Here is a 253,917-nt window from a genome sequence, read left to right as displayed (position 1 = left end):
TTAACACATGCCTGGCTCTTTCCCATCCTCAAGATTCTGTTGAAACGGAGCTCCTTGGAGACTCCTCCACTCACAAACCAGAAGCATTCACCTTGCAGACCCCTGTCTCATCGTCTTGTTTCCCTCAGGGCATGTAACATACTTTGAAATCCTCGTATTTGTTTATTTGGGGATCTTGCGCATGGTCTGTCTCTCTAGATGTGAGCTCTGTAAAGGCGGGTCCTGATCGCCCTTGTCCGCTGCCGCTGCCCCCCTGCTTTGTACAGTGCTTGCAGGGTGAACATTCAGTACATAGTAGTAGATGGATAAATGAGGAATGATCGCCTGTGTTTTCAGCCATGTGTCAAGTCTGCATGTCCAAGTTTGCTCACCTCAAGCAGACCAGTATTGACTCTGGATCCCTCCACCCCTACTGAGACCCATTCAGCAGGATCCGTGCTTCCAGCCAGCCCCGTAGTGAAGGTCCAGCGTTTTTCATCTCCAATCCATGCAACACTGGCACCTTTATAAAATGCAATAAAGATGTGACAAGGTCAGTTTGCCAGCAAATTTTCTGGATACTTGTTCTCAACTTCTATACTTATATTGTCACAAGCAGGTGATAAACAGTTTACAAAAGACCCCTGCCACAGACCACTGCCTTAGAGCTCAGCACCACACGTAGCAGGTGTCAGTGTGTACAGCACCAGCTTGGAATGCTTAGGAATCCAGGACAGTCACATCACACAGGACTTGGTAGCACAAAAGAAAGACCAGGTTGGACGCAAACTTCACGGATTGGCTCAGCTCTTTTATCCAGGAAGGAAGTTTCATGCAGGAATGGGGTGACACACCTCTGAGGGACTCACTTCCCTGGTGGAAAATGAGTCACTGGCCAAAAGAGGAGTCTGGGCTCCTATAGGTTATACTGAGAGGTGGTTGAGCGGGCATGTCAATTTGGGCATTCAGGAACTTGTGGTTTTGGTTCGGAGTCGGTGGCCAGCACCTGGAGAGGGTTTATCTTGGAGGAGATTAACGTTTCCCAGAGACTCTCATTCTAGGTTTAATGGAACACTTTCTCCCCACCTGTGGCCAGCAGCTGAAAAAGTTTTATCTTGAAAGAGATGAAAGCTATCAATGCATGACTTTCTTTTTCACTCCCTTTCCCAGGCCACACTATCTTGGGGTTTTTCATTTTCCATATCTAAGAGGACTAAAGGCAAGGACAGAGTCAGGCCCACTGACCGTGCCTATAATCCCAGTAGCTCAGGAGGCCGAGGCAGGAGGTTCGCGAGTACAAGGCCAGACTCGGCAACTTAGCAAGACCCTGTCTCAAAATAAAAAATAAAAAGGGCTGGGGATGTGGCTCAGTAGTCAAATGCTCCTGGGTTCAATCCCAATACTAGAAAAACAATAAAGGCGAGGAGGCGGATGAACAGACTCCATGAGTGAAGGATGAAGAGCAATACCAGCCAGTGACAAGGACATTCTACCTCTGTGTGTCCTGCTTGGTAGCCACTGGCCACATGTACCTATTGACCCCTTGTAACATAGTTATAGGAGAAACTGAGGTTTTCATTTTGATTTTTTCTTTCATACTGTGGATTGAACCCAGGGCCTTGTGTGTACTAGACAGGTGCTCCACCACTGACCTACACCCCAGCCCTAATTTTATTCTTAATTAATTTAAACAACCACATATGGACAGAGAGAACTGCTCTTTTTAAAAAAATTGATAACTTTATTTTACTTTTTTATGTGGTCCTACAGGACCTCACACATGCTAGGTGAGCGCTCTACCACTGAGCCACAACCTCCACCCAGAAATCCACTTTTCAGAGTGCAGTTATATCAAGTTATACCATTGAAAACAGTGCCTCTGTCTCCTCTAGTACCTGATAGCTAATTGATTTCCAGGAACTATCCATCCTACTTCCTAAATCCTGGTCCAGTACAACTGCTTTCTTGCTTCTGCAACTCAAGGGATGATTACACCCTTCGAGGGGGCATGCATCCTTGATTTCTCTTCTGCCTTGATGCTCCCTCCCCTGTGTCCTGAGTCATCACCATATCCTGCCAACGGCGTCTCCTGACATCTGGCAACTCTATTTCTCTCCCCTACCACCGCTACCTCTCGTGGTAATGAACTCCATACATGGCATGGCTCCCTGCATCCAATCCGGTTCACGTTTCTTCCCCTGACCCCATGTGCTGCTGAAAAAATCCTCATGTGGCTTCCCAAGTTTTATTAGGATAAGTCAGATCCCTTCCTACTGGGCCTAGAAGGCTTTCCTTGGTTTGACTCCAATCTCGCCTTCACCCTGAGTTAAACCCTCTCCTTCTCCCGTCTTCTTTTTTTTTTTTTAATTCTTTCTTCTAGCTTTTTTTAAAAATTTTTTTTAGTTGTTGATGGACCTTTGTTTTATTTATTTGGATGCATGAGCTGAGGATCGAACCCAGCACCTCACACAAGCCAGTCAAGGGCTCTACCACTGAGCCACAGCCCCAGTCGTCCCTTCTTTTCCTTTCTCTCTCTCTCCCTCTTTCTCCCTTAATAAAAGGCTTTCGTGGCCATGATTGCTGCCATTCTCCTTTGGAGCACCAGATACAGCTGCAGATCTACTTCCATGTGTAGTGAGCTGACAGACGGGCTCCCCGCCAGAGTCTTGGGAAAACAAGAACCACTCAAAATATTGTTTAGTAATTATTTAATATCGAGGCAGTTTAGCAGGGTGATTGAGCTCACAGATTCTAGAACCAGCTCCCTAGGTTCAAATCCTGGCTCCACCTCTCATTAGCTGTGACCTTGGGCAAATTAAACCTCTCTGGTCCTCAGTTTCCTCACCTGTAAAATGGCAATAGAATAAGCTGGGCCTGGTGGCCCACACTTGTAATCTCAGTGATTGGAAAGGCTGAGGCAGGAGGATCCCAAGTTCAAGGCCAGCTTGGACAATTTAGCATGCCCCTACACCAAGATAAAAAATAGGGTGGGGAATGTAATTCAGTGATAGAGCACCCTGGGTTCAGTTCTCTGGAAGCACGCACACACACACACACACACACACACACACACCACACACACACACAGGGCAATGGAATGAAACTCAGGTCTTGAAATAATGAAAAATAACAAAACAGAACAATTTCTAGGACATTGTAAGAACTATAAAAAAAACTTTGTGAAGTAGATAAACCTAAATGTCCACATTAGGAGAATAGATAAATAAAATGTGTTAAGTCCTAATCAGAATTTTTTTCTTTGTTTTTTTGCAATACTGGGGTTGAACCCAGGGGCACTCTACCACGGAGTTACATTCCCAGGTAGCACGCGTGTGCGTGCGCACTTGCTCTCTCTCTCTCTCTCTCTCTCTCTCTCTCTCTCTCTCTCTCTCTCTCTCTCTCTCTCACACACACACACACACACACACACACACACACACACACACACACACGGAGCCGCATCCCCAGACATCCCCCTCCCCCACTCCGTTTTGTTTTGTTTTGTTAATTTTTCTTTTGTGACAATGTCTTACTAAATTGTTCAGGGCCTTGCTAAATTGTTGAGATTGGCTTGAACTTTCTATCCTCCTGCCTCAGCCTCTGAGTGGCTGGGATTAAGGCATGCCCCACTATACCAGGCTTTGTTATTTTGAGACAGAAACTAAGTGATGGGAAACTTTCCATCCTCCTGCCTCAGCCTCTCAGGTAGTCACCATGCCTGGCCCTAATCAGAATGTTAATAGCAGTTTAAATAATAGAGGTAAAACCATGGGTATCAATATGGAAATATGTGAAAAGCATGATTGTAAATAAGAAGCTACAGAAAGATATGTACATACAATACCAACTATAATTCATGTATGTAAGTATGATACGTGATGGTTTAAAGTATGGGCTTTGGAGCTGGGGCAGCCTGGGATTAAACCCTGTTTTTTTGTCCCTCACTGTGTGGCTGTCAATAATTCCCTAGCTTCTCTAAGCCAATTTTCTCATTTATAAAATAAGAACAGTGTCAGGAGAGATGGTCAACAGCTTATTAAGAGTCATAGTGGGGCTGGGGATATGGCTCAGTTGGTAGAGTGCTTGCCTCACAAGCACAAGGCCCTGGGTTCTAATCCACAGCACCACAAAACAAAAAAAAAGGAGTCATAGCTTCCGGTTGGGTGTGGTGGCGCAAACTTCTAATCCCAGAGACTCAGGAGGCTGAGGCAGGAAGACTGCTGAGTTCGAGACCAGCCTCAGAACTTTGTAAAACTGTATCTCAAAAGAAAAAAGGTGGGATGTAGCTCAGTGGTAGAGCACCCCTGGGTTCAATTCCCAGTACCAGAAAAAAAAAAGCGATAGCACATGGGTAGGGTGGATGCGGAATGGTATTGGGGAAAACATACTTTTGTTCTTTGTGTAGTTTCATCTACTTTTTTCAAATCAATAAAGTATGTTAGAGGTAGAGCGTTTGTCTAGCATGCACAAAACCCTGCTTTTGATTCCCAGGAATGCAAAACTAAAGTTAAAAAATAAAGTGTGCCAGTTATTAAGCTCCTCTCAGCTTCAAACCAGTCCTCTATGTTGCTTCCTTGGGTGGAGCCCGGGGCAGGGGCAGCGGCAGGGGCTGGGGCTGGAGCTGGGGCTGGGGCTGGGGCCGGGGCCTTGCAGGCCTCTGCAAACCACCTTTGTACTCTGACTGCTGCCTCCTTGCTCGGACCTGCCTGCAGGGGGCGCCAGCAAGAGGCCGGCCACTTGGCGGAAGAAGGAACTTGGTTCTTCCTTTTCGCTGTCGTGCTGAGTGTACTGCTGTTTATTCCAATTTGCAGGGACTTCTGTTTCTTTGTAGCATTCACAGAAGAGGTTTCTCTGAACCCGCTGGAGGACGAGCAGGCGTGAAGCAGAGCACCCTCCTCGGATATTTGGGTGCCGCTCCTGGGAGCCTCCTCTGCACTGGACACAGCCACCAGCTGGCTGGTATCTCTTTGTAGATCTGAGCTTCTGCTGCAAGGGACCCGTCCTACGAACTTTTTTTCTTTTTTCGTTCTGGTGTCAGGGATTGAACCAGGGTCTCCTGTTTGCTAAACACGTCTCAGCACGTGCTCTACCACCCAGCCTATTATACCCCCAACCCCCTCCTCTGTAAACTTCTGAGTTTTAATGATTACAGCCTCTGCCCTCCATAATACTAATTGCAATTGTGATGCAATTGCCACCTCTGTAATACTTAATGTTCTTTTTTGTCTTTTCCATTTTCACCATCTAGTATAGTGGTTTTAAGATATGTCTACAGAGCCAGGCATGGTGGCCCACGCCAGTGGCTTGGGAGGCTGAGACAGGAGGATCTCAAGTTCAAAGCCAGCCTCAGCAAAGGTGAGGCCTTAAGCAACTCAGTGAGACCCTGTCTCTACATAAAATACAAAATAGGGCCGGGGTAATTGTGGCTCAGTGACTGAGTTCAATCCCCAGTACCCCCCACCCCCCCAAAAAAAAAAAAGATATATCTACAAATTCTTTGATTTTCTCCCTCCAAGATAGAGTACTGTAGACTGTACTTAGTGAGTTGTTTCTAGAGAACATCACGGGATTTGAGCCAGGCCTGGTGGCATACAACTGTAATCCCGGTGACTAGGGAGGCCGAGGCAGGAGGGTCGCAAGTTCAAGGCTGGGCTGGGCAATTTAAGAGACCCTGTCTCAAAATGAAAAATAAAAAGGGTCAGGAGTGTAGCTCACCCCTGGGTTCAATCCTCAATACAAAAACAAAAATTATGTGTGTGTGTGTGTGTGTGTGTGTGTGTGTGTGTGTGTGTGTGAGAGAGAGAGAGAGAGAGAGAGAGAGAGAGAGAGAGAGAGAGAGAGTGAGGGGGTTTGAATTCTGAAGTTATATCCTAAAAGATTGGCTTTCACCTTGCTTGCTTTCTTGAATTACACTCTGGGAGAAGTTAGCTCCACGTTGTGAGGACAATCAAGCAACCCATGGGGAATCAAGGGGCCCCAGTGAGGAACTGAGGCCCTCTGACAACAACCAGTAAGACACGGAGGCCTCCGCCAACAGCCCCGGAGGGCGCAGTCTTGAAAGCGCCCCCAGCCCTAGTGGGCCTGCGTGGACAGCACTAGGCTTGGGGTGGTTTGTTGTATAGGAATAAATGACTGATGCGCCTGGTTAACAGTTCTTCACGCTGCAAAAACACAGCCACTCCAGGTGGCCAGGGAAGCACAACATGAATAAAAGACACTGGTAGCTCCGGCTGGGTTCAAGGCTCAGTGGCAGAGCGCTTGCCTGACATGTGCGAGGCACTGGGTTCAATCCTCAGCACCACATATAAGTAAGTAAATTAAATAAATGTCCATTGACAACTAAAAATTTTTTTTAAAAAAGACATTGGTATAAAGATGAGCTCAGGTAGTTTTTTTATTTTATTTTTTTAAAGAAACACGTTGACTCTCAGAAGTTTTGTGTAATGTTCCTGAGAAAATAAAACTCCCAGAAATGCCACTTCTTTAGCAATCCTGTGGCCACTCACCCCACCTACAGATAAGATCTCCTCCTCCCCAGAACGGCCCCATGACCTGTTCATACTTGTCGTGGTACACAGCGTGTTTTCCAATGACCTGGGTGTGCTTGGCTCAATCCTGGGACCTCCAGATCGTCCCAAGAGCACAGGGCATTTCCCTTCCCTGCATCATGCAGGGGCCTTGTGAACGAACCCAGGGGCACTTTATAACTGAGTTAAATCCCTAACATTTAAAAAAAATTTTTTACATGTTGATGGACCTTTATTTTATTCATTTATTTATATGTGGTGCTGAGAATCGAACCCAGTGCCTCACATATGCTAGGCAAGCGCTCTGCCACTGAGCCACAACCCCCAACCCCCCCAACCCTTTTTAATTTTTATTTTGAAATAGGGTCTAAGTTGCTCAGGTCCTCGCTAAGTTGCTGAGACTGACCTCAAACTTGTGATCCTCCTGCCTCAGCCTCCTGAGCTACTGGGATTATAGGTATGTGCCACTACACCCAGCTTAGATGTATGTTTTCAATTATCTTGAGTCCTAGGAGCACAATTTTGGGTCATCTGTTAATGCTAAATTTTTTTTAATAACTTCCAAACTAATCAAAACATCATTTCTAAAGAGACACCAAATCTCATTGTCCTTTACGGTGAATTTTATTCTTAGCTCAAGCTCCATGTCCATTGTGGACTGTGGTCACTCACGGACCCAGGCACATGGGAGTATCATCTTTTCCAGGGATTTGATTGTTACCGAAGCAGTGGAAGGGGAATCTGGCAGCAGGTAAACTGCCTTCTAGAGCTTCTGCCCAGAAACACCACAGGTCAATTCTCTTCACATTTTGTTGGTCAAAGCAAGTCACATGACCATACCCAACATCAACAGGACAGACAGGTACAGTCTTACCTGAAATGCTAAAAGGGGGAAGAACCAGAAACCCTTGAAGAATGTCATAATGACTACTGCAGGGATATTACATAAAAAACTTAGGGAGGGCTGGGGAGATAGCTCAGTTGGTAGAGTGCTTGCCTTCCAAGCACAAGGCCCTGGGTTCGATCCCCAGTACTGCCAAAAAAAGAAAACTTAGGGAGGGCCTCTGAGCTGGCATTTACTGTGACTCTTGGGCTATCAGAGTCTGTTTTGAGATGAGCAGGAGAGTGTTCTAGGCAAAGAGAACAGCAAGTGCAAAGGCCCTGGGGTGGAACAAACTTGTTTTGTTTGAGGAATAATGTGTACAGAGAAGAGTGAGTAAAGGAGACAGGAACAGGAGGGAAGATTCATTGCTGCACACATAGAAGGAAGAAAATACCATCGTATCTTCGGGAGCTGTCAAGATTTTGTTAACTTATAAAAGACAAAGTCCAAAGTCTAGAAGGTTAAAACATTTAGAGATGCCTTATAAATGTGTTAAAAATCAAAATGGAGTCAACTATGAAGTAACACTGGGAAAACAAGCTGGTTTTTATCACTTGAGCGAAGTTCATTGGTGTGACTGCCTAGAAAGATGTGTTAAAAAGGAAGAAAGAAGGACAAAGAGAGAGAAGGTGAGCATGGTGGCATACCTGTCGTACCAGCTACTTGAGAGGCTGAAGCAGGAAGAGCTCTTGAGCCCAGGAGTTTGAGACCAGTCTGTGCAACGCAGTAAAAAAGAAGTATCTGAGGCCAACTGAGAGAGAGAGTTCCAGAGTACAGTGGGAAAGAATGCAGTGTGAGAAAAAGGGGGCAGGGGTGGGTGGAGAGAGGGTGAACTGGCACAGGTGCAGCACGGGAGAGTGACAACGGTGGACAGCAACGAATCGTATGTTTCTTCTTCTTCTTTTTACCTGTGGTCCTGGAGATTGAACCCAGGGGTGCTCAACCACTGAGTTACTTCCCCAGCCCTTTTTATTTTCTATTGTGAAACAGGTTAGTCTTGAACTTGAGATCCTCCTGCCTTAGACTCCGGAGTTGCTGGGATTACAGGTGTGAGTCACCACTCCTGGATTAGCATGTATTTCAGAAGCTAGTCGGGATGCCAGGGCGGGCTGGTTGTGGCACCTGTCACCCCTGGGACTCGCAGGCTTCGCTGATCTGGCTGTTGGGTGTGTGCCCCTTCCTTCCTCACGGCTCCACGTGTGTCCCTCCTGAACCTGCGCTCAGTGAAGAGGACCAGCGTCCCCCATCCAGGAAGACCAGGAGGACCTTCTTCAGCCAAGGGTATGTGAGTAGCCGAGCTCCTGGCTAGAACCTCCACACGCCCTCAAGGTGCAATAGCTCCTGGAGAGGATTTTGCATGTTCCCGACACAAAGCAATGGTAAATGTTCCAGGCACCGGACGTGGCAATCACCCTGATCTGGTCATTACCCATTGAGTGCATGTGCTGAAATGTCTCGCCACGTCATCCTTGGAGAAAAGGAGGACGGTAAAATGCCATGTGCCTGGGATGCTCCTCTCCGTCCCCAGGAACCTAGCCAAAGCAAGGGAACGTGAGTGAATCTGAGCCAGAGTGTTAGACAAGCTTCGTCCCAAAGGACACTGGTTTTTTCTCATGTATGCTGGGAATTGGGGCAAGTTCGTGTCGTCAGTGGAAAGCTGCTTTCCTGCCTGCGTGCCAGGTTCCTTGGATTGCTGGTCATGCTGTGGGACAAAGCAACCTAAGCCAGTGATGCTTCTGTAGCCTGGCTTACAAAACCTCTGTCCCCAGGGTGACCGGGGCAGAACCGAGGGCACTGTGAGGACAAGTGCCACCCTTCCAGCCAGCGACCACCGGGCACAGTGTTGTGAGGAGTGGAGCTGCTCTCTGTCCAGCCTGCTGCCCCTGGACCTTCCCTGTAGGTGCTCTCCAACAGACCTCACGTCACACATGCCATCACGGGTGCTCCCTTTGGTCTCTCAGCAACTTATACCACTGCACTAGCTGTGGACAGTGCACGTGCTATGCCCGCCAAATGTCTACGGTTATTATGCCACTTTCAAAAAAGAACCAGGCACAGTGGCACATGCCTGTAATACCAGTTACTCAGGAGGCTAAGGTAGGAAGAAGATAGTTCAAGGCCAACCTAGGAGTCTTGGTGAGACTGTCTCAAACTTTGTTATAAAAGGGGGACTTGAAATGTAGCTCAGAATGTTCCTGGATTCAATACCTAGTAGAAGAGGAGGAAGAGGAGCAGGAAGAAGGCTGAGGCAGGAGGATTATAAATTTGAGGCCAACCTGGCCAGTTTGGTGAAACTCTCAGCAACTTAGAGAGATCTTGTCTTAAACTAAAAAATAAAAAAAGGGTCTAAGGATGTAGCTCAGTGGTAGCGCATCCCTGGGTTCAATCTGTAATACCAGGAAACAAAACAAAACAAACAACCCACAAATAAATGAAAAAAAAATTCCATACTTATAAATTGGAACACTTAATATTGTTAAAATGTCCATTCCATGCCACTCAAAGGGATCTCAGATTTAATACAGTTCCTGTCAAAATCCCAGTGACATTCTTCTTTGTTTTTGTTTGTTTGTTTTATTTTATTGCAGGGAGTCAGGGATTGAACTCAGGGGCACTTGACCACTGAGCCACATCCCCAGTCCTATTTTATATTTTATTAGAGACAAGGTCTCACTGAGTTGCTTAGTACCTCGCATTTTGCTGAGTTTGGCTTTGAACTTTCCATCCTTCTACCTCAGCCTCCCAAGTTGCTGGGATTACAGGCATGTGCCACTGCACCTGGCTCCAGTGACATTCTAAATTCCACTCTAAAATTCTGGGAAGCCAGGTGCCAGGGCTCATGCCTGTAATTCCGGCATCTCAGGAGGTTGAATTAATCTTGAAAATTCATCTTAAAAAAGATGAACAAAATTGGAATTCTCACATTTTCTAGTTTCAAAGCTTACTACAAAGCTATAATGATCAAAAAAGTGTAGTACTGACATGTAGACATGTAGACCCAATGGAATGGAATAGAGAATTCAGAAATAAATCCTTGTATATATGGTCAAATTTTTAATTTCATTGTTTTTATTTTTATGGTGTTGGGGATCAAACCCATGGCCTCGTGCATACTAGGTAAGCTTCTTCCCTTGAGCTACATCAACTGGTTTTGTTTTGTTTATTTTTTATTTTTATTTTTTTAGTTGTAAATGGACACAATGCCTTTATTTATTTATTTTTATGTGGTGCTGAGGATCCAACCCAGTGCCTCACATGCGCTAGGCAGGCACGTTACCACTGAGCCACAACCCCAGACCCTCAACTGGTTTTTAACAAGCGTGATAAGAGCATTCAAGAGGGACAGGACAGTTTTTTTTTCAACAATTGGTGTTGGGAAAACTGGGTGTCTACCTGCAAAGAAAAAAGAAAAAGGCAGAAAAGAAGTCACATTCTTACCTTATACTACATCTAAAAATCAACATAAAACGAATCGAAGACCTAAACATAAGAGCTGAAACTAAAAAATTCTTAGAAGAAAACATAGGGGCATGTCATGGAATCATGACATTGGATTTGGAAATGATTTCTTGGACCTTACCAAAAAGAAAGGGGCTTAGTGCTTGGAAGAAGGAGGAACAGAGAGTGACTGCAAAGGAGCCCCGCATTTATTTTTGGGGTGATGAAAATGTTCTGAAATTAGATAGTGGTGACTGTCCCACCACATTCTGAATATGCTAAAAACTACTGAATTGTACACTTCAAAGGGGTGACTTTTATGGTATGTTAAATTACATTTCAATTAAAATAGATAAGTAATTCTATTAATTAATAATAACAGGTTATAACACATTGAATAAAAAAGAAAAATAAATCAAGTTGAAAGCCTAATAAGGAAGAGAATATTTACATAGTTTCAAAATATCTCTGCACAAAGCCAGACACAGGGCTGCATGCCGGTGATCTCAGCGACTAAGGAGGCTGAGACAGGAGGATGGCAAGTTCAAAACCAGCCTCAACAATTTAGCAAGGGCCTAAGCAGTGAGACCTGTCCTCTGCACAAAAGGAGAAAGAGCAATTGAGCAATCATACAGACACTTATACAGATGTGAATCCCTGCAGATATCATCTTTTTCAAGTGATCAAAGTGAGCACCATCACCAGTGGGACAAATCTCGAATCTTGTGACACAGCAGCATCTCTGTGATTTTGCAGCCAAAGATGCATAACCTGAATTGAATCATGATGGCACCTCAGTTAAACCCAGATGGAAGCTCATGCTCCAAAGTAATCACCCTGCAATCTTTATATAGTGTCAAGGCATGGGGCGCAGTGGTGCAGGCTGTAATCCCAGCAACTCAGGGAGCCGAGGCAGGAGAATCACAGGTCCAAAGCCAGCCTCAGAAGTTAGTGAGGCCCTAAGCAACTTAGTGAGACCCTGTCTCTACATAAAAAATAGAAAGGGCTGGGAATGTAGTTCAGGCCCCAGTGCCACACACAAAAAAAGAAACTAAGACAAAACAACTGAATGTGGTGTGTGCTTCTGAATACAGTTCACAAGAAGAACACACCTTGAAGAAGTTTGCTGCCAAGGGCATTATTGAACCAACTGGTGATACCTGAAAGAAGTCTGAGGACTAAATGATACTACTGCACAGTATGAACATTTTATTCTATTAATTAATTAATCAAGTAATACTGGGAATTGAGCCCAGGGTTGCTCAACCATTGAGCCACATCCCCATCTCTTTTAAAAATATTTTATTTAGAGACAGGGTCTTGCTGAGTTGCTTAGGACTTCTCTAAGTTGCTGGGGCTGGCTTTGAACTTGGGATCCTCCTGCCTCAGCCTCCCAAGCTGCTGGGATTACAGGTGTGTGCCACCACACCTGGCTCAGCTTAACGTTTTTACTTTGATGGTTACATCATACAGAAGAATGTCCTTACGTAGCAAACATCTGCTGAAGTATTTGCAGGGATGAGGTGCAAGGCCAAGATTTCTTATCTAATAGTTCAGAGAACAACAACAACAAATTGTTTGAACCATATTCACTTTCCTGTAAGTTTGAGATTATTTAAAAATAAAACCAGGACTGAAGTATAGCTCCATGGTAGCACACATGCTTAGCCTGTGCCAAGTCCTGGATTCAATTCCCAGCACCAAAACAAAACAAAATAAGAAATTCTTACACTAATTTCCTGTAAGGTTTCATACTTTTTCAACATAGTTTAACATTAACCTTTTTCTTAATTCATAATCTTCTTTATATCTGATTGAAGATGAATGATACTTACCATTTGGCACTAAATTTTTTATACATGGTGACAGCATGTACATAAAGTCCTGTAACCTATTGCATTCTTTCTGGCTCTTTAATTGGAAGGACAGAAACCAGTTGGGCTAACTCAAGCAGGAAAAGGGATTCACAGGAAGGTCATGAGATAGGTGGCAGGTTCTGTGGGAGAGAGCTCTGCCCCTAAGGAATGTGAGATGATTTCAGAACTGGACTTCACCTACTCAGTGCTTCAGTTTCTGCATCATAAAATGGAGAAAATTACAGTATGCACTTTAAATGTGTGTTGTGAGGGTTAAATTAATTAACACATGTAAAGCACTTAAAACAGAGCCTGACACAGTTAGTGCAACATAAATGTTACTTACTGTCATTGGAAATTGTTCAAAGAAGGTAATGAGTGACCAGGGCAGGATTTGAATCCAAGTCCATCTGGAAGGAAAGCTTGAGTTCCTTACCATGACAACCCTTTATCTGATTCTCCCTCTCTTCTCCTGAGATGGAGAAACCAAACCAAAGGATATCCCTTGTCCCATCCCACCAACTATTACTTCCTTTTGCATTCTCCTAGCATATAAAGAAAACTCGTCAAACCAGTCAGTCCCTTTGAGAAGCCTACGCCCTCCAAAAGCTTTTGCTTCAATGATACACTTTGTTTGCCCTGGATAATGTTGTTCTTTTGAGCTGAGGACACTTAACCTAAGGAATGCCTCCTCGGTCTTTGATCTAATCCTGTAACAGCTGCAGCTGTGATGTCACCTCGCTGCATGCAATGTTTGCCTGTCTATCTCTGAGATTAGCCTTCCTTCTGGCATTTGATGGAAAATATCAGGTCAAGGGCTGGGAGTGAGGCTCAGTGCTAGAGCACAAGAACCCACACCCTGGGTTCAATGGGTTCAATTCCCAGCACCACGAGAGGAAAAAAATGAAAGAAAGAAAAGAAGGAAGAAAAAAAAAAAAAAAAAAGAAAAGAAAATATCAGGCCAGTATCTGAAAGAGTAATGCAGTTCTCTGAATGGTGTTGTATCTTTGGTTTTGATTTTGCTCTTAAATTTTCTGAATCTCATACTTTTTTTTTTTTTTTTTTTTTTTTGTGGTGTTGGGCATTGAACCCAGGGCCTTGTGCATGCAAGGCAAGCACTCTACCAACTGGGCTATCTCCCCAGTCAAATCTCATGTCTTTGACATCTAGAAAAGCAAGCTGACCTGGGAGATGCCACCCCCATGGTGAGCCCATTCTGAGAAACAGAGAAGGGGTCAGCAGACAGCAAGTGACCCCGAGCTCACAGCCCCAGCCCCTTTATCTAACTTTCACACACCAAGCCCACTTTCCTCTGCCCCAAATCGTCCCGGGGCCCGGAACCAGGCGGCTAGCAAACGCCTGATGACCTGGTACCCTCTGGAACTGTTCCACCCTGCCAGTCCTCACTGCTCGCCCTGGCCTGCCTTTTCACGACAACCCCAGAAAGACTCTGCTCTGGCTTTGGGGTACCCTCCTGCCTGGTGCTGTTTGGCCAAAGCTTGGTTCGTCCCCTGCAGCCCTCTGTGGCGTGGGGCAACTTCCTCTCAGGGCCTTCTTCCTCCTCCTGCCTGGTTTCCTCCTGCAGCTGCCCCCGAGTGCCCAAATCCAACAGCCACACCCTGGAGCAGGCGTTATGGGTTGATTTTTTAAAAAGAGGTTCAATTTATTTATATTCCTTGTTAAAGCACGAATTTAATGTATGTTAATTATACTAAGTAAACAATTATAATACAAAACGCTGTTATAACAATATTAAAGATATTGGTTGTTCTGGTACCTGCGTGAGGGTTGAGGTTGCAGGGCGATGGGTGGAGGGGCTGTCTGAGCCAGATGCCAAATACAGTGAGTGAGGGCAGGGGGTAGGGACCAGGACATGGCTGAATGGCCCGTCCCCTGCCACCCCATCTCATTGCCAGCTTTCTAAGCAAGAGCAGCTGCTCGGCTGGAAGTCTGCACTGTGACAATGTGACCAGCCTTAGAAGCAGAGGGACTACAAATTGTAATTTTTTAAAAAATGAGCACATAATTACCCCTCCTCAAAAAAAGTAGCAATTCTACTACTATGTTTTTAAAAAAAAATAGAGAAATAGACAGTATTAGAAAATGAATGGTCCCTACCACATCCTGTTATACTCATATCAGAAGATATTACAACAGGAATTCTAGTAGCTTCGAAAAATTAAGAGACTAGCTAGAAAATATAAATGACCTATAATTTAACAATAAGAAGGCAAATGACCCAATTTAAAAACTGAGGAAAGGATTTGAATAAACATTTCTAAAAACATTGTAACTGCGGTGATGGAAACATTAATTAATTCAATTGCGGCAGTCAGTTCATGCTGAGTATAGATAGTGAATTGTTGATACACCTTGAATATACACAAGTTTCTGTTTTTCAACTGTACCTCAATAAAGCTGGATAAACAAACAGAATTTTTCCAAAGAAGACACACAAATGGTCAAAAAGTTTGGGAAAAGTGGCCCACCATCATTAGTCACTAGTGAAATGCAAATCAAAACCACAATGAGATACAAGTTCATACCTTTCATGTTGACTGCTGCCAAAATATGGAAAATATAAATTGTTGACAAAGAATGTGGAAAGTTTTAATTCTTCTGAGGTTTCTAGTGGGAATATAAAATGGTACAGTTGCTGTGGAAAATAAAGGTAAACATAGAGTTTGCCTAGCCCGTGTGATGCACTGGGTTCTATTCTCAGCACCACATATAAATAAATGAATAAAGCAGAGGTCCATCAAAAACTAAAAAAAAAAAAAAATTAAATAAAAAAGAAAAAGAGGTACTCAAACCAATCCCTGTACGTGAATGTTCATAGAAGCACTATTCACAATTGCCAAAAGGTGGAAAAAACTCAAGTGTCCATAACAGATGAATGGATAAACAAATTGTGGTATATCTAAACAATGGAATATTATTAAGCTGGGAAAAGAACTGTACTGACACATACTTCAGCAGGGATGAACCATAAAAGACTGTGCTAAGTGGAAGAAGCCAGACACCAAGGATTGCACATTGTGGGATTCCATTTATATGAAATAGCTAACTCCAATGAAAGCAGATTGGTGGCATTCAGAGGGTAGCGACGATTTAATGGGCACCTTATTCCCTTAAAGAAAGAAAAAAGCCAGCACAGTGGCATTCGCCTGTAGTCCCAGTGACTCAGGAGGCTGAAGCAGAAGGATTGAAAGTTCAAGGCCAGCTTCAGCAACTGAGCGAGGCTGTAAGCAACTTAGCTAGACCTTGTCTCAAAATAAAAAATAAAAAGGGCTGGGGATGTGGCTCAGTGGTATAGTGCAATCCCCAGGACCTGCTCCCCCCAAAAAAGTAAGGGGAAGAATTAGGGATGACAGGAAAGTCATTTTAAGCTGGTGGCAGTGGCACACATTTGTACTCCCAGGTATGTGGGCGACTGAGGTGGGAGGATCACTTGAGCCCAGGAACATCAAATGCCAGTCTAGGTATCATAATGAGACCCCGTCTCAAAAAAAAAAAAAAGTAATTTTACCATTTATCAAGATACAAGCCAAGCCAGCCAGGTGCAGTGCACACACCTGTAATCCCAGCAGCTCAGGAGCCTGAGGCAGGAGGATCACAAGTTCAAAACCAGCTTTCTTTTTAAGTTGTAGATGGGCATAATCCCTTTATTTTGTTTATTTATTTTTATGTGATGCTGAGGATCAAACCCAGTGCCTCACACATGCTAGGCAAGCGCTCTACCCCTGAACTACAGCCCCAGCCCTGTCAGGGATTTCTACCTTAGCATTCTATACCCAGCCAAACTGTCTATGAAGTGTGAGACTAGAATAAAGATATTGGCAGTTTTGCAAGGTATCAAAACTTTCTCCTCTATGTCACTTTCTCAGGAAGTGAGTGCGGCATGAGAGAGAAAAAAAACATGCAAAAGAACTCCTGGAATCCAGGAAATAGGAGGGAGGACCTGCCCAGAACAGAGGCAAACGCACCAGCCGGGGCCTCAGCGGGTCTAGAGAGGAACTAGTGCTAGTCAGAGTCGGAAACAGAATCACAGGGTCCAGCATGTCACCAAGGGAAAAGAAAGGAGAGAGAGGGAGGGATGGAGAAAAACCTTGTAGGTTACCTGTTGTCATTGAGAGGTTTCCATTTCTTTCAGAGATTTTGTGGACAACTGTAGTAATACAGAGACAACTAAGTGTAGCCAATCTGTTGAACGGATGAGCCCTAAGGGGTGTAGGCAGAAAGCGAGTTTATGCTTGGATGCAAAGTTTATTCTTTCTACTTTGCATGTTCGATTTGTCTTTGTGAAGTCAGCTCTTCCCCACCCTTGAATGAGTCTGGGGCAGGTCCCCTGGCGTTTTTAGTCACTCTCAGGTATTACAGTTTACTAGGTCGCCCCCAAACCCCAGACTCAGTTCAACAATTAAGATGCCCCCATGTCGTAGCATGGTGGTAGAGCCCTTGCCTAGAATGCACGAGACCCTGAATTCAACCCCCAGACCTCAAAATAAATAGTCCACAACAATTTGAACCATATGAAATTGCCCATTTGTGAGTCATAAGTGGTTGAATATTGGCAATTTCATTTGATTCAATTTCATTTGATTTGTTTAAGGTTAAATCATCTCCCCCTCCGTCCCTTAGGCCTGCTTTGGACTGGCCAGCTGAGGGAAGAGAGGGAGGCCTGGGGCTGCCTCTCTTTCCCTACTCTGGCTATCCACTACCCTCTCCACTCCCTAGGCAACCTCTGGCTCCTCCAGGATTGCAAGGGCCTTGGAGGCAGGAGAAGAGGACGTGCGGGTTCTCTGTGACCTCCGCAAGAGAGCATAACAAGAGCACTTGTGCTCATTTGTACTGAGAATGGTTTCCATGAAGCCAAAAGTTGCTTTGAATGACCAAAAACTTTCAATGGTTATTGGAATAATGAATCCCTGTGGGCTCAGTGGTGCAGGCCTGTAATCTCAAGCTCAGGAGGCTGAGGCAGGAGGATCACTAGTTCAAGGCCAGTCTCAGCAAAAGTGGGGCACTAAGCAACTCAGTGAGACCCTGTGTATAAATAAAATACAAAATAGGGCTGGGGATGTGGCTCAGTGGTTGAGGGCCCCTGAGTTCAGTCCCCTGAGTTCAGTTCCTGGTACTAAAAAAAAAAAAAAAAAAAAAAAAAAAAAACAGACTAAATCCCTTTAGCTTGGTCTCTCCTATATCACATAGAAATTCACCCTCCCATTCACAAGTTACCTTGAGATAAGTAATGGATTCTGCTACAGAATTGTTTTAAACTTATATTGTGAGGGAGTCATTTCTCCTCCCATTGGATGATTTAGTATTACATTTGAGAAACAGCAGGGCAGTTAAGCCAGCAGGGACTTCTTGTTGATCTAGAAGTAACTCATGATATTTACTTCTTATCTCACTTCCTCTGAAGTTCATAACACTACTGTACAAATTCCTGTCAGGTTTTTTTTAGACCAGTATAAAAAAACAAGCTGGGCGCAGTGGCACAAGCCTTTAATCCCAGCAGCTGAGGCAGGAGGATTGCAAGTCCCAGGCCAGCCTCAGCAATTTAGCGAGGCCCTAAGCAACTTAGCAAGACTCTGTCTCAAAATAAAAAATAAAAAGGGCTGGGGATGTGGCTTAGGGGCTAAACACCCCTAGGTTCGATCCCTGGTTAAAAAAAATAAGTACAGCAAATATAAAATCTATCAATTGCCTGAGGAGGTATGCAAGAGTGTTGAGAGTAGCATTGTTTACAATGGTAAGAAACGACACCAACCTAAACGTCCCTCAGTATAGGGCATACAAGAGGGCATATCCGTTTGATGGCATACTATGACAGCAGGGAAAATAAACGAATTATAACTTTGTATATAAATGTAGATAAACCCACCCAGAATGCAGTGTTGAGGGAAAAGAGCAAGTCATACAAGAATTCAAATGATATGAGGTCACTAATATAAACATTTAAAATTATAAACATATTGTTGAGTCTTCATTGAAGTATAAGCATATGATTCTGCTACACCACAAGGCAAGTCAGCACTATGCTGTTTAGACTTCCAATTTCCAAAACTATGAGTCAAATAGACCTCTTTTCTTTCCAAAGTTAGCATGCCTCAGATGCTTCATTATAGTAACAGAATATGGACTAATACAATATCTCGATTAGAGTGCCAAGGGCACTCCACCACTGAGTCACATCCCCAGCCCTATTCCGTATTTTATTTAGAGATGTCTTGCCCGGCACAGTGGCGCATGCCTGTAGTTCCAGTGACTGGGAAGGCTGAGGCAGGAAGATTGATCATGAGTACAAAGCTAGCCTCGGCAAGAGTGAGGCAATAAGCAACTCAGTGAGGCCCTGTCTCTAAATAAAATTCAAAATAGGGCTGGGGATGTGGCTCAGTGGTCGAGTGCCCTGAGTTCAATCCCTGGTACCCAAAAATAAAAACAAAAAACAAAACAAAACATAGAGGGTCTCACTGAGTTGCTTAGCACCTTGCTTTTTTGCTGAGGCTGGCTTTGAACTTGCAATCCTCCTGCCTCAGCCTCCAGAGCCACTGGGATTACAGGTGTGTGTCACTGCACTGGGTTGTTAGCACTTTCTTTTTTATCATTTCAGACCTCTGGACTCCAGATGTGCTCTGTTCACTAACAAATGTGATTTATGCCTGCTACAAATTTTCTGGCTTTTTCCCTCTTGATCAGTTTGATTACAGGCTTATCAGTTTTATTGATTTTCCCCATGCCTCCAAGGAATGAGATTTTGTGTTTATGAATTTTCTCTATTTTCTTGCTTTCGATTTCATCAATATCTGCTCTTTATTTCTCTTTCCTTTTGCTTTCTTTGGATTTTTCTAGTTTCTTAAGGTGGAAGCTTAGTTTACTAATTTGAGACTCTTTTCTTTCTCACCTTCCCTCCCACCTCCTTCCTCACTTCTCACTTTCTTCCTTCCCCTCTCTCCCCCCCACCTCTCTCTCTCTCTCTCTCTCTCTCTCTCTCTCTGTCTCTCTCTCTCTCTCTTTTTCCTAGGGATTGAACCCAGGGGCACTCTACCATTGAGCTACATACCCATCCAATTTTTAAATTAGAGAGACGGTCTCTCTAAGTTGCACAGGACAGACTCCAACTTGAGATCCTCGTGCCTCAGCCTCCTATGTAGATGGGAATGCAGCCAGGCATCTCATGTCCAGCTTTTTTCCCTATTATAAATATTTAATGTTCCAATCTTTCCTCAAAATAAAGCTGCACCCCAAATATTTGATAATTTTGTAATTTCATTGTAATTCAGCCCACAAGTCTTTTGAATTTCTCGACCCTGCCAGAGAACAGCATGCAATTCATTTTGCTCATAGCCTGCAGTACCGGTCAACACACCACCTTCTAGAGAGGATTGTGTCCACTCCCTTTTCCCCACCCCGCTCTGGAAGGTTCATTTACCGTAGCATAGGATTCCATCCTAGATCCTGGGTCCTCGTTGACTTTCTTTCTTTCTTCTTTTTTTAATGTTGATAGACCTTTTTTTAATATATTTTCATTTATATACGGTGCTGAGAATTGAACCCAGTGCATTACACATGCTAGGCAAGCGCTCTGCCACTGAGCCACAACCCCAGCCCCTCTTGTTGACTTTCTAACGCTTTCATATAGCAAAGTTTAATCTGTCAAGGTTCAGAAATATTCAGAATCATGTACCTGCCACTTTAGTAGCATATGGAATATTTCAGTTACTTAACACTTAAAAATTCTTCAAGGTGGTCTTGCTAAAGTCCATGACATCTCCTTCCCCCAACCTTTGATCTGTCTGTTCTTATGATTTTTTTTTCCCCCAGAAGGTCATATACATGGAAGCAAATAATACACAAGCTTTTGGTCTAGCCCCACCCCCCCACTTGGAGAGGCATCCCCTGTAGTTTCACGAACATAGCTTCTATTCCTTATTGCAGCTGCGAAGTAGATCACCACATGGATGTACCACGGTTTGTTTATCCATTCGCCTGTTGGAGGGCATTTTGGTTATTTCCAGTTTGGGACTGTTATGAGTAAGGCTACTAGGAACATCAGCGCAGGTTTTAGTGTGAACATGTTTCCAGTTCACTTGAATGAATGCCCAGGATTGGGATTGCTGGGTTGTATGATAAATGTATTTAACGTTACAATAAATTGTCAAACTGCCTTTCAAAGTGTTTGTTCTATTTTACATTCCCATGAATCACATGGGAACAATGACTAAAAAGTCTTGTTCTGAATTCTCTCATTTAGTGCTGTCAGTTTTTTGTTTTTGTTTTTTGTTGGTTGGTTTTGGTTTTGATTTTCGTACTGGCAGTTGAGCCCCAAGGTCTCCCTATGTTGTGGAGGCTGGCCTCAAACTTGTGATCTTTCTGCCTCAGCCTCCCAAATAGCTGGGATTACAGGTATGTGCCTCCGGGCCCAGTTTATGATGTTATTTCTAAGAACAATTTGTTTTTCCTTTCCCTAAGCCATCTGCTACTGTTTCATTCATTTTTCTGTTGGGTTGTTAATCTTTTCATTATTCATAGAATCTATATGTTATAAAAAAATGACTTTTCTGTAACTGAAATGTAAACTTTTTCCTAGTTTGTCATTTATCTATTTTACTGAGGATTGTATTTTTATTTTTATGAAGCCAAATGTACAGATTTAAGCCAAATCCATAGATCTCTTCTTTCTTCCCATATTTTATATTGTTACATTATAATTATACACAATAGTGGGATTCATTGTTACATATTTGTACATTTACACAATATAACAAAATAATCTGACCTCTGTCATTCCCCAGCATTTCCCCTTTCCCTCCTTCCTCCCTCCCCTGGTCCCTTTCTTGTATTCTATGACTCTCCCTTCAATTTTCATGAGCCACAGATCTTTTTCTTTAAGGGTCTTAAATTTGGCATTATAGACTCTTTCCCACTTTAGTCAGACATGAATTCTTAGCCAGACATGGTGGTGCACACCTGTAATCCCAGTCACTTTGAGCCTGAGGCAGAAAGATCACAAGTTCAAGATCAGCCTGGGCAATTTAGCAAGACCCTGTCTCAAAATAAAAAAAACAGCCGGGCTTTGGATGTAGCTCAGTGGAAGAGCACCCTTTGGTTCCATCTCCAGTAATGGAAAACAACAACAATAACAACGACAAAACTCTCCCAAGATTCTTCTGGTACTTTTATGGTGTCCTTTTTTCCATTTAAATCCTTTATCCATTCTGCGTTTTTCCTGGTATACAGTACAAAGTAAGGATTTAGTTTTTCCCCCCAGAAGGCTACCTTTTGGTCCCAAGTTATTTAGTGAATGAAATCCATCTTTTCCTCAGCAATTCAAAATAACGCTCCCCTACTCCCCCACATTGGGAATTGAACCCAGGGACTCTATCATGGAGTTACATTCTATGCCTTTTTATTTTATTTTGAGACAAGTTCTTGCTAAATTGCTGAGGCTGGCCTTGAACTTGCAATCCTCCTGATTCAGTCTCCTGAGTTCATGGGATTACAGGTAGTGCCACTATATCTGGCCTGGAAATACCACTTTTACTGAAATATTAAATGCCTAAAAGTGCTATGGTCTCTCTGGGAACTTCTCTTCTACTGACTTGTGGGACTAATCAGGCAGTTAATTTTTTGTTTGTTTGTTTTTAGGTTGGGATTGTAGCTCAGTGGTAGAGTGCTTGCCTAGCATGTGTGAAAGCACTGGGTTCGATTCTTAGCACCAAAAAAATAAATAAATAAAATAAAGGTACTGTGTCCATTTATAACTAAAAAAAAAGTTAAAAAGTAAATTTTTTTTTTAAAGTCATTGATGCACCTTTATTTTTTAAAATTTCTTTATATGTGGTGCTGAGAATTGAACCCAGTCACCCATGCTAGGAGAGTGCTCTACCACTGAGCCACAACCCCATCCCTGGTTAATTGTTTTGATTAGTAATGCTTTATGTTGTTTGCTGTTTGGTCAGACATTTTCAGAAGTTTTTTAGGTTTTCTTATCCATTTTTGCATAAGAATGTTGAACTGGTTCATCTATTTAGAATCGTATTTGCGTTTCCACTGGGATCTCTTAACTGAAAACAGTTCAGAGGATATCCAACCAAGTACACCGCTTACATTTCTCTTCGCTCAAATCTTTTTCTGGGTGCTTCTGTAGAATTTAACATTTTTCTTTACATGGATTGTGCACAATTCTCATCGACTTTATTCCTTGGGTTTTTTTTTTTTTTTTTTTTTTTTTTTTTCTTCTTCGTTGCTTTTGAAACGGGGTCTTCCATTTTATCTTCTAATTGTTGACTCCTGAAGATTCCAGAACAGTCATAGGGGAGCAGGCTACTGCAAATAAGCTTGAGAATTACTTATCTAGGCCAGAAAATGCTTCCCAATCTTTTCACAAACACAGCACAATAGTTCACCTTGACTTACGCCAATCAATCCTGCAGATTGTTTCCTGTTTTTTTTTTTTTTTTTTTTTTTTTTTTAGGGACTCCAGCACAGATCAGTGAGGCTGTAGTTTTCGTCTATGGATGGAAATTTATCATGCACCTACTGTGTATCCAGTTCTGCAATAGGGACCAGGGGTACCATGGTGACAGTCTGAGTCCCTTCTCTCCTGGGGGTCATCTGCCTAGTCCTACGCAAGCAGCGCTACTTGGCAAGTAACTGAATAATTAATTATAAGGGTGCAAAGTTCTCTAAGAGGCTGGGGGTGGGGCAGAGCTAATCTGTCAGGTGTTAACATCCAGTAACACCCACACCCAGGGCTCTGATTACCTCCCAAACTCACTGACTCACGTGTTTGTGTCCCTGCCGATTTCCCTGTGAGTTCCAGACCTGCCAGATTCCCATTTCCACCTGATTGTCCACCGGCATGTCAAACTCAAAGCCTGGAAAAATGAAAATTTCTACGCTCCAGAAATCTAGCATTTAAATAAGTGCCTCGTGACTAGTATTTTATTTTATTATTTTTATTTATTTATTGGTTCTGGGGCTTGAGCCACAGCCCTTTTTATTTTTTATTTTGAGACTGGGTCTTGTTAAGTCCTTGAGGCCTCACTAACTTGCTGAGGTTAGTCTCCAACTTGCAATCCTCTTGCCTCAGCCTCCCAAGCCGCTGGGATTATAGGCGTGTGCCAGGCTCTTTGTAATTAGTATTTTAAAGGATACATTTTGTATACTACAAGAATTGTCCCAATTCTGACATCCAGACTTTCCGGCGTGAATGTACCCTGACTTCCAAACACACGAAGTCATTCATCGCCGTCTGCGTCAACCAGCTTCGTCGCCAGCACGCAGGTGCAGTTACTCAGGAGCATGTCAGGTGGTTCAGCAAGCCCGTAGCACACCTAAGGAACGCTTCCTGTATTTTACATGCATGTTACTTTTCCATGTAAAGTTCTCTTCACTGTGATTTCTTTCTTTTTTTTTTTTTTGCGGTGCTGGGGATCAAACCCAGGGCCTTGTGCTTGCAAGGCAAGCTCTCTACCGACTGAGCTATCTCCCCAGCCCCGACTATGATTTCTTAAGTACCCAACTCTGTGAGTGATGGTTCAAAGGCTTAGCATGGCTCAGAGAGAAGGGGGAAGGGCTATAACCAGGACTAGCAGTCATCTGGATACTTCTCCAACTGTCTCCCCGATCCACGTCCACATCCCAGACATTCTGCTAAGTAACTCCTGAATCCATCCATTTCCCTCCCAAGTCCATCATCACCTAAGCCAGCCCACTGTCCTCTCTCACTGTGTCGGCTAATTCAGTGAGCCCCACTGGGACTTCCTTCCAGGTCCCTCTCTCCCTGGACTCACCAAAGGATCTTTGCAAAACTAAAATCGACCATCTTGCCGGGCGTGGTGGGGCACATCTGTGATCCCAGCAGCTTGGAAGGCTGAGGCAGGAGGATTGCAAGTTCAAAGCCAGCCTTAGCAAATAAGTGCGGCCCTAAGTAAGCAACTTAGTGAGATCCTGTCTCAATAAAAAATTAAAAGGGTTGGAAATGTGGTTCAGTGGTAAAACACCCTTTTAGTTCAATCCTCAGTACTAATCAATCTATCTATCTATCTATCTATCTATCTATCTATCTATCTATCTATCTATTTGACGGTCTCACTTCCTGTATAAAACTCTGGTTGTTGGGCTGGGGATATAGCTCAGTTCATAGAATGCTTGCCTGTCAAGCACAAGACCCTGAGTTCCATCCCCAGTACCACCACCACCACCACAACAACAAAAAACTCTCTGGTTGCTTCTCATTGCCCTTAACATGAAGATAGGGCATCTTAACAAAGGTCTATAAGCAAGGCACTGCCTGACCTTTGCTGGTCTCCAGCCTCCTCTGAGTCATGTTCCCATCTACTCTGAGTGGCAGTCACAATAGCTACATGTGTATGTATGTATACATACGTGTGTGTGTGTGTAAATATATATATATGTAAATACACATTTTTTATTTTTTACTTGGGTCTTGCTATGCTGCCAAGAATGGCCTCAAACTCTTAGGCCCAAGCTGTCCTCCCACCTCAGCCTCCCAAATAGCTGGGACTACGGGAATATGCTACTGTGCCTGGCCCACATTCTATCCTTGATCTTTGCTGCTCCCCATCAGAGATAGAGGTAGTTTTTCTACCCCTGGATCTAGGCAGACTTTTGTCTCTTGTGCAGTTGATAAAGTACAGCAGATTTTGCTCTCTGTGATGTCCAAGGTTAGATCACTTAAGTAATATGACTCTGCATGATGGGTAAAATATTTGCCCTTAAAGCTTTCAGCAGCCATGTGAACGTATTTGACAATACTGAAGCCACCATACCATGAGGAACCTCATATTAACTCATAGAGAAAGATTACATGGGTTGACTCTGTTTTAGTTTGTTGCCTGATGCTATAACAGAACAATTGAGACTGGGTGATTTATAAAGAAAAGAGGCTGGACCTGGGCACGTGACTATAATTCCAGCTACACCAGAGACCCAGGCAGGATTGTAAGTTCAAGATCAGCCTGGGCAACTTAGCTAGACCTCAAAATAAAAAACACAAAGACTTGAGATGTAGTTCAGTAGTACAGCATGACTGGGTTCAATCCTGGGTACTACAAAAAGGAAACAAAAGGGGGGTGGGGAAGAAGAGAGGTTTCTTTATTTTATTTATTTATATGCAGTGCTGAGAATTGAACCCAGTGCCTAACACATGCTAGGTAAGGGTTCTACCACTGAGCTACAACCTCAGCCCCAAAAAAGAGGTTTCTTTTCACTCACTCCAAGTCTGGGAAGCAGGCATCAGCATCTGCTCAGCCTCTGGTGAGTAACGTGATGCTTCAACACCTGGTGGAAGGGCCAGTGGCTCATGAGGAAAAGGGACACAAGGGGTCGGTGGCTTTGAAACAAGGTGTTCTCTCAGTAACTAATCGAGTCCCACAAGCACACAAATTCACTCATGGGAGGAAGGCATTAATCCATTCCTGAGGACCCCATAACCTGACTGCTTCCTGACACTGCCCTCTTTTTTTTTCTTTTTAAGGGAAGGTATAGTACTTTATTTTTTTACAGTTTAATATTGTGGTAACAGTCAAGTCAAAAATATTAAATTAATAGGAATGACATAATCATCGGAAAAGATTGCAATATATGAACATAAACTACAATTAGGTAGGAAAGCAGTTATTCAAACTGAGCAAAACAAATAATTATACCCTTATGATTATTGGGTGATGTCTGTTACTTGATTTTGTTGATCCCATAATCTGTGACAGCTGAAGTTTTCCTATTAGTTTTATAAAATATGGACTTTGAATTTGCTTTTTTTATTCAGCATTGAACTTTTTAAACTTTTTATTATATTTTAACTTCTGGTATAGTTTTCTTTTGGAAATGCTTTGTCGAAAATAAATAGACAATGAAAATAATTGTATCTTTTGGATACCTGTTTGCTTTAAATTGTTTTCTTTGTAGAATATTGGTTTTAGATTATTCCTGAGTGTTAACTGCTATTGAGAGATGCTGTCCATTTCTAACGTATTTTGACGATTGTATTTTTAATTGGCCTGAGCAGAGGACAGGAAATAGCTTTAAAGGAAAATATTTCCTTTAATGTTGATAAGATATAGCTGGGTGATTAAAAAAAAAAAGAAATTAGCTTTAGATTCACACATGACTGGATTGCATTTCCAGCTTTCCTAGTTGCAAAGTGCATCACATTGGGGACAATACTTATGACTAAATATGTTTCCTGATAGGAAAAAGAGGATAACATATACTTGCAAACTGGTTGTGAGTATATATATAGCATTGATTTCAGTGCCTAGCATATGCTTCTCATAGTGAATGACTGAAACAATAACTACTTTTATCACCAGTATTGTTATTATTTTAAGCTTGCAAATAGCTTTTTTATTGATTGACCATTAGCTAACTATGAGTTACGATATATTGGATCACACTAGGAAGGAAATGGAACTTTTTTCATTAAAATCTTTACCAACTTCAGATGACCTCATTATAGTTAATGTCCACTAAAATACCTAAGGTTGAAGTTATCTCTCTTATCCAACACTGCCCTCTTGACAATCAAGTTCCACCGTGAGTTTCAGAGTGGACAAACCAACCACATTCACACTGTAGCAGCCTTAAGGCCTTTGCCAAATTTGTGACCTACTGAACCTATGGGACATAGTAAGATGATTGCTATTCCTTGAAGTCACTAGTTTGGGAGTGATTTGTGTTGTAGCAATAGTAACCAGAACCTGGGCTACATGCTGTCCCTCCACAGGGTGGCATGCATGCTTCTCCCTGCTTGAAACACTCTCTGCACCCTTTCTGCCTAGTTACCACTTACTTATCCTTCAGAGCTCTGCCAAAGCTGCGATGCTTCAGGATATACCTACCCTGAACCCCTGATATGGTTTGGATGTGAGGTGTCCTTTAAAAGTTCATTCATAAGACAATTCAAGAAAGTTCAGAGGTAAAATGACTAGATTTTAAATTGTAACCTAACCAATGAATTCATCCACTGGTATGGTTTAACTGGGTGATAACTTTAGGCAGGTGGGGAGTGGCTGGAGGAGGTGGGTCACGAGGGTGTGCCTTTGGGGTTTACATTTTGTCCCTGGTAAGCAAATTGCTCTCTGCTTCCTAATTGCCACGTCCTGAGCTGTTTCCTCCACCACATCCTTCCACCATGATGTTTTGCCTCACTTTGAGCCCAGAGCTATGGAGTCTGTCTGCCGTCTATGGACTGAGACCTCTGAAACCATGAGCCAAATTAACTTTTCCTCCTCTAATTGTTCTTGTCAGGTCTTTCAGGATTTCCACAGAGCACACACCATTTGGAGCTTATTTGACCAGGGTGGACGAGCCCTCAGTGCTCAACACCTGCCCAGGGTTTATGCATTTACACAGCCGGGGAGGCACTGCAAACGTAAATGTCAGCAAGAACAGGAAAGTAACATAAATGAAGCAGGGGCAGGCAGCAGACTGTGGCGAAAAGAAAAGAACATGACCCACCTGTAGGGCGCACTGCCTCCCAGCAGGCTCTGCACAGGCAAGTCTGCCTCATTAGTACAGGGTTGATAGAATGATAGCTAATAATTTAAACTAAAAACAAAAAAGAGTTGAGCGCAGTGGCGCACACCTGTAGTCCCAGCGGCTCAGGAGGCTGAGACAGGAGGATTATGGGTTCAAACCAGCCTCAGCAATGGTAAGGCGCTAAGCAACTCAGTGAGACCCTGTCTCTAAATAAAATACAAAAAGGGTCTGGGGATGTGCTCAGTGGTTGATTGCCCCTGGTACCAAAAAATCCCCCCAAACAAAAAACAAAACAAACAAACCAAAAACAGAGAAAGAAAAAGAGGCCCTCCCATGACAACCTGAAGATATAACACTCCTTGTTTTGAGAACTACTCTGAATTTTCACTTTGTGCAACCAAGGAATTGTACTTAACTCAGGCTGCCTGGGGTTCAGGAATGGGTTTCTTGGGCTTGTTTTTTTTCTATTTAAACCTAAAGACTGAGAGTCAAGTTTTTTCCAAGGTCCAGGAGACCTCTTGACTACTGCCAAATAATTTAGGAATCATTTGCTTTTTTTTTTTTTTTTCTGGTGGTAGATGGACACAATACTTATATAAATTTATTTATTTTTATGTGGTACTGAAAATTGAACCCAGTGCCTCCCAGTGCTAGCTACCCCTGAGCTACAAACCCAGACTGCTTTTCTTTTTCTTGAGTAGATGGAAATAAAAAATTGTGACTATAAAGTATGTGACACTAAATCGTGTGTTCCTTCCCACAAGATAAACTAGACATATTTTTAAGAAGGAATGGGAACATGCAAAGCTCATAAAACCCCAGGAGAAGCTGATTTTTTAAAATTATTTTTAGATGTTGGTGAACCTTTATTTTATTCATTTATTTATATGTGGTGCTGAGAATCAAATCCAGTGCCTCACATATGCTAGGCAAATGCTGTACCTCTGATCTACAATCCTAGTTCAAGAGTTTTTATCTAAAAATTACATTTAATGTTTCTATTAAAAAACGAAAAGCAAAGGATTTTCCCGTCTCCCTCAAGGTATACAATCGCTTTCGAAGAGACTGACTGTGCCTATGACCCCAATCTGCTTCTTTACTGGTGGGATCTACTCTGCTTGGAAGTTAATTTTGAAGAAAAAGATCACTTTCAGCAGAGGACTGTGCTGTTCAATTGAATTTGCTTAGTATTAAAGGGACCGATCTTTGACTATTTTGGGTGTCCTGAAATTCAGTGTCAGTGCATTTTACACGAAGTAAGGAAGCCAGGTTCAGAGAAAGGAGTCCTTTAAGACTTGGATAGCCTTCAGAACATTTTTTGGAGGGCTTTGGCCACAGTCTCTTAAGTTATAAATTTATAGAGAGCCAATTATATTTACTTGGCAAGGAAGACTGAGCAATAGATTGAGAGATACTGAAAGAGATGGAACTCTGGGCCTTGCACATGCTAACTAAGCACACGCTCCACCTCGGAGCTGCGTTCCAGCCCTGGATTTTATTTAACAGTGAAGACAGACCCAAGGGAAACGGAGAGGGATCACGTGACCCGCAGCTCCTCGTCCAGTTTCCCGGACCTCTCACAACCCGTGCGTCTCCTAGAGCTCCGAGGGCCCCCACCTCCACCAGCCTCCCGTAAGAGTGCTGCTAAAAAGCACCGAGTTTATCTCGGGTGGGCGAAAGCAATGGCAAGCGGGTACTTCCGCCTTTTGTCACAGTCGCAGCTGCTGATTTTATTTACGAAGCTTCCCCGCTAGAACGGAAGCTCCACGAGGGCAGGGATCTTTGTCCGGTCTCTCCAGTCTCAGTTCTTCGAGCGGTGCCGTCCTAAGACATAACAGACGTTTAATAAACTGGATAGAAGGCGGAAGGAAGGATTGGGAGCGGAGAGAAACGGCTGAGAAGGGAGAAGAGGGCTGAAAGAAAGACGGAAGGAAGCAGGAAGCGCGAGGGACGGAGCGAGGCCCGCGGTCCAGGCCGCGATTCGGGTTCCACCGGCAGCGCGCGACTCCCACAGGGACTACAACTCCCAGCAGGCTCCGCGGGTCGCCCTTCCGTCCCTGCGGCTCCCGGCACGCCATGTAAACGCAGGCTCCGCGCAATGCCCGCCGGGACTTGTGGTTCCGGCCAAGGGTGGGGGTGGGGCCGGGCATGGAGGCGGGCGGGGGCCGGGGGCGTGCGCCGGCCCCTCCCCCGTCACTTCCTGCCGGGCTGCGGGCGCCCGAGCGGCTCTTCAGCGTTTGCGCCGGCGGCCGCCGCGTCTCTCTCGGCTCCCCCTTCCTTTGACCCCCGGCCCGGCGGCGCCCGCCTCCTCCGCGGCCACTCCGCCTCTTCCCTCCCTCCGTCCCTTCCTCCTCTCCCTCTTCCTTCCTCCTTCCCCTCCTCGCCGCCGCCGCCCAGGACCGCCGGCCGGGGGACGAGCTCGGGGCAGCAGCCAGGTGAGGCGGCCGGGCCTGGCGGGGCCCGCGCGGGCGCCGCGGCCGCGGGGCGGTGGGCGGCGGGTGGGCTAGGCCTCGGCGGGCCGCGCGCCCGGCCCTCCCCAGGCGCGTCCCCGCCCGCGGGGCCTTCCCGGAGGAGGCGGGTCCTGCTGCGCCCCCCGCCCGGCGCCCTCGCTCCTCCACCCCGGCCCGGGCCAGAAACAGGTGCCGCGGCCGCCTCTGCTCCCGCGGCGCGCGCCGGGAGGCCGAAGTTGCCCCGGCGGGGTCCCCGCCTCGAGGCCCGGCCCGCCGCGCAGACCTCCCGGCCCGGGCCGGCGGCGCAGGGGTGCACGCTGCCCGCCGTCCAGCGGGAGCAGAGGCAGCACGGAGAACTCTGCCTGGTCGGAAGAGGGGCTCTCGCCGTCGCCGCCCCTCAGGGCTGTTCGGGCAGCGAGATGGGCGGGTAAGGCGCTTATCAGTGCCGGAGCCACAGCGCGTCCCGTCCACCGCCCGCCGGTCGAGAGCGCGGTCGGGGCGGCGGGGACCCAGGCGGCCCACCTGCACGTTGGGTCCGGAGGCAGAGCTGCGCCGCTTGCCCACCCCGCGCCCGGGCTTTGTGTTGTGCTCGCCTCTGAAAGGGGCTCCCGCTGGGCTGGGACGCTGTGGGGCCGCCGTCGGTGCAAGGTGGACGCCGCTGTTGGTCTTCCGTCGGGCCGACCGGCACGTCCAGCTCCGCTGGAAGGGCGACTGCCCCTGCTTTCTGCCATCGCCCAACTTCTCGTCATCCCGTTTCTGGGAAAGTTGCTGGCAGAAGCTTCCCTGGAGTTCAGCAGACCTTTGCGGGCACTTGCTGTGGTCAGGCTCCGGGGGCAGAGTGCCCTTCGGTGCGCTAGGTGTCCACGTCTCGCCTCGTAAGCCGCGGCTTCGCCGTGATTGCTGCCGCGATCGCCTCGGAGCCCTCGCCCCTTCTCCCCGTCTCCTTGCTGGCGTGGAAGTTTTCTTCCGCTCGGCAGAAGCGCGCGAGTGGCGTGTGCTGCCCCTGCTGTTGGGGACCTTCCTGGGGCTGCTCTTCCCTGCTGCTTACAGCTTTCATCGTCGAGAGGGTGGTGGACATAGCCCTGGACGAAGTTTTGTTTGATTTTGGTCTTTAAAGAATCTGTGCTTACCAAAGGTAGATTACATGGCTACTTGTTGAAGTAAAAACTAAAAATACAGTTGGAGCACAGAGGGGGGCGTCTGGTCATCATAGTGACAGGTGGGAAGTAAGTACACCGCTGCATAGGTGTGCATGTTCAGAGTTGCCGGGAGGGTAACAGTGTGTGTGCGCTGCCGAGTGATTTTATACCTTAGGATTGTTTTAGGCAGTAAATTTCCTTGGTGAACTCAGACTGGTTTTACACTCATCTCTTAACGATTCTGTGTCCTCTGTTTTGTGACATTTTCCTAAAATTTTCTGACAGTCGGGAAATAATTTCTAGTTTAAAATCATTTTTCTAGTCTGAAATCGTTGTTTAAATGACTCCCCCAGTCCCCATCTCATTACTGGGGATTGAACCTAGGGGTGCTGAACTAAATCCACAGTCTTTTTTGTTTTTTTTTTTTTTTTTCCCATTTTATTCTGAGACAGAGTCTAGCTCAGTTGCCCAGGCTGACTCCGAGCTTGCCATTTTCCTGCCTTAGCTTCTGACTGGCTGAGATTACAACTTTGTGATGCTTCTCCTTTGCTTGAATTGCTTTTTTAAAAAAATTCTTTTAGTTGTCAATGAATCTCTATTTTACTTATTTAAATGTGGTGTGAGAATTGAACCCAGTGCGTTACACATGCCAGGCAAGTGCTCTTCCACCAAGCCCCAGCTTTCGAATGGCTTTTTAACACCTAAACAGACAACTGAAGCTAATCTCCTGCCATATTTGTGAATTATAGTAGTGCAAGGGAACTGGTATTTTAATAGCACAGTGTATACCTTAAAAACTTTCAAAAAATCTTTTTTATTATGGAAAATATACAAAAGTCAAATAGTATGGAGGACTAATGTATTTGTCACTCAACTTGACAATTGTTAACTCATAACTAATGAGTCTTGTTTCCTGTTGTGCTCCTTCCCCTAAACTGGATTATTTTGAAACATCCTAACACGTTTTACAAATATGAATGATTTTGACTTTTACCAAATTGCTCCAGCTGTCAACCTTTCACAAAATTTAGTATTCTGGTGGTTCTTATTTATTTATTTTGTTGGAATCCTCATCTCAGTTTATATGTGATTACTGTACAGCTGAGTCCGCTTTCAATTCAGGGCTTTCTCCTTCTCAGACATCCAGAATTTGGCTTTTTGTTGTACAAAAGCAACACTTCTTGAGCTGTTCATGACTGAAAAAGCAATCAGAAATAGATTCATCCAATTCTTTTTTGGTGGAGACCTATGTGTTAAACCACTTTAAAAAGAGAATAGCTTTGTCACAAACTACAATTAATAATTCATAATGAAAACTTGCAGTTTCTTTGTAGTAGTTGTGTAAATATATTGCTTTTACCTTAGGTTAAATGTTTAGCAGAGGATAATTGATTTAAAATTCTTTTGTTTTAGAATTGTTTCCCAAAGTTTCCCCATCTGCGTAATTTACAAACAACAAATTTACTAAGTATAAATGAAACCTTAGTTTTTGTGACTAGTATGAAATCATAGCATAGGTGTTCATATTTTCTTTGTGTTTTTTATACTTCCTTGTTCATATTTTCTTGTCTTAGAATGGTAGTTGACAAGAATATGATAAATGTTTGCCATTGTTACTTAATTAAAAAATTTCTTGTTGTTAAGAGTTTCTAGCATTTAGACCTGTAGTATTGTTATTTCAGTTCTGTATGTTTACTTTTGTAAAAAATTTGTTGTTGATGAACCTTTATTTATTTATTTGTATGCAGTGCTGAGAATCGAACCCACTGCCTTGCACATGCTAGGCAAGCACTTTACCACTGAGCCACAATCCCAGCCTTCTGTATGTTTACTTTTGAGCTTGATTAGTTACAGAGGAAATGTTATACATTATGGTTTAGTTATTACAACCTGGGAGGTGGTGAGGGCTTTGACTCTTAGAATTAATTTAGGATAAAGCCCGATTTAATATCCAGAAAGGACATAAAACATTTAAAAAACTTGTTTAAGCTTGGACTTAAACTTTTAAGTATTTAGAATTGTTACCATAAATACAGTCTCTTCAGAATAAATTGCTCTCTTTTTAAGATTCAGCCAGAAAGCCCATTTATATACAGATTATTTTAAGTTTAGAAGTGAACATGAGTCATGGAACATTTTCCCTCATTTTTGAAGGAACCATCAGTATTATTCTGGTGTAATCACAAAACTGCTTCTTTATCCAGAGTTGCCCCCAATAAGACAGTACAGATTTTTTTTTATATATATATTTTTAGTTGTTGATGAACCTTTTTAAAATTTTTATTTATTTATGTGTGGTGCTGAGAATCGAATCCAGTGCCTCACGAGTCCTACCACTGAGCCACAACCCCAGCCCCAACAGTGTGGATTTTTAACATAAGTGGCACAACAGAAATCCAGTTTGAAGGTAACTTTCTTTGAGGCCCTTTATTGGGTGGATAAGAGTGAAATTCACCAGCTTAGAGACCAAAGTCACATGAAAAAATGTATCTTTGAGGAATGGTCTAGGCAGTTCCAGAACCTTTATTTCTATAACCTTCCAAACTGGATGGTCTTATTTGTTGTGAATACTTAGTGAAACAAAATTGGTCAATTTGAGGAAATGTAAATTCTTCCTTCTCAGATGAGAGCTCTTGGATTTGCTTTCTTTGCTTTTAGATTGGGATTTTAGAGACTAAAAATGTGTACAGAATTTCATGACAGATTTGTTTGACACTTGACCTATAATAGGTTTTTTTTAAATTGATTTCTGGTTGAAATGCTTCTGGTGTAATTTCTTATGTGAATTTTTGTTTTTTTTTTAATAAAAACTGTCAGAATCAAAGCTGTAGCGTTTATACTGTTCCAAAAAATATAAGTTGTAAGTTAGAGATTGGATCATGAGAAGACATATTCATCGATGTAGTTATTTTCCCCCAAAGTTCTATTATGAAAATTTCAAGCATATACCACAGTTTCCGAAATTTTAATGTTCATGCCTTTAAATACCACCTACTTTCTACCATTCACATTTTACCATACCTCCTTTTACATGTCTCTTCATCTCTTAATACATTAATGCATTTTACTTTTTGATACATTTTAAAGTAAATTGTAACAGCACATGAAATACTTCTGCATGAATATTTGTTACAGTTTTTGTTGTCATTCTTTTTTTTTTTTTTGTGGTGCTGGTGATCCAAACAGGGTTCACTCATGGTAGCCACACACTCTACCACTGAGCTGCATATCAGCTATTACATGTAATTTTAAATTGAGATAGTTCTATAAGTTACTCTAAAAGCCGAGAGCTTTGTTGACTTTTATTTCTAATTTTACTTTAACCCTAGAACTCTGCTTTTAAAGCACATTGTTTATTGAACTTTTGTACCAAGATACTCATCTATAAAGTATTATGAAGCTTAAATCTTGTTGGCCAAATCCTTTGTTCTCACCTACTAAAGAGATAATAGGATTACAAATATATAGCTCTGTTGATCTTATCAAATGCCACTGGATGGATGGCTTGGTTATCTATCTTGTCAACAACTTAATGCTCTGAACTAAAAATGTACTGCAAAGAAAACTAATATTTTAAAAATAGTTAAATGGGAAATAATTTAATTTTTGAGTATTTACATTTCCTTAGTAGTGAATCAGGTTAATGTGAAAGTAATGTTACCAGGTTAGCAGAGGTAGAAACCAAATCTGCTGTTCATTGTATTTTCTGGGATTAAATGTAAAGTTCATCTTTTTTGTTAAAGGCATATATTTAAGGGGCTCCCTCAAAGTGTAATAACTGAAAACAAAAGTGGAAAAATCTACCCAAGAAAGTTATTTGCTTTCAATTAAAAATTAGACTTCTAAGTGTTAAATCTATAATCTCTCTGGCTTCTGTTTAGGAAATAATTTGGGTATAATTTGGGAAAGTAGTGTGAATAACAGTTTATAACAGTAATGTAAGCAAAACTGACCATTTTCTTATATGACAATAGAAGTTTTTATGTCACCTCTCTCAGACTACAAAGACTATGAAATTTATTTAAGGGCCCTGGGGTCTTGCCCCTAAATGGAAGTGATTGTGGAAGGCTAAACCCTCCATAGGTTGCCTCTGGGTTTGATGAGCTGCCGGATTGGTTACCCATTGAGTGGGTTGATTTTAGTCAGCATGTTCTGTTTCCATATAAATTTTTTTTTACAAATAGTATGTAAATAGTAGTATTTGTGGATGTTTATGTGACAGAGAACAGGATTAGTGAATTTGATGGATAATATTTTCTGCAATTTATTGAGCTTTTACCATGTGCCAGGTTAGAATTACAGGGTGGGGGTTATTTGATGCAGAAAAGAAATCAAAAATCAAGTTAGATTTATCTAATATAAAAGCTGCATTTCATTGAGCTCTTCTTTTGTACCAAGGATTGAAGTAGACCCTTTATGTGGTATTTCTAATACTCGGCAAGCATCTTTGCAGAGTAAGAATACTGAGACCCTTGAGAGGCCAAGTGACTGGGCAGAGTCGTGTGCCACCAGGTGTTAGTGGCAGGGCACAGGGTGGTCTGGCTGCAAAGCCAGTGCCCTTTCCATGCAGCCATGCTATCTTTCTGATCATGCTTAGCTGCTTTTATCTAGGATAATCGATTCTGCTTGTCACCAGTGCCACCCTAACTGCCCTGGGATAAATTTTTTTTTCTCCCAGGATGAACTTTGTTCATTAGAACCTTAGGTCAATTTGAAAGGTCTGCTTAGGTAATACTCAGTCTTTTAAATGGGCCCTTTTGTTTGTTGTGTCAAATTAAGATAAAACTTTAAAGCTGATTCACGGTTTGTGTGTGGAAGGGGTTAGAGGTTAATGGGAATGGGGATATTTAACAACTTTGGTTGAAGGATGCTAACTCTCCTAAATTATTATCCTTGAAATTTGAAATTTAAAAATCGTTATTAACTGTAGTCAAGGTTGCTAAGAAAATGTAGTCAAGGTTTTTTTTTTTTTTTTTTTTTTTAATTATTATACTTTGCTTTATTAGAAAAGCATTAGCTAAGTTTCCAATTAACTTTGTAGGGTGTTTGCTGCCCTTTTACTTCCCAGCTGTTTCTAAGATCTAACTCCCAGCTAATGGTGTTTAAGGCAATGTCCTATTTAGTATTGAATTGCTTCCTAAACAGTTTCTCTTTTACTTTCTTTGAAGCGATTATCTCCTGAATCAGAAGTCTCTCTGGTTCTTCACCAGGCATTTGTCCCTTAGGGCTAGTCTTGAAAGTCTGGATCAGTGAAATTAAATCTACTTTTGGTTTTGTCCTTTTTGGAGATGTTGTATGAGATTCCATTCTGTGTTTAACCACAATTGAGGTTACTATGTAGTCTACAGTGATGTTAAGTGTGTCTCATTAATCATAAAAAGGTGTTGGAAATGTGTCTTTTCTGGTGGTGAAGCAAACAGATACTGCTGCTTAAGTTGTTACTATATTGGCTTAAGTTGTTAGTGTATTAACTTTGTGATCTCACTGTCTCCTCTCATTCTCTCACATCTTTCCTTTTTCCAAAGTCCTTGCTTTCTATATATTAAGATTAATTGAGGCATGAATTTTCTATTTTTGCAGATTCTACCCTTATATAAATAGGACCATTGTTGATGCCATTGTGATCTTATGCAGAATGCTAGGCAGTCCTCTGTCCCAAAGAGGATAATTTATATGCAATGAACAGTCTGATTATGCTAGGAAGCCGACATTCTTTGTTGTGCAATTTACCCAACCTGCTCATTGAGGCTCTCTGACCCTTTACCTAGATGACAGTCACATAGAGTTAGGTAAATAGTGTCCTTTTGGTTTGTAGTGGGGTAAACCATCATGGTCTGTAATGTTTAGCTGTGACTACTGCTAGATAGCGATTTCTCTGTTGAGAATTTATTTAAGCACTAAAAAAAGAACAAAATATTTTTGCATGAAGTCCTTTCTAAAATTTGCTACTTTTTTTCTTCGTAGTGTATTTTGAATGTGCTTTATTAGTAACATATCAGTTATGGTGTAACTTAATAAGTAATATTTAATAGCTAACCTTAGTGTGGCATGTCATGGTTTACAAGCATTTCACCTACATTACCAGTTAATCCACCCAGGAATCATGTGATTACTACTTTAGTTACTGTATGAAATTGGTGGTGGTAGCAGCCCTATTATATATATTAAAAAGTTGAGCCTACAGATGTGACTTGTTGAGGTATATTCAGCTGAGTGGTGGAATTGGGAACTAGACTCAGATCCCCTTCAGGCGTCTTCCATTATACCAAGCAGCTGTGTGCTAGCCTGCTCGCCAGTCTTCTAAACTAACAGTTCACAGCCAGGGAGCTTTTATGGTGTTAGGTATCTTTTTCAGTTATGAGGTGACATGTTTTATAAATTATTCGTTACTAATTAGAATGCTACTAGAATTATTTATTTTAAAAATTCGTAGTGGGTTCAAGGTTTTTATTTTTACAGATTCCATGAGGACAGGGACTGTGTCTTATTTGTGCACACCTCTGTCCCCAGAGCCTAGAATAGAGCCTGCAGACAGCAGGTGTTGACAAGAGTAAAGCAGTGAATTCAGTTCACTCTTGCATTCTGGTGTGCCTGACAGGGAACAATGGGCACTGGACTTACCCTGTAATTTTCCTTACCTCTGCCATTGCTTGGAGTAAGTACTACATAGATATTTTGTTAATAATCATGGTTGTTTTGAAATTGATTGGGAGATTTCTAAAAATGGGTTTGCTCATGGACACATACTGTAATACATCAATCTCTGATATAGGGAAAGATGTGTGAGATCAAATGGTTGCAGACCTGTATTTCTTCTCTCACTTTGCTGTTGTTGATGACAATTGTTTTCTTCCCCTTATGTTATGTATGACTCTAGCAGCTGCATTTTCTTTTTTTCTCTTTTTTTTTTTTTTTTTTTTATGGTACCAGAGATTGGACCCAGGGACCCTTAGCCACTGAGCCACATCCCCAGCCTTTTTTATATCTTATTTAGAGACAGGGTCTCATTAAGTTGCATAGGGCCTCTCTAATTGCTGAGGCCGGCTTTGAACTTTCCGTCCTCCTGCTGCTGAGCCCAGCTTCCTGAGCCACTGAGATTACAGACGTGTGCCACTGTGCCTGGCAGCAACTGCATCTTCTAGTCTTAATTTTTTTCTGCTTTGGACTAGAAAACTTGATATGCAAAATTTAAATAATTGCTTGCCATAGTGGGGCTTGGATTAAGGTAAAAGGCTTGTGTTGACTGTGTTCCCTGGTCTTAGGTGTTTGTGTGGGCTCTGAGGCTCTCTTTAGTTCTCTTCATGTCACTTTTGAATAGGAAAGGTTATGGAGTAAGTGTGGGATCTAGATTGGAAAATTGTTAGCACCGATTGGATATGCCTTATCGGACATGCTTGGGAGAAGAAATGTTTCAGATTTCAAGTTTTTGCAATTTTTTCAGACTTAGAGTTGAACTTTCTAATCTGAAACTCTGAAATGCTCTGAAATCTGAAACTTTTTGAGGATATTTTGGATAAAATTGTTTAAGGGTGTTTATCCTGAATAGTATACTGTTTACAAAAGAAAAACCTAAGCTATTAAGATGGAGAACAAATGAGAGCTCACAATTTTATTTCTGAAATAATTTAGACAGCAAGCAGCAACTTTTTATTGTTTGTTAAGCCACAGTGACAGTGAGATTTCCAAAGTGAGCAAAAACGCTTCAGGTGATTAAAAATGCCCAAAGCAACAGGAATTCTGTTACTATTGCCATTTAAAGGGGAGGGGGAGCCTTTAGATAAATCAGACCTGAGAGTTTGAGAATTAAATCTTGTCATTTTATATCCAGTTCTAAAAAAAGATTATGATTTGCATTTACTAAAGATAATGTTTTTCTCATTTTTTTGTGATTTAATTTAATATTACTTATGTGCACAATGCCTTTTGGTAATTTTTCCAGGCAATACATTCCTATTAGCAAACATACGGCAAGGACATGTGAGAATAAAATAGTTATCTGGTAGTTATGGGGGAGCCTCACAAGCTTGAAAATCAGGCTTGTATGGTTGGACAGTGTATGATGTCCAGGTCCTTTAGAAAAAAAAAAAAAAAAAAAAGTGAGGCTGGGGTTATGGCTCAGTGGTCAAGCTCCTCACCTAGTGTGTGTGAAGTGCTGGGTTCGATCCTCAGCACCATGTAAAGATAAATAAATAAAAATAAAGATGTCCACCTACAACTAAAAAAAATAATAAAATAGTTAACGAGGTAGCCATGGCACTCTCATCAGGAAGTAATTGAGACTAAAAGGGGAAAGTTTTGTCTCCCCCTGTACATGTCCCTGCGAAGCACTCTTTACCCTGTTCTCAGGTATTGTGTCTTTTGAAAACTGTGCTGTGTGCTGCAAACCATGACATCATCATACTTTCAGAAATTTTCTTGCTTAGGTTTTCCCCAAACTCAAGCAATATATGTCTTCATTTACAGAAAAAAAGACGTCCCTTGGTAAATTATTGTTTCTTATTTTCCAGGAGTTTCCTAACTACACCACCTCTCAGAACTGAGGAAAAACAACATTGTTCCTGGAACGCCCTCTTTAAGGTACACATAATTTGACTTTATAATTGCAGGCTGGTCTGTTATTGGTGATGCTTTGGAATAAGATCTTCATTAACTTGTTTGGAAAGTGATTTTTAAAGAATTTCTGACTGTAATATTAGAGAAACAGAAGAAATTTTATGTAGTTTTAATTTCTTTTTTAATTCTTGATTTAATTAGAATGTAAATGCAGGAAAAGTTGTTGGCAAGAATGTAAAACCCTCCAGCCAGCACCGCCATATATTTTACACTTACCAGATGAGAGAAGGGACCATTGAAGTTGTCATTGAACATAACTCCTTCAATCATCATCTTGGCCATAGAAGCTTTTGTAGTTTGCTTTCTTTAAAAAAGCCTTTGATTTCTCAGATTGTTCATGTTAAACTTGATTTTCAAACCTGTGGAACTCATTCAACATTGTTTTCTGTTGTGAGATAGGGTTATAAATCAAGCTCCATTTACCATTGGCAGCTTGTGATGATCCAGACCAAAAAAAAAAAAAAAAAGAGTTTTCTTATAAGAAAACTAACAACTAAAGGTGTTCAGGATTTTTTAGTCTTTGTCAGGGCACTGCAGAACACACTATATGTGTTAACCTGCTTGTGTGTGTTAGCACTTTGCCTCTAAGAACCGAAAGCACATCACCAGATTGTGTGTTTGAGATAGGATTGGTAGACATGTTAACCAATTTGGGCCAAAGGAGGAAACTAAATGCAAGGAAATGAGAGAAACAAAGCTCAGTGACTGGATTCACACTCATCACACTGAATTTGTATGATGCTATTCAAAGAAATGTATTATTGAGTCTCAGTATTCCTTCAGTTTGTTAGCTCTCTGATCAGTATAACTGAGGCTTTGTCAAATATCCTATTACAGAGTTCTTTGGGGGAAACTGAGGCATAGGGAAGTGGACTGCCAAGAGGTGGACATAAAATTACCATCTGAGTTGGGAGTGAACTGAATGCCACAACTGCTGTTTGTACTGCTCAACATTGTTGGCTGCTGTTAGCAGCAAGGCTGATTTCTGAGAAACTGAGTCTTAGCACTTGTGGGTTTTGTATGAAGATATTGGTAGATGTTTCTATATAAATGGCACATACAGATAAAATTGTCCTTTTCTGAATGGATAGGTATTCATTTTGGTTGGTTTAAAACGTTTTCCTGTGTTTTTCATAATTTTAGACTTAAAAACCATATTTACAAGAATAAGGTGTTTAAATTTAGTTATTTTTAAGAATATCTTGCTGGGAAGAGGGAGAGGGGAGCTTGATAAGGTTTTAGGGCTAGAATTGAAAATAAGGTTTATGGCTTTTTAGATTGTAGAGATGAATTTTTTTCATTGGAGTATGGCGTTATGGTTTTCTAGGGTAAGCAATCAATAATGAATTCTCTCTTAGTGTTTCTTTAAACAGACCACTCAGTAGTCACATATGTGTGGAAAGAAAATATTCCATTGCCTACTTGGCATTGGACCAAGTGTGAAACAGGGGCCACATTCAGCAACTCATATTAGATACAAAGATCTTAAACAGTCTGGACCGTTTCCAAGTCATTATTTTCAGCTAATTTCATTGTCTTGCAAGTGAGAGTGCCTCCTCAGGAATGATCCTCCTGTGTCTTTCTCTTGAACATCAAGTACATAGTGGTCCTTTTTTTTTTTTTTAAAGTAGTTTGGCCATATTTCTTTTAAATAACTTTTAATTATTTTGTAATTTCACATGCTTGACATTGACCTTAAAGCTGTCGTTTTTGAAAATGATTAGGATGATAGTGGTTGCTGTGCATTTATATTTGTGGCTGTCACAGCTACAGGTGTTTGGGTAATGTTTGGACCCAAAGAATATTTGGGCTGGGGAGAGGGGAAGCAATGGAGGGAAGCGAGCTTGCTTACAGAAAACATAATCATCACATTGCAGCTAAAAAAGTGGGTCAGAAAAGGATCTTGGAAGTAACTGCTGGATGTAGGAAATGATGTGGGTATTTTAGGTGTATTTCAAGGGTTTTGAAAGGATTTTGTATTGTAGGAAAAATGACCAAGTTTCTTAGAATTGGAGCCTCTCAAAAACTAAAAAGTGGATTAATGAATTTATAGTTGGTTCTTTAAAGATCTCTTCTTGTGTCTTGGATGGAAAGTTTACAAGTAGTGCTCGCTTCAGCAACACATATACTAAAATTGGAATGATACTGAGATTAGCATGACCCTTTGCAAGGCTGACACACAGATTTGTGAGGTATTCCATATTTTTGTGTTGGTTTTAAGAAAGCTTTTCTTTGTTTTACAAAAAAAGTTTAACATATAGGTTCTTTTCAGCACTTGGGAATGGACAGTTTGCCATTTGTGGATTCCCATGTAGTAGATGCTTAATAAATTTTTGTTGAATGTTGAATGAATGTGTTCTAAAATTGCATTGGTATTGCGAACGCCCTCACCCTCCCCCAGACTGGGGCTGGAGTCCAGGGCCTCAACTGTGCTTGCCAGGCAAGCCCTTCTGAGCTGCACCCTCGCCTGCTGATGTTTCGTCATGGTGAGGAACTGGAGTGTTCCTTCATGTCTGTGTCTTATGTTACATGAGATTTACTGAAGGACTTCAAGGGGTGATATTTTAATGAAATGTTTGTAGTAATCTTAAAAGGAAGTTTGCCCAGAATCAAAATACCTTCTTTCTTTTTTTTTTTTTTAAATCATGTATTACAAAGGGGAATGACATGTTGATTACATAAAACTGTAGCAACTACATTGTAAGTCATGTGTTAATTCAGTTAACAGTGATTAATGGGAATACTTATGTACCTGTTATTTGAAAGTGAATAAGACTAAGCACTATTGCAGATAGTTTTATAAACTTTCTAAAAGGATCTACTCTGCCTTCTGCATTAAATTACTAACACTGTGTGCTCAGTATGTTTTAGTGATTGTGGATATACTGCTGAGTGAGGAATACTCTTTTGGTGCCTTTTAAGCACATCATGTGTAATTTAAAAAAGGGAGGGTGACTTTGAAGGGATCACTGCCAATATCCCCCTTCCTTACAACCTACAGAAAGCTCTTGATACTTTTGAAATGGTAGCTACCAGCTAAGGTGAGATGGTATTTCTGTGGGGAGATTTTTGTATCTCCAAACCAATGTTAGGACCTAGGTAGTGGGGGGACAGTTTTGGAATTAAGGAGTCTTTTCAAGGAAATACCTACACTTCATCGTTTCGCCCCTCTTAGTGTTGTGGTGCTCATGTGTGCTCCATAAATGTAGGACTGAGAGGAAGTTTTCCTGAGCTGGTGGATAAAGCCCTTCAAACAGGACAGAAATGGCCTGGCTGTGTGGGAGGCAGGAGCCACAACTCAGCACAGGCTTCACAGGCAAAGGCCTTTCCAGCCAGGACTGAAGGATCTTTGTGTTTCAAACTTTTCAACTTCATTTTACTATGTATAAAATATTGTTCTCTAACAAGAGTCTTAATAAAACATTTTGATTTTTTGAGTGAATCTTTACCTGGTGGAAAACAGTCTTTATGGATGTGTAAAGAAAGAGATTGAAGTTTGCATTTATGGGTTTAATCCTCAGGATGGAGTAGTGTTGAGCAACAGGTTCACAGTTTATACAGAAGCAGTGGCCCAAAATTTCCATGATTCCCTGAAGGCTGCTGTGAACTTCATAAATAGCAGTAACTAAGGCTTTCTTTCTTCTTTGAATTAACGTGAGTAAGCAGTATATTTTCCTCATTCACAACTATGATGTCTGTATGTCTGTCCTGACGATTCTGACCCCTCTACCCACTAGATAGGAAGTAGGGGTCCCCTCTCCCAAAACAGGTTGTGACAACCAAAGAATGTCTTCAGACATTGGCAGATGTTTCCCTGGGGGGACAGAATTTCCTCCTTTTGAGAATCACTGCTTTACATTTTCAGGCTTAAATGAGACACATATAAGCGTTAAGTAAGCAATTGACTAAAATTTTATTGCCAAATGAGTACTGCTTGGTGAATTTTACTTTATTTTTTGCAGTGCTAGGAATTGAATCCAGGGCCCTACTCTTCCACTGAGCCTGCTGTTTGGTAAATTTTAGTGTTGGTTGTGTTAAAAATTTGTAATTTATGGGGCTGGGGATATAGCTCAGTTGGTAGAATGCTTGCCTTTCATGCACAGAGCCTGGGGTTCAACCCCCAGCACCATCAAAAAAAATTGTAATTTATTACATACAGTCTCATTGGAGAATTTAAGCATTTTTTGGTAGTAGTTTCTGACTACTTTGTTTCAATCAAATGGAGTTGTGAGCCCTCTCCTCCAGGTCTACTTGCGGGGAACATTTTGGAGGCAGTTTCTTAAATTCTAGAAAACCCACGTATTTATGACTAACTGGAAAAGCTGGCACCAGGCCTGCTTTAGACAGCATTAGCCAAAAAGGATCCCTTTGGGCCCCACCCTTTCTAATTTTAAGTTTCATTCAGAGCCTTAGACCCAGGGCAGAGTTGGTTGCTCCTTCTGGGACGGGGGTAGATGCTGGATTGATTTGCTTGGCTTAATTTCTGACCTTGTGATTTAGGCTCAGTGTTGTGAAGTTGTGAGGTCGCTGTAAGTGATTTTGTTGTTCTTGTTAGTAAATTGTGCTCTCAAGACAGTGGAGAAAGAGTGGGGAAGGGAGAGTGAATGGGTAAGTGAGGTAGAGAGAACTATTTCTTATTTTGGCAGCTGAAGGAGGAAAATGAAACAAGGCCATAGCTGACTTTTAAACCATTCTAGACTTGTTTCTTGACACTGGCAACTTGTATGCTAAGACCATTATCTGGATCGTCAATGTTCCTCCTGTTGTTTTGTTTTAATTATAAAAGTAAACAAGGAACAGCAGCACTGCTGGGGATTTTGGTGACTGAGGTAATGCTGTGCCTTGCCATCCCAAGTCACATTGCAGCTGAGTTTCTTTGGGGCTGTAGTCTTTTTTGCTTCTGGGCAAGAGAGAGTGCCAAGATTCCTGTAGTGACTTACTCGCTCTGCTCATTGATCTCTTTCTAGGGGTCTGGCTTTAAAAAAACATTTTGAGACTTTTTAAAAAGTTACAGTAACAAGCAGTTATTTTGTAATAGAATTTCTAGTTAGTGTGCTGGCTTGACTTTGGTTGATTGTTTTCCTGAAACCTGTCATTTCTGGTCTTCATTTCTCATCGGTTATTTGTGACTTGCTTAAAACAGTCTTCAGCTTTTTGAAGGATGGAGGTGACTATAAGAAGACTGTCCCTATTTTTGACTTGTGAAGAAACTTACATGCACATGGAAATGATGCTTCTTCTAACTTAAAATTAACAAAGTAAACCGTCTCGTGTGTGCGCCACCCCTGGGGCCATAAGAGCCACACCAGCGGTCTGAGTCCATCTCTCTCCTCTTCATCTTCACCACTTTCACTTGTAATAGTTCAAATATTATGGATTGGTCTTTGCTATTCCAATCATTCCTTGTGGATGCAGCAGTTTTCTGGTTTAGGGTCTGTAATTAAATGAGGCCACCTGAAATAAACGGACTAGGAAAACAGAAATGTCTTTATCATCATAAGGAAAAAGAAACAGGGAAAGTGAGAACTTCCTTCCTTCTTTCAGTCAAGTAAAGAAAATGCTCCAAGGGTACCAGTTGGAGCCTGTGGACCTTTGAAAGCAGCATCTACGTTAGCCTGGTAATGGTGTTACTAACCCAGCTTGCTTCCAGTTCCTCAATTTTGAGAGCAGAAACCTTTACCATACCCATATACTATAAAAAAACAAAACAAAACAAACCTCTTCATGCTTTTAAATTTGCACTTTTGAATAGAAGCTGTAGTTTGCAATTCCTAATATTTAATAAGAATTCTACCCTACTGACTCTGTGAAATGAACATGCAGAACATGTGGGTATTATGAATCATTCTAAAAACACTGTAGGAGACACAAAGGGAGACAGTTTGCTGTATACCATGGAGAAACATTTCTAACAAATCTACATACCTACATGCTAAATGGGACTATTTTTATAATTGAGTAGGTAACACCGATTTTGACTGAATATCGGGAATTACATATCTCCTCTATAATTTACCTTTTTATTTTCTTTCCCTTACAACTTTTAGGTAGAACTTTAGACTTCATAGCACTGAATTAACCTGCACTGAAAGCTGTTTACCTGCAGTTGTTCACTTTTGTTGAGAGTGACCATGTCTCAAGTCCAAGTGCAAGTTCAGAACCCATCTGCTGCTCTCTCAGGGAGCCAAATACTGAACAAGAACCAGTCTCTTCTCTCACAGCCTTTGATGAGTATTCCTTCTACTACTAGCTCTCTGCCCTCTGAAAATGCAGGTAGACCTATTCAAAACTCTGCTTTACCCTCTGCATCTATTACATCCACCAGTGCAGCTGCAGGTAAGCTTGTGAATCCAAGTGTCTTCTGTTTCAAATGTTTTCTCAGCTTGTTTTCTAATCTGTTAAGTAGGTTGCAGGTGTAGGTAGGGCTCATATTTACCATCAAGGAGCAGAAGAGAGGATAACCAACCATGTTTCTGTATCCCTGATCTAGAACACTGATTGTGTGTGGGGTTGATGGAAGCCTCACGCTGACAGATCATTTGTGTTGTGAGAAAGAGAATTGGAAGTGGCTCAGACTGTAACGCCAGGTCTGTTATAAAGTAGTGGTTGAAAGAAAGAATTGAATAGTAAGTACCACTTTGGACAGTCATTGTTCCATGGGAAAATTTTGCTTTTATTATTTCCCATAACTGACAATTCTTGTTTGTGTAAGCCTCCATTTTTATGCCTATACGATTTTATCCCAAGCAAGGGCAGTCAGATTTACTGGAAGGCAAAAGAGTGCATTGGCATTTGTTGATTTTTATTTTGAACAAGTGAGTTTAATCTGGGAGGTTCCAGAGGCAGTTCAGAAACCATAGTTGGATCAATTAGAAATGGAATAAAGAAGGAGAAATTAAAAAACAAAACAAAACAAATATATTTAAATTATTAGGAAATTGAAAATGAACTAAAGAAAAGACTCAACACTTGGGGAGAAAAACCTAAAAATGACATTATACCCCACCTCCCCTTGCAAAGTGACAAGCCCAGTCAAAGAAGTGAGGAATCAGTATGGCATCTCCATACCAGAGTCACCTTACAGCAAATTCTCAACCCCCGCCCTGTACCTGGCAGCTTTCCTTGGATTTTCTCCTTTGTTCTCTCATTTCCTTTACTTTGGAAGTCTGTTCCTCCAGCTTTGCTTCTCCTGCTCGGCTGCAGGGCTTCTTTCCCAGAACCTTCAGGACTCCTTGGACTGCCTCTCCAGATGGTGTTCTTGACTTGTCACCATTCCCTAGCGACTCCGTTTCCCCAGATTTGCCTTCTATGACTGTCTTAACAGGAAGAGGCACAGACTAGTTCAGTCCTGTGGGGTTTATTGCTTTTTCTTCTCATGTGTTCTTTTACCCACACGGTATTGATTTTGTAAAACTCCTGCCCACTGTGGCCATTTTACTTTATATGTGTAGTTGGCAGAAATAGGTCACTGTAGAATGGCAACCTTTGGAAAGGACGAGGAGTGCTCCAGGATGAGAAGTTGAGTCTGTGGGAAATGGCAGCCCTGTAGGAGAGATGATATTGACATGTTGAGTTTGGTGAAATACCGAGAGGCTGCTTCTGATAGCTGCCATGGTAACCAATTTGTCTCTGCTCAGAAGACTTCCTTGCTATCCCCCTTTTTGGCTATCATAGCAGTGCACCATCAACTTCCAGATGTTGCTTGCTTGCTAAGGTTTGGTAATTCCTTTGACTGCTGTTCTCTTTTTGGAAGACATACTGGCTCCTTGGTTACATGGCTTTAACTAGTTCAGAGAAAACTCCAGTGGTGTCTTCTCCAGGCATGAGCTCCCAGCATTGTTTGCAGATTTGCATCCCGCTGCTGAAGTCCTTAGGCCTTCAGTTTGTTCTCCCTGTTTTTATATCCCTGGGGGAATCGCAGTCTTGAATACTGCTAGTAGATTTCAGCACTCTTACGTTATTTTGCAGTTCCTTCTGACGTGGCAAACCCCAAAGAGAAAACCCCAGTGTGTCTTGTGAATGAGTTAGCCTGTTTCTCCAAGATTCAGCCTGAGTATAAGCTTTTGCGTGAGCAAGGTCCAACTCACTGTAAGGTAAATATTGTCCGCCCTGCTTATGCATTTGTAACCCACCAGGAATATTTTCTGTTTTTTTTACTACTGTTGAAAGTGGTGCTGTGATTCAAAATATGTGTTTTTATACTGTTAAAAGGCAACAAATGCAAATGTGTAGATTTTGAAGAGTTGCCTCTTTTTTCATTCTTGCAGATTAACTCAAAGAAAATATGTGCTTCTTTTGGGATATGTGGCTTTTAAAAATCCAAGTAGTGTGTGGTTAAGATTCTGAATAGAGACCATTCCCAAGTGCTGTGACTGACTTCCCATGACTCGTCCAGGCCCTAGGCTGTGGCCTTCCTCTGGCTCCTTTCCTGTTTGTTTCCATGTGGACTGGACAGGGAGAGGCAGTGTGTGTGTTTGTGTGAGCATGTGTGTCGCAGAGGAAGTTAGTATGCCACTTGCTAGCAGTCTACGTACGTAAAATGTTTGAAGGTGTAAGGTGGAAATCGGTCTCAAAGTCAGTGTTTTGGATTGTCTTTGATTTTAGTTATCCTTGTTACTTTCCTTAGAGAGTGAAGGACTGGCTATAACTTTAAATTGTGCTAATCATTACTTTCAGTTCTTAAAATTTGCTGCCTGTGCTCAAGTTTGTCTTGGACTTTAGTTTTGGCATATCTGGCTTTATCTTTTTCGGAAGTGGTACAAAAGGATATAGTATGGGGTAAGAATTGGGCCATCTGTTTCTGATCCAGGCCTTGTAGCAAAAATATTAAGGTTAAGTTACTTCCTTCATTATGTTTTATTTTTCTTCACATGCAAACCTCAGGCCTTGAATGAAGTCAGATTTCTTTTCTTTCGAAAGTAACATCAAGCTACATGGTAAATAGGTACCACAGTATAGCAGGGTTGGGTGAGTTGCCCTTAGAGTCAGATGGCTCTGAGTTTGAACTCTTGACTTCTTACTAGCTCTGTGACCTTGAACACCTTGCTACTTTTTTTGAACCTGTTTCCTCATATGTAAAATGGGGATAATAATGTCTACCAAATAGGTCTGTTGCGAGAATTAAATGTGAAAATAATGAGTGTGGAGTGCAATGCCTGCTTCTTTAGCAAATACTTGACAAATGGTAGCTATTGTTATTAAGCAATAATGTATTTAAGAAAAACAGAAGTTTAACACTCACATGAGCCTAGTTTTAAAATGTTATTCTAAAGCATAATTATATTTGAAGTGTTTCTTTGTATTTGGAGGATAATTAGTCATTTTCTGTAACTGTTGTGTTTCCTGTACAGGATTTTTTTTCTTTGGATCCTTTACTGTTTTTAGTATTTTTTGGAATATGTACTTATTTATTTATTTATTTATTTATTTTTGGAATATGTACTTTCTAACTTGAACTTTTGGTACCTTAGTTTGTCTATATGTTCATCTATCACTGCATTTTTTTTTTTTTTTTTTTTTTTTCTTCACAAGTTGTTCAAAGAGAAGTTCTCTCCTTAGTGACTGTTAAGAGTATTTAAAAAATCAGGGGCTGGGAGATAGCTCAGTTGGTAGAGTGCTTGCCTTGCAAGCACAAGGCCCTGGGTTCAATCCCCAGCACCGCAAAAAATAAAAAAAATATATAAAAAATCATAAGTCTGATTTACTTTTTTTTGTAGTTGTAGATGGACACAATATCTTTATTTATTTTATGAGGTACTGAGGATAGAACCTAGTGCCTCACATGTGCCAGGCAAGCACTCTTCCACTGAGTTACAACCCCAGGTCCATGATATACTTTTAATTCTTTTAAAACCAAGATTCTAGCCTTACTGCCAGACCTCTGCATAGAAGGTAGCAGATTGGCAGCACACTGGAGGGACAGGTTCTGTTCATGAGGTTAACTGCTTTTGTTATTTTAGCATTTCCCCTCTCTCAGCTTCTTTTCATCAAATGATCACCAAAATGACCCAGGGATGGCACTGTATTGTGGGCATCTGCTATTGGACTTCTAGGCCAGCCAGGGTTTTGAGTTTATGCTCTCTGTTACTATAGTATGTAGAGACCCCTAATGTTTCAAGGGGGATAAAGAATTCTTTAAATTTTCCCCAATTAGTAGAATCAGGATTCCCTGAGGGAATCTTGAAGTTAAGACCTGCAAGAAAAATCAGCTGTGAAGTCACTGCCTTTCCCTGAGGCACCAAGTTTAAATGACCGACACATGGCCAAACCAATGTTTCTGTGAATTATCTATTAATTTTTTGGTACCAAGGATTGAACTCAGGGGCACTCAATCACTGAGCCACATCCCCCAGCCGTGTTTTGTATTTTATTTAGAGACAGGGTCTCACTGAGTTGCTTAGCACCTCACCATTGCTGAGGCTGGCTTTGAGCTCTCAATCCTCTTGCCTCAGCCCCACAAGCCGCTGGCATCACAGGTATGCGCCACTGTGCTGGGCCTCTCTGTGAATTATTTATAAATGAGAAAAAGTGATATCTGGTTATAAAGAAAATTAGAAAATCAGAGCTGCAGTTGATTTTATTAAGTTCCAAAGTAGTGTCTCAAAATTTTTTGGGGGTGTATCGGCAGAACCACTTTGGGAACCTACTGAAAACACACCCAGGTGTCCCTCCTGCTGTTTGGTCACAGTCCTGAGGGTGGAACCCGGGTGTCCCTCTGCTTCTTCAAGTGAAGCCAAAGTTGAGGAATCACTGTGCAGTGATGGTTTTTGACAGATACTGGTTTCATAGTGATGGGATTGACATAACCTAATTTAAAAATGGAGATGTGCACTTGGGTTATCTTTATTTTTTTAGTTTTTTTATTTAACATTTTTTTTGTAGGTGGACACAATGCCTTTATTTTATTTTTATGTGGTGCTGAGGATAGAACCCAGGATCTCACACGTGCTGGGCGAGCATGCTACCACTGAGCCCCAGCCCCATTGGGTTACCTTTATAAAGGAGAAAAGCCTTGTGTTCCTTAGCATGTGTTGAGGGCAAAATGAACTGTTTGGACTGCCTCCTTAGAGTCAGTTTCAGAGATATTTTCAGGTCTTTGCTTGCTATGAGTCTGATTTTCTTCTAAAAGTGGAGGCAGTGTCTGAATAGTATAGTCTTAGGAGAGTAGAAGGCAGCAGTATAGAACCTATGGACATTCCCAGAATTTTTTCAGGTTTTTGTCCTAATGGGTTTGCATTTTTAGACAAGAGTCCTCAAACATTACGTTGTCTTAATTTGCATGAAATACTAATGTGTCTAAAACTTTGCGAAATCTCTTCCATGAGAAGTAATTGGAAGATACTTACTTATTGTTTGGATGTCTTCCAAATAATTGTTTGTTTATGGTCCTGGGGACTGAACTCAGGGGTACTTTACCATTGATCTACTTCCTCAGTTCTTTTAATTTTTTACTTTTGAAACAGGGTCTCGCTAAATTGCTCAGAGAATATTATATTAACATATGGGAAAACAGTTTTTGGACTCTGTACCCCCATAAAGCGTAATTTTTTCATGAAATGCTGTTCAGTGTCAGTGGTTCTAGAATTTTTTTTTTTACTTATGAAAACAATAGGAATTAAATGGGGCGAAGGAATAAATTACTAAGGTAATAACCAGGCCTTGTAAAACATGATCATAAAATGTGTTCAAGGTCCAAGTGACATGTTACAACTGACATCAGATTTCTTGAATTGAGAGCTCGTACTTTTCATGTGTAGATGTCTTAGTACAGCTAATCTTTGGAGATCAGCACTGGGAAACTGAAGGAATGACTATTAGAAAAGCCCAACACAGCAGGCGTGGTGGCACACACCTGTAATCCCAGCAATTTGGGAAGCTAAGGTAGGAGGAATACAAGTTCTAGAACCTCAGCAATAGTGAGGCCCTAAGCAACTTAGTGAGACTGTCTCAAAATAAAAAAACAAAATGCGCTGACGATGTAGCTCAGTAAGGCACAGGGTTCAATCTCCAATACCAAAAAAACAAAACAAAAAACAACACAGAGCTGCTGCCAAAACTTTGGAAGGAATAAAATTTTCTAAACCTGTAGCCTACCCTTTTTATAGCAAAGGAAGAAAAAAACAGGTATTATGTGTGGGCCAAGACAGGTTCCTTCCCAAAAGAGTGTCTAGAGGTACCCTTTTAGTATTTATGTGAACAGTTTCTTAATTAACTTGCAGATTTTGAAAGCACAGATCCTACCCTGCCTGTGGCAAACACCCATCTGTTAGGAGTTCTTACCCTGACCCTAAAGTGGCAGTTTTGTAGTCTCTCTCTTCCTGATGGTCTGCAAGAACTGTCATGGGCAGGAGGCTTCCCCAAAACATTTCTAAGATTTCAGAAAAACATAATGAAGGTATGTTTTTTCCTTTGATAAGGGTTGCACAGATCATCAAGAACATAGGTTTTAGGTGGGACCATGTTGGATCAGTGTGTAATATTGACATAATCTGTTGATCAAAAGTACTGATGTCAGTAATGTTTCCTGATGATTCAAAAGGAAGGGAAAATAAATATTTGTTACTTACATATAACTAGGAGGTCATAGCTCTTCAAAAAGGGCCTCAAGGAGGGAGAATACAAATCAAGAACTATGTCTGTGGAAAGGTTGGGACTGCTGACCCAAAGGCTGTGGTTGATGTGACCGTTTTTGCAAAGTCCCCTCCCACAAATGAAGTCTCCCCGAGCTGGGGTAGGCAGGGACAAGGGACAAGTCTGTCTTTGATTTCTTTTTTTTTTTTTTTTTTTTGTGATTCTGGGGATCAAACCCAGGGATGCTTAACCACTGAGCAACATCCCCAGCCCTTTATATATTTTATTTAGAAGCAGGGTTTTGCTTAGGGCCTTGTTAAGTTGCTGAGACTGGCTTTGAACTTGAGATTGTTCTGCTGTAGCCTCCGCTAGGATTACAGTTGTAATGCCCTTGCGCCTGACTGCCTTTGATTTCTTTATGATATTCTTCAGATTCATTCTCTACTGAAGGTAAATTCTCTGGGTCACATTCTTAAAATGATTCAGGCTGTACTTAAAATGCAACTGTATGGATTTGGTATAAAGCAGAATTCTAACATGAGGAAGAGAGGCTGATAACTCCTGTGACCCTCTGGTTGTACAACCCCAAGGATATGCTTAGAAATTTGATTAATGCACTAAATTTGGTCAAAAATGATAATACAGAATAAGTCATTTTTTCTCTGCATACTTCCTAAAGAGGCATGTGTGTGTGTGTGTGAGAGAGAGAGAGAGAGAGAGAGAGAGAGAGAGAGAGATATGTTGGGATTCTAACCTAGGGCCTCATGAATGCTAGGCAAGGGCTCTACTACTGAGCCACACATCCCAAGCCCATAAAGAGACATTTTAAAGTGGATTTTTGTGTGCATTTACATTGAATTTTACCATTGCAAGTGGTGGTCTCTGTTTGATATGAAAGTGTTGTTTTATTTTTTATTTATTTATTATTTTGAAGGGTTGTTTTTAAATGTGCTTGTACACTGACATTGACCTTTCTAGGCTGGTTTTCTTTTTTTTTTTTTTTTCTTCTTTTTTTGGACTGGGGATTTAGCCCAGGGTGCTTTATCACTGAGCCACATCTGCGTTTTTTTTTTTTTTACTTTTTATTTTGAGACAGGGCCTTGCTAAGTTGTTGAGGCTGGCTTTGAACTCAGTGATCCTCCTGCCTCAGCCTCCCAAGCTGCTGGGATTACAGGCATTTGCCACTGTGCCTTGCTGGTTTTCTTTAAATGGTTTGTGAAAGTTTATGAATTGGATGGACTGAGAGAGCAAATTAAAAATTTAATAGTGTGTATTTTCTAAAGCTGATAATTTTGAGGTAAAGACTTGCTCTGTTGTGTGTGAGAGTGGAACTCACTTTCCTAACAAGTATGACCACTGGTCAAACCCCTTTGTGATGTGAAGGGTGGAGATCAGCTGGGTGCTGTTTGGACCCCAGCTGGCTTCTCCAGATGAACTTACTGCTGCCTCCTCAGGGGTCTTGACCTGGGGTGCCAGCCCATTGCATTGTCATTCTCCTGTGTGTCTCTCAAACTCAACACAGTGCTTTGCACACAGTATTTAATAAATGCATCATTCAGTTAAGTGGTATAAACAAACATACTTCTACGTGAAAGTTTATAACATAGTAAATCAGAACAACTCAATTTATGTTGGTAAAGGATTTTCAAATTATAAAGTAATTTGGATAGTCATGTAGGGTTTTTAAAGTGGAAAATTTAATGTGTATTTATTGTAACTTATTTCTGACAGCTGTACAGTGTGGCTTTCACTGATAGCAGGTTAAATTGTTGCTCTCTGTGATAGCTCTTACAATATATTTTATGCTGTTGCCTGTATATTAATCTTGAGAAACCACAACAGATTCTTGGATTTCCTCACTTGATTCTAGCAGTGAAGTATTCAGGCCATTTTTTGTAATGTCCCATGAATATAATTAGTAGAAAGTATGGTGTTCTTTTTTATTTTGGTGATCATCATTCTTATGTTAAAAAAAAAAGCTCTTTGTGTTGATTCTGTGTTGCAGAAAGCATAACTCCTACTGTTGAACTAAATGCACTGTGCATGAAACTTGGAAAAAAACCAATGTATAAGCCTGTTGACCCTTACTCTCGGATGCAGTCCACCTACAACTACAACATGAGAGGAGGTGCTTATCCCCCGAGGTATGTATGTTTGTATTTTTGTAAAACACAGGTAAAAATAAATCTGGTCTTGTACGTAGAATATTATCTGTGAATTATGTGAGTAGTGACTCTGGGCCCACTAAGTAGGGAATGAATTTTGATTGTACTTGTGTCTTTGGAACTGTTTGGTGCTCTTTTAACTTCTGTCTTTGAAGAGCGCCTAAACACATTCCTCATGAGCAGTGTTGCTTGGGCCCCAGGATTCTAGCTGGAGAGCACCCTTGTACTGCTTTGTGTAAGTGAATTCTATTTGAACATGTTTCTCTTCATTAGATTTCCTGGTTATTGTTTATTGGGTACCTTTTTTTTTTTTTTGGCGGTGCTGGGGATTGAACCCAGGGCCTTGTGCTTGACAGGCAAGCATTCTATGAACTGAGCTATATCCTCAGCCCTATTGGGTACCTTTTGACCTTTTTTGGGGGTACCAGGGATTGAACTCAGGCACTCCACCACTGAGCCACATCCCCAGCCCTATTTTGCATTTTTATTTGGAGACAGGGTCTCACTAAGTTGCTTAGTGCCTCACTTTTGCTGAGGCTGGCTTTGAACTTGGGATCCTCCTGCCTCAGCCTCCCGAGCTGCTGGGATTATAGGCATGAGCCACTATACCTGGCTGCCTTTTGACTTTTTAACTTGTGTGTTTTGTAAATGGTCTTGGTGCAGTAAAATATTGACACTTGAAAATGTCCTGTGTTGAAAACCTGCAGGCAGTAGTAATAAGACATGAATGATCAAAATGGAAATCTTTCTCTGCCTTCCTTGGGGAGGAGTCCTTTTTAGAAACAGAAGTTTGAAGGGTAAGAAAGCAGGCTCTGCAAGGTTATGAACTGTTGGGGCTTCTAGAAATGAGAGTCCTTCTTTCTTTTTTTTCTGTGCTTGGGGATGGAACCCAGGGACCTTCAGCACGTAAGGCAAGTATTCTACCACTGAGCCACACTCATCTCACAATGAAGGTTCTTTCTAAAAGACTTTAGTTTTAAAATTCACAGCCTCCTATGGAGACCTGCAAGAGCAAATCTAAGCAGAATCAAAGCAAATTAAGTTTGTTTTAGCCAAAGTCTAATCCATTTTAGATTTTGTCAAAACAGGCTAGCATTATAAATTAAACTCATGTAATTTATAAGCCATTGTATATTAATGGAAAATAAGTGAATCACCACACAGTATTTAGTTATATAAAAATTGGAATCCAATTTAAACTTTTACAAACACTCTGGACGTAGCAATGCATTATTTTTAGTTTAGCAAGCAAATGCTAATGTGATTAGGCCATAATGAAGAAAATATTTGGAATTTGCCAGAGAAGGTATGATATGGTATAGTATCAATTTAAGACTGTAATCTTTCTAACTCCCTTTTATTTTTAGGTACTTTTACCCATTTCCAGTTCCACCTTTACTTTATCAAGTTGAACTTTCTGTGGGAGGACAGCAATTCAACGGGAAAGGAAAGACGAGACAGGCTGCAAAACACGACGCTGCTGCTAAAGCTTTGAGGATCCTGCAGAACGAGCCCCCGCCGGAGAGACTGGAGGTGAGGAGCAGCAGAGCTGCAGGGTCGGGAAAGAGCCCGTCAAGGTACTTTTTCTAAGGTGCACTGACAGCTGTCCGTGATTTTTATTACGTGATAGCCTATAAAATTGTCTCTTGTATCTTCTTGCCCCGTCCCACCTTTCCTTTTTCATTCTCTCAGCAAGAAAGGTGGATGTCTTCTTTTTACTCCTGGCATGGTTCGGTGACATGAGTGTGGGGCACACACACTAGAAAACCTGGACGAGTGCTTTAGTGCTGACTGTTATGCCTGCCAGAGTCTGCTGACATATGGTACCAGGTCAGAGGGTTTTCTGACCTGTTTTACCAGACACTTTTTATTTTGTAGAGTGGTTGTTGTCTATTGCTGCATAACAAAGACTTAATGGTGGTTTAGACATCAGTAGGCATTTATTTTGCTCACGAATCTGTGATTAAGTCAGGACTTGGCAGGGGTAGCTTACCTTTTGCTCCCCATGTAGCTTTGGGGACCCACTTTCAAAATGGCTCACGCACGTGGCTGATAATTTGGTGCTAGCTGTCAGCGGGGAGCTAAGCTGGCTCTTTGTCCTGGGAACCTTGGTTCCTTTCAGTGAATCTCTGCAAGAACTGCTTACACTTTCTCATGGTATGGTAACTGGGTTCTGAGAAGGAGCATTCTAGAAGATGGGAAATGGAAACACCTGCCAGTGTCTTAAGGCCTCTTCTCAGTAATCAGAGCATCACTTCTTCTGGATTTTAGAGGGCAAGCTATGCACAGCTCTGATTGCATAAAGAAAGAAGGTAATGGAACCTCACTTTTTATTTTGCTTTCCTAAAAGTAAAAGCAATCACATTACTGCTGGGTGCAGTGGTGCACACCTGTAATCATAGCTACTCAGGAGTCTGAGGCAGGAGGATTGCAAGTTCAAGGCCAGCCTGGGCAACTTAGATCCTGACTCAAAATAAAGAAAAGGGGGCTTTGGGGTATAATTTGAGGGTAGAGCACTCCTGGGCTCAATCCCCAGTACTGCCAAAAAAACCAAAAAACCAAAAAACAAAACCACATTATGTAAGTTCACCATTTTAACCATCTGAAATGTACAATTCAGTGACTTTTAGGACATTCACAATGTGTAGAACCCCTCTTCTGGACAAGAGGAGTATCAAAAGAATTTGGGACCATGTTTTAAAACCGCCATGATAGGAAAAGGATTTTAACTTTTTGTGACTAAACAGGAATATCATTTTTAGGAAATTGATGACTTCATGTTACTGAGGTGAGGGACCAAAGGCTTTAGTGACTTCCTTTGGTAAGGCAGTTTTATCACAAATTCAGTCACCAGAGATCTAGAAAAAAAGCCAGTGAGCAGAGAACGTTGAGGTCCTGGTTCTGTTTAATCCTGTAGGAAGTGTCACCTGAAAATGCCCCTGGGCAGTGTTTGGCTTTCCTCCCCAGGTAGCAAGTTCACAGAGAACAAGACGAGACTTGCCCCGAATATAGGGCTAAGCGTGTGATGCCAGCTGGGGACCCACATAGACCCCGGGCAATGTCCTGCTGAGGTCTGACCTGAGCCCAGCCCAGGAGGGCGCTCTGTGGCTCATGGCGAGGCACACAGGAGCGCTTGGTGTTACCTTTGTTTTGCAGCGTTCCGTTTTCCGTCTTAATCATATATCCTAAGTCTAGGGGCCACAAAAGATCAGTGAAAGAGCCAGTTCTCTGTAACTTAAAAGAAGATTTAGTGAAGTTAAAAGGAGGAGTCTCTTAGTGATGAGATTTGTTAAAACACCAAAAGGATAGTTGATCTGAGTTATTTTGGAGACCTTGATCTTTTTTACTTGACTTTCATGCTCATGTAATTGGAGTCAGGTGGAGTAGGTTTTTCTCAATTCCTTCTAGCCGACAGTTGATAGACGATTGCTGAATGGTGTTGGCACGTGGGTTTCTGCATCAAGATCACGAGAGCTTAAAAATTCCTAGGCCTACCCCGCTCGATTCTAAGGCAGCAAGGCTTGGGTAAAACCCAGCAGTATGGTTTCCGCTATTTTTGTTCATGTGCTTTTGGAGTGACTGTAAAGCAGGAGCTGGGAACCATAGCTCTTGAGTATTAGGGGCACCTCACAGTTGCTCTTCGCGTCCACCTTGGGAGTGTTCACAACACTGTTGCACAGGGAACGCACCTGTGGGTGACTTGGAGTCTGACGCGAGGGCGGGGCAGTGGCTGTAGCAGACGCTTTCCTGGGGAGGCCAGTGAGGAGCTTTGCCTGGAGTGATGTTTCAGTCCACTCATTCCCCTTGGCTTCCCTTCCCTTTGCTCCTTTCTAACTCCGTGTGGTTTGAAGTAGAGACAATGCCTTTTGGAAGTGCCTGGAAGACAGTGATTAAGAAATAAGGAATCAGAAACTGGGATGAGAGTTCTTCTTAGAAGTAACAAATTATCTAAGTGTGCTGCCTCCTTGATTTTACCAGGCCCTCTTGTAGGTGGGTAGCAGGGAGTAAAGAAACATTTTTAAAATACAATTTAATTTTTTTAAAAGTAGTGCACATGAACCAGGCTGTAGTGCAAGCCTATAATCTCAACTGCTCAGAAATTCTGAAGTAAAGGGATTGCAAGCTTGGGGCAACCTGGGCAATTTGGTGAGACCCTGTCTCAAAATAAAATGAAGAACAAACAAGGCTGTGAATTTACCTCAGTGGTTCAACACTTGCCTAGATGTGTGAAGCCCTGAGCTCAATCCCTGGCACGGGGGTTGGGGAGGGGAAGTATATGTGAATTATAAGAATTTTTGAATTAAAAAAAGGAAAATAAAGAGTTTGTAAATTTCTACTTGTAGATAATCACTATATATGTTTTGGTGGATGTTGGCGCCCACATAAGTAAATACATGCACCTAACTTATTTCATAAAAATGGGATGATATGGTATATAGTAAATGCCTTTTTTACTGAAGAATTTATCATGAATATATTATCATGTCATTTACTTAAAATTCCCTGGAGGACTCATTTAACACATATTTAAGAAAAGAAATTTTAAAAAATTAGTTATAGATGGACACAATACCTTTATTTTATTTACTTTTTATGTGGTTCTGAGGATCAAACCCAGTGCCTCACAGGTGCTAGGTGAGTGCTCTGGCACTGAGGCATAACCCCAGCCCCCCTAAAAAATTTTAATGACTGTGAATTGTTCTCATTTTGTGAATATAGCCATTCATTTTTTTTTTTTTTTTTTTTTTTTTTTTTGCGGTGCTGGAGATTGAACCCAGGGCCTTATGCTTGCAAGGCAAGCACTCTACCCACTGTGCTATACCCCCAGCCCCACCATTCATTTTTTTAAAGAGGCCCTTGATTGAAAGGCTAGGTTATTTGCAGTTTTCCCTATGATTAAAATGGGTGATGAGGAACATTGCTTTAGTGAAATCTTTGTGTCCACAATATTTCCATGAGCCATAATCAGAGGAACAGAATTCTTCAACCAAAGGCATGGTGATATATGTGGTCAGGTTCCTACCAGAAAGGTGCCATTCTATTATTATTTTTATATCTTTTTTTTGTGTGTGTGGTGAAGAGAATTGAACCCAGTGCCTTGCACATGCTGGGCGAATGCTCTACCACTGAGCCACAACCCCAGCCCAGCGTACCATTTTAGACCCCTGCCAACAGGTATAAGCAGCCTGTTTTCCCGCATTGGAAATGGTCATGTTAAACATAAACGTATTGTCAGTTTTGGGTTTTTATTTTATTTTTTTGGTACCAGGGATCGTACTCGGGGCACTTGACCACTGAGCCACATTCCCAGCCCTCACTGAGTTGCTTAGTGCCTCGTTTTTTGCTGAGGCTGGCTTTGAACTCGCGGTCCTCCTGCCTCAGCCGATTGCAGGTGTGCTGATGGACCTAGCTATATTGCCAGTTTTGCTGGTGAGAACATGTAGAGCAAGTGGTCGCATGGTGGTCGGCTCCTCTTCAGGAGATAGCTAGTGGAGTACATTCTCTGTCCAGGGGCAGCTTGGGCTGGCCCCTCCACCACAGCACTATGCAAGGCCTGCTGCGAAAACACTGGCACCCAGCACAGTCCCTGCCCCTGTGGAGCCTAGTGCTGTGAAGCCCGCAGACCTGAACACGAGTACCATCAACTAGCACAGTGAGAGCTAGGAGGGAGGAGTGGCAGGACCAGAAGGGCACTAGTGCCGTGTCCTGAGTTCTCCCCAAGGAAGTCATTGCAGCTGAGACTAAGACACGCAGAGGTGCAGGACAGCACATTCCCAGAGAGGGAGCAGTGAATGCAGGCCCTGAGCTGGGAAAGCTCACGGGGTTTCATTTTTGTTTTAAATATGAAGTTTGTGTTGATAAAGGATGACTTATTCAGCATGACTGAGCTGTTATGAGCAAGATGGCCGTGGCTGTAGTATCTGTAGTGGAGAAACTCAGGAGCTGGCGCTGGTGTTCATCCTGGGGAAAGGGTTAAGTGGATGGGAGCACTGGCCCTGGGAGTGCGAGTGTGGCAGGTCCGCACACGTGGGCCAGAGCCTCCACGGAAGGCAGGGTACAGGGTTGCTACGCCTGCACTGTGATCCTGCTCGTGCTCAAGTAAGCAGAGAATTCCCTGTGTGTGCGTGTGCACACTGACTATTTTGAAGGTTATATCAGACTTTAGATGTACTTTCCTCCTGGTAGTAGGAGTAGAAGACTTTTTTTTGTTGTTGTTAATTAAAATGAAGTTTCCTAATACTTTTTTTTTTTTTTTTTTTTTTTTTTTTTTTGTGGTGCTGGGGATCAAACCCAGGGCCTTGTGCTTGCAAGGCAAGCATTCTACCATCTATCTCCCTAGCCCTCCTAATACTTTTATTTTTGTCAAAATAAATAAATAAATCCAACTTTCTGGTCTTGAGTCCTTATCTTCTATTGGGATAGGGGTACGTTTAGGTAAGACCAAAGCTAAAATGAAATACTTCACCCTCATGCTGCCAGTATTCAGTGGACCGTTTTCACTTTTGAGCTATCTTCAAGCACTTTAAGGAATGATATCACATGGATTTTATTCTTTTTCTGAGGTCTTATGAAGAACTGAGAGAAAACATACTTATTTTATAAAACAGAATAAAAACTCTCTTAAAATTACCACATATCCCTTTGGATTTTTTTGATCATTTTTATATTATAACATCTTAGGGTTCTTAATTTCCCTATGTTTTGGAACATTTTACTATTACCCTACTTATTATTTCAACACTTTTCATCATTTATCCCCAGGTTTGCTAAATAAGACAAAAATCACCAGAAAACAGAAGAATTATGAAATCCCTATGCAGATGATGCAGTAAATGAAATAATGGTCATTATTGCATAATCCTTTTACATCCTCAGAGCCTTGCCCAATGTATTGCAAGAAGATGCAGCTGGGCTGGTGGCACACCCTGTAATCCCAGCAGCTTGCGAGGCCGAGCTGGAGGATCGCAAGTTCAAAGCCACCAACTTGGCAAGACCCTAAGCAACTTAGAGAGACCCTGTCTCAGAATAAAAAATAAAAGGGCTGAGTATGTGGCTCAGTGGTTAACTGCCCCTGGGTTCAGTCCCCAGTAACAAAAAAGAAAAAAAGATACAAAAAATGACTGGAGACACCCCTGTTTGAGTCTCCTCTTGCCTTTCACTGAACCCAGTGAGGAGTCAGGATTTTTCTTTTCCTGTCCATAATGGCAAAGAGAAGATTGACAGAGCAGGACTTTTCCCATCATTAGGCTGGTTGGAAGATGACCCCAGAGAGGCAGATGGCAGCCCTCCAGAGGCAGTCTTGGAGGGCAGATGGAGCAGCTAAGTGAGGTCTCAGACTGAACCTGCAGATGATGGCTTAGATACTTGTCCCCAAATGCAAGAACTGGTGAGTGAACAATGTATTTCCGTGGCAGATGAAAAGGAAATGTGGAAGTCTCATTTAGTTGGTCAGGAAGGACTTCTTAAATGACAGTTGTCAATGAGAAACCTGGGCCGTCTTGTTCAGGTTAAAAAATGAAAGCAGGTGTCACAACAGGTGTCATCTTTTATGTTTAACTACCAACATTTGTTTCTTAACACTTAACTACAAAGTAAGTGGACAAATGTGTACAAAGATGTTTGGAAGGAAGAGTAGATCAAATGAAAGCAAAAAAAAAAAAAAATCATTGGATTGATCTTTGTTGATGTTTATAAATCTGTAAGTGAAAGCATTTTGCAGTTGAGCGAAGAAGATGGCTGTTCTCTCGCCAGCAAAGTTTGCATCTGTTTCAGAAGTAGTGTATTTTTTCCAAGGACCACAAAGGAAGGATCAGAAGTCCTAATAGTCCAGAACATCTGGAAAGGTGTTTGAACTCCTGTAGTGGGTAGTGCCTGGCTTCGGCAGGACAGGAGATAGGTGGCTAGTTGCGTGTGAGGCCTTTACCTGTACCAGGTATGAATGGCTTCCAGACCAAAAACTTTTTTTTTGGGAAAAAAGTTTAGGGTTGCTGTTTTAAATTTTTATTAAAATGTCAAGTGAAGTGATTTTTTTATCCATTTACTATGTACATTATTTGTGAAAATGACAATAAATATGGAAAAATAAAATGGGTTTATTGGAACCAGGTAATAGTGGTGAATATTTTCTCTGGCATACTGAGGGTTAAGCATAGTTCAGAGTGCTTTTTCCTTTTCCTAATGTTGCTTAGATTTTACTGCTGGACCATACACACACTGTGGAATTGATGTTAACAGTACTTCCCACTTGGTGAAGGTAAGACTAAGGGCCTGCTGGATGTTCTTCATCTTTCTGGGAATGGTCTTTATAGATTTGAGTCATTTGCTGCCTCCCCACTTGCAGTATTTTTTGTCCAACCCAGATGATATAAAATTATTTATATAAAGGTGCAGCATAATCTCACTTTCAAATAAATGTGTATATCATTTCCTGTTACGCATTTCTATTTCCCTGCCTGTTTTGTCCCTATTGAAATTTCTCTAGAAGCAATGGCTTAGAGCAGTGAGTCTTGAGTCTAGTTGCTTATAAAATCACCTGGGAACTCATAAATAATTCTATAAAGTGGATACCCAAGCCACACCCACAGAAATTGAGTTCATTTGTCTGGAGGTGACACTGCCAACAGTCCCTTGGAAGCACCCAAGTAACTGGCGCTGCTCTGGTTGAGAATGACTGGCATCAGGGTTAGAACTTGGCAGTAGGTTCATTGTTTTCTGTCAGTCTCATGGAACCTCAATAAAAGAGCAGCATTCCATTAATATGAACCTTAGAACTTTGATATATGATGTTGATAAGGGCAGTCATGAGAATGATTTATGTGCACATTCAAAAAATAAAATCATTTAGTTTTTATCCATTAAAAGAACATGACTGGGGACTGGGGTTGCGGCTCACTAGTAGAGCACTTGCCTAGCCTGTGTGAGGCACTGGGTCCGATCCTCAGCACACATAAGAATAAATAAAATAGTTATAATAAAATATATCAAAAAAACAAAAACAAAAATGGACCAAAGAACAAATGTCCACTTGTGGGCACCTGGATCAGGCAGAGGCACAGAGGTGGAGCAGCAGGTGCTCGACTGGGGGACGGTACTGGGGGAGGGGCAGTGGGAAGTTGCTCTTTCAGGGCTGGTGTCTATTTGGGATGACGAAAAAGTTCTGAAAATGGATAGTTATGATTGCACAACCCTGAGAATCTATTTAACGCCACTGAACTGTGTGCTGAAAAAACCTCCATGTGTATCCTTCACCTCAGTTTTTAAAAAAGGAACAATCCAAACGGTATGTGCTTAATGACAGTTATTAACACTCTAGAGACTGTCAACACAGTAACTTGTGCCAACTTAACTCATTTTTCTGCCTAACAGAAGAAGGCTTTTGACAGCTATTTCAAGAGTGTCCAAAGATTTTTTTAAACAAGTAAGTTGTTTTAAACAAAGCAAAACAGAAAAGTCCGTTCATACTGAGTAGCTGAGTCAACACAAACACTCTCCTATTTGCAACCATAACAAAATCTGGCAGTACAGGGGGTTGAAGTGGACAGAAGACCTCAAGAGTCCTGCAATATCCCAACTTTCAAATGGTTTGCTCATTCTGCCAGTTCAGTTCATTTTTTGTTGTTGTGGTTGTGTAGCTGGCTTTTGTTTACATACTGGCAATGGAACCCAGGGCCTTGCACATGCTAGACAAGCACTGTACCACTGAGCTCCACCCCCAGTGTCCCCTTGCCCCCCTTTTTTTGAGACAGAGTTTAAGTTAGAGGCCGACCTCAAACTTGCCATCCTCCTGCCTCAGCCTCCTGAGTAGCTGGGTTTACCCAATAAGTTTTAACATGTATTTTTAATTCTGACCTATTTCAAGCACCCAGAAGGGTACAGATAACCATGTAACAAATGATCCCGGATTTAACAAATACCCACATTGAGTACTAGTGACCTCAGTTTTGTTTGTTTTTTAATCTTACTATATTATTTTATACCTTTTATTTATTTATTTTTATGTGGTGCAAAGGATTGAACGCAGTGCCTCACGTGTGCTAGAAGTGCCCTGCCACTGAGCTACAACCCCAGCCTTTGTCTCTGGTGTTTTTCTCTTACTGCAGTGTTTTTAAGGTTCATCCATGTTGCACAAGTGTCTGAGTTTTGTTCCTTGTTCGGACTGCATTTTGTATTTAATTAGGATACTCTCCACTTTGTCTCCTTGTCGGCTGGTAGATGTGCTGGGTTCTGACTTGGGGCCATTGTGAGTGGTGCTGCGGTGGACAGCGGTGCGGGTTCTGGCCTCTGCCTGCGTTCCTGCCGTACCCTCGGGTGGCACTGCTGGGTCACTTGGCGGCCGCTGCTCTCCTGGCAGCACCTTCGGCGCTGGGTGTGGTTTCTTCACGTGCCCGCTGGCGTTTGCTCTTCTGTGGGCTTGACGTGGCACTTTGCTGCGGTTCTGTTTTGCATTTTTTTAGTGCAGAACATCTTTTCATGTACTCGTTGGCCATTTGTGTCTCTCTGGAGAAATTGACATTTTTGAATGGGTTTGTGCTTTTGTTGTGAGTTGCAGTTCTTTTTGTGTTCTTGTCCCTCACCCTTTGTCTGAAGCTGAGCTGTCGGTCCCATTCTGTAGGTCATCTTCACTGTGACCTTTCTTCCCTCAAGATGGGCTCTCACTCTGTGGCCAGGCTGCCGTTGAGCTCCTGGGCTCAAGTGACCCTCCCATGCCCACCTCCTGAGTAACTAGGACTGCAGGTGTGCACACTAGGCCCAGCTTGTGTCTTTCACTCTTGATAGTGTCCCTTGATGCACACAATTGTAAATGTTGATGGAGTATAATTCATCTATTTAATGCTTCCTGCAGTTTTGGTGTTATATTTAAAAAATCATTGCCGAATCCACTGTCACGAAGCTTTCCCCCTAGGTTTTCTTCCAAGAGTGCCGTAGCTCTAGCTCTCACTGAAGCTTATTGATTTTGAGTTAATTTTTTTTTTACGGTGCTGGGGATCAAACCCAGGGCTTTATGCTAGCAAGGCAAGCACTCTACCAACTCAGCTATATCCCCAGACCTTGAGTTAATTTTTAAATATAATGCGAGGTAAGGATTCTACTTTATATTACTTCCTCCCCACTCACCACCTTTGGTACCAGGGATTGACCCAGGGGCACTTAACCACTGAGCCACATCCCCAGCCTTTTCATTTTTTATTTTGAGACAGGGTCTCTCTGAGTTGCTGAGGCTGTCTTTGAACTTGTGATCCTCTTGCCTTAGCCTGTCGAGTCACTGGGATTATAGGCTGGCACCACTGTGCTTGTATGTGCAGAAATCTGTTCTTTCTAGTACCATTTATTGAACATACTTTTTAAAATTCAGTTTTTTTTTTTTTTTTTCTCCAAATTTAAAATCTATTTATAAAAATAAATTTCAGCCTGGTGTGGTGGTGCACACCTGTAATGCCAGCAGCTCAGGAGTCTGAGGCAGGAGGATCACATGTTCAAGGCCAACCTCAGCAATTTAGTGAGACACTGTAATTTAGCAAGGCCCTGTTTCAAAAAGGGCTGGGGATGTAGTCCAGGGCTGCAGCACCCCCGGGTTTAATACCCAGTACCAAATAAATAAACAAGTGAATACATACATTAATGTCAGTCCAGTCCTCTGTGGAACTGCAGTCTCCTGAGGCACCTTGCGTGAGGACTCCTGTTTGCGTCTTGGACACCTGTAAAACCAGCTCCTCAGGAGTCTGACACAGGAAGATGACTTAAGCCCAGGAGTTCGAGGCTGCCCTGGGCAACGTGGAGAGACCTTGTTAGAAGATAAAAAAGAAAAAGGTGTCTTCCTGTTTAGGATTAGTAGACCATAGGAATGTTGTGCAAATAGTGCCTTTGTGGAGGCTGAGAGTAAAGTGAGACTACACTGGAGAGGAAGCACCATTGTGAAAGGAGAGGAGGAATCATGAATGGCATCGGGATCGATTCATTTTGTCCAGAGTTATACTGTAGCGTGTAGTGATTTTTTTTAAACCTGCATTTTGTTTCATCTGTTTTACTTTTTATCACGGCTGACATATGGTTCCAGTGTAGTTGGGAATCTGCCCGATAAAATTAAGAAACGTCCCTTTGGGTAGTCCGCCCTCGTCGTGCCATGGTTCCGCCACGGGTGCTACCTGGAGTCCTGGTCTTGGAGACAGGCCTCCATGGGTTCCCTGGCAGAAGCGATGCCGTGAAGGGAGCAGCTCCCCTGCACGTGCGGGTCTTTGCTGTTGCCAAGCTCGTGTTTCTCGTGCCATTGCTGCAGTGCCCTGTGAAACCTGTGATCAGCTTGCAGAGGGGGATGTCCCCACACCTCTCTGGTCCCGTTGCTGGCTGCAGGGCTGTAAAAGCACTTTGTTATAAAGAGACACTCTGCCCTTGGGAGGACAAGGTTTCAGTAGATTGTGTCTTGAATTTTTGCCAAGTGCCAGAGTATAACATGGTGATTTTATGACTTTATGGGATTTTATGGCCAAACAAGAAGCCCATGTACCTGAGGTAGAGAGACTTGCATCTGAGCCGTGCGTTCCACACAGACCTGTGTGTGGATCCCAGCAGTGGCTCCGGTGCTCCAGTGCACTGGAGGTCTCTCCTCAGGCAGCACAGGCACCCTGCTGCAGCGCGTTGGCTGCTTCATGCCTGAGATGCATACCCTCTGCTGCGGGTGCCTCGCCGAGGGTGCTTTTATGAGGTCCTATCTGACCCATGTTTGACAGAGTGTTTTCTTTTAACCTTTAAATTCAGAGACACATGGTACACATGTGGCCTTGGTCACTGGTTTATTGTTAAGTCCATAAAGTCAAGGTTCAGTGCCTTTAAGATTTATTACTGAGGCTGGTTTTGTTAAAAGTTAACTACTAAACAGTTATTCTTCTTCTAGATGAATGGAAGAGAATCAGAAGAAGAAAATCTCAATAAATCTGAAATAAGTCAAGTGTTCGAGATTGCACTTAAACGGAACTTGCCTGTGAATTTCGAGGTAAGTTTATTTTTCATGTAGGACTTTGTGTTATCATATATTGTGGAATTCCTCTTAGGAATGATTTTTTTCCCCAAATATCATTTGAATAATATTCATATAACATGGACCTTCACATTTAAGATTCAGAGTTTGTGTTTAGCCAAGTAGTAGTATTCTCTTCTCCTGGAGTCCTTAACCTAGGGATGTCCCTAGATCTCTAGCCTGGCTGTGGGTGGCCTCGGTTGGTCTCTGAACATTTTGAGGTGGTTGGTAGAATACTGGCCTCTTCACTCACATACTCTTTAGGACAGAGGGTCCCTTGCTTTCAACAGTCTTAAAAGCGTCTTTACTGGCTGGGACTGGAGCTCAGTCTCTACTGGCTGGTAGAGCGCTTGCCTTGCAAGTACGAGACCCTGGGTTCCATCCTCAGCACCACATAAAAATAGATACTGTGTCCATCTACAACTAAAATATATTTTTTTAAAAAAAGCATCTTTATCTCCAAAGTATTGAGAATCTCCTCTACTGGTCCTGAACAGTCTTGTCAGAATAATTTTGAAAAAGACGTTGGTTTCCTCATAGTCTGTGTCCGCACCCAAGTCCACCTGTTTCATAACTCTATTTGTTGTGGGATTTTGTAATCTAAAAACAATTTTAATGGGATTCGTTTTCAGAATTGAAAATAAAATTCATTTAATGTTTCCTTCAAAGACAAGGGAGGATTTTGTTTTTGAAGTTTCCCTTATGGTTTGATGCCTGGCAAATTCTTTCTTCTCAATCCCATACTTGATTATAGAATTATTTTGCAAAGCCTGTGTGAAGTTTATTATCCTGTAACATACTTAAGCTTTGTAGCTGTTTTGTAGCAGCAGATGACTCTCAGATTTCATGCCCAGCTTCGCCGCTCTCCCTTCTCCCTATGCTCTCCCTTCTCCCTATCGTGTGCTAGTACCCTAACCTGCCCCAGATGTCTTCCTTCATCCATCCCTAAGTGATGCCAATTTCTGACCCACTGCCTGGGGTGCCTCCTGCACGTCAAACAGAACTGGCCTGTGTGCGAGGGTCTCCCTTGTCCCCCTCACTGCCCCTGCCTACCCTTGCCCCAGCAGGCGAGACAAGAGGTTTCTGTTATTCTCCCTTTCGGAGTACAGAGCCTCCCGCTCCTGCATCCCTTGCCATCTCTCTCCTTCTGTTGGGGAGGCAGGGACGGGTTTGGGGAAGAGAGGGGGCAGTACAGACAGAATGGCAGGCCTGGTTGTTGGGTAGGGACTACCCAACTTTGGGGACCTGCATCCCAAAGAAGTCACAAGATCTTCCTGGGCACCTAATGTAAAAGAGGGAAGAAATATCCCTTTTCTCCCCTGCTGAGGGTTAGTATGCCATGACAGTGAATTTTTTTAAAGATTGGAGGGAGGGAGTCAAGACTGGGAGAGTGGGAGATGTCTCAGGTCCCCTCAGGGTTAGGTTGACTGCTTGGGGCGAGGGCCTGGGTTTCTGTGAATTTTGTCACCTACTCACACTAGTTGCAGCCCTCTGCCTGAGAGTCATAGAACTTTCTGAAACCTTATGCCACTTTATGTTTTTTTCTCTGTGGAGTCTGGGGGCCAGATTGCTTCTTTTCCCACCTCCATTTTTGTTTATCTTTCAGGTTTGTCTTTGAAACCTGTGTTAAGGAATGTGTAACGTTTAGGAAGTAGTCACATAAGGTAAATTGTAGGAGTGCCCTCTGGCGGTTAGTATCTTCTTAAATAATAGTTTGTGTGTTGGTGGTAGCATTGCGTTTGTAGTATGAGTCCTTTTCATGGAATAACTCATATCAAGAGGATCATATTCTTTATTACATTGTGCTCTTTTGCGTCTGGAAGATTGCCTGGTGCATATATCAGATGCTTAGAAACTTTTTACTGAATAAATTGATGTAGCAGTTAATTTTTGATAAGATTTTGGTAGTAAAATCTGTCACCTAGGAAGCTAGGTTAGGTGTTGATAGGAGAAGGCAGGAGCCATTGGGCATTTTGGAAAAGCGTGGACAGCTTGACCCTTGGTGAAACAGCCCGCAGAAGTGATGGGGTCACACTATAGGCCTTGGAGGCACTGGGCACATCCGTGCTCAGGGTAGTCACGCTCCGAGAGCCCCAGGGAGTCCCAAGGAGCTGACAGTGAACACGCTTCTCAGAGCCAAGGGCTGTGACTTGAAGTGAGCCATCAGGGTGGCTGCCCTGTGATTTCAAGTCTATTCTGAGGATATAGAAAGTGTCGTTCTGGGAAGGAGTATTCCAGAATCTCGACTGTCGGGTGAGGGACACCTGGGGAAGTTCTTTGCAGTCCCTGCAGGTTCCTTTTCCTTGAAGGGGACAGGCTGTGGGGCTAAGGTCCCTCCTGACTACCCCCCAGCACTTCACAGCCATTTCTTGGGCTTCACTGCTCTTTGCTGGACAGTTTCTCAACGTTTGATTTTTCAGAAATTTCAAACCTATGGAAAAGTTGCAAGAACAGGATAGTGAATGTGTCCTTCACTTAGATTCACCAACTGTGAACGTTTACCACATCTGCCTTTTCTTTTTCTGTAATATCATTTGTTTCCATTTTTTATTTTTGCCAGATCATTTGAGAGTAATGGTCAGATATGATGCCCTTTGATTCCAATATCTCAGCATGTATACCTCCAGCAAGAACATTCTTTTAAATAACCAGAGTTAATAGACCAGAGTTAAATAACCAGAGTTACTGCTGACCTAATAAGAGTGAGTCAGCATTCTGTGGTGCTGTTATGCACACATCGTATGGCCACAGGCTGCCAGTTGTCCCAGTATAGAATTTTTTCCAGGTCTAGAGTTCAGCAGTGTCCCACCTGGCATTTAGTAGATGTGTCTTCGCTCTCCTTTAACCTCTGCCAGCTCCTCAGTCTTTTATGACTTTGACATCTGGAGGTCACTTATTTATAAAATGGCCCTCCTCTTGGGCGGGCACCTCTGATTGCTCATGAGCGATGCGTGTTTTGGCAGGATCACCTCAGGAGCAGTGTTGGTCTTTCTCGGGGATCACATGTCGTCTGTTGACTTCAGGGCTCCACACCAGATGTGCTCCCCAAGGACTTTCCCATCATGATTGGATCGTATCCTGTGGGGACCCTGGAGGCTGCGCCCGCACGCTTGCCCTGTGGCTCCCAGGCAGTGACGATCCTAGACGCTTCACCCATCATGTGAGGGGTCATCTGCATTTTTGAGTTGGTGTTCTACTGTAAAGAGAACTACTTCGTCCCCTCTTGCATTATAGCTGAAGAGATGTGTTGCTTTTTCTTTTATTCAGGGCATTTCTCCTTATTGTAATCATTCATTTTGATGCCAGCATGCCCCCAAGCTGGCTCTGGTGCCCTTTGACATGCCCCATCACCTTTTTTTTGGTGTATGGAGGGTCAGGTTTCTTGAGGTAATTTCCACACACAGCCACCCTGTTTCTAGCGTGGTGTGTTAAGGTACGTGTACAAAACTGAGTGACTGCACGTCAGCATGACGCAGAAGTCTCTCATCCTGTCAGCCTCTGTGGCTGTGATCTGAATTCTGTCCCCGAAGTTTTGCCTTTTTGAGAGTATTACAACTTTTTAGAATATTTTTATTTCTGAATTTTGAAGGTTCTTTATATATCCTGAATATGTTTTTATTAGATTTGTATTTCACAGATACTTCTCCCCGCCTGTGGCTCGTCTTTATCTTAAGGTCTTCAGGAGAGAAGTACTGAGTTTTGATGTGGTGTAGTTGGTCGGTGGTCTCCTTCACAGTTCCTGGTCTAGAGTTCACAGTTGATGGCTGTGCGCTTTGTTTTCCGTTGGTTTCCTTTTTCTTCCCTGTATTGGTGGGACTGAGCCGAGGACCCAGCACGCGCTAGGCCATGCTCACTGCTGAGCTGCCTCCTCAGCCCTGCCTTTGTTTTCTTTTACAAGTTTATCATTTTAGCTCTTAATTTAAATTCGTGATGGATTTTGAGTGAATTTTCCCACAAAGCGTGAGTTAAGGGTCATTTTTTCTTGTTTTGGGTTTTTTGTGTTTGGACGTCCCACGGCTCCTGTGCAGTTTATTGAAGGGACAGTCCTCTCCTTACGTTGCCTTACACCTCCTCAGACTTGGGTGTGCACCTCACTTTCTGGAACACACAATGCCTTATTTGCCTTACTTTGGACCTTCTCTGCCCTAACTTTGGCCCCAGTAGAACGGGAAATTTCTAGCAGAAAGGGCTCTGGCCTTTCCTCTTGGAACCCTGGTGCTGTTGCCTGGGGTGGAGGGTGAAGCCAGGGCAGGCGTGCTCCTCCTGCTGGGGTGTCATTGCCTCTAGGCTCTTATAGCAGGTGGAGTGCACAGATGTGGGTATCTTTTCAATTACAGGTTATACCCTCTTAATTTCAATCCAGCATCACAGGCCTCCTCCTTTCTGTTCTCTCTCTCTCTCTCTCTCTCTCTGCTGCAAGCATCGCATCATGTTCCAGAGAGTTGGACTTGGACTCTTTCTCCCCATGGCAGCAACGTGCCTGAAGTGTGCTTTATATGTAGTAAGCGTGTGTGTCTTCAGTGCGCACCTCAGTATCGTTTGATGTATGTACGAAACAACTTGCTGCCCAGATGAAGATACAGACCAGTTCGCCACCTCTGAAAGTCCCTACCACCCCTCTCGTTAATCCCAACCCAGAAGAGATGCTTTCTGAGTTCTTCCACTTAGATTAGTCTCCCTTACACTCAGACTTCAATACGGTTTCATCTGGTTTCTCACGCTTGCCATGTTTTTGAGCTCCATCCATGTGTGTATTAGTAGTTTATTCCTCTGAGTTATAGTCTTGTATGAGTGTGAAACAGATTATACCTTGTTCAGTAGAACAATGTATAGCATTTGAACGGTTTCCTCTTGGGACTGTTTTAAAGCTGCTGTGATATTCTTCTGTAAGTCTTGTGTACATGTGCACTCAGAATTGTTGAGTTACAGGGTAGATACTTTAACTTCAATATAAAATTGCCAGTTTCCCAAAATGATTGTACTGATTTACATTCTAACATTGAATATCGTAACAACACCCTGCCCCAGCCTGCTAGGCAATTGTTCCACCACTGAGCTACATCCCTGATCTTTTAAAAATTTTATTAGGTATTCATCTGAATATATATCTGCCAACTTCGTGATCATCAAGTTTTCTTCTAAGACCTTTATAATTCTCAGCTTTCACATTTAGGTCTGTGATCTAGGTATATGATCCAAATAATGATTTTTCTTTTTTAAAATTATAAGACAGGGGCTGGGAATATAGCTCAGTTGGTAGAGTGCTTGCCTTGCAAGCACAAGCCCTGGGTTCGATCCCCAGCACTGCAAAAAAAAAAAAAAAAAAAAAAAAAAAAATTATAAGACAGGGTCTCATGAAATTGCCTAGGTTGGCCTTGAGCTTGCTGTCCTCCTGCCTCAGTCTCCCAGGTTGCTGGGGTTACCAGTGTGTGCTACTGCACCTACCTAGGTCCAGTTAACTTTTGTTTGTGGTATAAATTAGTGATCATGGCTCAGTCTCCCCTAACCCTTGCCATGTGAGTATCTAGTAACTTTTTAAAAACTTTTTGATTGCTTTGCTGTGTTTGCTGAAAGTCAGGTGACCATCTTTGTGCAGGTCTGTTCTTGTACTTTGTTCTGTGGAGTTGTTTGTGTATCCTTACTCAATACTATGATAATATAGTTGCTGTAACTTTACAGGAATTCTTGAAATCTGGTAGTGTAAGTCTTCTAATGTTGTTGCTCTTTCAGAGTGTTGAGGCTAGTGTACGTTGGATTTGATTTTTATTTTCCTTCCGTGTGATCATGTGATCGCTTCAGAATGCAGTTGTTTCTGTTCATACTGTTTTAGGTCTCCCCATTTTTGTTGGCTTAGTTTAAGAAAAAAAAAGTTAAACACTAAATGGTTCCAAAATTTCAAAACTGCACAAAAGATATGTTCACATCTCCTGCAGTCTGTCCTGCTCCTCCCACCTGTGGTGGCTCATTGATTTCTGCTTTATCCCCTCTGTGTGTCTTTTTGCAAAAATAAGCCTATAAACACACGTGTGTCTGTGTTTGCCAATACATCTGTAAACCTTTTTTTTCTAACAGTTAAATTACCAGACTATATACACTCCTACGGTTCCGTTTTTTCACTTAATATATACTGTAATTCACCTTCTACCAGGGCTTAGAGATTTTTTAATTCCTGTTTACTGTTGCTTAGCTGCCAGTATTTAGCAAGCTCTGTCTTGGCTGGAGGCTTACAGCAGATAACACACTTGAACTCTGGGCTTCAATGATTTCTGGGCTTTTCTGGGCCAGCTTCTGCCAATTGCAGTGGGTCACACTGAACCCAGGACCTTGGGGAAGAGGTGAGCCATTCTGATGGGGTTGGGTGAGAAAGTCCCCCTTTTCTAGGCCTGAGTGATTCAGACTCGGCAACCTCAGCCAGTTTGAAGAGTAGGAAGAAAGGGAAGGAGAAACTCGCCAAGCCCCCTGCTCGCTGTTGCGCTGTAGCTGTGTGTTGGCTTCCTGGGCCCCGTCCTGGTCCCCGACCTGTGTGCTTCATGAGGAGTGAGTGTGCCAACCAGTGTGCCCACAGCTTCTAACAAGTGTGTCACGCTTTCACTCAGTCTTTCCCTCTGACACAGGTGGCCCGGGAGAGTGGCCCGCCCCACATGAAGAGCTTCGTGACCAGGGTTTCGGTTGGGGAGTTCGTGGGGGAAGGGGAAGGGAAGAGCAAGAAGATCTCCAAGAAGAACGCGGCCCGGGCCGTGCTGGAGGAGCTCAGGAAGCTGCCTCCCCTGCCTGCGGTGGAGCGCGTGAAGCCCAGGATCAAGAGGAAAACCAAGCCCACAGGCAAGGTGTGCGACCCCATCTGATCAGGGGGCCGCTGTCATTGCCCCACAGGGTGGACAGTTGGAAGCCCGGCGGCTGTCCCTCAAGCCAAAGGGGCGGGACTAAATGCCTCATGCTAGACCTGACAGACCCTTCACAGATGCCACACCAGAACCCCAGGTCGGGTCAAGATGAGGCCACTGAGTGGGCGCAGGTGTGCGCACCTCTGTGGAGGGTGCTCGCTGCAGCCCCGAGGTTGCCCTGCAGAACCTTAAGCTTGCCTGAGGGGCATGTGGGCGAATGGGGGGCCTCTGTCCATGACCAGCGTGGGTCCTGAGGTGGGGGGAGGGGTCTGTGCGCATTTACTGAATGCTGCCGCCTTTTGGATTTTTTTTGAACCCCACTAATGGACCTGTGAAAACATCGACCACCAGAAAGGGGACAGGGTTCCATCGGGGGTGTGTTTGAATGCTGGGGTCCATGCTGCTGTGATTTCCAGTACAGTTTGATGCCATGTCAGGATCCAGATTTTTCTTCCTTCAACATTAGCATTGCACTCTTCCTTTTCGTGCTTCAGGGGTCCTGGAAATGGCTTCTGATAGTGGAATGGGTGAGGAGTCCTTGGCACAGGAGGCCAGCAGGCAGTACCTAGGACTCTCAGCTGCTTTCCATGTGGCATCAGTTGGAGGTTACAAAAAACAGCTTTCGGTAGTGGTCTCTGGATTTTCAGAAATGGTTAGGAAAGCCGGAACCCTCACAGTGTGGTCTGTTTCCTGTCCACGCATCTGGCCAACTTCGGGCTGAAACTCTCTGGGAAGACAGTGTGTGCTGGCGGTGCCCACAGCTGTGCCCCTGCTGTCTTGCCCATACAGCGCAGCACGGCCCCTCCTGACCGGGTGTTGTCTGAGGTGATCTGAAGCACAGGGCGGGGTGCGTAGTTCATGTGCCCACGGCCCCGTCTTATATATGGGACGTGATCAGCTGCAGACTGTGGTGTCCTTATGGGATCCAGGAACAGTCCCCTGCAGATACTGAGGGACAATTATACAGATTTCTGGGGAAATGGAGATTTATATTTTTCTACCTCTTTATTTACTGTCAGATGCTGAAACTTGTTAAAAAGCAGGCACCACCAGGTGGCTCATGCCTGTAGTCCCAGCTACTCAGTAGGCTAAGGCAGGGGGACCATTTAAGACCAGCTTTGGTGACATAGCGAAAGAAAATAAAAAAGCCAGCATTGTAGCGATGCTTGTGTGTTCACAGTGAAATACTGATGTTGCTTTGCTAAGACCTTAGTGTCACCTTAGAAAAATCAGAAGTCATAAAACATCTGATTAATTCTGAGCCACTAAGTCAGTGTAAAATCTGTCTCCCATCACGTGCCGACTGAATTGCTGGGTCTGTCTTGGCAGTAACGTGGCACACAGTTTCTACACGCACTGTTTCTTTCACAGCTACAGACGAGCCCAGAGTATGGCCAAGGGATGAATCCAATTAGCAGGCTGGCCCAGATCCAGCAGGCCAAAAAGGAGAAGGAGCCGGAGTACACACTGCTCACCGAGCGAGGCCTCCCCCGCCGCAGGGAGTTCGTGATGCAGGTGGGTGGCGTGGGCCGGACCGCCCCTGTCTGACGACATCCGAGTCCTGATGGAGTAGTACATCCAGGGGCTGGGCGCCCTCCTGGGGACGCCAGGTCCACACTGTCACCATGAAGAACGCATTGCTTGCAGTTACGCAGCAGTTCAGATCTGTGCACGTGCTGTTCACCTCGGGTGCTGCTGTGTCTGTAGGGGAAGGTGGAGAGAGCACGTGGCTGGTGGATCTCGGTGGGTCTTGTTCTCCTTACCTCCTCGCAGGGTTATGATGTTGTTTACAAAAGACAGATAGCATAAGCGCTAGGGACAGACGAGTTCCTGCTCCTCGTGCAGGGTCTGGAATACCGGGTTGGCTCTTCCTTAGACTAGGGTACGGAGTGTTTCTCCTTGTGCTTTGTTTATGAAGCAGTTCCCTCTCATGGGCACCTTAACTTACTTGCCCCCTGAATTTAATTATATTTTCTAATGAAAAACTCTACAGCAGTCTTCCCTATTCTGAGGTTTTACTTTCTGGAGTTTTAACCATGGTCAACCTAGGTCTAAAAAAATTAAATGGAAATTCCAGAATAAACAATTTGCAAGTTTTAAGTTGGGCTCCATTCTGAGTAGCAGGGTACCTTGAGCCACTCTGCCCCATCCCACCAGGAGTGTGCAAGTTCTCTTTTCCAGTGGACGCAGTGCGTACTCCACCTGCTCCCTGACCACATGGTAGCCACCTCGATTACCAGGTGGACTGTCTTGGTGTCAGTGGCCATCCACTGGGGGTTTGGAGATAAGAGAGCTGCTGCACTCAATCTGTGTGGCATTGCAGCTTGTGAAGATGTCTCTCATCCTGGTGTTTCTCCTTCCGAGTCGGAAGGTGGGAGAAGTGAGCCTTTCACGCTTTGTGGAGAAAGTCAGTAATCTGCCTGAGGTGAGGTGGCTGGGAGATAGCCAGGCTGGACTCAGTCCCAGGCCACTCTTGAGGGGAAGGACTTCCTTAATTCTGTCCTTGTGGCATTGCACTTTTTGTTTTGGCAGCCAGGGACCTGTGGTCAGGACCAGTGTGGAAGGAGGTTGTAAGCAGGTGTGCTGGAATATGTTTAACAGCCAGCTTTTAGGGAGAGGTGACATGGCGGGAAGGAGGTACCCAGGTGAATGCCTCTAGAGACACACATGTGCACCTGTACTAGAAAGGGGAGCGACACACAAGCTTGGATGTGATTTTCTTTTTATTGTTATTTGTTTTTTTTAGGTACACATGACAGTAGAATGTGTCTTGACATATACATACATGGAGCATAACTTCCCATTCTGTGGTTCTACATGATGTGGCGTTCACTGGTGGTGTGTTCATACGTGAGCATAGGAACGTGATGCCCGATACATTCCACTGCCTTTCCCGTTCCTACCCCCTTCACCTATTCCTCCAATATAATTCTCTTTATCATAAATTTCATACACCTAGAACTCTACTGTGAAAATCACCAAGAGTAGTGTTACAGAATCAGCACAGAATGCTTTATTACAAGATCCGGTTTAGCTGGGCATGCTTGTGATTGATCCCAGCTACTTAGGAGGCTGAGACAGGACGATCACAAGTTCAAAGCCAGCTTGGGCAACGTGGCAAGACCCTTTAAAAATTTAAGACAATAAAAAGGGCTGGGGCTATAACTCAGTGGTAGAAAGCCCCTGGATTCAATCCTCAGTGCAAGGGAAAAGAAAACAGTATCCAGTTTGGCAAAGAAGTGGCTCATGTTATTGACAAATCCATACTTTAGATTTTAGTCTAGTGTGAATATTGGTTGATAGTTTTGTTTACCTTATCAAATAAGATGAAAGATGTGTAACTGATGAAGTGCTTTCTCTGCTGAGCTGGATAACTTATACAGCCTGTTCAATCCCCAGCACCGCAAAAAAAAAAAAAAAAACTTCTACAGCCTGGCAGATGCTTCAGTTTTTTGTGGAGTTTAATGGCTGCAGACTTCACATGCTTTTAAACTTAATCTACACTTAGTAACCTTTTCCCCATCACTTTTAAGTTTAGAGTTTGTCAGTAAACACCTTAGTCTCAAATAGGAACGTTTGTGGGTGTCTGTGGTACATATATTCCCACCACAGCTGATTTCAAGTGTTCAGCACCTCTGTCACGGTTTGGGAAGAGATGTGCAGTGGCAGGCAGCCAGGCCGTCACGAGACTTCCTCATGTAGATGTGATGATGAGGCTCCTCGGGAGCGGAGAGGGTCGAAGCATAGTCCAGTGGAAGTGCTGAGTTGTGCACTTGTCGCCTCTGTTAAAGTAGCTGCGTGCTTATGTAGTCGAACGTTTCACGAGGTCCATGTGGAATGGCCAGCTCTCCAGATTCCCAGACCTCCAGTAACTGGCTCTGGCGGAGTGGCACAGGCAAGCTGCAGAGCAGCCTGGCAAACTGTGCCATCCAGCTCCGACCATTGCCATGTTCCTGGCCAGCATGCCTGCTGGTAGCTGAGGGTGAGCGTTGCCTGTGTCTTGACTGCTCTGTGCAGGTGAAGGTGGGAAACCACACCGCAGAAGGAACGGGCACCAACAAGAAGGTGGCCAAACGCAACGCAGCTGAGAACATGCTGGAGATCCTTGGTTTCAAAGTCCCGCAGGCTCAGCCCACCAAACCCGCGCTCAAGTCAGAGGAGAAGGTGACCGCTCGGGCAGCCCTGGGAACCCCGGCACCTGTGGAGGCAGCTCAGGGGAGGCTTTGTCCTCCCCGCAGCAGAGTGGCTCTGCCACGCAGCTTCTGACAGTTGGGACCACATGATCTACTCAGGAGGGGACTTGCCTACCCAGGGGCTCCAGGCGTGGCTTAGGGCCAAGTGGTTATTCTTTGAGTGTGGTCACAGTCTGGAGAGTCTGCTGGAGGGCAGCTTGCCTCCTGCCCATTTGTAGGATGGGGCTTGATTTAATGAGGGTGACTCTGTCACTTGTGCTCTTAAAGTGAAGCCTTGTGCTTCTTTTAATTGTGGAGTGGGCTTTGATTTCTCTGGGACAGTGAGATGATGTGATATTGGGCCAAATCTGTAGGATTGGGAATTCTCTTATGTGAACTGAACACCAGATGAAAGTAATCCCATGCTGAAATGTCACTTTTGCCAGCACAGCCTTGCCTTGGATGCCCTCTTATTTCCAGTCACTGGCAAGCTTTGGAATAAACCTGCAATCAGACTGGCCACTCATCTCTGCCAGTTGTATCAATAATGGCCACATTAATCACTGGAGCCCCAAATACTCATCATAGAGTTGGTATTTGGGTTTTCATCCCAAAAATCTTACTGAGCAGCATTCATAAGAATCCTTGTTAGTTTTCAGAAATGGTCTGACCAAATTTTACACAGCAGTGCACTCCTACCCCTGAAATGTTCTCTTTGGAAGTGTCATCTAATTCCTCAGTTGGGTGTCAGCTCCAGGAGGTAGTCTCGATTCATGGTCAGTGTCTCAAAGCTCCTTCCCAGACCGCACCTCTGGTTGAGCCCCTCTGGGTGCTTTGTGGACAGGCAGGTGTAGGGTAGGGCCGTGCTTTCCTGCTGATCACCTCAGCTGAGCCAGGGGGTTGGTAGTTTTGGACAGCAGGATCTTGGAACTAAGGTGGCCATGGTTTAATTCATACTCATCCCCTTTATTTCTCCCTCTGAAGACACCAGTAAAGAAACCTGGGGATGGAAGAAAAGTGACCTTTTTTGAACCTGGCTCTGGGGATGAGAATGGGGCTGGTGAGTGTGATTTTCGTGTGATCCAGATGTGGCCCTGGGGTGCATGCCTCCTGGGTGACGGAGTGGCCTCGTGGAGCTGGGGCGGTGGGCAGCATGAGCGCAGTGTTGCGACGTCTGTGGGTTTGTGTTTACCTGTGTGTCCCTCCTCAGGTAATAAAGAGGACGAATTTAGGATGCCTTATCTTAGTCATCAGCAGCTGCCCGCTGGGATTCTTCCCATGGTGCCCGAGGTCGCCCAGGCCGTAGGAGTCAGTCAAGGACATCACGCCAAAGATTTCACCAGGGCAGCTCCAAATCCTGCCAAGGCCACGGTAACTGCCATGATAGCCCGAGAATTGTTGTACGGGGGCACTTCACCCACGGCCGAGACCATTTTAAAGAGTAACATCTCTTCAGGCCACGCACCCCACGGACCTCTCACAAGACCCTCTGAGCAACTAGACTATCTTTCCAGAGCCCAGGGATTCCAGGTAACTGTTGGGCCTGAGGTGGGAGGGCTGGGCTCCTCAGAAAATGAGCTTTGCACCCTGTTTTTAAAATCAGTTTTTTTTCTGGGAGTGAGCTCAGTACTAGAGCACTTGCCTAGCATGTGTAAGACCCTGGCTTCCATCCCCAGCATTGCAAAGAAACCAGAAGGAACAGTAAAATTATGTTCTTTGTCCGGGAGGATGGGCGGGGCAAATGGTGGCTTGGCAGAAGGGTGATCCTGGAGAGGGAAGGAAGCACAGCCAGAATCACAGGCCTCCAGGGAAAAAGAAGGTCCTTGTCCTTTGGTAATCACATTTTCAAAATCCAAGTGATCTTATAAACAGAGCCTCCAACCTTTAGTAGCAGTTAGATCCCCGAGCTGACCTTCTGACCGCTTCCAGGCCAGGGTCCTACGTGTGCGTCCTCTAGGTTCCTGTGAGATTCTGGGCTGGGCCCTGAGCATTGGGGTGGGTGGTGGTGGCCACAGTAGGTAGGGTGCTCCCCACATACGGGCCAGAGCCGCCACCCTCCACCCACTCCTGCTGCCACCTCCCTGCCCTGGCCTCAGTTCTCTCTCCTCCTTCAGGTTGAATACAAAGACTTCCCCAAAAACAACAAGAACGAATTTGTATCTCTTATCAATTGCTCCTGTCAGCCACCTCTGATCAGCCATGGTATCGGCAAGGATGTGGAGTCCTGCCACGATATGGTACGTCACCTCTGGGCGGAGGGTTGGCGAGTTAAACTGGGTGGTTACTGGCCGCGGAGATGAAAGTGATCCTTCCATGACCTTGTGAACTGCTGATTGACAGATATCCTGAAAGTGAAGACTGATGGAGTTGATTGGTTCGGTCTCTTACTCTGTCGAGAAACACATTAGCTCCAGCTGGCCTGAGGGTCTGCTGGGACCCTGGGACTCCTCCAGAGACTGAGTTCCCTTCATCTCTGACCAGAGCAGGGAGTCGGGGTCCATGTTCTGGCAGCTGTACTGAGCCCTTCATTGTGGCATTCTAATAAGAAACCCTAAAACTGAGACAAGCATGGCTAGCAGACCTAAGCGCTGGCATTCACTGGATGGAATATAGTGCATGTATCAAATTAATGCCCAAAGGTAACGTAGGAAAAGGGAAAATGCACGCAGGCCTTTGTTTGAAGGTAAGATAGAGCACAGGCCATATAGCCCAACTCGTAGAGTCCCTGCCTCTCATGCGGGAGGCCTGGGTTCAAGTCCCCAGCACTCTGGGTTTGTGGAAAGAACGAACAAGTGAAGGTAAGATAGAAAAATGAGTCTGGTTACAACCCTAAGTGTGAAAAATGCAAAGAGGAATTATTTGGTAAAATGAACAGAGGTCGTGATTCAGTGAGGTAGCTGTGACTACTCTATTTTTTAAATTTGTTTTTCAAGAAGCTGCCTCTTGTTTGCTGGGATGGCAAGAGACACCCTTCCCTCCCTTGGGTGTGTCCTGCTGTGGCTCCTGTGGCGGGTCATGGGCTTACTGTCCCCTCTCTCTCTAGGCTGCGCTGAACATTTTAAAGTTGCTGTCTGAGTTGGACCAACAAAGCACAGAGACGCCACGGACAGGAAACGGGCCGGCGTCCGTGTGAGTGGCTGTCCCTCCTTGCCTCCTGCCTGCCAAGCCTGCACCTGTCCCGCCTGTCCTTTCCCCTGAGAGGTCCCCGCCCTCTCTGGGCAGTGCTGCCTGTGTTGGCTGTCTTGAGTGAGCGTGGCATTCACGTGGCTCAGAAGCTGTAGTGTTCTGAGGGCACGCTGCCAGGCCTTGCCCTCCCTTGCCCGTCTCTCCTTGCCCTGACTCCCGGGGTCCTGTCTTAGTTTTCTTGGATCTTTCCAGCATGTCTCTGTGCACATGCACACTGGCTCCCCCTCCTCCGCTTTCCGCCCCAGGGCGGCAGCCCCCACGTCCTCCTCCCTGCTTGCTGCGCAGCGCTGTGCTGGGAGCGCCTAGCTGGCACTGGTGGCCCTGGGGCTCGCTGCTTGGGTCTGGCCTTAGCTTGGGGCTCTTTCACTTCAAACCGGAGTCATTTTCATTTCTCCTTCCTTAAAGGTGTGGGAGGTGCTGAACATTTTCTGGCCATGAACCATTTTGAAATCCCAACATATATACTGAAAATACTGAAACTGCTTTGAAAATTTGGAATTTCTGATACGTCCAGTGGGCTGAGAGATGTGGCGGGTCAGAAGGCTGCAGCAGTGACGAAGACCACAGGGACTCGGGGGTGGCACAGCGGCACAGAGGCAGCTGCCTGTGGAGAGGCTCCGCAGGGAACCAGCCAGCAGCTCGGTGCTCGGCCTCTCTCTCTTTTTTCTCTCTCTTTTTGCTGTGTGAAAAAGAAACAGGAAACATGACCCTTCCTCATAATGGTCACTCAGACACTGTGGGACAGCCCTGGACAGCCACGCCAGCCCCAGAGCAGAGGCTTCCTCCTCAGCACGAGCCGACCTAGCGTGCTCTGGCCACTGCCTCACGTAGCGCCCACACTGAAACCACTGCTCTCTTCCAACAGTGATGCGTATTCTTCTTAGTTTCATTATTTTCTTTTGATTGATATGACACTATATAAAGTTTTCATTTGGGAGTTTCTCAATTGTATCTAGTTATATAGCACAGTTTAGAAACTTGTCTGAGACTGACTTTATCAGTAATCTAACCTGCAAAGATCATACCCATGTGTATGTGGTTATACGTTTTTACTCTAGTGGACGAACCCAGGGCCATTTCAGTACGCAGATTGTTGCCCTCTGGCTTAGCTGAAACAGTCCTGGCTTCTCAGAAAGCTCGATGAAGTCTCCCACAGTTGTATAAATTGGACAATTTAGGAATTTTAAACTTTAGATGATCATTTGGTCCTTTTTTATTTTTATTTTTGTTAATGCAACAGGACTTAAATAAATGAACTTTGATCTTTGTTTTAAAGATTATAAAAAAAATTGTGTCTATCCATCTGGCTCTTGAGGACGTAGCGTTCACTACACTGCAGGGTCGCTCACGGGCCCGCAGGCTGACTCTCCTTGAGTGCTCGATGCTGTTGATTAGGTCTCCATGAGGGCCGAGAAGGATGGCTTTTATACACACGGCTGTGTTGCTTCCGACGTTGTGCTGTTGTACACAGACGTGTGCACAAAGGTCTGCTCTGGTCCTGGTGAAAAGCGCGTAGCCCCACGAGTTCAGTACTGCTTCTGCCTGTTGTTTACGCTGGAACTTTCTCCCCATGGAATGTAAGTAAAACTTAGTGTTTGTCACCAATAAATGGTAATACTAAATTTTTTTTTTGTTAATTTATTTTCAGATGCCACTATGCTAGGTCGGTCCCCTTCCAAGTCTTCCCCCACCTTTTTTTTTATTTTTAAGAAAAACAATTTGTAATGCTTGTGTTTCCCTCTGGGCAAAATCCGAAGACCTGAGATAACTTTATATCAAGCCATTGATCAATAAACAGCTACTAATGAAGTTCTGGTCTTGTTGAGCAGTAACTAACGTAAAGGGAAGCTGTGACTGAGGTGGATGTGCAGGTGGGGCAGGGCCCGCTGCCCATGTGCCTTCCAGCCTGAGGGGCGCTGGGTTGTTTTGTTTACATTCATTTGTTTTTGTGGTCCTGGGGATTGAACCCAGGGGTGCTCTACCACTGAGCTATATCCCCAGCCTTCTGATTTTTTTATTTTGAGATAGTGTCTTGTGAAGTTGCTAAGGCTGGTCTCAAAACATGGACTCCTCCTGTCTCAGCCTCCTCCTGAGTACCTGGGATTACTGACTTTACAAAAGAAAAACCTTTTTTAGAAGAACTGTAAGATTATAAAGGTGGCTGCCATTGATCAGACTACCAGGCCTAACCTAAAGTGATCAGAAGGCATTTTATGTCTTTCAAATAAACAAACTAGTGGGTCAGTGGCTCCCATTGAGGCAGGCACCCCTGCAGGTTCAGAAGCCCTTAGGAGACAGTCGTGTGCCTGTGGCAGCTGGTGGTGCTCATGTAGCTGCGAGCTGAGTAGACAGGGGCACTTGGAAGGAAGGTGTCCACCTTGTGGTGTCTTTGCGTTTTGGGCCATTCGTATGAACCCACTCCTGGCGTCCACTGAAGCAGCAGTGGCCTGGGCTAACCTGGGTAGTCCATTCAGATCTGTTGACTTAATAAGCATTAAGTGTTAAAAGCATCGTAGTGAAAGAAATTATAGTTCAAAAATAGCACGTAGCACGATTCTCCTTTCTTCCTGTCTGTCCATACTAAAACATTTGTTTTGAAGTTACTTCAGACAGAAAATTTCAATTTTATTGAAATTGTGTCTTCATTCTCTCCATGTCCCTCAAATTCAGATATTCCACCAAGTCAGGAAGTCAGCAGTCAAGGGCCCGTCAAGCATGTGTTGCCTTGACCTGCCCGGCCATCTGGCTGTCCTTGGGCCCTCTTCCGCAGTTGACCCTCAGCTGGGTCTGGCTGATGGTGACCAGACTTGGGCAGTACTTTCTTGAAGGGAAAGCCACAGAAATGACTCCCAACTGAGTTAGGCCTAGTGTGTCTCGGCCCTGGTCGGCCACTTTTGCCAGGCAGGCCGCTCCACTGTGGCTCACGATTCCCGTGGTCCCCCGGGTGGCGTGGGAGGTGGGTTCCTGCCGCACTTCCTCCCTCCTCGCCCTCCACGGACAGTTCCTGCACCCCAGCCCCTCTGCAGCTGGTGCCGCCCTAGGTTGTAATGGTAAGAATCCATCACAGCCATTTATCTGGATGCTCTCATCTGTCCCAAATTGGCCACCAGATGTCTGTTCAAGGTGGCTCTTGTTTGTGTCCTTTTGGGCATGTCCTCATCTTGTTAGTTTTCTGCTGTGGTGAAGTATATATAATTTGTCTTAACACTGTTTTTAAGTTACAGCTTAGTGGTTTCATTTCCATAAGCGTTGTGGTCACTGCCACCATCTTTGTCTATAAAACCAAAACCATCCCCATTGGCCCATGACTGCTGTGCTTCCTCCCCAGACCCTGGCAGTCACCTTCTGCTTTACCTCTTGGTCATACTGACTGATCACCTCACCTAAGTGGACTTTTGCAATCTTTTTGTGACTGGCTTATCTTCCATTTTTGTGGAACGTGCCAGCATTTCCTACTTTTAAAAATGAGTGTTCCATCGTACACCCGCCCCTGCTCAGCTGGCACTGGACGGGCTGTGCTTTGGCTGTTTTGAGTGACGCTGCTGTGAACGCGTGTGCAGCCTCCCTCCTGAGACCCCGCCTTCAGTTCCTCTGGACACGCACCTGGAGGGGGCCTGCCGTTTCCGCAGCAGCTGTGCCCGCGTCCCTTCTTGCCACAGCGCACCAGGGTCCCGGTTTCCGCGCGTTCTCACCAGTGCTTTGCACCTTTCTACAGAGCCGTCCGTAACCTGAGCCACTTTGACCGAAGTGTTCTTTTATGTGTATCTTCAGTCGTTGACGACCTTTGTTCATTCATTCATATGCTGAGGAAGGAACCGGGGCCTCACGTGCCAGGCGAGTGCTCTCCCTCAGCCCCAGCCCCGATCGTGATTTAGATTTAGATTTGGATTTCTCTAATTATTGTGGCTCTTCTCTGGAGAAAAATGTCTGTTGAGACCTTCTGTCCGTTTTTTAACTGGGTTATTCGTTGTTGAGATTCGCAACTGGCTGTCATTCTGGGTCATTTTATCAGATGCATGCATGATCTGTGAATTTTTTCTTCCATTCCTTGAGTTGCATTTTTACTGTGTACAGATACATTTGCACGCACGCGTATGTATGTATGTATGACCCCCCCCCCGGGGATGGCACCCAGAGCCGTCACACCAGCAGCTCTTCGCTGAGTCACATCACCTAGCCCTTATATATGTATTTTCTTGGCAGTGGGAATTTAAACCAGGGTGCTGTTTTGTAAGTTGCTTAGGGCCTTGCTGCGTTGCTGAGGCTCACCTCAAAATTGCAATCCTCCTGCCTCAGCCTCCGGAGCCACTGGGCTTTGCAGGTGTGTGCCCGTGCCGGCCCCTGTATTCTTTTGATGCAAAAGTTTTAAAGTTTATGAAGTTGCCTTGGCCAAATGGTGTCATAGCCAAGCAGCATTTGTTGTTTTCCTCTGAGTTTCACGGTGGAAGCCTTACTTTGAGGGCAGCCCTTACCTTCCTGGTGGGTGTTTCCTCAGCAACCTTTGTTGAAGACTGTCCCTCCCCTGTGGGGTGGTCTCGTACCCTTGCTAAACACCTGGAATCCAGCCACGTGGGAGGCCGGGGGCTACAGGTTCCTGGGCAACGTCTCAAAAAAAGAGGGGGGGTTGCGGTGGACTCAGGTGGAGTGCTTGCCCAGCGGGCACCCAGGCTGGGCTGTGTTTGTGAGGGACTATTTAGGGGCTCTCCGAGTCTGTGCCCCTGGCCTGTGTGTCTTTTTAGCAAGGTCTCAAATCGGGAAATACGCGCCCCCCGGTGTGTCTCTTGTTAAATGGGCTCCTTTGAGGCTCCACCTGAATTTTCAGGTGGGCTGTTCTGTTCCTGCCCAGCTGCGACTTGGAGACCCCCCCTGAACTCGTTAGGACGCTGGGGTTCGTCCTGCTCTCCAGTCCTCATTCAGCCATTTCTCCAAGGAGCCCTGGTCCACTGTAGTGACAGAATCTAGCAACCAAGATCTCCAGTGAGCAGTCAGCGCCACCCACTGAGGAGATAAGGAAGGGGTCAGGCCGGCCACTCGTCTGGGTGCGCGCCCGCACGCGCACTGGAAAGCCACGTTTACACTGATGCCCCAGCACAAGGTTCTCTGCAGCTCTGCCCTCAGCACCTGTACTGAGGGAGGGTTTGCCCCTCCTCACCTGCCCGTTTTGTCCCTGGACTGTTCCGATGCCAAGCTTAGCCGTAGCTTCACCTGCCAGCACTTGCAGACACTCCCACAGCTGCGGACTGTGGCTCTTTGAACCAGCGGCCCTCCGTGCTCACGGAGCTGACGTGTGGGACAAGCCCTCGGCAGCAGTCTCCTGAGGTTAGGCTGCAGAGGCCTCAGTCCTTCCTGGCAAGCCAGCCATGGCCACTGGCTGAGTGGGTGCCAATGACAAAGCCAGGAAAGACCCCAGGCTGGGCCTGTGCACTGGTTACATTGTCAAAAGTTAGCTCATCACTACCATCTCTATGGGCTTAGATGAGACCAAAAAACAACTTGATTGAAATCTCCAAATTCACAAATAAGGGATTTGTGGAGCACTTGAGTTGTTGGAATTTTAACGAGGCTGTTAAAGAATGTGTTCATTTAAGAAGCAAAAGCCAACTCCAAGATGGGGGCGGGGATTTCGATTAATGAAGCAGGACCACTGTTTTCCTGGTGTGTCTTTGCCACCGTGCACTTGCACCGGTTTGCTCAGTGTGTGTATACAAAATATACAGAATGTCATGCGAAGCTATCCTAATTCAGTTAATCAGCATCCCACTGATGTACTTTATGATGTGCTTATTAACCCTGGTTCATATTCTAAGTTTTTAGATGTTGACAGACCTTTATTTTATTCCTTTTATTTATCTGCAGCGCTGAGACTTGAACCCAGTACTGTACACATGCTAGGCAAGCGCCCTACCACTGAGCCCCAGCCCCTGGTTCATATTTAAAAAATACTTTGTATATTCTTTCAAACATTTAAAGGCTCCCAGGCTGGGGCTGCATGGAAATCACCGAGCATCTGAGAGACCCCAGGTTCAGTCCCCAGCACTGCAAACCCACCCAAATCAAAACCAAAACCCACGCTGCATTGAGCGAGTGCCGAGGACTGCAGTGGCAATGGCTCAGCGGTCTGTGGCAGCAGCAGTTGAGAGGATTTTTTTACTTTAAAGGTGAACTCGGAAGTCACCCACAGCTCTGCCACTGTGGCACCATTGCTCAGAATTCTTGACCTCGTCACTCCATGGCTGGGTGGTGTCCCAGCAGGACCAGGTGACACAGGCCCCTCACCTTTACAAGCTGGTTGGATGGCTCTTGGTGGGTGTCCCCATTCCTTGGGCTGTAGTGACAGGACTAGCAGCGCCACAACTGTCATCACTGAGTTCAGATGGACTGGCAGGTGGCTGGGCCCTGCGCCGCCGCCGCCCTCCCCAACCCCCCCCCCCCCCCCCCGCGCTGCTTTATTCAACCTTTGCTCCTGACGGCTTAGAACTCACTGCAGATGATCACTTGGGCCTCTGTGTTTCTGTGCAAATACTCCCTTGGGGCCTGCCTAGCTGCTGGCCGGACCTTAGCTTGCCCAGCAGATCATGCCCCCAGATTCTCTGGATTCTAGAAGTTATTTCCTAATTCATGGACAACAATGCAGATGTGGTTGAAGGCTGCAGCAGATTTCAGCTAAGAACACTGGATCCTCAGACCTTGGCCAGCCCAGAGACAAGGACCCCGGGCCCAGGGCTCCAGGGGGAGTGGCAAGGCAGCGTTCCCTCCGGGAGCTCTGTGCCAAGCTACAAGCGCTGACTTCACATCTCTAAATGTGGCTCCTTCCCGTTTTTGTGGCCACAGATTCTGCCTTCACAATTTTGGCCACTGTCTTTCAAAAGTGAGCTCATTTCTACTTCATCCTAAGTCAGTTTCCGCCTTGAGCCTGCACCTTGTGAGGTGGGAGGCAGCTCAAGGATCCAAGGATTGCTGGTCACATTCCCAGAGCTTTGGCGCAATGGAGGCCGGAGGGGGGCCAGAGCATGCATTTTACTGCCCTGAGAATTAATACCCACGAGTTCCTATCTTTCTAGTATGATCGATGCTCCTTTGGGTGGCACCTGCCCTGTGACTCTTCTTGCTGCTGGCAAAATGGAGGGTGGCCTTGGCATCTGGATTCCAGATGCACCTTGCACCTCACACCTCAGCCGGTTCTGGAACACAGGCTGCCCATGGGGCTTCCTAAACATTAGGGCAGGGTTGGAGGGGGTGGAGGGGAGGGTGAGATGTCCGGGGGTTGGGGCTACACAACGTGTTGAGCAGCCCCCATGTGAGTGTCCATCCTCGCCTGGGAGCGCAGGACCTGGGGTCCACAGCCTCTTCCTCTGCCCTGCTGGGCCCACCTGCAGAAACCCAGGAACCTCCTCTCCCCCAGGCCCAGAAGGGCTGTTCACTTTGTCCAGTTTTTCTCTGTCTTCTAATTTCACGGGAGCAAACCCAGAGGAGGGAGAGGACCGCGCACACCGTGGCTGCCCGCCTCACCTCCCCAGCCGTGCAGAAACGGCTTTCCCACTGGGTGAGAGACCTGCCTGTGACCCCAGCAACTACCTCCACGGAGGCTGTGGAGGTAGCGCAGAGGCAAAGTGCCCTTGAGTTCAGTCCCCAGCACCAAACAATGACCCTAAACGGCCTTTACTCCTCCTGTGTGGCAGCACCCTGGCACGGGGTGGGAGAACTGCTGTCCATCAGCCTGGGGCCAGGGGTCCTTGTTAGTAGGGGTCATGATCTTACTCAGAGAAGCCACTGGAAAGGGTTCGTGAAGAATCTGCTCTACCGAAGAGCAGTCCTCAGAGTACCCCGAGATGGACTCCTTCCAGTCACATACCCGAGCCACTGTATTTTTTAGAAAGGAAGGATTTGGATCAGAAAAATTCTTCAGCTCTTAGGACTCCTGCCCGGGAAGGTGGGCAAGGCTCCTGGTGAGGAGGGCAGGACGTTACACCACCAAAAAGCCAAAAGCCCGGGGGTATTACATTTTAAAACCACGCTGGCAAAAAAACAAAAGAAATCAAACAACAACAAAAACCAACCCACACACCTTAGCAAAGGACCTTGTACCACGCCCTTAACAACTATCCCCACTTCCCAGCCGTTCTGCTGGGACTAGGCAAGTTCTTGTATCTCAGGGCTAAGGAAGTTGACCTGTTAAGATTCTCAAACAAAAATCCTACACCTTCAAACCAAACAGCCGCCAGGCGTGGAGGCGAGGCGCAGGCCTGTAATCCCAGTGGCTAGGGAGGCTGAGACAGGAGGATCACCATTCAAGACCGGCCTCAGCAACTAAGTAAGAAAGAGCCTGTCTCCAAATAAAATATAAAAGGGGGGTGGTGGGGATGTGTCTCAGTGGTTAATTGCCCCTGGGTTCAACCCAGGGTACCGAAAAAAGAACCAAACGACACTAACAAGCAAAAGCAGAAGATCAAGGTGGGGGACACGTGGAATTCCAGCCTTCAGGCTGGGGGCACACCTTTACATTTACACTCCCACCATGACCGTCCCTTAAATGACAAGGGGTACAGGAAGGGGACATCCGCAAACGGGAACAATAAAGTGGAGAGGTGGATCCTGATGAGCCCAGGACACTGGCTGTCCCAGTCAGTGGGGTCTGCAGCCCACCTGCCCACAGAGCACTAGAGGGAACGGCTGAGGCCCGCCGTGTCACTCAGGAAGAAAAGCAAGTCAACAAACTCCAGGAAGAAGGCGCCACAAGAATCCACAAGCTAAAAGGGAGGGTGGCTTTGAGCACCCATGCAGGAGCATGAGAGGAAGACCATCCATTTTACCCTGATGACCGTTTTCTTTTGAGGGGTGCAGAAGTCGAGGCGGGGGAGCTGGGGAGGAAGACACGGGGTCTTGGCACACGTGCAGTGACAACTCAAATGGTTCTCTCCCTGCTGTTAAAAGGGAAGTGCAGGCAAAGCCAGGAGATAACTGGAAACAGGATGAAATGCCATGACGCCAACATGCAAAAGCGAAGGCAGCACGGGGAGGACGTGGCCCCCAGGGCAGCACTGCTGGCTCAACTCCAGCGCTCCAGCACAGGGCAGTCTCCACCTGCAGGCCTGGGTTAAATGCCAAGGTGGCCACGCCCACGGCAAAGAAATGCCATCTTCACGCACCCAGGGCAACAAAAGGCGGCCCATGTGAGGAGGAGCGTGCCGCCATCTCCAGGCAGGCCACTGCCCAGGGCGCCCCCTTGGGGTGTGTGGGACGCTCACCTCAGAGCTGGTCATCAGGTAGGCGCCAGAGGCCCTGTGAGGGCTGCCAACACAGGACGCATCCGCTGATGACCCTCTCTACCAAGGGAGTGTTAAATGTCCGGGAAAAGTCGAACACGCATCTACACGAGAACATCAACTGTTTTGGGGAAAAGAAAACCAGCGTTTCAAAGAGGAATATGAATGATCTTTAATTTTTAAATATTTTTCTATATTTCCCAAATTTTCAAAGACAAATACACATTTAAAATAAGTTTTATCTGGAAGGAAGGGAAAAAACCAGTTTGTTACAAGAGATGATCAGATGGCAGGGAGAACCCGTGGACCCAGCAGCAGCTTGGAACTCGGCAGTGACGCCCCCTTCAGTGAGGCCCTGTGCTGGGCGCCCAGTCCTGCACTCTACAGCTTCTCACCTGCAAGAGGCGGCAGCGTCCAGCCCTGCTCAGAGGCGGCCTGCTCCCTGCTGGCCCCAGCTTTCCTGCCTACTGCTTATTCTGCAAACACTCTCGGCTGAAGTTCTCTCTCTCTTTGTACCGAAGATTGAACCTGGGGCACATCTTCTGAGACACATCTCTGACCCTTTTTGTACTTTATTTGGAGACAGGGTCTTGCTAAGATGCTGGGGCTGGCTTTGAACTCATGATCCTTCTGCCTCAGTTTACCAAGCCACTGGCATTACAGTTGTGTGCCACCAAGCCTGGCAACCACCCTAAAGGTGGAAATTAAAATGTTCACCTTTCAGAAGAGGGTCCAGTCAGCTGCTCCAGGTCACACAGTGACAGGCTGCAGTTGAAACCCAGCTCCACATGGCTACAGTACTTGAGCATCACCACTGAACTCAAATCACTAAGACCTGTCACTCTAACAGCCTTTGCCTACCATGTGCTAACATAATCTTTAAAAGTCAGCTGGAAAAACTGCCTTTGATGATGGCATGAGAAGCCTCAATAGAAAGCATCTTAAACCACCTACTCAATCTTCAAACCGAGGAGGGAAAACACTGAGAAAATGATCCATCACGAGCTTCAGATGCTGAATCCAGTGTCCTCCAGAACAGTCCCTGCTGTGCACATATTTACTAGTGTTCAACAGCATCCACGAGAGCACAGCCAAGAAAATTTGAGCATCAAATGATCACCACCAATTTTCTTTTCCAACTTTTGTTTTTCTTTATAAATTCTTTGTAATTTAAAAAATAGATTCCGATAAAATCTCAATATCCTTCCAATGACCACTTAAGCCAAAATCGTCATGTTTCCACTGCTGTGTGAAAACCAACCAAAAGCAACAAAACCTGAAAAAGATCAGATGGTGGAAATACACTTTGATTACTCAAGTTCAAAGCAGCACTACAAAAACAACATGTAAAAATACTCAAGCCAGGTGCATGAGATTTGAAAGAAAGAAAAAAGACATCAATAACTTCTCTAGGAAATCCACTATGATGAATGGAGAAGCAACAAATCCAAAGTAAGCTGCCTCACAAGATTTAGATATTCTGATCCTTCATTCCCTAAGACAAACGCTACAGAACTCTGATGCCAGGCCACCAGAGAGCCAGTGCAGCCTGGCTCCCCTAGACCTCAAGGTTCCAGGAGGTCACGGCCAGGACACCTCTGATCTGCAGGAAGGAGGATGCTGGGCACGTCTCACCCATGCCCATTGTCTCCAGCGCCCACCCTGTGAAGCCAGCAGGAACCACCTGCCCCAAACGCGTGCTGCTGCCCAGGGCACATCCTGAATCTGCATGTCCCTTCCCCTTGCATATACACACATAAAAAAAGACAGATTAATCTGGATTTAACTGGTTTAGAAATCAGGATTTTATGGAATCCAGAGGGGAGAGGGAGAATTTGAAGTTCTTCATTTTTATAAAAGTATCAGAGAGCACCGAGAACCTGTCCTTGTGATGTTCTTAGACACACATCTTAGGCTTTACTTTATTGCTGATTACAGACTCAAAACTATGAAATGTGTGTTGCTTGGCAAGTTACACAAGTGATTCTTACTCACATTCCCAATAAAAGCTTAAAGACAGACAAAAAAATACAAAGGGTGAGAGAAATACGAATGGCAACAGCTTCCAAATAAAAGGATTTAGTAACAGAAGAAGCCTCCACAGTTGGTGTCTGCAGAAATGTAAAGTCATCCAACTCATGCAATGTTCAAATCAATGGCACACGCTGGACTATTAATACTCATCCCTCGAAGCTTCAAACTAGAGAATCCACCCACTTGTATTTATGATCACACAAACCATCTAATTTGCTCAAAGTTCAGCTTAAAGCAACATATTTAATATCCTTTACAAGATGGAACCTATAACACGTTCAAAAGGAAAAACTGCATTGTGGTTAAATGCAACCGCGCTCAGAAGTCTGTGGGCTCCTAAGAAACCGTGCTGGGCTTAGCAACGGAGGAAAACGGCTCACAGCAGGGTCACACTGGCCGCCTGGAGGTAGCCCTGGAGATACTGGAGCGCTTCCGCATTGAGGCTGGTGCTCACCATTGATGGAACCTGCAAGAGATGGAAGCCACATGCTGGGAAAGCCCTTTCTCGGTTAGCGAGGCAGTCACAGGGGGGAGGCAGTCACAGGGGGGACGCTGTCGTCTAGCACCCGCTCTAAGGTTCTCTACAAAGAAAAGACGAAGGAAGGAGATGGGCAAAGCACTGGTGACAGCACGGTCCAGGGGGAGGGCTTATTACACCATTTCTAGGCAGGTCTAAAGTTCTCCCTAACAAAACAAAATCAGGTCATATATAATGCAACTACACAGCCATCACGAGATCCACGCCGTGGTCCACTGTTTGATTTCTGGCAGGCTATGATTTAAAAAAGGCTACAAATGCCACATTTTAGTGAGGGATCATTTCATACTGGGAAACATTTCCATTCAAGGTTTTTTCTCCCTTTATTTTTACTCCTAGAACCTTCATTTAAAATACATTTGTTATGCTGGGGCTGGGCGCAGTGGCAGAGTGCTGGCCAGGGATGTGTGAAGCCCTGGGTACGATCCTCAGCACCACAAATAAATAAATAAGTAAAAGAGCCATCAACAACTAAAAAAAATTACAACAAACCTATTTGTTGTATATAATATGAAAAAGGGGCTCATCATTTAAATTAAAAATATACTTTATCTAAACTCAGTGGGCTGTAGCGTGATCACCCTGCCCAGTGGAAACAGACACGCAACTACCATCCTCTTGCTTCCGCCAACCAGACCTCTGCAGCAGGTACCTACCCTTCCCGGACAGGCAGTAGACAGCTTGTGCAGGGACTGTGCCAGGTGAATTTTGGGGTTGTTCACCATTTGACCTACAGGGTCGTGCTCTTTTTTCCCAGCAAATGCCAACTGGGAGAAGGCAGTCTGGTACCCTGGTGTATCTTCTATATCAATGAAATGCTCTTCATCTGGAATGGTGTCATCCTCAGGTAACTCAAAAAGGCCAATCAGAGACTGTAATAAAGGAGTCCTAGTGTGGAAGAAAGCAAGAGACAACAAAGTTCAAGGGAATGCTTCAAAGATTTAAATAAAAGCAATTCCTCAGAGAAACAAAACTGCAGACCCGAGTCTGAGGAGTAGGAAGGGTATTTTGAGAGTAAGATGGCTACCAGAGATACTCCCACCCAGAATACATTCAACTCCTTTGGTTATAGCACCTCAATTTGCTTTCTGGAAACGACTCAATCTTAAACCAAACCATGGTGCCTGAATGACAGGAGGTGAGTTAGAAAAGGGAGCACCCAGCTGCCACATCATTTTGTGGAAGACGCTGCTTAAGTGGGTCCAGAAAGAAGAAAGTAGATGTGAGAGGTCATGAGAAAGGAGCCCCGAGACCCTGTGCAGACAGGAGCTACCCTGCCCCACAGGGCTACTCTCTTAAATCTGGAAACCGGCTTAGCTGGGCTCCTAGTTAAGGCTGTCACAAGACAGTCTCAGACATATCTAGACCGGCTCTGGAAGGGGTCCATGGCCTTACCACCAACACCAATTAATACCCAGAGAACAGGACCTTGCTAGGCTCAGAAGCCATGTCCTAGGTCTGACAGCAGCCGGCAGAGGAGCTGGACCAAAACCCAGTTGTCTTGCCCCGAAGAATGAACTTGGTTGATTTTGTAGTCATAAGGAAGGAATGGAGTACTTACCACAGCTTGGTATATTCAGTATCCATCATTGGGGGACATTCTGTTAGTAATTTGGTTATGCCAACAGCACAGATCTTTTTCTCTACATTTCCAGATACTTTCTGAATTTCAGGAATAATGATTTTTTCCAAAACCATTCCAAACATTCTATTAATCAAAGCAAAATAAACTCACTCAATATTTAATATTACCACTATAAATAGTGGTTAAAAGATTAGATTTTATTCAAACTCAGTGACTCCTTATGAAATTAGTAAACTGCTAAATCAAAGGGCTCCTATTGTTGGTTAGACATGACAAAACCAACCAAAAAAACTCCCTCTCAAACCTCTACTCTCTGGCCAACTGCCACCATCCTTTGTGAATAAACACCACTGACATTATTACAAAGTAGACTCTTTGCAGGTGTGCTTGGTTTTGGTCTTGTACGCTTCTAAACTACTCCCATCAAAGCTGGGAACAGTGGTGCATGCCTATAATCCCAGTGGCTTGGGAGGCTGAGGCAGGAGGTTCACAACTTCAAAGCTAGTTTTAGTAAAATAGCAAGACCTCAAATTTAAAAAGGGGGTGGGGGGTAGAAGCTGACGATGTGCTGAATGGTTACCTGCCCTGGGTTCAGTGTTTGGTACTAAAAACAAACACCCACTCCATCAGTCAACACAGTGGGCATGCTGCAATCCCAGTGACTGAAGTCTAAGGCAGGAAGGTAGCAAGTTTGAGGCCAGCCGGGCAATTTAGCCCTGTCCAAAAGAATTAAAAGAGCTGGGGATATAGTTCAGTGGTACAGCCCCCCAAGTTCAACCCCCAGTGCTGAAAACAAATAGCAAACCCCAAAACAGACCACACCATCATTCCACTACCAGCATGACTGGTTTTTAAATAGCTCTGGATCTTAATTTCCCTTATTTCTTTGCTTCCATAGGTCTAAGTGTGTCAATGTTAATGACTTAAAAAAGTGACTTGGCCAATTCCTACAAGTTACTGAACACACCCACCCTGGAAGTAAAGTTTCCTGTGATTCTGATCCTTGACACTTTATGCTTTAACAACTTCTAAGAAATGGAAAGCGTGGAGCAAAGCTGTGCGGCTCTACAGTTCTGGATGAAGAGAGCACAGGTTTTGCTCTCGAGGAAGATGGTGCCAAGGTGGTCCACTCAGACATGAGACCGCTGGCCTTCCCACAACCCCTCCTGCCAGGAACCATCTTTCCTGGCACTGTTTTTCTAGTTGCCCCCAAGAGTTCCTCTACCACTTTTCTATGAGCTTTCCATTTTCCTACTACCAAGAAACACCACTCACACTGTGAATAGTACACACACTTTTTTGTATATGCACAAGCCAAAAAAAGTACACCCCACAAAGAAAGTACAAGCCAAAAGCAGGCTCCCAAAGAGAGCAGTGACTGTAACGAAACAGAGAGAATGCCAGAGGCGAGGGACCTCGGAGGAGTAGGAACCGAGCACAGGGCCTTTTCTTTACAACTCCACACCTAAGACTATTTTACAAACAACAAAGATACTGCCCCCATCAAGAACCATGAAATCACCCACCCACGAGATAGACACTGGTCAAATCATATTCTTTATTTTTAAAATAAAATTTAATAAAAACCCAACTTACTTTGGTTGTATACCATCAAATATTTCTTGTAATGCTAGTGCCCCATATTTTATGCAATACAAATTAATAAAGACTAAGAAACCTGTTAAGAGAAGATGCAGAATGTCAGTAGAAAGGACTCACCACACTCCACTGGTAATTTACTAACATGAAACCTATGCATAATCATTAACCCAATGACCATCCTTGGCATCACATAGATCTTCTGATGCAATTTAACCTGGAGATTTCTATCTTTATGTTACAGACCTTTACATGCAATCTCTGATTTGTATTTCTTCACATTATTTCTACTGGAAAAGTGTTTTAATACCTAAACTTAATGTAAAGCAACCTATGGAGCATAATACATTTGAAACTAGGGTTAGCAAAACACAAACATTATCAAGATGTTTTCTATGTAAAGTTTACAAATGATAAAAAGTATATTATCTGTAATCATAAAGTCTTCTGGAAATCACCCAAAATAATTTACTTACTCTTGATAAACTTTGTTGTTTTGGAATTCTGAAGCCTTTGGAATAGTAGAAGGAAAATTTGTTTCCGGTATTGGTCAACTGATTCACTGAAGAATTGAATAAAACAACAATATAAATCCAGAATTTTTGTGAGACCCTAACAAAACCCTGATTAAATGCACAAGGTTATGCGGGCATACTCACGGAGGCATGTGCTCTATTATACTGTTTAGAAGATAAAAACCTTGGTGGTCATTTGCTTTGGATGCAATCAGCTTCTGGAAGACACCCAGTAACCCGGGCTACGACAAACAGATTAAATGATAAACAGTTAAAGAGGCAAAGATTAATTATTCCTAAATAGATGACACATATTTTGAAAAGGGTTCATGTTGAATAATCTGCTTTGCCTTTTCTCTTTAGTTCTTACTTCTGAAAGGTAAGGGGGAAATCCCACCATAAAAAGTCACTGAAGTTAAGTTCTTGAAGTTAACCTCTCTGGCTCTTGTTTTATTTTCTGCCATGAATATACATCTGTAATAATTCAAGGATTAAAATACACGTAATCATTTACTACTCCTTCCTTTCCATTTTATGAAGTTCAATTATTTTAAACACAGAGAATCTTAAAACCTGCCACTCCCAGTTTCTTCAAGCACCTTGGAAACTGTCATCACTTCAAATGCCCCCAACTCACAATTCTGTCGGCCGCGGCGCTTGCTATTGTGCTGGAACCGCGTTCAAGGAAGGCCTGCAGCAGCCTCACCAGGGCAGGGATGTTTCCTGTTCTTTCCCAAAGCACTGGCTGCAGGAGGTGCGGAAATAAGGCCATGTAGGAAGACGGGATGTCATTTTTGTGTGTTTCCAGGAGTAAAGACATCACTTGAAAGACGTATGGAATAAACTCTGTCAAAGACAGTGCAGGCAGCCGTCAGCCCCGTAAGGCACATTTCTCGGGCAGGCTGCACAATGCCATCACCTGGCTTAAGTTCCTCACCAAAAAAGGCAACTTCCTTACCTTGTACATCATTCTGTAAAATTTCAGTGAACACCAGGAACAAAGCCTCCTCAAAATTTACAACAGCAGCAGGGTTAGCTTTGCAAGTTATTCTTATGGATAAGCATATTGCTTCAAACATGTAGTGATTAAAGTGAGGTTTGCTTGGGTTCTGAAATTAAAAAAAAAACAAAAAACAAAAAACAAAAAACCCCCCAATAACCTAATTATTCTAATAATCCAAGTGACTATAATAAATAACATTAAACATAAAACACACCTAAATGTTCTAGAACACATTTTTAAAAATTCCAGTAAATTAATACTTATTTGGATTTCTCTTTTTTTCCAGCACTGGGGATAGAAGCCAGGACTTCAAGCACATTAGACAAGCACTCTACCACTAAGCCACACTCCAGCACTATTTGGATTTTTTTTTAAATGGCCAAAAAGTCTACTGTAAGGAAACGACTCCCTTCAGAGTCACGGGGAGATTACGAAGCCTCAGCTCCTACCCTGTGTACTCTGAGAGCCACCTGCAGACAGTGGTGGTGGACGTGTGCGGGAGCCGGGACGCCAGACCTGCTCTGCACTGGCCTTAACTTTAGTGGGCCTCATGCCGTGCCCACAGGGATGATTCTTCATACCAGCACTTTTCAATTTTCTTTTCAAGCAAGGAAAATACAATGAGTGCACCCATGCCAGGGGCAGCTACAGGACCTACAGCTCTTCTCCTCCATTCCCTGTCCAGGCCCAGTAGTTTTTTACGGGGAACTTAGCTGAAAAATAACTACTTGTTCCTTAAGTCCCTTTGACACTTCCTATGAATTTATCTCATTTTCACAGTGAAGTTAGGAATAGGCACCTATAAAAATTCTGTCAGCCTCAAACTCATTTTATTTTTAAAATTCAGTATTAATATTTACATATGAATCAAAATAGCTATAAAAATATGTCCAAAGAGTGATCTTCATTTTGGGGAAATAAGAGTAAGGAACAAGAGGAACAAGAACTTTTGTCATTTTATAGAAGTCTGAATATCTTTCATGCCCATACAAAGCTTACCTTCTCCCATTTAAAATCAATTTGTTCATTTGCACTTTCTTAATTTTCTACACAAAGATATTAAAATGAGAACAAAAGCATATTCAGGCTTCTGAGCCTATACTTAAAAAGATGACCTGTTCTATTCCTCTCACTTTCAGAAAAGCATATCAAGCTACTGGTCAGTAGAAGGCACAGACCCTCCCCAACACTTCACTTAGGGCCTGAATTCAGGTGCCCCAACCGTTTGGAGCAAGGTAAAAACCACCTCACTTTCAAAATTGGCCATTACCTTACTAACAGCTAACAGCTTCTGAGTAAGCTGAGTGATGAGAGTAGGGATATAGGGGATTATGGCTTCTTGCAGGAGGGAGAAACTTCTCATGATAGCTGTAAAATACAAAAAGAGCAAAAACAAAGAGTCTAGTTAAACCTTAGGATGAAACAGTGACTGGAAGGGAAAACCCACTAATTCCTCAAATACCCCCAGATAGCTCTCTGCATTTAAAAAAATAAATTTTCCCTCCTTTTATTAGGACAGGAGTTGACAACAAAACTTAGCTGGGGAATAGTGAGTACTTCCAGAAGGCCCAAAGCCTAAAGACTTTAAAAAGTGACAATAAAAATAACTAGATGACTCAAGAGGCAGACCAGCAGGTGTGAGAGGGAGCTGCCTTAGCTTCTCACTTTGTATCAGTGGCACTGATCACTTTGTATAAATGGTTAGTTAGCCCCAGCGTAAAGAATCATGACCTCAGCCCACGGCAGACTAAGAGAGAAAGCCAGCCACCTGACTCCCTGAAGAGATTAGGAACCCAAGAAAAAAATCTGAAACTACATATAAAAGTAGACTCCACACTGCAGAGATACTGCTCATTAACAGATGCCTAAAAAATGTGGCATCTATTTGTAAGTTAACTGTGTAACAGTTCTTTTTCCACAAATGTCATTTCCAGAATCACGTTGACTGGCCAGAGCACCTAGTTTGTGCCAGGCCTTACGGGACAGAGCCATCTTCTCTGGCCTCCTAAATGCACACACGCTGACTCCTCTCCCTCACACCTCCTGTGGCCATTGGTTCCTGGAGAAATGACCTACTGTGTAGCCACTAACTCAGGCAGGACTATAAACAGTTGTACCTTCCTCCTGTGTGAGTTCCCCTGACGAGGTTAAGGATGCTGATGATGAGTGAGCAGTGGCCCTGGGCTGGCAGAGTCCTGCCCTCACTCACACAGCTGTGCTCCTGAGCAGGAGCCACACCCCACTCTCACGTACTCCAGGAACACAGCCAAGAATACAGCCGCTCAAGGCGCTGGAACCCCCTACACCCCTAAATACACAAACACAGGCCCCCAGGAGTCGTGACCAAGCAGGCAGGATCAGGGCCAGTTTCTTTGCAAAGCATTTCCTATGATTCAGACACTAGGCTTTTGGGATAAACAGTGAAAATGATGAAGATCATCCCTGAGTTAGAGCTGGCACCAGGGTGCTCTCCTAAGGGGACCCCGGCAATCCAGCAGCGTACCCAATTTCACCAGCGCACCCAGGCAAAGTTGGCATGTGGTCTGATTTTTGCCCTCACAAACTCAACATAGGAAAGAAAAAATAGTTTGCGATGTTTTCTATGATAAGGAGTTCAATATCAAGCGTAAGCAAAATGGTTCTAAAACAGTTATTAATAAAGCCATTTTTTATTTTTAAACATCTAAACCTACCTATTTCTGGTAAACAGTATTGAGGGCTTACCCTTGTGCTCTGAGGTTAGACACTTAGTTACATCTGTATATAGGAAAAGGTGTACCTTTCATAATATATTCATTTTCTGAAGAGCCAGGAAGTGTGAGAGCTTTGAAAAGGTTCGTTAGCAGAATCTCAACAAATGGTGCGATTTCTGCAGCTGTAAAACTACAGATGAGAAAACAGGTTTCAGTCACTTTATTTTATCAGAATGCATCTATTTTATGCCTACAAGCCCAAAGACTTGGGAGGCTAAGATAGGAGGATTGCAAGTTCAAGGCCAGCCTCAGCAACTTAGTAAGACCCTGTCTCAAAATAAATATATAAAAAGGTCTAGAATATAGCTTCTGGTTTCAACCCCCCGTACTCATAAACAAGTAAAAAATAAAGCAAGCAGTGTCTATTTTGGTAAGCTGCTTCAAATCATTTTTGAATAAGACAAAGTATAAACGAATTAAAAGTACACATTTATTTCTCTAACTCCTAATGAAATTTTCAGGGATATCTTTGACTATTATAGCCACATACACCCCCAGCTTAGAATCCAGTACTCACAGAGTGGCATTGTTAGGTCCACGCATAGTGAACAGTCTTTCAAGGGCGTGTGCTGCGTAAGTATGGACAACAATACTTTCAGCTTGAAGATGATTGATTAAGAGAGGAACAGAGACTAAAAGATGCTCTTTTGGTACCTAAAAAATAATAGTAATAAACATGTTCTAAATCCACGGGTGCTGTCTTTGAGGAAAAGATAATCTGAAGACAGGTTTTACTGATTTTAGAAACAAAGTTTTTTCTTCTTCTAGCTCTGTTATAATGGGAGAGGATACTTTTGAGAAATCAAATTTTCTACCTCCACACCACAGCTCCATTCTCATTCTCTCTTCCAATTCTCTTTCTCTTTTCTCTAAGCACAAAAGTGTCACCAGGGCAGAACCTTATAGGAAAGTGAACGTACCACAGAAGGGCAACATCATGGAGAAGCAGAAGACTTCACTAATATTAAGAATCATACTTCAGAATAAGTTCAAGATATTTTAAGCCTGGTTGTTTCTTGGTTATATGTATCCAATTGGCTGATATCCCAAGGATACAAAGACCACAAAATAAATAAATAGCATTCAATATTCTTACTCTAGTGAGAATATTGGTAATTATTTTCAAACTATTTATGCATCTTAGGATATAGCAAATAAGGAATTTACACATAAATATAACATTAAAAAAGTTTTAAAAATCCTTATAATCTTAAATTGAATCAGGAACTATTTTATTTCCTTCTCAATGTATTTTCTGGCCCTCCCCTATGAAAAAGCCTAGAACAAGCGACAAATCTTCAGTAAATATGCCTAGTATTCAGACATAATGATCTCTAAATGCCAATTCCCACCTTTGTGAGTCGGTTAATTGAGGTCTGACCAGGAAATGTATAAGAGGAGCCTGGAAAATCTTGGCATATACAAAGGAAGGGAAATTAAAGGCCCCTGAGTTGAAGACATGACACAGAAACCTATATGAAGGGGCCCTACTGCCCAAAGATGGACAACTGCAGTACCCAAAAGACCTCCAACTGTCACCTTTTGAGGTTAATAAGGCACCAGGCTCATTACTATGAAAACTTAAGGGGGAGAGGGAAGTCAGGCAAACACTTATCCTGTATTTCCTGTGCAGACTGGTAATTACTATCTATTACAACACAGGCGGTGGTTGTACAACATAATGAATAAACCACTGAAGTACATAAAACGTTAAGATGGCAAATTTTATATTATGCAAAGTATAGCTTGATTTTCACAATACGATAAAAATTATTGATGTAAAGTCTTCACCTGAATCTACTGACCACTCTGGAAGTAGATGTAAGTCACTGTATATGTCCTGAAATCAAAGTGTACCTGTAATACATTCATGTCTCACCCCTGATTCAAATCTCCAACTCTACCAATATAGAAGTGATACAGGGAGCCAGAGGAACAAGATAAAATACCACAGTGATACACCAGTCATAAGCAGAATGTGAGAAACTTTCCAAGATAAATGCCTGGTTTATCTGACAAGTAAAAGGCATACAATGGGGAAGGGAAAGGATCTCTGTTTTAAATTAAGAGAACTGAAACAAAATTATAAGTGTGAATACTGAAGCCCAATTTTTAACAAAGCCATTATAAAAAAGTAAGATGCCAAAGGAAAATTAAGCATCATCAGAAATCCTAAGTTATTAAAGAGCTAGGGCTGGTTTTGTTAGGTGTAGACATCACATATGATGGCACAGATCAGAGAAGCTGGTATGTATAATAAAACTCCTAAGTGGTATAGCAAATGAAAAGGTACTCACTTGATTCCTAAAAATCATAATATATTTGATACCATCAGCTTTAAGAACAGGAAATTCATTCACTATTAAAAAAAAAAAAAAAGTTAAAATTACTTAAGTGGAAAGGACAGTTACTCTCCAAATGAGTGACAACACAGTTTTAAAAAATGATAACTACAATATCATATAATTAAAGTACACCTAATTATATAATGATCTATGTAGCCACTAATTCAGGAAGGATTATAAGCCATTTTATCTTCCCCTTGCCTTTAAGCTTATGAACAGATGAGCATGTACTACTTGTACAATTAATTAAAAAGATCTGGGCTATGTGCAAATACATTCTCAGAACACCAGCTATACTGAATCAAGATCATTCTTTCTAGCTGAGATTTGCTTTGAATTACTCTAGTGGTGGGAAAATAAAATAGTAAAAGAGATAAAACATTTGCCAATTGTTAAAGCTGGATGATGATCACACAGAAGCTCATTATAGCACTCTGTCTACATCTGGGTGTATGTAAATTTTCCAAAGATTGTTTCAAAAAAGGAATCATCTTGCCAGGCATGGTGGTGCATGCCTATAATCCCAGGGACGCAGGAGGCTGAGGCCAGAAGGATAACAAGTTTGAGATCAGTCTGACAATTTAGTGAGACCTTGTTTCAAAATAAAAGATAAAGCGGGGTGTGGGGGTATCTTAATCTGGACAACACACACACAAATATAGGAAAACTGTTCTTAATTTATCAGTTTCAAGCACTTTGAAATGTACTTCAATTTTTAAGAGTTCATTTTTCAAATGGGAGGGAAAAGGAAACCAAAGAATAATTCCTATTGATACATGATACCAAAATTAAGGTTTAGTCCAATCCCTATCTTCTTTTAAATAAACAACATACACTTTATCAAAAGTTCATTTCAAGCCAAGCACAGTGGCACAGGTCTGTAATCTAGCGGCTAAGGATGCTGAGGCAGGAGGATCATGAGTTCAAAAGCCAGTCTCAGTAAAAAAGGAAAGACTAATAAGCATCTCAATGGGACCCTCTTAAAAAAAAAAAAAGAAAGAAAAAGAAAAAGAAAAAAAGCCTCATTTCAGCTCAGGAAGCTAAGGCAGGAGGATCTTGAGTTTAAAGTCAGCCTTAGCATTTCAGCAAGGCCCTAAGTAACTAGCAGTGAGATCCTGTTTCTTTAAAAAAAAAAAAGGTCTGGAGTTGTGTGCTCAGTTGTTTAGTGACCTTGGATTCAATCCCCAGTACCGCCCCCCTCAAAAAAGTTAATTTCAGTTAATTGTGAGGTGGTGCCCATCTGTAGTCCCAACGGAGGCAAAAGGATTGCAAATTTGAAGTCAGCTTGGGTAACTTAGGAAGAAACTCTCAAAATAAGAAAAATTTTAAAAAAGGCTGGGATATAGCTCACAGGCAGAGGTTTCCCTAGTAAACACCAAGTTCTGGGTTCAATACCCAGTACCACATATGTAAAAAAGTTCATTTCACATGGTAAGAGCTGGGGATAATATCCGACATTTCACTCAGTAGAAGAAATAACTGAGAGAGAAAGGAACAAGTTATTATTATTTTTTTCCTGTATTGTAACTCACCATTAGCTGATTTTAAATCAGGGAGGATGTGATTCACAAAGAACTCAGTTAGGTTTACAAGTTCATTAGCTTGAGTAATTCCATGCTGAAAAGGAAATGTGAAACAGGGTAAACAACTTGTAAAATGAGAGATACATTTATTTCTTTTTTAAATTCTGTGATCACTGACCTCTGCTACAGAAAGAAAACTGCGCTGGAAAGACTTACCTTCTGTGTTTGGGCTTTTGATGCCAAAGACGTCACCAGGTAAATGGCAGCATCTTTGTGCTTCCAGTTGACAGATGGGTTTTTTGCATATTCCTGGAGCATGGAATTAACGTAACCAGAGAAGATTCCTGTCACAGGTCCCTCAAAAAACTTGCATAATCCTCGTACCAGATCACAGGCAGCCCTTCGTCTAGTATCAATATCTATAAAGTCAAAAGGAAATATATTTCGGGAGAAAGAAACCACAGCCAACCAGTGATCCAGCTAGTAAGAAAAGAAAACTGCCACCTGGTAATTGTCAACAATGCAAATCATGAAGAGAACACTGTCTCCCTCCATAAGAAACACAAAATGAGAATAAAATCAAGGAATCACAGAATTATCATAAACATTACCTAGAATATTAAAAAAAAAAAAAAGGTTCAATTTGATATGTTTGTACAGGCCCACATGAGTGCTGCTTTTTAAAGCTGTACAAGTTAAAGAAAATGGATCTCAGTACAGACCTTATCCAGCTGCTACTCCTCTCCATGAAAAACAGCCTGAAAAGTGATCCTAAAAGACTTATAGTGAAAAAACAAAACAAAATACACACCAGAGCCTTCCAAATCTCTTCTTATATACTCCTCAGAATTATCTTCAAATGCTTCTTCATCAGCAGCTACAAAGAAAGTTGGTATTTTACAATAATCTCCAAAAGATACAACAAAACCACTGTTCTCTACTGCCAAGTATGCGGAAGAGCGTGCAGAATGGCCTTTTTACAGCGAAGCACATTTTCCTGTCAAATGACTCCTTCAAATACTCTAAATCATCACCTCAAGTAGCAACCACCACCCTGAAAAGCTAGTAGTAGGTAATTCCCAGTTTTGAGACACTGAGTGTCCCTGGAATCAGCTTTCACTTATAACTTTCAACAGTGGGTTGAAGATCAGTCCAGGAATGCTTTCTATTGTTCCACATAAGGACATTAAAACAAAAGAAACCCTAGCTATACTCACCATCATTTGGTAAGTCATTTCAACAAATAGGGCAGACAATATCAGAATAAAGATCTGTCCTTTAAATGCAGTTTAAAGAAAACACAGAAGGAAATAAAAACCTCACACTTACCATCCTTAACTTCCCAGTTTGTTCCAGACTGATGGTTTGAGAAATCACTATCTAATGACTACTGTGATAGAGAACATGATCCCTTCCACCTTCACTACTTGTTCTTCACAACTACCAGAAGAGGGATACACACAAATAGAGGCTCTTAGAACTATTTAACTTCAAACACAAGCTAAGTGAGTTTTGATCTGCATATAACTAGTTAAAGATCACTTAACTGTTTAAAAAACAGCTCTTTGCCTTGGTGAAGCACTAAATCAAACAAAACCTCATCTTTTCCATAAATTGAGACCCTATTTTTCTTCTATATAGGATATTCAAAGTCTTACTCAATATTTTTATGAATAAACAAACCCCTACAGTACAAGCAGCTCATTATAGGAAGACTCATGTCACAGACGTCACATTTTCTGTCTTGGTTTAGAAAATAGGAAACTGACCTGCAAGGAGTTTTATTTGTAATCTAATCAATTAGACTGAATGTTATAAGAAGTAAAAGGAAGCCTTATGTTAACATATTAAAAAAAAAAAAGCATTTACTCCCCTGAAAACCCTTTACTTTCCCATAATTACCTCTAAATTCCATGTTAGGCACAATAACCTTTTCACAGATACTTGTCAGAGTGTTCTGGTCTTCAAACAGATTCTTATAATGAGGTCTCTCACAAACTGAAGCCAGAAATTGAATTGCATTACTCACCAACTGAAATAAAGCAAGAGAGTATTTTTAAAAAAACCAAACACTTTATTTCTGAGGAGGGACAGGGAGGAATTATCTTTCATTTCTCTCTACCACCATCTTACCAAATCATATTTAACCTCTTGACCTGTGGTAACTAGTAAATTCCAGATGGCTGTGACAAAACGAGGCAGGTACCGCTGAAATTCTTCATCATACTTTTGTGCGTAGAGTGCAGCATTGTCACAAATCTGTGACTTTAAAAGCTCCAATAAGCCTGCTTCCTCTTCATCCTCACATAAGAGAAAAGAGAAAATTCAAAACATGACTTTAATGGTTTACAAATAGTTCATCCAAATTTCAACATTCTCTACCATAAATAAGGGGAGTAATTTTAATTTCTGAGACTCTTTAAAATTTAAATTTAAGGGTTAGGGATGTGGCTCAGTGGTACAGGCTTGTCTAGCACATGCAAGGTACTGGGTTCAAACCTCAGTACCACATTAAAAAAAATAAGCAAAATAGAGGTATTATGTTCATCTATAACTAAAAATATATTTTTTAAAATTTAAATCAATTATTATAAACTACATCTATACCAACAATCTATTCATGGAGTCTTTCAAATGAACAATGATGGGGGACACTGGCTGACACCTGTATCCTAGCAACTTGGGAGGCTAAGGCGGGAGGACCACAAGCTCAAGCCCTGCCTTGATAACTTAGCAAGACCCTGTTTCAAGGAAAAAAAAAAAAAAAACCAGGGCAGGGGAGGGCAGAGATATAGCTCAGGGGTAGAATGTTCCTAAGTTGAATTTCTAGTACCAAAAAAATAAGCAATGAGATATTTTTTATTATTCATTGAAAGCAGCCCTCGAAGTTTTCAAGTTAAATCCTTTCCTTCTGATTGATGAATTCTGAAGTATTTCCATATCACACTCAAAAAAATGCCCATCATAGAAACCTGAATGATAAATAGCACATCACACACTCTGTAACAGTTAAAATAATCGTGATGCTGCCTCCCAAAAGGGTTTATCATTTCAAATATATTAAGATGTGCAAGTCCCTACCCATAAAAAAAGTAATGTTATAGGATTCTCATTCTCGACATTTTGGTTATAAACTACAGAACCAGCATGTTCACTCATACAACTTACCGCACCACCTTTGGCTGCTTTCACATTACAACTGCAGAGTCGTTGGAACACAACTATCTGGCCCCACAAAGTGGAAAATGTTTACTAGCTGGCCAGTTACAGAAAATGTTTGTCACCACAACCTAACTGGGATGGTGATTTGGGCCAAAGACCTCACAGCTTGTTCCTTAAGACATAAATTTACTTTAGATGCTAGTGTGAAGAAAATCTTTGTATTTTGAAGAAGTGGCGCCTTGATTTAAAACAATTTTCTTAGTGGACTAACAATTATCTTACAGGAGCCACATTTTTTTTTTTTTTTTTTGCGGTGCTGGGGATTGAACCCAGCTATCTCCGCAGCCCACCACATCTTTTTTGTTCCTTTTAACTTAGTCAAACTCTGAGTGACAAAATTTTTTGCACAACCATGGTTATGCTCTCCTTTGTGTATCCCACCTTCAAAATCTGAACTGCTGATTCTATTTTATCATTTGACATATTCTAAATATTTTATTTTATGGTTTGTTTGCAAGGAAATAACTTTTTTTGTTTTTCAAAGGTACTGGGGATGAACCTAGGGGTGCTCTACCATAGAGCTATAGCCCGAGCCCTTTTTGTTTTTTTCAGATAGGGTCTCACTAAATTGCCCAGGCTGGCCTCCGACTTGCAGTCTTCTTGCCTTACCCTCCCAAGTAGCAGGAATTACATGCATGCACCACCAGGCCCAGCACAAAGTAGATCTTGAGCACATTAATACATGAACAAATGGATGGCACAGAATAAGCACTGTGTGTTGAAAAGTATGTATCACAAAACACAGATCAGAAAACTTCACACATTATAAACTTGTACCATTTTCCCCTCTCTCCCAGGTTGTGAATGATTTTTTAAAAAAGAGGCTATCATTACAGAGGTCTAAATTATTTTAAGAATCTTCAATGACAAATAACATATTTCATAGAATATTTACAATGTGATTACTTTAAAGCTTTACTTTCAATAATGTAATGAAATTGTCTAATCTGCACACTGTTACTTAAGCCAGGCCCAAAATGTTATCGTACATAACCAAATATAGATTATCAAACAGAAGTAAATATTACTTGCACTTGTAGCGTTTTATCTATTAACACTCTAAAAGTAAACAGGTTTTCAGAGAGTACCCAAACAATTCTTAAAGAAAAATGCTACTTTTGCAACACTTTAAATACTTACATCAGTCTGAAGAAGCTTATTATCCAGTGTCAACAAGGTATGAAAATGGTTCATCCAAGTTTCCATATTATCTTCAAAAAATTCAGGGAGATCCTAAAGAATAATCATGCTGACTTGAAACTTTCAATTTAAAAAATAATAAGTATGCTATTTAATAAACTCCCCTATCATGCCAAACATTTTATACATGTCTGTGGGCTCAAGTCCAAATTTCTCTTGAAAAAATTACCTATTGTGACAAGAATTCTCTGCTCCAGCTGTTTATGGCAGCTAAATAAACCACTCTTTTTCTCTTTTTGTGCATTCTGTGTGTTCTCCAGAATTGGATCCTGGTCCAATCCCAATCTATTTACTCCTTCAAGGTCCAGTCACAACTATCTGGTGCCTTCCTTAAAGCCAGTGCTTACCAATGCACCCCTCCTTTCAGAACTACTGCACTTCCTGTAAAAGGACAAGCAACTGGGACTCAAACACACCGTCCTACAAGGTTGCTGATTTCCTGTGGCATAGTATCATACTCTCTTCTTAGGGACAAGCCCCTGAGAGGAAAGATGATGCCTCCCCTGGCTTCCCTGTGCTTCCCAAGTTATCAAGAGCTTCATTTCTCGTGACTTTTAAGAAAGAGAACTCAAAAGAAGGCATAAGCAAAAACAGTATTCATTCAACTAAAAATTTCTCAAGCTGCGGTGCGGCTGAACACTGATGTGGGGCACTCACTTGGGCTGTTCTCTCCTGCTGTACCCCAGAGAATCCAGTCTTCCTCTGGGCAATGTGCAACCACTGAGAGTGTGGTCATGTTGTAGGATAAGTCTAGCATTGCCTATGAATCATAAAAAAGCCAAATCCAGCTGTGCATAGTGGCTGAGGCAGGAGAACCTCAAGTTTCAGGCCAGCCTAGGCAATTTAGCCATAATCTGAGGATGTGGCTAAGTGGTAAAGCATCCCTGGGTTCAATCGCAATAGTCAAAAGAGGAAAAGTAAAAAAGGCAAATCCTTCCCCTTCTTAATATATAGCAATCTGTGTCAATTAACACCCCTAGCTTGGTCCTGGAGCTCTGAATCTTAAAATTAATGAATCACAAACAGAAAAAATGACTGGAGGCTACAATCTCAATAGCTACACACTAACCAGGCCACATGTGCTATTAGCACATGTAGCCCTATTTCCTCTGAAACACCACAGGTTCTTATCCTTTGTGAAGCCTGGTACCTCATCCTTCTATCTCTTCCATATCTTCCAATAAAAACCCTTTTGTACAAGCTAGCCAGGCTTAACCAAAATATTGTTCCTCTAATGTTAATATCCAAGCATGTGAACAAAAAAGGAAACCTTAGAGATCTAATTTCTCAGGGCCTTCAATAAAACAGCATACTGGGAGAATTTCCAAATGGGTGAGTGAGGACATGGGGTTTTCTTAACTTATTCCCCCATGAAACATCCATTAGCCTATCTAAGGAATACTATGACATGAAACAGTGAGTCAGGCACAATGGTGCACACCTGTTATTCCAGTTACTAAGAAGGTTGAGGCAGAAGGATCACAAGTTCAAGTTCAGCCTCGGCAACTCAGTGAGACCCTGTCTCACAATAAAAAGAGGTGGGGATATAGCTTACTGGTAGAGTGCTTGCTTAGCTTGTGAAAGTCACTGGGTTCAATTCCCAGTACTGAACACAACAAAACAGAACTGGATAAAGTTCATGACCAATAGGGAGAGTCCAGCATGGTGGTACACACTTGTGGTCCCTGCTACTTGGGAGGCTGAGGCAGGAAGAATTCTTGAGTTCAGAAGTTTGAGGCCAGCCTAGACAACATAGCAAGACATAATCTCAAGGAAGAAAGAAAAGGAAGGAAGGAAGGAATAAAAAGAAAGAAAGAAAAAGAGAGCCAGACAAAGTTTTCTTTCAGAAAAGTTAAGACTAGCAAACAAGTTTTTATCTACTGGTTTAAGTTTGACATCCAAAAAATGAAAATACAAAACAAAAAAATTAAATGAAACTTACCTGAAAGTTTAAACTATAGAACAGTTTTGAGATCAGAATCAGGGAAGAAAAAAGAACCCTCAGGGCAGAGGCATCATTTGCATGGGTACTGCACAGTTCAATGGTGGCCTTGGAAAGGAATTTAGGAAATGGTTTTAGTGTTAAGCCCCACATGCTCATCTCGGTGAAACAGCCCTGCTCTCTGCAGAGGCTACTCCTATTTCTTCTTTAAAATGTAGCTTTAAATATTGTTAAGAGACTGAAAAACAAGTACACGTTTTTAACTTATCCCTAATAGCGTGCTGAAAAATCTAATGTTGATATTCTGGACCACACCAGTCCAATCTCCTATGTACATATGTATACACGCAAAATTGTTTTACATGCTCTCATTAAATAATTTGACACTTGACATTCATGTTGTTTCTAATTTTGTTCATAATTCTAATTATAATAAACAGGCTTATCTATAGAACTTTTGTGCACACCTCAAACTTTCAGTGTGAGACTCTAAAAATTAACATCAAGGCAGTACAGTATAAAAGCATAGTTTTTGAAAGATAGAAAGATCTGTATACAACACAGATTGTTACTCATAAAGAGCATTATTTTAACAAAGTTATTTGTTTTATTATGAATCCTAACGCTCTTATCCTAACATAGGAACAATGCATAATAACCTTACAGAGAATATGAGAATTAAATGAGAAAATATACATAAAAAAGCTCCACACTGTGTACACCTACTATGTAAAAGACACTCAACAAATGTTACTTCCTATATCCTTGAGTTAGGAAATATAGTATTAAGATTTTCTCAACAAAACCACAGCATACATCATTCTTAATGGTGAAATGTTGAAACCTTCCCCAGGAATAATTACCATTGTTATTCAAAAAGCCTTGTGTGAAGGTCCGAGACAGTACAATAGAACAAGTAAAAGAAGTATGCAAGAATTGGAAGAGAAAAAAATAAAACTATCATTACTTGCACATAACACAAGTGTGTTCATAGAAAATCCACAAGAATCTTCAGCTAAACTGTTATACCCAATGAGTTAACCTAGTAAGTTAACTAAATATAAAGTCAATAAGCAAAACTTAATTGTAAAAACCCCAATCACAAAATGATAAAAATTATGTATAGACCCTATGTATTACAAGAGCAAATTTTAAAAAAACCACTTAAATACTATCTGAAAAAAAAAAAAAAAAAAAAATCAAATGCCCCCAAATAAATCCAACAAAAGACATAGTTTCTACTACGAAAAGTATAGACCAATATTGAGTAAGATTAAGATCTAAATAAATAGGTATACCCAGTCATTAAGAATTAAATACTGTAAAGATCTAATTTATTTCCTAAACTGATCTACAGAATCAATTAAATCCCAAGGGGAAAAAAAAAAAAAAAAAAAGACTTTTTCTTTTCAATGAAATATCCCACTCTGGACAAGCAGTACCATTTGTAAACTGAATGGATCAGGCACAGAGTATTTATTTCACTGTACTCTGGCTAAGACTTCTCTTTTTTGGGAGGGTGGGGTGGGGTACTGGGGATTGAAGCCAGGGATACTTTACCCCTGAGCTACTACATTCTCAGCTCTTTTTTTTACTTTGAGACAGAGCTTGCTAAATGGCTTAGGGCCTCATTAAATTGCTGAGGCTGGCCTCAAACTTGTAGTCCTCCTGCTTCAGCCTCCCAAGTTGTTGGGATCATAGGCATGCATCAATGTGCCCAGCTGGCTAAGACTTTTTTTAACATCATTAAAAAGAAATAAAAATCTCTGGCAATCTTATAGGTGGGAAAAAATTATCTCACTTTGCTTAGTTTTATTTTTTTTTAAATAAAAATGTACCATCAGTAATATTCTAGTTATGAAAAACCCTTTGTACACTCTACATTTTATTACTGAATATTATATAACCTTCCCCCCATTTTTTTCCTTCTTTACTGAGGATGGAACCAAGGCTGCTCTACCACTGAGCTACATCACTAGTTCTATTAATGTTTTGTTTTGAAACAGGGTCTTCTTAAGTTGCTGAAGCTGGCCTCAAATTTGTCATACTGCTGCCTTAGCCTCCTAAGTCACTGGGATAATAGGGATGTGCCACCATGTCCAGCTAACCTTCCCTTTTGAAAATAAAAAATGAACAGCTTTTCTGGAGTTAGATTTGAGTCAGGCATGGTGGCGCTTGCCTGTAATCTCAGTGGCTCAGGAGGCTGAGGCAGGAGAATCAAAATTAGAGGCCAGACTCAGCAATTTAGCAAGGTCCTAAGAAACTTAGCGAGATCCTGCCTCAAAATTAAAAAATTTAAAAGGTGGGGGGGAAGTGACTCAGTGGCAAAACGGCTCTGGGTTCAATTCCTGGTACAAACAAACAAAAACTAGGTTTGAGCCAGGTGCAGTGGTGCACACCTACAACTCCTATGACTTGGGAAGCTATGGCAGGAGACTGTAAGAGATCAGTCTGGGTGACCTAGCAAGACAATGTTTCAAAATAAAAAATATAAAGTGCTAGGGGATGTTGCTCAGTGGTAGAGCATCCCTGGGTTGAATCCCAAGTACCACAAAAACAAAAAGAGATCAAAAATAAAAGACCCTAACAACTAGGTTTAAGGCCTAACTATTAGCTGTGTAAACCCTCTTTCCTTATCTGGAAAAGAGGGGGTTAACATCTTTTTCTATTCTTATACAAAAACCAAGAACACCTTTAGGAAAGTAGCTTATGCACTGAAAAATGATTAATGAATTTATTATTACATATTCAAATCAAAATGTGGATTTTTTTAAGAGACACATAATTACTTGGGTGAAACAATATGGTGCCTTCAATCTGTTTTTATATATTCCTACAAAAGTAGGGGAATAGGTAAAAAACCCAAAACACTGGCTAGCTGTTACATTTACAATAATAAGAGTTCATCACACCATCTTCTTTATTTCTGAATGGTTTGAGACTTTTCAAAATAAATGCTGCCCCTCACCAAGAAAAGCCACTCTACCAAAAAAGCCTTCAAATATTTCAAAATTTACACTAAAATTTAAGCAATTTTAAAATACTAAGTAATTTAAAAATATCTCCAAGATATTATTCCATACCTTAAATAGATTAGTCAAAGGCAAGGCAAAGGCATCCAGAACAAGTTTAATTTCAGTCCATAACTCATTTGACTTAAATTCATGCCGATATCTAGAAAATTAAGGTAAAGTAGGTAAATTTGCAAATTTTGTTTACTCACTTTAGGTCTTCAAAGATGGATGTTCATTAAACATTTGAGTAGACATCTAAGACTAGACGGTTTCCTGAAATTCAAAGGGAATTCTTGGTTTTCTTTTTAAAAGAATTGAAACTCATTAATTCAGAGGTAATAGGGTAATATGAAATAAACATGTTACTTGAGAAGAAACAAACACAATATTGAACCAAAAGGCTTATGCTCTTAATTTAGAATGGTCATATTCAAAGGAGTAAGAACAGTCACAAAAATGTAGCAAATATCATAGAAAAAGCATATGAAAAGAATAAATTTCTATAGTAATACCTTTTAAATAATGAATGTGCAGTACGAAGGACTCCGTTAATAACATGGAAATCTCCACTCTGAAAGCGATTCACCATTTCTGTCAACAAGTCAGGCCATTTCTGAGGGAAATCTTCTCTGCCAATAATACTAATAGCATCACTCAACTGGGGAAGGAAAAGATGAATCAGATGAGAGCCTTACAAAGGAGCCTACCTACAAAGCAGAGGTACATTACCTGCTTCTGAATTTGCTCAGGGCTGCTAAGCATCAAGTGCACTATGTTGGCTTTAATGGCTACGCGATCAGCTTCACAAATTTTGTTTGGTTCATCTTCAACCTAAAAGAAAAAAATAAATAAATAAATCAATGAGTAATGCAAATCTGTATTCATGTAAACGAGTTTGTAGATAAAAATAGAACTATTTTTAATTTTCTAGTTTTCTAAGTAGGCTGCTCCTCAGTTTCCCTCTACATGAATTGGTCACAAATTCCTTTAATAATCTAATGAAAGCACGAACCCTTTCCTCCCTAAAATGTACATTCCCTCCTAAACTTAAATATTTTACATATAAATCAGTGAGGTTTTCTGACTTCCTGATGCCAGTTAAGAATTTCAGTTCTGGGCTGGGAAGGTACTTCAGTGGCAGAATGCTGGCCTAGAATGTAGGAGACCCTGGATTCAATATCCAGCACCGCCAAACAAACAAACAAACAACAACAACAAAAAACAAAACAAACAAAATTCAGTTCCATACACTAATCAGAAAACGTGATTAAAATTTTTATGTTTATGTCATTTTTAAAAGCTTCAAGTAAACTTTCACCTAAAATCAAAGATCTTTTCTATGAAAACTTCTTGAATATTACTAGTTAAATGCACCTCAGACTATATCACACAAAGAGGTTCTGGAATTCCCTAGTTTTATAAACCAAGACAGAAAAAAGACTAGTATGCCTACAAGTAATCAACTGTCCCCCTGCCCCGGGGAAGGTGGGGAGCTCCAGGGATTGAACTCAGGGGCACTTAACCACTGAGCCACATCCCAGCCCTATTTTGGATTTTATTTAGACAGGGTCTCATTGAGTTGCTTAGTGCCTCGTTCTAGCCGAGGCTGACTTTGAACTCTTGATCCTCCTGCCTTAGCCTTCCGAGCTGCTATGATCACAGATGTGTGCCACTGTGCCTGGCGGAGGAATGGACTTTTAAGCAGACTTTTAAAGATTTACTGAATCATTTCTTCACCTATATGGTAAGAGTTGACGGACTATTCAAGCTTCAAAATTGTAATTGTTCTGTAAAGACTTCTATAAGATCAAGAAAAAAGATTCTAAATAAATATTTAAGCAGGTTTAAAGCTGACGTTTTAGAAAAACTGAACATTTTTGGCAACGTTAGTAGTTTCTCAACTCCAGCATCACTGATATCTCAGGCCAGGTAACTCTTTTGTGAGGAGCTATCTCGTACACTGCAGGATGAACAAAAGCAGCCTCTGGCCTCTACTCGCCAGATGCTAATACCAGCCCCAAATATTGTCAAATTCCTCCTAGTGGACAAAACTACCCTTGTTTGGGAACCCATATTGTGTGTGAAGGTAGGGAAATTCTTAATTTATAATTTCATATTAGCTGTTAAACTTGTAGCACAAGAAAGTTTCCTCTTAAAAAATTTTAATGTCTCCATATCCTACAGACAGAGGGCAATCACAATCTTTTATCAAAAATTAAATATCTAAAAAACCCCCAAAACGAAATTATTTTGTATTCTATGAAAAACAATCTTTTTTTTTTAAAAGATGCTGCCTAGGCTGTGTTGCCTAGGCTGACCTTGAACTGCTATCCTTCTTGCCTGTCTCCTAAATAGCTGGTATTACAGAAACATACCACTATACTCAACTTAAATTTTTAATGATTTTTTTCAGTTTTAATTTTACCAGCCCACAACACAAATAACTTCAATTATTCATTTATACTGTGTTCTTACACACCATCTCTTTACTAGGAAGTGACCTAGAGTTAAAAGTTTAACCATAAAGGAGATTTAAATCAAGTCACAAACTTTTCAACAACCTGTGTTATGAGTTCAAAGAATTAGTAAGAATTCAAATTAAGTAATTTAAATTTTGGTAATAGGCCCTATTTAATTTTATCTTTAATCTGTTCTCAATCTCTTAAGAGCACTGTTTTTTATAAATCTTAAAAAAATATACATCAATAAAATACGTACAATTCTCCAGTTCCTTTTAATATAGTTTTTGAATGTTACTGAAGCACACACTTTGATGACATTATCCTGGGACTTCTCCAATAATGTTAAAAGCAAGAGTGGATAATTCTGATTTCCTTCTACAGATTCGAGAAACTTCTCAGCTGTAAAAGAATTTTCATGTTAGAAGACTTGTTGTAATAAAATCATCTCACTTTATATTCATATAAACTATATACACATTAAGGGTCAAAAAATTTAAAGATCAGGATATTGTCCCTTAAAACCCATTGAAAATCTACGGGGCCTCATGTTTCCTATCTACTAAATTATTTATATATAATGATACATGACATTTATATAATGCTTCAATTCAAATCACTTTACCACCCATTAATTCATCTGATGCTCACACAACTATAAAGTGATCCACTGGGATTATCACTTCATCTGAAGAAGCTACTTCCCAAAGAGATAAAGTAACTTTAGGGTGAAAGTCATATATTCTGTCTTGTTCTAGAAAGTATTATTAGTAATATTAATACTAATATTTCTTTTACAAAACTGTGATGAAAATCAAATGACTTAATTCATGCTAAAACTGATTATTAGCGGTGTGCGTCTGGTATGGTGCTTTACTCACATACATTTCATTAAGTTATCACTATTACCCGGAAAAGTGACAGTATCCTCATTTTATTCGCTTATTTATTTTTTGGTACTGGGGATTGAATCTAGGGGCCCTTTGCCACATATCCAGTTCTTTTTATCTTTTGAGACAGGGTCTTGCCAAGTGGTTGAGGCTGGCCATGAACATTTGATCCTCCTGCCTCAGTCTCCTGAGTTACTGGAATCAAAGGGATGTAACACCAACACCTGGATATCCTCATTTTAAAGTCAAGGCCATTCAAGGTTTGTGTCAAGATCAAAAAGCTAAAAAGCTTTCACCACTGAAAAAGTTTTACTCTAATCCTAACTCTACCATACCAGCCCTAAACTTTCCCGAGTATCAGAAATGAACTTATGCCAAGATTTTACCCACATATTTTTTTTTTTAGGAAATACTTTTTTAGTTGTAGATGGACATAATACTTTTATTTTGTTTATTTAATTTTTTATGTGGTGCTGGGGATCAAACCCAGTGTGTCAACTATGCTAGGCAAGTGCTTTACACTGAGCCACCACCCCAGCACATTACCCATTTTCAACCCATATAACAGTCTGAGATAAATTTCCAAGATTTATTTATCATAGTAAAAGATGACTTCTTTTAATTTTTCCTATTGTTTCATAAGGAAACAACCATTCCAAAATTCCAGTAATTTTTGAAAAGCTCCACCCTTACGGGAACATTACTGTGGTTTTGTATGAGTACAGGTTTTGGCTGTCTGACTACCTTTTTAGTGGTCAGCATTTCATACAGGGCTAACACTCGCTATCTATGGTTTGGGGAAAAGCCCATATAAATTGCCAGATCTCTTTCCTAATAGCAATCAATACTGTGGAAGCAATCTTCTCACAAGTTTGTCTGATCCTTTCCGTGTCTATCCCTTCAACTTATAGAATACTCATACTGACACGTTTCTGCATATTCAAGGAGTCTCAAAAGGTCTTCCAGTTCACCCACACCACTGTCACATTCAACTGAGGCAGTACACAGTGGTACTTACAAATTGGGGTCCACACACACTTCCGTTTCAAGATTACTTTTTAAAGATGTTGACTGTCTAGAATATGTAAGGCCATGGTTTGATCCCCAGCACCACCAATAAGAAAAACTAAAAGTTGCTAAATCAGTCTAGTACCAATATGAGAACTGATAGGTTTACAACTCTTCCTCAAAATGCCAGCTTATTTCTACACTGTCTGAATTCATAAAGCATAGTACTCTCACCTTTCAAAGATATACATACATAACTCTGTGTGTACACGTACACACACACACACACACACACACACACACACATCTACTTATTTTTACAGTGCCATGGGTTGAACCCAGGGCCTCAAGTGTGCTACATCAGCATTCTACCAGAGCTACATCTCTGGTAAAAAATTGCCTAGCCTTGCATGTGCCAGGCAAGTGCTCTATCACAGAGCTACACCCCCCAGTTCCCTAAAAATAATTTTTGACAAGTATTGGCAAAGGCTTTCTGGGAAATTCTAAGAAGATTAAAGCCATTAACTTACTTTACTCAGGAACACATTACTTCTTTAAGCACTAATAAAATCAATATGCCGTCTCAGAAACCACACAGCTGCTGGGGGCATGGCATGCGACTACAGGGAGGAGGGCAGTGGGGGCATTGCTGAGACAAGAGGATGGCCAGTTCAAAGCCAGGCCCTAACCAACTCAGTGAGACCCTGTCTCTGAATAACACACAAAAAAGGCTGGTGATGTGGCCCAGGGCCTAAGCGTCCCTGAGTTCAATTCTGGTACTAAAAAGAAGAAGAAAAAGAAATCACACATACTTATACTAACATGTTCACAGTGCTATTTACTATATACAACATTTAAAACACACACCCTTGTCTTCAAGAGACACAAAATCCTGTGTAAGAGCATGACATGAATAAAGTTCTGAAGGAGCAGATTAGGAGTATTTCTGGTTAAAATAGCTTACATCAAGAACCACCAACTGACTGCTCATAAGACTACCTGTTCCCCAGAAGAAGTGTGTTTGGTGTGCATTGTCTCAAATTATTATTAAAAATAAATAAATATACTGAAAAACCCAGGTGCACTTTACCCCTGCGTTATATCCAGTCCTCCTTTTTAACTTTTGAAGGTCTCACTAAGGTGCCATGACCTTCCTGCCACAGCTTCCTGAGTCACTTGAGTGCACTGCCATTCCTGGCCTACTTCCTCTTTTTCTGAAGTTAGTTGACATCATTTAAATATGAGAGCTGGGTGGGGTGGTGCATGCCTGTAATTCCAGTGATTTGGGAGGCTGAGGAAGGAGGACTGTGAGTTTAAGACCAGTCTCAGCAACTTAGCAAGACCCTGTCTCAAAATAAAAAGGGCTGGGGATGTAGCTTAGTGGTAAAGCACCTTTGGGTTCAATCTCCAGTAACCTTCACCAAAATATATCAGGACACTTAATATAAATATCCTTATTTTTCAAGCAAAATAGAAATTTGATCTTATAAAATTGACTTGAATCCCCAAAGTTTAGCTGGTTCCAAATAATATTTGTTCATTAACCAGGGTATGTACTGACAGGACGTTACCAGTCCCAACCTGGCTGGTCTCCCTAATTATCTTCACATCTGACTTCTGTTGAGTATCTCAGCCGGAAATTCTAAGCTTATATTGAGTGTCTAATGGAAACTGGTCAAACTCAGGAAAGGAAAAAATCTAGGTCTTAAAAAAGATATTAATTAAATCAAAATTAACAGGAGGATAAAGAGACAAGCTCTGATTATTTGGCTCTATTCACTTAATCATTTTTTAGGTAATTACTCTCATTTCTACACCTGATTATTTTACCTATAAGGCAGGCAGGTTTTAAGTAAGGCTCTTCAGGAAAGCCAAGGGACAAAGCATTCTAAACAAATACTTTTCTAAGCAGTCTAAACTAGTACCTTTTATCCCAGAAAATGATAAACAAAAGCTATTTTACTCAAGAACAAATAAACCATGAAAACACCATGAAACAGCAGTTATAAGCAGCCACTCGATACACACTATAAATTAAGAAAAAGAATCTAAGTGCAAATCTTTCATCCTCTGAATTCATACTCAATCAGATAAAGATTTCTCTTAACTCTCCTTAAAGAATTAATCAACCACAAAACATTTATTCTTTACCTGGACGTCTGATAGCAGGATCAGGATCAAGAGTCTTTTTTAAATATTCTGTTAGTGTTTGCAAATTTGCATCACTGAGCTCCATTGCTATAGAATCTAAAAGAAAAAAATGAAGTATGGGTAATTGATTACTTAGAGGCGTAGTGATTCACACATATGAAGTCTTTCATATTATGGATGATCTCTCTGAAAGTCATGCATTTGTTTTTGGTAAGGGCTATAAGTCCAACTCAAATGAGACAAAAGTTCAGAAGATGGGCTCTAAAAAAAGGTCATATTCTGAGATAAGGGAGAACAAACACTCCATAACTTTTCCTGTGCTCACAGGCATAGAAAAACAATGTCAAAGAACTGTTCAAAGTCACCAATAAGTTTATATGACATAACACTATTAAAAAAGCCTAGTAAAGGGTGAAAAATTACTCTCAAGGAATGTTTTAAAAAGTCCCACAGAACAAAATCAACATTTTTCTTTAGTGAGACAGTCTTGCTTTGTTGCCCAGGCTGGTACTCAATCTGAACTTAAGTGATTCTCCTACTTCTGCCTCCCAAGTAGTGGGGCTATAAGTACACACCATCATCCCCAATTGAGAAATTAGAATTTTAAGCAGAAGCCAGGGGCAGAGGTGCACAGCTTGTAAACCCAGCTACTCAGGAGGATGAGGCAGGAAGGTCTCAGAATTAAGGCCAGCTTTGGCCAACTTAGTGAGATTATGGCTCTAAACAAACAAAAAAGACAGTGAATAAAGATCTAATAAAAAGTTTTGAGATTAAAGAAGGCAGAATACATTTCCTAATGGACAATATGCAACGACAAGTACTCACTAAACTATATGCAGAGAATGTGCATTTAGGGGGGTAATTCTAGAACCCAGATGACAGTTATGTTCATGATTTAAAAAAAAAAAATCAGAAAAAAGCTTTTTCTTAAAACTTAAAAATCAAACTATGCATATGATTTACCAAAAAATTTCACAAATAACACTACTAATATGAAGTGAAATAAATGGCCTATGTAATTGTAAGTGATAAAGTACACTAAGAAACACCCACATAAATGAAGATATTAATTATACAGCATGGAGACTATAGTTAATAACAATGAATTGTATACTGGAAAATTACTGAGAGTAGGTTTCAATATTCTCACCACACACAAAAAAATGGGACTGGATAAAGTGTTTACCCAACATGCATAAGGCCCTGGGTTTGATTCACAGCACCAGAAGGCAGGGGCAATGGGGTAACTAACACATGTTATTTAGCTTGATTTGGGCATTCTACAATATATGCACATTTCAAATTATCCTGTTGTACACCATAAATATATATAATTGTGTCAATTAAAAAAGGAAAAAGTACACATAGAAAAGAACCATCCACACAGATTACAGGTGTCATTTGTGCCATGTATATTATTACACACTAACCAAAAATCCTGGGAATGTTCCAATGGAGCTTTATGGTCTTTGAGTTGTTGGTGAGAATCAAAGTGCAAAACTAGTAGTGACTTTTAGGTGGGGACAGTGTTCTAAAATTGGTCTGCAGTGTACAACTGCACAAATTTACTAAAACTCATTAAATGATATACTTAAAATGAAAAGAGTTTACAGAATGCAAATTATACCACAATAAAACAATTTAGAAAACTCAATGTATGTTTAAATCTCATTAGGCAGCTTTTAGATACTCAGTCACATGTAGCTGGCAAGAGAACTGGCAAAATGTAGCCTTTTCAGGGAAACCACGTACCAAATTAACCTAAGGCGTCCATGACAAAAGAAAAAAATCGCACAATTTCTGTAAAATGGAAAAAAGGTCAAGGATGCCATAATTCAAATTATGTTAAAAATTATGTATCAAAAATGTAGAGAAAAGGGGGCTGGGGATATAGCTCAGCTGGTAGAGTGCTTGCCTAGAATGTACAAGGCCCTGGGTTCGATACCCAGCACCACCAAAAAAAAGAAAAAAGAAAAAAAAAAAAAGATAGAGAAAGCCTGGCATGGTGGTGCACACCTGCAATCCCAGCAGCTTGGAAGGCTGAGACAGGAGGATTGAGTTCAAAGCCAGCCTCAGCAACACTGAGGCGCTAAGCAACCAAGTGAGACTCCGTTTCTAAATAAAATACAAAACAGGGCTGGGGATGTGGCTCAGTGGTTTAGTGCCCCTGAGTTGAATACCTGGTAGCTGCCCCCCAACCCACCAAAAAAGTACAGGGGTAAAAAAAAAAAAAAGAAAACTGAAACTCTAAAATGTAAACAGTAGGAACACCTATGTAATAGATATAGGAAATGTCTATTCTCTTTATATGTTCTCCTTTACTGTCCTACCTATATACATTACATTTAGAGTCACAAAGTTTTAAATTTTTATTTTTCAAACGTCCGTGACAAGTCATTTAAGTTCCTACCTCCATACTAGATGGGAAGAACAAGACACAACTGAAATGCTAAGTACAGACCTATAATCCCTTTTTGCAACCTTGAAATGCAAAAATCAACAAATTAGAAGGTTTTGTTTCTTTTTTACAAGTATGTGCCAAAAGCATTTGCCAGCAAAACCTGGCCTGAATTGCCCGAAATTGTAATTTTTGTTTATCTCACTCACCATGTAAATTTGTTTCACTAAAGAAATATTAACATGGGCTGCGGGTGTGGTTCAATGGCAGACCCCTTGCCTGCCATGCACAAGGCCCTGGGTTCCATCTCCCAGCATTGCAGTAAACAAACAAAAAAGAAATATTCGTTTGTCTGATTACAGGGTGTTACTCCAAGTCCCTCTGGGGATGTCACACAATCTACAGTATGCATGTCCAAAAAAAATCATTAATTATGCAACACATTTGTCCCCTAAAGTGCTAAATGAATCTCACAGATAGCAGCTGAAGTACTAGGAGGTTAAGAAGAAAGTCAGTGGAGTGAGGTTATCTAGGATTTCTGAGGGGCTTTTGAGACTTGAGTTGAACCTTGAAGATTTAGAGTTAGGCAAAATAGAAAGAGGAATTCTCACAAAGGATAGTGTAAAGGAAGAAACAGGAAAAGGGGAACAGAGGTCATGAAGAATAAGATCAGATCATACAGGTTCCTCAATACTTGAATGAAGAGTTTCAGGACAGTATACAACATGAAGCCACTGAAGGTTTTTTGAAGTGGGTAAGATTTTAATGAAAGTGGAGCATGAGAACTCTGGGCTGGTAATGATCTGCAGGATGGAGTCAAGGAAAGGATAATAGAATTGACTGACATGGGGAGGTTTCATATTATGGTATTTGCCATTTATTTCACATAACATAAAATGGAACTCAAGTTTTAACTTACTTGCCCCCAAGTCACACAGTTAATAACTATAATTCAGTCAGTTGTGGTGGACCACATCTGTAATCCCAGCAACTCAGGAGGCTGAGGCAGGATGTTCACAAATTCGAGGCCAGCCTCAGCAATTTAGCAAGGCCCTAATCAACTTAGTGAGACCGTTCCAGTTAACAAACAAACAAAAAACCCCCTAGGCATGTAGCTCAGTGGTCAGGCACCCCTGGGTTCAATCCCTGACACCCCACACAAAAGGATTCCACCAATGTTTACTTTCCTTGACTTAAAACACATTCTCTCAGTGTAAGCATCAAGTTCCAATCAACCACACAATTTATTGAGATTTGAGATTACCTTTTGTTTTATATCAAAAGTTTGCAAAATGCTACATATTATATCCTGCCACTCTCTGGAGATTCACAACACAAAGCACTTTTAAGGATTCAAGAACTCAGTAAGGTACAGTTTACATTATTTAATCAATTTTCACCTGTTTCTTGGCCATACAACCCCTTTTCTGTGGAATATATTTTGGAAAGTGATAATTTAGTCAATTCATTTTCTTTTTCCTGTGGTCATAGGGAATGAATCCAGGGCTTCACACATGCTAGGCAGGCACTCAAAAACTGAGCTACTTGACCTCTTTAAAGGTTTTGTGAGAGTCTCTCCCTAAATTGCTGATGCTGGCCTTAAACTTTTTTTAAAATATTTTTTTTAGTTGTAGATGAACGTATCTTTTATTTACTCATTTTTATTATGTGGTGTTGAGGATCAAACCCAGTGCCTCACGCATGCCAGCAAGCCCTCTACCACTGAGCCACAACACCAGTCAGCCTTAAACTTTTGATCTTCCAGACTCAGTCTAGTAGCTGAGAGTACAGGAATATAATCTCACCACTGCCCAGTTCCATTCCTTTTTTCTGAGTTGAAATGCTGAATCTGTTATGAAATCATAAAAATTTACTGTTGCCAAGCAAAATCATCTTTGCCTGGGCTTTAAAAAAAAAAAAAAGTTCTGGCCTTTCTTTGCCTGGCCACGCACAAATCTTTGGGGCATGCAAAGCAGCATGATAGAAATAGGGGAGAGGGGCCTGGGCGGGTGTGGTGGTGCACACCTGTAATCCCAGTGGCTTGGGAGGTTGAGGCAGGAGGATCACAAGTTCAAAGTCAGCCTCATCAACTCAGTGAAGGCCTAAGCAACTTGGTGAGCCCCTGTCTCAAAATAAAAAATAAAGAGAGGTCTGGGGATATAGATCAGTGGTTGAGCACCTCTGAGTTCAATCCCTGGTACCAAAAAAAGAAAAGAAAAGAAAAGAAAAAAAAAAAAAGAAATGGCCACAGGGGTATCGGCGGCGGGGGGGCATGTGCAGATTAAATAGATCTGAGTTTTTAAATATAGTCCTCAGTAAAGCTGCATTTCCCTAACTTACTTCCTTTCTTTTTTCACAACACCTTTATTTTTATGTGGTGCTGAGGATCAAACCCAGGGCTTCATGCATGCTAGGCAATTGCTGTACCACTGAGCCACAACCTCAGTCCTTCCCTAAATTTCTTAATTAGGTTCCTCTAGCACTTGTACATTTCCCAATGAAAATTTCTTGGATAATTCATAATTACTTGTATTAAAAATCCCAACTCCATTCTATGGCAATGTCTATGCAATCTGACACCTTCTATGCATCTTTTACCTTCTTTCTGGCTCTTGCTATATTCCAGTCACAACAGCCTGTCTCTCAAGCCAACCAAAACAGTTCTTATCTCTGATAACAATGTTTCTACTTGACAGTGGGCACCATTTAGCTCTCAGCTCACTATCAACTCTTCAAAGGGCCTTCCTCATATGTTTTACTGTGTTAACAGCAATCATTCTCACTTGAAATTATCATTGACTGTTGTCTCTTACACACACCAGACTGTAAACAAATGCCAAAGGGCAGGGGCTATGCATGCTTCTTGTCTGTTGGCCCAGGACCTCTGTATTGCCTAATACGTAGCAGACTCTTGGTGAGCCTGTCACATGAACTAATGGATGAGTCAACATGCCAGGACACTCAACTAAAACACGAGTTCTCAATCAAACTGGAGAGTACTCCTTGAGAATCAATTATTAGCAGGCTCAGCACAACACAGACTCAGTGACACCTGTCAGATGAACAAATAACCAATTTGTCTGCAGTGATTATTTCTGTTCATTCAAAAGTGCTTCCAGAAAGCGAACTTAGATTTGTCCTTATTACTTCTTATACATGCCAGTGCTTATACTTTTGTTTCAGGCTCTGTACACACTAGTCCCTCTCAGGGACAGTTCTGCCCCTGAAAAGCTACACGGCTCACTGCCCACTTAATTCAGGTCTCTTTTCAAAAGCCATCTCTTTTCCGAGGCGCCTTCCTGGACCGCCCACCTCAGTCACTCTCCATCTCCATATTAATTTGCTTTCTCCCTCCACTAGACTGTAACTCCAAGAGAGTAAGGACTTTGTGCTTTGCTCACTGCTCTTTCTCTAGGGAGCTTCCAACAGTCCTCATCACTTATTTGTTGTACCATTTAAAAAAAATCTAGATACCTTTGACTGACTTTCCCATCAAAAGTATCATTGATCTTCATATTTATCCTGGTCAACTGACAAGGGGGTAAAAACACTGAATCTAAAACCATCCAACAGAATAAAACCTAAAATGTCAAAACCGGGGTATGGGCTGGGGGAGTCGCTCAGCGGTGGAGAACTTGCCTCACTTGCAGAAAGCCTTGGGTTCCATGGGGGGTGGGGTATCACAGACAACTAAACAAAAACCCCATCTGGGTTACCATATAAATATGAATGCTAAATCCCTAAAAGCTAAAATACTACACAGATTCTAGAATCTTAATGTTAAAGGACTAAATATTTGCCAACAAACCCTTTTTATATAAACTCCTTAGTGATAAAGGCTACATGAAACTAACTATAGGTTCAGTATTCCTACCGATAATTCTGAAATACTAAATGTTTTAAAATTCCAAAGTTTCAGATCTTGGAGCAGATCAGATTTGAAATTTTTGGCTACAGATGTTCAACTTTGTGAAGTCTATGCAAATATTCAAAACAACAACAACAAAAAAACCCAACTCTGAAATTAGAGACATTTCTGGTTCCAAGTATTTCAGATAAGGGATGTATACCTGTAGTTCACTCAGTCCTGATTTGGAAAAGTATGACAAATCAGGGACTTTTAAAGAACACTTCATAGTTATTCACAATATATCAGCAAGACCAAGATTTAATTAAGTTAATCGTATTTGACCACAGGTGAAGGTACTTTGACACTTCAAAATATTAGCAATATATACTATTAATATAAAAAACACTATTAGAACTCCTTTAAATGAGAGCATGATACTTTATTTTCTCCATGGATCTTAGGAAATTCCTACCAATTAAAAAAAAAAAAAAAAAAAAAAAAAAAAAAAAAAAAGGGTTCCAGGAGCTGGGGGTGGTGGCACACATGACAGGAGGATCTTGCGTTCAAAGCCCCTCTCAGCAACTTAGTAAGGCCCTAAAGTAACTGAGACACTGTCTCTAAAATACAAAATAGGGCTGGGGATGAGGCTCAGCGGCAATCTCCAGTACCCCTCCCCCCAAAAAACAGGAACCACAACAATTTCATTATGAGAGATCTATCTAAAATTCCAAATTCTTACTGAATGGTCAGACATCTACCTATAGGCCCTCAATTACAAACAAGTTGATCCAAGATGTGTGCCTTTTCCTTCACTTCAGAGACTAATTCCCTAAGACCTTCATCTGGGGAGAATGAAAGAGATCCAATAAAAGAAAACTATCTGATACACACACCTGGCACAACACCTCAACCTACACTCTGCTTTTTAATCTCTGTAATCCACCATGTGAGAATCAATTCCAAAGTTCTATATAATGTGGTTCCTGGATATGTCTCCATTCTTCACACAGCACTACAGCAACCTGAATGTTCCTAAAAAACCCCAATATTCCAAGCTTGTTTCTAACCTTGAGCTTTTGCCCTTTCCATTTCCTGCCTGGAAAGTTCAGTTTCCTCACCTTTTCCAGGATGGTCTCCACTCAAAATGTCACCTTCTCAGAGAAGCCTTCTTTACCTATCATTCGGTCACTTGTCACTGTCTGAATTAATCTAATTTATTCCTGTTTTCTTCCCCACCCAGTGGAATACAACCTCCCTCGGAGATGGGACTGTGTCCATTTTTGTTTTTCACTGTACTCCCAGAGATTAGGTGGTTGTTCAATAAAGTTATTAAATGAGTAAAAAAGAAATTAATTCCAAAACTAGAGTACTGCTCTCCCACCCTCCAATCCTGTGTAGGAAATGGTTTCCTGTCCCAGATCTCAACTAACACAAATCACAATAACCAGAAAGGAAGAATTCCCTTGTACTGATGAAAAGAAGAGAAAGATAAAAGGTTATTAGTTTAAGACTTACATCAAGAGCCTCAGGAATTATGGAAGGAAAAAACACATGGGAGGGGACACACAAACAAAAGTCAAAGAACTTGGAGAACTCGAAATGAGGGTAAAAAGAGTAAAGGGTTCCTTTCTGTTCATCCATGGAAGAATAAGGCTTCTGCATCTTTCACGTAGCAAGCACATGTGGGACTCAGCGATAAGGAGACAAGGCCACCAAAGAGCTTACTTACATCCTAGCAGTTAAGAGAAGAAACAATAAGCGAACGTAGATAGAGTAAGTGAAACCAAGAAAATGAAACTACGAAAATGAATAGTTGAAGAAGATTCTTATAGAAGTGGATCAGGGGAGGACCAGGGTGAAGGATGCTTGAAGGAAAAGGAAGGTGTCTTGCAAAGAGCTGATGCTGGCAATTTCCAAGCAAACGAAAGCACGTGCAAATCCTCTAAGGTTGGGATGAGGTGGGAATACTTAAGAAGTCAGGTCGGTACAGCTACAGTTGTGGAGGAGGAGAAAGAGAGATGGGGGGCGGGCAGCGGTGGACAATGGTGAGCTCAGTCGGGAACTCAGTAAACCACGTAAACAGTGGTCTCTCAAAGCCGCTTTACTAGGTGGATAATGTCATCAACATCATTTCGCAGGAAAGGAAATGGAGTTTCGGGAGAAGTGGTGACCGACTCCAAGCTACACTCCAAGGGAGAGGCTAAGCGTGGAGTGAGCTCAGGCAACATAATTCCAAAGCCCAGGCTCCCCAAGACGCGGAAATGCCAAGTTACTAGGCATTTATGATGCTCCAAGCGCATGGGTTAGAATTTAATCCTCACACTCAGCCAATGACATCGCGATGCCCAGTCCACTGTCGGGAAGAACCAAGTACAGCGAGACTAAGAAGGGAGAGCTCGGGGCCAGTGCGGCGTCCGGAAGGGACGCCCGGCAGCGCCGGAACCTGCACGCACCGGCCCGGGAAGGCCTCGCCGCCGCACTCACGCTGCGGCCCGGCGCGCCGAGAACCGACGCGCGGGCGCCACCAATCAGGGGCGGCATCCCGGTGCGGGGGGCGGCAGCGCGACCAACCAGCGCGGAGCTGGAGGGGAAGGGGCGGGCACTTCGGCGGCCCAGGTTAGGCCGCGCCTCAGCCGCCCTCGCCCCTCTCGGGCTCTGCTGCCGCCGGGCCTGGTCAGAGACTAGCCGCCTCGGGATGCTGCAAAGCTCGCCTGGGCAGGCGCAGCCCTGGCTTCGGTGCGCGGCCCGAGGTACAGGCCTCATTCCGCTCTCGCCCCAAGGCACGGACCCCAGCTCCCAGCGCTGAGGAAGTGCCGGGAGCGCTTCATCCCTCCCTCAGCGGGCTCCCTAAGCCACCCTGCTACGCCGTGAAGGTCTCGCGCCTCACCTCGTGGGGATACGGTGACACAGGAGGGAATCCCAGCCGCGGACTGTAGCCGGCAATACCCACTCCCGCCGCTGCTCCGCCTCACATTCAAACCCTGGCAAAATGGCGCGGCGGTGAGGCTGTACCCAAAGCGCATGCGCGAGCGGCTCCAAAGCAGGGGCGGGGCCAGGGGTGCGCCGGCCCCGCCCAGGCACCAAGGGCCAATCGGGGCTCGGCTCGATCTTTTGCGTTGACGTCACAAGTGACATTGCCGTTTGGCTCTGACCGCTCTAATGGACTTTCCAGTCCCGGTTTCGTGAAGCGAACGCGGACTCAGCGAGTGGCTGCTGGATTGTGACCTACTTCGATGTCAGGCCTCCGCACGTAGTAGCTCTTCGAAAACTTGAACGAACGGCCACGTTCCTGGACGTAGCAAATCAGAAGGAACTCCCCGCCCCTCGTGGAGCTTCTATTTTAAAGAAATGGAATAAACAAATGAGTAAGAATTTCATATCTTAGTGCTCACAGAAGAAAATAAAAACCAGAATGGCATGACCAGCAGTGACTTGAAAGGTAAATGGGATGATCAGGGAAGGCCCCGGAACAAAAGAAAATTGACCTTTGAACAAGGAGGCAGCCATGAAGGTAGGTCAGCCCGGCGATGTGAACTTCCAGGAGAACAAAGGTCCTGAGGCAGGATGGCCTAGGCTGGGCGGGCCTTAGTGGAGTTAGAGAAGCCAACAGGGGCCAGGTAGTGTAGGCCTGATAAGACCAGGTCTTAATGCATCCATTTCATGACAAGGACCACATTTGTATTTTAAAAGGCCTGCCAGTTGCAGTGTAGGAATGGGCTGTACGGGGGAATGGGCTTGAAGCAGAGAGGCCAGTGAGGAGCGTTGTGGGGTGCAATTTAAGAAAGACCAATCACCAATGAGAAATCCAAATCCGAGAGTCTTTATTAGCCGGCGGGCTGACTGCTTCACAAGACCGCCCCCAAAATGGCTATTGGATGGACAGCCCGGACCATAGTGTTGCAGGGGTTTTTATACCATCAGTCAGTACATCAATCATAAGTGTCTGTTTCTATGATTCAAAACTACAAATTAACATCATGGGATCTGAAACCATAAGCAGAAGGGGAAGTGGGTCAAAACGACCTTAATCAGGTACAAGTTAAAGAATGGTTACTAGCATTTAGACAATCTTTGCTGACATGGTACATCATCCAAGAAAAATAGGAACCAAAAAGAGAACAATTTTACATTATATAAGAATTGCCATTTTGTGTTGCCAAACAGTTGCTAAGCAACTGTTGATGGGTCAGAGGTGGGGTGTTCCCACAGGAGAAGCATTTTCTACATGACATGGGAGTCTCAGGGTAAAATGGAGTCTGTTTAGTCATATCCTGGCTTATAACATTTCCATGGAGTCAAATATGTCAGCCTGTCACAGGAGGCTGTTGGAGGCATCCAGGAGAGCAATACAATGGCCAGGACTAGGGTGAATAATGGTGCATAGGAAATAATCTTCGGATGGATTTCAGAGATGGAGCCCAGGAGGGTCCAGGGATACCCTGAGTGTGTGCATGGGTAGCCCTCAGTTTTGCCTTCCCCCGCCCCCTGCAGACCCAGCTGCCCCCCACTCAGAGCCCATCCTTTGGAATTAATAGCTTGCTACTCCAGAGACTGAAAGGCACCCATTTGGTCATATCTGATAAGACAAATAGTATAAGAACACAAAAGTATATTGGTGCCCTGTTTACAAAAACACAAAACCAGTATCTGGATAAAAATGTAAAATGTTGCTTAGTTTGAGTGAAGAGGTTATGGATGTTTATGGTAAAGTTACTCAACATCGCTTATCATAGCGCACAAACCCTGTAAAATTTTGCACCTGCTCACCTGTCCTCCACCCACCTTCTTTTCTTCTAAGCCTCAAGCGTATCCCTAGTTCAGAGCATTTACACTTACTTCTGCCTGGGATGCTCTTCTTGACACCTGAATGAATGACTCCTTCCTTATATTCAGGTTGCAGCTCAAATGCAATTTCTCCAAAGAGGCTTTCCACCCTGTCTGAAATTGTCCACTGCCCACTACCCAACAGCATGCCATTTAGCAAATAATATAGAGGATGCCCAGATTAATATCAATTTCAAAAAAATATATTGCATGGGATATGCAATAAGAAATCATGTATTGTTTATTGAAATTCAAACTAAATAGGGTGTCCTATACTTATCCCGCAGTATGGTTGCATTACATCACTGTTTTCTTCATGATACTCTCTCTGAAGTTAATTGTCCCTTTACTTATTGTCTCCCCACTCCACCTGCCTAAGGGCTATTCAAGAAAGAGACTTATTCATCTTATTTATAGCTGTCCCCCAGCATCTAGCACACAAAGTAGGTGCTCAGTAAATATTTGTTGAGTGTTGAATGAAATGTGTATCAATAGGTGCAGTCCATTGAGAGAAACATTAAGACTTTGGTGACCATATTTTTACCATTGTAGCAATACTACAAGCAATCATGTGTATGTGATGCGTTGGGGACTTGAACTCAGAGCCTTGTAAAGGCTCAGCAAATGCTCTACCGCTGAACTATGTCCCCAAACCACAATCGATCATCTTAATCATACTAATCTGCTTTCCTGGAATACTTTCCTCTAGTTCTGGGGAGAATGAAACTGGCGTCTATTGTTTTCCATCTCTGAGAGCCAATCACGAAGGACGCTGGCCAGCATCTTTTGTCTGTCTAGAGGTCTGCCAATTTCTGCAGAAAGTTCTTAAACTACGCCAAGATGATCATGTCAGTGGACAGTTCTGGGGATGGGGTCCCCTACATTTCCCTTTGCAGCCACCATAAGAACCATGCGGGCAGGGTCTATAGAAAGGCCACTCAGCATGGTGCATAGGTGATACCTGGATGCTCCCAGGGGAGTCACCACCAGCACACATACACATGGATTTGTTACAACGGCTAACAAACTAGGATGGACATAGCTGAGCCATTTCATGGAGCAGGAAACTAAGTACTAATTCATTGTTTCCTTTCTTTCTAAACCATGATGAAATTATCTAATGTATGGAAAAACACTGCGAAAAGACACACTGCCTACCATGTGCCCCTGAGAAAATCATCTTAATTTACAGTTTGTTTGGATTCAGAAGGGTGTGGGACACACTTGGTTGGGCTTGGAGAGAACAAAAGTTTTCTTTTGGCTCCATTTCATTTTGTTTTTATTGTTTTTGTTTCTGTGGTGCTGCAGATTGAACCCAGGGGGACTCTATCACTGAGCTATACCCCCAGCCCGTTCTACAAATTTGACAGTGTCTTGCTAAGTTGCCAAGGCTGTCCTTGAACTTGTGATCCTCTTACTCCAGCCTTCTGAGTAGCTGGGATTATAGCCATGGCCCAGAGTGCCATTCTGTATTTTTTTTTTGGTGCTGGGGAAGGAACCCAGAGGGCCTCCAGCATGCTGGGCATGTGCTCCAGCACTGAGCTACCTCTCCAGCCCACCAATTGTGGCTTTGACATTGATCTCACAGGCCTTTCTGCCCCCCGACTGTCTGTGCTGACTCAGGCTCAGCAGGCCTTCGGACACTTGCCATGGCCCCCCACTTGCGATGGGTCCACTCTGGCTCCAACTGCTCTCTCCACACAGGCGAGCAGTCCATGGGCCAAGTGGGTGTTCCATTCCCAACCTCTTGCTCTTCCAACCACACTCCAGTGGCCCAGAGCCAGGGGTCTGTGGAGACCTTTTGCTAGGCCACTTCATTTGAGGCTAATTACACATCAGAGTGTCGTGGTCAGTTCTCCCCATGCTGCCGTGTTCTAGTGTGCGGCTCTGAGAAGCCAAAGATCCCACTTTTGAACCTGGCCTTCCAGGTCCTTGCAGAGGTGCACTCATAAAGGAAGGAAGACAGGATCAAAATCTTTGTTTTGGTGGTATGGGAAATCAATCCCAGGGGCATTATACCACATAGTCTTGCTAAGTTGCCCTGGCTGACCAACTTGTAATCCTCCTGCCTCAGCCTGCTGAGTTGCTGGGATTACAGGTGTATACCACCAAGCTTGGCCCAACAGAATGTTTAGCCAGAATGTTTTAGCTTGACGTATAACAAATATTTATACTCATAGCATGGGAGCCTTTTTTGTATTTTGAACCCAGAACTTGCAAATGTTAGTACAGAGTGTTCCCTGCCCCGGGTGTAGTGGCACACACCTATAATCCCAGTGATTTGGCAGGCGGAGGCAGGATTGCAAGTTTGAGGCCAGGCTCAGCAATTTAGTGACACCCCAAGCAACTCAGTGAGACTCTGTCTGAAAATTTAAAAAATTAAATTTAAAAAATTTTAAAGGCTTGGGGATGTAGTTTGGTGGCGAAGTGCCCCTGGGGCCAATCCCCAGGAACTCTCCCTACCCTGCCCCCAAAAATTGTTCTCTGTGGACAGGGGCATGTCCAGTGTCCCACTTTACCTACACCCGTCTCTGCTCCAGCAGTCAGAACAGCCCCTCCCTGTGTGACAGAGCGGCAGGGTGCAGTGGAGGGCAATGGAAGCAGGAAGCGTGGCAGGGCAGTGTTGGAGAGTGGGCACTTGGGCCAGACTGCAAGGCTTCGAATCAGCCGCGGCCTTGAGCAATTGGAGCCCCAGATGATGCCCCTCTATACAAAGCAGGGATGTGATGACCACAAAACCTGCTTTATGGGGTTGTTGTGAGAACCAGACTGAAAAATGGCTAACATGGTGAACAGAGGAACCAGCAGCCAGGAAGGCCCATTCGGGGGTGGAATGGAGTTCTCCCTTTCTTCCTCTGGAGGGGGAAAAATGACACTCCAGTAGAAGTCCAGGGCTGTGGAGGTTCAGAGTGGGGCCTCACTGGTGGCCTCTGGAGGCCGGGAGCTATGGGGGGACCTTCTCAAAGGGAAGCAGGTAACCAGGGCTGGGTATGCAGGTGGGCGGTCTAGTTGAGAAGGCTTCTAACTCAGGTGTTTGTGACACCCAAGCAGTTCAACTCACACACAGGAGCTTTGGAACCTCAGGGACCAGGACTGTTCGGCTGGATGCCCTACTTGATTTTCTCAACATCAACCTGTGACAGCGAGGCAGTGTGGCTGGTGTGAAGCGTGGGTGCTCTGAGACTAAGCCTGGGTCTGAGTCCCCACTCTGCCACTTCTCAGATGAGCAATCCACATACACATCCTCAGTGGGTCACTCTGAGTCAGAGTCCTCATCTACAAAATACGGGTGTAACTGCTGCCTACTACTGGGGTTCCTGTCAGGTTTAAAATCTTATTGTATGCAAAGCACTTAATAAGGTACCTAGAGTGCATTAAACCATAGACAAAAACATTGACTTCTACAAGGTGGCATTGGGGGCTTGGTGTGCAGTGGTAGAGCACCTGCCTAGGTGTGGGGGGTCCTGGGTTCCATCACCAGTAGTGCAATATGGACAAAGAAAAGAAGAAGAGGAGTAACATAAGTGGCATGGCAACTGCTAATTCCTAAAAATGGCAGAAAAGCAGCACCAATTCCTTCTGCACAGAGTTCTTCCTTCCACGGTCCATGATCTGCCCACTGGCTTCTCCTCTGGAATGGTGCTGTTTCTACCTGCTTCTCAAAACCCACAGCAGGAGAAAATCAGTATGCTATCATCACTCAGTTAAAAAGTTTACTACAACACATGGATATTGCTTTCTAGCTTTTTTTTTTTTTTTGGTGCTGGGAATCAAACCCAGGACCTTGCATTTGCTAGGTAAGCGCTCTACCACTGAGCTATAAGTCTAACCTCATGGGTATTTTCTTTTCTTTTCTTTTTGTACCAGGGATTGAACCCAGGGGCACTCTACCACTGAGCCGTATCCCCAGCCCTTTTTGTATTTTATTTACAGACAGGGTCTCACTGAGTTGCTTAGAGCCTTGCTAAGTTGCTGAGGCTGACTTGTGATCCTCCCGCCTCAGCCTCCTGAGCCACTGGGATTATAGGTGTGCGCCACCGCGCCTGGCAACAGTGGAATATTTTAAGTATGATAATGATTTTCATATGTATTTTTACATACTTATATATGGAATATTTCAGAAAGGATGAGTTCTGAATTCCAAGGCAGACAATTTGAGCCTTGATTCTACTGTCTTATCTGTGTGAACCACAGAACTGCTCATTCAGTGCCCGGCTGGCTCACATGCTAGGTTGCTGTAATCTACCCTCCGTGCCAGTGGGAGGGGATTTCTGTTCTCTTTGGCACCAAACACTGGTCATATTAACCAAGAAGGTAAAGTGGATTCAAGAGATAGGTAAGAATCTAGTCATGACTGGGTTTTCTCTCTTTCTCTCTTAAATATTTGTTAAACACAGGCCAAATTTTACCTCCAACTGAATACTACAAGCTTATATCTCCTATGAGGACAAACTCAAACTAATCCAAAACTGTGGCTTGGTGTGTATTTTTAATCACTACATTAAAAACAGTTTTACTTTTTAAAACTTTATTGATTTACCACCTGATCAAAGCATGGGATATTTTAACAGTATTATACATAATATTTTTACATAGAAAACTTTACATAGCATTTCATATTATATAATTCTGCTTTATTCTTTCAAAAATGTATACATCCACTGGGCAAGGAATGCTTTTCATTAAATTACCAATATTAAATGCACTTAATCATTGTGTATAGATTAACCAAAGTAGCTATTAACTAACTTCTAGGCATTTTAAGGAGGTAAAACATACATTTTGCACATAAAGAAATATTTGATGCAAATATGCAGATAATTTTTTTTAAATTAGAATACTGAGAAAACTACACCTTTGATGAGTGTCATTTTTTGAGAGCAAGGATTTCCAGATATATTCATTCTTTTAAAATAATTCAGTTTTGGTTTCTTTGTTTTCCAAACTGCAAAGCTCCTGGTAGCAAAACTCCAGGGTTTCATGTGAGTTCAAGCTATGTCTACACAGATGTTAAAACACAAGGACCCAGCTTCTACTGAAACCAATGCCCGTTTGCATCATAACAACAAACGTCTGGATGAGATGGCTATACTTGCATTTATCAGCAGGTCACTTAAATAACTATAAAGACTACTAAATGTATAGCCATAATCACAACAGAATAACAAAAAGGTTTGGTTTTTTGTTTGTTTGTTTTTTGCATTTTGTACAAAAGTTACCTGTCAGAGGAAAATGTTCTGTTCCCAGATATTATCATACAATTTTTATAATGTATGTTCTTTGGTTGTACATGAAGAGTACAAGGAAAAGGTGTACTTGACACTAAAGGTGCATATTAGAAATAAAATCTACCATCCACCGTTTGTTGTTAAGATGCCAAAGCTGGTGATTTCCCTAACAGACAATGAAGAAAAACAAAATTGCTTACAGCAGCGGTATCACAACAGAACTCCTCTAGAGACCCAGCACAGATAACCAACACTTAATAAAGCATTCTGAGAAAGAAATAAGGCCTTGGAAATGCCTCGCTCTCCTCCATAACTTCCTAAATACCAAAGAGCCTCTTGGCTGGGGCTGCAGAGCTGACATGCCCTTTTCACCAGCGTTGAGTGAATCAAGTCACATTTCCCATGAGAAAGAACAGACTAGTCACAAAAAAGAACTCAGGCGGAACGGCTTGTTACTGGAGGTAAGGGGTTTCCTTTGACACTGTCCACTGACAAGAAAAATTACCCTGAATGGTTTTGCATCTAGTTTTTAAAAGGTCCGTTGCTGGTACAATTCAAATGCCCCATTCTGAAAATTAAATCTTTTAAATTAAAAAGAAATTCAAGCCTAAACATTTCAGCAAGTAATAAAACACACTGACGTTTCCTAACCTGTGAGAGGCAAAAATCAAAGAGAAGGCAGGAGGACACTGGAAAGGTTCTGACAAGATGCCACCTGAGAGCCTCAGAGGAAAGGGAGAGCCACTGGTCGGGGTGAGCTGTGTGCAGGAGGCACGGAGGAGCCACAGGCAGGTTCCCGCTACACCTTGGAGCCAGCGTCAGTGGAGACCACCGACTTGCCGAGGCTGTGATGGGCGGGCGACAACACCAGGGAGTGAGTGCTGTGACGCAGGTTTCAAGGTGAAGCATGGAGGTGCAGCAGATCCAGACCTGTCAGTCACAGGCGCTCCCTGTCCCACTCAGTGCCATCTCCTCTCAGCCCCTCCTGCTAAGTTACACAGCTCCTCCTAGCCTACGTGACTGGGAGAAAACCTCAGCCTGCTTTTGTTCTTTGGTAAAGAAATTAAAACACTTTTTGGGAAAGAAAAAAGTAGGTAAGAGTACTGCTGGCCAAAATCAGACATTTCTCAAGGCTATTAAAAACAACAAAAAACTTAAGAAATCGGTCTCTCAGTAATAAACAAAAGCACCAGAAATCCTTCTCTACAAAGAAAAAAATATCTGATTTTACAGATAGATTCCCAAACAATTAACTTCTAAGGCACCAGAGTTGACATCGATACACCCCAATTTACAGGACTAGAGTGCAGGTGGAAGTCTGACTGTGCCCAGCCACGCTGGGTGACTCTTGTACACTCAGCACTGCCAGAGGCAGAGAATGAGTGCATGTTCTCTTTCTCACAGACACAGAATAAATTAAGGTTCCAAGCACACTGCCCACTTCCGTGGCGCTGTGTCAGAACTCCATCGCGCCATCGCTGACGCATCAAGGAGCCCAGAAGCTCACCTTGCAAAGGAATGCAGCTCCTTGGCTAGACCAGCCAAGTGCCAGGCGCCTGCCGCCTGCTGCTGCTGTCACACTTCAGCTGTGCTGGCCCCACAGCTGTTCTGTTCCACTCACGATGTCGGCTGAGGAAGCTCATGGCAGCGACCCTTCTCATGCACTGTTACTGTCCCTCTGTCTCAAGGTCCCTTTGATGAGGACCAGCAAGGCAGCAATACTAACCATCAGTACACTCACTCTTCTGAGGTAAAAATAAAAGGTTTACTCAAAGATTAATGAACTCTGGATAAGTTACTACTTCATATATTAGATTTCAGTGTGTGAGAGATGGACAATGTATTCTGGAAATTGTAATTGAACACCCATCCACAAATACATCAAGGAAGGTCAACCATTTCATTAAATTGTTTACTTTTTTCCTAAAGACTTTTTCTCCCCACATTACTAAAACAGAGCCACGAGGTGCTACATTTTTTTAACCTTGCAAGCTCTTAATTCTAACTAAACTCTGCCTTCAATCAAATCTTCAATAGTATCTCTTTGTAAAATACTTTAAAAAATCACTCAGATATAAACAAAATGAAACATAAAAACAACCCTCCTCTCCCTACCTTTCCCCAAACTAATCTAACAACAGCTGACTGGAACCGACAAAAGCACTCAAATTCCTCTAACACACTCAAACGACAACAAAGAACCCAGCATATTTTAGGTGGCAGTTAGCCGTTACAAGAAAATTTATTAACATACTTTCTAATAGTCACGAACCTATACAGCTATGTTCAGTATTTTCAAGGAGAGTGACTTCCTCTGACAAAACAGTTACAGCCAGTCATGGGACTTGGCTAGAAAATGATGGCATTTGCAGTGACAAATTTGACAGTTTAATCAGTAAAATGGAATGACCCACAAAACAGACTCCCCACCTACTGTGTTACCTGGGTATATAACAGTTTAATGAAATGCCACAAGCCTTGGGGACTTTGACAGGGCCAGCTAGAGGCCATCCTTACCCAGGCCATTCTGAGACCCAAGCTGGCAGCTCCTCATTTCTGTATGACTCTTCACAAGCTTTGCCAGTCAGAGAAGGCATGATGGATGTTCTGCAGAGCTGCAGCAGTGGCTGGAGGGGCCAGAGCTACCACACTGGTGACAGCGCCAGTGGTACCTGTGATGGCTCTTCTGGAATCCATATCTTGTACACGACACCTATCCGTAGGAAGAACTTTCGTAGAACTGCTCGGAGCTCAGGGATCAGGTCAAACTGCATAATCTCACACAAGTAGGGGTAGTACATTGAAGCATGTGCTTTGAACTTGAGGTGGGAGAGAAGCCGAAAGAGAAAATTAGACATGGAACCATTTTTTTTTTTTTTTGGCACCAAAGACGTAAAGGTCCTCTACTCGTGCTTTTTTTGCTATTAGAAACTTGTTGCAAAAAAAAAAAAAAAAAAAAAAGTTCCACATTAATAATAATTAACAATAATAACAATTATTATTATTAGTTTGTGGTACTGAGCATTGAACCCAGGGATGCTCTGCTGTACCACTGAGTGCCCCTTTTTATTTTAACTATTATTATTATTTTTTGGTACCAGGGACTGATCCCAGGGGCACTCAACCATTGAGTCACATCCCCTTTATTTGTATTTTGAGACAGGGTCTCACTGAGTTGCTTAGGGCCTCGGTAAGTTGCTGAGACTGGCTTTGAACTTGAGATCCTCCTGCCTCAGTTTCTAAAGTTACTGAGATTACAGGCTGCACCACCATGCTCAGCTTTTTGTTTTAATTTTTTGAGATAGGGGTCTCACTAAAGCACTCTGTCTGGTCTTGAACCTGTGATCCTCCTAGCTCAACCTCCCCAATTGCTGGGATTACAGGTGTGCACCACCATACCTGGTTTATTAACTTCTTATAATTTTATTAGGATAGTTTTGCTATCAAAAGTCAAAAGCCCTGTCATTTTGTAAAGCAACATTTCACAATCTGAACCCCCTCTTCCTGTACTGAGAACTACTGTGCTGTTCCTAACAGCCACACGTGTGGCTTAAACCTCAGCCTCTCTCAACTAGGGTTCTTCCAGTGAAAAACCCCTACTCTCTGAAGCATCCATGGTTTGTGGTGAGTTAACTTCCCCTCAGTGCATCTAGAATGGTGTAGGTTATGTTGCCATTCCTGGGAGAATCCAGAAAACAGCAACTTCAAACTCTGAGTGAAAAGCCATCTAGCCAGGTGCACTGGTGCATGCCTGTAACCCCAGAGGCTCGGGAGGCGGAGGCAGAGGTATGGTAAGTTTGAGGCCAGCAGCAGCAACTTATTGAGATCCTGTCTCAAAAATAAAAGGGCTGTAGATAAGGCTCAGGCCCTGGGTTCAATCCCCAGGATCACACAAAAAACAAAATCAAAAACCCCAAAAAGTCTCCCAAACTTCACATCCTAGAGGAGATACAAGAGTTCACTTGTATATACCTTTTCATCATTTATTTTGAGGGTTTTGGTCAGAAGTAACAACAGGAGACTTGTCCAGGCCTCCCGATGGCTTTCAGAGTTCACTGTGATGAAATAGGCCAGGGCTTCGCTGCACACGCTGGAGAGAGAGAGAGGAAAGACGCAGTGTGGTTAGCGTCTGGCATTTGGGAGAGTCCTGTCCCTGGGCAGCCACTCTGGCTGTGCCCTTGGGACAAAGCACTGAGTCCCAGCTTCTTCAGCTGCAAAATAGGGGAGAAGTAACTATACCAAACTTAAGGGGTCGCTGTAAGGGAGGAATAGGTAGATGTCAAGAAGCAGCTCAGCTCAGGCTGGCACCTGGTGAGGGCCGGGTTCAGGCAATGCTTGTAGCACAGTGAGCACAAGAGGAACTGATTATTCCTAGTTCATTACAAAACTGTTTTTCTTTCTTCTTAAGCACAGAGTTTTTATGCTAAAAACTTGACATTTATGTGTCTCCTTTAGGGAAACTTTATGAGCCTATGTAGATAATTCTCTCTTGGGCTTAATTTAAGAAATGAACCAATGGTGTCCTCTTTAATTAATTCTTTTTTCAGCTATGGCTTATTAGTTAGTATTCTCATTGTAAGATAATTGGGAGATGCATAAAGTTATACAGGAGCAAAAAATTATAATGCAGAAAAAAATAATTCCATCATTTTAAGGGATATATGACCATATTTCGGCATGTTTCTATTTTTTTCCTTGGGTGTGGGCTAAGGAGTGAACCCAGGGCCTCATGCATGCGAGACAAGCGCTCTACCATTGAGCTTCTTCCCTAGCCCTGAGAAATTTCACTTTTCCTGGTGGTAAGTATCCCATCATAGGTTACACTATGATTTAGTTATTCACTCCATAGTTAAGTTGTTCAAATTTTTTTTCCTAAATTACACCTGCAGTAAGTATTCTGTGTGGGAATCCTGGCTCATATTTCTCAAAATAAGTAGATTCTATAACAACAGAACTCCTGAATCAAGGAGAATGAACATTTTCTGGCTCCTGTGCATAATCCCACTGTGTTCCAGAAAGATTGAGTTGCTGTGCACTCCCACCAGTGTACATTACTAACCATATGGTTGCCAGTACTGCATGAGATCATTTTTAAATCTTAAAGAGGTAAAGTGAGGCTCAGGGGCAGGGTGTGTCTCAGCAGGAGAGTGTGCTTTGCATGCACAAAGCCTTGGGTTCAAAGAGGCGCAGACATCAGTATTTTGCTGATGGCCAGGAAGTGGGTTGTAAACCTGTACTTTTTTGTCTGGGGCTTTTTCACTGGGGTCCCACTGCTTCCTCATGGGTGCATATCTGCACAACTGACGTAGACATCTCCTGGTATCCATGTGCTTCTCATTTATTATTTTTGGATAAGAGCAAGGATGGGTTGTGGGCTGACACCAACTCTAAAGAGGACTAGTCCCAAGAGGGCATGGACCTGGCCAAGGCTAAAGGGCTCCAACCAGTGTCAGGAATTCATTGCAGCCTGCAGACTCGGGCTAGAGAGCTTCTTATTGCTCATGATTCTGTGCCTGAGGGAGGACTTATGCGTGAAACAGGGGAGGCCCTGACCTCTTTTTAGGACACTAAAATCACAGAAGGAAGAGTGTGGGGATGTCAGCCTGTAGGTATTTTTCTCCTTCTCTATTCATAGTATTTTAAATATTACTGTTCATTTTTATTTTATTTTTTTAGATGGTGACAGACCTTTATTTTATTCATTTATTTATATTTGGTCCTGAGAATTGAACCCAGTGCCTCACACATGCTAGGCAAGCTCTCTACCACTGAGCCACAACCCCAGCCCTCATAGTACTGTTGTGATGCATTTTGTATGTTACAGATACAGATGTAAGGAGAAACCAATCTTCTTACGTTAAAAGACGCTGCTGTATTTCATTCCAGGAATCCCTGCGGTTCTCATCGACGTACATCCGAAACAGGATCCTCAAACAACAGGCCAGGCTGCTGGTTTCTTGTTTGAGAAGATTGGGTTTAGACTTGCCCTTGAAACCTAGAGATCAGACAGTCATAAGCAGTGCACACTACAGGGCAATGCTGAGAAGTCCGGTGAGCACTGGTCAGCTGTTCCCTTTAGGAAATTCTGAAGTAACTCATGGCCTCAATGTAGCTCAGTTGTGATCAGAGGAAGGCAGTCATGACTCTCCAGAAGTCATCCTGTATGAACACTCTGACTTACTTGTTTGCTGGTAAAGACATTGGCTGCTGCTTCTCAAGTGTAACAGCTTGGAAGAACTCTAGCATTTTTCTAAGGTACAAGATTTTTTTCCCGTAAAGCACATTCAAGAACAATTTTTTAAACAAAGTAATAACCATCTACCAGAGAGATATGTACTACCAGTCTTAAAAGCAAAACCTTATTACAGGTCTTTGCCTGTAATACATAAAATGCCTAGGTATTTTATGACACTCCCCAATTATGGATTAAAATAGGCATTTGGGGATAAGACCTAAAGAAATGGTAATATTACAAAAAAAGTGTCACTTTTGTGCAAATAATGAGACTATTCAAAATAATGAGAATCTCACCACCCTGGTGTGGAGGGGCAATGGTTTTAATATACATATTTACTCTGGGATTTATGTATTTATTTTTGGAGGCAGCAATAAGAGGCTTTTTCTAAAGCTTCTGAAAACTATGGATGTTGTTTCTTAAGACATCGCACTCTTCATATCATAATTAATGTTAAATTTCATGACCGCCAAGAGCCATGAAAATTTAAAAATTAAATTTTGCTTTTTCATCAAATACTTCCTGAGAATCTACCATGTGCTAGGCAGTGTTTTGGTACTGGGATGAAATCTACCCAGCATCAAGCATAAAAATATCTAAGAAGTTATTTCAGCTACATTTAAAACACCAGAAGTATCCCAAAGGCTTCAGTGTTTTAATTTGGTGACAGCATGGCCTCACCTGCTCTCCACAAGACAGTGCGCTGCTCATAGTTGGAGTTGAAGGCCTTTGAGAACGAATGGGACTCCTGTAGGCAGTCCAGCAGCTTGAAGAGATGCTGGGAAGACATGTACTTGTACATGCCCTGATCCTCCGTGGCGATGTGGATATCTGCATCCAGTGTGTCTTGCTGGAGAGAGAGGACAGGAGAGCTAAGTGAAGTCACGCGGTGGTTCTGGGCAAAGTGAGGGTGGACAAAGGTAGTCGGGACTGGCCAAAGGTGATCCTCTTGCAAGATGCCCTCCAGTCCTCAATGCCCCAGCCATTTCCACCTGGACCTTGCTCATGGGCAGCAAAGGCATGTCCTGTGCTGCTGAGTGATGGGTCATCGACTGGCCGATTTTTTGGTCTTGTCAGTACTGCCTTTACTGCGTGACCAGCAGTGCGTGTGTCTCTAGGTCCTTCACTACAGGGTCGCACTCTTCTCTTTCTATCATATAGACAGAGTGAAGAATGAGGAGATCAAAATGCAATGAACATGTAAAAGGCTTTGCATTCCAGGCATAGTAACCAAAAGATAGAAACTGGTAAGCAAATCCCATGGACATATGACCTTTGGTCAGGTGACATGTAACCAGTAAGCTCAATGACTCTGTTTTTCAAATGTGAAGGAAAAAAACTTCAAAACAGGTATGAAATGCTCAAGAATTTTATTGAACAAGTTGCCATTTGAAACATAATTAGGGTTTTTATATTTCTTGAGATTTCTAGGAATAAACCCATCTTCCTTATAAGCCAGGAGTCACAAAAATGGACTGTGCCAATACTTCCCAAACTGGTCTGTTAAGTTCAATGTAATCCTTATCAAGACCCCAGATGACTCCATTGCAGACACTGAGAAGCTGATTCTAAAATGCATATGGAAAAGCAAGTGATGCAGCACAGCCAGAGCCATCTTGAAAAAGAGCCACAACACTGGAGAGCTCACACTCCCCAACTTGGAAAACTCACTAGGAAGCACCAACAAGGATCAGGACAACATGGTACTGACAGAGAGGTGCGTCAATGGATCAGAATGGAGAGGCCAGGAGCAAAGCCTATGAGTTATGGTCAAGTGGTCTCCAACCCAGTGCCAAGAAAATTCATTGGAGAAAAAACAGACATTGTGTCGGGCATGCTGGCACATGCCTGTAATCCCAGCGGCTTAGGAAGCTGAGGCAGGAGGATCACGAGTTCAAGTCCAGCCTCAGCAAAAGTTCCTCACTAGGAACTAAGCAACTCAGTGAGACCCTGTCTCTAAATAAAATACAACATAGGGCTGATGTGGCTCAGTTCCCAGTCAAGTGCCCCTGAGTTCAATCCCCAGTAACCAAAAAAAAAAAAAAAAAAAAAAAAAAAGAATGGTGTTAAGGCAACTTAATATCACAAGTGAAAAAGCTGGCTCCCTACTGCCATGATTGGCAAGGATAAGCTAAATGCATCAAAGAGCTAAAAGGGATAAAGTTGTAAAAGTCTTAGAACATAAGCCTAATTTGCGACTTTAATTAGGCGATGCTTTCTTTGAACAGACACCAAAGCACAAGGGACTAAAGAAAAATAGAGAAGGTGAAAAACTTTTGTGCTTCAAAGGACACCATAAGAAACTGAAAAGACAACATATAAAATGAGAGAAAATAGTTGCAAATCACATATCTGACAAGCGATTATTATGTTAGCATATATAAAAACTTAAATCAAAAATAAGGAGATAAGTTATTTTTAAAATGAGCAAAGGATTTGAGTAGGCATTTTCAAAGACACAGAGATGACCAGTAAACACAAAGGATGCTCAACATCATGAGTCATTAGGGAAATGCAAATTAAATCCACAGTGAGACACCATTCCACATCCACTAGGATGGCTATGATGACAGTTTAACAAGGGAAACCTCCAGCACTGAGAGGATGTGGAGAAAGAGCCTTCGCACACTGCTGGTGGGAATGTAAAACGATGCGGCTGCCTGCACAGCAAACGGGCAGAAAGGTAAACCACGTGGCCTGACGCCTGCACTCAGCACGCGCCTAAGAGACACATGTCCATACGAGAACCTGCACGGTGTTCACCTCCCCATCACTCAACAGCCACATGGTAGACACCACCCAGAGCTCCATTAACTGGTGAGCAGATGAGCAAAACGTGGCACGGCCACCTAGAGGAACGTGCCCACCAGACACGAAAGAACGAAGCACTGATACGTGTGCGACGTGAACGAACCCAGCCACACGATGCTAAGTGAAGAAGTCAGACACTGAAGCTCCACAGCGAGTGGCTCTGAAATGTCCAGAACAGGCAAATCCACGGAGAAGAAAGCAGCCGCGTGGCTGCAGGGGCTGGAAGGAGAGGGAATAGGCCAGGACTGCTGGTGACAGAGCGTGTCTTCTTACAGTGACCAAAGTGTTCTCATGTCAGACAGGGCAAAGTCGTAATACCCTAAAAACGCAGAACTGCACACTTACGAAATAAAAACAAAAAGGGCAGAGCTGGGTGTAGAGATGTCTTGGGTGCAGCTGCCCCTCCACCTGTGTGGCAGTGGGGTGGAGCTGGGCGACGCTGCTGCTCTGCCCGGGCTGGGGATTTCTGTTGCCTGCAGGCTCCACCCAGCCCACCTGCCTCACTCACAGGGTCTTTTGCCTCCGAGGAGGTTAAGGTTCAATCCATGGTAAAAGGTTACTGTCCGACTTCTGGACTTTCCTCCTCCTGTCTCAAGAATCCCTTCTATAGAGAAGTTACATATACAAAACAAAACATACTTTCTGAAGGAAAAACTGGGATCTTTACATACACATCTTCCCTCTTGACTGTTTATGGTGAAACTGTATATACCAAAGATACAGAATATTGATAACTGACACTTTCCTGTAAGCACCCAGGTAGTGGGTGGCAACTAGGCAGTGGTATGCTGGTAAGCAGGCTTTGGGAGAAGAGAAAAATAAGTGTGTGCTGATTTCTGTGGCATCAATAAGTTCCATTGTGGCCAATTTCAAGTGACCAATACAACATATTTGAACGCAGACCTGGAAAGAGGTGGAGGGGCATGAAGGTGGGGGGGGCCAGTCCTGCTATTCCAGCATGCCACTGCCTCTGGGCAACCCCCAGGGACAATGCCCCATGGTCTACAGCCTGCGGCCTGCAGTGTTACCTGGGCAGCAACCATGTGCTCCGCGTCCTCCTTTTTGCTGGTGGCAGGGTAGAACACGATGTTGTCAATGGTCTGTATCAGTTCCAGCTGGACCACACACTTGATAAGGAGGCTGGCAAACAGCTTCTGATCTACATTAGATGATAAAGAGTAACCCTAACAATGATCCAACCAAAACCGAGTAGATGTTCACTGAGCTCCTACCACAGGCCTGGCATGATTCTGGATACAGTGGCCTAGTGATGAATAAACTGGACCAAAAACCCAGCTCCCACAGCATCGACCAACAAAAAGATGTAAGGGTGAAAAAGAGCATCACATGAAGAGGTGAGGTGGAGGTGGTAGGAAGTGGCAAGTTGAACAACCAGACCTTTAAATAAGTTTAAACCTCTCCCTAAAAAGTGGAGTCTGAGCGAAGACCTGAAGACATGGAGGAGTCTCCATTCTGAATCTCCCCTGTTCAAATCAGCAGTGCAGTTTCTGCCTACTGACTAGACTCTGACCACCCATCTTTGTGTTCCTGATTGCTGGGGGCTCAGGGTGTTCTATGCCGAGCTCCTACCCAGTGTTGGTTGATTTGCCTACAGTAAAAGCAGAGGTTCCTTCTGACTTATTGTTATAGAATCAGAATATGGGAAAAGTTAAAGGTTTTCATGAAAGAAAACAAGATGGCCAAGCTGTCCTCAAGTTTTTGATGGTGACTGTGAAATTACTTAAACATAACAATTCTCCTTGCAGAATGTATTAACTTCTGAGGGGCTGGGATGTAGCTCAGTGGTACAGCACTTGCCTAGCAAGTACAAGGCCCTGGGTTTGACCCCAGTACTGCAAAATAAAAAAACAAAAACAATAAAAAGTGAGAATTTTTCTTTTTTCGGTGCTGGGTATTGAACTCAGGGCTGCTTTACCTCTGAGTTACATCCCCAGTCCTTTTTTGTCTTGAGACAGGGTCTCACTAAGTTGTTGAGGATCTCATTAAACTGTGAGTTTGGCTTTGAACTTCTGATCTCCTGCCTTAGCCTCCCAAATTGTTGGGATTACAGGCAAGCACCACTGTGCCTGGTTTAAGGGAAAAAAAAGTTTAAACTTTAAGAAAAATATATACAGTGGAGTTACAGCAGATGTTTAAAAAAAAAAAAGAAAGAAAGAAAGAAAGAAAAGAAAAGAATAGGAACAGTGCAAAATTTCACCTGCCCGAGCTTATGCCCAGAAGGGAGCCTGCGATGGGAGGGAGGAGAACAAAACACTGTTCCCCAGGGGCACGCAGGCATCTTGCTGCACTGAGAGGCTGTGCTGGGAAAGGCATGCCCACCTGCCTCACCCACAAAGCAACAGCTTCATCTGGAGCTGAGGATGAGACAGGCCATTCCACCACTGGACCTGGAGGGGGCTGCATGAAGCAGTTCCTAAGTGACAACACTGCCATCCCAACAGGGTGCCTTTTAAATGGTTTTCAAAGGTGACTGCTTTCATTCCTTCAAAAGAGAGCAGTGACCACATACTGCTTTTGTGTCATGTGCAGCTTCAGAAGTTAGCTTCAACATCAACACCCACGGCCTGGCTTGCTGAAGACGGGGCAGACTGCTATCAAGACAGACAACGGGGCATGCAACTTTGAAAAGACCAGAAGGACACGTTAGAAGTTCTGCTTCCTCACGATGCCAAAGCGCGTCTGAGTCCCCACTTTACTACGTGTGGTGAGTCATGTAATATGAGTCCTGGTTCACTCAAATGTAAACGGCTAGTGTAAGGATAAATGAGATCACACACATGAAACACAGCACAGTGCCCGCACACCAGCACACCATAACATCATCAGAACTGTTAACACTACTTTTAAAAATAAGACACAGTAAAATACACTAGAAGCAACATTAAGAAACAAATTGTCTAAAGTAATTTCAAACATATATCCAGAAAAAGGATTTCTAAAATATAAGTGGTTCCTCCAAACCACTAGGGATCAACAACCACTCCATTACAAAATGAGCTAAGATAAACAGAAAAAAGAAGTGTCTCCCCCCGCCACCCCGATGGTTCTGGAGACTGAACCCAGGGGTGCTCTACCACTGAGCTTACAGATGCCCAGGCTGGCCTTGAACTTGCCATCACTCTGCCCCAGCCTCCTCAGTGGCTGAGATTACAGGCGTGAGCCAACATGCCTGGCTAGAAGTGGTTCAAAAACATATAAAAAAACACTCTATTTCAATCATAATTAAAAAACTATAAATCCAAGTGTTCTCAAAGATAATGTAAGTAGGTACAGCCTTAATGAATGGCAATCTAGAAATACCTATCAAAATGGCAAATGCTCTTATCCATTAATGCCACAATTCTTTCTAAGAATTTATTATATAAACTAATGGCATATGTATTATGTTATGCAAAGCATTATTATTTGTAGAAAAAACTATAAATGAAAAAATAATAAAATAATTACAAATGTCCACTATTAAAGGCCTAAAGATATATCTATACCAGGATAATAATAATATGAAAGTAAAAACTCTTGAAGTACTGATTTTAAATGAGCTCTAGGGTATATTAAGCATAAATATAATAATGCATAGTATTCTATAATTCGTATAAACAGGAGAAGAGGAGAATTCAGATGTGTGTACTTGTACACAGGCCAATGTACATGTGTATACACTCTTTGGCATGTGGATGAAATGACTGTAGAAGGCAGATGAGAAACTGGCACCACTGTGGACACAGGTAAGGGCACAACAGGGGAAGAGGGTTATCCTTTTTATACTCTGAATCACATAAATGAAGACAAACCAATGTTAAAAGGGGCTTACTTGCATATGGTCTGCCCTTCCAGCTGTCATCGGTTGGGTTAGAGAGCTGGCTCTGGCCTCTCTCTGAGGCATTTTTATCTATGCTGCTTAAAGACTGGCGGTCCAGATCCACATCCTAAAGGTAAACCAGAGAAAAACAGGATGCTCACTTCTTTTCGGTACCTGGGCAGAGATGGGACTGTTTTGATGCTGTTGGCCCAGCTGAATGTCAGTGGCTTCTTGGGAAGCAAATTATGCTGCATGTTCCCCCAGACTCCTCAAGGCTCCCCAGGAGCAGGGATTCAATTGTGCCCCCCACCCCCAACTAAAGATTCACATTTTCCTGTTCCAATTCAGGACATTTCTCTACTTATTATGATGTTACAACAAGTGTGACAAATTTCCAACAAGCTCAAATTAAAAAATTAGTAGTGCAGTACCTAGGTTTTGGTGTGTGTGCATGTGTGTGTTTTGACAGCAGAAAAGAATTCTCAAAGAATCTAGAAAAATGCTCCCAATGTTGTATGCCTAGTGACCCCCTGCAATTGTGTGTGGTTCTAATAGGTACACACAGTGTGCAGACAGCCAAAGAAAAAACTAGAAATGAAAGTTGTGTTGTTTTGTTTTGTTTTTTGGCAGTGTTGGGTTCTGCATTAGGCAAGTGCTCTACCAGTAAGCAGCAACCCCAGCTCTAACCTGTGCTTTTTATTGAGTTAGGAGACTTATTTTTAAAAATATGTTCCTCTTTTTCATTTTTTGAATATGGAATGCTTTATGAATCTGCGTGTCATCCTTGCGCAGGGGTCATGCTCATCTTCTCTGTGCCATTCCAATCTTAGTATTCGTGCTGCCGAAGTGAGCAGATTTCCCTCTTTCATTAAGACATGAGGAGGAGACACCAACAAAGTCCTACCAAGTGTCTTTCTGAGGCGTCCTCCTCCATTCCTGCAGGTCTCCATGTCAGCAGACTGAAGGGAGCAGAAGAGGGAACATGGTCAGCGTCAATGGCAACGAGGAGCTTCGCGACATCAACTGAATGTGTGAGATCGAGTGTAGCGGCTGCACTAGCACTTACACATGTGGGATGGTGGTTTTGAAAATATCCAACATACAGGTGCATGTTTCATCCCAGACATCAGGACTGAATTTCTCCCCGTTGGAAATCACTAAGTTTTCCAAGCAATTTGTACCTGATCGAGCCAACTGTTCATTATCTACAAAATAAACATCGTCCGTCATTATACTTGAACTGCTATTTGGATGCCAACCAGATGCTTTTTATAGTGAAGTAGAGACTGCAGCTGGAGGGTTTGTAGGATTTTAATTAATGAAGCAAGGCTACAGAGAGCATTAAAAATTTTATAGCTTAATTACCCTATAAAGAGGTAAAATGATTTAAGCTGGGCATGATGGTACATGCCTATAATCCCAGCAAGTTGGGATGCTGAAGATCTAAGCAACTTAGCAAGACCCTGTCTCAAAATAAAAAATAAAAGCGCTAGGAATGTAGCCCAGTGTGAGAGTGTACCTGTGTCCAAGCCCCAATACTGACGAGTAGCAGGGAGGTAAAATGATTTATCATAGTTTTATTGTTGGTGTGATACTGGAGTTTGAACCCAAGGCCTCATGTACGCTAACCAAGTTCTCTACCCTTGAGCTACGTCCCCAGCCCTTTTTGAATTTTATTTTGGGACAGGGTCTTGTAGGTTGTCCAGGCTGGTTTTGAACTTGTAATTCTCCGGCCTGAGCCTCCCAAGTAGCTGGGATTAGAGGCATGCACCTTTATGCCCAGCTTGACTTATCATAGTTTTATTGCTAGGGATAGAAGAAAGTACTATTTTGTTACTTTAATTGGCTCACATATGGAAAATACTAAAAGAAGATGGAACAGTCAGGTGTTGTAGCACATAACTGTAATCCCAGTGACTCAGGATTCTGAGGCAGAAGAATAGCAAGTTTGAGGCTAGCCTCAGCAACTCAGTGAGATCCTGTCTCAAAATAAAAAAGGGCTGGGGATGGAGCTGAAGAAATAGCTCCTTTTGGAGAGTGTTTGCCTAGCATGCTGAAGGACCGCGGTTCGAATCCCCGGCCGCTCAAATGAGAAGAAAAGGGCTGGGGATGTAATTCAATGGAAAAGTGCCCCTGGGTTCAATCCCCAATAATACACCTCCCTGTTACAGGTTGGAACATACTAGAGCAGTGTTTCCAGAAACTCAAGGCACTCACACTACATTGCCAATTTTTGCCATCTAAATAGTCTCCACCAAACTGGGTGTGGTGGCACGTGCCTGTAATCCCAACCACTGGGTGGGGGTGCTGACGCAGGAAGACTGCAAATTCAAGGCCAGCCTCAGCAACTTCAGCAAGGCCCTGTCTAAAACACACACACACACACACACACACACACACACACACACACACACACAGAGTATTCACTGTTTTTTGTCATTTATTTAAAAATTGAGTCACTTTTTGAAAACCTTAACTAAACTTAGCCTCATCCTAAACCAAAATTATCTATGGAATTCAGGTCTTCAGTGCTAAATGACCCCCCCCTTTTTTTTTAATACACACTAAAATAAACACACAATTACTCAGATAAAGAAAAAAAAAGTTCATTGATACAGCTGTTAATCTTGACTCCAAAGTTAAAAAGTTTCTTCAATGTGTATTTCTTCACCAGTCATCAAGCAAATTAGTAAAACAGAAAATCAAAACATAACTATAATATTACACAAGATATTTCATTTTCTTTCAATAACTTAGTCTGTTCCAAAGTACTTCTGCCCAAAATGTGTAGGTGCAACAAATGTGCATTTTTTAAAAAAAGTTATTTTACTACAAAAAATTTCAAACATACAAAAGTAGAAAGACTAGAATAATACGCAAAGGTACTTTTTTTTTGGTACCAGCATTTGAACGCAGGGGCACGTCCCAGATACTTTTATTTTTTATTTTTGAAACATGGTCTTGTTAAGTTGCTTAGGGCCTTGCTAAGTTGTTAAATTTGTGCTGAACTCACAATCCTCCTGCCTTAGCCTCCCAAGTCACTGCAATTATAGGTATGTGCGCTCCCCAACCCCCAGCTAAAGGTACATTTTTAAAAATGCAGTAACTACATCCCATCTTAAGTGCTTTACAAACTGACTGTGAGGGTTTATGTTCTAATTAAATTTATTTATTTTCGTCAATTTATATATTTTCACCAATTAAATTGTACACTGGAGTCCTTAGAATTACACTCATGCTTCTACATACTGAAAAAGGAACCTCTCACAAGAACTATGTATAACGGCACCTAAAGACTTAAAGAATACCTTGTTTAACACACCACTGCAACTGCGCAAATACGTCAGAAAGAAGCACTTCATTCAAAGCTTCATAGAACTGGGTAAATACATCACAAATAGCATAAAGTGCATGATTGCAGGTTGTTGTCATCCACTCAGATTTCTGGAAGAACAATAAAAAAGAATTCTTAAAGCCACTCTCAGCAGTAAGAAAGGTATTCTTGTATCCTATTGGCAAAACTACTCTGGAAAGCATTCTGGCAGTACTTATCAGTAGTCTTAAATGTCCACACCCATTCAGTAACTCTGCTTCCCGGAAGCCATCCTACAGGAATAACTGCACTTGTGTACCATGTGCAAGGCCTGGGTTCAATCCTCAGGACCACCAAAACCAAAAAACAACGACAACGAGAAATAAAGATTTGTGGGTAAAAGCATATGAAGGAAGATGTTTACAGCAATGGCATCCACAGACTGAAAACACGGTATGACCTAATATCTTGCAATGTGGACATTAAATTAAGTAGATCAATACTAAAAGAATATTAAACATCATTCAAAATGATAGTTTTAATGAAATGGAAAAAATGAACAAGAGCTTATGCTAAACACTCACATCTGACACCAAATACTGAAATATTACAAATGATGACATCAAATTACCAGAGAAATATACTGGGATGTTTATGAAGTCACGGCAAAGGGAAGGGTCTCTAAACATAATTCCAAAAGTGGGAGCCAGAAAGGAAAAAGCTGGGAGAATTGGTTACTTAAAAACTAAACTTTTTTCCAAAGTAAAAAGGAAATAAGAATAATAAAGTGAGCAAAATTGGTTGTAATTTATACAAAGATATTATAATTTATACCTTTAGAAACAAACCAGTAAGAAAAGGTGAATAATGGAGTGGATGGACTAAGGATATGAAGGGCAATTCAAAAAAAGAAGAAATAAATGCCCAATGACACCAGGAAAAATATGAAGCTCACTAAGAATTAAGAAAACTGCAGTGTGATGTTCTGGCCTATCCAGTTAACAATGGAACCAATGAGAAGAGCCGGAGAGGGTCTGGAGAAAACAGGACTCAACTTTGCTGACACGAGTGCAATCAGCTAGATTTATTTGAAGGTCAGAGTTCAGAAGAATGTGTCAAAAGGCTCAGCATATCCAAGCCCAAACCTGACAGTCCGCTAATGTCCTAAGGAAAAAGAACTAAAAAACACAAGAACAAGTATCACCTCAAACTATGTTCATTTTAAGGGCTGGGCACGGAGGCTTGCACCTATCCCAGAGACTCTGGAGGTTGAGGTAGGAGGATCCAAAGTTTGAGGCCAGTCTCAGTAACTTAGCAAGACCCTGTCTCAAAATATAAGGGGCTGGGGATGTGGCTCAGAGCCCCTGAGTTAATCCTTGGTATTGCCATAAAAAAAAAAAAAATTCATCTCAGTGCTATCTAAAGAAAAATAGGGCTGGGGTGGTGGATCAGTGATAGAGCACTTGCCTGGCATGTATTACGCACTGGGTTTGATTCTCAGCATCACATAAAAATAAATAAAAGTATTGTGTCCATCTACAACTAAAAAAACATTAAAAAAGAAAGAAGGAAAGAAAGAAAAACCAGAAATAACCTAAAAGTCAATGACTATAGAATATTCATAACTTGGAATATTTCACAGCCACAACATGGTCAGAGGGCTGGGGATGTAGCTCAGTGTGCCAGCCCAGCACATGTGAGACCTTGGGTCCTGGGTTCAATCCCCAGTACTGTCAAAAGGAAAAAAAGTTAGTTTTAGGAAGACTCTCATGTAATAAGAAAGTAGTGTACAAAGGTGTGCTGGGAAATTAGTTTTTGTAAAAAGAGAAAGGTGTCTGTCACACACAAACACATCTGAAGGGGTTAATAATGGATGCCTACAAAAGAGTAGGATTGTGGGTTTTTATTTTTTCTGTTTTTTGATTTTTCTGTAATGAATATGTATTTGTTTTACAATGGGGAAAAACTTTATTTTTATTTTAAAATTAAAGAATATCAGCCTGGCAGTGGTGGTGCATGTCTGTAACCCCAGTGACTCAGGAGAGCCTGAGGCAAGAGGATCACAAGTTCAAGGCCAGCCTCAGCAACTTATTGAGGTCCTAAGCAACTGAGCAAGATCCTATTTCAAAATAAAAAATAAAAAGGGTTGGGGATGTGTCTCCATGATTAAGCCTCCCTAGGTTCAATCCCTGGAACCCCCCCCCCCCCCAAAAAAAAAGGAGATTAGAAAACTCTATACTATGATTTCAACCATATTTCAGACCATGTAGAAGGCAGAGAAAATTTGCCAGACCATTAATTCTAGGGTCTGAATGGCAGAAAAGATGAATTTTTATGTATATACCCAATATTCCATGTTAAGCATACACTGTTTTTATACTGGGGCTAGGGAGAGAAGGTGCTCTTGATAGAACAGCCAGCATCTTCTCCATCTATAAATTCATGACACACCCAGAGGGACCAAATATATTCCACTCTCTAGTGGTGGTTCAGAAGTCTACGAAGGAACGAAACAACTCGGGTGACCCTCTGGGAGCTGCTGAGCTGGCAGGCAACGTCCACACGCCAAGTGGGCAGACTGTGGTTTCCTTCTCTGGTGGGGAGTCTCTTGTGACTAGCTAACACTGGTCCCAGAGGGCCAGGAAGGGGCTTCTGTTTCTGGAACACCTTGAGAAGCCAGAACTTCAAACCTCTGGGCAGAGGACAATGTCAGCCATGAAGGCAACAGCCCCCAGCCCTGCGGGCCCCACGCCGAGCTGCTGTCCCCACCTACCTCCGACTGCTGCTCAGGTAGCTTCATGTTATCGAAAATCCGAAACACGATTCTGAACAGGTCCTGCCACCAGTGCTTTTCAAAGGTGTGGCCGTAGCTCTTCATGATCTCAAACATGACCGTGAGTCCTCTGAGGGAGCAAGCCAGACACAGGGGAGAGAGTGGGAGGGGAAGGAAAAGGCAAAGGAGAGACAGAAGGAACGGGTCAGGAGAACGGGACCAGTGCCCTTCACGTCCACACTGGGGACCTGGTTACCTTGTCCTCACATCCAACTTGCACCTATTAATGATGCAGGAGAGCTCAAATAAGATGGGGAACCAGCCTCGGACCCAGACTCGGTCACCAGGGGCAACATTCATGTCGTCACTTGTATATTCTTGCAACACCTAGGATGAGAGTCACATTTTAGCTGTGAAGCACATGGGAAGAGGAAACTGAAGGAGAACTGTACAAAAACAGAGGCCCCACATCTTCCTCTCCTAGAATTCCCCACTTAGCAGGGAACCATGGTGACCCTGTCTCTGGGATTCGACCAGTCTACTGCTCTGTATTCTTAAACTGATATTAGAATTTCTTTCCTCCTCTTTATTTCTTTATTTTGGTAGTACTGGGAATTGAACACAGGGCCTCTTGAATGCTAGGCAAGTATGCTCTACCACTGAGCTATAGCACTAATATTTTATTTTATTTTGTATTTTGAGACAGGGTCTTGCTCATTTGCTCAGGCTGAACACCTGCCTCAGCCTCCCAAGTGGCTGGGACTATAGGTACTCACTACTGCTCCTGGTGCCACTGTCTTTAAGACAACATCTTGCTTCCCTTCCCTGGTCCATAATTTAATCACCTGTATAATGGGAGCAGTGGCAAAGAAATATGTAGATGAGCATCCGAGTGCCCCAGACTTACTGCTGGGGAATGAATCCGGGGTGCTCTACCACTGAGCCGCATCCCCAGCCCTTTTTATTTTGAGACAGGGCTTAAATGAATCAACACACTGGAAGCACCCAGCAAGGTGTCTGACAGGTACTATGCACTCAGTCACCACTGCCTCTCACTGTAATCACATTTTATTAGGCCCTATAACATAGGGACTGGACACCTCAGTGGGGTTTACGGTTCTGTACAGAATACTCAAGGGTAACTCTGCACAGGCCACCATAGTTCAGGTGTGCTTTTCTACTCAGTCTCAATTTTGGGCCTGTTGCTTAAGCCACACCATTTAGAAAGGTAAGATGTAACAGAAAAGCCCCACACATTTTCAGGAGAAAGTGCTAGGTGATTTTTTGCTGTCACTGGGGATGGAACCCAGAGCCCTGTCATGCTAAGCAGGAAGCAGACACTCAGCACTGATCCCGCCCCAGCCCTAAAGGGGACTGTAAATTCCTCAGGTATGTCACAATGGCACAACGGCATTTCCTAAAAGGGAGGCTTTTTTCCTTTCAAAAGAAAGCTTCGAAGTTCTGACAAAATACTATTATCTTCTATGATCTGTAGAATGCTGCATGAAGCTTTGGCATGAGTAAGATGAATACTCTCACATGCACAGATCACTGAAAGGCATGACCAAGGAACAGCAGCATTTGAAGTGACACCTGACAGCTTACGGCAGACACACACTTCAAAGGACTCTCTGGGAAGCGCTCTGCCAGGAGCAAGGGGTTTACCCGACCTCCACTCCACCCGAGAAGCAAGGAGGAGAGACGCACACGAGGCCTCTCGGAGACGTATCTGCCACAGAAGCGGATGAGCCGGATGGCCTCCATGCTGGTGTCAGGGAAGGCGGCATTGCAGGCGAACTCCGACAAGCACTTCACAGCATCCTGGAAAGAATCGATGGCCGCGGGGAAATGGTGCTGGAAAATGGTCGCTGGGGAAACACAAGCCACAATTGTTTTTTTTTTTTTAAAAAGAAGTCCAAGATTAGAAATGGAAATTTTCTCTCTCTCTCTCTCTCTCTCTCTCTCTCTCTCTCTCTCTCTCTCTCTCACACACACACACACACACACACACACGGACTCACCTTTGTGGACATCTAAGCAAAGCATGTCAGTATTCTGGAAGGCAACTTTTCTCACTAAATCATTCAGGAATAACTTGGGTTAAGCTGCGAGGATGTAAAGGCCCAAAAGTCCACTCAGGCAGCACCCAGAGTGCCGACCATGTGGGAAGGTGACCACAAAACCACAAAGCCTTGCGACTGCCAAGGGGACTTCTGGTAACGTGGCAGAAGGCAGGGCAGGGCCCCCGGGCGGTCCAGAGTGACTGACTCTGCACTCGCTCTCACTCCGGCTGACCGCTGGGTGGGATCCCTGGCCCGCCCCTTTCCAGATGTGTGACCTCGGGCAAGTAGTTCTACTTCCGTTTCCTGTGCCTTGGTTTCCTCTTTAGTACAATGGGGGAGATAACAGCACCGTTGGTCCTGGTTCTTCACAGCTGTGTCCTTTACAGCTGTTGTGAACACTGAGTGAGGGGATACTAACCCCTGTCCCTAGGGAAATGTGGGTCACTACAGGTCTCTGGTCCTATCTTCACCACTCACTGCACAGCTCTGTTGCAGGTGTTCCTCTTTAAAGACACGTTACTGAATAGGTGCTGTTGACACATTAGCTGAACTCACAGCCAAGAGCACTGCAGGCCTGAAGGAGGCTCATTCGACACTGCGTTTTCTCTCCCTCTGTGCTCGGAACACTAGTTGGCACCCAGCACTGTTCTCAGGGGCTCAGCAGACGGCAGCAAGGACCCTGGGTCCTGGCATGAGAGCTGAAATGTGAAGGCAGAGCGCGCCTTGCCCCTCCTCAGCTGGGAACGTGCAGGGGACGGGGACTATGTCCTCTGCTGCTCTGTGTATGAATGTCTTTGGAGATGGCCAAAAAAGCACCACGAGCATTGGTCTGGGGTGACGCATACACTGTGGTGGGGTGATGGACTTCCAAAGGTGGGATCTGCCAGCCAGGAGGACTATGCTTCCTCACAGGGCCATTGCGAAGCCCTTAGAAAGCCGCCCAGCACCTTACTGCACCACAGCAGAAGCAAAGCAGGGAGATCCCTGCAGCAGCAGAGAGCAAGTGGACATTTGGCAGAAGAGAACACTTACTGACGATGTGGCCTGTGGTCTGGAAAGCCAGCTCCACGATGTTCCCATCGTGGTCAGAGGCTGCCTGGTGGAACACAGCGAAGATATTCTTCCAGCCTGAGCGGATGTTGGCCGCCTGGGAATTCACCATCTGGGCAACACAGCGGATTACCATGTCACGGATGGTCGGGGACCTGAGGAAGGAACAGGACGGTCATATCGTCTGTGCTAAAGGCTGAGCCGTGGGAAGGGAACTGGGCACCGCTCCTCCTCAGAGGCAGCGTGTGGAAGAGCCACACCTGGAAGCAGATGGCAACCACCCCCCTTTAGCCTCTGCCCCTCTCCTCTTGCTCCCTTCCTGAACCCAGCACATGTTTAGCACTAGCGCTGCCATTCTGCGATCAAGACAACTCAGATGAAAGGCAGGCCCTGTGGAGGGCTCAACAAAGCCTGCTCTGCAGAGGGGATCCGGGCTTAGGAACCAAAACAACTGCCTGTTTGAGTTCTTGAGTAAACAACGCACAGCCTGTGGCTGAAGTCACTGTTAGTTGGTTTCTCTGGCCCAAAACATTTCAGCTAATACACTTAGAATTCTGCCGCCCAGAGAGAACTATCACTAAATCCTTAGTCTCTATTCTCTAAGAGTTTGGGGTGGGGATATCATAAACACCTAAACTTGGATCGGAGTACACGTAAGTAATTTAAGATGCAATATTTTAAATTATTGCTAAATAATACCTGAACATAGGAAAACGGCCCCTTTCTTCAAACAGTGGGAAGTTAAACCCGGTGTGGTCTGAAGACATGCAGCAGGTGAGCACGTACCCAGCTCTGGGGTAATTCTGCCATCCCACCAACAGCAAGCAGCAACTCTGCACAGGCCTACTCCTCCACAGCACCAGCCTGAAAGTCACTAGAGTGGGCTGGGCGTCAAGTCCACTTTCCAGGCACATCACTCCCGTCTCTGGGATGGACCATGTTAACTGATCATTGGAAAAGCCGTTTAGAGAAGGCCAGAAGAAAGTCAAAGCAGAATCAGGAATGTGCTGAAAACCCGCAAAGTAAACATGCCACCTGCGGTTAACAGAGGACTGACCCCCTACCTCAGTAACTGTGATACATAATAGAAGTGAATTTGTGCTTACCATCAAAAGCGTGGAATGGTGCAATTTTTGGCAAGAATTCTATATTTATTCTATTTTATTTTGGTGTGGTGCTGGGACTGAACCTAGCACTTTGCATAAGCTATGTCCCTGGCCCTTGAACTATACATAAGCTAAAGCACATTTTGCCCACTTGATAAAAGTGACATATGACAAGTTTTTTAAAATGCAGAAAACATACAATAAACTAAGAATTTCCCAACCTGTAACTCTGTGAACATTTTTCACAGTCAATTAATATTCCTGGTTGTGGCTTTAATACTTGGACAGTCAGTTTCAAACAACTATTCTGTGTGACTTGGTATTTTATTATATTTCCAACTAACCCTCTGCAGAGCTATGGCACGTGGAACCGCTCTGTCAAGCGGCACAGGACGCTCAGGTTTCTGATGCACGTTGCCAAAATGCTTTTGAAAATGATGGAGCAGCTGCAGTCTGACTGACAGTGGCTGCAATGAGGGGAGTCTCAGCTCGTTCCGTCGCTCCCCAAATGCTGGGTGGGCAGGTAAGGACGTGGGGACACAGGGTTTCTGGAGTCACCAGGCTTGGGTGCACTGCTCGACCACCAGGTCTCAGTCTCCCCAGAACCGTCAGTGTCCCATGCAGAGAAGTATATTCTGTGCACCTGGCCAAAACTGGGAGTGATACAAGACTCTGGAATGGCTTAGCTTTGGTTCTCCTAAAATAAGTAATAAAGCAAAAATATAGACTCCAAGAGAAAGCCACGTCACCGAGACTTTTCTGCTGTCTGGTATTCATGACTCCAACGGTCCAACCTGGCCTCAAACCTTCCAGCTTGCCAGCTTTCACTGTCTTTGCGGACATGCAGAAGTTTTAGAAGAGGGGCAGACCCAAGGGATCATGCCCAAAAGTCACCCGAGGCAGCTTTCCTCTTCTGCTCTGCAGCCAACTCAGCACATGTGGCGGCTCCTCTTCAGAATGTTGAGTCCACCACCAGCACCCTCGTTCAAACCTGGGTATCGACAGTGGCCTCCTAATTCACTCTACTGCTTCCCACTTCCATGGATGCATGCAGGGTGAGCTCGTAAAACATGCCACACCACTTTCCATCTCTACTTCAAATCTTCCTTCAGCTTCCACCACTCACACAGAGGCTGCCAGTGCTACGTGACCCAGATACCCAGCTGCCCTGGGAGGGGTTTCATCTTCTGCAACTTCTTGCCTTGTTCACCATGCTCTGCCACACTGGCCAGCTGGCCTGCTGCAGGGCAACTGCCCTAGCTCACCATCCTGAGCCAACACTCTTGCCAAGACAGCACAGGGCCACTCTGGGTTTGCTCCTCTCTTCCTGCGGGCCTCACCTAAAGGGCCACCCTGCCAAACACAGCAGAGCTGACTGCCCGGCCAGGAGGGCTGCACCCCTATTTCCTCGCTTCCGTCTAATGTGGGGCACAGCACTCATCTCCGCTGGCTTGCTAGTCCACTGGACTGTAAACAGGGATTTGGTTTTTTATTTTATTATGGAAAATGTCAAACACATGAGAAAGTAGACAGGACAGTGTGACGAATGCCTGTGTGTCCATCACACAGCTGCAACTATCACTGATTCAAAGCCCAACGAAAGCTGAGAATGGTCACTGTTTGCTTTACGCTGTGTTCTCTGCACTCACTGGTATCTAGCAGAGAGTAGGCCCCAACAACACTCACCAAGTAAATGCCTGCTTTGGAGGGACTGGTAACCTGGCCTCTCTTATCACCTGCCTGGGGCAAAAACACTGGGTCACACAATTCCTGTAGCTGTTTGAATATGCTTCAGAAGTGGCTGTCTCTAAACTCCCTCGGCACTGGCCCCGTAAGGGCACATGACATATTTCTACCGGCTGCACAAATGTCACCTGTCCTGGAAGCAGATACACACAGACCTTAGTGACAAGTGGTACAAACCACAATCTGGTCAGTCAAGAAGGGAGAGAAATGTACCATGTGGGAGGGAGTTTTAGACACCAGTGGGGAATCTGGCCACGGGTTTTCCTCAGCAGTAAACATTACCTGTTCTTCTTCATTATATGCTCGAAGGGCCTCAGAAAATCTTTCTGGAAACGGAAGTTGGCTAATTCACCCTTCTCCAGAAACTTCATGGAAAGTTGCCGTAGTGAGTCAACAGCAAAGATGGCCACATCTTCGTTGGGGTTACAGCCAACCTGAGCAGGAACAGAAAGTGCAGTGGAACAGGGACAGGTCACAACTGTGGATGTGGCTCCAAACATATGATGGACAACCTACCTGCAAAACAAGCATTCTGGGAAAACAGGCCCACAGAGAAAGAAAATGCAATTTCTTGGCCATGATCTATCGTATTTTATTTAAGTATAATCTTGAAAGAAAGACCAGCATTATACTTTAAATTAAAAGTGCTTTGAATTAGGTGTGCTATTTTAATTCTTCAAATTGTAAAATGCACATAACACAAAATTTACTATCATGACCCCTCAACACAGTGCCAGAGACTGAACCCAATGCCTTGCTAAGCCACATCCCCCTAGGCCTTTATCTTAACCATTTTTAAAGGTTCAGTTCAGTAATACACACTTGCACTATTGTACAACCAATTTCTAGATTTCATCTTGCAAAATGGAACTCTGTATCCAGCTAACAACTCCCTAGGTACTATTTAATTTTACTCAAAAATATATGAGCAGTCAAAAGACTTTACAGTCTATAGAAAGCTCCCTGTCCCATAATCTAGTACTCGGGGGTTGAACCAGGGATGCTCTGTCATTGGACTACATCCCTCTCCCTTTTTATTTGGATAGTCTCACTAAGTTGCTGAGACTGGCCTTGAACTTATGATCTTCTTCCTTCAGTCTCCCAAGTAACCGGGATTATAAGCATGCACCACATACCTGGCTTAGAAAGACTTTTAATACTTTCCTAGTATATGCCACTTATGGCAAAAGATTTCAAGTAACACTATCAGCTCTGGAAAATTCTACAGAAACACTGAAGCGTCTCAATTTCCATGAGAATCATATTTATGGTCCACCTACTTTTAGGGACTGGAGTTTTAGGCATACAGTTGGTGCTTTTCAGACTTTCCCCTTGAGAAGAATCCCCAAAAGCAGAGCAAGGCAGTGTTTCCCACCAGTTCTACTGTCAAGGGACCCGGGGGCACCCTGCAGACCTGCATGGGAAATTATACTAACATGTGGTCTGGTCTGAAAAGGGTTGTTTTTGGTTTTTGTGGTGCCTGATCAATTCCAGGGCTCATGCATGCCAGGCAACTAATGGGCGATATTCCCAGTCCATGAAAATGTTTTATTTTTAACCAAAGTAATGTAGCAATATATGTGTATTTTTTTTTCAGTACTGAGAATAGAACTCGAGGTGCTCTACCACTGAGCTACATCCCCAGCCTTGTTTTTTATTTTTTTGAGACAGAGTCTTGCACAATTGTCAAGGCTTGCCTTGAACTTGAGATTCTCCTTCTTCAGCATAACGAGTCACTGGGATTATTGGCCTGTGCCACCAGGCCAAGTGTGGCAATATCATTTATACTAATGAACAATTAGAAACAACAATATGAAAACAGCTACTTAATGGTATGTGCATGCATGTGGACTACTACTTGGCAGTTACAAAGAGAATAAACTCAGCCTTAAAAAGAAATTCTTTTCTTTTGCAGTACTAGGGATCAAACCCAGGGTCTTGGACATGCTAGGCAAGTGCTCTACCACTGAGCTACATCTTCATCCCCAGAAGGAAGGAAATTATGATAAATATCATAATGCAGATGAAATAAGCCAGTCACAAAAAGACAAATACTGTATGGTTCCACTTTATGAGACACCTGGAGTACCTGAGTACAGCCTGGGTGGCTTCCGGGGGTTGCGGGGAGGAGAGAATGGGGAGTCAGTGTGTAATGGGCACAGGGTTTCAGTTTCTCAAGATGAGGAATCCTGGAGATCTGCTGCACAACATGAACCTACTGAACACTACCCAACTGTACGTCCAGAGGGAAAGAAACCAAGACAATATTTTCTACATCCTGTCAGTACACAGATATGTTTGTGCAAAGCAATGTCTGGGGAAAGATACAGCCTCGACTGGTGAGAATGATCAGCTTTTGGAAGGTCATGCTGTGTGTGCAGGTGATCAACAGTTTCCAGTTGTAACTTCTTTTAAAGGGACCGTATTTTTATAGTGTTAATGTAATCAGAGACTAATAAAAAGAATATTCTCCTCCTAAAAGTTTATGCAAAACAGATGCCTCAGGCACAGGCCATGATCCCTGTGCAGCTGAGCTCACCCAGGCTGCGGTACCTGTAGTCACCCTGAGAAGTTTCAGGTGTGCTGACACTCGGCCACAGCTATACTCCACCAGTGAGATTCCTATGTGGCCTAGTTCATAGCAGGAAGCGGAACATCTTTCCAAGAGACAGAAAAACTAAATAAGAGAAACTAAGTAAGTCCTCAGGGAAGGACTGAGTTTCCTATGGCTGGGTGTTCACAGTACTGACTGGATGGAATGAGTGTTCCTAACAAGGCTGACAACCACGAAGCATCTGACTACTACCTGGCAGCCCAAGTCCCAGGTCTGCCGTCAGTGGCCCTTGGGTAACTGAGAACTGCCCACCTGAGCCCTGACGACGGGCTCACAGGTGGGAAGAGTAACTTGCTCAAAATGATGCTCCTTACCAAAAAGTCCCAGTGCAGACGGAATCTAGACTCAGAGGAGCTGGGAGAGCATTCACCAACACGCTTCTGGACAGTCATTCCTGAGAGGACAAAGCCTTCCACAGCATCAGCCAAGACGTCTTGTGCAACCAACAAGCAATGTTTGTTCTGGCTTAGCTGTCACAGGCCTGGATGAGGCACAGTAATGGTGACGACTGCCACTGTCCTTCCCAAGCGAGCTCACAGCTCCTTCAAGGGCCCAGTAGGACCCTTGCACCCAGCAGCAAGGAAGCTGGTGCTGAGATACACATGTTCTCTTCTACTCAAGTCGCTGCTCTGGATCCCCTTAGGATCTTGTGGCTCAGGTGAAAGACCACTCCCAGAGAGTGACCAGGCCATCCCAAGACCTTGACATACTGCACGGCTCTACCTTCTCCCATCAGCTACTATTATCATAAAATGTGGGCCAACCTGCATAGGTAGCGTCCACTGCCTGACACGAGACACTCAAGTTCTTTGTTGTGCAGAGGGTGTGCAATGAGGGGCCTTGATGTGAACTAATAAGGAAACAACTGCCAACAGCTGCTGTAAAGACAGAAGCAGGCCATAATGCTTGTTTCTGTGCGACGCTGGAGCAGGCGAGCAGCCGCCTGAGACGGACGGTGCCCCACTCGTCCCTATTCCACACTTACTGACATGACGGAGCCAGCTTCAAATCGGCCACGGGGAGATATTTACACCATGAAAGTTGGCAGATGCTACAGTCACTTACCAGCACCCAGTGATTGTCCTATCTATACCCCAGGGGCAGACTACTTTTTCTGACATTCTCTTATGAACTGTGTTTTACTAAAACTGTTTCCAAGCATCTGTTATAACTCTGCATTTCTAGACCTGAGAAAATTCCAAGATCATGAAATGTGTTTTGGTAGGAAAGCGATATTATTAAGCATTACATCTCCATTAGGAAGCAAATGACATCGTGCATACAAACACACTTGGAGTCTTTTGATTGTTTTCCCCTCCAATTTTTTTTTTTGTGGTGAAGTATTTATTTGATTTTTAAATTTCTGTATGTGCATAATTAAACCTCCAGTGAAGAGAAAGTTCATTCTGGCTTAATCCCAGCAATTATGAGTTTTAGAACAGTCGTCAGTTTTTCTTTTGTGTGTTTCTGATTTTAAAACAAATGTTAATTTTTTTCAACAAAAGTTTCAGAAGAGTATTGGCAATGGGAGTCAGAATAAAAGAAGTTGTGACATTTGAAGGTGAAACTACATGGAACGTAACTCTCAGGTCAGTAAGGAGGCATTCCTGGATTTCACAAAGCTTTCGAGTACCAAGAGATTTGTCCAGCAACTTCATGGTGTCTGCCTACATCCTGGATGTGGAATATTAAAGTATTTGTAATATCACTGGATTTTTTATTCATTTTACATGGATTCTATCAAGACCTACGTATGACATTATTCCAATGGAAAAATGAACTAACAGTGCCTACAAAAAACAGGGCCAACTCTTTACTGCTTCCTTCTGAATTTAGCTGCCCACTCCTGACATGATGAAGTGGTTTAAGTATGAAAAGTACCTTATTGAAGTGATCTCCAATCACATGCCATATCCGGGACCACTGCAGTCGGATCCGATTCATGTTGTAGTAGGATATCTCCACGATCTTCTGCAGGCTGAACATGCGAGGATGGTGGGGGGAAGCCAGTTCATCCATGGACACAGCACACAGCCAGCGGACAAAGTCAACTACAGGCCAGAGCCAACAACACACGCAAAGGCTCATTAGTAACAGTGGGGCAGTCGCACCCCAGGCTTCTACAGTGTCACAGGCAAGTCAAATACATACCTATGGCATTTCCATCCAGTCTGGTAGAGCCAGTAAAAATTCTAGGGAGATAAAAAAATAAAAATTAGGTCTGGAAGCTGAAGTTTCTCAAATACTCAGAGCTGGCAGAGAGGAAAGGCTTCAAATCTGGCATTATACCAAAATAAATGATGAGGAATCAAAAAGACAGAACTGGTCAGTGAGACAGCAAAAAGCCTACCCCTGGCATAAGAAGAAGGGACACCTCCACAAGGCAGGGAGGTGACCTGAGGGCAGTGGGACTGGTAGAGCGAGATCCTTCCCAAAGCTGCTTCTCAGCAAGAGCAATAAGAACGCTGGCCGAAAATTTTCAAAATTAACTTTTCTAGGGCTGGGATTGTGGCTCAGTGGAGAGCACTTGCCTCGCATGCATGGGGCACTGGGTTCAATCCTCAGCACCACATAAATAAATAAAATAAAGACATTGTGTTCGTCTACAACTAAAAAAATATATATATTAACTTTCCCACAGCAAAACTTTAAAAATCAACAGAAAGCTAACAAAAATCTGAGGGGTGTTTTGTTTTTCAAGAAAAATGGTCGAATCTTGATCTGAATGGTGAGTGCTTCCTCCATTCCCATTCTCCTTTCCCCAGCTCCACAGGAAGCCTGAAACCAACAGCACCCCATCTGCTGCCAAGGGGGCCGAACACTGTCCTCAGAGAGCTCACGCCATCTGAGCTGACCCAGTGCTCACTCAGGGCAGCCAGCCTCTCCTCCAGGAGCTGTTTAGCCCCACAGCCACAGCGGGCAGCAGAACAGTCAAGGCAAACAAGCACCTGGCCCAAAACTGCCACGGAAGAGCAGGGGTGAGGTCCACAGGAGGCTCTGAGAAGCTCCCCAGGGCTGCTGGGGATCCAGGCCGCCAGCTTGTGTGCAGGGCTTTGCACACCCAGGAGACCAGGAGACAATGAGAAGAATGAGCTCTCATCTGTGGGTGACCTTAGGTCCTACCTGAACCAGAAGCAAAAGCAAAGGCCGAGTTGCAAACTGCTTGGCTAAGTGTTTAAGGCATGCCCCCGGAATGTAGTCCTCAGCAAGCACAGGCTGGGATACCTAAGGTCAGAGGCAGCTAAGGAAATCTCTGAGCATTGAAGCTAACCCCGTGCAGATGTCAGTGGCCACACGTGGAAGAGAATACAGACTTTACACAATTAGTTCAGGGAAGTCACCAAACAGACAGTACTGATAACAACAGAAAACCCTGGGCTGGGAGCTAGGAGTCAGGCTCCAAAGTCGTCATATTATTTTAAATGTCCAGTTTTCAACAACAAAAAAATAGGACAAGCAAAGAAGCAAGAAAGGATGGCTTATTTATAGGAAAAGAATCAGTTAACAGAAACTGTCCCTGAGGAAGCCAGGATGTTATGATTTTCTAGACAAGGTGGTTTTGTTTTTTTTGTTTTGTTTTGTTTTTGTACTGGGGATTAAACCCAGGGGCACTCTACCACTGAGCCACATCCCCAGACCTTTTTAAAAATTTTGAGACAGGGTCTCACTAAGTTGCTTAGGGCCTCAGTGAGTTGCTGAGGTTGGCTTTGAACTTGTGACTCTCCTGCCTCAGCCTCCCGAGCCACTGGGATTACAGGCATGCACCATTGTGCCTGGCCTAGACCACGGTTTTAGGTTAGTTATTTTGAGTATGTTTAAAGAAGTAAAGGATAATATGTCCAACTAATGAAAAATGTGAGGTCAATTTCACACCAAATAGAGAACAGTAATGAAGAGACAGGAAAAATATTAAACATTCTGGAGTTGAAAATAATAAAGCTGAAATGAAAAATTCACTGCAGAGGCTAAACAGCAGTTTTCAGCTGGAAGAAGTAAAAATCAGTAAACCTGAAGATAAGTCAAATGAGACTGTCTGATGTGATAAGCAGAAATAAAGAATTTTTAAAAATGAACAGCTTTAGAGTCCTATAGGACACCATCAAACATACCAACATACACATAACAGAAGTTCCAGAGAGAGGAAAGAAAGGAGCTAGAAGAACATTTGAAGAAAGAATGGCTGAAAACTTCCCACATTTGATGAAAGATAACTACCTATATCTCTCAGAAAATAAGCAAATTTGAACTAGGATAAGCTCAAAGAAAGTCACACCCAGAAATATCATCATCAAACTGTTGAGAGTGAAATACAAGAGGATCTTGAAAGCAGCAAGGCAGCAGACTCATCGCACAGGAGGCTTCTTTGGTAAGATTAACAGCCTATCTCTCATGGGAGACCATGGAAGCCAAAAAAGCATTGGGGTAACAGTTCAAGTGCTAAAAAAGAGACCATCAACCAAGAATTCTATATTCAGCAAAACTATCCTTCAAAAATGAAGAAGAAAGGAAGACATTCTGAGGTAGGAGAAAAACTTCAAAAAACAAAACAAAAACGCCGACAATTCATCACTAGTAGACTTGCCCTGTAATAAATACTTACGGAAGTCCTTCACGTTGAAAGGAAACGAGAGAATAACTCAAGACTACATGAAGAAATAAAGAGCACTGGTAAAGTTTACTACATAGGAAAATATAAAAGCTAATATTTTAAATGTAGTGTACTTTTGTCTATAAATAATTTTTATCTTAATGAAAAGACAATTGGAAAAAGCAACAGTTATAAATCTGTTGATAGGTATATGTTTATAAATATATAATTTGCATGACAATGCAATGATGGGGGAGGAAATGGAACTATTTTAGAGCTGAGTTTTTTATACTATTGAAATTAATACATTAATCAAAACGCCCAATAGAATCACTAAAACATAACTAAAATAGTAAAGGAAATAAGAAGGTAATACACAAGAAAACATTTAACCACAAAGAAGGCAGTAATAATGAAGAAGAGAAGGTATAAGACATATTAAAAAAAATAAGGTCTGAGAACTTGCACAAAAAACATTATTAGAGACAAAGAACACTTTATAATTAGAAAAGGCTTAAATCCATAAAAAAGGGATTATAAATATATATGAATCTAACAACAGAGTCCTAAAATACAAGAACCAAATAAGCAAAGAATTAAAGGGAAAACAGATCATTCAAATGCCTAGAACAGGCAAATCTATATAAAATAGAGCAGTGGCCACAGGGACAAGAAGATGGGGAGCAAATGTGAAGGAGTATGAGGCTTCTCTGTGGGGTCATAAAACTGTCATGAAACAGACGGTGGTAACGGCTGCACGACTCTGAATAGGCCACCATGCACTGACCCGTATATTTTTAAACAACAGATCTTATGGCATGTGAACTATGAATCAACAAAAAAATGTAACAGGAGAGAAAAAGGTGCTGAGCAAGATCTCCAGTGTATATGACCCGACTAAGGAGGAGAGATAGGAGATAAATAGAATGGCGAAAAGTTCACTTCACTCAAGTCAGGTGCAGGGCATGAGCCGGTAGTCCCAGCTACTTGGAGGCTGAGGTAGGAGGACCACTTGAGCCCAGGGCCAGCACGGGCAACGTACTGAGACCCTGACTCATAAAAAATGACTTTTGTTGCTGTTGTTCTATAAGTCTAACTTGAAGTAGGAAAGAAAAGGGGGAAAAAACTGTCAAAACTATACCACAGACAATATCTTGGTTGGAAAAAAGCAAAGAAGCAACTGGAATAAGGTAATCAAAATAAGCAGACAGAAGTACATAACAGTAAAAGATTATTCCAAGAATGATCCAAATTATTTAAAACATCTGTACTGCTAACACTCCAGAACTGTATTCAATGCCCTGGAAGAGGTCACTGACTAAATAAGCAGTGGTTCCTTTGACTTTCATTCAATGGTAGTTTTCAGGAGTTTGTTAATTTTAAGGAAATTCCTATTTTAAGCACCTGAACTTCACATGTATCTTCAAATAAGAATACCTCTATCTCTTCGGGACGGTTAGGCCAAGTTTCAAGTAAACAAATAGTGGAAAGACTTTGAGGAAGAATTTATGGAAATTCAAACTTGGGCCAATTTCTACTCATGAATAGGATTTCAATCCCAAACTCTTGTGAGATTTTTTTTTTTAAAGTAACTTCCACTAAGAAAACACTGTAATTTAAACATCAGCATAAAAAAAGCTCGTTAGTGACATAAATTGTCACAATGGTAAAGTTACAATTTTTTAAAAAAGCACAATGCAATTTAAGGTCAAAATTCAAAGAAAGGTGAGGGTTACTGATAACTGGATCATAGGCACCATCTTTTATCTTTCTGGAGCCAACAGCACAGCCAAAAAGTCAGGAATCACTGTGTCCAGTAACTACATGGGGGACTCCAGATCCCCCATGTAGGGTAGTCAGCCTCCCTGAAGAGGATCATCACCTGTCCACGGCGACAACGACACTCTGGGAGCTGGTCTCACCCACAGACTCCTGGAAGCTGGCCATCTGTCTCTTATCCACGCCACCACTCACCAAATTACCTAGAACAGGATGCACGGAATCAGTGAACTTCAAAGAGTCATGGATCTACAACCAAGTATCCTTTGCAGGAAAATGCAGAGACAAGGAACAGCAACAAAAAGGTTCAGTAGGCAAAAACAAAACAGCCCTGATGGCAGACCAGTTAAAACGTGTGCTGTATTTAGAATACAACCGCATTACAGCTCTCTTGCTGGACCAGCCATCTCCCAGCCTCTATGGTGCTTCACGTCCTTACAGTACTGAAGGCCCACGTTTAAGAACACAAACTGGAATCCACTGAACTGACGCAGAGCTCCTGGAACCTGCAACGGCTCCCATTGGCTGGCCGCCTGGCGGCTCTGATCCCAGTACAGCCAACCTTGTGAGCACCCTAAGAAGTGGGCCTGCCACCCCCACGTCCCCAGCGTCCAGGCTTTTATCTGCTATCCTGTTCTGCTCCAACCACTGTGCTCTGGAGCCTGAGGCAGGAGGACTGCAAGTTCAAGGCCAGCCTAGGCAGTTTAGCAAGACCCTGTCTCAAAACAAATTAAGTGGGGAGGGGCTGGGGATGCAGCCTGGTGCTACCCCAGCCTGTGAGCCTGGGTCCAATCCCCGGTACTGGGGTGGGGTGGAGGGCACAGTGAAGACAAACTGCTCTCACCTTCTCATCAACCACACACACAGGCCCTAGCAGCCCCTCCCTGCATCTGGATGGAGGGGCTTGAACCCTGCCTCTACTGTTTCCTTACCACACAACCCTGCTCAAGTTACCTCACCCTGGGCTTTAGTTTTCTCAATCACAAAATAGGGAGGATAAGATTTCCTATGTCATTGGGCTGTGAAGAGGATTAAGCGAGTTAAAATATAAACTGTTCAGAACTTGAACATCTGTTATTCTGTATATCACTGACAGAAGAGTCTCTCAACCCACTGTGGAGCCAGAAATAACTGCTTGCATGAGCATGCCATTTAATGAAGCCCCCCCCAGGGAACACGAAGAGATGCAGAATCTGTTTGTTAAGTTCTAGAGACACGTGGGTATAGTCTCTCGCCAGGAACCAGCAGTGGGCTTCAAAAACCAGAAAGGCTTCCTCCCAGGATGGTTATAGGTACAGAAAGAACAGTAATGCACCCTGCAAATTTGGTAAAATAGACACTTTACTCAACACTTAAACACAATTAGGAGCTGAGGCAGCACGTCCACTTGCATTCATAGACGTGCTGTCAGCTGGCACACAAGGAGAGACGGTTTACAGGACAGTCCTGACGAGACAGAAGGGCTTCATCCTGGTTAACTTGCAAGTCTGTGGCGGCCAGCCATGGGGCCTGCAGTCTTACCGAGGCCGAGGCCCATGAACTCCTCTCCTGCCAACGCGTGGCTCTTCAGGCTCCCTTCTCGCTCACGCCCAGTCCCAGACAGGTAGCGGGTCTTCACCCCGGTTCCTATCAGCTGAGCAAGCTCCAGCTGGCTGATGCATTTCAAGATCTAAGGAAAGGGCAGCGTGGAGAAGTGAGCTCCCAATGCACAGGCTGCAGAGGGCACTGCTACCTTACGCCAGTCATTCAAGCATTCTGTGAAGCAAGCGGCCTTCCAGGAACAACAACACTGAGGGCTTAGGGTGGCTTCCCTACAGGCAGAAGCACTGGCCGAGCAGCGGCAAGTGTCCTCTGGGTCTTGAAGTCAGACTACTGGTATGCTACTTTTTTCTAATTATTAAAGCAAGAGAGTAATTCAACAACTTTGGTACAATGGAATTACGCCATGCTGAAGTTCATGTAAACTTGGAAAGTATGCAACAGAGAAAACAATTTGACTGGAGCAGAGGATTCTACCCAATCCACATCGTCTGACCAGTCCCCACCTCATCCACTGTCCACCTCAGACACGACATGCCAGGCTCGCTGGCCTGCATTTGGCTCTTTAACTTGCCTCCACAGTCCCACCCAGGGCCTCATTGCCTGACTCGGACACAACACGCCAGGCTCACGGGCACGCAGGTGGCTCCTTAACTTGCCTCCATGGTCCCACCCAGGGCCTCTGCTCTTGCTGTCCCTTTCACTTGGAGTGCTGCTTCCTCCAGCCCACTGCATCCATTCCCAGATCAGATGTGTGCATCCCCTGCCTCCAAGAGAGAACTTCCTGCCTGCCCTGATCATGTTCCCCATCACCGTAGTCACGTTTGAAGTTTTTTCCTGAGTGCTTACCACTTCTCGGCATTATCCCATGGTTACTGATTCCTTCTACATCTTAAATGTCAAGAGGGCATTATTAACTGTCTTTATGGCCAACTTTCAGATTCATGAGGTAGAGTTAGGCTTGATTTCAAGAAAAATGGAACAGACCAGGAAAGAGCAACGCTGAGAAAGGCCAGGAGTAGCCTAATGGAGCAAAGGCAAGAGACCTACCTCGTGCCAGGAGTTCCCGAGGTAGTTGCCGTCCGTGTGAGCCACCGTAATAAGTGTCTTTATGGTGTCGATGTTTTTCTGCTTCATTTCCGTGATGCTGGAACTGGCAGTCAGCAGGGAGAAGCGAGCAAGGGCCTGAACGTAGGCATCTCTTTCCAGCTGAAAGAAGCCCAGGAGAACCTGATTCCAGCCCCAGGGTGGCCATGGTCACCCCTGAGAGGCTGGACCTGTCTGGCGTTCTCACCAGAAAACTCTGCAGGCTTTCTGCACATCAGCATGCCATCCACACAGGTGTCCGCCTGCTACTGGACCCCCCGAGGCTCCCTGTGCACTGCCACATGCCTGAGAAACAGCTCTATCCACTTGACCTCAAAGCATGCTTATCAGTCCCATGTTCCAAGATCTGCCGAATGCCAAGAGCCAATACATACATTCTAATACCTACAACAATACAGTAAGGCACTTCTATTTTCTGAAGTTTGTAAATTAGGAAATAAGCAATGTCGTGGAAGTTAGCTGGGGCAATGTCACAGGGCCAGAGAAGCATCAGAGCTGGGTTTAAAACCACGACTCTCTGACTTCAAAGCCTGTGGTTTTGGCACAATAAAAAGCCTACCTGAAAGATAAAGGGGAACAGAAGACTGGGGTTTTTTGTTTGTTTGTTTTAAACAAATGGGTGCAAACTGACTTAGAAATGAATGCAAAGGACCAAGAAAAACCTATGACAACAACTTCCATAACAGTTTGAGAATTGCATTTCATCTATTTGTTGAATTTTTTAAGATTCAAAAAAAGTTTATTATGGACTTGCATTTTGCATTCAACTGTATGTTTTACCAGAGAAAAATGGGAAAATATTAGAAAAATATATTTTAAGAGGAAAAAACAATTGTGGGGGAAGTGCTGGGGCTGAACCCAAGGTCAAATGCACACTGGCAAGGCATTCTATCACTGAGCTATACCCCCAGAAAAACAGTATTTTAAGCACCAAGACAGTAAGTGAGGCAGATGGACAGAAAGGCTGTTTTGTCAAATCCAGCTAAGTGGCCTGAGTCCTACTCGTGGTTAAAAAAGGCTTTGATTTAAATCTCCGGTGTCTTCCCCCAACGAGGCTGTGGTCAACACAAAGCGAAGGGAAGGAGCCGGCAGTGTGCTAAGATGCTCGCTCACCTGGAAGTTCCTGACAGTCTAGCTTTTGCTGACTCTAAAGGAGCAGAACTCACGCAGGCTCCACTCACCTGCATCCCAAAGATACAGGCGATCCGGATGGCGCAGCGGATGCCTTCCAAACACAGGGAGGCCACTTCCGTGTCGTCACAGTTCTGCAGTCCAATGCTGTAGGCCGCCAGCAGCGGTGTCCACACCAGCTACCAAAGAAGGCAGGTTTCAGTAATAGAATTTCGGCCTGGGAAGCGTGCTGCAGGACACATTGTTAGCTAGGGGAGAGCCAGGATGTCAGGTCCACTGCTATTCAGATTTCGACCAATCCTGCTCACCAGGTAAGGCAGTCCCTCCTACACTACAGGCCTGCTGGTTACTAAACACTCAATTCACAAGGGAGGACGGCGACCATGCCGCTGAGCCACCACACCTCCTCCTGGTGGACGGCCGACCACCGTTCCCTGCTGAATCTATACGAGCTTGAGAATCCCTCAACACAGCATGAGTCAGCCGTTACCAACGATGCAAAATATAACCTGTCAGAAATATAGGACTACGAACTTAGCTTACCGAAAGGCTCCCACTTCAAATTATCCAGACTTTATTTTCTTCCAACTTTCTTATGAATTCCTTAGAAATAAAGGTTATGAAAGTCTAGAATTGATTACCTAACAGGATGGTAACAGTTACTATAAAAATAGTTTATAAAAATATGATGCTATGTATACAGAACGCGTATCTTTTAAAGATATATTTAAAATACAGATTCCAGTTATTGTCTTTTCTTTCACCTAACTCAACTGATAAACTGAGGTCCCTGAAGTGAAATGTCCCAATAACATGGTCCTTTCATCTACTGCCCAAATAACTATTAATTCACTCAACCCCTTTCTTGGCTGCCCTCACAGCAACACTGTATCTGTCCCCATTTTACAGGCGATGAACAGGGAGGGTAAGTAAACTGGCCAAGGTGACACAGTGAAAAGTGCCAGGGCTCGGGATGTAGCTCAGTTGGTAGAGAGCTTGCCTCACAAGCACAAGGCCCTGGGTTCAATCCCCAGCACCACCAAGAAAAAGAGAAAAGTAGCAAAGCCAGAACTCAAACCCAAATGGTCTGATGGCAGAGTCCACACGTGGCACTGGCACATCCCCAGCATTACCGAAGGACAGCAGGAGGGACTTGCGTTAGTTCCTGTTCAGACAGAAGCACGCCGACCGGGCCCATCCTCCCCACCACCTCTTTGACGCTGGGATCCTGCAGGTCGCCTTCCAGTGGGACAAGTCCAAAACTGGGCCTAGCCAGACTCTTGACCTCTCAGAATACTCACTTTGAACATCGGCCGGACATGGTCCAAGTGCGTAGCACTGGTAAACGGGGCTTTGGCGTGGCTCACGGCCTCCATCAGCGCCTTGGCTGTTTTCGCCATCTGTTCCATCTCCAAGTTGTAGAGCAGCCGCCGCTGCTTCTCACTGGCCACATCTACGGAGAAGCGTGAGAGTGAGCAGCTGCTGGCTCAGTGCCACACAAGCCAGGAGCCACTTGAAAGGTTCACAGCAATCACTCCACCTCATGGGTGTCATCGCCACTTTACAGATGGGAAAAACAAGCCAGAGAGGTTGAGAGACTTGCCCAAGGTCACCCAGCTAAGGCAGACTGGATCTGTCCAGCAGCACAGATCCAGAGCCTACACTCTCAGCACTGCACTCTGCTGCCACTCAGAGACACTGACAGCTTCACAGGGGCCCTAATTAATCAAATTCTTAATCATGGGTTGGCACAAGCACCACTGGAATTAAAGCTAAGTTTTAAGGAATATATTTTGGAAGGCAATTAAGTTCTTTGATTACTTATTTTAAATTCCCTTTTTGTTCCTAATCAAAACCTAGCAAGATAGTGATATTATTAAAGAACCAACATAATCATAATCATAATAATTAATCACACTTCCTATTCAGCTACTTAGAGATGGGAATTAATTTGCCACCAGCCTAGTTAACCATGCACCCTGACGCATCTCAGGGCCGCAGTACAGGAATCTGTTCATCAGCCCTTACTCTGCTTGGTGGATTTGGCGGCCATCGTGTGCTCCTTTGTTTCTTTCATCGCGATTTTCTTGCCTTCTATCTCTTCGTAGATGCTGGAGAGATACTCTTCTGGTAGATCTTTACTATCATTGATACCCCGATTCATTTTAATATACTGCTCTTTTGTCATTTTATTTTTTACCTGAAATTTAAAAAAGAATTTAAAGACCATACAAAAAAATATTCAATCGCCCCCTCAAAATAACACAAACTCCCCCCAAAAACTCATTTGCCCAAATAAGCTACTGCTTTTGCCACAGACCATGTGAGCCACGAGCACACTTCACCTGAGGACTGTGCAAGTCTGTCGTCAGCATGATGATGGAATAGGCCAGGACGTAGGCGGTGTCGGCGCTCGCAAACAGAGTTTGCCTGCCAGAAAAGACTCCAAATGTAAAACCCAGAGGCAGCGACGGCTTCCAGAAGGCACGAGGCTCTCACTGGAGGTGGACCCGCGCTCCTCCTGGAGCCCTGGCCTGGGACAGTCACTACACTTTCCCCGTCACTGAGCATTAATTCACAACACAGGGTATGCAAAAAGCTAAATAAGAATACAGGTCAGATTCTAGGCTTCTTTGAAGAAAGTCATTTCAATGTTATTTTATTTTATTTATTTTACTATTTTGGTACCAGGGATTGAACCCAGCAGGGGCTTTGAGCTTATCTCCAGCCCCTTTTAATTTCTGTTGTGAGACAGGGTCTCACTGAGTTGCTTAGGGCCTTGCTAAGTTCTGAGGTTGGATTTGAACTCAGGATTCTCCTGCCTCTGCCTCCCAAGCCACTGGGTTCACAGGTGTGTGCAATGCCATGCCCAGCTCAACTTAAATTTTTAAAAAGACCCTTGCAGAATATCCTGGGTCAAGACTAGGGCAAGGCAAATGAACTCAAGGTGTCAGGAGACCCTCACTCTCAGGGGTCTTCCCCAAGGGGAGTAGCATCCTTCAGCCTGCAAGCAGTTGTTACTCACAGTTTATATTATCCATGATGATATTTAACAGTAGAGATACGAAGGAAAATACTGATGTTGTTCTAAACCACATGCTGGTGAAGTCTAATGGGGTTTTTTGTTTGTTTTTGGATTACACAAGAAGAGAAAGACACAAGTCCATGTGTAGCCTCATATAACGCGTGGCCAGCAAAACTGGTCTGTCCTCACTGCCCCATAGAAAAAGGAAGATGGAGCAAAGCTCCCAGGCCCACCCAGGGCGTGTGGTAAAGGTAACACCATCTAATTGTGCCTTCACAGCAAAGTGAAACAGATGCCACCTTTGCTGCCCAGGTCATCTCCTGGGGAGAGCTGGCCACACACTCGGAGGATGGGGACCAACTAATATGAAAATGGAATTGAGTTGAGAGGCAGAATTATTATCAGAACGTTATCTTCACAGTGTGTTCAGACATCCACTCCAGGGTGGTGTGCAGAGCGTGAGCCTCTGAGTTAGACACACCCACACTCAGTCCAAGCCTGCTGCTTACTAGCTGATTGGTTTTGACAGGCAGCTCATCTGTAAAACAGGGAGGCCACTCCAGGCTTGCCACTGACCAGGTACAGGACATGCAAGATTTGGTTCCTGCAAAACAGTCACTCGCCAAGAAAAACTCAAGACGCGCTCTTGTACGTTGTGGTTTAAGTTACTCAGCCATTTCTATAGCCTGTTCATCGGTAAGCAATCAAAGAAAAACCAAACTCCTTTAGATCTAGTCTGTACATTGAATCAGGGAGCTACTCTTGATTAGAGAAGAGGCGCCCAATTACCTCCTCTCGATTCACAAAATTATACTTTTTAAATTAGTTAGCCAGGCATGGTAATCCCAGCTGTTCAGGAGGCTGAGGCAGGATGACCACAAGTCCAAGGCCAGCCTCAGCAATTTAGCAAGGCCCTGAACAACTTAGCAAGACCCTGTCTCAAAATAAAAAATATAAAGGGCTGGCATGTGACTCAGTGGTAGGGTGCCCCTGGTACCAATCCCTGGTACCATAAACAGAAAAACCAATAGAGCAGTTAATAGCATGGGCTTCGGTTGTGTGATCTAGGAGAGTTGCTTAACCCCTTTGTTCCCTGATCTCTTGTCTACAGAATGAGGACAGGAACTTAGCTGCTGTGAGATAATCCCTGAGCACAAAGCGTGGCATACAGTGAACAGAAACTTTAGTTGCTTAGCACAGATTTAGAAAGATTAAACCCAAACCCCAACCAAATCAAGCTTAGTGTCCTGAGGGGGCAAAAAGGTGAAGCGGAGGGCCTGGGGGGTGCGCTCACCCCTGGTTGCACTCTATGTATCTGGCAGCAAACTTCTCCATCAGCCGGTCAATCTTCTGGGCTTCCCCAGGGAGGCGGAAGCCTTCTAAGAAAGTGCGCAAGGCTGAGACGAACTCCTTCTCACAGAAGTCCAGCTGGTCCACATAGGCATACATCACCTCCTTGTTGAACCTCGTGCTGTCTCCCAGAAAATCGCCTACTTGGGTCTGAAACACACACAACACACACTCGCTCACTTCACATATAAACCCACAGCAGAGGACTAGGCCTGAACGTCACAGTGGGCTGAACTGCCGGGGAAGCAAGGTGAGCCCTGAACTGCATGGAGGATGACACGGAGGAGGTGCAGGAGAGGGAGCACTGGGCTGCCTCAGGAGAGGGGCAGGTATAGATGGGGCCAGAAAAACGGTTTCTACCAGCTGAGGGGCATTTCTAACTGACATTTCCACCAAATAAACAACCGCCTGTCGGGAGCTTGCTTATTCTCATCACTGTGATGGTGACCACTGTCCATGCTGAGGGTAGGGATGCGCAGGCCTGCTGAAACCGGGCACAAGGGGCTGCAGCAGTCGGTTCGTCTCAAGGTCCAGGCTAGGAGGGGTGTGGAAGCATACCGCAGAACGTCGTGCAAGCGCAGAGCCCCCAGACTCACAGAATCCAGGCGCTCCTCCTGGTGCAGGAACTGGGCAATGTCTTCCACTGACGTTCCCAGCATGCCCTGCTCCTGGAGAAACTGGATCCCCCTCTTAGGTTTTTTGTTGAAGCTGTTTCAAAAAGAGATGAGACACAGGTTGGAATAAAATCTACGTCTGATGGCGGCCACCCTACCTCCACTCTCCCCTTCTTCAATAGTAACAACCCTAGTGTTCAGTGCAATAAAGTCCACATCTCCCTGGCTCCCTTAAATAAAGCACAGCCGTGGAAGTCAAGCCAGTGAGATCGAAGCAGAAGTGGTCTGAGTGTACCTAGGAAGGCTCCTTAAATGAAGCTGACTCAGGCAGCTGCTTTGGCACTCCCGCTCCTCCTCTCTGGAATACATGTGTGAAGATTAGTGCTCCAGCAGGCACCCTGAACCATGAGGTAACCCTGAAGGTGACAATCATGTGCAGACAGAAGGGGCTGGGTCCCTCACGTCGGTAAGAGTCACCACAATAGCTCCGATTGTTCACTTCTGGATTTCCTTTTTTCATATTTTATTTTTGGATTTCCATTTCTTGAGTATTCTAAGTACTGTTATGTTATATTTGCTTTTAAAGAAAGGCAAAGCTCACTAACGTATAAACTCAACTTTTTACCTGGCATTACACTAGAGAGTGATGTGAGGCTGAAAGAACAGGGGGCGGGCAGAGATGGCCTTGAGGTGTGTTTAGAAGGTGTGGTCCAGAGGCCCCTCTGAGAAGCTCTGCCGTGTCTGAGGGGTCAAAGCCCAGCATTCCAAGGGAGAACACCCAGGTGAAACAGCTGGAGGTGTCTGGGGACTCATGGTGCACTTGGGGGTCTTAGCACAGGGAGGCCGGTACGATTCAGGGGAGGGTCAGGAGGCTGAAGGGGGTCTAGCAGCGCGGCAGCCACACTCACAGCTCGATGCCATGCTCGATGATTTCCTTCTGTTGCTTGATGACCTCGAACTGCTCCGGGTCATCCTGCACAGCTGTCTGGGTCCCGGAGGACACTGTGGACTCCATGGACGTCACACTGCTCCTCCTCGCCATGTCAAGGCCTTTCCCATCCCCCATTTCCTGATCTGTGAGCCTCTCCTGCCCTGAAGTGACACAGAAAAAAACGAACCAGGTAAGCAGATGGGGTGCCAGCCATGGCCGAGGGAGAACCAGGTAGGGTTCCCCAGAAGAACGAATTTCTACTCTAGGGTCACAGGCACGCAACCTCAGATCACCAGAAACTTTTTTCATGGAACTTGAAGAGCAAATTCCAAAATTCACACAAAAAAGTAAGATGTGAATGGTGGGGACATTAAGAAAGCATGAGCAGGCCCTGCTCTCTGGACATCCAGACCTGCACGGCTCAGGCCATTTAGAAGGTGTGGCGTCTGTGCAAGGATGAACCCGTCATCAGGACAGAACAGAAAGACACAGACACACTCACAGGAGCACCTGGCGTGTCACAAAGTGACACCTGGAATCACCGAGGGAAGGAGAAGCGAAGAGGAGCAAGAGCTTCCCACTGCTCCTCAACGCTGAGGGTGCACACTGAACAGCAGAACCTCTGAGACACCAGTGTCGGCAGCAGAGTGTGCGCTCCTGCCAGGGCCCCGGAGGGGTTGGGTGTGGCGGCGCTCACCGAGGCTGGCCTGGTGGTTTGGATTCACATACAGGTCCTTGCTCCACTCCACCATGCACTTGAGGATGGACACAAGGCACTCCAGGCCTTTCTTCCTCAGACTCAGCTCCTACAGGACAAACGGGACACAGCACAGAGGCTGCAGACAAAGACAGGCGCCCACAGGCTCACAGGGCATCCTGTGAGCGCATCAGAGAGCCAGTGGTATCAGTGCTACTACGGCAAGACCCGAAGAAGAGACAGCAGGCGACACTGAAGGACGTGAGAACCCGCCATGTCCAGTGTCCACTGCAAACACCCAGCACAAATGCCAGCTGCCTGGCTTTCCCAAGGCCAACGGTGCTACCCAGATTTTTAAAAGGAACTTCTCATTCATTGCTTGTGGAATTAAAAACGAAACAAAACCCCCAAACCTTAAATAACAGGGTCTTACACCGTAACACTGAAAAGAAAAGAACCTTGAATCAAGCAGCGAGTGAGTGATTCTGGACAGAATTCATTCCCTAAAAACTCGCAGATATGTTCTACTTTAAGGTTTGCCCTACAGGTAAATAAAAACACTGATTTTTAAAAATAAATACTATTTCTTTTTTCTTTTCAAGATGTTGATGGGCCTTTACTTTATTCATTTATTTTTATGTGGTGCCGAGGATCGAACCCAGTGTCTCACACAAGCTAACAAGCGCTCCACCACTGAGCTATAGCCCCAGCCCCTAAATACCATCTTGGGAAAAAAAAAAAAAAGGCAAATATTTTAGATTCATAATACTATCACAGGCAGCACAGATCTGTCAATCTAATGATAATTATGACCTTTGAGGGAAAAAAACCAGAATCCTGTGCCCCATTCCAGGGTGCACAGACCCTGTGACCAGTGCACTCAGGGGTGCTAAGGAACACCTTTGGAGGGGAACTCCAAAAACAAGGCACACCCCTGCTAACAGGCAGCCTCCTCTCCCATACAAAGGCGGGGGTCCTCTCCTCCATGCTACCTCTGGAAGGTGACGGAGGTCTCAGGTTAATGTCACCTTCCCAGTGACACCACTTAACAACCCTACACTCATCCCAACACCCCCACATCCAGCACTTCTTGAGGGTCCTGCTTGTTGCCCTTACAGCTCTCGTCACCTCTGACTGACTCTTCCTGGCTGTCACTCCTGACATCAGGAGCTGCGTGCACCCTCACATGAGCATCTGTGCGCTCACTGCCATGTGCCCTGCACGCCAGCAGTGCCTGGCTTGTGGCGGCACTCAGTAATGCTTCTTGAAATGCGACAACATATCTCACCTGCAGAGGTGTCATTCCCAACTCATGGCCACTTCTTCCCTGAGCGATTTTGGATAAATCATTCACTAGACGTTCGAAAATGTTAGCAGCATTTAGATCACAGTCATAGTTGACATAAATATCCACAACACACTGGGCATCTTGGAAAATAACATACGAGTATTAGAATTCTGATCAAAGACAAATAGCAGTTCTAGTTTCTTATTAAACAAGATTTCTTTGCCAAAAAAAATTTCCTAGTGAACTGACTAAGGTGGCCACATCTTATTCAGGAAAGACACATCAGAAGTACTGGGATTGGGGGAATATTTTTAGGCCTGCCTCTAGGTTAACTGAAACCTCAACAGTTCATTCCTGAACTCTAAGGTTGAATTTCCTCATCAGAAAAGGGGCTAAGCTAGGCATGGTGGCACACACCTGTAATCCCAGGGATTTGGGAGAAAGGAGGATTTCAAGTTTGAGGCCAGCCTCAGCAAGTTAGTGAGGCCCTGAGCAATTTAGCCAGTCCTGTCTCAAAATAAAAAATAAAAAGGGCTGGGGATGTGGCTCCATGGTAAAGCACCCCTGGATTCAATCCTCAGTACAAAAAAGAAGAAAACCAAAAAACAAAAGGCAGGGCTAACAGGGCTCAGAGCAACTCAGTGGTAGAGGCCTGCCTAGACTATGGGGCTGTGGGTTCTATCCCAGCACTGCAGAAACAGAAGAGGAAGGGGGCTAATGACTGCCCGACCCGTCCCTTACAGACACCACAGAATAGGATCATGCGTGATGATGACGCGCGGGGTGCCTGGTTTGAAGTCTCACAATGAACCATAAGGCACAGACATTCCAGATTTACCTCAGCACCCAGTCGGGAAGGGCAGCACAGCACCCGGGTGCTGTGGCCTATCAAAAGGGCTCAGCCTGCAGGGAGGATGGCCAGGCATCCCAGTGTGCCAAGGTTAGGGGTTTCTAGTGTCAACACCAAAAAGTCCTGGGAAAACGGCCTGAGCTGGTTATTCTTTAAAAGGAGGGGATAGGGCTTCTCATCAGGCAAGAGTGGCCTTTCAGGGAATGACCTTCCCAACACTTCTTAAAGCTTTGCAAAGAGGGGTCAAGGTCTTCATCTGGCTTTGGCAGATAACAGTGTTGGAAGTGGTTTTGAGCATGTCTGAAGGAGGAGCACCCTCAGGGGAACGTACCTGCACAGATCCTCGTCAGAGTCTGAATGACCATCCACCTGTGCTCAAAAGAACTTGTGGACGTTTCTAAAATGTTCAGGAAAATCTCTTTGAAAAAGACCTAAATGGCATGGAGATAAAGGAGGATGGTATTAACTGTTTTAGTCAGGATTCAAAAATTCTGAAGTCTTTGGAGGCCAGGCAGATCCTGTAAGTAAAGTAGCCTGGACACAGGAAGAGGGGTGCACACTTTCTGCACAAGAGCACGGGAACCCTGGCCTGACCAAAGGATACTTCACAGTGCTGCCCCCCCGCCCCCCAGCTGCTATGTGCAAACCCAGGACCCACGTGTGTTGTGATTTTTTGAGAAAAACCAGAAATGTGGATTTTTTTTTTTTTTTTTTGTAAAATATGATTTCTTAATTTGGCAACTAATTCAAATTTTTCAAACAATCTATAGACCAAACTGGTATAGGGGCTGAGCCCACCACACAGACCACACACCTTAAGCCTCTGATCAAAGTGTACAGTGCACAAGATTTGGGGGCAGAATTTTTATGAAAAGTATTCTCTTGCTGATTCAAACGTTCTTCTCTGGAGTGCCAGCAAGTAGACTGTGTAACCATAGTGCTGGTCACTGTGCTACCAGCAGGTTTCTCATCTGGTACAAGCGTCATCAAGTAAGAAAAAGTCCACTTGGAGTCCATACCTCTATCTGCATTTTCAAGTGCATTTTAAAGTTTGAAAGAAGAGTAAGGAAGATGGCGAGAGAGAGCTCGAAGACATCGGGCACTGAAGAGACGCCGTTTTTGGACAAGGCCACACAGAGGTACTGCTTGATTGCATTGATGAACATCTCGTGCGTCCTGAAGACGGGGCCGGCGTTCTGCAACACCGACAAGAGCAGCTGCAGGGAGACCACCTTGGACCGCAGCTCGTGGGACCTGGCAGAGGAGATGGAAAACGATGGCGGCACTGGAAGAGAAACTGGAGTCCACCTGGAGGACTCCTGAGGCCGCCGGCTTAGAGTCAGCAACTGCCCCTGAATGCGAGGGGAGTGAGGGTGGAGGGCAGAGGTGGGGCTCCTGGCACCTGCAAGGCCCTTGGAGAACAGGAGTGGCCAGCTCCTCTTCTTTTGTCTCCCAACCACAGAGCAGACAATGGAGCAGGAGCAAAGCAAGGGTCAGCCTTGCACCATCTAGGTGAGCAGACACCTCTGCCCACTCTCCACTGTCCTCACCCACGAGATGGTGCTCTCTCCACCAGCCTCACGACCCTCCCGAGTTGGGGAATGGGAAGAAATGGAAGAACGTCATGAACCATGTTCCTGACATTGTTACAATGCCAGCAGCATTCACAGTAGAAGAGTGAAGGATCACTAATGACAACTGCCAGTAACGACAATAACGACAGCGACTATTTCTAAAGTGTGAGGCCCTGTGCTCAGGGCAACACCCATCTCGCTTCACTTAATAAATCCTGCAGGCTGATTCTTGGTTTGTATCTGAAAAATAATCAGTACATAGAAGATGTACCTTCTTTTTCACTTACTGATAGATTTGGGTGTGCAGGTTTGCTGGGAATTGAACCTAGGAGCACTCTGCCACTGAGCTAAGTCCCCAGCCCCCACCCCCTTTCTAATGAGGCTCAGCCACTTCTGTGGAGGAGCTGAGACCTGAGCACAGCTCTCTCTGGCAAGCTTCTGTACACTTCACTCCACAAGGCTAATGTGTCCACTATGGAGAAATATTTGGCTTCCCTGGGTTGAATCTGGTGCTTGAATCTTTATCCCCCCGTCCCTCCACATCCCCATCAGGAGAGTAAATCCATTAGGCCAGGCATAGCGCACACTTGCAATCTGTAATCCCAGTGATTCAAGAGGTGAGGCAGGAGGATTCTGTTCAAAACCAGCCTTAGCACCTTAGTGAGACCCTACTTCAAAAAAATAAAACAGGCTGGGGACTTAGCTCAGTGGCAAAGCACTCCTAGGTTCAATTCCCACCTCCGCAATCTATGAGCTAGTAAAACAAAAGGTATATCTTCTATATACTAATTGTTTTTAAGATACAAACCAAAAGAAAAGCTAGGCAAAATCTTGGTTAGTGGGGACGGACAACTCAAAAAGGACGGTGGGGACTGCAGGAGCCTAGAAAGCTGCAAAACCACGGGACTTGTGGGAAGCCAGGGAGGACAAAGCACAGAGTCCAGTGCTTCTGGATCCCTGGGTGATTGACACCGAGAACCACTGTGTGCTTACTTGGGGTCTGGGGGGCCTTCCCCGAGGGGCTTCATGGACAGCTTGCACAGGGAGCGAAACACCAGGAAGGCGTCCTTCTGCAGGATGTGAGAGAACCTGGCAGCCGTGTGATGCCCTTGCACATCTGACTCCTAAGGCCGGAAACGCAGGAAAGAAAAGAAAGAGGCAAAATGAAGAACGTAATTGTCTCATGGGAATTTAAATTCTTTTTTTTACTCAAAGGGGAGGTGAAAGGGTGTTGGGAGGCTAGAATATGGCAAAAGAGGTGCTAGGGGAGTCACTGGAACAGCTCTAAACCGTGTTTCCCATCCCTCCAAAAGCTGGCATGGATAGTTAAAAAGAAATGGTCAAAAGTAAAATAAAAAACTAACATACAGGCATTTATATTAGTTTGGGCAAGAAAAGTGTTTCTAAGAATAGTGTTGTAGGATAAAAAGAAAAATGATAGGGCATTTTAAAATGAACTTCTTTATCTAAAAAAGTAAGCTACATTTAAAAATTAAAAGTTGCTGAGTATAGTGGCCCACACCTGTAACCCCAGTGGCTCAGGAGGCTGAGGCAGGAGGATTGAGAGTTCTAAGCCAGTCTCTGCAAAAGCGAGGCACAAAGCAACTCAGTAAAATCCTGTCACTAAATAAAATACAAAATAGGGCTGGGGATGTGACTCAGTGGCAAGTGCCCCTGGGTTTAATCCCCAGTACCAAAATAAAATAAAATAAAATAAAAGATAAGATAAAATAAAATAAAATAAAATATAAAAAATGGGCTAGGGATGTGGTTCAGTTAAGCGCCCCTGGGTTCAATCCTCAGTACCACAATCGATCAATCAATCAATAAATATTAAAAGTAAACATCATATATAACTAGGATTAATATCCTTCATATATAAAAGTTCTTCAGATTTCATTAAGGAAATTTGCAAATGCTCCTCTCAAATGCAAAGCAGGCAAAAACAAAACAAAACACAAATAAGCAAATTCACCAAGAAATGCAAAATGACAAATGAACCTAAATAACCTTAGTAAATATCAAGGCAGGACCTTTCTCCTACCATACCAGAAAAGATGTGCACAAATGTTATAGCTCTGTTTTAATAAAAGAATAAGAAAATGGGTATGGATGAGTAGGGATTTGAGTAGTACCTTTCCAGAAGACTAATTTGGTGGTAAGGATCAAAAGTCTTAGTTTCTACCTCTTGGGCTAGGGATGTGGCTCAGTAGTAGAGCACTTTGTACACTGGTGTGTACAAAGCCCTGCGTTTCCTCCTTAATGCCACACACACACAAAAAAGAAATTTCCAACTCTCTTTCATTTATTCTTTATTTCATCAATTCATTCGTTTCTGTGGTGCTAGAGTTCAAACACAGGGACCTGCACATGCCAGGCAAGTGCTATACCACTGAACTATACCCTCAGCCCCAAAGCTTCCTGCTCTGAGCCCAGACATACATTGTAGCAATTTATCCTTAAGAAAGACTTAAGGATGTGCACAAGATTTACCTTTAAGGATGTTTGTTATGAACTGTTTTGTGGTGAAACTTAAATAATCTAACAACCTAATATCCATATAGAAGTTTACATGGCCATTAAAAAATTTAGTTAGATCCACTGCTTCTTGGCCTTTTGGAAAAAACTAAATGAGACCTCTGTGTACTGACATGGAAAGATGTCCATGATGGAGAGCTGAGAGAACAAAGCGAGTCAGGCTAGTGTATTAGACACGGGGTCCTCGTGTGGGATTTACGCATGTCCCTGAGTACATCCATGGGGAATGATACACCCCAAGGGGAAAAGATCTGTCCTGGGGGGGAGGGTGAAAAAAATGTTACGTACAGATATCCAGACAGTACGCCCAGGTATCCAACTTACTGACTGCATTAAAATTTCATGGTGGGGGGATAATGATTAGGAGAAATGTCTAAGAAGGTTCCTGGGGCAGGAAGGGTGCAATCAGGAAAACAACTGAGAAATACACCAGTGCAAAGATACACAGTGGACTCTGGAGAGACCCTCACCGAGTCTCACTTCCTGCTCTGAATGTCCATATACACAGCTTTCAAGGGGAAAATGAAGCTATTTAGAAGTAATGGCAATGTGGTAAACACATCTAGGGGCCTGAAGGGACAATCAAAACATATTCTCAATTTTTAGCAGGTTACTGGGTAGGCTGCATCTCATGGTAGAGCACATGCTTAGCAAGAATGAGGCCCGGAGTTTGATTCCAGCAGCAAAAAAGAAAAAAAAAAAAAGAAAGAAAGAAAAGCAGGTCAAAACATAGCATGTATAGTGTATCATCTCTTTAGGAAATAAAATGCAAGACGGAGAAAAGTCTAGAAGGATACTGACTTGCCCATATATATTGACTTTCCAATATAGAGAAGAAGAAAAAATAGAAGAACTAGTTTCCTTCTCTATATTTTCTTGTTTTTTCCTACAACAAATGTGTATTATTTTGAAAGAGAAGAAAAATGGCAGGAAATTTTAGGTCTTAAAAGTGTGAGTAAAAAAGTTCAATAACAATGTTATATACAACAAACATTAACACATCCCAAGAATTGAACCTATGTACAAAGACTCTCAGACCAGGGCTATGGGCTAACAGCTGAATAGGGCTTGCTCATTTTACCTTGTGGGGTGTGTTTGTGTGTGTGTGGGGGGGGAGATACTGGGGACTGACTGAACGCAGGGGTGCTCTACCACTGACCGACATCCCCAGCCCCCTTTTTGTTGTTTGCTTGTTTTGAGACAGAGTCTCGCGAGGTTGCTGAGGCTGGCCTTTAACTTGCAACCCTCCTGCCTCAGCCTCCAGAGTCACTGAGATCACAGGTGTGCACTGTGGCGCCTAGCTGCTCACTTCTTTTGATGGAGATTTAATTCGGCATCTTATAAAAGACTGAATAGACATGAAAACGGCATGGCGGCATGTGCCAACAGTCCTGGTCATGCAGCAGAAGCAGGAAGATGGCTTGAGCCCAGGGGCAACATAGTGAGTTGTCCCTTCAAATAACAAACCAACCAACAAATGAACAAAATGAAAACATGTCTGTACAGGTTGACAGCCAACATACCAGGTTGTCCGCTGACGACAAGGACTGTCTGTCATCTGCTATGCCATTGGTCTGTGAGTTTTCATCAGCCGCCGGGGCAGCGGCACGTTCCTGGCACTCCAGTTCACCCAGGACCCTGTCGGGCTCTGTGGGACCATGCTTTTCTGCTGCTTCTTAAAAGACAAGCACAAAAGTCATTGCCGATCAGCAGGCATCCCAACAGGCTGCCTGCACCAGATACACACTCCCTCAGGTACCGCGTTTCTCCCGTGCCTCTCCTGCTAGCCCACAAGGCACTCGGCCCAGGTGGTGTTTCAGCCTTAAATGTGTGCGTCTATTGTCCACAGCCTCAGCACCAGAGCCACAGAATGCACAATTCACGGGCTCACTCGTATCAAATCCATCACTGGTGCCTCTGGAATTGTACGTTACAGCAGACCTGCCCACCCTGCCCACTTCTAATCTGAAAAAGACTAGAAGCAGCTAAACGTGAAAAGCAAAGATTTTTTAAAAAGACTATTAATGTAGGAATCAGAGAAGAACCTATATGACAGAAAGCCTCACTGAGAAAAATATAGGCATAAACTTCTTAGCAGCCATGTGAAAACAGAAACAATTAAAAAGATTTCATCATTTTTAATGAGGGAAAGTATATCTGATGATTGGCAGAATGAAGAAATTAAGAGGAATTTATCATTTGGCTCTTTATACATATGAGAAACACTAAAGAACTTAATAAGCAAATCTTCAATAATAGTTTTCCAAGCATATGTTCATTCAACAAATATTTATCACGTGTCTATTGGGTGCTGGGCTGTGGTGTGGGTTGGGGGACATAGCAATGCACGAGAAGGATAGACACCAATTACAGAATGACTTCCTGTGCAGATGCAGAAACAAACCTAAAGGTAGGAAATAAAACTGCTATTTTAAAGACATTTCCACAGGAGTTGAATAATGGAATCTATAAATAGCTTCGTGGTACCCTAACTGAAGAAAAGGATAGGACTTAGAGAACTGGTTTCCAAATTGTGACCCGGGCCGTGGGGTGTGGCTCTGGGGTACAGCACTTGCTTATTAGCATGTGTGAGGCCCTGGGTTCCATCCCCAGCACTGCTAAGTAAAAAAGTAAAAGTAGGAAACTAATTTTTAAAACTGTGTCCCAGTGTACACAGGTGCACACGAATAGCCAGACCCCTTCCGTGGACCAACTCAACATCACCACACGGAGGTACTCAGAGCACTCCTACTCTATTTTTTTCTTTCACTTAAGACATGCAGATTGTTGGGCTGGGGCCGGGGCTCAGTGGTAGCGTGCTTGCCTGGATGTGTGAGGCCCTGGGTTCAAACCTCAGTAGCACATATAAAGAAATTAATTAAGTAAAGGTCCATTGACAACTAAAAAACTAAAAAAATACTTCAAAAAAATGCTGACTGCAACCTACTGAACTGTTTTTATTTGTCACCCACTTAGTGGTTTATTGGCATTGCAATCATGTATTAAACACATGCCAATTAACCTGAGATTTGGGACAAAAAAGAAAAAAAATCTGTCATTCTGAATCATACAAACGCAATACCACTGAAACAATACCACGAAACAGAGTGTTTTGAAGGAAATCTAAAAATATGAGTAAAGCTTCCCTGGTACACCCAATACCCACTGGTGTGTGCCCTGCCCCCTCGACACATCAAAGCTGTCCACGAAAATGCAGCAGCAAAGTCCAGGGATCGGGGCTCATGACCCATCTCCAGAAGAACCTGGATGCCCTGGGCACTGTGTCTCCCGGGGAGCAAGGGACACCAGCACAATCAGGCGGTGTTCCTGAACCCCAAGCAAGAGCGAACAAAACTGATCACTGGCACCAGGTTACTTCAGAATCCCATGTGAAAGATGGGTGAGAGGACATCGATGAGTTTACTGGGCAGGGAAGAAGGAACTCTGCCCTGAAGCACTAGCCAGCAAATCTTCGGGAAGAATGAGGTACTAGGAAAGGTGGGGTTTCCGTGGTTCTTACCTCTCACAGCAGATGTGACTACATCTTCTAAGATGTCCTTTACCACCTCCTGGGCTCCATCGTCAGTCCCTACACATGCCCAAACACACAAGCACAGGTGAGGGTGTTTCCAGAGAAAGGAAAGGAAGGGGGAAAGGAGATTACAACAACGTTCCCCTAAAGCCACAAGGCAAAGGGCAGGAGTGAGCTCTGCCGAAGGCCTCATCCCACCGGGGCAAGACACGCATCCCCTCCGGTTCTGGAAATCCTGAGGCAGCATCTGCTCTGCTTCTGGGTTTCAGTTCCTGGAACGCTGAAACCCCGCCTGCACTCTCCTCCTGAGCCCCAGTTGCTGGGCCCAAGGCCTCCCACCACCCCCAGCTGGAGGGAGGGCAGAAAGATGGGACTTCCTCTAGGCCTTCACCTCCAGCTCCTTACGGAGTTGGTAAGTCACACGACTTCTGCTACTGGACTGTCCACATATTGTAAGCCCAGAATCTAGCAAGAGATTTCCAATGAAAGAGTCGAAGATTTGCTAAATTATAAACAAAATTACTGTGTAAAATGTTAGATAAGTGGAAGAGGTCTGGCACCTCTTTTTTCTCCCATGTTTTTTAACTGGTCAATTGTAGTCATACATAATGATGGGATCTCATTACATATTCATACGTGCACACGATATAATATAATTTGGTCAATAACTTTTTTTTTTTTTTTTTTTTTGACAATTAGTCTTGGGAAAGGAATTTACAAAGCAAACAGCTTTTTTTCAGGGTGGTGGGATAACAGGGATTGAACTCAGGGACACTTGACCACTGAGCCACATCCCCAGCCCTATCCTGTATTTTATTTAGAGACAGGTTCTCACCGACTTGCTTAATTAGTGCCTCGCTTTTGCTAAGACTGGCACTGAACTCATGATCCTCCTGCCTCAGCCTCCCGAGCTATGGGGCTCACAGGCATCCACCACCACACCCAGCTGGTTGCTGTTTTTATCCTTTTCAAAGAATCTACTACACGGTACCTTGCTTACGTGTAGCACCCAAAATGGTTTCCTTTCGTGAGAGATGCTAGTGAGTGAGACTGGGGCCATCAAGTGGTGGCTGGTGAGGCTTGCAGGCCTCAGGAGAGGCTGTTCTGGACACTCTGTTAACACTAAGAAGTCCACTGTGCTTAAATTTCAGGCATGCTATGACAATGTTTGACAACCAAACCAAATCAAATACTTGAAAGGTGCAGAGAGTATGTTTAAAAAACACTGGTTCTGCCAGTTCCCTGGGGATGTCACTACCTTGCCACCTCTGATTAGGCACCAGACCCTACGTGTCTCACACACTATGCCCACGCAAAACAGGATGGTCACCTTGAACAGGTTCAGACGGGAGACTCACTGGCTGCCACTCCGTCTCTAGTCAGCAGGGCCCCACCCTCTGGCCAGCACTCTAGTTACCTAAGCCACATCCTTCCTAACCAACACATCCCTCATTTTGTTTTGGAAGGGTATGTGACTATATTTCCCAGTCTTCCTTTCAGGAAAGGGTGGTCACATGACCGAGTTCTGGCCACTGAGGGGGAAGCCTAACTTCTTGGGGATGGTCCTGGCTTCCAAGCAGGCTTCTCTTTAGAACAAAATGGCAACATCCTGAACCATAAGGACACAGGTCACAAGCTAGGAACAGGAAAAGAACCAGAAAGCGTCTGAGACGAGGCCTTCCCAATCCCTGCTTGCTGCTCAGTTGCGCAGGGAGCATGGGGGTGGTGCAGGGGGGCCCCACGCCCACATCCAGCCAATAGGCGAGCACCTGTGCGTCTGGCACTGTCCCTGGCATGTGGAACACACCACCGTCTCAAAACAGCTCGGTATCCATGGTGCTTACATCCGAACTGAAGATAAGAGGTCAATTTCATTACAGGCCACAGTGTCAGGGAGAAAATGGAGAGGGAGAAGCGAGACGGAGACTCAAGGGGCAGCTGTGACCACACAGGGACAATGAGGTGTGACATGCCTGCTCCCTAGAGACAGGAGTTTGGTTGTCCCAAATTGGTCCAATGTCCAAGCACTTAGTAATATGTAATAATAATACAGGAAAAAACATAGCAAAACGCTCCACTGCCACATTCCAGCCACACGCCAGCCAGCCGGTTCTGTGACAGGAAAACAACTGCTAACTGGGAAGGAACCAGCAGGCAGCTTATGGTCCCCAGATACCCGTCCATTATAAAGCTCATAAAAGTGTTAAGAAGCAGTGGCTGGAGGCTGACCGTCAGAAACAAGTGTGAAGAGGTGGGGCGCACTTTGTTATTTTTATCGAGTGTTGGCCTGTGACTTCTTCCTCTTTTGATCAACAAAATGTAAAATTCCTAAAGCAAAGAGTTGGTTTTAACATGCAAAACAGTTGGGATCATTTTATCCTACCACACCATCTCTGCCACATTCACACATGATCACCATCTGAAATGTTTACTATTTTTCTTTAAACCAACCCATTTTTTAAGTTGAAATTTATTTACAGATTTATTTTGGTACTGATTGAATCCAGGGGGGGCTCAACCACTGAGCCTCATCCCCAGTCCTTTTTTAAACAGGGTCTCACTAAATTGCATAGGCCTTGTTTAGTTATTGAGGCTGGCTTTGAACTTGCAATCCTCCTGTCTTAGCCTCCCAAGCCCCTGGAATTACAGATGCACATCACACCGCTTAGCTAAGATGAAATTTATTTTAAAGAAAATAATAAACTGGACATGGTGACATATGACTGTATTCCTACCACTTGGGAAGCTGTGGTAGGAGGATCACTTGAGCCCAGGAATTTGAGACCAGCCTAGGCAACAAAGGGAGACCTCATCTCAAAAAAAGGAAAAAAGAAAAAAAAAAAAAAAAAAAGGCAGGCAGTTACATAGTCCTAAGTGGCAGGCACTGCTCTCATTTAATCTCACAAACTCCTAAGTTTAACTGTATCCCCATACAGATGGAAAAACTGAGGTTAGAAAGGTTGCCAAAGGGCCACACAGTTACTAAGCAAGAGTCATGATCTGGAAGAGGCTGCCTGACCAGGACCTCTGCATTGGCTGAGGGAAGATATGTTTTCTGTTTTACAGTACTTGAGAGTGGGGCTGTTTCTCCAGGAAAGAAAAGGCCAGCTAAGAGACCCCCACACAGGCAACGCTACTCCTAATTCCGGAAGTGAAAAGTGGAAGAGGACGTGACCGATTTCCTCGGGGAGTGACCGTGAAGACTGCTGCTCGGGCCTGTGACCCTCATGAGCAGGGCTGGCTCGTGCGCTGTGACCGGTGAGCTGCGGTATGAGTTCTCTCAGGAAAGCCCTTTGTTAAAGAACAGACAGAACAGCTGGGAGCTCAGGAGGGCGGGAAGAGGAAAATGGCATGTTTACCTTGGAGGAGCCTAGAGGGCCAGTTCCCAAAATTCACATAGGCAAGCAGGAGTCTGGAGCACAGAATCTCCTTTTGTAAGTTTATAAGGAGCAATCTGAGCCACCTCTTGGACAGGCAGTTGAGATGGACAAATCAACTCCTGACTTATTAAGGAGGGATGCAACACTAACTGCTGAGGGGAAACCGCACAGGTCTACTGGTGTCTTCGCTCCACCTGCACTAAGTACACGGGGAAGCACATGATCCCGGAGGGTCCTAGTTCATCAAACAGGAGAGTGTGGCCAACCTGGGCAGGCCTGGCTGCAGGAGAACGCCGCCCCGGGACAGTCTGCAGAGGGTGGCATGCAACTGTCCATCAGAGAGGTGCTCAAGTCTGACCCCTGGACCCCGGCTCCCCCGGCGAATACCCCCACTACCTGCCAAGGCTGTCCTTCCTCGTTGGCTTCTAGGGACGCTCAGTCCCCCCTCTGGTGTCTGACGATGTCAGCAAGTCTCTGAAGGACTTGTTCTTTCTTTAGAGCCAGATCCTGAGAACTGGAAGAGCTTCCAAACACCATCGTGCACCTGTCCTGACCACTCCCAACAGGTCTGAGGTCTGATTCTCAAGCTCCCAGGACATGCCCCCAGGTACATCAACAAACCCACAGCAACTCTGGACCAGGGAATTTACACTTCAAGTAGTTTCAATAATAAACTTTATGTTACTTCTGTTTTACCACAATAAAAACTGACTGACGTAAAAAAAAGCAATCTATTAACTTACAAATCACTATCTCTGTTAGAGCAGAACTTCAAGTTACTGTTTCTACAAAACTAAATGCTAGAATTCACATTTTTTTCACCATTCATTCAAAAGCTACGTACTGAGTGTGTGCCAGGCCTGGCCAGGTGTGCGGAATACGGTGGTGGACACGGTGTCCTACCAGTGACCATGGCACTCCAGTAAAAGAGGGCCACACGACAGAGGATGGGGAGCCACGGGGTGACGGGGAGGGACATCAAGCAAAAAGGCACTGCAGGAAAAGGGAAGGACCTTCTGAAACCAGAAACAACACCTGGGCACTGTGCAGCAAAGAAGGATGTGAGGAGGGGACAGAGGTGCGTGGGTCAGGCACACGGCGCTCTACAAGCCAGGGGGTGGGTGGGTGTGGGCCTCACTCTGAATGGGACGAGATGGGGAACGCCAAGCAGGGAGGGCTGTGACCTGATTCAGGCATTTAAGGGATCACTTTGGCCGCTGTACAGAAAATGGGCCTCTTTCAACCCAGCAGAGAATTGCTGTTCAATCTGCACGGCTGTGCTTCCTACAGAGTATTTAAATGTCAGTATTCACAGATTAACCACAGTTTGATAAGGGTCACAGTAAACTCTGACCCTCTGGTGGCGGGGCTGGAGCCTGAGCACCTTAGGACACACCGAAGCAAGAGCAAGTGCTCAGCCTGGACTCCAAGACACAAGCTCTGGGTGGCACCTTTCTCTTCTGTCCTTCCTGGACACAGAACAGCATTTCAGCACAACACATGTCCTATTCCAGTACATGCCAAGCACTCTGGAAAACTCTATAAAGGAACAAAGGCTGCTCAAATACGCACGCTCTAGTAAGGAAGTCACTACTGGCGGACATCTTTTTTTTTTTTTTTTTCTTTTTTTGCGGTACTGGGGATCGAACTCAGGGCCTTGTGCTTGTGAGGCAAGCACTCTACCAGCTGAGCTATCTCCCCAGCCCGGCGGACATCTTTACTGACCCCAAGAAGAAAAGGGGTCAGTCCCAGAGAAGGTCAGACACTGTGGACAACAACAGCCTGAGTGGGGAACTATTTGACAGAAGTACTAGGTAAACCACTAAGAAAAAAATAAGACCTTTGAATCTGGTTCATACAGAACCAGGAGGAGACACAGACATTGAGAAGCCATCTCTGGACAACTGAATCTGAATGTTTCATTTACTTTAAGACTATAACCAGGTGTGAGATAATCTTGTGTTTAAAAAAGCAACAGAAATAAGTGATGCATCTGAACAGAGGAAGAAAACACAGCAATCTTGCCACCATCCACCTTCTCCTGTCTGCTCGCCTGCCCACCCACCCAGGGTCCTGCTGCTCCACACAGGTCTAAGTGGCTCAGAACTGCGAGGCACTGGACAAGGAACAGAGACCCAGCGCAACAGGGTAGGTGAGGCCCCAGTCCTCTCTGGGCACAATCACCCACTAGCTCCCAATGAAGACAGTGCCCCACACTGAGCCCACTACACTGGGGCTGGCACGAAGACACAGCTAGACACGTTCCAGGAACCACTTAGGAACGACTGCAGAGCTGATGACGGAGGGGTACAAAACCAAAGCCTCTTCAGGGAGCCCGCAGCCACGGGGTAGTGCACAAGGCACTCTCACCCGTGGCTCCGCCATACCTGAGAATGATGGGCCTCGTTCTCTGGGTGCGTCTCCGTTTTCTGGACCCACTTTTCCAGGCCCACTTCCGGCATACTCGCCGTTGGGTAAATCTGTTTTTTCAGGAGTTGCTGGTTTGCTCTGTGCCTGGCTCTGCTTTAAACGACTGAACTTTGGGGATGCTGCTGCAGCTTGGACCACGGGGGACTGGGGTTTTGACTGAATTGGTTTTTCCAATTCTCTGGCTTCCTGCAACTGGAAGGCAACAGGAAAGGGATTCAACCTACATGGTCAGAGCATTTTGGTAAGAAACAATTACACCAGCCTATGGCTTAAACAATTTCCAGCCAGCAGGATAACTTATTTATTTATTTTGGTACTGGGGATTAAACCCAGGGGCGCTTAACCACTGAGCCATACTCTCAGCCCCTTTTATATTTTATTCAGAGACAACCTCCCAAGCATCTGGGATTACAGGCGTGTGCCACCACGCCTGGCCAGTATAAATTTTTTTTTTTTTTTTTTTTTTTTGAGGTGCTGGGGATCGAACCCAGGCAAGCACTCTACCGACTGAGCTATCTCCCCAGCCCCAGTATAAATTTTTTAAAGGCAATAAATGCAAAGCAAACTCTGAATGTGACAAACTCAAAGCAAATTCTAAATGCGACCTTCAAGACCCACACTGGAGTCTGTCTGACTTTAAAAGGAGAAAGAGTAGGGTTAGGGTTAGGGTTAGGGATAAGGAGGGTGGTAAGAATGGAGGAAGGAAGGACTGTATAGAGGGAAAAGAGGGGTGGGAGGGTTTGGGGGGGAAGGGAAAAAAAATAACAGAATGAATCAAACAACATTGCCCTGTGTAAATTTGTGATTTTTAATTAAAAAAAAAAAAAAAAAAAAAAAAGGAGAAGGAAAGTGCAATACAGAGGATTCGTGGGAAGAAGGGATAAACTTTCAGTGCTAGTGCCCTTCACAGCCCTGGGGTCCACAAGAGATCAGACATGACAGTACCCTGCCTGGCGGCTGGCCACTCACCACTTGGTTTTCCATGCGGGTGAAAATAACGTTCAGCATCTGGGTGAGCGTGGCCTTGGCAGTGGTTTGATTGATGAGATTTTTGCTGGCCAAATAGATGTTGTAACATGTCCTCACTGTCTGCAGGATGGTGCCCTCGTGAATTTCAATGTGTGGGGAAGTCACCGCAGTTAGAAGGGCCTGGAATGCAGACCCCAGACTGTTACCTTCAAGCACCCACCTCCCATGCCTTCCACCTCCCCCAGCCAGACTTTTCTAGAGGAGTTGGCTTTGATTTTTCTTGTTTGTCCTGTTTTGTTTTTTAATTCTAAGATGGTTCTGCACACTAAACTGGATGATTATTGCCAAGAGCCAACTTTCTATTATTGTAAAGAGCTTAAAAGCAATTACTAACTCCCTAAAATCCAAATTATCTGAAGCAGGCTTTCTATTGGTTTGCTTTCTAAAAAGTCTTTACTTCTGAGTGTCAACATTGGCTGAAAAACTGAAAAACCTAGAATAAAGATGACAGACCCTGGATCTCACCTACACAGATCACAAAACACAGGTCTGCACGGGCAGCTGGCCTCCCAGGTCCCGATGCGTGCCAAGAAGACTCTGACACGGAGCTACTGGTCATGAAGCCTCGGCACCCAGAACCTACCATCTGCAAGGCTGGCCACCCACCCAGTCCCTGTCTCCCAAGAAGCAGCTGGCACCATCCCATGCCAAATCACTCCTGGCAGCAAACAAGGAACAGAGAAGCGGAATGGGGAGCCAGGAGCAAAGACCAGTGGGTGACACAAGTCTTGGGGATGATCTGCTGAGAAATGGCAGTCTGGGACCCCAGAATTTCATGGGGAAAGACTGTAGGATTTTAAGCCCATTTAATTCATAAGCAATTTAGTATTATTAGCAGAATGTTTACTTTGAAAACACACCTGGTTCTACTCTTATCTCAGTCCATGCTAATAAATGCTGACACTTGACAAAAGATCTAAGTGATGCTTAAATTTTTCTGTTCCAGCTCAGCACCACCTGAGACAACTGACACACGGTAAAACAGAAACACAAATTCCAAAGGGAACTCGCTTTCTAATTGAAAATCCACATCAGGTAAATGGAAGTACCTTAATTATTTGTAACTGAACCCCTTCATCCGTCTGAGGGCCCTGAAAGCAATTGCAAATGGTTTCAACGATCCTGTCGATCAGTCGCTTCCCCGGGGCTCCGCTGTCGGGGGCATTGCCAGTGATGTGCCCATAGGCGATGAGTTTCTAAACACAGAAAGAAGAGAGATTAGAAGTTTCTGCCTGGCCAGGACTGAGGCTGTCCACAACAGCAAAAGAGAGGCGGTGAGCATGGTCAGGGCTGCTACAGATTCCTCTGTCCAGAAGCCAGGCAGGCAAGACCACTGCCATGCAGCCTCCAACCTTGGCCCGACAGCAGATCCAGAGACGGTGACACATTGTTCAGTGCTGGCAGCAAGGCACAGAATACTCCCCAGCACACAACCATCTGTGCAAAATACGGAGGGATTAAAAACCACACTTACCAAAGGCAGCAGATTAGCAGCTATCTAGAGCTCAGGTCAGAGGGTGGCCAGAGTGATATGGGAGTAACTGCTATTAAGTCTGGGGTTTTTGAGGTTAAAAACAAAATCTAAAAAATTACATTGTGGTGATTGCTGCACATTTCGGTAGACATACTAAAAATCACTGACTTGTACACTTTAAATGGGTGAATCATATGCTAATTATAGCTCAATAAAGCTGTTTAACATATTATGTATGTTTTTTCTTTAAGTGTTAAGATATCTAAGAAACTAATGATAACATGTTTTGCTTGAGGAGAGAACTAAGTAGCCGAGGCCAGGATGAGACTAAGGCACTTCTTTTCATTCTCTTGAAATGCCAGTATATTTTCTGTTCCAGAAATTAAAGTAAGAACAGTGACCATGATCTGCTTCTACATTATCAAATAAGGGTGTCGCTCACACAGCTGGAAAGGCCACCTCACCCACCCATGGATTTCAGCATGGAGGATCTCAGGGCCGAGGGACCCTCAGAGGTCAGGGTGATCTCCCAGCCACGGTGAATTTCAGAACCACCTGAGGGAGCACATTAAAAAGAGGCTCCTGGACCTCAGCCCAGACCTAATGAATGAGAAATTCTGGGGTAAAAAATCTGTTTTTCTTCCAACTACAAAGGTTATTCTGACGGAGGGCCACATAACAGACACGGAACTTCCATGTGCTCACTGCCTCCAGTGAGTTGATGACAACTCTTAAAAATGTGGCTCTGGGGCTGGGTCATGGCTCGGCGGTACAGCGCTTTGCCTGGCACATGAGGCACTGGGTTCAATTCTCAGCACTGCATGTAAATAAATGAGATAAAGTTCCATTCACAACTAAAAAAATACTAAAAACAAAAAGTTAACCAGCAAGTTAAAAAAAAACAATGCTGCTCTGTTCTTTATCCTTCCAGGCTGTGGCTGGCCACACTCCTGCCTCTGCCTGTACAAGGTAGAACCTACGGAGTTACCGCCGCCAGGGAAGGAGGCCCTGGAGCCATGCACCACACTGCAGAAGCCTGATGTCACTTCTCAATGGCTCTTCCCCACCACTAGCCACAAAGCACCGCCATTCAATAAGCAGAAAACCAAATTCAGAGTGGCTGAGTCAAAACAGCAGTGCTATATCGTGTGACTGAGGAGCAGGTCAGAGGCCTGAACATGTGGCCACTCAAGTCCAACTCTGGGCCCCATGTGGGGGTGCAGAGCCTTCGCCCCACTGCTGTGACTGCAGGCTTCCTGAGATGCAGGGCCGGCAGATAAGTTCTGGTCTCTGACACTACTGACTCTTCCTCCTCACAGACTCAAGTCTATTGTGAGCGCTGTGATATAAGGATGAGATGCAAACTTCCCAGATGTGGATGTTGAACAGCAGGTTCCCGGGCTGAGGATGTGGTTCAGTGGTAGACTGCAGGATTAGCAAGCACCAGGCCCTGGGTTCCATCCTCAGCACCAAAAGAAAGAAAGGAAAAATAGGTTCTATACAACCAAACACCAATACTGCAAAGCAAAGATGGAGATGCAGTACCAGATACTTAATTATTAAGTACAAAAAGGACTGGAAACGTTCTCCACCCACAGATTTCTCAAAAGGCATGATACCTTTCAACTTAAAAAGGGTTTTCAGTATGATTTTACCCCTTGCCTGTGCAGTGAGAAAGGACCAAAAGAAAACAGAGTTCCTGAATACTGTGAGTCTTTCTGGCTCTGCTATCTAATCCTTCTCTGTGCCAGACACTGTCCCAGGCACTGTGACATGTGATCCTATTTCTCGTAGTTCATGTCATTGGCGGGGTGTGACGGAGAGAAGAGGCTCACACCAAACTCTGAACTGACTAGGACCTGTATGGCTCTGTGTGATTTGCAGACACCACCCCCACAGTAGATGTCCTGGCCTTAGTCCTCATTGATACAATGGAGCTTGGTACAGCGGGGCCACTGATATACATGTTTAAGGGGACTCGTACAGGCAGGCTCTGGCATGGAGGAACACTGTAACAGGCCTTCACTGGACCTACTGTTAAGGGAACACTGCTGAATGTAAAAAGCAAGCTGTAGAAAAATTTGTACAGGTGACGACAGTATTTGCAGAAAAAGGAAAAAAGAAAGAAAATCACACATCTAAATAAGCAACTGATTTTAGGGCTGGCCCAAGGAACTTCAGCCTTATCTGTAAAGTTCTGAAGACTTTTAGAGAATGATGTCATATACAACCAACATAACTAAAAAATTCTTCTTTTTTTTTTTTTTTTTGTGGTTTTGTGGTGCTGGGGATCAAACCCAGGGCCTGTGCTTATAAGGCAAGCACTTTACCAACTGAGCTATCTCCCCAGCCCTAAAAAATTCATTTTTAAATGTGCATTTAAAAATCCAAAGTATTCTAGAAGTAAGAGCTAAAATCTAACCCTTGTGGAAAGAACAGGACAGTTCAAACCAATGGTCCCTACAACCACCGCCCAGTGTAGGAAGAAAACATTACTCTATTTGTAACTGATACTTAGCTTAATCTTTTGAAAGTTCTATTTTTGTATGTTTAATAATGTCTACACTTCAAATAACAGTAATATATGTGTATAATTTTAAATTGAAGAAATATGACCAGAAAACCTTGGGCTTAGGCAAGACTGGCCACAAGGCTGCACACCCAGCCCTGGTCCTGGGGCCTGTGCAGCAGACCAGGTGTTGAAGGAGAGGAACGAAGGCACCTCTTGTGGCCTGACAGGAGCTGGCAGCAGGGCAAGTCCCCAGTGGGAAGAAGGACTTGACTAACCAAGCTCACAGCAAACAGGGCCCCACGGCACCTGTGCCCTCAGCACCTCTCCACGTGGACATGTCCGCAACTGGGGTCAATTCCGCCAAAACCAGGTGTCAGCCCTGGGTACTGGCCTTCCATTTCTAACATATACGTTTCCTCACCTACTCCAGGAAATTCCAGGCCAACAGGCTTAGCAAGACAGCTGCCAAGGGGAAGCACACTTTTCCATTCAGAGTCCAGAGAGCACCCAGTCACCTTCTAATACCATAAAAGGATGACACATTTTACATCTTATTTACCAAAGAAATCCTGTACCCATTAAATTCCAGAGAACTGCATTTTACACAGAGAACCATATACCATAACCCTCAAGACTGGCAGAGGCTGAATTAAGGCAGGACATCAACACATCCATTTGAAATCACACACATATACACAGAGTTCCAAAGCCAAACTATTTGTATTATTAAAGAGGCCAGAGCCAAGGGGCAAGAGTTAACAGCAATAGTTAATAGCAGGTCATAGCAAGGGTAAGCACTGTTTCTCCATAAAGGACTACCTTCTAGGGCTGGGGGTGTAGCCCAGCAGTAGAGCACTTGCTAGCATGTACAAAGCCCTGGGTTCCACTGCCAAGACCACACACCCCTGCACATGCACAAAAAGACCGCATACTAGATATTGGACTATGGATCAAGTGGTCTCCTTGCAACTATTCACTCTGGCTCCAGTAGAGGGAGAATAGCCACATGTAATACATAAATATATGAATACAGCTGTTGCTATGGACTGAAAGTGTGCCCAATCCCCCATCCACATGATGAAGTCCTAACTCCCAAGGTGACAGAATTAGGCCTTTGAGAGACAATCTGGTAAGTCACGAGGGTAAGGTCCTCCCGATGGGATCAGTGTTCCATAAGAAGAGACCAGAGAGCTAGTGCACACTATCTAACACATGAGGAAACAGGAACCAGAATCAGTTGGGATCTTGATCTTGTACCATTCAGCTCCTAAAACTCTGAAAATTAAACGTCTGATGTTCAAGTCCCTCAGTCTATGGTATTCTGTTACAGCACCCAAACTAGACAGCTGTGTTCCAATAAAACTTTATTTACAAAAAGTAGGCAGCAGGCCAGATTTGTCATGGAACACAGTTAACAAACCCTGGTTAAGAACATAAACATGGAAAAAAAAAGAACATAAACATGGCCAGGTGCAGTGGCATACAGCTGTAATCCCAGCAACTTGAGAGGCTGAAATAGGAGGATCACAAGTCAGAGGCTTGTGTCTCAAAACATTAAAAAAAGGGCTGGTGCTATATCTCAATGGTAGAGTACCTCTGGGTTCAATCCCCAGCACCCCCCCAAAAAAAACCCAAAACCATAAATGGGGGGTCTGGAAGGTCTAGATACCTGTCTAATTTCATCACTCCCTGGCTAAAAGAACTTGAACTGAGTTGGTAACTTTGTTTGGTTTCCTTGATTCTAAAATGAGGGCACCTCAGAGGGCTGCTGGGCCCGGGCATGTCTGACAGTAATGAATTTGGCGTGCTCGGGGCCCAGTGCAGGACAGGAGCTCAAGGAGCGCCAGCTGTGGCCCCAGTGCATCAGTGCTGCTGACCCTCAGCATTGGTCACGGGGAAATGACAAATGAAGCTATGCTACGTTTCCTCAGAAAACATTCACAGCATCAACTATTTTAGGAGAGAAGTAGGACTCAGCCTGCCACTTAGGAATTCTTGGCTCATTAAATGCTTCACATAGGACAATCTGTACAGAATTATCTTCAATGAGAAGAACGTTTCTTCATTTGGAAGAGCTGCTTCTGTGAAAAAACTGTCGTCGGTTCTCAAGCACACACATCAAAGAAGAGAGGTTAACAGGGTAAATACCAGACAGGGATGCCAAACGGTGCACGCCCACTGCCACTTTGCAGTCCAGCCCTGGGAGACGCGACAGTCATTGAAGGCTCTCGTTCTCCAGGCTCCCCACGAGGCTGCACGTGCTGCTTAAAGCAGCTCGCTAAGTAATCACAATGCAAAATCTATTCACCCCTTTTGTTCTAGAAAGTACTGTAAATTGTGGCTTCCTTCAGTGTATTTTACAGACTTCAATAAAATGCTTTTCATTGATGTGTGCTGCCCACTGAGGTCAAGAATAAACGTTCTTTAAGGTAATCAGAAACTTCAGAACTAAGTCTTGAGAAAAAACACAAGAATGCAGCACCAGGAACAAGAAACAAGTTACAGTCCTGCTCCTTTCACGTCCTGTGTGTTACTGGACAAGTCATCCTGACTTCTCCCCTCCTGCCCATCATCAGCACAAGATAACCTGTCATGAGGTTACCTGCAGTTCTAAATACAGTCATTCTCATTAGTGACAGATTCTGTACTTCAAATGCACTTACTCACTAACCCTGAAGTCAGTACTTGTGGACCTGCAGTCTCCTGGGGACACACACGGAGCAGTGAGGACTGGACTGGCTTGGTGCTCCACTCCCAGCTGAGTGGGGAGGGCGATGCCAACCTTGTCTCAGCTCTCCCGATCGCTGTGTACTTGGTGCCACGTCTTTCGCACCCCATCCTCTTTGCTCTTTAAGATGCTCCCTAAGTGTGTGCTGAAGAGCTTTCTAGAGTTTGGGAGCAAGAAGGCAGTAACGTGCCTCACACAGAAATCATGAGTATATAAGCTTTGAGGTGCTGCTGGCTGTGAATGTGACACTAATGAATCAACAATGCATATGAAATAAGGTACATTTAAATAGACACACACAAAGAACAGTCATATGTTAATCAACTGACTAGAGAACAGCAGGAAGCTGACAAGGAGGAAAGGTTCAGCACTTGCTAGCTCATGGTCACAACGATCTTACAGACTCAGCACACACACTCCTTCCCTCCCTCCTGAGACTGCCAGAGAATAAGCTGCGCCTTCCTCCCCACCTCTGAGGGCATCCCCAGTACCAGGGCTGTCACCAGCACAGCTCTGGGTAAGGAGCACCCGTGGCTCAGAGGGGACCCCTTGGACCATCAAGCTGAAACGTGGTACCTGCAAGCAGTCAAGGGACGTGCTGACCACCCGGGGGGACTTGGACTGGCACGCCAGCTCAAACGGAAGGAAATACTTGTCAGCTTCGATGAAGCTTGCCTTTGGCGGTGCTGCAGTGCCGAGCCTAGGGAAAGAGCAGGAGGGCCGAGGTGAGAACAGGCAGCTCGCTTTCTCCGCCTCACTCTAACTTCCCATTCCGCTCGCTTCCATTTATTTAATTAAAAAGCCCTGCAAACTGTATCTTGGGGCCAGCCAATTAAATGCTGAGCACATGCAACTTCAGGGAAAAAACCTCAAGTGCCACATGCAGACAGAGAGATCTGTGATGGTGAGCCCAATCGACGGCACCCTAGACGGGGACCTGGCAGCAGCCGCGCCAGCGCTGTATTTCTAAAATGTGACTAACCGGCCTCATTACCATGAAGATCAGGAGCAGCCACTTAAGAGAGCCAGCTGTCCTCATGCCTAAGCATGCCAAGGGAGAGACAGTGGCTCTGCTCTCCTCTCAAGACAAGGTCTGATGGCATCAACTTGGCCTTTCCTCCAAATACGTTAAGTACTCAGTCTTACTGGTTCAGACACTCAGAGCTCCGCCGTGGGCACAGGACGGGGCTAGCAGCCTGCTGCCCTGCCATCAGACACAAGCAGCCTGGCTACTACCAGCCCTTGGTGCTGCCTGTCCAGCAAGGAGAAAGTGCTGTTGCTTACCTCTGCTTCTCTATTTCTGCTTTAATTTCATCTGGTGGAAAGAAGGAAAAGCACATTAGGACCATGCAACATTTATGGAAAAGACAACTTTACTACATGGTATTTAGAAACCATTAAAAAGAAAGTTTAGGAGATTTTTACACACTGAAGTTTTGATATGCTGTGCAAAGATCATAAGGACAGTAATAACAGCAGGGCAGTATGTGCCAGGCTTATTCTCTGCTTACTTGTTGAACTCATTTAACGCTCACAACAGGCCTATGAGGCGCCACCTTATTTACAGCAGGGTTTCTCAGCCTAGCATTGCTGACATTTGGGGACATCTGATTCTTTACTACGGGGTGTTCAGTGCATGGTAGGATGTTGAGTACCTTCCCAGGCCTCCACCCACTGGATGCCAGTAGCACTCCCACCTCCCTGCAGCCTTCAATATCAAAATCATCTCCAGACATTGCCCAGTGTTCCCTGTGCAAAACTTCCTCTGATGAGAACCAATGACTTCAGTGAGGAAACCAAGACAGAACACAAGTAGGTCACTTGATCTCTGTTACACAGTAAGATCTGGAAGCCAGGTGCGGTGGCACACACCTGTAACCCAGCAACTCACAGGATGAAGAACTGCAAGTTCAAGGCCGGCCTGGCAACTTAGTGAGGCCCTGTCTCAATGAGAGATGGGGAGAGCTGGGGATGTAGCTCAGTGGTAGAGCACCCTAGGTTCAAGCCCAAGAACAACATAAAAAAAAAAAAACTGGGGACCAGAATTTGAACCTAGGCAATTTGGCTCGGAAGACCCTGTCTACCAACTTCCCCACTCAGCAGAACACATATAAGTGACAGCTGACATGGTATCAAGGGAATATCGCAAGGGACACAAGAGAAAAAAATAACAAAACATTGAAAGTTACCTAAGTAGTAGATAGTAGTTTTCCCTTCTTTTTTTCACATTTTCTATGATAAGTATAAAACACTTTTAAAAAGTATTTTTTTAGTTGTCAATGGACCTTTAATTGTTCATATGTGGTGCTGAGAATCGAACCCAGTGCCTCACACATGCAAGGCAAGCGCTGTACCACTGAGCCACGATCCCAGCCCAGCATATACACTTTTTGAAACAACTGTGGTAAAATATACACAACCTAAAATGTACTGTTTTAACCATTTTTACAGGTTCAGTGTTGTGCTAAACCATGTTATTCTAATGAGTTAAAATAAATTTAAAAATCTTTATCATGGAGGTTACAACTATACAAAACTATTATTCAGAAATCACAGATGAGAGACAGTCTCGTTTCCAGGACAGCGAGGTTTGGTGTCACTGAAGCAATGCCACGTCCACTCGGTCGCTCACTCGACTGTCTCCCCATGTGGTGACACGGGCTCCCGGTGCCATGCAAACAGGTGAGGGAAGAGTGCCACTAACTGGCACTCAGCTGACCATCCAATGGCCAGCCTCTTGCGTGGACTCCTGAGAGCCCGTGATCTAGACATGGCACCAGTGATCTAATAGCCTCAGGGTGCAGCTCTGAAGGTGACAAGCTTCCTTTCCTTGGACCCTTCTATCCTAGATAAACTTTATGATGTGAAAACTAAGGAACCAGACTGGCCAGAGGCAGAACTCCCTACCTCCCAGCTGTCTTCAAGGTCCTCCTGCTGCACACAGAAGAAAGCAGGAGAGAGAGGCCCAGGAGGCCAGTGTCAGGCACACTGCTGACAAACCGCAAGGCCTTGACATCAGGCCTGTTAACGGCACCTGTGTGGCCCAGATCCTGCACTTCAGGAACGAGAATTCTGTGAGGAAGGAGCTCCGCCTCCTCCTAGCGAAGGCCCTCAAAGCTGTGAAAGTGGCCAGGAGACCCAGTCCACAAGGCTGGTGGCCAGACTCTGGACTTTCAGAAACCTCTATCCATAGCCCTAGGACCTGCTTGGGTGACAAGATCACCTGTAACTCTGTGACACTCCAGAGGGTCACTGCTACCCAAACTCAACTGCAAGGTTTCTTCCAATCAGGTCACCTTGTTAGAGTTCCGTTTAAATGTTAACTATATCCCAAACAAGCAGGTCTTTGCTAGCGTCCACGCTGGCCTCTAGCTTTAAAACAAGCACTGTTTTGGAATATCAACCATCAACCATGACTCAATCACCAGGATGGCGAACTGCCACCCATGCAAGGCATCAAGAGTAATAACACCAAAGGTGGAGGCTACATGCTTAAAGGCCTCTGAGGGCCAGGCAGGAAACATCAAGGAGAACCATGGCAGGTGGTTCCCTCCCACTAATAGGGCAAGGGGTATAGAAGCTCCTCAGCCCCAACTGATTGGTACTAGCACCTCCAGAGACCCTCAGTCAAGAGGGGCCCATAATTCTGATTTTTCCAATGATCAAATCCAGATTTTATGTGAAAGCTCAGATTGCAATTAACAACAACTTCAACTATTTTTAAAACCACTGGGGCTGGGGTTGTGGCTCAGTGGTAGAGTGCTTGCCTAGCACATGTGAGGCACTGGGTTCGATTGTCAGTACCACATAAAAAAATAAAGATATTGTGTCCATTTACAACTGGAAATATTAAAAAAAAAAATTATGGCTCAAATAAGACCAATCTGCAGGCTGCCCTGGCTCTGGGGGTACTAGTTTATAACCTTTGTTTTAAGGGACAGGGAAGAGCCTGGGACAAAGTGCTTCATGGCTACAGAACAGGCACTGCAGGGGATAAAGTGGCTTTTAAAGACCAGCACTAAGGACAAAGCTTCACCAAGTTTTGTACCAGCTAGATGTCACTCAGTCAAAGAGCAACTAAGGAGCCAGAGTTCAAGGCCAAATTCAGCTATAAACTTTACAGAGGAAGAAACAGAACCCAGAGAGGTTATCAGGTGGAGATGGGACTTGAGCCTAGAAAATCAGGCTCCAGAATCTGTGCTCATAACCTCTTGGGTCTCTGATTCTCAAATAAGCACACAATTAATCTGTGTGCTTATTAAACCACATATAAATATGTAGTTTTGCTATCACTATGCAAACCATGAGTGCCACAACTATGCACAGCTCAAAACACTGGTGTTCTTCCCACTCCATGAGAGCCTGCCAGCTGGGAAGGCCGTTTATGACTTTGGTTTGGAATCTCCCAATCCTCTTTTCCGGCAAAGGTGCTGCAGTGCTGCGGATGGAACTCCTGGCCTTGCCCGTGCTAGAGAAGGCTCCATCCCAGACCTCACCCTGGCTTCTAAGTGGGAATGAGCAAGGGCTGATGTGCCTAGAACAGCGTGGGGCAGGGCTCCTGCTGAGAGCAGCCCTCTCCCATGAGCTACTCCAGTGGAGTTCAGGAATCCACATCTGCAGATTCTCTTTTGTTTTCTTAATTTACCTTAAATATTCATGAAGAATTCAGAATTGTTGCACTTTCTAAACTGTTGAAGGAATAAAAAAAAATCTGGAAAATCCTCTCCACTGGACACAGAAGGGGTCTGGGGGTTCCAGCAGTTTGTAAAGCAAAGGAGGAGCCCCAGGGGGGCCTGGAGGGGCACCTGACCCTACCTTGAACAGCTCACTCTGGCTGTTGCTGCACAAGGAGGAGAGGACAAGGTGGGAGCAGGGGAACCAACCAAGAGGCACTACAAATAATCCAGGCCAGCAATAACAGGGGCCTGGTGTAGGGTGGAGGCCAGGTAGGCAGAGAAGCATCAGTTTGAAGCCAACACCAGAGCCATTTTTGTAAGCTGGAACGTTCAAAGAGTAGTACTAGTGTCATATGGTCCACATAATAGGTTCTGGATAAGCCTGGGTGACACAATTGTTCTCCCCACTGAAAAGGAGGAGAAGATGGAACTGGGGCAGATGTTCCATGTATCATGGCATGGCCTGGTACAGGAGGAAGAGGGGAATGGGCTGTGGCTCCAACGGCCAAGTTCCAGGCCTGGCAGGGACACCTCCTGGCTGAATGAGGACAGGAGGGTTATTAAACCTTCCTGAATCTCGATTTCCTACTCTAAAACTATGAATGGCAAAAGCAGCCCCGCATACTCCAGAGACCATACAGGTGATCTGCAGACAACCCACGTCTTGTCAGATCAATGACAGGGCACTGGCTGGCACATGCCAGGGGTCCACAATGCAACTCTCCTGCGCTTGACTTCACAGGCATCAGTGAGAGAGCAAAGCCTCTAGTGCCACTGGTGGAGCCAAGCTGAGGGAGACGGAGAACGAGAGGAACCACCACCACCAGCACTGCAGTCACTCGCTAACTGGTCCAGGGGCTCAGCCCGTCCCCATGACCCAGCGTGGCGAGAAGGCATCCGTCACCCATCACACATCATTCCACAGGTGAGGAAGGTGAGCACAGAGAGGTTAAGGCACCAGCAGAGGGAGGGGCAGAGGAGCAGCTGCAGGGCCACCTGCTGCATCTTAGCGGGAGCTGCTTTCCCAGCTGCCACCAGGGCAATCAGCAGCCATAAATGAGCAGGCTGTGGGGAAGGGAGGGAGAACGCTGGGTGGGGCAGGACAGCTGCAGCTGGAAAGCCACAGTCTTCTCAAGAAATCCTTCCTGGCATCTCTATCACCTACAGGAACCCCCCACCCATTCATCAGCAGCTCTGGCTCACTCGCGCTCTCCCTTCCACTCCCAAGGTGTGTCCAACGATGACCGTCACCACCCTCACACCCAACCCTGCCTAACCAGCCATCAGGGGCCAGTGCCCCCAACACCCCACAGTGTCCCTTCAATCATTGGACAGCCACACTTACACCACACACAGAGTTCCTTCAACTCTCCCGGCTCCTCTCCTCCTCCACCCCAAGCCAGCCTGGGGCGCTGACCACACCTTTCATCTTGTCCCCATGTGGAACTGAGGCTGGGCCTCCCAGCTCCCTCCTGTCCTCTGTCCATGACCTCTCTTCCTTTCCTTCCAGCTGACCACTCGAGTGTTCGCAGCCGGGCATTTCCTTGGCCCGTCAAACCTTGCCAGGGCCAACGCGTCCCTCCTCTTTCTGCATTTCCCAGGGCAGGTCCATTAGCAGGACTGCTATCAGGATGACAGGCGATCGATACCAGGACTCTCTAACCTTTGGTCTTAACTTCTGCAAAACCCCAAATTCAGATTGTACTACAATCTTCCTGTGACCTGACTCCACCTGAGTAGAGGCGGCACTGCCAACTGTGGGGAGCTGACCCCGGCTCGCTCCTCTCCTCGCACACTCCCCTCCAGTCACCACCCGGCTCCTTCCCCACAGTCCATGGAGCACCACTCAGAAGTCAGAGGCTGCCTCAAGGGGACCCCTCAACTTCCTGTTCACAGACTTACCAGCTGCCCACTCTGGACCCACTCTGCTCTCACCTGCTCCGAGAGCTGCACCCTCCACCTCCGCAGTCCCCAGTCCCAACCCCCAGTCTCTGGACGAGGCAGAATCTGACATGCTGTCCACTAGGTCACCACGGCCCACCCACCTGGACCATGACAAAAGCCTCACTGTCCCCCTGTCATCCCTCTTCCCCTGCCTCACGCCCCCCACAGCAGCCAGAGGGACTCCCTCAAAAGGAAAATGACCCCTATGCTCCCCGTGCCACCCACAGTGAATTCAGTCTTGTCTCCAGCCTCCAGGCCCCAAGCCCTGGCTCCTGCCTCCTCTGGCCTCAGGGCGTACCCAGGGCCCCCTCCCTCCCGAGGTGCCCATGGCTGACTCCCTTCAGTTCAGGGCTCAGGGTCACCCCTCAGAGGCCTTCCTCACCTCTGCAAACTGCCACCCTTTCCCACCTGCTGGCGCCTGAATGCCTTTATTTTTTCATTTTACTTTTTTTCTAATCTTTCTTTGGAGTATTTATCACCTCATATGTATCAGCTTATTTATTATCTGTCTTCTGCAGGAGAACTGAAACCATGACAAGACTGTCACACTCACCACCGGATTCGCAAGCTCCTGGTGTCCCCGGGCACCAGGAACTGCCACTCAACACCTGTTAAGGAGACAGTAAATCGTCCTTTCTTTCCTGCGTCATTTAACCTCTCCCTCAAATGACTCCCTTCCAAACGATGTTTTAAAAAGTTCAAGTCTCTTCTACCTTTAAAAACAAGTTGGACAAAACAGAGATCCCCTGAGCACGCCTCCCCTTCACAGAGCTGCAAACCTGGGGCCAGGGTTGCCTGCGCTGGGGCCTCACCTCCCACACACACCCCAGCCCACTCAGGTCTGCCTTTTGCCCACATCATGCCACCAAACAGCTGGAGGGGCAGCCATCAATGATCACCAAACGGCTGGAGGGACAGCCACAACGACCCACATGCCAGCCTGCGACCTCTCCGCCCTGTGCGCCTTCAAACCCGCTTCCCTCCGCGTCCTGCACCTCTGCTCTCCTTGCCCTGCGCTCAGCCTCCTCTACCGACAAGGAGGCTGAGGTCTGGGCCCGGGGCCCCAGCTGCCGCTCCCTGTATACACCCCACAGGCCCTCTGTTTCTGCGGAGGATCTGAGACCACTTTCCAAACCAGCCCAGACTCCCGTGCACACCAGGCGTATGGATCCAGCCACGTCCCACATGCATGGTCCGCGTGGACACGTGCAGGCAACTGCAGCCCGACTCAGATGGTTTCCTCCCTCGCCCCGGCCCATGTGCTCCCCTGCACACCCCCACGCTCAGGAACAGCACCACCGCCACACCTGGGCAAGCTGGGATGCTCCCTGTTGGGCTCTTGCCAATCTGTCACCAGGTTTTCCTAGCTTTACTTTCTAACTAGGTTGGAAATCCATTCATGTTGAGGCCACCGACAGCTTCCTCTAAGATGTTCCAGACACAGCAGCCTAAGTCAGCTTTTCAAAAGTCAAACCTGGCCACCCCGTCCCCTTCTGCTTCAAACCTGTCAGCATCACCCACTGCTTCCGACCTGAAAAATCCAACTCCCCAAGATGACCTCAGAGGCTGCACAGGGGGCTCTGGCCGACCTCTCCCACCTTGTCCTCATACCCGCTCCCTGCACTTCCCTTCTGACCACACGGTGACCTCTTTCAGTCCTCTCTGCCACAGGGTTCTTGCTCAAGCTGTTCCCTTTGCTCAAATACCTCTCACCCCTTCCTATTCCCTTCTTACTCAGTCAGAGCTCAAAACTTCCTCCAAGAAGTCTTCCCCACACCTTTGTCTAGCGTCCTTGCAGGACTAGGTTTCTCTCCCCAGGACCTGCCAGGCCCCTGACCACGCCCATCTCCCCCCACTGGACAGCAGACTCCATCAGAACAGGGCTCTAGTTTGTTCTGTGTCCCCTGCATCGTAGCACCGGAAGTGACACTCAAATAAACACCCTCAGGACGAGGGAGGGCCTGGTTTAGCCAGCAGACGAGGACTATCCACCAAACAACAAAAAGCACCCCGACCACACCCTAGGACTGGGGGGAAACTGACGAATTTTATGTCCCAGCACAAGGAGGCTGTTCTCCCCACACAACTATAAACCTAAGAAAGTATCAAGCTAAAAGGCTTATTTACAACCTAGACAGTAAACCAAAGCAAGCCTCTTACAGGAGGACCACAGAAATGAATCAGCAAACATAAAACTACTTTCCGAGATGACTGAACTGCAGCGAGTCAGTGATTCCTGGCCGGGCGAGCCTGGAGAAGCAGCGAGAACTGAACGCGGCTCCCAGCTGTTCATACGGAAGGCTCCCCCTCCCGCTGGTGGGGCGCACACTCACAGGCTGGCTCTCCTCCACACAGAAGGGCGTGCTGTTCCCCAGCACTGCTTTCCGTCTCCCCCAGACCGAGTCCAGGACAGGGCTCTCCACCCACTCACCCAGCCAGTCGCTGCGCTGGGTCAGCAAGCACAGCACTGGCTAAAAGGGCCAGAAACCAGCCCGAACAGGAGGTGGAGACGGGCGCACCAGCGCCTTCTGTCCGGAAGGAGACTAAGGCCTCTCAACTTCACAGCAGGTCCTTGAGAGGTGCCACGTCTGGGCGGGTGCTTCACTCACCGGTGCACCTGGCCTTCCGCGGTCCTGACGGAGCCCAGCTTTACCATCTCAAGGAACTGAGGCTCAGGGAGGCGACGGTCCTACCCAGGTTCCCAGGCCCACCAGCAGTAAAGCCCCGACTCAATCCTCAGCACACTGCACCAGCCCGATACCCAATAGATACCTTGCCATAATCAGTGACGAACCACGTTTTAGCTGCCGCTTCTAGACAGATGACATCTCCAAACAACCATCACAATGCTTTGCACGCCAGGGTCATCAGCCCTGTTATTTCTCAAGACTTTTACATGAAGTCAGCACTTGCAGACAAAACGTCTGTTCAAAACGCCAGAACTTGCTAAAATTAAAGGCTTATTCTGGGCATTTGAACTTAATTCTTTATTTTATTTGACATGTCAATTTAGAGATTTTTTTATAATTTAAAAAATTTTACACTTAAGGTTTTTCCTCATTTTTAAGAGGTGTGTGTGTGTGCTCTGGAGATAAGAATAGTTTTTCTGAACACAACAAAACTAGAACAGGGGCTGGGGTTGTGGCTCAGAGGCAGAGCGCTTGCCTAGCACCTGTGAGGTGCTGGGTTCCATCCTCAGCACCACATGAGAAACAAATAAATAAACAAAATAGAGTTATAAAACAATAAACTAGAACAACAAAAGTAATATATGGAATGTGATATATATATATATATACACACACACACACACACACACACAATGGAGTATTACTCAGCTTTAAAGAAGAAAGAAATTCTGGCATTTGCTGGATGGAGTTAGAGAATATCATGCTGAGTGAAATAAGCCAATTCCAAAAGACCAAAGGCTGAATGCTTCCTCTGATATGTGGAAGCTAATTCACAACAAGGGGTGAGGGGAGAGGGAAGTTACTTTAGATCAGGTAGAGGGGAGTGAAGGCGGGAGGGCGGGCAGGAAGGACAGCAGAGTGAAGCAGCGTCATTGCCTAGGTACGTGGATGCCTGCAGACGGACGGGAGCCTGCAACATGCACAGCCAGGAAAATGAGAGCCCACTCTGGGTATGAGCGATCAAAAGGGTAAGTGCGTTCTACCGTCATGCACGGCGATTCAGAACAAATACAAAAATCTTTTTAATTTTACTAGGGAAAAAAAGTAACATACGGAGAAGCAAGCAATGTGTCACAGTGTAAATGATGTGCGCCGTGCTGGGGACAGGGCTGAACTACACCCGCAGATTCTGGAACGGCTCCCAACAGGCTCTCCTCACAGCAGAGGGGCCTGGGGGAGAGCCGCCCGGTCACCTCGCCGCCTGGCACGCAGAGGCTCCAGGCTGGCTTTCAAGCGAAGCCCTCGCAACCACACTGAATCCCAGGGCCACCGAGCAGCAGGCCTCGGGCCTGCGGTCGGCAGACTCCTGACCCTGGCTGCCCTCCCCACCTGGCAGCCCCCTGACCTGGGCGAGCGACGTCCCCGGCCTTGTCTCCCTGCGGACGCGCCCCAAGCAGACAGACCCACAGAACCAAGGAGCTGAGCCAGAAACCGTGCCCGAGCGAGCGCCGGGCAGCCGTCCTGCCCTTGGTCCCCGCATGGGAGTGAACCCAGCACCTGAGGAGGTTTTCAGATGGCTGAGTCTCGGAGCTCAGCCAGAAAAGGGCCCCTGAAACGCCCGACAGCCCGCCACACACTCCGCTGCCGCTGGCGAACTTACTTGGCTTCTCAGGGCTTCGAAGGGACGACGACGAGAAGAAGAACTGGACTAAAGCACACGGCACTGAGCCTGTGGCTGGGAAGTCTCTGGTTCTGGTGCCACACAGATGCCACACGGGCACCACACAACCCAAATGACACCACACAACCTAAATGTCACACAATGTCACAGACACCACACAACCAAATGTCACAGACGCCATGCAGGCGTCACACAACCCAATGTCACAGACGTCACACAACCAAATGCCAGACACTACACAGGCGTCACACAACCCAAACTTCACAGACACCACAGGCGTCACACAACCAAACACCAGATACCACACAGACGTCACACAACCCAAACGTCACAGACATCACAGGCGTCACACAACCAAACACCAGATACCACACAGACGTCACACAACCCAAACGTCACAGACATCACAGGCGTCACACAACCAAACGCCAGATACCACATAGATGTCACACAACCCAAACGTCACAGACACCACGGGCATCACACAACCTAAATGTCACACAATGTCACAGACACCACACAACCAAATGTCACAGACGCCACACAGGCGTCACACAACCCAATGTCACAGACGTCACACAACCAAATGCCAGACACTACACGGGCGTCACACAACTCAAACTTCACAGACACCACAGGCGTCACACAACCAAACGCCAGATACCACACAGACGTCACACAACCCAAACGTCACAGACACCACAGGCGTCACACAACTCAAACATCACAGATGTCACACAGACACCACACAGACACACAACCACAAATGCAGTCACTCGATTCCACATGGATACATGAAACATACACATCTGGACTATTTGCCCCAACACGTCAGGGATGTGAATCACTAAGCAAGACATCGCGCCCCTCATCATAGTCACATATGACAAGAGGACTGCTAGAAAGATTCAACTCATTTTTTTTTTTTTTTTGCAGTAATGGGACTGAAGCCAGAGGTGCTCTATCACTGCGCTACGGCCCAACCCCTGCCCCTCGACCCTGCTTTTAATTATTGCTTTTGACATGAGGTCTCACTAAGTTGCTGAGGCTGGCCTGGAACTTGGAATCCTCCTGCCTCAGCCTCCCAAGCTGTTAGGATTACAGGCATGTTACCAATACTCCTGGCCTAATTCCCTTAAACTGTATATAAATTTTTCTATATTGAATTTAAAAACACATATTTTTTTTTTTTTTTTTTGGTCAAGCCTCCAAATTCCATATAGTTTAAGAGCAGAAACATAACTTAAAGAGACAACATGGGGGGAAAATGGTCTTCAGTAAGATCATTATAAAAGGCCAGGTTTAAGAAAGTAATTATCATCCCCAAAAGAAGGCTGAAAGTTTCAAGATCATTAACATATATCAAAGTGAAGAGCGTCAATGCCTGTGGTGTAATAAACACTTTCACAAGTTCTCCTGATCTCTTCAGATAAAGGTAGAAAGACACCGTCCCCTACTTGGATGGTCACCTATCTGTACATTTGGTATTTAGACCAGACGAATCACTGAGATTCCTGCTGGCCTGTTTCATCCTGATTATCACTGTTTTTACAAGGGACAACTCCTGTCCTCATTGAGCTCAGCAAGTTAGCACTACAGGAAACAGCCCTTTGGTCATGTAGTTACCTTCTTATTTACTGCATCTACAGACCAAACAGAGGAACAGGCCATTCCCGAAGAACCAACTGCAGTTAAGAACAAGACAGAGCACTTGTAGTTTTTGTGGTTTGTTGAAGTTTAAAATAATCATGACAGCAGCATCCACTGAATGCCTAATACACACCAAGCTCTTTGTATGTTAATGAACTTAATCTTTATAGTAACCCTATGAGGAACTTCTGAGATTAGGCAACCTGCCCAGGATCACAGACACGCAAGTGGATGTCAGGGGATTCACCTGAGTCCCAGAGGTCAAGCTTCTATCCTCTAACATCCACAGGCCACAGGCCACAGGCCCTGCAGCCCTGGTCCCCTCCCTCAATCTGAGAAACTGTTTCCTGTGAAATACTCTATCATCCAAGCATTTCAACCCTGAGTGGTCACCAACAGTTCCTCTAATCAAAATTAATGACAATCTACACAGTAATCTCCAAAATACTAACCACTTTACAACACTTTTTACATATCGGCTTATTTCAGCTATTTTCCCAAATTTCTTCTCTTAAATGGGACTACTGGACACAAGACTGGGCCTCAAGAGGCCAAGTGAAACATCACCATGTCCTCTGTGATATTTTCCACTGTTTATAAGGCAGTCATTTTTTTTTTATCCGCACCCCCACTTCCTTTTCCCCCAGTGCTGGGGATTAAGCCCAGAGCCTCACACGTGCCAGGCAAGCCCTCTACCACTGAGCCACATCCCCAGTCCCACGTGTAAACAGCAATGACGCATGGCTACTCTGTTAAGAGACGACCACTTTAAGTCAACACTCTGTACAGGCTCCCTACGGCTCTTCCTCTGCTCCAGCACATGCTGGCTCATCCTCATTAACGGTTAACGACCTGCCTCCACGCCAATCTGTTAGTCCTATGACCTGTAACCAGACTACTTCCATCTGGGTCATTGTCTACAATTCGGTACTAAAATACTTAAAATATGCACCTACCATATTGGTAGAGAAAATGTAAACTTCTGAACAAAAAAATATGATCCCAAAATATGTAATAAACTCTCAATGTTATGGACCTTTAAGGTCTGCAGGACAATTTTATAAGTAAGTTCCAAAATGTGACGTACAATTTTGTGAAAATTTTATGTTAAGAAGATATCTGGGGGCTGTGGTTGTGGTTCAGAGGCCCTGGGTTCGATACTCAGCAGCACATAAAAATAAAATACAGGTATTGTGTCCACATTCAACTAAAAATAAATATATATTTTAAAAAAAGAAGATATCTGAAGGAGAATGAATTTTTTTTTTCTGCAAAAATAACTATTTTGAAATGTTCACAACACTCTTAAAGTGATGTTGAAACAGCAGAGTCCAGGCAGATTCAGTGTGGAATTATAAATACCAGGCCTCCACCAAAGAAACACACACTCCGTCATGCTTATCCTACTTTCCTGATAAAATAACACGCAACAGTTAGCCTTAGCAGTTGGAACAGTAAAGCCCCTCCATCCCCACCCCAGTACTGGGGACTGAACTCTGGGACACTGTACCACTGAGATACAGCCACAGCCCTTTTTATTTGGAGACAGGGTCTTGCTCTGTTGGAGGCTGGCCTTGAACTTGCAATCCTTCTGCCTGGTCTCCTAAGTTGCTGGGATCACAGGCATGTGCCACTGTGCCCAGCTGAAAACAGAAAAGCCTTAAAAATCTAAATCTTAGTAAATTCCTTCCACCCGATCATGAATTTCACGAGACTAGCAACTCTTTCCGGATTATCTAAGCAACAATGACCTTCACATTAATCGGTTTTTGATCCTTGAGGGAGTCTTAGATCCTTTTGATGAAAGCTGTGAACCTTCTTCCCAGAGTTGCAAAGTTCACAAGCCAATCTCTAGGTCCCAGAGAACTCTGTTCTATAACTCGCACAAAACGAAGGAGAACATGATGGCAATCTCAGACTCCAACAGAAAACCAACCTTTCCACTTACTCAATTTGTAGGGAAAACAAGCCTTTTTAAAGATTCCAAACCAAAGGCATTAGGGTGGTGAATTAGTTTGAAGGCAGCTCTGATCAAATGTATTGATCCTCTCCACCCAGAACTTTCTCCTGAAACTTCACATGGTGGATTCTTCTTGCCTTTCAATCTTCAGCTCAAATGTCACATCCTCAGAAAAAAATTACTTTCTGACCACCCTATCTAAAGCAATCCTCAGCCCTCTTTTTAAACACTTCTTGTTCTTTTACTTTCACAATGGTACTTATTAGTATTCAAAACTGCCTCATTTTATTTTCTTCTTTTGACTGCTCTATTCGAGTATAAGCGCCACAAGGGCAAGGACTTTTTCTTGTTCCTCATTGAATCCTCAGTGCCTGCCATAGTGCCTGGTACATAGCGGGCATTTGGTACATAAAAGATAGGAGACTGATGCTGGTGTCAATTATAGAGCTTTTAACTAATTACAAGTTGGATTTCTTTCTCTCCTTCCAGTCTGCAGGTCCATTCAACCATCAAATATTTATCTAGCACCTACTGTGTGTCGGGACACTGCTGCAGGTGCAAGGAAGACAGTGGTGAATTTCAGATAAGTATTTTTGCTCTGTATCCCCCATATTTAGGGGACTGCCCAGAATAAGCAGATGTCTCGCACACTATCGCGCTGGGAGGGTACACATCACCCTCAACATGCCTTCCTGAGGGAAAGAGCTAAGGGAAATCCCAAATGGGGGAAAACATTCTCCAATTGGGCACTTCCAACGCAAGTACCGGGGCTTCCCGACACCGGCTGGGCAGCTCTTCCCCCTGTTCTGCTCACGTGGGGAACCTGAACCAGCAGAGCCAGGTAAAGAAAAAACTTAGGGCAAGGACAACTGCTTCTGAGAACTTGGAGGTGGTGAGGCCAGGAACCAGGAAACAACCACAGGGCGTCGTGGCAAAAGCCCTGAGCGTGGAGGCTGGAAAACCAGCCCTGGCTGTCACCAACTTGCTAGGTGACCTTGGGCCAGTCCCGCGCTGCCCGGCCATCCGTTCCCCCGGGGACACCAAGGGAGGCGGCCGGGAGGGTGGGATTTGGGGTCGCGGGGGAGCGGGGGCCAGGAGGCCCGGCCGGGTAACGGCCGGCGTGGGGAGGCCGGCGCGGGGCCGGGCCGGGGCGGCTCACCCACCGAGCGCCACCTGGCAGGCCCTGCGCAGCTGGGAGTGCTGGGGCCGCTTCACCTCCTTGTCGGCTAGGATCTTCTCCAGGGCCCGGGACACGAACATGCTCTTGGTCTGGCTCTCCTGCATGGCCCCGGCCCGGCGGGGGCTGGCAGCCCCGCGAGCGGGCGGCGCGAGCGAGCGGACCAGCGAGGCTGCGGGCCCGGCGTCCCGGCCGGCACCGGCCGCGTCCGTGCGCACCGCCCCGTCAGGAAGCGACGCCGCGGCCCCACGGCGCCGCCATGTTGGAGCGCGTCACGTGACCACGTGACTAGCGGGGCCGGCGGCCGCCGCGCGTCCCTCGACCCCGTGACCCGGAGGGGCGGGGCCTGCGCGGGGCGGGGCCGGGGAGGAGGGTGAGCACGTGGGCGAAGGGAAGCTGGCGAAGCGGGGAGGCCGGGTGCGGGCTGACGGGTGAGCCGGGGGCGGGGCCGCGCGCTGCGGACGAGGGAAGGAGGAGTGGGGAAGAGAGAATCGGCGACAGGGCAGAGGCGGCGGGCAGGGAGCGGGCGCAAGGGGCGGCGATGGGGAGGGGGAGGAGGCCCGCCGAGGGCCGGGCAGTGGCGGTGGAGGCCAGCGAGCCGACGAAGGGAGGGCGAGAACCCGGAGAGGCGGAGGAGGAGAGCGAGGGAGCGGGAGAGGCGCCGGGAGGCAGGAGGCGCAGGCGGCGGGGAAGGAGCGGGAGGGCGTGCGGCAGGAGGCGGAGGGCAGGCGGTGTGCTCGTGGACACGCCTCACGGCGGCATTTCCCGGGCCGGTCTGGTCTGCGGGCCGCGCTGCCGGGCGGACTCGCCCCTTCTGAGGTTTGGCGAGGGTGCTGGTCCATTTCCATACACCCGAGGTTCCTGGCAGTGCAGTGGGCGAGAGAGGGGGCGTTGGTGCATTTGACGGGAGGAAGACACTGACCAAAATGGCCAGGGTGACATCCTGCAGAGTGAAGAAGACTGGCCCCAGACCCCTTCCTCTCACACCACCGCCTCCCCACAGGCAGCCTTGCTGTTGGGTCACTCAAGGACAGACTTTCTTGGACATAGAGAGAAATCCCCTCATAGGCGCGTGCAGGTGCTGGGCCACAGCTCCAGGTCCTTGGGCGGCCTTCCCCAGCCACCTTGCCTTCCCTCGTTGGTGTTTTCCACTCGCTGACCTTTTGCCCTTGTGGATTCCTTTGTGGAGTGACGGTGAGCCTGCGGAGGGGGGCGCTGTGTCCCCAGGGTCTGATCCAGAACCTGGTGGAAAGTTTCATGGCCATAAATTCCAGAAGCGCCATTGGGTTTTGTTTTGTTTTGTTTTTGCGGTGCTGGGGATTTGAACCCAGGGCCTTGTGCTTTCGAGGCGAGCACTCTACCAACTGAGCTATGTCCCCAGCCCCACCATTGGGTTTTAATATGCATTGCAGCTCCTCCCAACGTGGGGTGGAGTCTTCCTTCATCCCCTGGCCCAGAGCTAGCCTGTGACCCCTTGACCAACAGAGTGGAGAGGAGTGAGGCTGCCTGTGTTTCAGAGCCTGGGCATCAAGAGGCCTGGACCACTCCTTGGTTGGCCCTGGGAATGCTGCATGATGCAGAAACTGTCCTGGAAGAAAACCCTCAGGGACAGCTCAATGTCCACAGCTCCTCCAACCAGGTCCAGTCCCCAGTCAACCCACAGCTGAATACAGCAGCATGAGAGACCCAAGTGAGACCAGTAGAACTGCCCGGACAACTCATAAAATAGTGGACAACAACAAATCATTGAGATTTTAAGCCTCTGCATTTTGGGGTAGCTTGTTACATAGCAGATCACAGACATCCCCCTACATTCTTGTGTATCCAACGAGTGAATGAATGAGTGAGAGAGCGCGTGTGTGTAATTCTCAAAATTACCTTGCAATCATTGAGTGACCAGTTTTGAACAATGTCCCGCAACAAGGTCAGAGCAAGTCAGCCCCCTGCCGAACACCCAGCAGTGATTTCCATTGCCCTTGGGACTGAGTGTAGGTGTCAGCCCAGCAAGGAGAGGTTGGGGTCCTGCTTGTATCTCCCACCTCAGCTCCTCCCACCCCCTCCTCGGGATCCTCGGGCCACTCTGGATTCCTTTTGTCCCATCCAGGGTTTGGCTTACATCTTTCTGTGCCTCTGGGTCAGTACTTCTCCATGAAGGCATTTTGAAATTTTGTGGGGAGAATGTTTTAATTGGCATAACAGGGAGTAGGGATGCTAGACAACACCCCACACAACGCTGGATAGTCCCATCTAGCAAAAGGGCACGTGGCTACACATTCCTGGAAGTGAAAAGCCAGTGGGTGACTGCTCAGCCCAGACCTTGAATCTATCTGGCAGGTAAACAAAGAAATCAGCCAGGCACACCAGCACACACCTGTAATCCCAGCAGCTCAGGAGACTGAGGCAGGAGGATCTCAAGTTCAACTTATCGAGACCCCGTCTGTATATTATACACACACACACACACACACACGCATAAACATGTAAAATATATTGGACCATAGATATGGCTCAATGCCCCTGGGTTCAATCCCTGGTACCAAAATAAATAAACATAAAGAATCTTTGCACTGTTTTTTTGTTTTGTTTTGTTTTGCGGTACTGGGGATCAAACTCAGGGTCTTTTGCTTGTGAGGCAAGCACTTTTACCAGCTGAGCTATCTCCCCCCAGCCCACCCTTTGCACTGTTTTAATGTTACTAAATTTCAGCCAGATGTGGCAGGGCTTATCTATAATCCTAGCAGATTGGGAGGCTGAGGCGGGAGGATCTTAAGTTTGAGGCCAGCCCCAGAAACTTAATGAGACCCTGTTTCAAAATGAAAAATAAAAAGACCTAGCGGTGTAGCTCAGTGTAGAGTGACCCTGGGTTCAAAACCTAGTACCAAAACCAAAAACGAACCTGTTTTTCAGAAATGCAACTCTCACAGTAACTCAGGGAAAAATGCACTCTGTGCTGGAACCTCACCAAACGCTGTTTGCCATTTGAAGCCCACAGCACCGTTGTTCCTGCCAGCTTCAGCATCTGAGTGGCCACAGGGCCGCCCTGGTCAGCCTGCACTTGTAGCCCCCACTTTCGAGGGGACTCTGCTCTTGGCTTCCAGCGTTGGATGCTTCCTGCTACGTTCTGGTGTGATTGTGCCTGAGCATTATCTATTGAAATAAAATTAGTAACATACATCCCTCTCCTTTTTTTTCCTCTTTCTTAGGTTGTTATCTTTTATTAAACCTGTGTGTGGGAAGATTTTATTATCTCTGAACTTCATTTCAGAATAGTTACCAAAGGCCTTTATTTACTTAAAAGGGGGGGGGGGGTGCATGAGGTGTCTCTGAGGTTGAACACACTGTCCCCTCCCCACTGCGCTGCTCTTGGCTCACTGTCCCCACAAGCGGGTCCTTACCCATCTCCCATCTTCCCCCTCCTGCTCCACCTGCTTCCACACATCTTGATTTATTTCATAATTGCATTAATCTGGAAGGGTGGTGGTATTTATCTGTGCATTCGTTATCTACAACCACGTAACCAGTGACGCGAACCCCGGTTGTTTCCAGGAGAGCATTGATTATCTCAGTTTCTGTTGGTCAGGAATCGGGGAGCCCTGTGTACTACGTGTGGGGCGTGGCCTGGCACGGGATCCCCTCTGAGATGGCAGCCCGCGTGCACTCTGGGGCTGCCAGCACTGACGGTTCCGCTGGGGCCGGAGGATCGACTTTGTAGAGGCCGCTCATGGCACTGGTAGAAGGTGCTGGTCCCTCCCCTGTCCACGGAGCCGGATGAGTGTGATCGGGATGTGGCAGCTGGGTTTTCTCATGGTGAGTGACCGGACAGAGAGAGAAGGAGGGGAGCGGGGAGGGGACTGGCTGTAGACAGCAGCAGCTTTTTTTTTTTTTTTTGCTTCATCTTTGAAGTAGCTCACCATGCATGATCAGAAGTGCCCGTTTGGCAGCTCGAATGCCGTGGTGGGTATAAAACGTTGGCGATGGAGTCTTCGAGTCGTGAATGGTGTTTGATAAAAGTTTCGTGTCTTGCCTGGATGTCCACCTGGCATTAGCAGTTAGAGACGGAATCCGGCCCACGCTCAGGAGGGGAAGTGTCGGCTCCGTGTTAGTTGGACAGGCACCAGCCCTGCTGTGCTAGCGCACCTGGTCTTCCCGGGTGGGGCGGGGATTCCCTGAGTGCAGAGGCTGGCTGTCATGTTCACAGCTCTGCTTAGAACATGTAGTAGGTGCTAGGTAATTGCTTGTGGTGTGGATGGATGGAGCGGCTCTGTCGAGCTCTGTGAAACTAAATACTGAATCAGCTGGTATGTGGGGGCAACTTCCATTTCATGGTAGGCACAGCAGTGGTCCCCACAGATGCCACAGCTCAAGCCACCCATCACCCTTCCAGCAAAAAGGATGAAGAGACAGTGTCTGTACTCTTCTCCCGTGAGTAACAGAAACTCAGTTTAGTGCTGAGTACATAACAACCTAGAATAAGGACCATGTATTTCACCCCCTCTTGGGGGGTTTTGTGGCCATGTGACTAAGTTCTAGCTGAGTGGATGCAAGCTATAGGAAGTACTTTTTATCTCCTCTTCCTTGGTTCTGCTGACTGGAATGCAGACTAAATGGCTGGAGCTCCAGCAGCAATTGTTGTTCTAAAACTTTGCCCTCTCCTTGCTGCTCCCACCTCTAGCGTGGGTGGACTTTGGGCTATGTGTAGATAATGACTTCTCTGATTTTGGTGGCCTGCTTCTGCTTGGCCTGGGGCCAGAACCCCGTCTGGGTCTGCCCTCCTCTCCCCTGGTCAGGCCACTCCTGTTTCAACTTTCCTTGACTCTGTCCCGGTGCAGGGCGTGGTCTCCGGCTCTCCTCTTCCTGCCTCTTCTGTTCCTGCTGCATGTATCTTGTGACTGTGTCTGTTGTCTGTCTACCTCTCCCTCCTGATTCTGTTTTGTCCCTATTTCTTTCTCTCTGTCCTCTTTTTGAGTCTCTGTTCCTGTGGCCCTGTGTCCCCATGTCCCGGTCTCTGTTCTCTGTCTGTTTCTCTATCTCTCCTCCTTGAGGGTGACCCTATGCAGAGTATAAAAATACAGGATGTTAGTTAAAAGTTAATTTCAGATGAGCAACAAGTACTTCTTGTTAGTGTGCCCGTGTTCCGTGCAATAACCCGACACAGTTGCACTAATGCAGCGTTCACCATCTGCCTGAAGTCCAAATGTCGCTGGCTGTGTCGTAGCCCGTACCTGGGCAGTGGCTCCGCTGGGCTGCGGGTGATTGTCGTCCGAGGCCAGAGGGGCGGCACGGAGCCCCTGCTACCCCGCAGGGCCACGTTCTTCACCTGCAGAGTCCCACACAAATGCCCTTCCTTCCACGCGGGCCTCTGCCTGTCCCCTAGAGGTCCCCGCAGTGCCTGCTCTGAGTAACATCCCCATGGCGATGCGTGCCCGGCATCAGGGGCCTGGCGGGGCTGTGTCCACCTCGCTGGCCGACCGCCTGGTTTCTCCCGGCTGCACACAGGCTCTTTCTCCTCCAGCCTGTCGGAGCGGCTCCCTGTCACTGCTCGGGCTGCCCCACCTGGCATTTCCCTGTGCGCGTAGGGCCAAGTCCACGCGCCGCCCTGGATTCCTCTCGCTCAGGCTGGGAGCCGGGCTGGCTGAAGCACCTTCGTCTGGCCTTGACTAAGGAAGGGCGTCGAGGAGGACCTTGGGGCTTCTCGCCAGGGGAGGATCTATCTATCAGTCCGTCTGTCGTGTCTCTATCTGTCCATTCGTCTTGATTGCCATCTGCTCCTTCCTCTCTGCTCATTTCCAGCTGCACTAAAAAAGGTGAACGGGTTCAGTGTAAACGCTCGCGACACCACCTGGTTTTGTCCGGTGGCTTTGGGGACAAGAGACACGTGGAATGTGGTGGGGACACGTGGGTGCCCCAGGACACACGGGTGGGGAGGGAAGCTGCCGATAGCTGCACAATGGCTGGCTAGTGGCCCCCGAGGGTGACCAGGGTTCCTGCCGTGGAAACGCGGGGAACCAGGGAAGGCTGCCCAGGAGCCACTCCACTGGACGGCTTGTCCCCGCTCCCCTCTGTCGTGGCCTCAGGCTGCTTCTGGGGTTACCTCTGACTGTCCTCTGCATGGGCTGCCGGAGCTCAGGGCCCAAGGCCGCAGTGGCCAGGGGAAGAGGCCTCCTCCGGCAACTGGAGTGAGGGCCGAGGGGCGGCAGGGCGCCCGCGGGGTCTGCCACACTTTTCTCAATATGCCAAACTCTGTGCGCGGCCTGGAAGGGAGCCCAGGAGGACTGGAGTGCCTACTGTCCACACCGGGAGAGCTGAACGTGCAGGACGACGGCCACGCGGGCCTCTGCCTGTCCCCCAGAGGTCCCCGGGCCTGGCCAGATGGCGCCGCCCAGCCAGGCTCCCTTCGCCGTCCTCCCACTTGCCCACTCTTTACTGGTGCTTTCTGGATGCACCTCTCAACTAAACCACTTGCACCCAGATATCTGTCTGAGGCACTTGCTCTTCAGGATCTCCACTGCGGGAGGATGACCGACTTCCGAAGATGCCCTGCGCACATGCTTCTTCACCCTTTCCTCCTCTCCTGGCCAGAATGTGGGCGCAATGGCTGGAACTGGAGCAACCATTTTAGAACCACAAGGTGGTGTACTGCCTGGAACCAGAGAATCAAGACTAATCAGAAAACTGGAGAATGAGGCTCAGAAAACAGGTGGAAATGAAGCATTTGGAGAGATTGGATATCACACTGAAGGAGATTCTGGAAAAGCCGTGGCTGCTGTGGTGGCTGGAGGTTGCACTCCTGGCCTGGCCTACGTGTGGGCTGTGCCACCCTGGGTGATGCGCTTGACCGCTGGGTTTCCCCATCAGTGCGATGGGGCATTGACAGAGCCTGCCTCGTGCCGTCAGTGAGGACCTGCGTTGATGTGCGTAAAGCCCCTTGAATATTCCCTGCACGCAGTGGGTGCTTTGTGTTTCCTTCTCTCCAATCCCTAGCTAACTCCCGAGCCCAGGTCACTGCGGTGATCAAAACACCTTACTCTCGCCAAGCTCAGTTCCCAGTGTGGGGAAACAGACGGCAGAGACGTAAATGGATGGGGGGGGGCTGTATCAGGGACAGACAGGCGTGTGGTGGAGCGTGAGGTCGAGGGATGAGTCTATAAAACGGGCCCACGGTGCTGACCCCATGAAGCAATTTACCTGCCCCCTGCCTGGCCTCAGGGGACAGGCTGTGTCACATCCCTCAGCAAACTCTCGTTCATGCAGCAGAAACGCAGGCCTGAAATAATGTTCACAAGAGGATCCCAAGTTACCAGCAACGGGGAGACTTTTGTGACCAGATCCTGAAACTCTGGGAGATAAGGACAGTTCCTCCTCACCATAAAATCTGTAAGAATCCAGTTAGAACTGGTCAGCACAGGCCAAGGTGACCTGAGTTGTCATGGCAGAGGGGACTTGAAAGTCTGATGTCATCTGCTGTCAGTCAAAAGTCAAGAGGTGGACCTGGGCGGGACTCTCTGGACACTTCTCTGGGATCCTCAATAAAGCATTGTCCCTCTCCTCTCCGAGAGTCCGGCTCTCTCCCTTGAGAGGCCCCTTTCCCTTCTCCTGCCCTTCCAGGAACTCACGCCTGTCCGTGTGACACGTCTGCAGTCTTTCTTTCGGACTTCATTGCAAGACGTGGGGCTTAGGGCTGGGGTTGTGGCTCAGGGGCCCAGCGCTTGACGCACACGTGTGAGGCACTGACTTTGATCCTCAGCACCACCTAAAATAGATACATAAAAAGATACCGTGTTCGTTTACAACTAAAAAAAATACTAAAAGTTAAACAGGAGTCGAGGTTTGAAGGTGGGGGTCTTCACACTGACTCGCTTCCTGGAAGGCCCGGCTCTGCAACAGGTGAAGCCTCCTTGTACCAAACTTTGTGTTCTTCTCAGGAATCGGTTGTGGTCATTTAGAAACATGCCTACACGCTCGGTGGCACTTCTGCTGTGGCTAGGCGATCCCTACGGCCTCCCCCGGAGGCTGATAGGTCTTTACAGGTTATCCGGACCAAGAGCGAACGGCAGAAGTCATGCTGTGTCACTTCTGAGGCTGGTTTGTCGGAGGCCGTTCACTCTGCCTGAGTCGAGCGGCCACTTAACCAGGTCAGTGGCCCAGAGTCCGCCTCACTGGGAGGAAGTCCAAAGTCACCCACCCAGGGAGGCACTCGGAGAGGGGAAGGAGCCTGCCGCCAGCTGCTCCAGGCACCGACACTGTGGCCAGAACGGCCAGCCACTGCTGACCCACAGAAACTGCCGAAGAAAGGACTTTTTGTTGTTTAAGCCACCACATTTTGGGGTTTGTTACACAGCAATGGAATCCAGAATAGTTATTTAACTAAAGCAGTTTGAAAACAAAAGACAGGCTCCCTGCTGGCTGGATGGATCCAAGCTCAAACCCCTATGGAAGCTTCCAGCATTGCCTTGGGGGAGGGTGGCTTGGGCCAGGGCTGTGGCAGGAGAAGGGCAGAGCCGCAGGTTCAAGACCAGCAGAAATTGAAGCAAACAGTGTCAGGGAACAAGAGGATGCGAGGAGGAGGCTCTGGAGGGAGTTTAGGGTGACCCCAAGTTTCTCGTTTGAGAAACTCAGTGGGTGGTAGGGCTGCTTCCCAAGACAGGGAAAAGCAGGTTTCAGGAGAAGGATGCTCCAGGAGTCCACCTCCAAGGGAACGTTCCTCCTAAGCAACACCAGGCTTCCAACACTCCTCAGGACTCCCCACCGTCTGCCCATCCTGAGGAAAGGAAGGTAGACCCTGTCCACGCCCGTTCCTTAACCTTGATGCCACGTGCATCTCGGCCACCAGAGGGCGCCAACGTCGGGCAGTTCTGTCCATTCGGCCTGGCCCTGCCTCACAAGCGGGTGGAAGTCTGGCTTGTCCTGCCCTGTCTCTGAGCTCCCCTGACGCCAGCGTGGCTCTGACCCCCACCCCATGTGCGAGGGAAGGTTGGTACTGGCTCATCTGACCCACACTGGGGGATGTCCTGATCTAGTTTGCTTGTCCCCTTAGGTGACTAACCAGGGGACTTCCTTTCCGACACACTTACACTCCCCCTTGCCTTCAAAGGACACCGCTGTCACCTGTGGCCCTCAGCTGGTCCCTCTCCTGGCAGCACTTCCAGCTGGGGACTTGTCCTTCGCTGTCCCCTGGAAAGCAAAGGGGCCGCCCTCTCCACCTGAGGCAGCAGCGGGTGACACTCTCCTGCTGCTCCAGGGGGCTGGGGGCTGGGGGTGCTCTCCTGGGGCTCCCGGCTCCCTTTGCCCCTTCAGGACCCCTGGGGCTGTGCCTCCTGCAACCTGGGCCTCAGGGCTGCCTTCCGAGCTGGGTCCTCCCAGGCCAGGCAGTGAGCGAGCCCAGGGCCTGGGAGCAGAGGGGACCAGAGCCGTGGTTTGTGACTGCCTCGGCTGGGAGCAATTACGTGGCGATGGAATCGCTCTGTTCCCAAAGGTGCCAGGACTCCAGGAAGGGCAGACTCTCTCTGGTCTGGTGAAAACGATTTCCCAGGCTTGTGGGCGTGTTGACTGCATCTCAGTCGCTCCCACCTCTGCTACCCACCGGGCTCTCCTACCCTCAGAACTAACTTCTGCCCCTGGGTCTCTCCTTGCCCAAGCCTTGACTGAGGAGGGTTTCCTGGTTGTTTGTTTGTTTTGTTTTTCCTTCTCACGGCCTGAAAACTCCTTAGGGAAAGAGCCACCTTTTATACACCTTGAATTCCTTGGAGCTGGGATACCCACCTCCCCAGCACAGCGCATTCCCGCGTGCACACACATGCATGTGCTCACGCACGCACACGCACACAAACACAGACACACACGGCCTCGCTCCACTGGAGACTCACAAAGAGATTGTGTTTGTTTATTTTCCAATTCATGGTACTTTGGGGGAAAACACAGCAATATAGCCAAATTTTCATAAACAACTGCTGTTTATTCTAATCTGTCCTTTTTTGGGGGGATCAAGATGTTCTTTCTTTGTGAAGTAATAATGAAAATACTTCTTTAGCTTTATTTTAGTGTAAGATCTTTACTTGGCAATGTCAAGAGGAGACTGTCTTCTGCTGGTCACCTGATCGTTTGTTTTTAAGGATTTTACTGGACTTGAGGAAACCTGAAGACTCACCGCCTAGCACAGCCCCTGAAGTGGAGCGGAAAACACCGAACTGCCCAATGATGCAGTTTCACTTCTCGGTAGATACCCAGGAGAATTGAAAGCAAGATACGAAGAACTCATCCATGACTATTCACAGCAGCATCTGCCATGATCACAAAAGTGTCAACAACCCAAATGTCCATCATAAGATGAATAGACAAGTGATAATATTCTATGCCATGGAATATTATTTACCCATGAAAAATAATGAAATATGAAACACGTCATGGATAAACCTTGAAACTGCTATGTGTAGTGGATGAAGTCAGACACAAAAGACCATATAGTGCATGATTCCATTCATATGAAAGTCCCAGAGTAGGCAAACCTCCAAAAACAGAAAGCAGATGGTAGGTGACTGGGGCTGGGGACCAGGGTCTTCACAATGGCTGTTCACAGGTACAGGTTTCTTTTGGGGACGATGAAAATGTTCCAAAACTGGTTGTGGTGATGGTCGCCCAGCTCTGAGAATGTCCTAGAAACCACTGAGTTATATGTTTTTAAAGGGTGAATTATTATGTATGTGAATCATATCAATTAAAAAGCAAAGCACAATATGGACTCGCTGCTCCCAGGTTCCCGTCAGTGACCAATGGATCACTTTCTGTAGCGTCTCACCACCAGGGGGCCACGCTGCGAGGCTGCCTTGGTGATAGTCCAGAACACGGCTGCAGTGTCTGCTGGACACCCAGCTGGTGAGTCCCTGGGGTCCTCGCTGGGGGGCAGGAGGTCCCCTCTTAGAACTGCTCTGGTGTCCTGAGGCCTGCGTCACCTATGAATTCAGTAAACACCCACCGAGGGCCTGCGGGGTGAGCCAGGAGCCTGGAGGGCTGGGCCCTGACCTATTTATAGAGTTTGGAAAGGCCCCTCCCTGTGGCTCAGGCCAGCAGCCGCCGTCTGCAGGGAGCTGTTAAGGGGAACTCACACTTGATCCTTGCAGAGGTGGAGAGGAGGCGCCAGGTGGCCGAGACGCCCTCAGCCACAGGCAGGGAAGCACCAGGGCTGGGACTCAAGCCTGGGCGGGGGTCTAGAGGCTGGAATGAACCCCACCTTGCCAGGGGCCTTCCAAAGACCTCTCTCGCCAGTGACAGGGCAGTAAGAGTCCAACCCTGGCAGCTCAGCTGGGGTGCTCAGGGCAGCCGAGGGGCGAGGGGTTTTGATCAGTGCAGAGGGGAGCTGAGCATGACACTGGGCCCTGGGGGGTGCAGGAGAGAGGGCCGGGTACAGGGAGGAGGCATGGTATCCAGGGGCGCGTTTGCCAGTTGGAATGCACTCGAGCGAGGCAGCACTCAACGCCCTGGCAAATCCCAGGACAGGATGCGCACAGGCTCCTAGGAGGGTCGCTTGGGAAACCCTGGCTGGGACCGAGAATGATGGACGGGCGCGGGTTCCCTGCAGACCTTGGAGCCGGCCAGCAAAACGCCCCAGCAGATCTGTTCTGCCAAGAGCTCAAGAGACGCTGCATTTGTCAACCCAGAACCGTGGGGGAGGGGTCAGTGTCAGGGGTGGTAGGCCTCCGTCAACCGGGGCTTGTGATGAGTGATGCCGCTACAGACCGCGGGGGCGCTGCCGGGGTTGGCCGAGAGCCAAGAGTCCCTTCCCTGGCTTCGGCAGGTGCGGCCCGGAGGGAGTCTGGGAATTGTTAGCAGAGAGCAAAGGCTCTGGAGAGCCAGCCACTGCACAACCGGCCTCCCCCAACCCGCCCACATTCAGAGCACAGGGCGACCTTCAGAAAAAGCCCCAGACCCCCCACTTACGCCCCGGAGCACAGCTGGGCCGCGCTCCGCTCTCAGGTCCCTTTTGAGGGGCGGGTGTTCAGCATGTCTCCAGCTTATCGACATCACAAGCAAAGTGACTATAAACATCCTGTGCTGGTGTGCATGCTTCTCTGGGGCAGACAGGGAGGGAGGTTGCTCGGCTTTGGTGGATGCAATTTAAATTTAACAGAGCTGCCACATTTCACTCCAAAATGGTGGCATCTGGTTACCTGCTGTTTCCTCCCAGACCTGCCAACAGGGCTTCAAACTTCAAAAGGTGCATTTCAAGCTGAGCACATAATCCCAGTGACTCCAGAGGCTGAGGCAGGAGGACTGGGAGTTTGAGGCCAGTCTCAGCAACTGAGCCCTAAGTAACTTATTGAGACCCCATTTCTAAATACAAAATGAGAACTGGCTGGGATGTGACTCAGTGGTAAAGGACCCCTGGGTTCGATCCCTGGTACCTAATAAGAAGAATTATAGGGGTTCTTCATATATTTGGAGCACTAGTCTTTTGTTTATATGAACTTACAAATATTTTTTCTTATCCTATCATTTGGTCTTTGACGCAGTTTCTGTTTTTTCTTCATCTTGTTTAGGGGACATGTATTTAGAAAGCTTTTTTTTTGTGTGTGGGGAGATAATTCTCCACCATTGAGCCTGATCTCCAGGCCTGTTTGTAATACTCTTAACAATTCCTGGCACATCGTTAGCCTTGGACGAACAGTAGCCATAACAACAGGTGCTGAGTGTTCCTCTGTGGGAAGCAGGGCCAGGGCCAGGATGAGGCAGCCAGGCGAAATTCAAGAGGACACCAAAAAACTCCAAGATAAATAACCTTTACACCACAATAGCTGTAAGAATCAAAACTCATGCAAAAAAATCTATAATGAATAAAACACCAACTCTGCGTGTGTGTGTGTGTGTGTGTGTGTGTGTGTGTGTGTGTGTGTGTACGTCCTTCTGGGGATGGAACACAGGGGGAGTATACCAAAGAACTATGTCTCCAGCTCTCTTTAACTTTTATTTTGAGACAGGGTCTCTCTAAGTTTCTGAGACTGGCCTCAGTCTCAATCCTCCTGCTTTCAATCCTCCTGCTTCAGCCTCCTGAATCACTGGGATTACAGGCCTGTGCCACTGTGCCTGGCCCAACATTTTGAATGGACTTTAAAGTGCCTTCCATGTATTGACCTGCCTAATTCTCAAAAGAACTCCAAGATGGGAAAATTGAGACTGAGATTATTTAGGATCATGCAGCTGCTCAGTCACAGAGCTGGGGTCTGAAGCCAGGTCAAGCACCTGCAGATTCCACACTGTTCGCCCTCTGACTGTGGGTAAGCCACCTGCCCTCTCTGGGCTTCAGCTATCTCACTTGCCACTCCCTCACTGCCATTCCTCAAAGGCACAGTGACTTCTGCCCCACCTCCTCACAGGCTCCTGTGGGCTTAATTGAGATACGACTATAGGCCTAAAGGCGTTCCCTGAGCCCTATTGCACTGGGCGTGGGAGGCAGGGTACGCCGTAATCAACAGCCTGGGTCATGGAGCCACCTGCTTGCGTCCACAGCCCAGTTCTCACATGTCAGCAGAGTAATTTTGGGCCACTGGCGGCCTCTCTGCACCTCAGTTTCCTCACCTGTAAAATGGGGGGGGGTGATGATAATAACAGCTGCTTCACAGGCGCTGAGAGCTAAACGGGTGCGTGTTTGTAAGAGCTTGAGGGGCGTCGGCTCCATCCCCTCCTTCCCGTATCCTCAGATGGCCTGAGGCTGAGCCGAGCCTGGGCAGGCGGCTGGAGCAGAGTCCCCGTGCCTGTGCCTGCCATGGCCTGGCCCAGGCCCCTTTGTCCCTTTGAGGTCGGGCTTGGTCTGGGCCTAGCTTCTGGGTGCTCCCGGCAGGTTCCACGGTGAGGCTTGCGGTCACACAGTCAGTCTGCGGGCGCTCCGAGGCCAAGGCCAGCTGAGCTCCCTGCTGGTGGGTCCTGAGCCTGTTGTGGCCTGGGCCCCTGCGGGGGAAGCACAGGCTGCCGCTCCTCCCTTGGGTTGTGCAAGAGGTCCCCTGCCAGGCGGAAGGAAGTGAGAGGCCCAGGCCAGGGAGGACAGCGTCTGGGCCAGCAGAGCGCCACCCTGCAGCTGGCCATCCCTGGGGCTCCTGGAATATCTCCCTACGTACAGGTTATTGTTACTATTCCGAGGTTGCGGGTCTCAAAACCAGGCCCGTGCACGCTTGGGAGGCGCTCCATGACCCACGTCCCCAGCCCCCCACGCATAAATTGTGATAATGAACTTGACTTTGGGGGCAGTTTTGGGTTTGCAGCAAAATCGAGCTGTGAGCGTAGAAGCTTCCCACCTACACCTGTCACCAGGCAGGCTGGGGTCTCGACAGAGGCGACACGTGGCAGCTCCGAGGGGCACAGAGTCAGCCGCTGCCCTCAAGGCCCTCCCTGCCCCAACCCGGGCAGTGATGGTCCTGTTTCCATCCCAGCGTTGCAGCTGGACTCGTCCAGGGCAAGCTGTCCAGGCGGGAAGACGGCTTTTGCTTCAGAACGCGCCTTTGAGCCACCTGGTCTGGTCTTGGCACCGTGGTCCTGCTGCTGTTGGGTGCCCAGCAGCGTCCAGCCCTCTGCAGGTGCCGCTGCACCCGTCCCTCACCTCTGAAGGACATGGGGGGCGGCCACATTTTGGACAATTACCAATAAAGCTGCTACAAAATACACGTATGCGCGGTGTTTTGGTGTGGACAGAAGTCCCCAGTCCTCTGGCCAGGTAGGATGAGCGCGGTTGCTGCGCCTGGCGCGGGAGCCCGGCTGGTGCAGCGAGAGGCCTCCCCCGTCTCCCGGGGAGACCCCGGCTCTGCACGGGCAGCAGCGCACAGGTCGGGCGGCTCCACGTCCTGTCGGCACTGGCTGGTGTCGCCTTCCAGGCTCAGCCTGGAGCCCCACCACAGTCACGTCGTCTTCACCCTGCCATCCACTTATTCACATCTGTATGTTTACACAAGAAGCATTTATTAAGCACCTGCCAGGTGCCCAAGGTACTGTCACAAGTACTGGAGACACAAAGATGAAATAAGAGCCTTTGTCACCTGGGCTCTATTCCTCCAGATGGATCATGGTGGCCGTGGTGATGGTGGGTTTGTTTTCCTTCTTCTCTCAGTACTGGGATGGAACCCTGCACATTTGAGCAGGGGTCTCCCACTGAGCGACACCCCCAGCCTCCATGCTGTTCTTTAGGTGCATTATTATTTGATACACTATATGCATCAACTATCTCTAAAGGAAGTATTGCTGTAATTATCCCCCTTTTATAGATGAGGTAACAAAATCAGAGAGATTGAGTAATTTGCCTGAGGTCACACAGCTGTTTACAAGAACCTGGGAATCCAACACAGACTGATTTTGTGCCGTGGCCATGGCCACTTGTTCAGGGTTTGCTTTTGTGTGTGTGCTAGGGATCAAACCCAGGGCCTCACATGTGCTAGGCAAGTGCTCTACCACTAAGCCATTACCCCAGTCCCCTCAATTAACTTTAGGAAATACTGCATATTGAAGCTGCCTCATAGAAATTCACAACATTTGCAAAAATAGTAAAGCTTCTCAAAAGTCATACAGCTTAAAGGACAAACAACATGAAACTCTTCAACTTGGTCAAATTTAGTATTTCGCCAAAATATTTGTGTGGATAAATCATTGTTCTTGTGGCAAATGATAATCCTCGTCCTTTGGAAGAGTTCAGAAAGCAGTTTTTAAAATATTATAGGCAAATTAAAGGCAAGCAGAAGGAAAGAAATAGATATTAGGACAGAAATTAATGAAACAAAGAATGGAAAATAGTAGAAATCAGTGAAGTCAAAGATTTCTTCTTTGACAAGTTTAACAGAATTAACAAACCTTCTACAGACTGATCAGGAAGCAGAGAGAAGGCTCGAGTTATCAGAATCAGGAATGAAAAGGAGACATCACTACTGACCTCACAGAAGAACGCAGGTCTGTAGAGGGATGATGTCGACAATTTTATGCCTCCACAGCAGGGGACTTGGATGACCCGGGAATTCCTAGAAAGACACGAGCTACGAAAAATTGACTTGAGAAGAAGTTTTTTAAAGATCAAATAGATCTTTAACAAGAGATGAAAATGGTAAAATGTTTCCACTGTGATGTGCACCTGTAAGCCCAGAAACTCCACAGCCTGAGGCAGGATGATTTCAATCCAAGGCCAGACTCAGCAACTTAGTGAGACCCTGGCTCAAAATAAAAAAATAAAAAGGGCTGGGGATGTGGCTCTGTGGTAAAGTGCCCCTGGGTTCAAGCTCCAGCACCTCTCCCCTCCAAAAGAAAGATTTAAAAGAAAGCCAGTCACAGTGGCACACTGACAAGCCAAGCTACTGGGGAGGCTGAAGCTGGAGGATTCAGGGCCAGCCTCAGCAACTTAGCAAGACCCTGTATCAAGATAACAGATTTTTAAAAGAGGGCTGGGTTGTGGCTCAGTGATGGAGCACTGGCCCAGCACGTGGGAGGCCCTGGATCCCCAGCACTGCCAAATGGACAAACAAACAAAAGGTTTAAAAGACAAATAGGAGGCAATATTGCAAATCATATATATAATAAGGGACCTGCATCCTGAATATATAAAGAACACTCATAACTCAAGAATAGGAAGACAAACCTCAGGTCTGGGATTGTGGCTCAGGGGTAGAGCGCTTGCCTAGCACATGTGAGGCCCTGGGTTCAATCCTCAGCACCACATAAAGATAAATAAATAAAATAAAGATATTGTTCCATCTACAACTAAAAGAGTTTTTTAAAAAAGACAAACCAGTTATAGAATAAGAAGATACATGAATGCCAAGAAGCACATTAAACGACAATTGACATCTTTAGTCACTGGAGAAATGCAAATCAAGACCACAATGAGCTGCCGCTTCACATCCACCAGGATGGCTAAAATAAAAGGCAGATGATAATAAGCGCCGACAAGGAATGGAGAAGTCGGAACCCTCATACATTGCTGGTGGGAAAGTAGTAATGCACCTACTTTTGCCAAGAGTTTGGCAATTCCTCAAAGCATTAAACATGGAGTTACCAACCAGAAATTCCACTCTTTAATACAGACCCAAGAGAAATGAAAAACCCATCTACACAGAAACATGTCCATAAAGGTTCATTATTCATGATCGTGCCTAACTGGAAACGACCCAAGTGCCCATCAATTGTGGGCTAAACAAAGTGTATCGATCAAATGGAATATTCTGTGGCTGTAAAAGGGTATGAAGCACCGATGCGTGCTACAACGTGGATGAACCTTGGCAACGGCTCGCTAACGGGAGGAGGGTAGGCCCGAGAACACACTGAACAGATTGCAGGCGGGTATCCACACGGCAGGAAGTGGGTCAGCAATTGCCCAGAGCTGAGGGCAGGGGTGGGAAAGGGGACAGGAGTGACTGCTAAGGGGTATGAGGTTTCTCTGGGTGGTGAGGAAAGCATTCTAAAATTAGATGGTGCCCAACTCTGTGAGGAACCATCAGTTGGGACACTTCACAGGAGTGAGTCCCATGGTGTGTGAATTATATCTCAATAAATCTGTTAAAATAGGTTAATAAATTAGCAAAGCAGATAGAAAGACCAAAAAATTAATCAGGGAGTAATTGTGGTAGAAACCACCTGTCAATTGAACTGAAGGGCAAATTTATGAAAAGGAACTTTTTTTTTTTTTGGCCAGGGACTGAACCGAGGGGAGCTTACCACTGAGCCACACCCCCAGCCCTTTTTGGTATTTTATTTGGAGACAGGGTCTCACTGAGTGGCTTAGAGCCTCGCTGTTGCTGAGGCTGGCCTCGGGATCCTCCTGCCTCAGCCTCCCCAGCCACTGGGACTACAGGCGTGCACCACCACACCCGGCAAAAAGGAACATTTTAAAAAGTCATTGTAAAAAAGGACTCATTGCAGAGTTTAATTTCTTTCTTTCTTTCTTTTTTTTAGTTGTCAATGGACCCTTACTTTATTTATACGTGGTGCTGAGAATCGAGCCCAGGGCCTCCCACATGCTAGGCGAGCGCTCTGCCACTGAGCCCCAGCCCCAGCCCTGTTTCTTTTCATTATAGAAAACAGATCAAATCTACACTAAAGTAGAGGGAAATCTTCAACAAGCCGGGGTCTCCACGCAGCCCGGCACCACCCAGCTCTTGCCCATCTATCTGGTCTCAACTGCCCCGCCCGCTCCCCTGCACGGGACCTTGGAAGCCAGTCCCAGAGCCGTGGAGCCTCATTACTGAGATTTGTGAGGCTGTGGTCCATGTCCCACGTCTTCCTCGTGCAGACCTGAGTTGACGTTCCTTTCCACTCTGAGCTGGGGAAGGAAGAGTCTCCCGAGCCGTGGATGGCCTTTCTGGGCTTGGGTCACACTGTTTGGTCCCAGGTTTCCTTCTGCCATGACCACTGGGAGCCTCAGACCCCTACACGGGCAGCCAGGCCCCTTCAGGTCCTTGCTGGAGGCAGATTCGTGAACCAGCTGAATTCCAGCTGAGGTTCCACTTTTTGCCTGTGGCAGAGGTGACGATTGGTCTACCAGTTATCCATTCTCCCTTCTTTCTAGTGACCAAGCCCTGATTTTATTCAGGTCGGTATTATGTACAGTTAAAAGATTGTGTTTCTCAGTTCCCACTACAGCTAGCACTAAATTCTGGCCAATGATGTAAAAATTTGGGAGAAGTTTGGGGCTGAAGCTTTGAAGAGGTTCCTTATAGAAAGGTGGGATTGTTACAGGGGTTTCTTCCCTCCTTCTTCTTGCTGCTGAAATGTGGCTGCAATAACTGGGGTGCCTGCAGTCATCTGGAGGCATGAGGTAGCCTTCAAGATGGAAGCCACACTCTAAGAATAACGAAACAGGATGCTAGGAGCCTGCGCATTCTATTTTGTGGTGCTATTGAACTTCTCTCTCCAGCTTTCATTTATGCAAGAGAAAAATAAACACCTACAGTGTTTGTTCTCTGTTATTTCTGGTCTTTCTTCCCAGCAACCGAACACAGTACCTATCAGCTCTGCAACTCATTTTACCTTCTCAATTCCCTGGTGCCTTTGATTTCATCTTGCATATATTTTTATAAACCATTTAAAGCCCTTTATGGACTGAGAGTTAAAATACATAATTTATTAAAGGACAGAATTACACAATCAAGCACATGGCTTCTTATTTCAAAGAGCAACAGCAGAAAGCACTTGCAGACGGAAAGCCAAACTGTGTCTTGTGATTCACAAAACTGAAGTTTGGATCGGGAAGGAAACCCGTTGCTTATTACCCCAGAGATGGGTACCACATGGAAATCCCATTTCCAGCAGAGTGAGTTCTTCAGATTCGAAAAGCTGAACAAAAGCGGACCATATGTGCCATCCCAGAGGAAGGGCAGCCGCCTCAGGGCCATGAACAAGGGCCGATCAGATTGCCACCAAGATGGGACATCTGACCGCAGGGCAGGGACGGGGCGTGGGGATTGCTCAAGGTGACAGCGGGGGTGGGGGAGATTGCCGAGGCCTGGCTGCTGAGCTGCCCCCGTGCAGTCAGGGCTCAGCCTCAGGTTGGCAGAGGTCACAGCTTACAGTGACTGGCAATTGGGCAGGGGCGGAGGGTCCTGGAGGGGTGAGTGATTCAGTGTTTCCACTTGGTGCATGCGCATTGGAGACTTGATGGGCAAACCCTGAGGTGGAATGTGAACAGGATGCAGCCGCACCAGGGCCCAGCCACAGAGGGGTTCCGGGCTGCCCCCGCTGGGCCGTGTTGACCTCTAGGTGAAGATTAGAGGATGCACCAAAGGTTCCAAGATGGGTTGGGCACGTCCTGGAGAACCAGGGAGCCCGTGGAGACTCGGACAGGGCTACTTATCAAGCACTGTGGCAGTATTTCAGTATTTAAATAACCCTTATGGGTATACGGTTACCAAGTGAATATCTGCCCCAGTTTTGCGTAAGTTTAAACATTTTTTAAAGTAAGCAGTTTAAAAGTGGAAACAGATTTAAATATGTGTGTGAAAGATGGAATCATAAAATGTTAATAGTAATGACTCTCATTTGGGGGGAGGCCTTATTATAGAGCACTTTATAATTCATCATCTTATTTAACCCTTTCAATGGCAGCCCATCAAGGTGGTCTTTGGGTTACAAGGGACTAAAATCCAGCTAAAACTGGCTTGAGCAAAGAAGAGACCTACTAAACTATGTCACCAAAAAGTCTAGTGGGATTCAGGCCTGGCTGAATCCAGGGGCCCAAAGAGATCTTCGGAGCTTAGTTTTCTAACTGCCTCAGCGCTCTGCTCTTCCTGGCATTGACTTCGCTCTCAGGTGTTTTTCCTCTCCGTGTGGCGGCTCTGGTGGCTCAAGACTGGCATTATCCTCTGACACAGTTTTTATTTTAGTCAAGTTCAGGATTCAGTCTCATCCCATTGTCTTGGGACACAGGCCCATCCCTGAACCAAACGCAGCGGATGGTTTTGGAAAGCTGCCAGACGCTCTGATGGGCAGGCCTGGGTGGCATGTCCTTCTCTAGATCTGGGATGGGTTCACGCTTCCTGAAACGTGTGGGCTGGAGCAGGAGGGGGTCAGGGCATGCTGGGCAGGCAGTACACCAGAGGTCCACTCTGAACGCCCACGTCTCATCAGCGAAGAAATGGAGGCTGCTGCACACCTGAGTGTGGATCTGCGAGAGTGGTCTGGCTGGAACGGAGCCGGTGAGGGGAGGACAGCGGCGGTGAGGTCAGCAGGGATCCAGCTGGGGAGGGGCCTCGAGGGTCAGTGCAAGGACCGAAAATGATTAGATGTGATTTCAAAAAGGATCGCTCTAGCCGCTCTGTTGCTCCCATGTAAGACATCGTGTTGCTGGAACTATGACTTTTCGTGTTTGTTCAGGGAGTGAATATGAAATGGACATGGGCCAGACCTGGTCAGTCAGTATGTCCGTCTCCTATCAGGGGTGGTCCGTGACTGCATTGGTCTAGCGAGAGCCAGTCTGAGTCCTTCCGCTAAAACTATTGGAGAAAATAGGCTCTTGTTACGAAGAGACCTCACCACCAAGACCACCCCTTGGTCAGACGCTGAGTCTGAGGTCAACAGGAAGAGCACAGAGGCAGGTAAGAGGAAGAAAGTCGGACCTGATGACCTCGCTTGCCCCTCGGTCCAGCCAGGCCTGAGGCATTCCACCCTGGGGTCTCAGTTCTGAGTCGTCTCGTTTCTCGGGTTAGCCCCCTCATGCTGCGTTTCCATGATCACCGCAGAAAGAACCCGGAGTGAGCCAGCGGGTGCCTTGACTCCTATCTTGCGCTTGGTCCCAGGATCAGATACTGAGATGGTCCTCGGTGGACTCTGGCTCCCTGGCAGCTCGTGTCTGAGTGAGGGGAATAGATGGAGAGCCCCGGTAGGTTCTGCCCGCTGCCCTGCTCCCACCCAGATTAGCGCCTCCACCCCTCCCAAGAGCACAGGCACCAGGGCCCCTGGCCAAGGCTGCCTCCCTGTGCTCCAGGCTGGCCTGAGGGCGGGATTTCCAAACCAGGTCAAAAATCCAGGCTGGCAGGAAACCTGCCTCCCGGGCCAGATTATGCCTCCAGGAGTCACCAAGGACAACAGGGTCCCACGGACCTGGGCTGGCAGCTAACCAGGAGGTAAACAGAGAAAGCAAGACAGTTCATCCCGGATTCCCAGGGGTGTGGGGCTGTGAGCTGGGGGAGCTAGGCCTCGGCCATCTCCTGTGTCTTTCACATGGCCTTGGGTTTCCTTCTGTCCTCTAAAGGCCGTGCCCACAGCCAGAGGACTCTGGCGGCCTTCCTCCCCGCCCACCTGAGGCCAGGTGGATGAGGAAATCAGTTTTGCAACAGCAGGCCTGGGCTGAGCCCAGGGACAAGGACCTGTGACCCAGGATAGGGGTGGCACTACAGGCTCTGTCCCCCATCAGCCTCTCCTTCTCCCCTAAAGGTGTGTCTCTGTGGGGAGGAAGAGAGCCAAGGGCCCCAGATGAATGGCTTCCCTCCAGGTGGTGAGAGGGCACCTGGGCCCCTCGGCCATCTGAACCTGCTCCCTGGCTCCCCGGACCAGTGTCCGCGCTCCATGCCACTCTCCCCAGGGAATTGCCCAGCACCGCCCGTGCCCGCCCCTGTGGGAAACTGAGTGTGCACCCCTCCCAGGCTGCCCACGGGGCAGAAGCCTCCCGCCACTCATACAAGGCCTCACCTGGACACACGCGGAGGCCACGCCCATGGCCACCTGACCTCTGCCCTCCTCCGGGCCTCCCTCCCAGCAGCTCAGCTCTAGCCCTGCAGGCCCGACCCCCTCCAGCTGCTCCCGGCGGGGTTCCTCCCCCCTCCTGCCCAGGGCCCCTCTGTGGGGACCTGTCGGTCTACTTCCCACTTGGGTCAGATTTCATCTGGAATGTGGCCAAATCAAGACCCACCTCACGTGACAGGCACGTGCTCCCGGGAGCGGACATTCTGCTGCCCTACTTCAAGCAGCGATCACTTCCCTCCTCTTCCTCAACCTCCGCCCCCTTTCTAGGGATGTGTGGAGGCCGGTATCCTCCCCGGAGCGGGACACCAGCCCCTGGTGGCGATCTCCTCATGGTCAGCTCTGGGACCCACCGGTAATGACACCACGTCAGTGGAATCGTGCGACCCTGAGAGAAGCTCCTGGGTCTTAACTGAAATGTGAGGGTCTTTCTCTGCATTGTGTCTCCAAGCCCCCAACAGAAGCCTGGCCACAGTGAACGCTCTCCTGAACACGCAGACCACCCTCCCGCCTGCTGAGCACACATACACACCCCTCCTCTGTGGTCCCAAAGGACCAGGGTAGGGAGCGTAGCAGTCGTTTGGGTGATACGACTCACACCTCCTCCCCTTTTATAAAGGCAGCCTCTGTGATTAAAGGAAGTTCTGGAATCTCTGGGGTTGGAATCCTGATTCAGCTATCTAAGAGGTGGGTGATCGTGGTGAGCATCTTCTAAATTTTTCGTTGCTGGGGATTCTACCCGGGGCCTTAAGCATGTTGGGCAAGTGCTCTACCATGGTGCTCCACCATGGTGCTCCATCCCCAGCCCTGTCACAATTTTGTTGATGCAAGATGTTGCTAAGTTGCCCAGGCTGGACTCGAACTTGTAAGCCTCCTGCCTCAGCCTCCTGAATAGCTGGGTTTACACCACTGCACCCAGTTTTGGGTATAAGCATCTTACCCCCAGTTCCTTATTTACAAAATGGAGGTTCAATAAGCCTGATCGTAGGTCAGCATAATTAATTACCTAGATACTAAACTCGTCAGGTGGGTTATGTGTAGTATGATGTCATTATGGAAAATAATGACCTTTGTGTGTGTGTGTGAGAGAGAGAGAGACAGAGACAGAGAGAGCACACGGAAGTCTGACAGATCACAGGGCTGCTTCGGAGGTCGGGGAGAGGAGGTGCAGCTGCCCTGAGATAGAGCTTGGGCTGTCTTCAGCTTGTCCCAGTCCCCACCACTCCCTGTTGTCTCCCTCCCCCAAGACCCAGTGTCTCTTGCCATTCATCACTGTGGTTTTCCTTCCACCAGGGACAAGAGAAAAATGAAACACCTTCATGTGTGTGTCCCTCTCCGAAGCACAATACTGTGAATGTACTTAGCACTACTAACGGTACAGGGAGAAATCGTTACCATGGTTAAGTCTTAGGTCGTGTGTATTTTAACATAATTAAAACATACAGAGCACCAGGCTGCCTCCCCGTGGGTAGATGCAGAGATGGCTGCCTGAGCCAGCAGAAGTTCTAGAACCGATACTAATCCAGCTTGGTGCCATGCCGGCTCCGCAGCCCCAGGGTGGCCTGTGGGACCTGCTTCTGCAGGCATCTCTGTGGTCCTCAAGTTCTCTCCTGCCTCTGTGATCCTAAACCTCCTTCTGCCCCTAACTTGCTGGTGGCCTCAGACAAACCCCTTTCCCTCTCTGGGCCTCTATTTTTCCAGCTGTTTCGGAGACGCTTCGGAGTGCCGTCTGCAAGGCCTTCAGCTCTGAGCCGCACTTCACTCCTCAGCAGTTCTGCCTCTGGCTCCAGAGAGAGGAGTGGCTGGGCTGGTGTGCGGGCCTTTCCTTTCTCAGTGGGCTGTGTGGGCTGCTGGGAGCCTCCCTTTTTTTCCTTCCTTCCTTTCTTACCTTTTTGTCCTGAACCAGAAAGTTATTTTAAGCCCTCCGTGGGGAGCTGCCAAAAGCTGCACCTCAGGTCTCCGCACTCAACCTCTTGGGAGGAAAGGAGGGAAGAGCCGGCTGCTCTTCATTCCTGCTCCGCGCTCCCGCCCTCGCCCCGGGAAGAGGCGACTCATTCCATTCATCCTTGCTAGGCCGAGGGGCAAACCTGGAAAGCACCTGACCCTGGCCCCGGGCCACTGTCCCCACAACGGTGCCTCCCACAGGTACACCTGCACCCGGCGGGGTTGCCCTTCTTGAGGTGACAGCGAGGCCTTGCGTCTCAGGGCCCAGGTGCCTGTAGCTCAGAAGGCCATTTTAATTTTGCCCTGCTCCCTTGTTTTAAATAACATTCTTTAAACACGTGATCCATGCCCGAGGTTTAAAACAGAACAAGGTCCAATGCTTCCAAGGTGACATATGCCTCTCATCCCACCTCCCAGTCTCCCAGCGCCCAGAGGCCACGGCCCATCACCCACTTCCTGGACCTCCAGAGGGTTTGTGCAGAACCATAATCATCACGGAAGCGGTTCTTTTCGTTTTGTTTTGTATTGAGATGGGGTCTTGTCAGACTGGCCTTGAACTCCTGGGCTCAAGAGACCCTCCTGCCTCAGCCTCCCAAGTGGCCGGGACTACAGGCATGTGCCATAAGGCACGGCTCTTGTGCTCTTGTACCTACTCCTTCCTGAGTCTTCTGGGTCCCGGGCCCTGAACGGAATCCCTTGCACAGATAAATTTATTTAATCCTTCCCACAAGCCCAGGCTTACAACTGAGGAAGGTGGACCACAGAGAGCCTGTGTTCTTGGCTCTTCATCACCCAGCAAGGGAGGCCAGAACCAGGATGCAGGCCCCGCAGTTCTCTCTGCAGAGAGGCCGTGCCCCCTCTTTCCTTCTCAATCTGAACTTCCCGTTTCTCCCCTTCTTGGTTTGCCCTGCGGGCTCAGCTGCACTGGCAGAGAGCTGCCTTTCCTTTCCAAACTGCATGGGATCTCTGCCACCAGAGACCTTCTTTAACCAGGGACTTGCACAGGCCCCAGGGCAGATGGGAGTCCTTCCAGTTCTTTCACTGCAAACTCTTGTAACATGCAGCCTGGCCGAACGCCACTTTCCGTGTGTGCGAGGAGATCTGTAGGACGCCCCCCAGGCCTGGAGTCCCTGGGTCAAAGGCTACATGCCCTCAAAACCTGGTAGTTGATGTCAGTTCTTTTCCAAAGAGGTGACGGCAATCCGATCACCAGCAGTGCACAGAACGCCAGTTTCCCCAGAGCCCTGTCAATGCGGTTTGATCGACTTCTGGCATTTTCTGCAGTTGATCAGTTGATTTTGAACCATCTCAGAGGAAGCCAAGGTGGCAAGAGGCCCCTCCTGCCTGACTGTCACAGAGGTGCCCAGGTCAGCCTGCTCCTCCAAAGAGCAGCGTCTGTCATCAGGGATTTCATGGCTTAAAAATAAAGGGGATCTGATTGCATGCTGAGCTCCAAGCTGGTCCAGCCCCTGGGGACCAGCCCCCTCCCCCACCCCTGGGGGCCGCAGCTGAAAACGGGAAGAAACCCCGAAGCCCCACAGAACATGGAGCTTGGCTTCTGGAAGAGCCAAGGGCCCAACACAAAGAAGGTAGAACTGAGGCTCAGGGCCCAGCAGGCTCTCGGTGACCTTCAAGCTTCACCCAGTGGCTAAACCCGTGGGGCCCTGACTGGGGTTTAGATGCTGCCTCCTCCTCCTGTGAGCTGTGGGACCTGAGATGGACAACTTCTCGCCTCTGGACCTCGGTTTTCCCACTGCGGGTACAGGATCCTGCTGGACTTGCCCTCCAGTGTTCCTGAGGCTGGGCTGCCAGATGCACCTGAGCTGGGACAACACCAGGGCCAAGGAAGCACCTGACCAAAGTTAGCTGTCGCTTTCATTATTCGTATGATTCATTTATGTACTTTGTTTCTGTTTGTCTAGAATATCAGCTCCAGGAGGGGAAAAACTTGTGTCCCTCGTCCCCAGGGGTGTCCCCTCTCCCACTGCAGTGCCTGAACACGGTCGGTCTCCTGTGGATCCCCAGGGGGAGGAGCGAGTGAACGAATGGATGAAGGAACGAGGAGCGAGCGAGGGGAAGATGTCATTCCTCTCTCAGCCTGGGCGCCTCCGTTTGTTAAACTGGAGATTTTGATTTCATTCTGTGGGCTTTTCTATGTTTTCCAGTGATTGTATCATTGCTTTGTGCAACTGGAAAAAAAATCATTAAAAAAAAAATGTATAAGCCCCTCTTCATAGTTGTCAACCAAGATGTCCTTCAATAAACGTGCTCTGGTACACGGACACGACGCCACGTCCTCCCGTGGTTTAAAATGAGGGCGGGGTGGAGGGAGAGGTAGCTCTCGAGTCGTGAAAGAGGATGGCTGTGGAAAGGTGACATACAGCTGGGCATGGCGGCACACACCCGTGACTCCAGCAACCCTGGAGCCTGAGGCAGGAGGATCGCAAGTTCAAGGCCAGCCTCAGCCACTTAGCGAGGCCCGGTCTCAGATTAAAAAGTAAAGAGGTGAGGCAGAAGCTCAGTGGTCGGGCACGCGCCTGGCATGTGCAGGGCCCGAGATACAAAAAAAAAAAAAAAAGCTTCATACCCCATGATTCCAACATGATTCCCACTCTGTGGCATTCTGGAAAAACCAGAACCATAGCAAGAGTAAACACGACTTTGGTTGCCAGGGTTGGCGGGGAGGGCGTGCAGGGCGAGGACCCATGGCCCTGGGTTTTTAGGCACGTAAGCTCGAGCAGGATCCTGTACTGGTGGGTACGTGTCAGACACCCGCCAAAGCCTCAGCGCAAAGAGCAAGTGGAAACGGGGCTTCAGCGGACCATGATGTGAGGGATCAACTCGCCACCCGTAACAGACGTACCCACCAGTGTCAGACGTTAGTGAGCGGGGGAACAGAGGGTGGGGACAGGGCAACTGTGCTTTCCTCTCAATTATTCTGAAAACCTGAAACTGTTCTAAAAAATAGCCTATTAGTTTATATGTGTGTGTGGCATCTAAGGGCATAGCTCCCAATTTTTGGTTTTTTTGGGTACCGGGGATTGAACTAGGGGCACTCAACCACTGAGCCACATCCCCAGCCCTATTTTGAATTTTATTTAGAAACAGGGTCTCACTGAGTTGCTTAGTGCCTCACTTTTGCTGAGGCTGGCTTTGAATTCGCCATCCTCCTGCCTCAGCCTCCTGAGCTGCTGGGATTATAGGCGTGTGCCCCCACTGAGCCCAGCTCCCAATTTTTAAATTGGGGTGGTGTGTGTGGCGGGGGAGGGCTAAGTTTTGTTTCACTAATTGCCTCTTTTTGGCCTTGTGCATTCGATGGAGGCTGGCCCTCAACAACTGACTTTTACAGCACACACCACAGGCAGGCCTGCGGTGATTCTTCCCACGTACTCCCTGATGCTTAGGGACATTGTGTGAGGAGTGACAACCAGGCAGCCCGCGAGGAACCCCTCCTATGACTTGGAGGTTTCTTGAGAAGACAAGGCCCGGGGTGCGAAAGGCTGCGTCTGACCAGTTGAGGCGGGAGCTGCCCTGGCTGCTCCACCACCGTGTGGGCTGGACTTAGTGTTCCTCCCTGTGAAATGGGGTTCTGAGCGCACCTGCCTCCTCCGACTGCTGTGAGGGATAAATAGGATTCGCCAAGTGCTTAGAAGGAGGCGGACACACAGCAAGGGCCCCATGGAAGTCATCCGGGGTTAGTGACAGATCAGGGTGGGGAGGGAGGGCGACCGGAGCCCGGCCCGTTTGGGTCCTCAGGAACAGCAGCAAGCTGACCAAGGGCCTCGACTGGGTTTGGCATTTTATTCTCTGAGGGCTTTGAGAGAAGGTGGGAGGGAGGTTGGTGGGAAAGTCCCGCAGGCCAGGCCGGGGCTGCTGAGCGGCTCTCCCTGACCCCTGGGGATTCCAGCGAACACCAGTGGGAAGTCCAGCTGTGGGGCTGCCGTGGGGGTTTTGAGACCTTCTTGTGGGCCCCACTTTTCTGGGGAACTGGTCTACAACACCTGGGGGGAGGACCTGAGAAAGAAGAGGCCCCAGAATTAGCGTGTCCCATGATCACAAGCCCAGAACTGTGCTCCCAAAGTCCTTTCCACCCCTGAGCCCAGCCCAGCCGTCGCTGAAGCCGGGGCCCTAGCGGGTCACGTCACCCAGGCACTGAGAACTCGGCTGCCCGCCGCACCCTGGCAGGGAGGCCCAGGCCCAGCACGGGGGGACTTTGGGGCACTGGGGGCACAGTGGCCTTGGGGGAACATAGCATCCAGGTGGCTGGGCCTTTTAATGGGACATCTCCTAATTTTTGAATCTTATGATGGCCAAACAGTCATGTCTGGCACTGGACATGAGTCCTGAGCAACTCCAGGCTGGGTGAGTGTGCACGCCTGGAATCCCAGAGCCTTGGGATAGAGTCTCACTAAGTGGCTGGAGCTGGCCTCTAAATCATGATCCTCCTGCCTCAGCCTCCTGGGTTACTAGGGTTGTAGGTGTGCCCCTCCCCCAGGCTGGCTGTTCCTACTATTTTAAAGTGCACCCTCCAGGGCATGACCCACAATGCCACAGTTGTCAGCCGGCACCACCATCCGCCCCAGAACTCCTTATCTTGCACAGCAGGAACTCTGACGTGATCAAACGGCAAGTCCCACTCCCCTCCCCTAAGCTCTGGCCACCACCCTCGGACTGTCCAGGTGCCTCCTCTAGGGGGGATCACCTGGCCTTTGCCTACCTGCCCCTGGGCTGCTTCACTCAGCATGATGGCCTCCGGGCCTTTCACGCTGTGGCACTGGGCGAGATCCCTGCGTTGGGGGTGACAGTCTCCGCTGTGGTACAGAGCCACCGTGCGCTCCCGTCGATGCCCATGAGGGCTCCGTCCCTGCCACCATGCTGCTGTGAACGCGGTCGTGTGGCTCTCTGCTTGAGCCCCTTCTTCTCGTTCTCTGGGCCCATTCCCCCGGGGACTTGCTGGGTCACGTGCTAATTCTGTTTTCGACTTTTTGAGGCAGCACCAGGCTCTCCTGCAACGCGCCGGCTCCTGTGTCTCCCCGTTCCCACCAGCACGGGCAATTCTGGTTTTTTGTTGTGTGTTTGCTTGTGGCATAAGGAGGACTAAACCCAGGGCGCTCTACCACTGAGCCACACCCGAGCCCTAGGGCCTTGCCAAGTGGCTGAGGCTGCCCTTGAACTTGCGATCCTCCTGCCTCAGCCTCCTGAGTCACTGGATTATAGACCTGGGCGTCTGCACCAGTTATTGTCTACTTTTTGCACAGTAGCCGTCCTCATGGGTGAGCCAGGGCCACCGTGGTGTGGCCCTGCCGTGTCCTCCGGGAGACTTCGGGGAACTTGGGGGCAGGGACTGGGTTTGGCAGGATCCTCTCCCTGGCCTTGCTAGCAGTTTGTCACCTGTGAAGAGTCAAAATCACCAAGTTCCCTAAGGATCTTTTCATTCCCATTCAAGGTAGGAAGCCGAATCTGTCTTCCAGGCAGATAGGTCTCAGGAAGGCTTCAGCTGCATCAGAGAAAGGGGACCCCCAGGAAGGGGCTTGGAGGTCTGATGGCCACTGGGGGTGGGGGGCAGGGGCTCTGAACTTAGGAGCCCCGGCCCTGGAGGCTGCCCCTGCTATGAGGCCCTCCTCAGCAGCCCCCTTCCAGGGCCCAGTCTGCCACCTCCCCAGGCATGCCGGGCGCCAGCCCCCAGGGGGGCTGATAAGCCTCCACACCAGGGTGGCCTGTGCCCCGCCTTTCCTTCTCCATCTCCACTTCCGGCCTCAGCCTCGTGGGCCTGAGAGGGAGGAGCAAGGAAGCCCGTTGAGGCTGAGCTTGTCTGTGGGACGTGTGGGCTGTGGGTGTCACCTGATGGCCTGGGGCAGAGCAGGGTCACCGAGGGAGCTGGCCCAGGAACCTCCAGGGTGCAGGGGAAGAACAAGGCTGAGGAGAAGGCCGGAGGGAGCTGGGGAAGAGAGCCTGGCTGAGGGAGGCCCACGCTCAGGCCCGACCGCAGCCACTGCCTTGAGCAGGAATCCACAGCCCGCGAGTGGCCTGCAAGGCCCGGGCAGGTCTGGCCCCGCTCTGCCTCTCTGATCTCATGTGCCCACTCGCTGGCCTTGCCGCTCTGTCCCTCCAACACCACGCTTGTTCCAGCCACAGGACCTTTGCAGTTGCCATCCCTTGGCCTGGAGTGCTCCCTGCCTGGCCCTGTGCACCCGGGTTGCTCGTCAGGCCACAGGCCCGCCGGGACGTCACCTCCTCAGGTCTTTCTCTGCCCCCCGCGACACTGGTTCTGCCGATCCCTATTTCATTCCCTTTCATGGCCCCAGGCGTCCTCTGAGGTCATCGTGTGCGTTACCCTAGACACGTTCAAGGTCGTTTTTGTTTTCCGGAGAAGGTGTCAGCTCTGAAGTGAGCCACGTGCCTCCCATGAGTGGTCTTGCTATTTGGGGCCTCGGTTTCCCCACTGTGGGAAGGGGGCAAAGCCCAGCCTCTCCTCTGACTCCAATTTACCATGGGCTGTGGAGACCTTAGGAAATAAGGAGAATGTTCTGGAAAGCACAGAGGTGGAGCAGTCTCTTGCTGGGGAAACGGCTTGTTCATGGCATTTAATTTGCTTTGCAAGTGTCTCCCCCGCACTCAGCACTCTCGAAAATAGTGGCCTCCCTTCGACCCGGGAGGCAGCGGCTCTCAGGGAGAAACAAACACTGATTTCATTTTCCCTCGTTTTCTCCTGGGGAGGGACTGTCCCGTGTTTTGCAGTCTGGAACCTGATCCTGGAAGCAGGAATTTGCTACGTGACCCTGGGTCGTGCTCCTCCCCTCTCTGGGCCCTACTTTTCCATCCCTCAAATGAGAGGGTGGAAATGTTTGAAACTCGGGCTCTTTCAACGTGGTATTTAGGATGACATGGACTCACCAGGAGGAGAAACCACACTGTCCCAAAGTGCCCCCGCACGGGCCTCGTCCAGGGCATCCATTAACGGCTCTCACTGGTCCTGCTCAGCCTCCCAGAGCCCTCTCACATCCATTAGTGCCCTGCGGCTCTGGAATGGAGGGGCCAGGCAGGTCTCTGTCCTCACTCCAGTTTGGTTAGGAAAGGGGCAGACGCAACCCCTGCTTCGCGCTTCCTTGGTTCTGCCTCAGGGCCTTTGCACACTCATTCAACTTGGAACACCCTTTCCCCAGACACCCTCACCTTGGTGGCTCTTCCCTTGAGCATCTCCCAGAGGTGTCCTCTGGTCCCTCTCTGCCCCCCTTCTGGTTTTTCTCCATGGAATTTCTTCTTTTTTTCTTCCTTTCATTTGTTTTTGTTTCTGTTTTTTTTTTCTTTTTTAGTTGTAGGTGGACACAATCCCTTTATTTATTTATATTTATGTGGCGCCGAACCTCACAAGTGCCAGGCAGTTGCTCCACCCGGAGCCTCGAGCCCAGCCTCCGTGGCATTTCCTGAAGCTCGACATCGGACAGTCTCCTGTGGACTGTCTGTCTCCCCCGAATGTCAGCTCCGTAGGCCGAGGGCTCCTGTCTGCCTCCTTCAGTGCTGTGTCCACAGTCCCTGGCAGGTTCCTGGAGCAGTGTCCACACGCACTCAATGACTGTCCAGTCAAACTCTCTCTGGGACACGGAGGTGGAGGTGGCCTTGGAAGACGCATTTCATCTGTTCCCCTGCCCAAGTCTGGTGGTGGTACCCAGGTGGGCCTCACTTCTGTGAGAGTCTCAGCAGAGACCAAGATTCTCAGAAACGATCAGGGGTGTTATTTTATCATATGTATAATGATGGTAGTAGTGGTAGTAATATAATAAATAACAGTTAGTACTAGTATTATTAGCAGTGCTGGGGATTGAACCCAGGGGTACTCTACCACTGAGCGACATCCCCAGCCTTTTGTATTTTTTATTTTGGGACAGGGTCTCGCTAAGTTGCTGAGGCTGGCCTCCAACTGGTAATCCTCCTGTCTCAGCCTCCCAAGTCATTGGGCCACTGTGCTCCAGAACAAAGTGGTTTGAAGTGTGGCCGAGGCCTATGCACGTTCCTTTCTAGCCTTTACTCACTTTCTTTGAGGGGTGGATGAAGCAGGATAAAAAGCAAAAGGCAGGGTGCTGCAGATGAACAATATGAACCAAATACTAAGGAAAGACTGGGTCCCACCTGCTGGGAGGAGGGTTTCCAAGCTGGCCTCTTGCTTCTCAGTAACAGCACAGGCTAGTAACAGGTGTGGCCATGACACCAGCCAGGCCCGTGAGGACTGAAAATACTGCCTGTCAGCCTTCAGGACAGCCCAGAGGCTGATGCTGTCACCGGGGTCTGTTTACAGCTAAGGAGGCCGGAGTGCTGGCCCGGAGGCCCAGGGTGGGGATCGAGGTCACAGGCCAGGTGCAGACCCAAGGGAGCAGCACTCGCCACACGCTCACCACGCAGGGCCAAGTGGCCCGACACCCCTCCAGGAACACAATCCCCTGGAGCTGGGGTCGGGAGCCACAGCGGCCAGACCGCCCGTCTGGGGACCTGCGCGGCATGACCTCAGGTCAGATCGCCTGGGCTCAGCGGGATGAAGATGGGGAGCACATCAGCTCCGCGAAGAGCCACGGAGCTCAGTCTTCAGGGTGCAAAGACGGAGGCCAGCTTTGGCGTGCTTAGTGTGTGCTGGTCGTCTCCAGTCTCGTCCTGTGGTCCCCACACCTCTCTCTCTGTCCCTCACAGGCACAGGTTTGCACATTCCTGGTGGGCTTCCTGGAG

General features: G+C 45.5%; 3 protein-coding genes and 1 long non-coding RNA gene across 15 annotated transcripts; 2 read left to right on the top strand and 2 right to left on the bottom strand.

The window, feature by feature from the left end:
• The first annotated feature begins 29,768 nt into the window (after nucleotides 1-29,768).
• On the top strand, nucleotides 29,769-84,190 carry STAU1 (staufen double-stranded RNA binding protein 1). 11 transcript variants are annotated; one of them, XM_079127030.1, is made up of 14 exons: nucleotides 29,772-29,822; nucleotides 40,287-40,356; nucleotides 46,440-46,728; nucleotides 54,968-55,106; nucleotides 56,495-56,660; nucleotides 68,017-68,115; nucleotides 74,736-74,966; nucleotides 76,395-76,538; nucleotides 79,041-79,187; nucleotides 80,180-80,255; nucleotides 80,406-80,725; nucleotides 81,310-81,432; nucleotides 82,239-82,324; nucleotides 82,787-84,190. In XM_079127030.1, exons 3-14 carry the CDS (start codon nucleotides 46,524-46,526, stop codon nucleotides 82,800-82,802), a joined length of 1,752 nt encoding a protein of 583 aa, XP_078983156.1. In that variant the 5' UTR covers nucleotides 29,772-29,822; nucleotides 40,287-40,356; nucleotides 46,440-46,523; the 3' UTR covers nucleotides 82,803-84,190. The 11 variants fall into 11 exon arrangements, with proteins under 11 accessions (XP_078983159.1, XP_078983156.1, XP_078983154.1 ...); XM_079127034.1 differs by lacking the exons at nucleotides 29,772-29,822; nucleotides 46,440-46,728 and adding exons at nucleotides 30,487-30,625; nucleotides 48,361-48,485; XM_079127031.1 differs by lacking the exon at nucleotides 29,772-29,822 and adding an exon at nucleotides 30,487-30,625 and having other exon boundaries at nucleotides 74,754-74,966.
• A 7,601-nt stretch (nucleotides 84,191-91,791) lies between these two features.
• CSE1L (chromosome segregation 1 like) lies at nucleotides 91,792-131,029 on the bottom strand. The gene is made up of 25 exons (XM_079128830.1): nucleotides 130,561-131,029; nucleotides 121,426-121,521; nucleotides 117,636-117,778; nucleotides 115,647-115,748; nucleotides 115,430-115,575; nucleotides 114,987-115,077; nucleotides 111,904-112,011; nucleotides 109,902-109,994; nucleotides 107,673-107,840; nucleotides 107,442-107,571; nucleotides 106,351-106,416; nucleotides 105,756-105,958; nucleotides 105,549-105,633; nucleotides 103,969-104,030; nucleotides 102,189-102,325; nucleotides 101,698-101,801; nucleotides 100,189-100,286; nucleotides 98,874-99,024; nucleotides 98,553-98,761; nucleotides 98,060-98,157; nucleotides 97,877-97,962; nucleotides 97,398-97,479; nucleotides 95,778-95,924; nucleotides 94,873-95,104; nucleotides 91,792-94,144 (listed from the first exon to the last, which is right to left on the bottom strand). The coding sequence occupies exons 1-25, from the start codon at nucleotides 130,694-130,696 to the stop codon at nucleotides 94,055-94,057; spliced, it is 3,063 nt and encodes a 1,020-aa protein (XP_078984956.1). The 5' UTR covers nucleotides 130,697-131,029; the 3' UTR covers nucleotides 91,792-94,054.
• Nucleotides 131,030-136,356: 5,327 nt separating this feature from the next.
• ARFGEF2 (ARF guanine nucleotide exchange factor 2) lies at nucleotides 136,357-221,342 on the bottom strand. 2 transcript variants are annotated; one of them, XM_079128829.1, is made up of 39 exons: nucleotides 221,057-221,342; nucleotides 206,637-206,667; nucleotides 205,929-206,052; nucleotides 199,688-199,834; nucleotides 198,579-198,758; nucleotides 197,567-197,801; nucleotides 191,788-191,856; nucleotides 189,791-189,939; nucleotides 186,723-186,853; nucleotides 185,175-185,409; nucleotides 184,487-184,586; nucleotides 183,306-183,445; nucleotides 182,018-182,126; nucleotides 181,298-181,481; nucleotides 180,372-180,483; nucleotides 179,720-179,925; nucleotides 177,746-177,830; nucleotides 177,429-177,600; nucleotides 176,702-176,853; nucleotides 175,451-175,579; nucleotides 174,213-174,371; nucleotides 173,145-173,292; nucleotides 171,727-171,826; nucleotides 167,408-167,448; nucleotides 167,138-167,307; nucleotides 162,925-163,076; nucleotides 159,773-159,945; nucleotides 158,385-158,545; nucleotides 156,934-157,064; nucleotides 156,678-156,807; nucleotides 153,900-154,035; nucleotides 151,658-151,796; nucleotides 151,496-151,550; nucleotides 150,604-150,718; nucleotides 147,800-147,930; nucleotides 144,642-144,810; nucleotides 143,582-143,720; nucleotides 141,698-141,815; nucleotides 136,357-140,544 (listed from the first exon to the last, which is right to left on the bottom strand). In XM_079128829.1, the coding sequence occupies exons 1-39, from the start codon at nucleotides 221,175-221,177 to the stop codon at nucleotides 140,368-140,370; spliced, it is 5,355 nt and encodes a 1,784-aa protein (XP_078984955.1). In that variant the 5' UTR covers nucleotides 221,178-221,342; the 3' UTR covers nucleotides 136,357-140,367. The 2 variants fall into 2 exon arrangements, with proteins under 2 accessions (XP_078984955.1, XP_078984954.1); XM_079128828.1 differs by having other exon boundaries at nucleotides 136,358-140,544; nucleotides 189,791-189,942; nucleotides 221,057-221,341.
• A 21,210-nt stretch (nucleotides 221,343-242,552) lies between these two features.
• On the top strand, nucleotides 242,553-247,477 carry LOC306653490. The gene is made up of 5 exons (XR_013761736.1): nucleotides 242,553-242,642; nucleotides 243,878-243,945; nucleotides 244,552-244,633; nucleotides 246,392-246,569; nucleotides 247,125-247,477. It is a non-coding gene; the product is annotated as an uncharacterized lncRNA (long non-coding RNA).
• Nucleotides 247,478-253,917: the final 6,440 nt, after the last annotated feature.

The sequence above is a fragment of the Sciurus vulgaris genome (genome assembly GCF_902686455.1).
Source record: "Sciurus vulgaris genome assembly, chromosome: 2".
In the NCBI taxonomy this organism is placed as follows: Eukaryota; Metazoa; Chordata; class Mammalia; order Rodentia; family Sciuridae; genus Sciurus; species Sciurus vulgaris.
The sequence above is the reverse complement of the archived record's forward strand: the minus strand, read 5'-3'. Positions and strand labels throughout refer to the sequence as shown.

Excerpts from the sequence above, each read along its gene's own strand:
- CSE1L (XM_079128830.1), bottom strand. The coding sequence starts at position 130,696 with ATGCGCTTTGGGTACAGCCTCACCGCCGCGCCATTTTGCCAGGGTTTG. Across the intron at positions 104,031-105,548 it reads TGATTTAAAATCAGCTAATG|TGAATGAATTTCCTGTTCTT; the intron begins GTGAGTTACAAT and ends TTTTTTTAATAG. Across the intron at positions 101,802-102,188 it reads GGACCTAACAATGCCACTCT|TTTTACAGCTGCAGAAATCG; the intron begins GTGAGTACTGGA and ends TCTCATCTGTAG.
- STAU1 (XM_079127030.1), top strand. The coding sequence starts at position 46,524 with ATGTCTCAAGTCCAAGTGCAAGTTCAGAACCCATCTGCTGCTCTCTCA. Across the intron at positions 46,729-54,967 it reads ATCCACCAGTGCAGCTGCAG|AAAGCATAACTCCTACTGTT; the intron begins GTAAGCTTGTGA and ends TCTGTGTTGCAG. Across the intron at positions 56,661-68,016 it reads CCCCGCCGGAGAGACTGGAG|ATGAATGGAAGAGAATCAGA; the intron begins GTGAGGAGCAGC and ends TTCTTCTTCTAG.
- ARFGEF2 (XM_079128828.1), bottom strand. The coding sequence starts at position 221,177 with ATGCAGGAGAGCCAGACCAAGAGCATGTTCGTGTCCCGGGCCCTGGAG. Across the intron at positions 185,410-186,722 it reads GAAGGCCCCCCAGACCCCAA|GTCCCACGAGCTGCGGTCCA; the intron begins GTAAGCACACAG and ends CTCCTCTGCCAG. Across the intron at positions 144,811-147,799 it reads AGCACATGGTTGCTGCCCAG|CAAGACACACTGGATGCAGA; the intron begins GTAACACTGCAG and ends CTCTCTCTCCAG.